This window comes from Leuresthes tenuis, unplaced genomic scaffold, assembly GCF_036924035.1.
Source record: "Leuresthes tenuis unplaced genomic scaffold, fLeuTen1.0.hap1 SCAF_18, whole genome shotgun sequence".
NCBI lineage: Eukaryota > Metazoa > Chordata > Actinopteri > Atheriniformes > Atherinopsidae > Leuresthes > Leuresthes tenuis.
Genome location: NW_027325372.1, coordinates 12,281,634 through 12,523,341, shown reverse-complemented (window position 1 = coordinate 12,523,341; position 241,708 = coordinate 12,281,634). Strand labels below are relative to the sequence as shown.

Here is a 241,708-nt window from a genome sequence, read left to right as displayed (position 1 = left end):
AAGGTTCTTGAAGTTCCTTGTGGTACTTTGAGGAGACAAGGAGAAAGGAGAGGGAGGCTTTTGGAGGAGCTTAGAGCCAAGGAACATAAGTTTATCCAACACGAAAACCTGGTGTGACGTTAAAGTGCTTCAACTCTGCAAGTGGCATACAGTCTGGACTAACTTAAGTACTGTGGCCCCTCTTCTGAGCTTCCATCTTTTTGTTGCGATGAGATAAAACACAAGGAAGAGATGCAAGTGATAAGACAAAACTTCCAAAAAGAAAATCTGTTTTTCACATACAGTTGTACAAGATTGTTAACTTTACACTTCACTCCACTGAGAGTAAAGCTGATTCTCTGAGCTGATGTGTAGCTTCTCCAACATCTGTTGTGTCGTATTTCCATTTTGCACTTCAAAGAATTGAATCCAGTTTTTCTCTATCTCAATATTTCTCTGTAATACAGGTGGGTAGCCCAAGCTCTGCAAATTCAGACACCCAGGGAAGGAGCATTTCTGAAATGAAAGCAGAACAGTTAGTTAGGTAGATCCATAGGTACAACGCATGATTGGCTGGTTTCAGGCTAATGCATTGTTCATCCATCCACTTTCTATACCCACCCCAATCCAATTCAGAGTCACAGGGGTGCAGCAGCCTATCCCAGCTGCCATTGGGCAAGGTACACCCTGGACAAGTCACCAACCCATCGCAGAGACCAACAACTACACACGCTCAAATGCACTCCTATGGACAAGAATCACCCTCACATGTTTTTGGATGGTGGGAAGAAGCCGGAGTACCCCGAGACAACCCATGTATGCAATGGGAGAATATGCTAACTCCACACATACAGCCTTAACGGTGGAGTTGAGTTTTGCTGTCAGTAAACAACATTTTAAATACCATTGGTTGCATCAAGGAGCCCTGATATCATTCTTGATAAGGCAATCAGTTGAAAACAGTCTTACTTCACATCTCAGTACAACATAGTTCTTAGTCTTTAACATGTTTTAAAAAGCTTTTATCTAACAAACATGACATGCTTTCATGCAAATCTGACTTTACTCTTACTCTTAGGCTATAAAGACTATGACTTTGATTAGGTGACGTTTGTTCAATATTTTACCACACTGTCAGCTGAGGTGCTTCTTTGTAAGTCTCACAAATTCAAACTCACATTCAAAACTACAGGCATTTTATTTAATTTTTTTACTTATTTACTGTCATATTAGAAACCAGGGTAAAGGTATTCCTAAGAAAAAGAAGATCAGCACCTCTCTGAATGTCTAACGAAAGGGCTATAATCAATCACAGCCATCCATGTAATCATACTGATTTAATTTTTATTCATGTAACTAGGTGGAGCTATCGATTCCTGCAGTGTGTTTGATGTAGATTTAGCATAGCGTACCAAATGATCAAAGTCCTGAACTTACCCACGAATGCATGAACAAAGACGTCAAATCAATAGTTCACGGGTCAATAATTCAAAGCATGGCATGCAGATGATATGATATTTATGTAGTAAGCCAGCAATATGAAAAACAAAATACCAAAAGAACATCGAATGATCAGTAGAACTGAAGAAATCATAGTGTAGACAAAACCTGGACTGTGAAGATTGAGAGTTTACTGCAGTGTGAATTGATAGTAATAATAATCATTTTCAGGAGATTCTATGATTACGGATCACAAAATAATCTAAATTCCTTTGTCCTGAATCAGGGATGTCTTGTCCTTTAACAGTGCGGGAGTCAAGTGTGCTATTTTGAGATGAGGCCGTGGAACACATTGCCTTTAGCCTCCATCACCCTGCACTCTAAGGGAGTTCATCAGGGTCCTCTGCCCTGCTGGTGGTGACATTTAGGCCCACATGAATCAATGAGACAAGCCGTGGAGGGATGCTGGAGCTGTGCCACAGCCCCCTTCATGGCTCACATTTAGCCCTTGCTATGCAGACACAGAAGGGTTGCAAGGTCTTAGGGATGTTTTAGCCCTTTTTCACTTTATGCAGATCCGTAAAACGTTGCGTCATCTTCAAATCTAGTTAACAGTGCTTGGAAAATGTTCATTATTTCCAAACTCAAATGAAAAACTTTAATGTAGGGACCGGCTGCCTGTAACTGCAACTCTGGCGCGCTAATGACAAATGCATGTTAGATAATGATGATAATGGAAGTGCATGGAAGCCTCTGAGGAGCCTTAAAGTTGTTAGTCAAAAGCAAGAAAGGGTTCAGCTGTCGATCTGTTTTTTATTCATAATTTATGCAAGTAAAAGCACAAGAGACAGAGTGTGTTTGTGTCAGTGTTTGTTTGTGTGTGTCCTTAAAGGCACAGCAGTTTTGAAAAGTGCTGTTTAGACTACATAAATGGCAGAATCATTTACGCCAATTGAGGAGTGTGTGTGTGTGCTTGTACGTGTATATGTGTGTGTGTGTGATGGAGAAGGCCAGGGATTGATTAGAGCTTTCACTCTCAATGTGGTTAATTGCCCAGTGAGGCTTAGCAGACGGTGCTGGCTAGATTGATGTCCGATAGCCAAGAAGAGGGGGAGTCAGGGAGTGTTAGTGTGCGTGTGTGTGTTTGTGTGTGCTGGAAGGAGGGTGGGGTGGTGGCAGCAAATCCCAAATTAACGTTGAAAGATTGAATGGTTAAATATTGTACACACTGTGGAAATAAACCCAGAGGAGGTTTGCTCCAAAGAAAGGAAAAAATCAAGCCATTGTGATCACATCTGCTGAAAAATGAAAGAAGAAACATTCAAATAAAGAAAAGAAAATATTGAGCCATGTCACCTTTTGTTTCATTCCCCGGTAACAGGGTTTGAAGCTCCCTTTGGGTTTAGCTTGACATTGTCCTGATGTTTTCATCTTTTCTCAGTTCCTCTCAACTTATCCAAGCTTTCAAAGCAATTGTCTCATTCTGGCGCTGAATCAAGCTGTTGAAATCCTTACTAAGCTGTCTCTGTCTCTAAGTAGATACAGAGAGCTTCCCAGAATGGCAAAAATAGTTCTTTCAAATAGCACAAGCATTCAATCTTGCATCAAGAAGTTTATGGAACTTCAAACATCCTTATAAATGATAGCATTGCAGCACAAGAAGCCATTGCACATGATCTTTGCATTCTTTTTCACTTATTGTAAAAATGGCTCATAAAAAGAAAAAAAAAGATTTTTCAATAGGAGGATAAGAAGATATGTGCATGACGAGGCTTGGATTTAATTAGCTCTGCTTGATACTGTGGGACAGCAACAAGCTAGCCACTGTATTGGCAGGGGGTTGGGTGGGTAAGGAAGTAGTAAAATCATGGCTCTTACAATTCACTCCCTTAATGCAGGCTATTAAATCTCTAAGGGATATAAGCATCGGGGGTATTGAATATTAACTACAAAAGAAAAAGAGGAAAAGGAAGAGAGAGAAAAGGAAAAGAATCGTCATGGGTATGTTGTGTTTTTCGAGTTTTTATTAGTAACTGCAAGACCATTGTAATTCATAGTTTCATCTGGGATTTGGAAAACTAGACTAAGAAGTCTGTTAATTCAAATAAACGTGATTACCTTTGCAAAGTGTGTTTTGCTCTAGTTTTTTTTTTTTTGGGGTGAAGTTCCTCAGCCCAGTCTCACAGAAAAACCTATAATAGGTACGTTTGTCCACATTTTCTAAACATAGAACAGCCACAATCCATGTCTGCAAATCTGGAGATGGAAACATATTCCTAGACTTAATCTGCCACAGTCCACAGAAAAACTAAGTACACTGTAAATGGGTTACATTTACTTTTTCTAGTCTCAAAGCACTACTGTACTAGTAGCACACTCATAAAGTGCTTGTTAATCAATTTTTACACCTGAACATTTTAGATTTTCAGTCAAATGTGGGGACAATTAAATGCAGGTTTTTTGCTGCTTGCTACTCTGGTATTGATATCAACACAAAACAGCCATGACAGAGCGTCATCTGACATCCTCAGTGCATTTCTGTTTTGCCTCATGTGCACTTCAGCCAAATGCTCCCTCACATTTTTCAGCTATGAGAGCAAATCTCCAACAGAAAAGTGTTAAGTGTAACTGTAAAGCCACTGTGAGACAAGCTGCCACAGTAAAAGTCCGGACTAAATTGTCCGCGCGTTCTTCTGAAAATCTACCGTGTTCACACTTGAAAGTGACTGGAGTGAAAAAACAATCGTGTCACGCTTGATTCAAATGCAGCTTTGGAGGACAAAGTTCTGGAAAAAGTATTCCACGTGACTAATCTAAACCACAACATGGTTTGTTACACAGAACCATGTGGGAAGTCCTAGGAGGTAGAAACAAAGGAAGGGTGAGCGCTTTGAGGAAAATACTTACCAAGTGAATAGATTACGTATCTCTGTATCAACGTCCGTCCCAATCAAACAAGTGCAGCTGTCAATTCAGGACTTTTGTGTTTTGCCTCAAACAGAAAGTTTAGAACTTGGTGGATTGTGATCTCAAAAACGTCTGGCAAACCAACTCCAAGATAACCACTTTGCACCTCCAAACTAAACATTGTTTACAGCTACTTCATAAAGTATGTAGTGATGCAGGTTGACACAGACATTTGTGCATGGTGCAAGAGCTTTTGCTTAGAAATTGGATTTAGAAATCAATTAGATTCTCCTTATGTTCAATCAAAGTTGAAGTGAGGCCTAAAATGGATTTCTCTGAATGTTTTAAGCATCCTTAATTTGATCTCAACCTTTTTTTTTTGTTCTGCTTGCAAGAAATATCATGAAGGAACTTTTACTTAGAACAGAGGTTTACTGGACACGGTGTCTTGAAATAACGGACAGTTTTCCTCTTCTCTTGGGTTGGCCGCCTTGGCGTTTGACAATGGTGGACAGGCTGGATGTCGTGGTGGCTTTAAATTACTCCTGCTGAAATTTGAATCTCATAAGTACTCTCATTAAAGTGAGGTTAACCTTCTCCCTACCCACCCCCACTTCTCCCTTTGCAATGTTCAGGGACTTGTTGGGATCACAAACACAATTTATTTTTCAACAGCCCATCCAACACACACAGACACACACCCCCCCTTCTGAAGGGACTTTGAGAGTCCCCACTCTACTCCCATGCATAATTGGACACCTTCAGCTTGAGAATTCCCCAGCCACAACAAAACAGGCACTAACTGTGTAGACTCATATCGGGTTTGACAAACATTGAGGATGAGACAGACAGACACTCTGTCAAAGCTTTAACTACAAGATGGATTTAAAAGTTACACAAAACTCCTTTGAAAGCTTCTTTCTAACTCCAATCACTCTTTGAAAATCTCACTTCCTGGGCTGTGGTGCAGCATGGCAGGATCAACAAGACTAATATCCACACCCTCAGGCTCCCGTGTAAAGGTTGTCCTCAGGGCATGCGTCTCACTGGGACTGAGGTTGACCCATCTGGAAGCTAAATGCAAAAGCGTCTGAGGATTACAACTAAGGGATGACTTGCCTTTATTTCAGCACCCGAGGCTGTTGTTGTGTTTCTCTAATGAGGCAGATCTTCCCCGGTTCACCTGGCAACTGCAGTCCCACATGAGCCTAATCTGGTAAACTGCAGCCGTTAAAGATATAAAAGTCAAGGGTCTCGGATTTCATTTTTCTTTTAATATTATAGAGAATGGAGCTGACCCATTAACTCACCTGGTAGAACATGTGCACCATGCACCGAGGCTGATTCGTTGACACAAGTTTATTCTTGTCTTTGCAAACACCCAATTCTCCTGACAGACATGTCAGTTGGCAAGAAAGTCTGAAACAAGGAAAAAGACTGAATTTCCATTTCCAGTTTTAATTGGTTTCTCTATTGTTTCGCTTAGCCAGTGTTTTGAAATTAAATAACCATCACCATCAATGTCAGCCATAAAAAAAATCACTTAATCTAATTGCATATCTAGAAATTCAAACATTCTACTGCATAGCTTATAGAAATCCAGATCTCGCACCATGTTTGTCATCATTCAACATTCTTGTACCCCCATCTCACTTCAAACCAGTGCAGACTGGAATACAGGATGGATGAACAGCTAACCATGAATCGCTGATGAGGAGCAAGCAGAGTTATGGCAGTGCGAGGTCTCTTGTGTGTATGTAGCCACACAGAGAATAATAATGATCAGCCACAAAGGTTCCATAGTCCAGGAATGACTGGCTGACTCATGTGGGTCAAGACCTGCCACAGGTGGGGGATCCTAGGCTGAATAAACTCACCCCCTGATGATAGGCGGCCACAGCCTCTGTGGCCCTTTTCACCCACCCAGAACACCTGCACTGGATACAAAAGCCGCCTCTCTCCGATTCTTTGAGCCTGAGCAACGAGAGGAAAAACACATGGGGAAGGATGGCGCAAGTGAAAGAGAAATGGGGTTGGATGGGTCGAGGTGGGGGTTGCCTCAATCGTAGCCATGCGGAAACAAAGTAACACAAACTCAAGCCACAGCAGGGGAACAGCTGGAGCACACAGGGACAGCTGTCTGGGTGGTCCGAAACAGAGAGAGAAAAGAGAGGGTGTGAGCTTGCAGGAGAAATGAGTGAGAATGGAATACACAGGGAGGGGTTGGCTTAGAGATCTTGAATATAGAGGCTATTAAAAATAGAAGTAGTGAAGAAAAAAAAACAGATAGGCTTACAAACTACTGATGACAGCAGCTACTTGTGAGTGTCCTCTTTAATCCATGCAATTATGGCAAATCAATCTAATCTATATCTAATTACTTAAAGAGCACCATGCACTAACAGCAAATGTAATTCAAAGTGCTGTATTAGCCATTGCTGTGCAAAAACAAACTAATAACAAGTCGTGAGTAGCTTTTTTTCCATCCCCCTTTCCTTAAAAATGTATTTCTAGAAGCTACATACTACAGTAAACTGAACAAAAGTCTGGACAATTAAACTGTTCCACAATCTCTCCCTGACTTTTACTTACGCCATTTAAAAGTTGTACTAATTCAGCCGCTGTTATCGGAACAATTTAATTAATCATTTGGCATTACCAAAGCTGAGCGCAGGTTATTTGGAAAGCATTTGATGATAACCTTCTAACAAAAGACAAGCATTCACTCTCGCACACCAAGCCACTATCCCTGTTCTTTTTCCTTGTGAGGCTTATCACACCAACATGGTTTGCATGATAAAAAGAAGGTAAGTCATGCGGGAGGTCCTGTGCATTTGCATATCCCCAGGGTGCATGCTGTAATTTAGCTACATATGTCCCTTCCCTAATAGGCTGGAGTTGGCTTAACGCGAGGCTTCTGTTTATGGAAGCGACTTACTTGATTGTCTATTCGGATTCACAGCTCTACTCTGATTTGCAATTGAAAGGCATGTAATTGTACTTGAACTAACTGAATAACTATGGGTTTTTTTTTTTAAGAGGTTGCATGAGGGTGAAAGGTGGTATTCTGCATGCTGATTTTAAGCTTGTCATCCCCAAGGGCCATCTTCTCCACTGGAAATATTTCATAGTTCAGTGTATTTCCTTTTATAAAGAAGTTGTACTTTAATATGGAAAAAAAATGCAGTACATGGGATGGGGAGGTCAGCCTCATGGCTTCACTCTGCAAATTTGGCCTGTAACATTCCTCTGAATTCATAATGTTACTAATCTGTCTCCATGTTTCCCCTGTTAATACATAATATATCTGAGTCAAACAAATGGAAATATATTCATGATATGCATTCACTTATTCTGCTCTAAGTTTGACATTTTTCTTTCCACTCCACTGAGACTTAGACAACATTTGTAAGGTTGATATATTACCAAACTGAAGCACCCATAAACTGAGGGCCTACTTTGATCATGGTCACAGCCCTCTGCTTATCTGTCCTGTATTTGACTACCTTAATTTGCCTCTCAAATGCTCTGCTGTGTGATTGTCATTGGCTAACAATATCTAAAAATGCGTACTCCTCTGATGCAAGGAGTCTCGGGTGTGTTAATCCGAACTTGTTATCCATGAAATCAAATCCAATTTATCCTGATCTAACATCAATTCTCAGTTCAATGAAGGGGAAAAGCACCGGAATATGATGTTAATCGTTATTAACAACAACCCCCGCCACTCTTGCAAAACACTTTTCACTTTTCTCTTTCTCCTATATTTAACAAGATTAGGATAGCTGAAAGGTTAATGAGATTCCCCCTCTTTGAACAAACTGTGCTTTATTTCTCCCTTTCAACAGAAGCAATAAACATTCTCCCTCTAACAACGAATGGTGATTATACCGATGATATTAATTATCATTACTTTCAATTACTACACCCAGCCAGGCCCTGTCAGTTATGAGGGCAGCTCCCTGTGGAGGAGCTGCCACCCGTTGCTGTACATTCATTAGCTGAGCCGAATGATTGTGCGACTCTCTGTCTCTCTCCTTCTTCATCTCTGCCTCTTTTCCTCTTCATCTCTTGGCTTTTGTTTCATTCTTTCTTTTATTCACAGTCGTCACGCTTTTTCTAGACGGTATCAATGAACCCGAGAAAGCCTCACATAATGTCAAGCTCAGGCCAATGAATGAATAAGGTGAGATGGCAGTTAATAGTGCAGAGATCTGAGATGAACTGAGAGGAATTCTGAGGCATAAATTGCACAGATTTCTCTATCACTCTCTTTTTTCCGTCTCGTGCCTTTGTCTTTGTTTTTGTAACCAGGCCAGTGATTATTCTATTTGCTTTGTCTCCTCTGTTTCGACTTTTGCTCCCACCTGACATGGAACATCCATTTCCACCCCATGAAATATGAAGAGGGCTCTCATGAATTGTTTACAGGTTAGCAACAAGCATGCCTATGGCAGCAGGGGGACAGGCTCAGGTTTTCAAGAAGGCTATAGTGGATGAATGGCAGTGCCGTCGAGAAGGGCTGGCACAACATGCTCTAAAAGCTGTGAGGTCTGTGTACCCTGACTTAAACCTATTCGAGGGAGAATCCAGAGAGGGCATCATAAAGCTCACATGGTCACGTTTGTTCAGTTAATCTTGGACACAAACACTAAAGTAACTTCACAGTGCTTTAAATTTCCATTCATCTGTTCGAAAACTGTCCATATGGTCTCATCTTTGCAAATGACAAATTAAATCAGGAGAGTAGAAGTTTTCTCTGCCTCAGCATTTGTTGTCAGATCTCTAATCTCTACCTTTCCAGATTTAAATCTCCTCTTTTTAAAGATACAAAATATCTATCACAGCTTCTGTCGACTACATTGAAGTTCCCCTTTTTTTTCTAAATTGGGTTGTATGAAATACCTATGAGACAATATCATAGTTGTTGTAGACAGTGGTCAGAGTGCTTTCTATGGATAATCGGAAGTTTTCCCAAGATAAGCAAAAGCTAAAAGTTTCTCAGACATTTTCAAAACAATGCAAACAAATTTCACCGTGGTTCCAGCTAACACTATATTTTAGGTATTATGCCACATCACTTCAGCATCAGATAGTCATAGGAATAGGTCCACATATCACAGTTCATATGTTGATGCTCGACTGTTTATGTTACTAGTGTAAAGCAACAGCTTCCAACTCATTTTCTATACTCAGTGTTGTGTTTGACCAGCATTACACAAGAGCATTTGTTTCATGGCGTAATGGAATTTGAGTTCAACTTTACAGCAAAGACTCAGGGAACACTAATTGAATCAAAGAAAACCAGACAGGATATCATTGTGGCAAAAGTACAAAGTACAAAACAGTGAGGTGTTTTTCCTTTTTTCTCAACATTTAACATTCGATGACACTAAAGCTTTTTTAAGCAACATCTGCCACAACGCGCAGAACTGAAACTGTACGAGAGACACCCTGCGGTGCTGAAATGTTCCGCTCATAAATGTCCAAAAAGAGGCACAGAGAGAGTACGAGGAAATGAGCAAGGTGCTGTAATGTGAGCGGTCAGATGGCTCAGGATATTTATTTGGTTGGTCTCGCTGGATGAAACATTGCCTGTTGAGTTGGTTAATTTCCTCCTGATGAACTTGTAGATCACATCAGTGTTGTACCACTGGGACATGAAGAATGGATGAAGCATCAATTAAGATGCACTTCTGCGAGGGTTTTAACAGTCATGCTTTTTTTTTTCTTCAGGACTAATAGCTTCTGATTGATAGTGGTGAACTTAGACACGAGGGGTGTGCATTTCAGATGGACCGATAGAGTGTTTTGAGGGCTTTCTGACTGAAGTGCTTTACTGCAGCTTGTGCATTTGTGGTTGTGATGGAGTGCTTGGGAGTCTCACCGCTTGCAAGATTGTGTGGATATATTATTAATTTGTTCCCCTCGCCAACGCCATGGCACCAAAATATTGGCCCGGCAGAAAGAACTCTCTTGTGGTGCCATAAACCTCTTATCTACCTCTTGTCTCCTCCACTCTCGCTTTGCCTCTAGCCTCTCCCCTGTCTTTGTCACTCACCCTATGCCTGAGAGAACTGTGTGAGAAAGCAGCAAGAAGAGGAGAGGAGGAGATGATCAGATCAATATAGCTCACAGGAAATGGGCTTCCACTCTCTATCTGCTTCTCCTCTTCTGTCTCTGCCTGTCTGTTGTATAGCCAGTTGTCTGACCATATCATCACAGCATCGTGGCCAATATCACGAGCAAGTCAGATAAGGAGCCATACTCAGCCTGTCAGAGGGCGCATGAAAAGATTGACACATAGTTCCCATGAAATGGGTGGGGGATGTGATCGAGATAAATAAAGGGAAGTTCTGTGGTCATCTGTTTCTCAATGTCATGACAAAGCTACAAGCTGCATGCTGACAACTACCTGTTTCAAATTCACAAATGCTCAAAGTGATCCCTCTGTATTATTATTATTTTGTGTTTGCGCAAAATGAAAATTTAGTGAACCCTAGTTGTGGACAAGAGATTTTCATTTTGGAGTATTTTCAGATATTCTGAAATGAAAAGCTACAACATGTTTTCACATTGTAAACACCTCTTTGCAGGTACAGGTCAGTTCAGTTCTCACAGCAATCAGCTCCCCTTCTGTTTCTTATAGTAATGTTGTTTTTTCTAAAAAGCTGTCATTTCTCCCTTGAGCATAAAACTGCGACTCCATGCAGACATATTTACTGTAAAACATCAACATAATTGTGTCCTTCGGTACATGCGGAAAATATCCTGTGATGTCACTGCAGGTCATGTTTTAATATGTGATGATATCATTTCAGTTATTGTTTTCCCAGAAAGAAGCAACTCTGGGGTATTGGTAAATTCATTCATTCATATATATTTTTTTAAATATGTCACCAAGTACTTTATAAAGGTAAACTCATCTAAAACAATTCAACACAATACAATAAATACAAGCAGGCACTAAATGTACAGAGAACAAATAAAGCCACCATTAAATAGGAAGAGTGGGGATCCATCAGAGACTACAGTAAGAAATATACATTAGTACAATCCTTGTAAATGGCATACATTCTGCCAGGCTTTTTAAAATGTGAGTATGATTACAGGCACAGTTAAGTCTCACTATGGTTACGCCATTTAATATGACTACTGTCATTGTCCCAGATTTCAAATTTATTAACCCAAGCATTTCCAACTCTGCTATAATGAGTGGTGATATATCTCCTTTCAGCTTGTTATTGTGGGTCTTTTTTATGTTGACACTTAAAATAACAGACTAAAATAAGTAAATATCAATCAATTTAGCTCACAGGAAATTGGTACCATGCTGAGCAGCGCTACATCTCTATATAGGCACTTGTCAATTCAATTCAATTCAGTTTTATTCATATAGCGCCAAATTACAACAATTGTCACCTCAAGGCACTTAAATAATATAGTCCAATTCAAGCCAGTTGGAAATCAATTCATTGTAATAATAATCCAATGAAATCCAATGAATTCATTTTAAAATAATCCACTTCATTCATATAGAGCCAATTAAAAAAACAATATCCTAGCTGAGGAAACCAACAGATTGCACTGAAACTTGTCTTCAGTCCAATCTCCCGTCCTGAGCGTGCCTGTGGCGACTGTGGAAAGGAACGACTCCCTTTTAACAGGAAGAAACCTCTGGCAGAACCAGACTCAGGAAGGGAAGCCGTCCGCCTCAACCAGCTGGGGTTTGAGAGGACAGAAAAGAGGGGGAAAAAACATCGTAACACCAGGCAAAGGACACCTGTTGGAACAGGGAAACACAAGTTAATAACCACAATAATGTCACATGTTCATAATATCATTTGAGAAATTAAACAGGGAAAAGAGAGCAAAGTGTGGGAAGGTGTGACAGATGAGGTCCCCCAGCTATAGCAGCTTAACTATGGGATGTTTCAGGATTACCTGAGCCATCCCTAACTATAAGCTTTATCAAAAAGGAAAGTTTTAAGCCTAATCTTAAAAGTGGAAAGGGTGTCTGCTTCCCAGACATTCATTAGCAGCCTATTCCACAAGAGAGGGGCCTGATAACTGAAGGCTCTGCCTCCCATTCTACTTTTAGAAACTCTGGGAACAACAAGTAAACCTGCAGTTTGGGAGCGAAGTGCTCTGTTAGGAAAATACCTTACAATGAGATCTTTAAGATATGATGGAGCTCAGTCATTAAGAGCTTTATATGTGAGGAGAAGAATCGTAAATTCTGTTCTGAATTTAACAGGGAGCCAATGAAGAGAAGTACTGTCAGTACTGCGCGCTTTGTTTCTTGTTCTTAACAAGTAAGAGGAAACGTTAACTCTTGTGGTTTTTCTGTGTTTACTCAATCGTGTTATCTTTGTGTGTTAATCCAAATTTGAGAAATTCACTTGAGTAAAATTTCAGTGGAACGACCATGTTTTTTACAAACTTCATCTTCAAACATCGTGTGTCTTAAGAAAAGATAGACACAAATCCTCCAGAGGGCAGAAGGGTGTTATCAGGCTCATAGGTTTGTTGCTATTGGGCAGTGCAGTGTGGATGATCTGAATCTTAAAATCAAAGCTGACTGGTTACCATAACCTAGCAGCAACATTTTAAACTAACTGTTGGCATTAAATAGCAATTTGGCCCCAATTCTGACTAAAGTGAACTACAGTGGTCAAAACATGATGATCATGTGAAAGCACGTTTCACCTTCTTAAAGTCAGTGCAAGTGTGTCGTTTTTCATTTTTTATTTAATCTTTAATTTTTTCCACTTCTTAACTGGAGGACACACATCTGGGCGTGTGTGTCGTATCTTCTTACTAATTTGAGATCACAAGATTATTTTCACGCATGAAACATAAAATGGTTTCTTAATTATTTTGTAATATGCAATTATGCACTCCGACTTAACCTTTAGTTCCAGGAAAACTCAGTGCACATGGTAACAGGTGAGGAAGTCTAACAGTTTCATGCGATACATTCGTCAGGAGAAAGAGAAGTTTCTTGTTGGTAACAGGAAGTTTCTTAAGAAAAAGTAAAAGGCAAAAAAATCATTTTAGAGGACATATAAGATGGATTAAACTAAATAAACAAAGAGTAGCAAGCAAAAACACATCAGCTAAAGTGGCATTAGATTTTACTGCGATCATCATTTGATTAAAATCAGCATCAAGATAATTATTAAGTCTTCATCTTGGTTTTAAACTGTCATCTATCACTGGAAGCAGAGACTTTTCCTGCTCTGTGTTTTGACCATTGAGGAGATGAAGCTGTAACCACAAACTGGGTGTCAGCTGAAACAGCATCCAGATGTCACAGTTGGTAAACTGCATTTCAATTATATCATGTAAGCATGTACTTTGTCAGATATTTGAGGTGTAAAGTCACAGTGAAATGACCGAAATGATCACAGTAGCGAAAGAGGAGGAAGTCGCTGTGTGTGACACCAGAACGGTAGGCTGGTGTTACTGAGCATACTGTATTATTTATTATATTTTTGAGTTTCCACTGCAACCACAAACTGAGATTGTCATGAGTTGAGGGCGATGCTTCCCAGCTCCGTTGCTTCCTAATGCTCACACAAACACACACTTTTACTATCTTGTGAAGCTGCTACCTAGAGATTAGCTTCCCCACAGAGGGGTGTGGCTGTGCCGTTGACCACTGTCCAATCAGGCGTGACCTAGCAATGACAACCAGCCAACCACCACTCCCAGATCCCTCTGCCAAGGGGACGTCACATGATGGGACCAACTGTCACCACACATGCTCTCCTTCTTTCTCAAATCTGTCCATTTGAATCAGAGAAACAATCCATCCATTCATCCTGGTTATCTGAGATGAAAAAGAAATTCCTCTTTCCTCTGTTTTTGATCCGAACAATATCATCTTCTTGCCTCTCTGTCTGTCCCCCCACCCCCCCACAAAACGCAAGGACACTCTTTGTGCTCAGAGAGTTAAGTGGTTGAATTCACTGCTTCTTGAGCTGCACAGACTCCCCTGATGGCAATGAATCTTGCAGAACTCTCTTATGCCTTCCTCTCTGCTTTCCAACAGTCTGGTTTAAAAAAAAAGATGAAAGTGAAAAGAATTCCCTCTTTCTTTTTTGGTCAAAATGAAAAACACTCTGTGCTTCTCACAAAAGATTTTTCCACAGGTGCATAAACATTATCGCTCTCTTTGTTGCGGCCTGCACTGACCTGACTGATGACTTGTTTTCTGTGTCTACAGCACCTGGCATTTTTCAGCTTCATTTGATTCTAAATACAGCAATTCTGCTCTGGATATTCACACTACATTAACTTTCCAAGGGACAGCAAACACCTTGTTTGTTTTGGACATAAAGTAAAGGACATCTTGGCTTCAGTTGGATCACTTCAGATAAAATATCGCTGTTTGTTCCAAATCACACACAGCCAGTTATCTGTAGCGGTCCTATGTGGTTTTGTTAATGCAACCTCTCATGATTTTTGTTTGCAGGACTTATGTAAAGTACTGTAAGGTTGATGTTTCCCAGTGGGACTACTTTTAAACCTTGCATCCTGTGCAACTATAATTCATACAAAAGTGATAAAATGCCATATTTATGTTGTACGTTTTGACAGCGTTTGACAGATTATCCCCTCATTAAAAGTTCAGTCCTTTATTTGCTGCTCACAATGTCTTTTTTTATTTTTTGTTTCTGTACTCAGCAGGCTGAGATTTTTCATATCATTACAAATGTTTTACTGCTTATTTTAGTCAAGGTATGCTTGCAAGTGAGGGTTAAGCTAAAATAAATAAAGAAATAAAACGCTCTGTCTCTCCATGTCTCACTCTAGGTCTCCCTCTGGAAATGATTAGGGCTGCTGGGGCAGCCTGAAACCATTACTGAGATACACTGATGAAGTCCCATTTGTTTGAAGTGCAAGCACTCTGTCTAAACTCTCATACTTGTGTGTACGTGTGTCTGTGTCTAGTCTCTCCGTGTGTGTGTGTGTGTGTGTGTGTTCCTCCTTCCTCTCCTCCCTCAGTCAAGCTCACACCACTAAAATCTCATTGCGGGAAGGAACTGGAAATAAACTAGTGAGGAAACCCGATCTCTTTGAAGTGTCAGGCTCATAGTTCAAACCATTGCCGGCCATCAAATATATGTCATCAGCCCCCAATTTAAGTATAAGAGTGTTTTCTTTGGCAGCAGACGCGTTCCGCCATTCTCGTGTGGCTCCCGGTGCTTTGACAAGATAACACAACAGCTTTTTCCTGTACCTGACATTATTTTAGCCACAGAATGTCAGTTTGGAGGAGACACATTACCAGTAAAGTGGACGTTTCTTTGGACATCTTCACACATGTTGAAGGCTTTTGGAAATTCTGAAGGTCTGGAGCACATGTCCAAGCACTGATTTGATTAATTGACGCAGCTCTTTCAAACAAACGATAAATCTGTTTTTGGTTTTGGGGGGAAAAAAAACACCAAGCTGGTTTCCAACTTGGACTTTTTTCATGAGAAGTCAATAACTTATTCTAAGTCAAAAACTTATTCTATAAGTTTTACAGCAAGTGATTTCTAGTGAAAATCGAAAAAAAAAAATTTTAAATTGTTTTCTATCAAATAATTCTGTGCACTTTTCAGTCCAGTTCCAAAGAAAGCTGTGGAAACTTTTTATTTCACAGAAAGATAATTCTATATAGGTATTGAATGTCTTTATTATGTCATTCTTTTATTTTACTTTATTCTAAATGACAATGAAAATTATGTACAACAATAAAACTAAATAAAGTGTAAAAAAAAAAGAAAAGAAAGCAGGCTAATGAAGGATCCTGGGAATAAACCAGTTGTTCTGGATAAAGTTTTTTGAGTTTATGTACACAAAGAAATACATTTTTCCCTATGAGTAAACAAATTGAGAAATTACCTTGCATGAATATCCAACAAAATATGAGGCTATCTATTTACCCTGGAGAGGAAAAATTCATTCCTCTTTCCTCCTTTGTACAAAATCATCTTGTTGCCTTTCTGTCCCTACTTTCCTTTTTTCCCCACAAATGATTTCATTGTGTTGCCAGAAAATATCCAACAAATGACTATGAGTCTGTGTTTTGACAATGTGATGTTATCCTAAATCACCTAAAGCACAAGTTCCTCATTCACCAGAAATGTGATTGAAACATTTGATTGTGACTGTTACAGGAGATGCTTTTTTTTTTTTTTTTAGAATATTCACTACTTGTCATGTATGGTAAACAACTCAAATACAAATATGTTTTTAATCCAGTCACCAGTGAGAATATGTTGCCATATTACTTATTCAGGAAACCACGTGCATGTGCAAATTACAATACATATGCAGCTAGTTTATGTTTGTATTGACATATTTATCTATTTCAAACATGCATGACAGAATTTAGCGTCAATCGGCTTTATCAAGCAGCAAAGGAGCACTTATGAGTGGGTAGGATGGGTGGTGGAGCTGTGACCTCAGAGACCTGAGTTTTACTTTACCTTCAGGAAACTGTTCTTGCTCTCTTTGTTTTAGCATGGGCATCACATTTGTACTCTGTAGTCAATCCTGTCTGATTATGTATGTGCAACAATGCAGTGATGTGCAAGTTCAATGTGCAGCAGGAAACCAAGAACTAATTCAAAGTTTAGTTTACATAAAATGATAGTTGAAGAAGTTCATGTTCATAGTTCAGCATTCGACATTTTAGCAGGGTTCACAGCTACAAAAGGAAATGGCTCACATTCATTTCTCACTTCTTTTAAGACCTCTTCTCAATTATCTCCTCCATATATTACATAGCATTATGGAACCATCTGAGTAGATGCACTGACATCTCTGGATTATTTTTTTTCTCCGACAAAGAAAAAACTACTGAAAAAAAACCTGAAACATTGAAATGAAAACAGTTTCTCATTCATGTCAAGTTAAACAATTTATTTAAAGTGAACATTTTCTTAAAATATCAATTATGTGTTATTTATAACAGGGGAAAATCTGGCCTGGGCCTTGTGTTGAAAACCTGGTTGATCTCCAAAGACACCAGGTTAGTTATACTAAAGTAATCAATTTAGACTAAGCAAAAACCCTCAGCAACCACTAGATTCATTATTTTGTTGTTCTGCCATCTCCTTGCATGACTTGAAAGGGAAAAAATAGCATGGAGAAAGAGCGAATGGTTGCTTAAAGGAGAAATAAGGATGTCCTTGCTAATGGATGATCCACTTTACTCACCAGTTCACAATACTGTATACCTCTATTCAAATTCAGATTGCACCATTTGAGCATCAGTCCATTTGTGTGCATGTGTGTATGAGGGGTGGGCTGTGGTAGACCCCTTTTGTCATGTTTATTGTTGAACAATGAGGTTGAACCTCTCTTAAAATGTGAGACAAAAGCAGAGAGGTGCTAAGGAGTAGGAAACAGCTCACTACTTCTCTTCCATTTCCTTTTAGCAAATACACTCACACGCTCATATACACACACACAGCTAATTACATATGCAACCACTAAAGATGCAACGCTCTCATTGTGGAACCACAAGTGGCCTTGACTATAAATAGACAGACTTATTATAAGTAACGGTCTATCTTGCAGTCTATGACAGCAGTAAACTTCAAGCTTCAAATTATTATTACTTACCATCCATAAAGTTCTATTGTTTCTCTTTTTACCTCTTCTTATAATTATATGTTTAGGGCTTTCAGGCTATGCAATAACCAATTTCCGCAGTCTGCATGTTAAAGCACCCTTGGGCAGGATATTTAACCCCATATTGCCCTTAATGTGTTCTCCCTTATACTTCAAGTGTCAACTAAATGAGCTATGTAAAATGCTTCTTTTTTTAAAAAAGGCATTAGGTCAGTAGTGCGAGACCATGAAATTGAGTTTTCACAATGTTTTTATAGTTTGCTTTAGTGGCCTTCGGTACAATGAAGCACTGTAAAATGATTGAATCCAGGGCCACTTGATAAAGAAGAATATTAAAAGATTAATGTTGTGATTGGTCAAAAAAGTTGTAAGAAGCTTAAGTCAACAAAGAAACAGACACTCCAATAATCATATCATAGGATTACTGGTGGAAGAATAAAGTCAAGTGGCCTTTGCAACATTGTGTAGTGACAATGAAAAGAACCACAGCAAAGAAAATAATTTCTTTTTTAATCTAAATCCATGATTAATACAAATAAAAGGGTTTTGAGTTGAATGATCCAATCAGATTATCTTTCTTTCTGTGAAAAAACAGTTGATTTTCATGTTGGGTTACTGCTTAATTTGTATGTATTTCTTAAATGTGGCTTCATTAATTGTGAAAGTGTATATTGAATGTTTTTAAGGGCAATAAGTCAAAGCATTCATTCACTATTCACTTCATTCTTAACTTGAATATCAAAAATCCATTTGGTTAACTGCTAAATGCAAGGTTGTTTCAGATCTCTTAACAAGAACTGAAATACAATTTATAAAATATCTAAATAGCTATATAAAAAATATAAAATATCTATCAATATTTTCAAAATGCCATGAAATTACAAAACATATTTTTTTGCAGTCATACAAGAACTCCTGTTGAGAAGCCAGAGTACATAGTGAGCTTGTCTTTTCTCTCTTTACACTTAAGAAGTTAATGGTGAATTATATGAAATTCAAACAAACTCGCTGTGCTGCTCCTATGCAGCAGACTGCAACAAACTGGTATATTATCAGTGAGCAGTGGCGGCAAGCCTGGTGAGTTCCTAATGATAGCTATTCCCTTCGCCATAGACTAAATCTAGGCATGCTGGGTAAACCAACTCATTGCAACCACTTAACCCTCGTCTGCCCCTTCCCCCCACAAAGCTAAAAATGTCTCTGTATTTGTATGCAAATCTGGAAGAACCACCTGACCAAAATTTATCCAGACATCACTTACTTCAACTTACAGACAGAGGCAGCAACTCTTCTCTGAAAAAAAAAACGCCACAGTTTCCATTTCCCGTGCCAAAACAGACGCTTATGATATCACACTAAAAGGTTTGTAAATGTAGCTTTCTGATGACTTTTCTAGCTGCAACTCCGAACCTCGCTCCTCTGATGTTTTTCAGAAAATCTTTTTCTCTTCAAAATCTCTTTTTCCAGTCCCGCTCCACTTCACTTTTTTTTTGCATTTTGTGGCATCTTAAAAAATTGGGCAAAATTTTACATTTGAAATTCCTCATTTGTAATTCCAGCATGCAGTGAACTGAGACTACAGAAATAGATCCACAGACTTTGAAATTCCAACTGTGATGTATTTGCAGTGTTTTGAAAAATGCAAAAGCTTCTGGACATTTATTTGTCTCCATCATGTGCAACGGTCAGCACTTGAGAATCCTGCGAAAGAGACACTGAAAAGACTTGCCCCTTGACTTTGGGATTTTAAGAAAGTCATTAGATCACATTTGGGAATGAATAGCCTATGTGTGTGCGTGGTTGGACTTGGTGCCCCAGGGCTCCAGGTGTATTCACCTGTCTGCCATTTGCATCCCTTCAAAGAGATCGTGGCACTCAAGATGTTCTGAGATCATGTTACGCCTCTGTGCCTGTCTGTTCCTCATCCTTCACGCAAAAAACATGTACACACACACACAAACCACTGCATGAGAGTTATGCAGGAGGTCCGTGATCCATGAAATGGGGAGTAAGGGCTTGAGGCGAGCGTGATGGTTGTAGAAAGGAAGGGAGCAGCATGATTGATGGCAGGGATCAGGAAGTTGTGCAGTTAGTGTTACAGGTAGCCTCGGGACGTGGGTGGAGATATGGGCTATGAGGCAGGTTTATTAGATGACGGAGAGAAAAACAAGAGGAGAAGTTCATACGGAGAAGAGAAGGGAAATGAGAGTGAAATTCAAGCAGTTTGAGGACACGGCAGACATACACTGTGAGAGCCGAAGTGAGCAATGAAGGGTGGAGTAACAAAGAAAGAGAGGAAGCGCATGCCTGGATATGTGCCAGTTGTGGCTGTGATAGTTGCAGCCTTTCATAGAGGCGTAAAATATATGAGCTGAGCTTTGGGTTTATTGCTGTGCTGACAAACTTTGAGGTGGCATGAAAGTTTTAGCCTCTCACACATCAGAATCCCTTCACTTCTGTTTCTAGAGTTCCTCTATAAACGTCCATTTTGCTGTTTGACACGGCAGCTGCAATTAGACAGAACACTGTCCTTAAATCAGCTTTATTACAAGTTTTGTGCAACTTAACAAAAAGTGGCAAAAAAAGTCAATCAGATAATCAACAAAGATACATAACTCATAGATGAGGAGACTCAACTAACAAAGTACAGGGCTGAGGTGGTGGAGGGGTTCTTGTGTAAATGTAACCTAAGTATAAACATTTCATTTTCCAAGACCACAATTTCCTGTTTTCCCAGGCGATTAGAGTGAAGTGTAAGCCTGAGGGAGTCATGGCACGGTCATGTTTCCTCCTGTGCTTTAAAGGGGCTGGAAGAAGAGAGCCGAAGAAGGCCAAACTGCTTTGAGCTGAGTCGAGCCAAATTCTGAATATGTGTGTAGCAGCTGAGTTTATCCAGAGCACATTGTTTCACTTAGTCTCCTGCATTCGTCACTGAAAGTGTAAGCTAAGAGCTCTTATGAACACAGAATCACCTGTATGTATCATGAAAGCATTTTGTCAGCTCTCAGCAAAAATGCCTTACACCTGGTGAGAATGATAGGGATGATGTATAAGTCCAAAGTCAATTACTGAGTTTTACAGCAACTACGAAATATCAACAGAATGTACGAGTGAGGAAGCACAGATTCACAAGCCAGAGAAATTATATATTTTTTAAAAACTGCAACTTAATGCAAATATATGGTTCCTTACATTTTTGTTCCAAATGTATTCATAAAGCTCATTTAAAAAAAGGGCTGTACACTAAAATAATTAGAAAATAATATGCAGATTTTCACAAGCTTCAGGGGAGGCTTCCAAGCTGGCAAACTGGGCTACATTAAGAATAGAGTTTATGGTGTTGAAGAGAACACAACACTTGTGACAGTTTGATTAAATTATTTCAGAAAAATATTTGGCCCCTCAACACGTCAAAAGACACCTGCATCTTGTCCTTCTTCCACCTACGCTCAGCTTTGCTGCATTCACGACTGACAGCACGAGTAACGTCATTCAGCCAGGGCTGAGGTGTACGTTTGAGCCATCGTGTCCAAGGTTACTCTGGTGAAGTGAAACCGCAACGTCAACTCCTCGCTATCAAAGTGTATGGAGGACCCTGGATTAATGTCCATGTTTCCATTTAAAACAGCTGAGTTTCGAGCAGCAGCGAAGGGGTTAAACATGCAACAGCTCCAAGCTGGAGCCTGTGGTGTAACCAGACAGGAAAGAGAGATGTCGAAATGTCCAAATTATCCACTGATAACCCCCACAACGAAACCAGGTCAGGTGTGTGTTTGTGTTCATGTGTGGGACCAGCAATAGACTTTACAAGATTAAAAGAGTCTATGTGATTTGAGACGTCTTTAGCCTGAGGCTTATCAGGGAAACACACATGAATATTAAAACTCCCAACTATGTGGATCCGATCACATTCAGGCATAATTTCAGCCAAGAGGTCGTAAAAAGTAATTTAAGAAGTCCTTATCATATTTACGTGGTCGGTAGATCACGGTGCACAGGACTAGGTGAGAGCAACCCAATTCGAACACAAGGCTTTGAGTGCCTTCACTCTCAAGCTCCATGTTTGTACCTGCACCCCCCCTTTACTAACTGCAATCTCTTCAAGTTGTGTCATGATGATGTGGCCTTTACTAAACTCTTTCTGATCCCTTTGAATATCAGATCATCACTAGCACATTTTCATATACCTACTCAATAGCGAATGTTAATACTGAGGCAACATTCGCATGACTGCATTATGAGCTCATAACAGTGATTTTCAACCCAAGTTTCTGTCTTGATGAGTGTTTCTCAGAAATCATCTCCACCCATACAAACAACCCGAAAACATGATCACATGACCACTTACATGCACAGATCTACCATCTAATGTGTTATTCCTGGTTTACGAGTCGTATAACACTCGGTGTGGCCAGGCGAAAAACAACATGTCAACCTCCAGTAAATCAACAATAGTTTTCAAGTGTTAAGCACAGTTGTCCTTTCAGAAACTGCAACTTGTAGCAGTACTACTGTGTCCTCACTGAAGCTTAGCCCGTAGTCTGGGTTGATCTACACAATGAAAAATAAATCTAAGTAATGTAATTAGCTGTTGGCATGCATTTGCTGTGTCTCTCTGTCAATTAATCACTTGCTTCCCAGGCAAGCCATCCATATGCAACCTTCTTAAAAGGAAAAAAATTGGTCTGTGATTTATTTACGTGGAGCATATTTGCATTTTAAAATGGTCGCATTTCTTTTCCTTGAGTGAAATATGAACCAAATACAAAATTCGTTTGTGATTAATTTGTGATCAACTGTTGTTTACGACACGCAGTCGTGTAATTACTTGTGATTAAAAATTTGGATCACTCAACAGGCCTAGTTTATTTACATTTAACCACGACTTTAATTTTTTCCCCATTATCATGTACACCCATGATCAGTGCCAACCACATCCTGCTTTTTCTTTTGCAGCTCATAAACTTCATTTATCAAAAACAGACTTCTTGTTTCCGGAACAAGATTAGGCCAGAGAAGATTTTGCAATTCTGTATAAGTGGGAAGAGCGATCAAGCTCCATCAAAAAGTAACAGTGTTGTCTTGTGGGTCATGTGTGTGATACTGATACATTTGTATTCTCTGCTGTCTTAAATGTCACAAGTAAAAAAGAATGAATAAAAAACAGTAGTCTCATAGATCCGTAATTCAATTTGACTTACTCGCTGCCTGTAGAAATGATATGAAATTTGGTTTAAAATTATACATAGGACATGCAGAGTAGCTTTAAATATGACAAATATGACATTGCATGCATTTTGATACATTGGTAATTATATGTTAATGGGTTAATTTATTTTCAAATTTTAGTTGATACTTAATATGATATCAGCAAGTTCCAGTAAAGCAGCAATTTAGGGTGAATCAGCCGTCACTAACCTGTAAACTGGACTCTGAAAAGGTCATAATCTATTCTGCCAAAATGAAATTAACGAACTGAACGGAATCCATCTACCACGTACCGTATGTAGGTGACATCTGGCATCCAACAAAGCCCTGGTACTGTGGGATAACTAGCAAAACAACCCACAGGATGAGTCACTAAGCCCTGACTAAATGAGTGGTTCTTACCGGAGTGTGTCACTCCTCTTTTCTGCTAGGCTTTTCAGCAGCTACAATAAACTGTCAGAACAACACGATGACTTGTCGGATGAGGAAACTTTAGTCATTCGACTGTCGGAGATGAGCCTCAATGAATATTTTCTGATCCAATTTACAGTAATAACTCAGCACTTGGTAAAAGCAGTAAGTGCTGGTGCCCTATCTCTGTCTGGTTTTTAATATCAGCATTTCTTGCCTAGATAAAAGGACATTTGGAAGTCCTCTGAGACTTCCTTATCTGATCTGTGCCTTTATTGGAGATTCTCCACTGCCTCCCTATCTCATTTCGCCCCACTTTATCTCCCTCATTTCATCTGTCTCCCTCTATTCTCTCTATCTCTATCTTTTCTTCTTTAGGGCTTGTGCTTCCAGTCAGTCTTTTTCTTTTCCTTTTCCAGTCTTTTATTTCTTCTTTCACCCTGTTTCATCCACTGATCATGTCTCTTATGGACTGTGTCGAAGTTTATTTCTGCCTTACAAGCCTGACAATTTTCTATCGCTTTCTCTTCTCCTCTTTCTTCTTCTCAAAAATGATGTAACAGGAACAGGAGGTGTAAGGGAAGACTAAAGCAACTCTGGGAGATAAACTGAAAGCAAAGCTGTGAGGTTTCCCTAGAAAGAGTGTGCCATGCTGCACCTATCACCTCCCTCTTTGCCCCTTCTGTCTGTCTCCTCAACCCTTATCCTTCTTCTGTCTTGCCTCCCTAGTGTTTATTATCACTGGTGTGTGTTTGGGTCCACGTGTATTTCAAAGTGTGTGTATGTGTGTGTGTGTGTGTGTGTGTCCCTGAACAAGGGAAAACCCCAAAAGTTGGCCCCATGACAAGTGACCCCCTTCTTCTCTTCAACTCCCCGCAGCAGAAACCTTCAAGAAAAGCAGACAGTGCTGCACACACAAAAGGAGAAAGGGGGAAAAAGGAAGGGGAGCAGAGGAACAGAGTGGAGAAAGAGAGCAGGGAAGGAGGGCAAGGCCAGCTGTAAGCAGCACAATGCAAACGAGAGCTTGGCAGAGACTCAAAGCCGCTCCGAACGAGTGCCTCTAACTACCCCACCCACCCCCACCCCTCCCTGACAAATTAAAAGCGTTTGGTGCTGTAAAGCAAGGGGGAGAGGGAGAGAAGAAAGAGGGGGAGATAGGAGAGGTATCCCTATGGGATACGGAGAGAGGGACACGGGAAGGATTAGGAATTAATGTGTTTCTGCACCAGCTTAATCCTAATGATTACACCAAAATAAATACAACTGAGCTCTGTGTTTTTAGTTTCATATTTGATGTTGGTGACAGATGCCACAGGGCCAAAGTAGAGCAAAGCCTCACTCTGAATGAACTCAAAAATAATTTCATCTGGTAAATGAAATGTGTTCCATGATATTACTTTAGCTAAAAACAATAATAATCATAAAGGCAATAAAGGAGCACAATGAAAGGACAAAGACGCGTGTTACGTGGGATAGAAAAACAGTGGGCATACCGAAATACAGAGGAGGAAGAGACTTCAGTGAATCAGCAGATAACTGGATACTTTGTGCACCCACAGCCAAACACACACACACACACCTAGAAGAGTCACGCCAAACTCCACGCACGAGAGGAAGATTCAAGTTAAATCAGTCACAGATGAACCAAATCTGGCTGCCACCACTTCCATCTTCAAACTCATAACCATGAAACATAAAAACATACCACATTCAGAGAAGAATACAGTGGGCCTATTTATTGCATTCCACATTTGGAGCCTATCCTTCGCTGTGAGTACTTACAAATCCTCAAAAAAAAAACTAAAAAAAAACAAACAACAAAAGCATGTGGGCTTCCATCTGTGTGGCATCTTTAGCTTCACTTGTACTGTTCCGCAGCAGCAGCAACACTGGAGTGTGCATGTTGGTGAGATACTGGAGTTACTCTCAAAAGGTTGGATTTAATATAATTAGAAAGTACAAATAATTCAATTCTGTCAAAAAAAAGTAAACATTACTGCAATTCCCCTTGTTAACAACATTCACGCTATCTTTCCAGTAGAGAGTTAGATCTCTTACAAATCAGCAGATGAACATTAAAAACATTTTTAAAAGATCAGCTCTCTCAACATATTGATTTTGATCTGCATCTTTTCTTTGGTTACTTGAGGTTGTTGTTGGAGAAGAAAGGAAGAACCCGGTTCCATATCCCACTTTTTACAATAGCAAAATACAACAAGGCATTTGGCCTTGTGGAGTTTGAACTAACAAGGTTCTTGTAATAATTACTGTGCCTGAGTTATTACCTTAATTTCCTTATTGTGGGGTGGTTGTTTGCTTCAATTGTAGTGGCCTGCATTTTAAAAAGCCGCCTTGATTTGTCTGTGTAGACTAAATTTCTTTGATATGACGATTTAGTTCATAAATCAGTCAATGTAACAGTTTTAAATGTAACAGTTTTACCTTCAGAGAGCTTAGTTTTTCTTGAGTTTCTAGGAACTGAAAATCGGCCCGTAGTACATGATGTGCCCTCCTTAAACATCTGAGTTCGAGCCCCAACTCCACCCAGCCCTTCCCTCTTCTCCTGACCTTCTTTTCTTTTCACCCGAGTGTGAAATGGAATACCCTGCCCAGTGAGACAGCCCCAACATTCCTCCTTTACAGATGACAAGCTGAGGGCTCCCACCCCACCACCACAAACACCACAGCCAGAAACCCCAGCCTATAGACTTTGCGGCCTGCTGTTTCACATGCTTCAGGTTTCAGCTGATGAAAAAAATATTACTTTCGAGAGGCTTGAACTTGACCACCTCCACTGCAAGATCTCCACACACTCTTTTGGGTAAACATCTGATTGCTCATTCCTTGCCAAAATCTTTCTGTCCCTTTTCGTTTGTTGAAATCCTTCCAAAACCCAACTGAGCTGCTGCGAGGGTCCATCTCTTACTGCTCTAATTAAACAAGTAGCTCCAGTGAGATGCAGTAACTCACCATTTGTCTGGTCCTGTTTTTTTTTTTTGTTAATTTTGTCCTCACAAATCAGGTGATAAAGAGCTAGCAACCTTGTCGCATTTTATCAGCAGCGTCTTCTGACTTTGCGAGTTTTCAACACAGTAGGGTGGGAGCATGTGATGCCAGCAGGGATCCAAGGGTCTACAGTCCAATCAGTCAACACTGTCATGTTTAGTCTGTGCTAGTCTTTCACAGGAAAGGGGGGCTGTCTGCTACTGTTCTGGAAAACAACGCATAAACCCCATTTTATGGTGGTTGAGACTAATAATTGAGACAGCTTTGAACTCAAATAGGTACTTTGAAAAATGTTTATGCTCACATTTAATACCTCATATATGTCGTGTACTTATGGGTGTAAATAGCCAGTAAATTTAAATCTTTGTTCCGGCAGCATGCTCACTGTCTCAAATACCTCCCGTTTACAAAGTTACTGTGTGTGAAGCCTCTTTTCAATTAAAGACCGCCAATGATGACACGACCAAAGCAAAAGGAAGTGATGCTACATCCTGATGGATCCTTTCTAATCACAGTCATGTGTACATGAGTTTCATGTGGCCCTTTTATGATCACTCTCAATTAAATCTGAAATACGAAACCTTCCAAGAAACAGAGTACATCAAAGATGACGGAGCACCTGGTGTGACGATTATTCAGTTGTTGCACTTTATGGGTGCACGTGATAATTTACTTCCAAATAACATGTATGCAAATACGCTTTCTACGCACATTACTGTATTTACTGTTTTTATTTATAGTGATAACATTCATAAACACTTGATAGAGGTTTATTTAATAAATCCAGTTTGCTCCACATTTTCAATTTGTGACTCAATTTAGTTTTTGTTTACATTACCTTTTCCAGATGTACCACATTCCTTCTATACCTAAAACAGAAAATAATTGAAATCCATCCTTTATTATTAGTAATAAAAACCTGACACAAAGTGTGCTTAAATGGATAACCTAATCACCCATCCTATTTTTAACTGTGAAGGTCCCCGTTCTTACTGCCAAAACAATTACCCTTTGAGATATGGACCGTTGTACAACTTTGTGTGAAAGATGAACATCAAAATATTCACTCTCCAGACATCAGTGAAAGATTTACCTTTAAAACTTACATTTGTATTCTATAAAATCTTACAGATACAGCTTATTTTCTGTACACTCTTTTCAAAACCATCCTTAACACAACTGAACAACTACAATTGTTACTTTTGTCCCAAAATGATTTACACTGCTGTTAAAGCTCGATGAAACGGACAAATGTTCTCATGCAGTGCAATGGATTAAAAACTGACTCTCAACCTTGACCACATCCAGTCATCTTTATCTTCTGTCATCCTCATCTTCCTCGTCCATTTACAATGTAATGAGCTAAAAATGCCATAAAATTCCTCATCCATCTCTCGTGCCACAAAGAGTGAAATTCGCAGGTTGCCCGAGGACACATCCATTCATTAAGTCCCTCCTCCCCAGAAGAGGAATTGGACCGTGGGCTCCCAAGTGCATCACCATGTCACCTTGAACAAATCCAGATGATTAAGTGACAAGCACTCCCACGTGAGGACCCTTTATTTCCCAGGAAACCCCCAACATTTTCCCTCCTGTCTAATTTTTATGATGCAAATCTCACCATGTTGTGCTGAGGAAAAAAAAAAGAAAGAAACACACCTGTCTTTCTCTCTCCGTCTTTCTTTCCGATGCCATGTAAACGGTACTAATTGCCTTTCATAATTAGGCCAGCGACAATAATTGTTGAACTGATAAAGCTGTGTGCTCTGTATGTTCCTGCATGTGTGAAGTCACGGCTCTCCTCATTCTTCCTCATGTGCATCCAGATAAAATGGGTCATTAATGAAATGCCCCACATTACTATTACACAAGGACACTTTTCCGAGCATATTTCCTGGCAAGTTTACTCATTGCTTCTGCGCTGCTCCACAGTTTTCTTTAAGTGTGAGGGAGTGAGAGTTTTGGTTCATAAAATTCATCCTGCCGATGGAGCCTGTGCACCCTCACAGACAGAAGTTGGCATGTAAATTGGGGAAAAGCAAGACATGGAAGAGTTTTAATTAGCCTGGTTAAGCAGGAGCTCACAAGCCGCCGGGGCTCACCAGGGGGATTACGACAGATTTATTTAGCCAATGCTGCAGGAGACGCTGTGATATTATATATTCCAACAACAACAATAGCTGTGTAATCACACCCCAACCCAAAAACTCCAGCTAATCTATTTTCCGTCTCGAAACGAGCTCTTATTTTATTCCCTCTCATCAAGAAGTCAAGAGTTTTAGTTTTCTGTTGGGTTTTTTTCTTCCTAAGTCTCTCCTTCTCTGCTGTCTCCCCTCCCTCCTCTCTCCTGCGTTCAACCCTTGTGGGCAATTTAGTGAGGCACTCAGACATGCTAACACAATCAACAATCAGGTCGTTTGCTCTCTCTAATAGGCACTCTGGTTTTCAGTAAAAGAAGCCGTATTGTTTATTTGATTGTGTTCACCGGGGGGAGAGTCCGCTGAGGAAGTATTTGTTACACGTGGAAGGCGGAGGTGGAGTAGTACCAGCAAAGTATTGTTGCCTTTGTTTAGGTGAGACTACTACAGGATGTTGGAACACTGCAACACAATGCGAAACCATAAAAAAAAAAAAGTTAAACTCAGTTCAAAGCACTGCATTCAGAGTGTAGTGTCACTTTGGGAGGCTTGTGGATCGCTTGTTGAGTGCTCTTGCTCATAAAGCGAATGGATGTTAGTTTATCAAGAGCCTTTATGGCAGAATTATTGAATTTGTTTAGATATGAAGTCATTACTTTGGTGAAGCTCTGATAAGTGTTATTTTTTTCATGAATGATAACTACTGCACCTCTTCTGAAATTACATTCCTTCAATAAAAGCCTAAATGTATTCCTTGATGTGCCGAATAAATGTGTAATTTGCATCTATGTTCTAAGAAGATATGTTCCTGCTATGTAAAAAAAAGCAAAAGCAAACACGACAGATAAAACCAAAAAGAGAAAGGAAAATAAAAGCAGAATTTGCTGATAGCAGCTGATAAAAAAAAACAACTAAAAGCCCTCAGTGTGTAAAAATGTTCCTTTACACACTGTAGGCTACATGGAAGATCTCACTACAGCAACCCCATGAGAGAATTTGTAAGGCCTGTTGTTTTCCTTTCAAGTTTTTGACATGTTGTCACCTGTCCAAATACCCATCAAAACCATATGGGACCACACACACACACACACACACACTAAACACAGGAAATCATGAAAGGGGGAAGCATACATGGTAATTATTGACAACACATAACACCTGTTTCCATTCCGCATGGGTGGAGAACTTAGAAAACCCAAATGAGACATGTTGTTTATCCTGAAAGGCTTTTGAAGATGGTCTCATTCATGTAACTTATAGCAATCTGTGAAATGCAGCAACGTGAGCCAGCAATGCAGCAACCTGGTCTCAAAGAAATGTGTTATTACATTAGCACAAACTCTTTAAAATTCATTATGTGATAATGGCATGTACTGTGCTGAAAATTAAGAGCTTGTACCACGAGAGTAATCCTATAAAGAATTTTTTTTTTTAAATTAAAATATTTTTTCGTGGCACAAATTCCCTGGTTTTAGGAAGATAATGTAGTGAAGCGCTTTGAGTGGTCAGCTAGACTAGAAAAGCGCTATACAAGTACAAGTCCATTTACCATTTACCATTTAATACAAGAATCAGCAACAGTAAAGACCTTTCACAATGGTAAAAGAAAAACGTGCTAACACCAGAGCACTGCCACAGATGGAGGATTTAATCGGTCTCAGCTCAGCTTTGAATCAATAGATACACAACGCCCAGGTGTACTCTTAATTTTTACTGGGGTTGGGCAACAGAAATGAGCACAGTTCACATTTTCTTTATAGAAATCTTACCGACCGTAATGTCTCACATAGAGGCTCTGAAACTGAAAGCAACAACTCATGGGAAAAAAAAAGAGATGAGATGGATCAAACACATCTGCGGTCCAGTCAAAGCGTTAACTAGCCTGATTTTTACCTCTTAGAACAAATCAGCTTTGGATCATCTTCAGACTTTAACTGGGACCAACAGAAGGTCACTCATCATTCCAGTTTTGGAATTCATTGAAAAATTTTAGTCTTAACTTTTAGAGCCCAACTCCCCAGTATATCTCTGACTTGCTGAAACCTCGTGCTTCTTCCCGGGCTCTTAGGTCATCAGGTCAGAGGTTGCTGCTGCCCCCACACAGCCGGTTCAGAAGTCAAGGGGTTCGGGCATTTCAGGCAGTGGTACTGAGGATGTGAAATCTTTACACTGTGCAAACTCCAACGAGTCTTTTAAAACACAGCTGAAGACATTTTTATCCAGACTAATTTGAATGAACTTAGTGTTGTATTCTGTTTTTATTGTTGTAACATGTTATACTTATATTGCTTGTGTTTTGTTGAGCAGCACTTTTTAATTTGCAAAGTGCTATATAAATGGATTTTACTAACTGATTCCTTTTTTTATCTGAAACTATGATTAACCACAACTTGTATGATACGGCCCTTCATGCTGTCGAGGTTTTTCCGGTTAGTTTAACCCCTCAGTGCACTTTTAACTCACTATCATGGGAAAGGCCTTAATCAACTTGTTTTAGAAAAAAACATTTGAAAAAATGAACTTTAAACATGCTTCATTTGGAATAAAATCAATATAAATCTATTTGGTAGTAATGTGGTGGCACGGTACAACCACAGTTACGGATTTGCTATTATTTTACTGCGAGTTCACAGCAGCATCTTAAGCCAGTCCCACACATGAATGCAGAAGATGTTTGGGAGAATGTACAGACAGGTTGGCTGGGACTTTTTCCACAGTTGTTGTTTACATGTATTTCACAGTGGGAGATTTTCTTGTGGAGATGCATCTTCATGGAAGGGAGGGGGTGCAGAGTGCAGCATAGGCAGGACAAAAAGCAAAGCAAACTACGGAAATCGTTGTGCTTTTTTTGGACCACGCCGAGAATGGCAGATGAGGCTCCTTGATGACGGAATTTGTACTGATATAAACCACATGCATTCAAACGTATCCACGATAGGGAGAGTGGAAAATAACCAAAAGGTCAGCACAGAAAAGAATGAAGCAGCAACTCCAAAAGGGCTGAAACATTGACACATTATCTCTGCCAGTGAATTCCGGATGTTCCGGGCTGAGTGGAAAAGTCTGAAGATTCAAACCAAGAACCTCTTTATTCTGACATGACAGTGCTAACCACCACACCACCATGCAGCCCTCATTCTGAGAAATCTCTAAAACATTTAAAGACTGCAGTCCTTAAGAACAGCTTTACTGTATTTCATGATAAAATAAAAATTATACAATGTTCAGGATATTGTGACATCTTGGAGCTTAAGCTCCAGGAAAATACAAACATCCCATTTGAGAGCCAGGGTTTTGGTATGACCCTGCAAGGCTCTTGCACAACATGGGGAAGGAGCAGAGACAGCAACCCACTGCAATACTTTTGTGCTCTAAGATAATTAAATACAATAATTCTTAGTTTTATTCACACTGATACTAAACAAAATCACACACTCACCCCTCCCCACAGAATGGGTTGAACCAGCTGTCGACCAGTACCTGTTTATTTGCTGTAGTCTGCAGTTGTGGGTGTGTCTAGAAAATTCTGGCCTTGTAGTGACAAATCTTATAAACATTAACTGAAATATAATGTATTTCTTGTCATTCTGAGTTGTTCTGTTTGTCCCATTATAATTACTGCTCACTTGCTCAGGATGTAATTTATTACCTTACTGACAATACAAGTGCAGAATGTGAGATTTCTGATTTATTTCTATATGTAAGCATAGCCTAGCAAGTGTAATGTGATGTGTTGCCTCTAAGTAGAGGTTAGTCTAAGAGGTATAAATTAACTGAAGAGCAAACATTTACCTGCTGCAATTGTGGGAATTTCTTTCATTAAAAAAAAAAAAATCCATAGCTACTACACACACACACACATATATATATATATATACTACAATAAAGTAGTTTTAGGGTAAAGATAACACCAAAATGTCACTGTTTGTTTGTTACCAGTATTTTATGTTACTTTTTGCAGTTGTGCTACTGAAGTGCACGTGATATATCAGACCTTTTCACACAAGCAATGGTGTCATTACTACCATCTGGGGCGGGAGTCATCACCCTGGTAACATAGGAATGGAGGGAAAGTGTGTTGCTTTTCATATTGACCCAATTTTTTTTACACATCTTGTGCCTCACTATGAGACATGGGTTAAGACCGTGGTCATGTCACATGTTTCCTTGAGACCAGACTGTAACTGAGCCTTGCACACTTTCCTTCTTTCTTTCTTACTTTCTTCTCAAAACTAGTCAAACTATTAAAGATTTGAACGATTAAATCCAAAGTATAGTGAGACCCAAAAAGAGCTGTGTGATTTTTCTGGACTTGTGGTGGTGGGGGGGTGAGGCATAAATCTGCTTGTGTTTGGGGGAGTGAAAACTTTTTTTTAAGTGTGGGGTGAACAGCTTTTACAGGAATGACTGTGTTCCTCCGTTACATTGTGAAATGCAGTACACCCATGTGTTTTTATTCAGAAATAAACATAACGATTGAATGTCAGTCCTTGTCCAATGACTTCTCTTCAAAGTAAAAGTAGAATTAACACATTACAAAAAAAAAAAAGAAATGTCATTTGAGGTAAAGTTTATGCCTTTTATGAAACCACCATATTCTCACACACATGCACATGTGCTTGAATAGAGGCCACAACACAGACATGCTTTGTGGGAGAACTCTCCCCCTTTCGAAACAATTCAAAACAATCTGCAAAGGAAAAACTGAGCTGAAAGTAATCAGGAGACAGACAAAGAGCAGGGACAGACACAATTTAATAATCATAAAGGCCATGCCAATGTTTCTGCTTCACTGTGCCAGTGTACGTGGAACCATGTGCATCTATGTGTGGTACCTGCCTCTGTATGACCGTGTGTGATGAGTCAGCTCACTGCCTCAGCTACATACACATGCCCACATCGCCTTCCCACATCGCTGGTGAGAGCTCCTTTAATCGAAAAACTGCACGTTTTGTGCACTCATCAGAGCACTGACATCAATGAACTACAGAAAGGGAGTGAGACACAGCAATAGATGAGACGATGTGAGGGACGTGGTAACCACTCAGTCCTAATATCTCCCTCTGATTCAGTCGGTGTCGGCACTGTCAGCAGGAAAGCGTGACTGTGGGCTGACAGGTCCAAAACACACGTTGGTGCCTCATAGGCCTCTTTTTGTCACAGCTAGCTAAAAAATTGTGTTTTTTTTCTTGCCACAATTTATATTAATTTGCTTCAACATCCTTCAACTGTATGATAAATTATCAGAGATTTGAAACAGTTTTTTGGTCTAAGTACAAGCCATTTTTGCCACATGTGCTTATGCAAACGCAGCACTTGTATCACACATGGAGGTGATTCATCAAAATCATACAGCCAGAGGAAAGCAGCTGCCGTGTTCATGGAGATACTGGCAGTTTTGTCAAATCAAAAGGTTAAAAATGTTTATCTTATTATAAATTTCCCTTTTTCATTACTATTGAACATAAAGGCTCTGTTTTGGCTATTAGCGCGGGGGGATGGGGGGGCTGTCGAGGTGGAAGCCAGGCATATTTGATGGGACAGACTGAATGTACTCAGAGGGAAACATACAAATTAGCCTCCGCTGAGGATTCTGACAAGCCTTCCCTGAAATAAAAGGCCGTGACAATTAGCATGAACCTCCTGTCCCAGCTCAACCGTCTGCCACGGCAAGCTGAACTTGAGGGGGGAGCCTGCATTTTTCTCACTGTTGTAACAATTTGCGTTTCCTTTTTAATTAACACCTCAGTTACTTAAGGTGTTTGGGTTTCCTCAGAGGGAGCCTATCTTTTTTTTTTTCTCTCCCTTGAAGATAGTCACACCTGTTCATTTAGCAGGTGCTCCAGCCGTCTCAGCTGAGGTGGAGAGAGAGAGAGAGAGAGAGAGAGAGAGAGAGAGAGAGAGAGAGAGAGAGAGAGAGAGAGAGAGAGAGAGAGAGAAGAAAACTCCAGAAATAAGAAGCACTGGAATCTGACATTGAGAGGGTTTGATCAGAAATAATGAGAATGTAGTAAATGGAAATAATTAGCTGATTTTGCTACCACCCGAGGAGTAATTTTGCCCTGAATATGGTATTTTCAACATGCTTTTTCCTTCAGTTTATTCTAAGGTTTCTTTTTTAAAATATATTAGGCAACAAAACAAGTCAACACCATTGTCAGGTACATTAAGTATTCAGTTATTCTGTTTTTTCCTCCTCACAGAATGCTTGAGTGTCTACATTTGAATATCGACCAGGACTGTCACACACCTTTCAGGTGAGCATAGAAGCATAAATGTACAACCCAATAACAGTCCTTGGCAGCTGGTGTATTTTTCTTTTGTTTTCCAGAGTAAATATGAATGCGTATTTTGCACAGTTAAAATCTCGCACTGTTTTATTTCACGTCAAAGGACTTGCATTGCTTTCATTAATCTATCCCACTAGACAGTTATTTGGTCCGAATTTGATTTGCTGCTGTTGGTTTTGATCGTGTCTGTACTGGGAATGATGTGAAAGCATTTCAGTGAATCCATAATGAATTTACGGCGTCTTTTTTGCTTTATTGCAGCTAATGGATTTGTGTGCTTTAATATTCTGTCTACATGCATTCGATGGTGAAGAGAGTGATGCAGATGTCTTTCCTTCTTTTCTCCAACTGTTGTATTTCTAATCAGATTCTCTCTGTCTATCTATTTTATCTTTTGTCAATGGTACCCAAGGCTCTTCCTCTCTATTTGCTCTATCATGTAAAACATCTCACACTGCACATACCCCCACCCCCCCCTTCCAATTAGACATATGAAATCATCCTCAGCGTATCAATTGGTGACTTTTACACCCATTCATTTGCCATAATTATTTAATTTCAGATTGATCTGACCGTGCTATCGCAGACAGATTGCGCAGTGAGGCTCTGTTCCCTCTGCACATCAAAAGGAGTCTTTTTAATTGGAGTTTTCTCAGCGCTAATTGTTCTCTCTGTTGTAAATCAGTGTCTGTTAGTCTCCCCAGGTCTTTGATAGCAAATTGTCTTGGTGGTTTCCTTGTTTCATCTTGGGTTGAGTTTTACTGCCTTAACCGTGTGATTGACTGTGATGATTGTGATGTGCAGCCAAAGCATTTAAAGATTTATTCCCATGGCATGATGGTTATTTAATCATGAATTTTGCATAAGAAATTAGACTATTCAAAAGCATGTACAAGCATGCTACTACTATCAATAGCTTTAAGGACAGTTTGATTTTTTTACTACAGAAAAATCCGTTTGTTTTTTAAGATGAGATCCCGTAACAGAAATAAGAAATAACATGTGTCTCTTTAAAAACACGGTGCTACTACAACTTTAAGTCAGCCTTTAGCTTTTTGTCCAAGGCTCCAGCCAACAAAAACAGCACCTGCCTTTGAATGTCCATCAGTAGCCCATTAAGTCATGTCTGGGAGAGCAGACTCTTTAAACTGACCAGAATGGCGCTGGCTGAAAGCCTCTCTTCTACCAGCCCTGTTGACGTATGGAGATAAATGGACTCTGGCCTGCATTGTCCTGCTGACACGCCCGCATTCAGTTTCATTGGTCTTTGTGACAGGCCATCGGTGAAGAGATGCAAATGAGACAGCGTATTGAGAGGAGGGGCGCCCACAAATATTTCCATTTCTATCAACCATGCTCTGCAGGATTTTTGTTGTTGTTGTCTTCATGTTCACCACTGGCAAAAATATTCCCATCGAGAAGGAAAGGATTTACGTGTCCTAAAGGCGGTTTTCAAGCGACTCAAATTATTGTTGTCTTGCATGAATGATTTCTGACCTGTGACTCTCCCTAAAGGGAGTGGGTTAGGGTTTTTTTTGGTTTGGGATTAGGTTGGGGGTTGGATGACCGCTGAGCAGAAAGCAGGAAGTGTAAGCCGATACACATCGGACAGTCATTTAGATCTGAGGCAACAACTTTTCATGCATGACTACAATGAGAGCTCCACATTTCACATACTCATGGTTAGGCCACAGTGCAAAGATCATTTCAGCAGGAATAATCCCTCAGTCTGAGTTTTGATCCTGTAGAACATTTGTAAAAATCCATCGGTGAAGTACAGCTGTTTCATAGTATGCTCACACAAATCTCGCACAAATCCAAAAGTACAGGCAGGTGCGTAAGTGGATGTACATTTGTCTGGGAATGTAAAAGACATTTAGCCAGTAACGCTTTTATAGGACAGAGTTGATTTTCTTTTTTTTCTTTTTAACTCCCTGTTGGCCAGTTGGTATTTTTGTTACCATGAGAGCTCAAATTAGTGAAATCTAATAGGTTTTCTCTCTCAGTGAACACAGAGTGGGACTCAACAGATTAAGACTTGTTGACTGATGGCAGCTTAAACTATGGTGCAATAACACACCCAGCTTCCCTGGATAACTGTTTCAAAACAATACCAGACAACGGAAGACAGAAAAAAAGATGACGGATAGAGTTATACTTGTGAGCTTGTCCGCTAATCTTTTGATAGGATATTTCGCCACATCTGTGTCTGACTATGTCAGTCAGCCCACCACTTTGGTCTATAAGTCAATTCCATTTATTTTATTCAAACATTCATTTTCCTCCCAGCCCAATCCCACAATCCCAGATCCTGAATCCCAGATGTATATCTTATCTAGAATCATATATCAAGGGAAATCTTTTGGGATAATTTGCTTTGGTTGGCAAATGAACCGGGATCTCACATGTTGGTCATTTACTTTGGATGGGGATTGTTCAAAAACAAGGGTTGGGGGTTATGGGTTAACCCCATAACAAAAAAAGCAGCAGCAGATTCCTGTCTTACCCCCTACAGTGGGCTTACTTCCGCTCAGAGCTTGTATCCCTACATGGTCAGAGCTCTCTCTCACTTAAACAGCATTCATCAATCCAGGCCGGATCTGTTGCTGTACAATGTATGAGCGCTCGAATATCGACCGTCTAAAATGCGAAACACTCTATCCTGCCAGCAGAGTGACAGAGAAAAGATGAAGTACTGTGTGTGTGTGTGTGTGTGTGTGTGTGTGTGTGTGTGTGTGTGTGCGTGTGTATTCAAGAGATATTCCCCAGCCTGCAGTCATTATCCTAACGCAGTGTAGACTGTATTTTTAACAGGCTGAGCATGCTGCATGTTTCATACAGGCATGTTACAGGAAACCACGAGTCAATGATCATGCCATACATGGAAGCCAATTGACCTTCTTTGACTCTGCATCAAAGGCTACATTGCCCCTGTAAATTATTCCACATCTGTTCGAGCTTGCCTTTAACAGCGAACTGTAAAGACATTGATTTTCAATAGTCAGCAGAGAATAAATGAAGATCGTGGAAGGGAGAGACAGTCATTTGCCAAAAATGAATTGACTAAAATAAATATTAACACTTTTTTGAAGTTTACAATCCCATACTAATGTTAAGAGCACAAAATGTAAAGGAGAGCGTATTTAGACACATAAACCAAAACAGCAGGGAAAAGTTCAAGGACACAGGAGTTTTCGTTTCCTGTTTTTTGCGGACGAAAAAATCTCCTTAAATTGAATGGGACAGAAGCACCATCTTGAGCAGCCAGCTTCTATGTTTGACTTAATCAAGCAGCAGCACATGCCAAGATGTATAGATGAGAGGCCTTGTACAGGTGCCATGCCAATGCCCTAAATAGTTAAGTGCCCCTAGTGCCATTCAGGCTGGCACTGGGACAGCTGGCACAGCATGGTGGTCCCAGTGAATTACATTTCCGTCAGTGAGAAAAAGGACCTTCCGCTGAAATTAATGTTTTCATTATGACAGTATAGATTGGAACATTTGTGCTAAATGATCCTGGGAAATCAATAATCAGGCCCAAAGTTGAGGTTGTCATGATGTCAACAAAGAAAATTTGACCAGTTCATCACAGGGTCAACGCAGAGACAAATGAAAAAACAACCATGAACGCTCACACTCACTCTGAGGGTCAATTTAGAATCAGCAATTAACCTAACATGAATGTTTTTGGCCGTTGGGGGAAATCATGAGTACCCGGAGGGAAACCTACACATGCACACAGATAACATGCAAACTCCTCATAGAAAGACTGCTGCTGGGATTCAAACCAGGAACCTTCTTGCTTTAAGGCGACAGTGCTAACCAACATGCAGCCCATGTGCAACATCTATTTTGTAAGCTTTTTTTGTTTAACATTTAATCAACAAACTGTTGACGTTTTTGCATCAGTATATACTAATTATTGGAACATTCAACTTTTACCAAACTTTTTATGCATAGATAACATGAAACATGACACAGGATCTGTTGAAAATCATGGAAAATACAGATTAAGGTAATTAGATAAAGATCTTCCAGTGTCACTCTAAGTTTATAAATTGTAATTGTCTATCTGCGTTTCAGCCAGCACATCGCGAAACACAAAACTAATAACAGTTTATCCGGTTTGAGTTACCAGTAAATCCAATCTATCCACCCCACCCTTTCACATCAGGTTTCAGAGTGTGAAAATACATTTAAACATTTAGACAGATATTTTCTGAAAATGCTGCAAAGACACAGTTTGGCTGCTTACAGATTCAACTGCTCACCTGGACAAAGCAGACAGATGAAAGAAACTGACTCCCAGTGCCACGAGTTCATGAGGAGGCAGGAGTACATTTACTTCATCTCCATGCAAACAACAGGGCTTAACATCAACGAGGAAATAACAATTAAAAAAACCACCAGTGAAATGCTTCAACTTAGCAAACTAAATTGGATTTTATTCAGTCTAAGCACTGTGCTTGCATTTGTTAAGATTGTATCCACTTGTTAGTATCAAGCTGAATATATCAAATGTGGCAGTTAGTCTGCGGTTCTCATTAGCAGAACTTCCTTAAATGAAGTGGAAGAGAAGTTGTTCTCTATCACAGAGAGGCCTCACTGATGGCCAGTCGTGCATCATTAGGTCCGCGAAGCCTGGGTCCAAGCTTAGCAAAACCATGGAAGGGTCCTCTCCAGGCCACAGCTGGACCCAGGAGCGTGTGCATGAGTCTGTGGGTGTTTGTGTGTGTGTATAATCCACAGGTGCACAGGCCTGCTCCTGTCAGAAAAGAGAGCATTAGCCCGGGGCCACGGAGGCAGGGAGAGAGGCAGAAAAAGGGGCAGGACAAGGCTGTTTCAAATGCAAATGGCCTGCCCTGTTCCTCACAAAAAAACTTTCTCCAGTGGCACAGCTTGTAAAATATAGCACCCCACGGCTTAATTCAAAAGATACACCCACTAACCAGGGGCTGCAGAAGCACATGGCCCCCTGAAACCACTCAACCATATCATGAAGAAAAGTGAGCTCCTATTCAGCGATGCAATCAGTGACTACACTGGGGTTTATCAACTGAGCAGTTTATTTAGTGTTTTACCATTTCAACATAATAATGTAAAGCTTTTTTACATAATGAAATATGATGATAAATTCACTTAGAAATAACAGATTTTTGTTGATGCAGGAGACTGTAAAAAGTACAAAGGGAGTCATACTAAACGATAGTGGAAACAGAAAAGAATTTGCAGAATTAAATGAGTTAATAAGTCACTATGTCTTCGGTCGATGGGAGCTGATGCAAAGCAGGTAGCTTTAATGAATAATTTCCTTGCTTTGCCAAGGAGTACATCTTGACAAGATCATTGTTTCATTTCGTATAACCTGTGATTTATGTAGTAAGAAGTAGTAAAAAGTTTGTGCCTCTTTCTAGCAAGGTACTCTCATATGTTTGATTTATGATTATAGATTGGAAATCATTGTAATTCAAAGCAGGAACCATTTTTAAGCACTTAATGAAATTATGACCATGAGATATTGCAAAACAATTTCTAATTCAGGAAGATGCATAATCCTAGTTGCTCCAACTTCTCCCTTGGCTGACATGTTATTTCTCATTTGAGTCTAGACTAAAACTTCTCTATCCAAATGTATTGGTTTGCTTGCTGTAGTTTAATTATACCAGAGAAAAATCACTGCTTTCTTCACGATCTTCTCAACTATTCTTCACTTCCCAACGTGCAAACAAAACTTTGCCTGCAAAATTTGTGTGTTCAGATGTTGTTGCATTACTCGCACAACAGTTTTACTTCCCAACATTTAACACCCAGCAGGAGGCTAGAGGATTGTTTATACATCTGTTATGACTATCATGGCAGCCTGATGGCCAACAGACGTCCAAACGCCTTTTATTTCCAGGACTCCTTCAACATACTGCTCACTGATACATTATAATATATATTAAGATAGTCATAGTCATTACTACAATCTATGTTTATCTATCTAGCTGTCGATTATGTACTAAAGGAATGGATCAAGGTTCTAACTATAACAATCAGGCTGTTTTAAGCAGTAAATATATTTGTTCCAATTCATAATATCTGGATAAACCTCTTGAGATGTGTCCTGTCATTTTCAAGGGACTCTAAACAAGGATTGAAATGTCAAATAGAGAAGAAGGATAATAGATTATATAGCCTTTGTATGCAATACAATGAATATAAAGCTAGCAAAACAAAAAACACCAAGAGGAGAAGAAAGAGAATGAGAATGAAAAGAACTTTAAATATGAATGATCAATCACTAAATAAAGATGGTGAAGCAACCACTGTTACTGAAAACATTATTGAAAACACGAACATTCTGTTCTGTTTCAACATCAAAACTTCTTTGAATAAACATGTCAGATGAAGAGAAGTGGTGATTTAAAGGAAACGTATTCCTGTCAGGGGGAGCCCGAGAATATACAAGCCTTTTTTTTTAAACAATTTTATCTCTATTTTGATATAGGGAACGTAATGTAGTTTCTTCAAAATGAGATCGTCAACGTTGATTCACTCCAAAATAGATTGGAGCCAGTGAAACTGATGCTGTACATCAAAAGAAAGCCACCAGAGTGTGTCAGACGTTGTGGAATGTCATAAAAGAGGCACCTGATATAAATCTGCAAAGTCTGTACTGAGGGGACAAAGATCAGTCCTAGAAGCATTCTGGCAAACAATGTCAGCATAATCCATTATGGGTTTAATAGGCATAACATATACAATCAAGTTAAAAGTGCTTTTACTATATGCGTGGGCAAACTTTTAAAAGCACAGTGAATTGTTTGTATGTGCAGTGGGAGGGTTGGGGGTCAGTGTCTGTGAGTTACACACTGAGGAGATGGCATTTGAGTCTGTGACAAATGAAGAGGTGCTACTCTGTAGTCTTACTGCGGAGCAAAGGGCCTCATTATGTGAAGAGTGGTTTTAATATAGCTTGCAAATGGGTCAGCGAGGCGCTTTAATCTCACTGCTCTTCAGGTTCATTCTTGAAAGCCTACATGTCTTCATTACATATGATTTTTTGTTTTTGCTATTTAGTTTCTTCAGGAGTTTGTTCATACTGTTTATTGGGCAAGCAACATACTTGCAGCGATAACACTTTATCTAAAAAGGAGGAAAAGAGAAAAGAGCAACAAACGATCATGAGGTGTTATTTCAAACCGAATGGCCTGGATTTAATCAGTAAAGGCCAAGGTCTTGATCACTCCAATTAAACATGTGCAGCCAGACAACATTCTGGATGTTTGTCTGACAACTGATGTCAACCGTTTTTGACCTTTACAGTGCACCTGTCTTTAATGAGGCACTAATTAAGACTGCCATTAGGATCAGAGAGCTTGCGATTTAATAGCTCCCTAAATGCAGATACAAACACAGACAGGTCTCTGATGGAATACTGAGACACTGGGTAGTCTACGTGGGAGGCAAAATGTCATCTCATAATAACGCATACAGTGCTTTCAAAGCTGCTTCCATTCATCTGAGCGATTTAGAAACTGAGAGATGTTACAGCATGAGATTCTGTTAGGGGTATGTTACATTTAAAACTTCAAACGTAACAGAAAACTGGCTAAAAGTTGTGTCCTTTTTCCACAACTGCTACGGCTGTAGGCTTAACACAGAGAGCTCAGCAACTGAAAGATTAATCTCTTATTTATTTTCTATTATTTCTTTTAAGGATGTTGTCCATGCATGTAGGCAAAGATGTCACAAACATGACTGATGAAGAGGAAATGGTTGAAATGCATTTGATTGCTGTGTCTGAAGTAACAATATCATGCGATGAGTTGGTGCTGACATTGTAAAGTGTTCTGAATATTTCAGAAAAACAAACAAAGCAGGAGGAAAGTGTGACAGAATGGCTGCGCATAGTTGAATGACCTTTGTGTATATATGTGTGGACAGTTGTCTAATTGTGTATATGGTGTCTGCCCTAGCTTGTTTCCTTAAGCCTGAATGCCTGCATCCATATGTGTATCTGATATTGACTTTTCTGGAACTCGCTGACCTTCTGTCTGGATAAGCCAGGGTATCTTTCCAACAAAACATCAGGTCAGACATTAACATTTTCCTCTTATGCATGACTAGAAAAATCTGCACAGAAGTCCTCCTTCCAGCCACACCAATCGAAAACAGAATAAGTTTTGTTCTCCCCCCAATCATTAGCAAATAAAGCCCCTCTTTCTTGCCCTTTAATCAAACAGGCAATGGCTTGACATGGCTGGTTAGCCTCTCGATAGAGTGCTCATTGTGCCTGCATTGAAAAGACCTATACAAGACTTGTCTGCGAGCAAATCATGGGATCACTGGATGTGCATTCCTCTTTCCCTCCCCCATCCCTGCCTCCCTTTCTCCATGTCTCACTCCCTTTAAAAACTATCATGTTGACCAGCATTATCACTAATTTGCATTCAGACATCAACACCAGACACAGGTTACCATAACAAGCAGCCAAGCTGTGAAAGGAATGAAGAATTTTACCTAAAATGTCTCTTCTGACTGAGACCAACACAGTTTGTACACCCTAACACACATCAAACAAGTCTGCTTTGCTTGTTTTAAAGGTATTATGATTTCATGCAGCCTTGTGTATTGTTTTTTCACGGCAAGACAACACTGTTTCTCCTCTCATACTTTTCCCCACAGAGAGGGTTGAGAACAATGGGTTGCAAGGTGAAGGAAGGCCCCTCATGCCTGCTGTCTAGTTTCTGATGAACCCTCGGGGGCAACAGCTCCAGAGTATTGTATTTGGTTGGGGGGAAAGGACTCTCTGGAGGCAGATGTGTTCAGCTCAATTCAGAATCAGTTGCAGATGAAGAGGAACAATATTGGGGAGCAAAGCCCAGTGAAATGGAAGAGGGAGGACCTAAGGGGAGGACAAGGCAGCTTTTGAAGGAAACAAGAAAAAAAAAAGCAGACAGCGAAACTAAGCAAGTAAGAAATAAAAATAACAGAGATGATGCTGAACTTTAAGGGTCAGGTGGAAGAGTGTTCAGAGGTGAGAAAACAAAAGAGGTAGAATATGTAAGAAGGAAAAGGAGAGAAGAAGAGGGACTGAGGCAACAGCACGTCTTTCCATGTTGCATGTGAGAAAAGAAGAGACGGTTGAGAAACAAGACTTTGTGGTTTCCCTGATCTAAATATAAGCATGTGGTCGAACCCACTAACTGCTGTGTGTCTCTATCGAGTGTGTACGTGTGTGTGTTAGTATAGCAAGTGCCAAATATCAGAATTCAAGAAAGCCGTTTTGTCTATTTTGTTAACTTCAATTTGTTAAATGTTGCCTAATGTTAATAGCTTTGAGTAAATTAACAGCAGTAGCCTCAAATTCATAAAGCACTATACTTCATGAATTTGATAAACGCAAAGAAGACCTTAATGTAAACATAGCTGTGTGGGAGGGCAAAATATTGACATATTTTCTCTCTTTTTTATCAATGTTTTGTTGAATGAAAGGTCTCTCGTAGAAATTGTTCTTTGTTTCCTGTAAACAAAAGACTGATAAATCTCATAATGTTTTATTTATTTATGGCTAATTCAAGTGAGTCCTTGTTGTCATGTGCAATATTTGGTTTCCTTTATAACAGAAATCTTATTATTCAAAGAGACACGTTGCATCATAATGTTGTTTGAGTCCTGGGCTACATCCCCCATACCCGCCAAATAGAACAAGAGAGAAACACAGCTTCCTCTCTGGCTTTTTACCAATTTGTAAAAAGGCCCAATCAGCCCAGTCTGCAACAGAGCTGCTTTTCGCCATGTACATGTCTGTTGTCAGCTTTGTTTTCACGAAGAGCTTTTCAGACCTTGCAGATGAAGCGTGCGTTGATTTCCACCATGCTAAAGGACAGCCTGACTGAGCTTTTCGGAGAGAATAAACATCATCAATCTCATACCAACTCTGTTATTTCAAAGTTGCTAGGTTGCAATCTCTTCATACAGTGAAGTAGGTGAATATCCGGCTGTAACTGTCCCAGCTCACATGTCGTGCAAACAAAATGTTTTTTAGAATATGTGCGGGTTTTATCTAATTGTTTATCATTCTATCAACATCTTCGTTGTAATCTCCTCTGTTTCTCCTTCTCTCTTGTACTGTCTGTCTCTGAGTCACATAGGGGAAATGTCCAAAAGCTCGCCATGCATCTGTATGTGATGGATACGAAGTTATTTGTCGTAGCTTCAGTGCAGCTGTTGATGGCTTTCCTTTGCAGAAGAAAAGGAAAATCAAAATGTATGTTGATTTGCATTCCTGTTGGATATAAGGTGACACGGGCATAATGCCATTCATCTAGAAAACCACAAGACTTGGTAAGGAAGCTGTTAGCCAACATTCCTCACATGTCTTTTAATAAAAATGCATAGCTTGGGAAGGGAAAGTGTTAAGGTGGCAATTCAGGCTTACTTAAGGGCAACCCCCTCTTAACAGAAAACATCTGGCAGTGTTTCTGCAAGTCATCTGTGCAGCTTCTGCCCACGACGTTCGAGGGGAATGTAAATTATGAGAAAATAGCATACGGCAGCTGCATATGTTCGCTTTTTCTACTGACCTGGAACAATTGATCTAATTTGTTTCAGATTATTTACTTTGTTGTTAACTATCACACATGATTCTTACACACATTCTTACATCTAACATCAGAATAAATGGCATAGATACATCAGCGGGCAACAGAATATGACGGGGTGTTCAGTCAAAACTTACACTGTTCAGTTCAACTACTACAACACGATTACTTTGTTCTGGCTGAAAAAAAACAAACATATAATGTAGGATGAGATTTATGATTATGGGAATACATGCTTTGTGTACATAACAGCTGTTGCCGTCAAGCTGTGCAGATTATTTAATTGTTATGTACACTTCAGCAGAGATAACGCACAGACAAGGTAATTGAAATGTTATCCCAATCTTATCTGAGATGATTACTTAAACACTACATTTCTAATGCATGTTGAATTAGGCAATTACATGCATTTAACAAGAGCCGGTGAGTGTGAGAGAAAGCGTGAGGGGGGAGAGGAATTACCAGACAATGGAACAGGAATATTAAGCATTTCAGCCAGTGAGTGTGGGGTCAGAGATCACACGGTGCTTATAGGCATATTAGCCACTTGGTTATGATAAATTATGACTGTGTTGCTATGGCAACCCGTATACTAATAGTCTGTATCTAGCAGTAAAAAAAAAACAAACTGTGCTTTAATAACTCCAGGCAGTGAAGCTAAGGCAGTGGTCCGATTTAATTTCTGTCATGAATATGGTCAAAAGTGAGGAAACAGTCATGAATGTAATTTTACTTCTGCCATGACACTTTTAAAGAAATGTTTTGAATATACTGCAGGCTGCACTCAAGATTTTTTTATTTTTCAGTGGACTCTTATGTGATGGGAAATTTTTCTTATAGCTTTAATTACAAGGTATTAGGGGGTCAGTTTCTTGGAGCTGCTTTGATATGTGAATGTGTGCTTGCAAAATTCTGGTGTCCCCTCTGCTGCATTACAATGATTTTCCACTTACCTGACAATTAGACGCTAGCAGCTGGATGCTGATTTTTCTGGGAAGAGGTGAGCGCTTGTCACTGCAGTCATGTCCTGTCCCCCATGAGCTCATTAAGCATGCGTGGAGCACCTGGCTGATTGGCTGAAAAAACAGGAGATGGGCAGGCATCTCCCCCATAAGAAGGGGGAGTGTGAGACAGACGGAGAAAAAAGAAAGGAGAAAAGATATGAAGTAAATTTAAACTAAAGGCATTATACAACCAATGCCATGCAGCATTCAGTTACATACACTTCTCTGCATCTGAAAAAATGAACACCAACATGTCTGGCCATGTGGTGTTTGTCAGTATCCAGCCATGCATGGGCATCTGTGTAAACATATACACTCACATAAACACACATGTCACATGATTAGCTGATTGAGCTCAAACTTCATTACCATAGGCAAGTCTTCTGCACAATAATCAATTTCCACTATCCAGTAATGGCTTAGCGCGCTGTGCTGGCTGTCAATGGCAGAATTAGCCACAGTCCTGTGGGGGCAAAACACGTGGCCAGCCTGCTGTAGGAGGGACGCGAGCAAAGAGTCTGATTAGAACGGAATGATATGTTGGCCCATTTGCATGCAGTCTGCATTTCCAGTGTGTGTTAGTACCACTGAGTGTGTGCTGTTTAGCATGTGTGTACCTGGCTGCTCTCCTTTAATAGCAGATCAAGCTGCTGCTTGTTAAGACTGGCATTTTTACAACCTTTTTTGGGTCTAACGCTATCCAGCACAAGCAGACAAGCAAACATCTAGCCATTTCCTATGTCTGGCCTCTCAGTACAACCATGTCATTTGTAGCAAACATTTCTTCCTTTCATTTAGTCTCCAGACCTCACACAATGTCTGTCTACAAATTATTCTGTTTGAGGGATTTGAGGGAAGATGACAATGGGATAATTTGCATGAATAGTCTTTTGGATAAATATAATCTATACAAATTGTAAAAGTGTATATTCTATGTTTATGTTTATGCATTTAGCAGACGCTTTTATCCAAAGTGACTTACACTGGTAGGCAGTCAGGTTAAGGGAGTCTTGCCTGAGGACCCCTTCTGGAGGTAGTACCTTTCATGCAGGGGATTTGAATATTATTATTATTATGATATTCAAATTTTTTTTGCATGCTCATGTTTCAAGCCTCAGTTACAAGTTGAGGAGGTAGGATTTTAAAAGAAATGAGCAAATGGGCGGAAGAGAGCAGTTTCAAATGAAGAGGGAGTTGCACTGTAAGATTATTGCATTTCTGGAGCTTAAAAGTTCCAGACACAAAGATCCATTTGCATGTGTAATTTCTCATAACTGACTAAAATGATTTGGGCCTCCTGCAGTCCAAAGTGGGGTGTTAATGCAACTGAAGCTCCTTCCTAATTGCCAAAAACTTATGAAAAAGAATAACTTCTACATATTAGTACTTTAGTTACAACAGTAAGCACTATCCAAAACCTAAACAAACACAAAAAATTAATGTAGATCTTAGAGAAAATGGTACATGTTATGACTTAAATGACTAGATTTAATTTCAGTCCATCCTAAATGCACCTTTGTTACATTTTTTCACACTTTGCTATATTTGTGAGGGAATCAGTCATCACTCAAGGTCCTTCAGGCCAAAGATAACTTTAAATCAATCAGCAAACAACTTACATAAAGGGCTGTGTAGGAGAGCTACACCCTGTTAGCTTTTAGAAGGCTGCATATAAGCCTGTTTTGGTTCAACATCCAAAACTGTTCACTCTGCACTGGGTGAGAGCTTTGCAGACAGAGATATACAGTACTGCACCAAAATCACATCCATCAATATCATTTATATGTCAAGTTGAAGTACCCATAGAAACACTGAGCTGCATTTAAGGCAGAGTCTTGAACAGGTTAAGATTAAGTAGAGGAATAAAATAAAGGACAAAACCTTAATATGAGCTGTTGTTTGTAGCTTGGGTGAATGTAGTGGTCTTAGTAGTGGTGGGCAGTAGTGTATTGGTCTTTCTCCTGAGTTGATCCAATTTTAAGCACCCTACCAGTACACTGAGAAAAGCAACAGGATCCATTTAAATTTCTCTAAAGCTAACAAAAAAAAAAAAAAAGGTTGTAGGCCCACAGCACAGTAATGGTAGATTCATCTGGCCTTGGATCTCATGTGGGTCCCTCAACTTCATGGAAGGTCAATAATGAATTGCTCACTATTTTGTCCTCGTCTGTTATTGTGTATTTTCAGCTGAAGAAAAAAAAAGATAAATAAACAAATTATCTCAATGTTGGGAACCCTTAAAAAACTTTAAGTACAAATTTCATGGCAGATAAAGTCTCAGATTCTACAGATTTAACCATGTAGAAGGTGGATGATCAGCCAAGTAATCCTGAGGGAATAGTGTAAATAGTGTAAAACAAAGAACAAAGAAAGACAAAGAACTGTGCAAGTCCACAGTGGCAACAAGATATGTTTAATGGAACAGACATGCTATATGGTTGTGTTTCAGATGAGTAAGATGGGTACATAGTTAAGAGGATACTTAGAGACACAAGGAGGAGTTTCAAAATGAGAATTGGTAAAGCACCAGAGTTTGTGGGAAATGCCACTTGGGTTCACTGAAAAATGTTACAACTGGCCTTTTACACGTGTTGCTCAAGTGTTGGCTGCACATCTGAGGGAGGTGAGGGCTACAGGAAACATTTTCCAGCAGCCTGTTGCAGAGTCCAACCACTGGGCCACAACAACACTGCTTCCATGCCTTGACTCCCAGCTTCCCCCTCACCGATGAGCTCCTCTGCCAATGGACAAAAGCTGCTGCATATCAAGCATGAAAGGATGGGAGGGGAGTCTAAAAGAAATTAGGGGTGTGTTGGAGAGGAAATAGCAGGGGGGAATGAACTGCCAGCTGTTGTGTTCAGCACCGCACTCATGGTGTCTCCTGGAGTCAAGAAGAAACCATCACAAAGCTGTGATTTGCTTCAGGTGACATTAGTTTTGATGCATCATTTCTGAAACAGTGTTCATGTTTTTATGAATCTTCGTATCTTTAAATAATGCAAATTTGGCTCGATCAAGGCTTCTATGATACGGATATTTGATTGATGCCCTGTAGTAGAATGTTGAAAGACCAGAGAGGTAACCCTGGAGCTTATTGGGAGTTATTCATCAGTGGTCTGGAGGCCTTTTCTGATGCTGTCGGTTGAAGGTTAGCCTGCAGCGCACGTATAGTTTTCCTCGACAAAACCCTGGAATTGTAAGCTAACTGTCAGTTGCACAGGGCCGGCGACTACTCTGTTTACATGACTGGAAGTTTTATTAAGTCAACACAAAGTGCTTGGCATCATAAAAATGTTATTCACCATGCTGCTTTGAAAAGGGGTGGATACTTAAAACTCCTCAACTCTGTTGTTTTGGTCTCCCCTTTTTCTCGCACTCAAGACTTTTTGATTTATGTTGTTTGACTTCCCTGCATGAAAATTACTCCTGGTGTGTAAAGCCATCTGTCAACTTCAGCTCTCCAAAAAGGCCTTTAAGAAGCAGTTTCTACAAGTTTGGTGGCTCATGCCAAGATCTCTCATGCCTTTCAAATCAAAAGTTGTGACTGTACTCAAAGTGATTATTTTTCATTGTTTTCTTTCTGCTTCACAATGACAGCATTTCTGATTACATCACAAGAGGGAGTGAAAAAGCGACAAGCCAAATCAGCCCCCTGAAGTGATACGTATTGGCTGGGGAGAGTTGTTTTCTTGTGCTGTAATCAAAAGGAGTGACGCTCTGACTGTGACTTCCATCACCAGAGGCTAATGGCTAATCAAGCAGGAGGGCTGCCAAACGCTTTCCCTAGTTGTCCCTTACTCTCATTTTCTCGACTTTATTCATTCAGATGATCAAACCAATAAAATTAACACACATTCTACTTCTTAATAGGATTCATTTTTACCATCACAACATCAAGCAATAGAATGTTTTTGCAGAGTATTTGATTTTCACACAATGCATCCCTTAAGCTTAATTTTATTTTGCTAAATATTGAACACCTTTTATTCCAAGATGATCACACTGTGCAGCTTTTGCTCACTGCCTTTTGTCCACTGGCTTTGTGAGGTGCCACGGTTCAGAGGTCAAAGTTCAAAGGCTCTCTGACCCACAGATCTTTTGAAATGTCGCATCCCATCAGTTCTGTGGAGCATTCGGAGGAGGATTTGTATGATAAATCAAAAGGTACCCCCCCACCCCCACTCCCCCTCCCGCCTCCCTCCCAGTGACCCAAACTCTCTGTCAGTCTGAGCCCTTCCCAGGACATAGTCAAGTCAGCCTGGCAAATTAACCTTATGCTGTGACATATTATTTATTAGATAGATTAGATCACTACACCTACACGTGCATAAAATATGATCATTTTATTTACCGGCAAAGGATAATGCAAAATCGATATCGCAAACTCAAGTTGTAAAGGGCTTTTGTCCAGAGTTTTCTTTTGCATTCCAAAAACAAATCAAACCTCGACAGTATCAACAGTGACGGTGTAACTGGTGGTTCAACTGATCAAGCATTTGATGGCAGGTGAATAAAATACGACACAAATAAAAGAGGATAAAACTAAACTCATAAATTATACTAACAGCAATCCTGATAGAGATATGGTGGGATTTCCTAATAGTGGAGCTGCATTTACTCTGTGCTGCTTGAATGCCATTCATCACAATCTGATCCAAATGTTCGCAAACTGGTTAATCGCAAAGTAACTAGTGAGAATTATAGGTTCACAATTAAGGAGCATTTTGCTGCTGCAGACAGCCTGGATTCTTGGTAAATTGGCTCTTTTACTGTCAAATTGTTTGTATTTAATGCCTTTCACCCAACAAATTCTTCAGCGGCAATATATTTTAATGGTCTGGCCTTGCTTCAGGCCACGGAGGTTGGGTGAAACTTGAGAGTCTGGTGAGGAATAGAGTTACATTTAGTGACAGGAAGCAGTCATTATTTTGATTTTAAAACGTGCTAGTTTTGGCTGCCATTTTGAACAGATAAAGAGCGTGGAGTCATATGAGACTTTTTTAAGGAATTCTTCCTTTATTTTCTTTTACTGTTTGACAGAATAGAAGTCTCTTTCTTTGTCTCTGTATGTCTCAAGCATACACACTGACACAGTCAGTGGCCACAGGCATGGTATGTGGGGCATAGTAATGTGGTGAACAAGTTTCAGGACACTCCCCGCTGGTCACAGTCTGCAGTGCCGACCGCCTGTCGGCCAACCTCTGGCCACCATCTGCATCCCATTAGAACCACAAGAGGGCTGCGGAGCATTTCGTATGAAAAAAAAAAAAAAAATCCACTGTGTTCCCATCAAAGTCATCCTGCATTATTTAATTATGGAGCACACTCCATAAAATTCAAGTTATTAACACAGTGGGAGCACATAAAAATATATTGGATAAAGGGACACGAAGACCCACTGGTCTGTGCAAAGTCTTTTGTTGTAAATCTTAAAGGTACCTGCTCTCTAAAGCTATCTGTGATCCTTGATAATATTTACATCATAAATTCAGGAGTTGTTTTTTTGTTTGCTTGTTTGTTTGCTTGTTTTTTACAAAAAAAATGGCTGTTTTGCATGATTTTGTTGCTGTATAAATGTGTAAATCTTAAGTCTGAAACCTGCATTTGCAAAAGCTTGTGATTCAAAATCAAGAATCGTAAGAACTCCCTTCTTTTTTCAGATCTCTCTTTGTGTGAGATAGGCCAAAATAGATGCCACAGGACATCTTTATCCACTAAAGATAAACATTAAACACACAGGATTCCACTGTGAGCTTTAAGGTTGTTTGCATCATCGAAAGCTTCTTTGCCTTTGCGTTGAAACTCTGTGCCAACAGCCAGATAACTACAGAGGGCATTAGGGGTCACAGGTTTTGAGGCCACACTGCATAACCTTAATCAGCGCTGAAGGGGACATTCCCAAATAGCTAAAACTATCCAGATGATGACCTCTGACCTCAGCTCTGCACCTAACAACCTCTATCTGAAGTGGACGTTGCCTCTGGCTTTGGGAGACCAAACACCCCCCATGTGGCCTGAGATTGGAGCGAGGATTAGACTCAGTGACCAACAACACACTCACACATAAATGCTGTTTTTTCATCCATTACTTTTCTCAACATGTTTTCTTTCGCCGCCTTCCTCCATTCTTTTTTACTTGTCCTTCTTCGCAGGCAGCCATTTTTGCAGTTCACTGATTCTTGCAGGTCTCTCAGTTGGGGAAGTTAGAAGTCTCAAAACCCTCATGTTGTTTATTTTTAGAAAATTAAATTAAGTGAAAATAAAACATAACCTGTCACTTGCCTACTTACCCTCAGAAGCTGGCTAAACATAATAATTAGCCAGTAAAATGCTGTAAAATGACATCATGGTGTGTTTTTATTGGGTGTGTGTGATATAAGAAAGGAAAGCAAAAAAGAAACTCAGCACACTTAGATGGATAAGCACATTTTCACTCTAAATAAATTCATTGCATGCGAGAAAACACAACAGCCTGACTTGAATAAATATTGGACTGGCTGTGTATGCACCCTCCCAAAAATGGAAATCAGCCGATTGATTTCCGGATAACAGGGTGCATATTTTCTGAAATGGCTTTTATCACTGCCACCGAAAGTAATATAAGGAAATCTAATGTCTCTGTAATGTAAATATAATGTCACTAATCCGAGGGTGCAAGGCAGCTTGAAATCTCCTCAAGCAGGCATGCAGCAGCTGCTAAATATGTAATACCGTTAAATCAAATTAGAACAGCACCGTCTGACCAGAACAGAAACCGTGAAACCTCACACTGGAAGATAATTCAACAAGCTCACTGAGAGGAAAGCAGATTAATTTGCACCAAAATGATCCAGTAAATAGTTTCAGCAAGCATTTCCATTTCCTCAGTGAGTGATTCCCTTACTGCCGGTTTGGCAGCAGAGTGGCAAAGAGTATAACACACCGCTTTTGTCAAACTAAACCCATTTTTGACATTTGGTTTGGCAGAGAAGGAGCTACATGTGACACTTCAACCTTAGCACCAACCGCTGCAGCAGGCAGTACAATGGCATCTCGACAGCGGGGGCAGCATTACCTTTAGTGGAGCCTGTCTTCTGGTTATGTGTGGCTCAGGCTGCCTAAGATACCCAGCATCAGGTTTTATGTGTGTGGTTTTAAGATCATGCTGTAGACACTAAGGAGAGAGAGGGATTTACACAGAGAAATCACAAAAGCCACATGACATCAGGGCTGAAGGCAGCCCATCGTTCTATCGTCCCTCAGACTGATTGGGATCAGCTGTTCGAACATTACAGCTCGGAGCATCCTTGCACCCCAAGTGACTAAAGAAAAAAAAAATGTTTTGCCACATTTCACTACATTTTGCACTCAATACTACTAAATACAGCTCACAGCACTTTTAAGATGAGCCAAAGCACAGGGGAATCAGGGTAAAAGAATGGCCTGTTATACAGGCACTGATTAAACACACCTATCTTGTGTGCACAGTTAAGATAATACATTGTTGTTAATTAACTAAAATGTGCAAAACACTTTACTACAGTACATGGTGGAAGACATAGGTCAGTGAACCTTGACTTCATCATATTTTGGCAGTCCAATTGAGTTTGGTCAAATTAATTTATCCTAGCAAATGTAAATATCTCCATCTGGATTTTAAAGATTCAATAAGTGATATAGTGAGCATTAAGGCTGCAGCAAACAGTTATCAGCTATGTAAAGATATAGTGGAGTAATGAGCACCTCAATCGTAACATGCCAGCAAACCAACTAAAATGTGTGAGCTAATTAACAAAAGCACGCAAACAAATGAAGGACAACATTTGCACAAATGGACACAAACTTGTGAACCAATTAGCTTAAAAAAATGAACGCATCGAAAATAATGTGTGAAGGAAGTAACTAAAAGCTATACTAAAATGTATGAATTGGCTGATTAAAATGTTAATTAAAATATGTAAATGGAACTACTTTGTGATGACTAACAGTGATGACTTTGGTTGTAACTGAGCCTGTGCTGCTGCTGACAAAGACAACGTTCTAGTACATTAGTTACAAGTTCAACCCAGTGAGTTACAAGAGTGCACAGAGTGTGAACAAATTAATATAACCTTTTTTTTTAAAAAAAAAGAGAGATTACCTTGAAAAGGCTAAAAAAGAAAAAATTTAATATAATAGAAATTTAAATGTGAAGCAAAAGCATTTTAAGCCCCCAATGTAGTAAAAAGTGTCCTTGAAATAAAAATATTCTGCTAAGGCTGCTCCCCGTGATTATTTTTTCCTTCCTATTTTCTTCTTATAGCTCTCAAACAATTATTAGAATGCCACAATTTGTGGCAAATAGGTATGTGACTCCAGTTAAAACCATTTTTAAAAATGACGACTATTTTCAATCACAGAATGAAACCTAATTAAATTTGCTCTCACACACTTCGCTGCCACGTGTGTCAAACAGTATTAAAGGGAATTGTACGTCAACAATAAAAAAGAAACCAATTACTTCTCAGTATGAGTTGATTTCGACAAGTATTTCCTATTTGTTGGTCAGTCGCTTTTGCAGCTGCAGAGGTGTAAAAGCAGCCAGGAAATCTTTTGCAGACCTTGCTGTGAGAAACCACACCTATCGCACAAAAACAAGTGAAAGTGCATCTCTTTTGTGATGAACTTACTTAAAATGCATGGAACTGCACATGCAACAAAAAGTCATACCATTTCAGTGACAGCATTTTCTGGCAACTGCTTTTCAGTGACCCTGCAAGGATTTCTGATTGAATAAGAGTATGATATCCATCCAGCACAGAATGCACATTTGATTCATAAAAGTGTGTCTATGTTTTGTATAAAGCAAGAAAAAAAAGTGAATAATCCAATTATTTGTGGAATGTACCAGTCATTTTATTAAAATAACTTTAATCTAACTCAAGGCTCACTGAATTTTGTAAGAGCTTACAGTCACAACACATGCTCTGAAAAGCGTGACATGGAATAGTTTACAAGATCTTTTCGAACCCAGTTATTGCAATTTGGTACAATATAATCACCTTCTAATTAATCTAAAGCTCATCATCATCATTCAAATACTAAGCATTAAAGCAGAGCTTCATAACCCAGACAAGAGGGTGCAATTAGCTTTGAAGTATGAATGAATACAACCTGTAAGTCCCCCCCCCTCCCTCTCTGCTGTGCTTTGGCTTACATGACATCACCTGGTTAGAGTTAGAAATCAAAACTGCTAGGTTAGCATTAGAAAACAATTACACTTTAGGCTAAAATGCATTCTTTTCCAATTCAAACCATACTTTAATGTATACATTTCATAATTTCTCATGCAGTTGCTTTCACAACCCCTAGAAGTTGTATATTCTTCAAATGTAGTCACATTTTGGCCTGAACACATGTGCCACAGCGTCGTATTTTGGAGGAGAACATTCTAATTTTTAACGATATAAAAAACCTGGTGCATTGAGGATAGGATTGTTAACTCACATTTACTCTGTGAGAGTTGCAATTGGAGCTCCTACTGCACGTTATGCAGTCCAGTTTGTTTAGGTGGACAACAAACAACTTTCTTGGGGTAAAGCACCAGCTACAAAGATAGGATCCCCCCCAATGCAAATTGGTCTGGAGATGGAGAGCCTGATGAGCTGCAAAAAGGGTTCCAAGTTTGTTCTGGACTAAGATCCAGCAGCTGTTTCCAGTGTCAAATATCACATCTGTAAGAGTGTTCTTACACAAATGCAAGTTAGGTTATAGGCCTGATTTTTATTATGTATTTGTTTTGCTGTTGTCTAGCTGTTTGCTTTTCTTTTATGTGTGCTGTGTGGTCACACACACAGCTGGCAGCCAGCTGAAGGTTCACCATGGTGTCCTCCTGTGTATTCTGTTCTAATGATACAGTAAGTGAGAGAATTAGACACAGGAAATAGTTTTCTTGCATTTGCTCGATTTTGTAATACTGTTTTGAGAATCAGAAGACAAACCAAAGTGGAGCTAGTGACTAAATCAATATCTGCTGCATTTAAAAAAAACTGCACAGTAGATAGGAAGTTTGAGTACACGTGAGGGTGGTGCTGGTTTCCTGAAAAGCCCATCCACTTCTGACATCTTTATTTGATTTTTGCGAGTCAGGCAACAAGGAGAATATTTGCATCGCCGTAAGGCGTTAGGCATATGAACATGTGTTGCCGCATGTGGAGTGTAGCGTTTTCACACTGAATGTGCGCTGAGCAGCAAGCCACCGAATGTGATTTCCCCGGGTTTTCTATTGCGGGCATTTTGCTGATATTTTTCAAACATACGGAGTTGCAGAGTGGAAAGGGGAAGTTTCCGAGGACGTGGTCAGCACTTGTTTTCAAAGCATAGCGTTAAACCGCAGGAATGTTCAGTCAGATCCTTTGCTGTACTTGACAGCTGCCACCAGACACCCAGCTCTTTGAAGGAAGCTCGGGTATAAACTCCATGACAGCTTTGCATCCTTGAAGAGGTGTTTGTGTTTTTATGTGTGTTGAATTAATGCATTTTTTTTATCTATGAAGTGCAAATTTTTAAACTTGTAAGAAGTGCCTGGAACTTCTGAGCAAAACGAAAAAAAATAAAAATCTTAAGCTTATTGCAAATCCAGAAATGGTGTTACTGTTGAGTTAGCAGCTAAATGTAATGATATGTTGTTGTTGTTTTAAAAAAAATTAAAAATTTTTGCTTAAGCTCGGCAACAAGTTTTCCATGATTCCAATATACAAATTTTCTATTGACAGTAGTCTGTTATTTCCAACCAATACATAAAAACTTTTTGCAGGCTATTTCATGTGTGCCAAAATCCTCCACAGATTATAGTAGTTCAGTGTGTTTCCGAGCACACATCTGCAACACAGGAAATCCGTTTCACCCCTGAATTCCATGTTAGTGCATCATTAATACCAACATAAACGTACATAATTACATGCAAACATGGTTTTATGGGCTCCCACCTGTGTCAATAGACTGCCAGTTTATTTAGCTTTTGCTGTGGGCTAAAGGGTTAGCCGTTTCTTGTCTGCAGCAGAGCTGTGTGCCTCGAGGGTGCAAGTTGAATAAAGATTACATGTGTCGTTATATTAAGCAGCGGCGGCTCTTGTTCTGCGAATGGTAATATAGGGTGACATACATTTTACATGAGTTCCACTGACCAGCTACAGCTCCAAGGTTGCTCACTTCATTTAAAGCACAGACAGAATTAATTAGGTAAATGTCTCCGAGGTTAATCATTTTCCCACTTCTTTCTCTTTTTTTTATTTTAAGATTGAGTTTTATTTTTACCATCCCTGGTGTGCTTATAGGCTTTGTTTGAACAGACTTTTGCATGTGCCAACTCCACTTTGCTTACGTTTTATGTAATAATATCTAATCCTTTCATGCTTGCTCTCTCTTAGATTACATTTGTTTTCATGCAAAAGTCTGATTTTGTACTACATGCTTGAGCACACTCATACTCACACTGTAAGACACACATATTAGAGGGTGGTCTGCAAAGCCTGAGGTTAAGTTGATTAATTAACACTGATATAGATTAATTAGCTGTGGCGACACTTGATCTGAGAAATCACCTCCATATGTAGAGTCAGGTCCTGGTACGTGTTGGCAGCAGACACACTCAGAGAGCAAACGGTTAGATTTTGGAGGTTGGATTCTGGCTCTGAGGTGGTTTATTATGAACCACCCAGCAGGACATCAGAGAGAGAACTGAAAGACTTGAGGATATTTTCACATACAGCCTTAGAAGTCTAATGTGCATTTACTTTCATGTAATTAATTGTAATTTAGTGTTAAATAAACTAATTTGTGCAGAGAATTGCTGCTAAATTTTCAACTTCTTGCAAAGAAAATATTTGTTGTTAGAATTCAGTTTTTGGTGGTGCCGTAGAAGCGGTGATGGAATAAACTGCGACAGATAAGTTGGGTGACCTTTGTCGCAGAGACCTTCCTCAGAAGAAAAAAACAATTAAAACTTTTTTAGAACTGTTAGAAACATATGTTTGAGGTCATTTCAATTGGTGCAAATCACCAGACGAAAGAAAAGTGACCCGGCTCCTCCACTTCCATTTCTAACCCTCTCTGTATCTCTGCAACAGAGAGGGTTCTCTACTTGCTGGCATCATTAAAAATCAATACGGCTGCTTATTTAGAGTTTGTGTGAATCGGAGAGGGGGAACTCTGACAATTCCCCTGTGCTAAGCCCTCCGAGTCACATGCGGTTTGTCAAGCTTTGTCAGGGGACAAAAAGCGAGAGAGAGGCTGTGAGGGAAGAAGAGAGTAAAGGTGTGTGTGCACGCCTTTCCTGCCGTGCCTCTGTATGTGTGTGTGTGTGTCAACAACATAAGGGTGAGAGTGCTAAGGATGAGTGGGGAGGCATAGCTGCCAGGGTCTCCATGGCAATGATGCTAGTTAGCTTGCTAGCACTTAGGGGCCCTGGAGAAAAGTGACAATACAAGGGACTTAGCAGCAGCCGTGGCTCAGCAGCCGCACTGCATTAATGAGATTTTTCACACTTATTATACACACACACACACTCCCAGATAGTGCCATAGCAGCGGAGGTCGAGTGATGTGTGCTCATTGTGTGCACAGGCAGGCTTCTTTTCAATAAGCCTGTCTGTTTTACAATATCAGGAGCAGCTTGGGACTGTTTATGAGTAGATGCAAACATACAATATATATTCAAATGTATGTAGACAGGGACTTTCTAAGTGCTAGAAAAACGAATGTGCAGGACATCAAAACAATATAACAGCTACAAAGAGCTGTCACTTGGTTAAACACTGTGCTTTAATTCCATGTGCAGTAATAGAAAAACTAGAGCTGTTAAGCCTACTTTTTTAAAAGTTCAACCTCTATAATCCTTATTAAGAGCTAATCCAAAGCCATAACGATGGTGAGTATCTTTTTTAACAAAAGTTTCTTTTGTTTTAACATCGTTTTGTGTATGTTTGCATTATCGAAGTGGTAAACTAAGTTGTCATTATTTGAGAATTCCACAACATGGAATGACAATCAAGAGTTAATCTAGGTGATCCTTGGCTGCTCTGTCAAAGTCTTGTGAGTTAGGGATAGTGCACTGTAAGTAATTCCATTTTTAATGTTAGACCAGAGATGATCCCATGAAAAACCAACTAGTATATGTTATATGTTACTGTTATAACAATAGAATAAATAGAAGAAATGTGTGTGGTCTGTTGTTAGTTGTAAAATTTGAAAATGATAAAGTGTGAGTGAAACACACCGTTTTAAACCCTTTCTTTGGTACGGTCCGGCCTACTCTCATCGGTCAGATGATTGTTTTTGGAAGGGTGAATGCAAGGCTATTGTCCATTGTTTGGTTGCAGTTGATTAGTCAAACAATGTCAACTCCTTTGTCTTGTTCCTAAAGATATTTCCCTGACCTTGATGGAAAACATGACGAGGTCAAGGAATCGTGTAAAGCAGATTTCATAAGGACTTTAGAAAACACAAACTACATTGTGGGTCTGCCTTGGAAAAACAACCACAATCCAAAAATGGATCACAAAAAAGCACACTCTTTATCCTGTGCATGTTTGTTATTTTGTTTCACGGCTACATGAACAATGTGGTAAAAATGTTTCTTCGTGACTATGATTGGTGACTGACAAAGTAAAAGAGAAATATATAAAGGCTATCAGTTACACAAGTGAGAAGTGAACTGATGTAACTTCTTAGCATTTATTTAGTTCTCATCATGGCCATAGCTTACATATCTCCTGGTCATTTCACTCTGGAAGGAAGCTTCCTGATGAAAGAAAAAGTCAGACTGCAACCTTTGTTTGAGATCTGCTAAACTAGCCACTTTGCGGGCATTATGCAAATGTTTTACATAGGAAATGAGTAACATTAATCTTTTTTACTTTGGGCTTTGTAACTCTGAAGACCTTCTACAAACACAGAAAAGCAACAATTAAAACATTTTATGATTATTCTAAGATTAATCTCCTTGCGTAGTACCTCTGCCTATGCATTTAAGGTGAATATTAATCATCTATATCCTGTGATATAAACTTGAATGAGCTATAAGTAGTAGAACAAACTTCATGACAGTCAGCTCTGCTTGGTAGAATAACAAGAACGAGCTTGAAAGGAAATCAATTATAAGGTAAGGGAATAAAGGTGTGATTGTACAGGAGTGTTCCCCTGCTGGCAGACAAATCAAAGAATTTGTCAAATGATCAATATTTGAAGTCTCCTTTACTTTTTCACTGCAAGCATCTGCAGTCATGTGTGTTTGTCCGCACACATCGGTAAGCATTTACATACAATGTGTGCAGAAGTTAAAAATGAATGCAGGATAACACAAACACAAAATCGCTGCAATAGCTTTCCCCATCAGGGGGATCTCTGCTAATGTTGTGAGTGACGGGTTCTTTTTGCAACGCTGACGGGACACGCAGCTTTTGAGAGTGGCAAAGGGCAGGGGCCAGAGGGCAAAGGGCGTGCCCTTATCACCATGGTAACATAATCCCCAGGAGAACACTCCCACCAGTGTGAGGTTAGGGAATCCAATCCAGTCTTACGATTTTGCATGTAAAGTTACATCTGTGGAGCCAGTCAACCCTGTTAAATGTAGGTAACTGTGCTGGACATGTGACTTCCTCTCGCTTCTCTTTTTTTTGTTAAAGTTTAATTTCTCTCTTCTCTAAGTCAAACTGTGACTTTGCTCTGCTTTAAATTCTTCTATATGCTCAGAGAATGATTGGGACTTCTTGAGTTACACAAGTGGTATTTCATTCTTGCTTGCTGTAGTTTAGCAACCTAAGCAACTTGTAATTTGTGTGTAAACAGACTGAGAAGCTTCATGAAAGATTTCAATTCTAATCTAAAATTAGAATTAGCTACTGAGATTAGTTCAGATAAACAAACAAGAACTAAGAAACTCATCGTCAGAATAATACATTCATGACTGAAACTATATCTTGGACTTCCTGTAAGAATAAGAAGTGAAACTTGTTTACATGTCTTTTTTGCAAAAGTCTATTTTTCTGTATTTGGCAAACTTTTTTTTTTTTTTTTTTTAAACTTGCACAGATAAAGTTATAGTTGGTGCAATGTTTATGCCTAAAAAGATTTCATAACAGGGGGGTAAGTGCTGATTGCAGGATTTTTACTTTAGCCCCGTTATATGTGTGTGTGCAGCTTGTGTGTGAGTGTCAGTGGAGTACATGTTTACAGCCCCTGTAAGTGTTTGTGTGCCTGCGTATGCATGTTTCACCTCCTCCTCACCCTGCTCTGCTGAGAGATGAACAGATGGACACAGTTGGTGGGGGAGGACGGAGTCTAGCAAGGCACAGAGAAACAAAGGAGAGGAGGACAGAGTTATCTATCTTGTCTCCTTCTTTGCACAGTAACACAAGGCACCAAGCTGAGCCCCAGACGTGTCAGACTAACAGGTGATACAGAGGTGTCTTTGAAGGAACATTTGGGTGACAGTAGGACGATGCCAATGGCAACCTGGGAGACAAAGGTGACGATGTGTTCGACGAAAGACACTGAAAGGCTGCACAGGTGGTACAAATGTGATCTGGAAGGTGCTCACAGGTGACAATACGAGGCAACGAAGAAGCGGAAATAAGGATTCATCTTTTATAAAGTGTTTATGACTAATTACATTTACACTGTTTAAACATGCAGCTCTTTATTCTTGTGTTTTGCCTGAAGAGGAAGTGAATTTCTAGGATGTGCAGCTCTGTATTTATTTTCATCATTTTTTTTCATAAGAGAACAGAGAACTCAACAGATAGCAGAGTATATGAGATGAAAGGACACAGAGCCGAAGACACTGCAGAGACAAGGCCTGTAGAATGATGAACGGGTATGTTTGTAGGGCAATTTACGGTTAGTTTACCCCCTGTGTAGAGAGTCCGTCAGCTCTCTGGAAATTGAGAGAAGAAAAAGAAAAGAAATGCGGGAATGGAGGTCTCAGCTACTCCAAGTGAAACTGTCGGTGGTTTGTTTGAGGGGAGAACACCAACCTCATGAGCAGACATATGACTTCTACATGTTATAACAGATCATTTTGGTTGACATTTTTTTTCCTTATTTTCCATAGTCCCTGTTTGAATTTTAATTGTGTTTACACCCTTGTTGATTTTACTCGACTCCGTGCTTATAAAACTCACTCACGCTGCTGCAAAACTTTGTAAATTTTAGTTTTACTGACTTAAAGGGAATATAAATCTAAAACAAAAAAAAAATCTTAAGAAAAACTAGAAATAAGTAGCAACATGATATCACGTTCGGACCGTGCTGCACAAACCAAAACAGGGCTGAATGTGTTTAAACAAGTGCCACATGAAAAAGCATTTTTCCACCCTTTGTGCTACAGTTGCCAATAATAATGTTAACCCAAACAGTTATGTCACACATCTGTAATTGCACAAAACACACAAGTGTTCTCAAATGTACCAGAACAACCTTGAATTATCAAATAATTCGCAACTGAGTGGAGCTACACACATCAGTGTAAACACATACTTGTCTTTCACGGCAGTATACCAGTAAATGAGACTGCCTTTCATGAAATTTTACTACCAAACTCAAGTTTTTTTTTAGCCTTAAAGCATAGCACAGGAATTGGTTGCAAAAACAAGGTAAATTCAGTGCATTTTACACTCTAAAATGCTTTTTACGCATCATTAAAGGTTCATTCTTCTCATAAGATTAATTTTTTTTAAATGGCCACATTTTTTTTATAAATCATGGCCTACATTTATGAATTGTGTTGTACAGCTGGTAGGTGGTTAACGTTATAGCTGGCCTACAAGGCGTTTAACTGGGGATTCACATCCAGTGTCAAGTTTTTGGTTAGATTTGGCAAATGTAAACCAAAGCAATAACACTTTAGATCTTTTCAATATCTATCTCGACCTTAGTCCTTGTCTAACACTTAAAGAAGCAAACAAAGGGCTTAAACAAAACTCTTGAATAATATACTGATTTTATCATCACAATTATACTTGATTTTGGCTGGGAGGATCATTGTCAGGGTTTGCGTAGCGGTGTGATGGTTAGAACCGTCTTCGACAGCAAGAACATTCTTGGTTTGAATCTCGGGAGTCTTTCTGTGTTCTCCCCATGCATGCATGGGTTCTCCAATTACTCCAGCGTCCTTCCCACCATACAAAAGCATGCCTGTTAGGTCAAATGGTCATGCTAAATTGGCCAGAGGAGTGATAAGTTTGCATGGTTATTTGTTTGTCTCTGTGATGGACTGGCGACAAGTCCAGTGTGTCCCCCACTTTTCACCACTTTTACAGAACAAACTGAGAAATTCTAGTGAAATTTAACACTGATTAGACTAGAGCCCTATTCCTTTCCTCTCTGATTAATGCCTTCCTTGCCTGGTCTGTGAGTTGTGGTGGGCGGCCTCTCTCTTGGCAGGTTTGTTGTGGTACCATGTTCTTTTCATTTGACGATGATGGATTTGATGGTGCTCCGTGGGATCTTCAAAGATTTGGATTTATTTTTTTTTTATAACCCAACCCTGACTTGTACTTCTCAACAACTCTGTCCCTGACTTGTTTGGAGAGCTTGTTGGTCTTCATGGTGTAATGCCTCTGGGGCCTTTCAGAAAAGTTGTGTTTATACTGACAGATCAAGTGATACTTAGCACATAGGCGGACTTCGTTTCACTAATTATGTGACTTCTGAAGGCAACTGGTTGCACCAGAACTTTTTAGGGGCTTCATAGCAAAGGGGGTAAATACATATGCACATGCCAATTTTTATTTATTATTATTTCATTCGTTATTTTTAAATATATATATTTTTTCTCATTTCATTTCACCAACTTAAGACCAACTTTTTTGCAGATCCATCACATAAAATAAGATTAAAAAACATTTAAATTACACGTTGGAACGTAACAAAATAGGTCAAAAGCCCAAGGGGGGCGGTGAATACTTGCAATAAATATATGTATATATATATATATATATATACATACATATATAAATCGATGTACATGTATATATACACTTTAACAACATTTATATGACAGTCCTGTGCAACTCTCTACCATATTCCCCAGGCCTTATGGACTGTTTAATCTTTTAAAAACTAGTGAACCCTCCTTTAGTGACAGTTTCACAAAATACTGTGGGACTATATTTCTATATATTGTTACAATGCCTTCTAAAAGTATTCCCTTGGTGTTTTTTTATGTTTTGTTGCATTACAACCTGTAATTTAAATGCATATTCTTTTGGACTGCGTGAGATGGAACTACACAAAATAATCCACATTAGTGAAGTAAAAAACAAAAGAAAAGAAAAGGTAAATTATTTCTAGGTGAATATGATTTCAAATATTCACATATTGTGTATTTTGCCATGAGGCCCTTAACTAAAATCCAATGCTCCTAATTACCCTCAAAACCATATAATTACTTCAGTTAAGTCAGTTCCCAGTGTCTAAAAATAGTCTTTATGATAACCATTTGTTCTTTTTTTATTATAATTTTTTTCTATTAGTTAAAAATAGATATTTTTCAATCATTTCTACTGCAACAGTCTAATTCTCCTTTGGGGATTAACAAAGAATTATTCAATTTGAATCATTCTGAAATCAGCTCAGCCATAATGTTAGAAAATTAGCTTTTTGATACATTTAGTGTTTGTCTGCTGACAGATGTAGAACATTAGAGTTAAATTTAATCATAACAACAACTCACCACCAAAATTTAATTAAACATTAATTAAACATCTAAATACAAATCTTCTATTGTGTGTTTGCATTCGGGTGTCACACGATCATACATTTAAAATAACATGGTACTCGTGGTTATTTGTTCTTCTCTTTTTTTTCTGTTTCTCAGAAGCTGAGGAGTGGAGGAGCTGTGGATTTCAGTGCAGCAGTCATCTGCAGACCAAGGAAATTGAATAATTGTGTGGAGCATGTGCCATCAGAGAAGGTAATATTTTCATGTAATTGACAGTGTGTGTGTATGTGTGTGTCCCTTCAATACCCCCTTTAGATCTGTGCAGTATTAGATTTTATTTTGGTTTCATAATGGAGGTATGTCATTCTAAGCCCAATTTCTGTCTTGTCTGATTTTTTTTTCTTCTTAATTTTTACTATTAGAAAATTGTATGCAAATACAAACAAATAGAAAAGACTGGCATATTCAACTAATTCTACACTTTAACAGTAATAATTGAAGCTCTGTGTTTCTATGTCTCTTTTTATACACATCCTTGTTTCCTCTGCATGCCTCTGTCAACTTTGTTAAATAGACAGACATATCCGGCATGATCTTTCTGCCTGGAAGTGCATCTGACGGGTTCCTCCTGTATCTGTGTCAGCTCAGCTTTGCTCTGACAGCCCCCCTCAGTTTAAGCAGGAATTAGATTTACTTTTCTCTGCCAGCTTCGGCCTTTCATCAACAAATACAGGCTAGTGAGATCACAGTTGACAAATGCAGTATAGGTAATCTATGGCCAGATCCATCTTTTTCAACTTTTTTATATCTGGCAATGACAAGGTGTAAATCTGGAGAAAAACACTTCCGTTAGAAGGAGAGCAGAAAGCTGTAGTGTGTCTGGGGCACACTGAAGAACAGGTACAACAAATAGCAGTTAGGTTTCTTTAAAGTTAAGTTCAGCTCAAGTCTTTGTTGTTGCTATAACACACAGACTGAATTTCTTATTGTCTTTTTATGAATGACTGGATAACGTTGTAAGGAGAAGTAACATTGATCTGCAAACCTGAACTACTCACTAAGATAAACCTTCTTCTCTGAATGGGGCCTAAAATATAATGCCGGAGTTGTGGTTTTTAAATTGTTTCTGACTTCAGACACCCAGATATATGATCTCATGTCCATTAAAAAAAAGTCCTTCTTCCATAATATCTAGAAACAGATACCTTATGTGCTCTTTCAAGTTGTTCTATGTTATATTACCTGTGTCTGCATATTTTGCTGAAAAAATAGAAAGGAGCAGCTAGAGTTTGATTCATGTTAGCATGATGATATCAGTCTACATGGCTCTCATACCATGTAAAATGAAGGATTTTGGGTATTCAACCGACGGTTTAAGAGCAAACCCGAAAGAAGCTAACAGTGAATAGCCATAGGAGATGACCATACACCTAAGTCAAATGGTGACGGGTTTAAAGCTAGTTTGAACTGAAAGGGGGGCAATCACAACAGATATCAAGAAGTTTCACTGGAGGATCTTGATCATTTTCAAAACTTGAATTTTACTTCATCACAAAGCAGATCTTTGTTGACTTTAACCTCTGTCCATGGCAGAGCAAAGGGCTGACAAAAGAACCAACACAAGCAAGAAAAGCCCTCACTTGTGATTGTTCTTCAGAGTTTTGAGACTGCTGCTTAGTAGCAAACTGCAACTACATGTAGATGTGTACTGTAGTTGCAAAGCATGTGCCATAAATGAGCCGTCTGCTATTCTCTAATCTACTCAAAAAGGAAGACTTCAGGGTCCTTTACTCACAAATAACATGCATGTGGCCAAAGACTGAGTGCAGAAAGCTTCATCACCTGCAGGTCCTCTTTGGTTTTGTGGTTTGTTTTTTTATAGTTTTGTTTTCTCTTAATTCTCTACATTGTTTCACTGCATTTCTAAGCTAGCTGAGAGAAAATGGACATGCAAAAACGAGATACATCTTCAAACAATTGTGAGATCCATGACAAAGTTCTTTTGGTCTTAAAGTGCCTATAAATCATGGTGACATCCCATTTGGCTGGTTTCCCCACAGCACACAGTGCAGTGGTGGTCTGTGTGAAACTGTGAAGTTTAAATTCTCTATGTTTACTGGTGTTAGATTAAAGAGCATCAGCACATGTGGAAAATGTTTCAGTTCATCCATTTTAAAGCCACGTTTATTGTGAGGTCTGCGCCCTATCAGCAACTGAACACAAACTCCCGGAAATCTCGTATTCAGAGGAATGATCCCGCTAAGGATTTCATATTAATAAAGATAATTAAAAAGCATCTTTTCTCTTTGATTGAAATGTACTTTTTTTATTTAAAAAAAAAAAACACAATATTTTAAAAACAGAACAATACAAACTTTTACCCATATCCTCACTGCAGTGTGCATACAGACACATCTAAAAATCATGTTTCTATCATACTTCTTTCATACTTTCGATATGTAAAGTCAAAGTCAAACTGTTGGAGAAACAAAGATGTGGTCACCACACAAAATTCCATCCAAGTTTTATTCCTCTGGTGTATTACAGTGGTATCTGTAGGTAATGTTTTATCTTAAAGTGAATCTGTTTTTGTTTACTCCTTCATGTCAAACAGCTCAGAGCAGTATTGGTATGAGGGAGGAGGACGTGTTCTGCTTCTGTGGTGGTGAAGATACCTCTTTGTTGAAAACTGCTTCGAGCTGTTTATCATGACTCACAAATCTTGGTCCTGGGAAAATCATCACACCTTTGGAACCAACTTCCCTCACGAATGGTAAAAAGTTGAGCTTTTTTAACCTCTTCGATGTCTCAAGCCACATTACACGACAAACACATTCACCTTTTTACAGGAACGGTCATGGTGCTTCTGTTCTGTATTTACAGCTGTTTCCTTAGTCTCACACACATACATTTAGAGGGAAATGCTGGAGAAATCAGGGATCAAACCACCAATGTGTAATTACTGGACAACTCACATTTCTCCCTAAACTACAGTTACAATCAATAACTAGAACCTTATCTTTTTGATTGTGATCCGAACATATTTTCCAATACGTCCACCAAGGTATTTTCACTAAATCATAGCAAACAAAAGCTGGTTTACTGTCCTTGACATTACTGTGCTTCTTGCAGCCTTGCTCTTATATGATTTTCCATCAGAGAGTGCCGAATTGTTTAGTTCAGCCTCGGCTGATAGCCATCATCTCTTGCGTTATTCGCTTGCATCCTTGCACGGGACACAAGATGGATGCATTGGCAGAGTCTTTTCAAAGATGAACAAAATAAACTTTACGCTTGACAATCTGTACCAAAATGGATTCCTTTGCTACCTGCAGGTATATCTCTGAACCAGTCATAATCCATCTGTCGCTGTTCAAGCATGGGACAGTATGGCAAGTTTGCCTCTGGTGGTGAATTCCTTCCGCCAGTGTGTTTTTGTGTGATATTTATGTCTGTATACAGCAACATCTTTGCTTGTGTTTCGCATGCAGGCTATTTTCAAACTGCCAGTGTGTTTTGTTCTTTTCTTTAAGGTGATTTGCTTAGGCTCAGTTACACTGAATATGTTGAAGCAAGATTTCACGTATGTCCTAATTTACTATGACACAAGACTATGACACTTAAACTTATATACAGCAAGAACCGATAATAACATATTACCTGATAATAAGAACAAGATTCCCAGCACATCTTCCAGCAGGATACAGCTTAATCGGGTGCTTCTTAGCTGAAATACAACAAACTTCAAAGAACAGAGCTCGCTGAATATTAATGTTAAGGCTTTCTTCACTCTGATGATGACACTGTAGAGTAGAAATGCTTGTCCCCCTGCACAATTAAAAGCTGCAACAAAAAAAAAAACAGTCCGTGGGCTCCAGCCCGCCTTTACTTTTTTCTATTTTACTGTGTGAAGTTCCCACCAGTAGAAACTAAATGTGCGGTAAAAGTTTCAGACTAAACTGATAGCAGAAGCAGAAGGCACCTAGCTGATGTACATGCTTGACATAATATATGGCGGTTATAGTGTTGTCAAATAATCAGGCTATTGTCTCATCTCTCATTCGTTCAGTTTTGCTTCTTTCTGCATGCAGAATATTTGCATGTGTGTACATATGGGCATGAGAACATGAGCTACATTTTTTTATCCTAAAACTGTGATGTTATTAGATACCGCCACTTGGGCATCAACGATTTATCACACTCTTTATAGTTTTGTTTTATGTGTCATAGACAGCATGCATAGACAATTAACACCACACTCATATTGATGAAGGCTTGTAGGTGCATGAAAAATAACCAGTACTGGCAAGCAGAAATGCAAGATCAAGCACCAACACACATGCCGCATTGCTTTCAGCCTTTCAAACAGACAGGTATGAAGAATTTCACTGATCACCCTTTTTACAATGCAGTTTTTAAAAGCATGGCTCTCATTTATTTTGGCTTCTACGATTCAACCACCAGTAGAACAAGGAACAAACCAGGCTCGGTGTTTTGGCAAAAAGCAAAAGCTGCTTGTATCTTCATAGCCGCTTATTTTCTGCTTAGCATTTAAAAGGAGCGTTTGTGCCTTGTTGAACACTAAGGCCTCATCACAGTGCTGCTGCCGGTGGGGCTTGTTTTTGCATGCAGGATACTTGGCAAGACGATCACTTTGTGTCTGTGCACAAGCGTGTGTGTGTGCTGTTGCAAACAGCCATGCGTGTTCACAGTGTGGTTGAGATACGGCGGCGGTTTGACATATATTTTCCTGGGTTATCACACACAGACACAGGATGTGAGGTTCAGCTTGTGTGAGATGAACACGTCTACATGCATCTTACACATCTAAAAAAGAACATGTCTAAAGCAGAAGGGATGACAGAAGCGTTCCCATAGCATTATGTGAAGCAAACGTCAAAATCGCTGATTTCAATGAGGTGTAGTCCCTTTACAAACCGTATATATACACTTCACTACAGAATGAATGTATGAATGTGTACAAAAGCAATTGATATGCATTACATTTTGCTCATTAATCAATTGTCTCCAGCTGTATAGTTGTTATAGATCAAGTTGCAGGGGTCATGTCTTTAGAGTGCACTAAAGTATCTGAGGGATTTCTGAATACTCAAATTCTCTTGACATTTTCATGTTTCAAGCTTGTTGTTCGGCTAGTGATCTAAGATATTATTGGTTATTTTAATTGTATTCATTCAAACAGACTGTCTTATTCAAGTCTTATTCAAATGTCTTAGACAAAACACTGACTTGTGTATTTACAACGGTTTTACCCAGGCACTTCAGTTGCGATGTAATGTGTATTGAAATCGTCATTCAGTTAATAACTGCAACGAAATGCATACCAATTTAATCTGTAAAGAGTGTATCATTTATATTTTTTCTAAGCTGTTTGAACATGTTGCACTGCCAATAATGTTCGTCAAGCCAACATTAAAAACTGTTGTTTATATGGGCTGTCTTTCGTGTCCTTGGGATCTAAAGCAAAGTTTGCATTACACAAGAACTCCTTATTAACTTTTAGTTTTTTTTAATCTTTTGCTTTTTTTGTTGAGAAGCTACACAATTTTGATGAGTTACACAAGTTTAGCAACACTCAGGCAGTTTAAGGATATGAGACTTAAAGTGCCTGTGTAGAAATCCCTCTGTTAGCTCTCCCATAGCCGCAAGTAGCCACATAACAGCACCTATGAGTTAACGGAGCTATAGAACACGTTCGTTCAGTCATTCGTCTTAAAGTCTTTGTGAAATAAAGACAGATAATGCCTTATGTGGAGGCCTCTTCACTCCGTTATATGGATCGCAAGTTATTTAAATATCTACCAAAGGACGCCGACTTTCGCCAAACTGTTCTCGGTGAGTAGATAAACGTATTTCATGCCAGAAATAAGGTCTAGGTTTAAAAATACTGGAGTTCCCCTTTAATAAGAGTGGCCTTAAAGCCCCTTCGGGGACCCCATTTTACTTCATTGACTCCAGCCATCTAACCCCCCTTAGTGTATAGATCCACTGAGGATGGCCCATAAAATCTCATATCACTTTTCAAACTGTTATCATTCCAGTCGAAATAGGAGTCTTTTAATGATACGTATTAAACGGCTAATTGAAGTGTAATGTGCTTAGGTTTTATTTCCATTGTAAGCGATAGTGACACGTGACGGCATAAACCCACAGACCATTAAATGGGCTCAATGAATTAATTTTAATGCTTGCACATGTGTGTGTATGTGTGAACATGTGTGAGCTTTTCTTAATGGAACATACACTTGTCTTTACATATTTAACCCGTGTGCATAGACCCTGGGTGAGAGATAAGGCTTTTTTTTTTACTACTGTAGTGTACTTTGAAAGTGCTTCATTGTGTTTGTGAGTCTGATTTTGCTTGAAAGCAACACCGGCTCTGAGCCAGTCCCTGCCTTCCCCTCATCAACCTGCTAATCACTGTGATTAGTGACTCATTTCATCGTTAAAGGTTTCATACCACACACTGCTTCATCCATACACAGCCATTATGGTAGAGAACTTCACCCACACACACATATACGCACACACACTCAAGCCTGGCTTTTGATCACACACTCCTCCACCTTCACCCCTGCAGTCTGCCATCCATCACAGTGCCACAAGGGAAAGAAAGGAAGAGACGATGGGAGGAGAAGACAAGAGAGGGTAGAAAGACCAGAAGAGTGAGACAAAGAAAGGAGCGACCATGTCTGCCGTTTTACCTTTAGCTGGGCCTCTCTTGATCCCCGCTGTGCACACTCACACACACAGACAGAGCGAGATATGTGAAACCAGAAAGCCTAAAAGGTAACCACTTCCTCAAAGGGCAGTAAGGGTATATGTGTATGCGGCGAGGTGCAACAGAAGCTACATAAAGTCATGTTCGTGTGTGTGAAGGTGCTGCAGATGAACAGGCCGACAAAAACATGCAAATATCAGCAGACACACACACACAAAGCATTTCAAAGCGTGAACATTTCCAGATCAGAGTGAAAATAAAGCCTGCAAACAGATTCCATGTCCAGGTATTGTTACAATACACCACCTATTTTAAAACTAATACTTTAACTTAATGTGTTTGTTGGTTTTCAAACAGGCAGTTTAAATCATTTATAAACCAAAGTGTGAACTACATGTGAGCTTCATTACTGACTAGAGCAAAACAAAAAAATACCCTGAACCTTTTAGAAAATAGTTATTAATTAAAACACCCAGCAGTTACATAAATAGATGATCATTTTAGAGTCAGGTTTACAACCAAACAACAGCTATACTCAACTCTCTTTGATCCTTTCATGAAAATAAATGTTTTTAGCTGCTGAATGCTCCACATCAGTCACAAACTTTGACTGCCTACTGTTTGGAGGTGATTATTTGGGTGTGAAGGATATATAAACAATAAAGTGCTGTGAATAAAAAGCGATAAAGAGCAAGAACAGCAAGCTAAACAATGAACTGAAACAAAAAAAAAGTCCCTTTAAAGCTGAACTCAGCAGCAGATGAAGGTTGTTTTCTGTTGCTATACCTCTCTTTTGCACTCACTTTTTTTTGTGTTATCTTTTGAAACATTATTATGGAAAATGTCACGTTAATTTGACTTTGGTGCTATGCTTGCAGCTCTAAAAGACACAAGCAAATGTCAAATGTTACAGATGTATGTGTACACAGTGCCTCTGTCTGCTCTAAAGTTCAGTGCGTGCCTCCAGCAAACACCTTTTAAAAAAAGTCAGTCATAGAAAACTTTTGTCTGCGTGATAATGAGCATGTGCACATTCTATGTAAACTGTGAGTGCAAAAGCATCAGACTGTCTTTGTACAGGTTTCCTTTGTCTCATTTCCACCGTTCCCTTTCTCATGTGTTGCGTCACAAGCTGAGCCAAAACACCTTGTCAGCTTTCTTTGATAGCTGTTCCTACATCTGTGTTTCGATGGCACCTTGTCCAACCTGCTCTGAGTGATCCAGCCAAACCGACAGTACACTGAGCTGATTCCTCGCCTCATGCCAAGAGACTGTCTAGATAATAATCCCACTGTGGTTCAGAGTACATTAAGAGTCCCTTTTATGAGGGAGTGTACCCCCATTGCCTTTCACAGGGCAAACATTCAGAACAATGGAGGCTGTTTCCAGGAGGCTCTGAAGCAAATAAACTCAGGCTGCGGGGACCTTTTCAGGGCACATTGCATTCTCACTGAGCTCCTGTAACTTTTCAGTAACAGATAAGTTTTAAACTCAAATCCCTGCTGTGTATCTGCAGCCACAGAATAGCCACACATGAAAGGAAAATAAGACCTCAAAGGAAATGCAATAGCTATGTACTGAGAGGGTTACTGGACAAATCAGGGTGGGAGCAGGTGTGGGTGAAAGATACTAAGGCGAAAAAGCCAAGTCTAGACGGTCGGGACAAGGCTATAGGGTTGTGGGGAACTAATCCTAACCAGACCTGCTTCGTCTGTCTGCAACCAGCGTCACCTCGTAACACTGAAGCGATTTTAACTGTGTGGGTGTGTGTGTGTCAGAGGAGGTGGGGACTGGTCTGCATCATGTTCCAACCTTATAGAAAAAAGGTGCAGACATTTTCTGCAGAGTCTGCAACCTCTCCCACTCACGACAACAGCATGTTTGCAAGCCTGCGCGCATGTGGTTTGTCAAAACCTCCCGCCACACGGGCTGTTTCACCAGGTGACCCGGCAGGCTGCATTCATGGGTGACAGAGATACACAACAAAGGCTCGTCCATCTCCACATCTGTAGTGCAGACAGGGAGTGGGGGCTCAGTGGAGATAGATAAGATGCAAAATGCTTGTGTGCTGGGCCTTTTTTTTATCTCAGAGAGATAAATGCTGTGATGACATTTTTTAAAACTAATTCTTAGTAGTAACATAACTTATTTTTCAAACACCCTTACACCAACACAGTCTTATGGACACATGCCTTTAAGGTAGAGGGGTTTGTTGGACAGGATTAGGCCATAAACTTTCATGCAAGAGACCACAAGTTTAAGACTTATTCTGCACATCTGTCCTTTTATTGTCCTTTCATTGTCTACTTCCCCTCCTACACATGACTATTTTATACCTTACTGTGCTCTCACCTGCAAATAGTTAGGGCTAGGACTTTAAATTAAAATGTGCGCATTCTTTCCCCTTACACGTTTCAATATTCATGGGTCAAGGTTTCTGTCATGTGATGCTGACACGGCAGCACAAAACAGCAGCTTTGTGACACATTGCCATCTCACAATTTTTTTTGTCCTTCTATCTTCTTCACTCATCTTTCCCAGGGTCACTTTTCACCCTGTACAGTCTCTGCTCTAACAGCCCATGACCGTACTGTAAACATGTCAGCTGATATTTGTATCCACAGCACTGATGAAAACAGCCATGATGTCATGCCAGGTACAGTGGAAAAAACTGTGAACGTTGTGAACGGGTAACTGACTATTTTTTTTGGCAAATGTGTAGCTTTTGTCTATCAGTCGGTGTTCTCGGTGCCCGTTAATGCAGCTTCATCTAACAGGATGACCCTGAAGTGCAAAAAAACAACGACACAGGAGAAGTCATATCAACAAAAACACAGTCAAGTCCCACATCATTTCATAGAAAACACAACAAAAACAGGGACATTTAAGAACACGACTTTTCAGAAAGCACATCAAGAATCTCTGAAGAAAAGAATATTTAAGAGAAATTGTCTGAAAGTGAAAATATTTCAACAACACAGGAAAAAAAACAACAAAGACATTTCTGAAAACCCAACTCTTTTTCTTTTTACTTTCTTTTTTTAATGCACAACACAACACTTAATCTTTCTATAATGATATCATTTGTGAGAAATTCTTGTGTTTTCTATGTTCTTGTTTTCTCAAATCTTTTTACATGGTCTGAAATTCTAAAAGTAAGTTTTCTGTTTGGTTGTGTTTCCATCGTGTGTTTTGTCAAATCTTTGTTTCTGTGTTTTCGGTTAAGCTGTTGTGTCTTCTCCAACGTTGTTGCGTCTCCTTTTGTCTTAAGTGTTAAAAGATTTAAGCGACCAGGAGCTGCATGCATGCTTTTTACTTGCTCAGCAGCATTGCAACCACATTATTTCTAGTTGTAAATCCATAGAAACCAAGTGCAGATGATACTTTAACCTTAAGAATTGATCTTCATCAATGCCTCCTTTTTTTCCAGCATTTTCAACTTCAAAGTGTGCCCTAAGCTTAAAGCCAAACAAAAAGTCCAAAAAGCAGCCCATTGGCAAACAACCTGAGAGAGAGGAGAGGAGGGGGAGTGAGGTGAGGGCTGTGGGAGCTGAGTGGGGTAAAGAGAAAGGGGGCATGTTTACCTCTGTTCCCTTGGGGCACTGCTTCAGGGTTGAAAGGGGGCTTCACATAGGGAGGAGGGGAGGTTCTATCTGAGAGAGATGGGGGAGTTGTGGAAAATACTCTGGGAAGAGTGAAAAAGACAGATATGTGGGAGAATAGAAGGCTGTCCAGTCCTCCACTGCACTCGTATAGCTAATTTTCAGTTGTCAGAGAGTTTAGAAAATATATGAGGGAAAATGTTCATTCTCAAATTGAGATTTTAGGTATTTACTCGCCTTTCTTGGCAATTTAAATCACACACAAGGAAAGCTGGAGAGCCCAGAAATAAGGCATAAATGTTTGGCATTGCAAAGACAATAGTTTCATAAAGCACATTTATTCCTCTGCTTTGTACATTTAGTCAAATTCTCTTAAAAATTTGATTAAAATGCAAAATTCCTTTTGCAAAGCATGACACTACTTTAAGATGAAGACACAATTAAGAATGAACCTTCTATTTTTTTATCATTATTTTCTATTTTTTTTTGTCTTGTTGGATTGTTTGACATGTTTCCAAAGCTCTAAATCAAAGTAAATAAAGAAGTAACTAAGGTAGATAAATGAGTATAAAAAGTAAACAAAATCAAGTCAATAATGCCTGAACAAAAGGTCTTAAATAAGCTGATTCTCTCAGAGTACTCACAGAGCACAAAAAAATATCCAAGTTAAACCTTAGCCCACACTTCTGATAACCCTGCTAATGGTCCCTGCAATTCCCCACCCCCTTAAACTCTCTCTCCCACACACATAATATGCACACACACACACTCCAAAGGCCAGTGCCAACAAAGAGAAGGGCCAGCAGAGGAGTGAGAGGGCCAAAGAAAAGGAGAAGAAGGAAAATGCATGCTTGACTAATTCTTATATTCAACCAGTAGTCCCTTTCCCTCCCTCTCCTCTGACCACGTGAGTGTGTATCAATTTGTGTATGTGTGAGAAGTGGCACACTCTAACCTTGACATTTTAGCACGATGGGGGCGATGAATGAAAATGACCACAATACACTCGAGGTGTGAGGTGTGGGGGGTGAACGGGAGGAGACAAAAATAACAGATGTTATTTATCTATCTAACTATCTACATCTTTGGATATGGAAAGCAAAAAAAAAAGTCTACCTGCTGTGTACACGGTTTTCTGTTTGTGTGCTTTTGTGCGAGTCCAAAGTCAGCAGCAGCAGCGAGGAGGGAATGGGATCTCTGCTCTGAACAGCCAGCTGGTTATTTAAAGGCCTTGGGGCCTGTGCTAGATTGATGTTGTTTTCCTTCAATCAAGGGAGCCGTGTGGGACGCGTTCATGCTGGAGAGTGCGCATAAAAACCCTTTACTGCTCTTGTAGGGAAGAAGGCAGGCCAAGACACTATATCTGCATCATCTCTCTATTTCTACTCGGTTCTGAGAGTTTAATCAGAACATTTTTATAAACTTGCCTCAGACTTCATGCAACAAACAGCAGATCCAGATAATACTAAGCCAAATCAAAATTTTACATGCATAGATCCACACTCACAACTGAAAACTATGATAAGTCTGTCTGAAGGCAGAAAACCCTTTAGAAAGAGAGTTAGGACATGAGGTCTATTTGAAAAAGGTTTCCAGATTTCACCACTACAGAAGGCATTATGAAGTACATCTGTAGGACCCAGAGTCTGAGACAGCTTGTACATATCCAGCCTGCAAGGCAAGGAAGAACAACAAAACTCCATGAGTGAAAGATTCATGCTAACATTTTATAATAGTTATCAATACAACACAGACTCTCCTGTCAGAAGTTTTATTACAAAAAGATACCAGACGCTGAGGGCCAAATTCAACATTGAGTGAGTCCAGCTATCTCTGAATGGGATCTGACTCACAGGAGCCAAGCAATTCCAACACATGTGGGCAAAGGAAGGTTTAAAACTACAACCCACATTTCTTTAGGTCTTTGTACATAAAGGTAAAAGTAACTCAAGTAAACCCTACCATGCCAAACCTAAAATTAGAGTTACACACTCACTATGCTATTGTAACTGTGCATGATACAGTAATGTTTAAAAGAAATTGATTGAAAGTGACTTATAAATACCAGTGGCCATATGAATGATTAGTGTATACACGCAAAAATCATGCACAGGCCTTGAACTAAATACAAGAAGATATTTTTAAAAAGTGTGGTGAGAATGTGCACACCTCGTGCCTGTTTAAGACATTTTTTCAGAGGAAATTAAACCTCCTGTTGAGAAGTTGAAATTGGAATTGTTTAAGATAAAATTAAAATTTTCACCAGAATAGCTAATAATGTAATAATAACAACAATGTACATGCTGTAGAATCTACAGAGAGTTTCATGCACCTGGCTCATATTGTTGTGGTTAGCAGCTACTCGGTCACCTCCGCTGAGAGTCCACCCTTTAGCGCATTTAGACTCGACAGCATGACAGCTGTTGTTCTGGAAGTTAAAACGTTTTACCTCAGAAATTCCTGAGAAAAAATCTATGTGCGAAATAACATCAATCAAGTGTACATTGTCAATGCCAGGAGTGCATTCAGACTGAATTGAGGCATGAAAGCACTGATGCAGTGTCACCAACTAAACAATTCTGTTACGAAATTTAACAACTTGTACCAAACTGAGCTCATTTAAGACATTTTTTTCAAGAGTGACTCCAATGCAAAAATGCAGACAGTCCCTCTAAAACCTATTTTCTCAGTCACAACACACGCTCTCTGTCTGCCTGGCTGTGCAAATGAGCTGTGTGACGTCAGCAGTGGTGACGGCTCAGCTTGGTACAGGCAGCAGCAGAAATAATCGTTGCCTGTCTGCTGCAGTAGAAGCATGCATTCTGTGAGGCAAATCAATTCAAACAGATACAGTTTAGTTTAGTTAGGATGTATTTAGAATGTCACATTAGTTCTACAAAGAGGCATTGACAATATGAAAAAAATATGTCATAATAAAGACACAGTTTAAAACAACAATAGCAGATTCTTCACAGCATTATTCACAGAGGTGGCCTCTCAGTTTGACACATTCTCATATGATTTAACAACTTTTACTGAAAAAACAGCAAATTCCCCTTAAAATCATTGCTACATACGGCAACATATTGAGTTTTTTTTAGAAAAATAAGTATATCTTTATCGTTCCACACAAAAATTTGAAAGCAAATGCAAAGCAATCGTATAAATTACTGTGAAATTAATTGCGATATCCCGCAACCTCCTACTTTTGAGGATAACTGATTCATTTTATACGACATTTTCACTAAGATCCACTAATAAAATTACACACAGGTTACAGCATCCGCATGAGCATTTCGTCTGCTACAATGTCGAGTTTTTGTAGAGTTGCAGTAACTTAACAGCTTGCTCATTAATTACAGAAAGTAGCTTTCTGTCACTTGACAGTAAGAAGGTTCCCAGTTCAAATCTTGGCTGATGACTTTCTGTGTGCGTCTGTTCTTCCTGTGCCAGCATGGGTTTTCTACGGGGACTCCCACAGTCCAAAGACATGCATGTTATTTTAAGTGGTGACTCTAAACTGACCCTTGGTGTGAGTGTGAGCGTGCATGGCTGTTTGTCTTGTTTGTCTCTGAGTTCGCCCTGTGATGGACAGGCAACCTGTCGAGGGTGAACTTCACCTCTCACAGCTGGAATAGACTGAAACCGCATTGTGAGCAATCACAGGACATAGCGGGTATAAATCATCTCCTTAGTATTGGACATGTTACTGTCCAAGAAGGACTCCCTACACCATTCTGTGAATTCATCTATTACATGACCATGATTGTGATCATCACTGCCAGGTAAAAGCATAATGGCAGAATCGTTCTGAAAATGAATGATGAGAACTCCCGTACTACCTATAGCACATTTGAACAAGACCTGTTGCTCCTCTCACTTGTATTTCAATGTATTCCCAATGTGGAAATGATTCTGTACAGAATCCCCTTTTTATTTTCAATTTGTGTTGGCTTTCATTACTGTGACAGAGCAAGGATCGGTTCTGCCCCTTCATCCTTCCATACGCATGTATTATATATGGGGGAGCTCTCTGCAGTGGAAATATTATGACTGAACTGATCCGCAATAAAGGACAGAAACCAAAACATGCACCTAAAGGTTACTGGTAAAGTTAGGTTACTAGTAAAAAGAGGTGGTGGTTTACCGCTAAGAACACGAGTGTTCCTTTATTCCCACCACTGCATGCATTTCCATGGCAACTGCACCAACACACACACACACTAACACATTTAATAGTCTCTAAAGAGCATAAAAGGAGGTGAGTATAACTCATTCTACTTGTGAGCTCTCTGTACTTGGCTGCACTGCTGCATCTCACCATTGTGATTTCCAACCAATTAGACAGAGGCCAAATGAGGCTTACCTTTTAATAGAACTGTATGTTATAGTTAATTCCAGTGGAAGTGCAGAGAAGATTATTACAGTAATGGTGGACAATAACCGGTGGAACAAATTGTAGGATATGTTGGATGAAATGGTTCAGGTAGAAGAGAAGGTTGGCGAACACACACACACAGACAGGCAAACACTTTTGTCACAGCAGTATCCTCCTTGCCTTTTTCTTTCTCATCGACCAGAGCTATTGATGTACTGAATGTCGGTGGGCTGAGTCAATAAACAAGAGGAAAAGCTTTTTGAGGAGAGAGTGACTGAAAGGAAGAGAGTATCCACATGCAGTTCATCTTTCTGTGCATTTGTGTGTCAGTGAGTGTATGTTGCGAGCATCCACTCATGCATCTGGCTGCACATTTCTCTCAGAAGTGACTTTGTCCGTGCTCCATCTCTTTCCCTGCACTCACATCTCCTGTCCTCCCTCTAGACGCGCAGAGCTGACTCGTTAATGTTTAATGCTCACTCAGGAAGCAGACATGCTCAGCGAGGCCTGCAGACACACACGCACACACTCCCCCTACATCCCCCTAGCGACGCCATCCTCATTACCAGCCTGAGGTTTGACCTTTAACCCCTCGACCAGATGGCTGATGTTTTCATTCTAAAGGGGAGAAGAAACTAACCAGGAGTGGCTCAACATTGCACAACATCACAAAAAGGGAAAGAGAACAAGTGTGCTAGAAGATGATGGGGATGTTTTTCTATCAACAGGGGGATCAAACAGAGCTATTGCTGAATCATGCCTGAACACAGAAGGTTTATATTCTTTAGGAAGAAGTATGGGAAGTTACAAGGCCAAACTGATAAAGTTTTCATAGCGCTATACTCATAGGAGAAGGCTGCTCAGAAAAAAAGAATTACAATTGTAGCTTTTGTAGGTGTGAAAAAGGGTTCATATGAACAACTTTTGAGGCAAATAATACCTGCATTTGGGCTAAAACGCCAGACTGAAAGCATCCAGCTCTTTTATTTCCTCTACTGGCCTGAGGGCTTTGCTGACTCCAGAAACGGTGACAAAGTCCAGATCACACTGCAGGGCTTTACCACTTTACACATCAAAAGATTCCACCAATTACACAGTCCGGACAAGGGGCAACACTCACACAAGACTGAAAGTAAGCAGGCAGCAGTGTGTGAGAGATGGCATTGTTTGAAAGAGTGTGTATGTGTTGTGAAAAAGAGATCAAGACAATGAGTGAAAGCAGGCCTGTGTACGTGCCTGAGCACATGTACGCGTGCAGCTACTGGTATGACAATGGCACCCTCGGGTGGTGGTGGCAGGTCCATGAGGGCAGTATCTGGGTAAATCCTGTGTGTTTGAGTTGATTTGCAAAACTCTGTATTACAAAAGTGTCTCAAAGAGTCTCTTTGTGTTCTTCATTGGATACGATGAGGAAAGTCCTGAAAGATTTCTGTTTCGAATCATATCTCCAAATCAAAGCACTTCCCAAGATTCACGAGCTCGCTGATGCATGAAGTAAAACAGGAAATTTCCGTAAGTCACTGAAAGCACGTTTGGTGTTAAGTTATCTCAGAGGAGGTCTTTCTTCCAAAAAGCCTTGAAGACAAATCGGAAAACTGCTGACAGTTCGGTGAAAAGTTATTTTGGCTGCTCGGTCAAATGAAACAGTAAAGCCAAGAAGAAACAGAGAGGAGTTGCATTCCTGTCAGTCTAATGACAGCTGATCTGTGGTCAGCATCCCTTAGTCAAGTTGTCAGTGTAACATAGCTGAAAGCCTTCCATGGAGCCAACAGCTCTGCATGTATTCACCATCTTTGCCTCTACCTATTTTTTTTCCCCCTCCGCCTGTTTCCCTTTCTCCGTGTCCTCCACAAAAATATATGCTCCAGGAGTGGTATGCTGCAAGAGAAACAGATTTTTTTTTTTCCATTTTGTAACCTGCACTGTTCCTGCATTTAATTTTGTCCACTCGTCAGACGGCTTGTCTGGCGAGTCTGATGGTGTGTCATGACTCAGTGTGATCCACTGGAAAGGCTTCAGCTCTGCTTACGTTGAGGTACAACCATGATGTCTGTTCAATATGACCTGATTTCTCTCCGCGTGTTTGCGTGTGTGTGCATCGTCCTTTCTCTTTAATCAGAGAGTGAGTGAAGCAGAACAATTCGGAGCGCTGAATCAGTGGCCTTTGTGCTTTCCTGCCTGGCTCGAGGCTGGCACTGCTGCCGTCTAAATAACCAGCTCCGGATGTTTTTTTTCTGTCCCTCCACAGAGGATGGATTACTGCGAGTATCTCTTCATCTCACTGTAATCGTCTCCTCTCACATTACCACAAGAGGACCACCTCAGTTCAGATTTATTTAGCTGGATTAAAACCACCCACCACTGCAAAGAGTTCTGGGTCTAGTGTACTGTCTGCCGTGCCTTTTGATACACAATGCGTCTTTGGTGGGAAAAGGAAAGTTGCCATCTGAAAACTATAATTCACAAAGATTTTCTCATTTTTTCACCTTGTCCCTTTTTCTCTCTCAATCTGTCATTGTTTCCCTTTCTTTCTCTTTAACATGTCTCGTTTTCTCTTCTTACTTATTTGTACTAATTTCTTTTACTTTCTTTAGTTAGCACTGCTGCCTTGTAGGTGGTGGATGAAGGTTTCCGGTTTGAATCTCAGCTGTGGCCTTTCTACCTGAGGTTTTGTATGTTTTCCCTAAGCTTATCTGGGTTTCTGCTGACTTTCTCACACTGTTCAACACAAACCTTTCGCTAAATGATTCTCTGTGAAAATTTCAACTCCAGAACACGATGGTACATTTCTGTCACTACAACTGAAGAATTAAATAACTCAAATGCAATACAACAAGTTCTCCAGTTGATACTGTCATAGCTATTGTTTGTTCATACCTTTAAATCCATCCATTTTCAATAGTCACTCAATCCATTTCAGGGTCACAGGGGCAGGAGCCTGTCATTGGGCAAGAGACAGGGCAGTACTTTAGAAGTTGGACGGGTGTTCCAACTTGTAAAGTACCGCCCTAACAAACGCTATGAGAGAAATTCCCCCTCATATAAGCGTTTCCACATTGAAGTTGATGTCAAGTCTGTCATTTAACAAGCCAGGTAGTCCACATTAGGAGGAAAGAGGAGTGGCTGGAAGGAGCGGCTAAATGCTGTTTTCAACCGTGGGACTTTGAGAGACCTGAGATTGAGATCTACATACGTTCTCTCAGTGGCTGAGAAACACTTTATTGAAACACTGATGTCACTTAATTGTTTGAGTTCATACAATGGTCACTTGTAAACACATGTAACCATCTCATTGTCTCAGGTACGAAGACAGCACCAGTTGTCACAGTACAGTGTTTGTGTTCTTTTAGGGTACAGCTGGAGCCTGAAAGAATATATACCTCACTGGGACCATTCCTGCACCTTCATCTCTCCATGTGTACTTCATAGTAAAAGATCACTGGTGACTTTCGTTGTAGACAATGTAAAGGATCTGAACAGTAACACGATCACTGTGGGTCAGAATGTTTGGTTTTGATTTTCTATGTAAATGCCAAATGTAGAAAAAGGGGCCATGTGTTCTTTTTGTCCAAAATCTGTTTTTTTTCCTTATAGAATAAATTAATCATTCCTTTTCTGTAAGTTTGCAATCTCTCCCCTTTCTGAGTTGTTGGCTTTGTCTCACTTCAGATCTTTTCAGCTGCTTGTGACTCTTCCACATGTTTTCACTCTCTTGTAAATTTCAGGTAAAGAATCAGTCTGGGACTAATTTGCTCTGGCGCACATTTAGCCTCTAAATGTTTCATATGTTATGACTGCCTTATGTTGTATCCAAGTCAAACATAATTACACCGCTAATGTCAGCACAGCTCTGTGTCAGGGACTGTTTACTGTATGTGTTTTGTGAGGATGTGCTGGTCTCTTCTGGTCATAAAGGGAATTACATGAGTCAAGAAAGTGGGATTCATCCCATAAAACTACTCCGGGAAAAATGATAACACCTCAGAACTGTTCTGGCATAGTCCCATACTGTCCCATGCATCCTCATCTAAGTGTAAAGGTACAGATTAAAGAAAATAGAATGGGACTAGAAAGACCATGTATGTATATATATATATATATATATATATATATATATATATATATATATATATATATATACATACACATTAGATAGCTGGTTAGATAGATAGTGTGTCTAACTTATCTGTGTAATTGTTTGGCATGTCTGCACTCATTTGTTGCACAGTTTCTGAAAGATACTTCCCAGCGTCTCATCTATATCACAGTAAAACATTTGAGGAAATTCAGCACTCTCCTCAGCTGTCACTACAAAATGATTTAACTTCGAACCAGTGACGGTTTCTTGTGTGGCGTTTCCAAAAAGTTAGAATAGATTTTCAGTCCTTACTGAATAAAAGGTTTGATTGGATTCATGTGGCTGAGCCCACGTTGAGTCTGACCCTGGCCGTCTCTGAATGCGCATAGCTCCATTGATTCCTTGTGTATTCAGATTAGAAATTATGCTCACTGATATCACTTTATTCATGAATTATGCATCGCTGTCAAATTTGTATGATCGCCATGCAACACTTATTGATCTTGAAGGCTCGGAGGAAGGTTGCTCAGGCCAAAAGCAGCAGATAACTCTGCATTTATGATATGGACTTTTGAAAATGGAACAGTGATGGTGCAGAGGGATAAAATTCTATGGTATTCCCACAACTCTTGGTAAATATCCATGAAGTGTTGATTATCTCAGATAAATTATGGCTACAGCAAGAAAATTAAATGTGTCTTGAAAAACACTGTTCCATCAAATCATAAATGTAATGATTCCCAATGCAATACCAGAGTCTGACCCTTAGTGGGCACCATAAGCTTAACTAGCAGCCTTAGGTTCATGCAAAATATAAGCATCAAAACATTTGCTTTACATTCAGTTACTTGTTATTCACTTAGTCATTGTAACCTTAATTGACCATCGTGATGAGCCACGTGCGCTCAGTGGGCTCTCTTTATTGCAGCTGTTGTTTCAACATTTACAGAACTGTTTTCATGCGATTAATCAACTTGTACAGATCATATTTAGGACCATTTGAACTCTGAGATGTGAAAAACAAACTAATCAAAGTGGCAAAGATATATTGAAATGACTGCTATATGTGCATGTATTAACATGGGGGGGAAAAAACACTGCAACATCTGTGGTGAATAGTCATAGTGAACGTATAGTGCAGGCCTACCTGAGTTTGGGTTGGGTGTTTAACCAGTCAACACATTCCAGGAGTAAGTAAATCAGCAGTAGCTTTAGCTTCCGGGACACATACAATGTGCAGCTGTTTAACGCAAGTGGCTTCTGGGGCCCAGGAATGTTGTGAAGCAGGACAGCACATATTCATTAACCCAGCCGGTGATCAGCTTGTTCTAACAGTGTGAGAGCTGGTTACAGAAGGGTAATGTTTATTTTAAAATGTAGAGGAGTAGGCCTGCATGCAAAGCACGGTAATGACACTAAACCTCGGCCACGTTTTAGTTTCATTCAATTGGAAACTCGCAAAGGAATTAGTGCTATCCCTCATCATTCATTTGCGCTATCTGTTAGGATAATAAACAATCCGTCCTGTTATCCACGGGATTTGAAAAAGCTAGACAGGCGTCCTCTGGTACGCAGGAGGGTACTGTTTGGTGCTACGTTCAATTGCTCCGGAAATATTAGACAGACCTGAAAAGATTCATACATAAACGAAGAAAGATAAGTTATTTGATTTTAGACTTTGTATTATTGACTGATTAGGTTGCGCTGGTAATTTTTAAAGGAATTTTCTTCTTTGATTCCACATTACTCAAAATATGCTGGGTGAAACGTGGCTGATTTGCCATTTGTAGTAGTTTCGAGTTTGCATATCTCAGTTGGCATTTCACATTTTTTGCATATTTTGTGGTCATTTTTTGTTTTTGTCACGGTAAACTTTTTCCTTTTTTGACTAACCCTTTTGTCACTTTATATTCTTTATTTGTATATCTCTTTATGGTTTTATTTGCATTTTTTCAGTTACGTCATAGCAAATTGATGTATCTGTTCTTGTTTGTTTCTAAAAAAAATGTTTCACTCCTCTCCGTGTGTTTTTGTCATAATGTTGTGTCAATCTTGTCGTCAAATGTTGTCATTTGTTGTCCTTTCCTTCTCTTCACACTAATTACGAGTTTTTATATCATCATTTTACATCTATTTCTGATCGTTCTATGTCCTTATAAACATTTTATGCCTTTTTATGTCATTTTGTGCCCATTTGTAGCTATTTTACATACTTTGGTTTGCATTTAGTCGTTTTTTGCTGTTAGATTTTTTTCGTGGTCGTTTTACGCGTCAGCGCGTGCCCAGCAGGGCCACAGCAATCAGTGCATGAGGCGCAAACTGGTGAGAGTGGGGATTACGAGTAGTACTTGAACGCAACTTCGGATCCCATTTTTTAGGAGGGCTGATGTCATTTCAAAACTTATCTCACACTCCCAAGTCAACGCAGCGAGTTGCTCACAACCAGTTCTACCGAAAAGTCCTCCCTCGTGTCTGACGGAGTATATTAAAAACATTCGAGGAGGAGATTTTATAGACGAGCGCCAACTTCTCAGCTTGACGCGTTGCAGAAGGATTTCTCAACAGGAACCCGAGGAGTGGAGCCCCTTCTTTCTGCGGGCATTGGCGGCTGAACTTTTTTTTTTTCTCTTCTTATAAACTGCAACCACACACACGCACACGAAAAGAAAAAGAAAAAATGAATCGGAGCTTTCATAAGTCGCAACCTCTGCGAAGTGTTGATTGCAACGCCGTAGAAGTGAAAAGCAAGGTGAGTGGTAGCACTGTGGGAAATTTAAACGCGACCAACGGAGATTTTGGGGAGAAAATACGCGTTCACATGCTCGTCCCGTAACGGAGCTCTAGTTTGTGGGATAATCCGTTTTTTCAAACAACGGCGCTTGTATTTCTTTGGTTTGTTTGTTTGTTTGCCTTAAAGTGGTCGACTTTTGGATGTCGGATTGAAAATACCAAGTCCTGGATGTTTCCTTAAATTTTCTTCTTCTTCCTTACTTCCAACCATCCAGATTGTGCTGATTTGGCTCTGCCTCGGTGTCACCGAGCTGTGAAAAGGGAAAGAAACTGCTTTGACATTGTTTTTCAGACACCTGGCCCCTTTTCTTTCTTTCTTTTTAACATTTATTGATGTGTGAAGGTTTCACCTGTTAAACCGGATGTTTTCGCCACGTTAGTTACATTCAGGGCTGCTTTGGTGCTACATAGTTTCAACCTGATGTTTTGGACAGTCTACCGGAGGCTGCTGCGTAAATTGAGTTAGCGCAGTTATCCACAGAACTGTCGAGTTATGTAATTGAGCGCATTCGTTTAGAAAACATTTGATTGGTTATGAGTTTAGTGGAATAGATCCAGTTTAAAAGCAAATCAAATCGTGGAAGTGACTATTGAATACTTTGCCACTACTGAGGAAGGGTTTGAGCTGTTTTTGGTGGAATGGTGAAAATCAAAGCGCTAAAAAACATTGGACTTAGTGTAGTTGAGCCAACATTTCTTTCCAGCGTGACTGTGTTTACAGTTTACACACAGAAATTGCTCCTGTATACATTGGAGAGGAGCTTCTCTGTGAGTTGGCTTGTCACACTGAGATGAAGAAGTGTTGCAAGAGGTGACTCACTCGGTCCAGAGGTCTTTTCACTTTTAGTTTTTCCTGCCTGGTTTCAGCGGGGCGCAGGGGCCGTGACCTGACAGTGCTGTGAGATGGCTAACAGATGCTCTGATAAGGTGGCTGACACCTGGTGGGTGAGCATCTATTCCAGGACTGATCTGAAACACACGCGGAAACTCCAAAGGGCTGCAATTTTGTATTGAAGCCGGGTCAGTTTCGTGTTTGGTTCACAGAACAGGGATCACCAGGTAGGTGCCGGAGATTGTTTGTGGGCATGACTGACACCCCAGGAGCTTTGAGGCTAGACAAGCTTTACCAGCGTCACCGCATCACCACAGAGCTGAGTCATCGTTCTATGACGTGACACCTTTCCCCTTTTGGATCAGATGTAAATCATCTCTCACAATCGCATCACCCCATGCGTCATTTTACTCTCCCTCCGCCGAGAACAGGTTCTCTTTTGCACTGGAATCCAAGCAGCTTCACACAGCTTCACCCTCCCATCCTGTCAAATTCAATCACCGTAGCAACATGAAGAGATGAAGATGATGGCTTCGAGAAGATGAGTGGTGCTCATCTGTTTAGTTTAACCTGACCAAAGCAGCACGGCAGTTGATGACATTTGAACACTGTTATAATTCACTCCAATGAGAGCCAGTGAAACGGAAATATGAGCTTAACTAGCAAATGCTTAATAATTATTGTTTAGGTCACTTTTGAAGCAAAAACTTGGTCTAATGTAGTCCAACCCTTTCTAATCTGATTCAAAACGCACTCTAATCCAAACTGAACTGAGTTTAACTTGCTTTTACATTGAGCCCAAAATGGTTTGGATGGAGTGTAATGAGGTACAACCCAGTCTATTTTGATGCAAGTCCAGTAAAAATAGACTTTGTAGTTTTTTTTGAGGGATCAGTTCTTTCTGCCTCCGTACAAGAAACTACTCACAGACATGGAAAAAGAAACCCAGTGAACCCAGCTGAAAAGTGTTATTGAAGGCGGCTCTTCATCTTTCTCTCTTAAATGGCCAGGGCAACTGGTTTTGTTGGTCTTTTCCACCTCCAAATTTGGTTTATGGTTAGCAGCTACTTCCCTGTTATTACAACCATGCACAACGTAGCCTGTCATGAGCCTCAAGTATATTTTCTACAAAGCAGCTTTTAAAGAGTTTACTTCAGATTTACCATTTAATGAAATCTCACCCTGTGTAATGTAGTCGGCACCCAGTTTAGTCTTGTGTAAACCCTGCCTAAACTGCTCAAATATGGCCAAAGGCTAAAGTAAAATGGCTCTAAGTCAGTCTTTTGTGGCCTTTGTAAATACAGTTTAATTCAGTAAAATTTGTCCTGAACTTGACTAGACCCAGTTTAACCAGTTTTAAATCCAGTCTGCATGGTTATGTTGATTTCCTCTTTGATTAGGAGAAAACGAGAATCTTTGATTTTTAGAGTTAACCTCGTGAAAGAGACAGAGACTGAATGTATGTCAAAAATTCTCTTTAAGTGTTGACGAGCCACTAGAGTTCAAAGTTGTTCATTTCAGCCTCACCAATGGGGAGCTGCTCTGGGCTGGAAATACTGCTCTGGACAGAAGAGGTTGATGGATTTATCAAGTTAATGATGGGTTAAAATGGATAATGGCACTGGTTGTGCTTCTTTTAAATATAAGGGGCAGCTGTTTGAGCGCCTGAATCTCACAGCCAATCCATCAAGGCCGACCGGTACTTAAGAAATCTGTAAGAATGTCTCACTTATGAAGAAAGTGCAAACTTGCTGAGCAGTAGATAAGGTCCTTCACATTTCCAGAAGTGACGTTAGCGTGTCTGTTGATAGAATAGTTGTGTGATTGATGCTATGTGCCTGCTTTTTCGGTGGTAAACGTTTGGTTTTCTCAAGGGAAACTTCTCCTATGATAAGCTTATCAGGAATAGCACTGGAGGTGTCTGGCTGCCTGTCGTGGAGTCTCAGCCAGGAGCTGGTTTCACTCACTTGCAGCACTTATCAGAGTCTGTTGGGATGCGGGGGGATTTGTTGAAAGGTTTTTTTAGTTTTTTTTTCTTCCCCCCACTCCCATAATCCTGTAATTGGCCCAGCTTTTCATAAACTTCTGAAAACTGCATCAGTGTATCCCAGTTTTGAATCTTGATATTTTGTTTTCTTCATGTCGCAGATGTGCATGGTTACTAAATTGCTAAGAACCTGCTGGAGTTTTGCTTGACTTGCAGCGTATTAAATAAGGAACAAGGCAAGTGTTGGCTGAGGACATTAGTCAGTTATTCACCATTTCCCCTGTGTGTCAGTTAAGAGGCTCCAGACATGTTTCAGCCTGTTGGAAATCCCTTTGCCCTGATTGGCCAGGAGGGCAAGTGATGTCACGTTTGTAGTGATTTATTCTTAGTATTGGGTTTAGTATTGAAGCTGTGATTAATCATGCCATGTTCAGACTTGCTCATAGCTGTGGGCTGAGTTCTGCATGTGAAAACATATTGTACAGTACCAACAAAACTTTCATAATCAGCGACTGAGGTTACTGTTGTGCATGATGCTGATATTGTAATAAGGCAAGTTTAAGATGTTGAAGGCTTACAGGGTTAATTACAGTTTATTTATGACATGGTTTCACTTTCCAAAATGCTAGTAACACCTACTGAGCACTGCCGAAACCTGTTTGTCAGCTTCCAGTGTCATCCCCTAATGTGAGTTGAGCTTTATATTAGCTGGAATCCGAGTGGAGCTCCAGGCTTACAAAATGTTACTTCACATGCGTGCTCTTCCGCTCTCTTCAGTGAATTTGGCAGCAAGTCGCACCCGCCTGGCATCCTCCTGGTCCCCTAACGCGCCTCCTCTTAAATTCATATGTCATCTTCTAATTACAGAGCTGGTTAATGCCCCCCCCCCCCCCCCACTACCTTTTATCGTTCCTCTCAGCCAGTGTACCACTGCTTTCCTCCGCTACTATGTCAGCCGTCTCCCTCTCCCTCCCCCTGATCATCTCCACACTCTTCTTCTCGGCTGTCAGCGTCCCACTAGTGTGAGCTGATGATTACAGTAACAAACAGCACCGTAGTCTGCAAATTATCAGTGTGATTCACACACCGGTGCTGCTGCAGTTGTCTGTGGCTGAGCTTTATTGGGCTGTGCTTTTGTGTCTTGGCTATAGCTTTGTATACATATCTTTGTCAGTTGAAGTGCTGGCCATGAAACTCAGCCGTACTTTTCATTAGTGCTTCAGTGACGTAGCCAGCAAAGCAAAGACAAAATGATTGAAGCCTGTGCTTATTATGCAGAAGTAGTGGATTTGCAGAAGATTGTAGTATTCATTGTGAGCAGCTGATGTTTTTGGATGGGAGTCTGTTGGAGCCAACCTAACAACCCTCGCTTGTATTGTGCTTTAAGGCACTTCCACCCTGACCTCACTTTTTTACAACCGATGTGCATCTTGCTCTCTTTGTCGCCAGGAGTTGGACTAGGCAGCTGTTTCTTTTCAATTTAAATATTTAACGAGCAATTTGTTAGCTTAGTTAAGCTTCAGCGAAGGATTTTTTTCTTTTTGTTTTTCAAACATGAAGCAAAGAAGACATTTACTGCAGGGGAGCTTGTGGAATGATTCTGAGCTTTCCATCAAGGCCTCTGTCGATGTGCTTTCTCTTCATAGAATGTCTAATAATACTTGGCTTGTTGTGCTCTTTTCTTTTTCTTAAAGGTTAATGTTTCCTGTTGTTGTGTAATGCAGCTATTTAGGAAAAGCTTCGGTTGGGTTGAAACCGGTTTAGTAAATTATAGCTTGTTTGCTTTGTGTATTGTTAAGAGACATTTTTGCCAGTCACATATTTTACATAAGGTCACGACCCACACATGCTCAGGAAGCTTCCACCCTGTTCATTTCACGTGTGACACTTGCGTCCCATTCTTTGATGTCCTTTTCATCTTTTCTCTTTTTCATTTCTCTCTGCTCAGTATGGGGCAGAGTTCCGCAGGTTCTCGGTGGACCGGGTCAAGCCTGGCAAGTTTGAGGAGTTCTACAAGCTCCTCCTGCACATTCACCGCATTGCTAATATGGAGATGATGATTGGCTACGCTGACGTTCACGGTGACCTGCTGCCAATAAACAACGACGACAACTTTTGCAAAGCGGTGTCAACAGCTCATCCGTTACTCAGGATATTCATACAGAGACAAGGTACCATTTAAAAAAAACAAACTGTTCTTTTTGCGATTACCCTGAAAGCTTACTGAGTCATCTTGTATTAAAACTTGTGAGAAGTTTAAATAAACACTAGCTGGATATTGCTTTTCCAATATCCTGCAACTGATAAACCCATAAAACAATCATCTGTGGCATAAACGCCGCAATTATTCTGCTGACTGGAATCAAGTCTCCCCACAGAATATTTCCTCATCCAGTTATCCCTGTCTTTGGGCCTTTTTGTTTACTCTGTGTAAGGCTTTTTGCGTGTCTCTCTGTGTATGTGTGTGTATTTGTTTCCTGCCCTCTTATTTGCTGGATCAGTCTCAGTCTATGTCTGTCTGCCCAGTTAAGTCCTGCGCCTTATCCAGAGGAAGGGCTCGCAGGCAGATGAACACAGACACAAACATACACACAGAAAACGGTGCCTTGGCAGCCCCATTGAAATCAGGTCATTGGGCAAAGTCTGTATCCCGGCATACCAGACATTACTGAGAGACAAAGGATCTGCATGAAAAGGGAGACTCCTTACTGAGCTCCCCGCGTTTGCGAGTTTGTGTGAGCTTGCATGCGAGTACGTATTTGTTCAATACCAACACAACAGTACTCTGAATGCGAACCGAGTCCTCTCTCCGTTTCTTTTCTTTCATTGATCCCAACTCTGAAGTGGGTCTTGATTGCTTGCCAGCCAGCATGCAAATGAATCCATCAACATTCACATCTATTCATACCCTCAATCCGTCTTGGAATGTCTCGCTCGATTGTGTAATGAACATGTACTCTCCGGGGTATTGTTTTAATTGTCGTCCAGTGGTTCAAATACAAAAGCTATCCACAGTGCCCTGAACAATTTTTGCGTAAATTTCCATGGTGAAATGAGGTTCAGATACTGAAGAGGTCCCGCTGGGCTTTGTGACTCAGAAGTGCTCATGAGGCTGAATTAAGCCATTGTCACTTGATAAGACATCTGTCTGTGATGTTTCCTCTTAAAAACAAAACGGAATAATTTTTTTCACCTATAGTTGTGTAAATCCAATGTTCAATTGGAAACGGTACAAAGACAACCTGTCATCATTTGAAGAATATAAACGCAGTTTGAATTTGATGTCAACAACATATTTCATTTAATGGGGAATATTTACCAATTTGTCGTATCTCTTGTTTAGCAGCGTTTCGGGACCTCCCATGTCTTATTTTCCATTTCATAATGCTGTTATTGTTTACAGGCGATGGGAGTGAACTGTTTGCAGACTTAATTTTCACCTGGGCTTTTACGCTACATTTTTTTTTTTGTAATACATTCAGAATGTGGCGTTGTCTTGCTGAAACCGAGGCCTTCCCTTTGAAATGGGGACGCTATCTGGGTAGCTGCAAATGTATACTGTACATATATTGCTCTCACCAAACCATAGGCTACCCATGTCATGTGCTCAAATGTGCCCCATATCATCACGGAGGCTAGCTGATAACAAACCAGATGGTCCCTTTGCTCTTTTGCCCAGAAGACATGACATCTCTGATGTTAAAGGTTGTCAGAAGTGCTTCTAAACTCATTCAGGGATTTCTACAACAGAATAGTGTCTCCTTCTAATGCAGTCTGCCCGAGGGTCTGAAGAGCATTCAGCATTGATTTTCAGCTTTGTCCTTGTGTACACAGATGTCTCGGAGTCTGTTGCTGATATTATGTACCATAGATGATAAAACCCTGTAAGCGGCCTGCAACTGAACTATGGAATTGTTACTCTTGAATTGCTGAATTATTTTGCCACACGTTCTTTCAAAATGGCGAACATTCCCACCTCTGTACTTCTAAAGGACACAGTTTTGCTGGGATACTCTTTTTATATCCTATCATAGTCATGTTACTTACCTCTACACATTTAACCGGATGAGTTTTGCAAAGTTCAATCAGATTTTGTTTCCCCAGTTATCCCTGTCCCAAAGTTTTTGAAAAATGTTTGCTTCCATCATATTGAAAGTTAGCTATATTTTTAACAAACAAAATAATTCCTTTGATATATTGTCAATTACTTTACATAGTTACATTGTGTCTTTATTCAGACTTTGCAGAACCAGCTTTTTGGACAGGATCATGGACAGTAAATTGCTTCCTGGGACCTATAATTTGTATGCTTGAGATGTTTTCATGGCTGCAAGGATTCTGCTGCGACACGTCATCAATTTCTTCTTTCTGCTAAGCTCTAGTCTATATCATTTACATCCAGTCGGGACAGCTGTGTTTAGCCCATTTTGGCCAAAAATTGTAAAATAAGTTTGTTTGTCCACATGTCCAATTTGTAGCAGTGTCACAATCCAAGCTTGAAAATTGGGAGATGGCATTTTGGTAGGCGGTTAAACTGTATAAGGCAGAGTTGTGCCATGTGACGGGAATCAGGACCAACTGTGTAGTCTTTAACCCTAATCATGTCTATATTGATATCTAAGCCAAACCCTGCACAATAATTCTAACCCTAACCATGTAGTTGCAACCTCTTACTGTAACCATTAGTGAGTGGGAGTGAAAGGGTTTAACTTTAACACCAACCGCTCCTTTCCCTTTTCAGTGGAAACCTCATCAGAAGCCCGACAACAGCTGCATTGCAGTAAAGAACTGAGAAAGGAAAATTGAGCTATTTGACTTTCTTTTAATCTTCGGATTTATTTTCTGTACGTATTTCATGGTTTGTCTTGAGATCGTGTTGCTGGGTTCTTTTGGATAGGGCCTAAACTGAGCTTGTGTTTCTTTTGACGTTTGCTTCATCCCATTTTTTACTCTGAAGAACCTTTGATTCAGGAGAAGTCCTCTAAAACAGGGAAAGAGCATTCTGGTTGGTGGATAGATGTGAAGCTGTCAGAGCATCATACATATCTGCGATCTTTTGTTGGTTGGTGGACAAAGAGGTGAGTGTGTGACTGTGTGAGTACCTCATGCCTTAGAGGAGATGCCCTGCGAGCAGTGAGCCTCAGGCATGAGAATGTGTGCAATAGTGACTGTATCAGACAGTACCAGCCTGTTAGTGCGGGTCATCAGTGGTGTCACCGTGTGTCTTCTTCGTCCCGGTCTGCGGACCACACCGGATGAAAGAAAAGGCTTCACACACATATTAAAAGACTCTGACTCACCACCCAGTTACAACAAGGAGATTGTGTGTGCTTAATGGATGGAGCTTTTATATGGATATACTTTAATCACTCAGCTCAGCCCACAGTATTAATATAGATGTATTTTAGTCTCTTTTGGAAAGGATGGGAAATGAAAAGATCATCTCAAAATGTAAAAAAAATAAAAGCGTGGAAAACTGTGTTTGAGTTTCACAGATACATTTTTATAGATTGGAGAGAGTTAATGATTAAATACGCTGTGAGACGGGTGGGGAAAGGAAGAGGAATACATGAAAACTAAGTTAGAAGGGTTTTTCTCTGATGGGTATGAATATAACTAACAGCTAATAGATCTAAGTGAACTAATTACTCTATAGGTGGTGTCATTTTACTTGGTTATTCAGTCCGAGAAACGGACCCGCCACCTCCACCTTGAGATCAAACAACTTTCTGGGACTGTTTGAGTGTGTGTGCATCCTTTTCCACTCATGCTCCGTGTAACAATGGGCATTACAACATTTTCATGTCCCTTTTATCTACCCGACACTCCTTTCCAGGCTTGGATTTCCTTTTGTTGGTAAAATCACTTTAGCACGTGCCACAGTTTTGTGGAGATACAATGATAATCCTGCTGATGATACCTCTTACTCCCCTGGGGTGACTGATGGCAGCTTTTTAACTTATGACCTTCACCCAGAGAAAACAGGTTTTAACTTTGCGGCTTATTCCCAAGAATACATAGTAGCCTCTTAGCAAAGATAATTGCAGGTTACTTGTCCTTAGTCAGAGCAAGAAGCTGTCAAAGGATAACTGCTGTGATTATGTTTTGCGATATGACATAAAGACCTTCAGATTTATATTACAAAAAGTCCTCTTACCCTTTACTCTTCTATGTACTTAAGTTTAGGTTAGTTTTATTTTCTTCTTAAGAGACTGTTTGAATCCATTGAATATTGAACATTGTTTAACAATTAACAAACATTTAAAAAAAAAAAAAAAACTTTTGTAGGCATGAAAATGTACTGACTGTTGTTTTGTAACTACCAAATAATTGACCCCCCCCCCCCCATTTTAAACCTACTTTGAAAGTGTTACTGGTGAGAATTGGATAACTGTTAAGTGTACCGAGCTGTTAAAATTGTCAGGCTGATTGTATTTTGTCACATTTGAATGCGAATTGTGTGTTCAATAGAAAATGTAATTCAACCAGTTCATTCTCTGTAATATCTTTTTCCTTTCTTGCCATGTTAAGCAACAAATTAAGTCTTTAATGTTCAGTTTATTCTTGAGCCTCTGCTTTGTTACCATACGCTTCGCAGAAGGTGTTTCGGTTTATCAGCAGCAGCAAAACTTTGGTGAGAGACATCGGTTTATTGAGAGTGAGGAAGGGCACTTAACTTTGCAGAGCAAAGTTTTGTTTGGGGTCACCTCTAAATTTCTCATGTGCAAAGAATAAGGAGGGGGAGGAGCAAGCAAGGGATGGGAAAATAATGGGATGTATCAAAAGGATTGTGGTGAAAGGGCGGCTCCTTATGTTGAGGTGGCCTCCCCGTCTGGTCGAGGATTTGGGGTATAGTTGTAAAAGTTCAGTCATGTGTACTCAACTGCTGACTGAGTCTTAACTGTTATGATGAGATCACATGTGCAGGAAGTTGCTAAGTTCACACAGAGGGGAAAAACAGATACTACAATTCTGAAGGTAATAGCTGTGGTGGAGGAATATGATTTGTTAGCAAGATTACCCAAAAGGTACCGAGTCAAATTTCATGAAACTAGTAGTTTCCAATTTTATTCATCTGGTACTCATCTGATGAGCCTGTCATGACATTCATATTCTCACTCAAACTCATGGAAATTAGGATACAGATAAGATATAGAGTAGTGCCTGCACTGTTATTTTAGGCAAAGGAATGTGGAGCTCTGCATTTCCGCTGCTCTCTTTACTGGTAATGAAAGCACACTTGTTTATGACCTTTTGTTAGTGGAGAAATGCTGGACACAATATATCGAAGCTATTCCCACAAATGACTCTTTGGAGTACAATAAGGCTGGCAAATGAAGGCTGTTAATGTGCTGAAAAGCTTTGAGGGCTGGCAGACATTAACACAGTCCAGCAGGCAGTGGAGGATGGCTGCTAATTTTCCACACTACAGTAATGTAATTGTGATATAATGTACATACACATATAAATGTGAATATATTTTTAAATCTATGATCTGTATTTGCCGATAAATGCACCATGGTAGACACCCATAGAACAATCCTGTTTTTCAAGCCACGGTTTTGTGTGAAAAATGCAGATGTTTTTGTAGACGGTACCAGTGGATTGCACACAGACTAAACTTTCAACAGAGAGAAGAGACCCCTGTTTGGCAAAGGGCTAAAAGTTTAAATAAATAGAGCAGTCGAGGTAAGCCAAGGTCGCGTCTGTGTGGCTTCGTATCTACTGTGCTGAGAACTGGGCTTTACAACGCCAGAAACCCGACTGCTATCCAAAACCAAAAAAAAAAAAGCAGGGACCAGATACCAACATCGGCCAAGCTAAAGAGGGGCGTGGTAATGAGCACAGTAGAAAAAAAATACAAATAAAGAAGCAGAATGTATCAGAAGTTTTGCCAGTTACATTTACGCTGTGCAGACATCCAGACCAGTGCTGTTTCACAACGGCTTGAAAAGCTCCGTTGCCAGTAGATCAAACAGAAATGTATTTCTCAGACTTGCCACATTGGCTTCTTTACTTTTTCTCTTAGAATCAGAAATGTGTGAACAGAAGGCTGCAGAGGTGTCAGTTCTGATCATGTTACACAAGGAAAACTAATGCATGTCTGTTGGGAAAGCTTGAATGAAAAGTTTACCAACTACAACCAACAGAGAAACTTCCTTTAGGTGATGACTAACACACATTCAGATTGGGATTTTGTGCTTAGGACAAGAGAAACATGCAAAATTGAAATGAGTACGTTGAAAATGTACTTTTTAAAAGTTGTCACTGTCACAACCGTGTCTTCTAAGGTATCTTATATGTACGTAGACTTATGAGTGATACGGATTATGGACACAGGTTTGACCTTAAGATGAGCTGGGCTCTTAAACTATTAATTCACTCTGGTTTTGAGCAGCAGCTTTGGTCTTTTAATGATTTAGTTTGTAGTTTAATTGTTAAAAGGCTATAATAGTCAGAGGGACTGAAAGCCTTAAAGGGTTACAATCCAAATGTTGAAAAGGCACTTTAATGGACTAAAGTTAGTTTAAATGTCCCTAAAAATCTTTCTTTACAGAAGAATAAGTCTGCAAGCTGATGTTTAAGTTCTTTCTTTCTTTTAGCCACAATAATCAGTACTTGAATGGATTTTGTGGATTGTTCTCAAGGATGTGTTCATCCGTTTATTTGTGTATTGGCACTCAAAAGTGTGGTAGTGCCAGCAATTGCCAGAATAAACAGTCTGTGTTCTTGAGACTGCAGAGATGCCCCCAAGCATGCTTCATTTCAAATTATCTGCACTTTGTAATCTGGTGTCTGTAATTTAATAGATTGCCTCTGCAGAAAGTGCAGCTTCTCTTCACTTTGTGGATTGTAATCATGTCGGTCCTAAAAGCAGTTGTTGTGCGTTTTAAGAATCAAATTTGTTGTGCTCCTCTACATCTGTGTGCTGCTACAGTGGCCAACTGCAGGGATCCTGTCTGCACATCTGGCCACTCTGGCATCCTGTCCAAAGGTTGTTTGTCTGTTTGTATGTGTGTGCGCACACTTAAATCCACAGTCTTTTCCCTGGACGAGGTTGTCAACATGCCAGTTCTCAGTCATGGCATCTGTAGGTTGAAGCTGCGACACCACCGCACTGAATTCATGTAAACGGGAGAAAGAGCCACGTCAGTAAGTCAGACCTCTCCAAGCTGATACTTGCAGTCTCTTGGAGACTAGATAAGAATGCACCTCCTGACAGCATAGGAAGTCAGAATCTATTCATTTCAATATTCAGCCTTTTTGTTTTGTTTTGTTGTCCTCTTTGCTCATTTGCATTTTGGAAACTGTTTGACAGATTCATTCCAGTCTCAAATGTCACTGAAGGAGGAAACTTTTTTCTTTTCCTCATACCAGCACATCTATTTTAGTCATGTAAAGGCACTACCTTGTTGCTTGGAATGCAGTATGCTTTTCTCAGTGAGTTTGTGTGTGTTCTGTTATGCTCACGCTTCATGTACCTCTGGTCTTTGTGCTCTTGGCCACTCCAGGCTGTGCAGTAAAGAATGTAGTTTGGTTAAAGAGAACGCTATGAACTGACAACCTGACACAGCGCTTGCTGCTCCTCAAAGGCTTCAGTCGTGTATTCAGTCATTTAATCATCTATTCATTTTTTGAATACTCTTTTCTTTATTATATCTTTCCATCTCTTTGCTTTCTTTTCTTAAAATCAGTCCTGTCACAAGGATGACACCTACAGAGTTTATCCAGAGAAATGATCCTCCTGGCGTGCGTTCAAGAATTTTCTTTTATAAAAACCAGTCCTCATTTTTTCGCGAGTGCTCAGGCATGACTCAACAAATCAAGGTCAAAGTGGAAGAAAACCACAGCAGACGGTGAGGAGTCAGCCTGACGGTAAGATAGACAGCGAGGAAGGGAGGATTGAAGACTGTACAGGTTGGTCACTTCTCCAGGAGAAGAATTTCTGCCAAGACAAGAAGCGGTGGCCTAGACAAAAGCCATGGTCACGATGGGACAGCGACCTTACTCAGAGCTTTTTGTACGTTTTAAATGGACACTTTGAGTACACATCTGGGTCACATTCACAATGAAAGAATGTGACACCTTTCATCTCAGGCAAGTGAGGCGTTTAAAGACTAGTCGCTGTCGGAAATTTGTGCTAATGTGTCCCCACTCATCTCTGCCCTATGCCAAATAAAACGCTCTCTCCCTCTCTGCTGGGAAATTTTTCTATGCCATTAAACCTTTTGGATAGTGTGTGTGGGCTTCACAGTAAACCTTGTGTGTGGCCTTTTCTTTGACTGTCTTCAGACAATGCCCTCCATAGTTAAAGTGTGATGGAGATGCCTGGTTCCTGCCGGGTGCCGAACAGAGCAGCAACAGCCATGTCTGATGGGGAGCTGCCTCTCTTTGTGCCCCTGACTGCAAAGACGGCGCAAACCAGCTTGAGTGATGCTGTAAATCACATCAGCTGACACAAAAAAGACACGCTCGCTCCAGTGCTTAACATTCTGCCAGTTTATTACATCTTGACTGCACTTGTGTCATGTTATTTGTGAAGTTTTAGGATAAGCCCACCACAGATGACCTTTTGCATTACCTCTACCACAAACACGATTATATGCAGGTAACACACACATATGTAAGGTCTCTCTTTGTTTTTGAGTCTTGGGGGGGCGGGCTCCAGCTTTTTAATTAAACTTTTGTTGTGTTTGTCAAAACTATATTGGTGTTTGTCTTCCCTAAGTCCCTGCTCTCGTTTTGGTTTACGACCCCGCTTTGAACTGCGACCCCACCCCCATACCCTGCTCTCCCACAGTGAAGTTTCCAGACACTGTGGGATGAGAGTGTTTGTGTCTGCCCCCCCTACAGTTTGTTTGCCACTTTTAATGAGCATTTCATGGATTTATTTCTTTTTAAACCTTAAGTCAACATGCTACATGCTTTGGTTTTGAAATGTCTCGACAAAACGGGCTCACAGGAAGTCATTCTAACAAAACTGAACAAATGTTTTTGCTTGTCTTTGACAAGCAAATTTCCTAAAAGATGCAGCTGATTTGGAGTCTGTCATGTCTGTTAATATGAACTTCATACACAGCTGTTTTCAATTCAGAAATGCCATCACACATCAACATAGTCTCTGATGTGACTATTCTGAATCTCAGAAACTCAGTGGCTGAGTTTAAATTGACTCCATCCTGCAGCTACATAAGCCCACTTCTAGACATGGTATGATGGATGTGATGAATATAGCCTGTCCTTCAGGGACAAACAAACAACTTCCTAAGCCGCTACCACCAACTAAGCCACTCCTCTGTAGCCTGAAATTTCAAAGAGACAAAACAAGCTTCAAAGTAGAATGAGATCCTGTCACATGTTTGATTTAAAACTCTTTTTAGGAATTTGTATGTGTTCGATTGACCAAAATAATAATGGCCTATAGGTACCTATAGGTACAATGTCACCTATAGACCTCTGGCCATTAACTCAAGAAAACAGTTGTGATGCTTCTGTTCAGAGAGTGATATCCTATTACGCTGGAGTGAATGGTCTGTTAGCTCAGTCAGCATGAATACTGGAAACGGAGGAAAACTGCCCTTATAAGGTGATCCGATGTCTATCTGGATACCATGCAATATGGAAAATGTACAGAATATTTCAGTTTGACTGAATACTGTCTGATACAGTGTTTTACATTTAAAAAGAAATGGATAAATTATATTATTCTTGTTCATCTTGGTTCTTTATTTCAATATGCAAGTGTTAGCCCGATTCTTTCATTGGAAGCCCGAGAACAAGCTGGAGCAATCTTAAGTTAAACAAAGTATTTATTAGTGGTCACATGTAAAGTATATGGCAGCGCTGGACTCGGAGTGACAGAGCTCCTGATATCCGGAAACATTTCATATTTATATTCAGCTTTATCTCAGTATATAATTGGCCCGTTCTTAGTGGTATGAGCAGGCCCAGCTTCATCTGACCCAGTTATTTAGTCTAGTTATGCCATCTTAAAGTCTTGGACCATTTAACGTCATCTATTCCGTTGTATGAGCAGAGTGGGGGGGGGGGGGGAGTACATACTAGGAACATAGGTTATTTAATAAAATACAGAATATGAATACATAATGTCTAAAGAAAAGAACAAAGCCAATTATAACACAAGCCTGCCACAAGTGTCGATGAAATGCCATTAAGAGGTTTGTTATTTTTTTATTTTTTTAATGAAGCGCTGTTTGTCACGAAAGCCCTCACTCTTACCTAAGGCTGTAAATCTTTACCAGTAAATCGGACGGTAGTAATTACCTTTTGAATTTACCAGAAAGTGGTTGGAAAAGGTCGTCAGTATTTCAGTCCTAATCTTGTGTGGTTTCGTTCTTCTGGCTTGTGCTGGCTGTTTTGGCTGTGGTCAGATGACTTCAAATGTGGAACGTGTAATTGGGCCTTTAACTGGTTTTACTCAATCCACAGGTCGACCTAACAGTGAAATTACATCTTTAAGATTCAAATCGGGTTCTGCTTTGTATCAGTTCATCTTTATACAATTCATTTATATACATACTGCTCAAACGTTATACACTTTCAATACATTTGGATGGTGCCAGATTAACTGCTTCGGCTTATCTTTCTGTCCATCTTTGTGCTTAAAGACGCCCGTCCTTCCTTTTCTGTTGTTTCATATTGTATGGACAGACCGAAAGTGGCATTATCTAATAGCACTTAGCACACACTTGTTCCACTTTTGTCTCATTCGTGGCATGTTCATAGCTGTCACTCTGCTCATTAATGTTAACAAAGTTAAGATTTAGTTTGACATTTCTGTGCCTTCAGTGCAGGCATCATCATCTATATGCAAAGCTTCCATTTATTACCAAAGCCTTAAAATGCTCCAACAGACACATATGATCTGTATTAGCTCTTTTAATGCATTAGGCATAGCATGCATTATGAATAACAGCGAAGTTCAGGACAGAGACAGTACTGAGATTAGCCAAAAAAAGAGAATTCTGGGGGAAATTCCCAGACGGCGTTTGGGCTGAGACGTGAGCAAAGTGAGGGAAGAGGGTGAAAATTTGGGGTTGGAGAGATGGGGAGTGTGGATGCAGAGTGGGCGTTAGTGGGTTTTTGAGGGAGGAGTCGATGGTTTTGAGCAGACACTGCTCGCTACAGTTCCTCCTTAATTACAGTTCTGCTGGTGGACAAGGCCAGGCATGCTCTGTGTGAATATGTGTGTAGCAGCAGAAAACGCACACTAATTCACACATGTAAGACTTATGAACACAAGTGCAAGCTTGAGCAAAGGATTTGTGTCCTTTAAGGAAATCCCAGTTTACATCAATGTTATGAGTGCATACAAATTGGCTTTAAAAGTGTGTTCGAGTGCTGGTCACTGCTGCGGTTATCAAATCAAAGTCTTCCCTTCTCTAATCTTTCGCTCGTTTTTCTCAAGTTTTGGTTTGTTCTGTTAGCTCTGCCTGAGTTGAAACTGAAACATCTATTAGGTTTTATTTGGACACTTCTTGAGAGTAATCTTAAAAAAAAATCTCTATCTTGTACGGAATTGGCTTGTATCCTCTTTTCAGCTTCTGTGCATCTAAGTTAAGCTAGCACAACACGAACCTAGGATTGCCTTTGCAGAGTTATTTTGAGAGTCCATAATTACAAAGGCGGGACTGACTCTGCTTCTCGACAGCTCGGCCGCAGCAAACACACTCACTGCTGGCAAGCTTCGCTTCAAAGCCACCCAGCTCACTATAAGTAAGCTCTCTCTCGGCGTTAAAAACAGGTTCATAACAACTGCTGGTAGCCAGGCTAACATATAGGTTATAATCAAGAAAATGTATGTTTCACATTTATCAATATATATTTTCCAGATTTAAGTGTAACTGCGGTCTTGTGTGTGCCTGTGCGTAGACGTGATGCACATTGGAGGCCCATATGTTGTAAATACTGACATTCATGCAGACACACTCTCTTTTTCTGCTGAAATTGCAGCCTGTGAAGTTCCTTCTTGATGGAAAAATCCATGCACGGCTAAATTCACTCAATATAAAAAGACTGTGCCAACAAATGGGCTGTTCGCAGCTGCACTGCCACCCGTCTCCTTTTTTGAGTCGGGGTCCATGTTGGTTTGTGCAACCTCACTCACAGTGGTGTGGCTATTTTTGAGGATAGCCGGTCTCAGTTGGAAAGCACAAATGTGTATTCACCCAACATGAACATGCTTACAGTGAACAGACTTTAGTGATGAAAAGGCGAAAAATGTGTGGTGTTTTTCTGTTTAAATAGACCAAGCCAGTCTGCTGAGAGGGAGTTGACTGGATCTTGAGGGTTGTTTACTTTTCACATATCCCCTTGTGGCAAAGCCACTCTGACAAAATAAGAGCCAATTTTGTTGTTTGTTTTTTCAGAGGGAAAGGGGGTCTGTATGCATGTGTGTGAGTGATTGCTGTTGAAAATGTTAATCCTCCTCTGCACATTTTTTCTTATTTTGTTATCAGTATTTTTTGGTATGGCACTTGATTTGTGTGCAGCAGTGGTGCAAAGTATGTAGGTCTGTCTGTGAATAATACAGTTTCTGCCAGCTAAAAGTTCAATGAATTGCCTGATATAGGTCATGTGGCTGAAACAATAAGACACGCTGTCATGCCCCCCACTATCCTGGCTGTTGTTCAGCCATAACATGCTCTGGCCTGATTTGATTGGCTAAAATTGAGTCTGGAGTTTTTTTTCATGATTGGTCATCCCAAATCACCAGAGCAGACTGTGAGCGTGGCTGTAGTAATTTCAAACTTCATTTAACATCAAAAATTACTCACAAGGAGCATCTCGGAGCTTGTCTGTGTTTTTACAAATATCAATAAGCCAATCGACTGACTCAGAGCAACACTTTTCCATGGCTGAGATTTTCACGTGTGGTCTAAATAGAAGTTATGGTTCTTTTTAAGTTTTAGCTTCAAAAAGCGTGAGGACTGAAGGAAGTTAAAAGACGTTCTCCATCTTGCATACCTTTTAGTCATAGTCACATAAAGGTCTGGATCGCTGTTAATCATTGTGCCCGGTTTGGATGAATTCATCATCTGTGTATTCGGCTTTAAAACATCAAACATTAATACGGTTTCATGAAAAGTTTTAACCTAAAGCCTTGTGCTTCAATAAAGTCTTCTGTCTATTGAGCTCCTGAGCTGACTCACAGATGCCTGGCAGGAGGAGACGGACACCCCGTGAGAAGACACTGCCCCCTCTCCCACCCACCCTTCCCCTTCTCCAAACATGTGGGCCACGAGTCGGTGGTTGAAACAGGCCAGCTCAGCAGTTCAGGATGGGAGAGGAAGGAAAAGAATGGAGGAGGGGAGGAATGAGCCCTGACTCTTGTCCTGATATGAATTGTGTCCTAGAGACTCACTGAAACAATGGACACTGACAGCTCATGTGGAAATACTCCCACAGGCAGTCTTGACATGTTGTGTGCGTGTGTGTGTGTGTGTGTGTGTGTGTGTGTGTGTGTGTAAGAGATAGAAGACAGAGTTGGCTCCAGAGACTAGTTGAAGCAAATCACAAATGGAGTCAGTGGAGCATAGCAGGAGCAGGAAGAACCAAGGATATGTGTCACCACACACAGGAAGTGTTGTTATGCTGTGTGGTTGTGTAATGGAGGGAGTTGGTGTTTCAGGTGCAGGTGAAGATGGCTGAGAGGCCTGTCCAAGCTTGCAAAGGATTTGGTCCAGTCATACCTAGAAAATAAAGGGCCCACACATTGAGGCTGGGAAGGAGCTTTTTGTTGACCCGTGTTCAAGGCTGACTCGAGTTCAATGAGGGCGTTTGGGTTACTGGTTGCATACAGCCCTTACCAGTACAAAAACTGTGGATTTTTGGATTAAGACTGGTCATGTCCAACTTGCTCAGTAATAAAAGTGGACATGAAATGCATAATCTGACAAAAACTGTCATTGATTTATGCAAAACAAAGCTATGTTCTCTGCTTATCGGTTATCGGTAGAAAAGATAGATGTGTGACTGTGTATTTGTCTGCTTGAACAAGCAGTTCTTCTCCTGAGGCAATATTTTCTTTGGACATTTATTAATCGGGTTGTAACGTGGCGGGGTTATTTTACTTGCCCATGATGCGAATGAGAAATGTAACAAAGGATCACTTTTCCTGTGGGTTGATTTAAGGCCTTCTCGGCAAGATGAGCACAGACTATTTTCTCTGAAACCTCAGTTTAACACAAACAAAGTAGCACACAGGCAATATGATGACATGTCAATCTTCCCCTGGTTACAGAAAACATTTTGTCAATTTCTTGCATGTCTCCATGTGTGTTTACTTCCTTGGCCGTCTCATTTCCTTACTGGTCTGTCTGAATGTTGCCTCCCCCAGCGTTTCTTTGCCTGTCTGCATTATGTAGGAGTGTGTGGGTGTCTGTGTGTGTGTGAAAGAGACAGCCAGAGACAACATAATCCTCCTAGTCTGCTTATTGTCTGTTACCTGCAGCTGATAAGATTAGTTAGTGATTTTAGCTCAGTTTAGTGTCAATAGGTTGGAAAGGGTGAAGCTGAAGATTCCAAACAGCAGTAAAAAGTCTTCAAAAGTTTGTTATTTTTCACTTCAGAGTTGGTTAAATTTGCAAGCCGGACTTCCATTACGGTTCTTGATTTGCGTTTCGAAATTAAATTCAGTTTAACAGCTTTAGCTCAGAATAATTATCCTCCTTCCTCCTCACAAGGACTATTTGGCTTGTAAAAGTAAATGGTTTACGTTGAAGTTTCCTCCATTTTCTTAAATGACTTGTGTTTCAGGGTCAGGGCTTACAAAGTTGTTTGGAGATGCTGCTGAAAAATGGCTAATGCCTTCACACCAGAGTGACCTAAATGGATTCACATGCGGCTCTGAAGTTGTGCATAGAAATCCTCACAAGAGAAACTATTTCAGTAATTGGTAGTTTGCAGTTAAACGTGTATGCTACGAGCCAAAATGACTTGATTGTGTGGCTTGCAGACTGTTTTATAACTGGTTCATAAGATTACACTTGGCCCATTGGTTTTCATGAGTTTTTGTCCATTTTTAAGAGAGTGTTGTTATTATATTGCTGTTTTTTAATTGAATGCATCTCATGCTGGTGTTTCTCTGTATTTTGGGGTACTATGGTTGACTGCATTTTGAGTTTTTGTCAGGTTATCTTTGGATCACATTTCCACAGAGACGACCACATAAAAGAGCTGTCATATGGCTGAATGGTTGAACCACACAAATGGACAAACCTGTACAACAGAAAGATAAAGGAAACATTGGTTTATTAGTAATATAAAATATCAGCCCCCATGTCTGGCTTCCAGATATTGCATATCCCCTGTACAGCTACAAATACACACGTGTTTCTGCAAGTCTCAGTGGTTTAGTTAAATTCAGATGTTTTTTACAGTAGAGAACATTTCAGCTCACCCACCCTCCGCAGCAACCACTACATTCTTCTTACATGTGGATTCACTGTTTTTGAACTCTCCCCTCCCGTTTTCACATTTTTGTCAGTTCATTAAAGTTGTTTTTGTCTGTGTACATACCGTGAATAATTTCAACACAAAAAACGACCTCACTTGAGTTGATTCATTTTCTTAACTGTAAATCTCTCAAGAAGCTGTTGCAAATGAACTGCGCTCCCTTTTTCTCACTGATGTCCGCCTACATGAAGGGTATGAACACAGATCTCGGGAGCACTGTTCTCTTCATTGAGCCACGGGAAGAAAATCCAGTTGGGAGCGACTCTTTTCAGCCTGTGACTCATTAAAGATCATTTGATGGTCCAGAAGGCTCAACAGTGATAAGCTTTTTGTTGTATGAATGTGGGAGCTGAATTAAGAGTTTATAATCTACTGCAACCGCCTTGTTCGGCATAGTGTCTTCTTTAAGTATCTGTCTTAGACATTATTGGATACAGACATAGAGCCTGGTTTCTTCTAGTTTAGGGAGCATTTAGAGTCATTCTGTTTTTGGTGTTATCCTTAAGTCTTTCCGCTTGTCAAGCACACGCCCACTTAATCGCTCACGTGGACTCTCACAAACATAAGGCTAGACAGGTGGCGAGGTCTCAAGTCCAAGTCTGCTGCTGTGACTTGTGCCACCCGCACACTGTTCAAATCTATTTCCCCTCATCCCTTTTTCTCCAAAAAATGCTTCTAAAAACGTATTAATTTATAGACTTTCAAGAGTTCCTAAGCTGTGTCTGTTGCTGCATTTTAAATCAAATATATGTCTACTGTAAAAGTGTAATTTTTTTTTTTTTACGGTCAGCAAAGGGTTCAAGACTTGCATCTATTATTCCACCGTGACATGTATATATTTCACAAAAGTAGTAAGTAGTGAAGTCAGCCTGGGTACCTGTGGGCCAGATGGCAGCAAAGCCTTTGTGTGGCTTAAATCAGCAGCATGAGTTCTGGGGTTTGAAAGCATGCATACAATCAGCAAAGAGGCAACTGCATTAAAAGCAGAAGCAGAGGAAGATGGAGTAAAGGAAAGTGAGCAAAACCCCAGCAGCACTTTATGAGTGGGAACACTTGATGGGATGTAGATTGTTCCCTTTGAGAGGAATGCAAGACCCGTCTGCTTCATCGTTCACCTCTTCCTCCTTCTTTGATGTTTCACCCTCCTCTCCCCTCTGCTGCATGTCTGCCCCCACCCGCTCCTACACACAGATTAATCTCCTTATAAACACGCGCACACACTCCCTTCTTCTTTAAATGCCCTCCTCCTCCCCTAAACCTCTACTTTCCATGTGATCTGGCTCACCATATACACCGTGGGGGTTTGTGGGGTTGAGGATGTGAGTGTGCCCGCAGTGGGGGGGGTGGGCGATACCTGCAACGAATCTTAAACCTGCGACTCGCTCCACAACCCCTCTACACCACACAGGCCAAGCCAGAGCGGAGCAGACAAGGCAGCTCCATTTAACTTATCCCAGATGTGTAGCCTGGCCTCTGTGTGCCGCAACAACTGCAAGTTAAATGAGAGGAGGCAGTGAGGGAATGCATAATGCTACCCAGCTTATACTGTAAAAGCACGCAAAGCTTTTAGAGCCTTTTCTGATTTCTCAGGAGATCAAACTACAGTTTTTTGTTTTTTTTCTTTCTTGTTCTTTTGCAGCCAGCTTTACTCAAATCTCACCTGGCCTTGTAATCCCACGATGGTCTCTTTTCTTTTTTCTTAATGAACCGGAATCATGCAGCCAATACAAATTCAGACTGAACAATGATTGCAAGTCTGCATGACTGTCGAGGTGTAAGCTCTTTTTGCAACCATTTTTGTGGAAGAAGCAGGATAAAGGAGCTCATATGAAAATAAATGCCATTTTGCACACACTAGAGTAAGAACTCCTTTACTTAAAGGGATTTATTTTTTTCCCAAGTGGAGTTATGTAAAGTTGCTATGTATGAACAGTCCATGTCTCATCTGCAGTAGACAGCGGTCGGCACACTCTCAGTTTGGAAAATCAGAAACAAATTCTGACAAGTGAGCTGGGTGAGTCAGTGAGTAGCCATGAGAATAGCATTTTTTTCACCATTTAAAACAACTGGTGAAGCTTAAAAAAATCTCGCAGTTGAATTTGACACAGTGTCACTTTTGCATCATACAGTTCTTTAGAATGTCCATGTTTCGAGGCCTCACTGCATGCACGGTTGATGCCCAAAGTATCCTACCATTTACAGTCTAATCCCAAAATAGAGACTGCAAGGCAGTAAAATGAATGAAAAGCCCAACACTTAGCATGTTTAAAATCTGTGTAAAAGAAACACCCAGCAGTCGGCTGTTCTACAAGTGTGACAGGACTTGTGCCAAAACGTGGACCATCGCGGATGCCCCTCGGTTGAGAAAGTAGTGACAAAATAAACAACTGTCGGATGTAAAATTGTAGCGGTGAAATATTTGCTATATGTAGCTCTGTTTGATGCTCTGTGAAATGTCTTGAGGTTTGAGTGGTCTAGGGTGATGAAAAATTCCCTCTTCTCACAGCTCTCTTCTGAGTAGCTTTTAACTCTACTCGCCTGTCAAATTCCTCTGAGTGCTTCTACTGCAGGTAAGACACTGACTGCTCAGAACTACCTCGCACAACCCTTCAAAAAAAGCAAAATGTATCCCTTTAAGTGAGTAATTTGATTACACATTGTAAACTACTGTAGCACAAGCAAAAAACTTCTCGAGGTGAAACTAATTAAATTTACCATAAAAAATGTAAAATAAGTCTTTATGAAGTAGAGTAAAGAACTGCCCTTTGCTTTAGTATTCAATTTTTTTAGTGTATATAATCAGTTACTTCCCCAGTGCTGCATACTTATTTTCTATCCAGCATAATGCATCATCACCCGTCCAGGGTGTACCCCGCCTTTCACCCAATGGCAGCTGGGATTGACACACACCCACCAAGTAGGAGGGTATAGAAAATGGATGAAAATGGGTGAATAATGCAACATAGATTAAATAAATCAATGGAACTTCTAAGTTCCCAGTCAAACCTGTCGGTGCAGCTGTCTGTTAAAATCTTGTACGTCTATCGAGCTCTTCCAAATTTCCACACAGGCTCTGTCTCAGCCTCCTCTCCAAGAATGTGAAATATGTTTGCCCGGGTTTTTTTAAAGAAAAAAAAAGATATTTATTCTGTCTGGATGTTTTTTTTTCTTTCTATGTTAGTGTTAGTTGAAAATCTTGGCAACAGTTAGCCCCTAAGCACACAGATAGACTTCCCAGCCTTCTCCAAGAATATTCTTTATTTGCATCTTGCATTTCAGCTGACTGAAGGAAAAAAAAAAACAAGCGGTCAGCTAGGTATTGTATTTCGGGTGCATGGGAGACGTATGTAGACATTTCCTATTCAGCTCATTTAGCTGTGTTTGGATGTGTTGTATAAAACCACTGGAGAGCCGTGAAAACCAGTTATTTCGGACACCACGCTATGGGGAGAGTGCGGTACAAAGCATTCTGCATTTAATTGAATCACATCTTTTCTAAAACCAAGCTGGATAGAAAAAATAGATTAAAAAAATCATTCAAATTTGAAAAAGGGAGAGATTCATACTGACCGGCATTGTCCTCCACTGCCTTGTTTTGTCCTGTGAGACTCTGCTCTGTCATGTGATGTTTCATCCCTTCATACTCACTGCCATATTATTGGTGGGTTTGAGAGTGAGGAGCCACCAGCTGTGTGTATGTATGTCTGTCTGTGTGTGAGTGTGAGTGGAGCCACTGCATCTAGTGACCTAATGCAAAAGGCAGCAGGGTCGAGCACCATTCACTATTCTCTCTATGTGCCTCGTCTCTCCCCCTCAACTGCAATTGTGGTCTCTCCTGTCACTAAGCACTTTGTCACGCTTGGACGAGGACCATGATGTGGGGCTGGAGGGGTTGTCAGGGTGCAGGAATGTCACGTGCATAGACAGACTGTAGCTGGATGTGCTTTGGACAGGGCTACTGGCTAAAGGCTCCCTCTGTAAACTGGTCTGAACTTTTCCTGAGATTTACAGAATTTTCTCAAACCATCAGGAGTGTAATATTTCTGGGAAACGCCCTGATTTGTAACCTTGATTTAAATTAAATTAGAACTAAATTAGAAGATTGCAGTCCTGCTGATGTCTGCACGTTTTTTAAATGAAAAGTTGGCACTCCTGGAAAGCAATATTTCCTTGTAACTCAAGACAGCATTTTTTTTTTTTAGTTTTAATTATGACTTTATACATGCTGTAACAGCAGAAGAACAAGTTGTGAACACAACATTTAGATGTGTATGCCCTCAGCAGCTTGGGCTTTTCTTTTTTCATGGTTGCAACTTTGAGGGTTTGAGTGTTTGCAGGAGCAGAAGTTGGATAAATATTTTTTTGTAATGATAAATCTAAATAAATACCCAACTGTAAAGTAGTGTTTTCCATCCTCTGGTGTTAGTTTAGTGTGTGAAGCAGTTTGAAAGGGCTTCTGTGTTGGGCTGCTAGTATCTGGGTCTATCAACTGGGTAAAAATATTATCGGGGGTCATGCCACTGAGGGGCCACAGCACAGCTGAAGCTGTTAGCTGCATGTTGATGCTTTCACCTCCACCGTAAGCACATTACAAGAAGGCTCTTCATTGATAAAGAAGTAACACCGCATATAAAAGAAAGTAGGGTCAAATTTGTTCAAATATTTTGTTCACCTCATTATTATTTGTTTTGTTGAGAGATGGGGGGTACTGTGTAGTATATTATACTTTTACTTGCTATCAAACTCAGATTTCCATTTATTATATAGAAAAACATACACATATGCTGTTGGACGAAGGCAACAAATCAAATCGCATGGCAAATCTTTAAATTTGTTCATCAGCTCCAGCTCTGGTTCCAACAGGTAGTTGGATTTTCTCCTGTCCCTTTACTGTTTTTGCCAACTCTGGTAGAAGAAAAATGTTCAACATAGTGTGCTAATTTTCACAAAGCCCTGTGTGAAATATCACACATGACTCTGACCACAAACACCCCTTCAAACATCATTAGTCTGAACTACTGAGTGATTATGGTGCTGCAGCGGATTGTTGCTGCTGTGTTACACGCTCACTTATGTAAAGCCAGGAGCTGATATTTGCCAATAATTCTACATCTTTTGTAATCTGGGCTCACAGAGAGGTATAGACGCACATTATACAAATTTGCTGTTAATTTCCACCCTTAATTCTGACCCATTACTTAAGAAGACTTGCCAGGAACAAGTGTGCAGAAACAGTCTAATGGTTGATCGTAAAACTCTTAGAGTCTTACCTTTTTAATGGGATATTCTGGAAAAAGCTGTAGCACTTTAAAGGAACTTGTTTTCACAGCTTTGCTTAACTAGAGGTGGACTTCAGTGAAACAAAGACTATTTTTCCGCTTTCTCCTTGCCTTTGTAAGCTAAAAACAGCATGGGGTATTTAATAGCAACTGAGAATTGGACAGAAACCAGTTTGTAAACTAGCTTCTCATTGGTCTGGTGTTTTGGGGGATTTTTTTTGTTGTTGTTTCTTTTTTTGGCACCACAAAACTTTAAGATTCAGGCAGTTCTTGTTGAACTGTCTGTTGAAAAGAATATACCAGTAATGGATCACTTCACCTTCAGAGTATCAGGACAGGCGTGTCTTGTAAAGTTATGCAGATCTTTTAGTATTTCAGAGATATCTCCAACTACATTCACCACCACATTCCTTCAGCGTCGGAGTGTGCAGACAAGCAGGCAGCCACAGAGTGTCTTCCAGAAGCTGTCTTCTCACCTCTGACCCTCTTCTTTTGACCTCAACGGGGTTGGTTAAAATGGCAGGCTTCAGTATCCGTGAGAGGGGGGAAAAAAAGCATTTGTTACTTTATGGCAATCCTGCTAGACAGAAGTTAGATTTCCCATGCTGTAAAGCATATCTGCAATAAAATGTTGAGAGCTTTCATGTAACCCTTAGAGCATCGCAGCAGTGTGTGAACCCTAATTCCATGTGCATCTGACTAATTTTGAAGTACACTGACATTCATTATGCAGATTTTCATGGAGCATACCACAGTTTACAACTTTGGTTTCCATTCTGGCAACGGTCTTGAGACCATGCTTTATGACATGATAACGAGACACTTTTGACACAAACTTATTCACTGAAATAAGGAAAAATAGAGGAAAACTAAAACAATTCTTTACCAAAAATGAACACACACTATGGCACGTGGGGTGAAGGGAACCAAGACAACAGCATTAGAGGAAGTGAGGAAAAGAAGGACAGTTAAAGGCAGGATGAGACTGTTTTTTTACCTGCTGAAGATCTTGGAGAAAAATAGCAGGATGTAGGACTAATGTTGTTGCATTACGTCACTTGTTGCTTTTGGTGAATAATAGCTGATTAGCTTGCTTGTTCTGTGTTGGGTATGTTGCTTTTGCTTTACTTTGCTCTGTTGGGAAAGTCATTGAGTTGTGGGTTTTTAATGATGAAGAGATTACATCTGTTTCAACCTCAGTTTAGTCTATGTTCTACAGCTTATGTTGGTAAACTGAACACCTGAACTGCAGCACATCTACCTGGGCTTGCATGCTACAGTGTCTTTGACATTCGTCAAGTGGCTTCGTAAGGCGTGTATATGCATTTAAACTGTATGTATATATGTTTTAGTCAGATGTTTGTTTAGCAGCGTATTGTGTCCAGTTCAGTTATTACATTTCACTACATTGTCATATTGTGGTAGATTTGGACGGAGATTTTTTATTTTTATTTTTTTAACTGTGGTGTTACATTTCACAACTGCAGGAGGGGCTCAAGCGAAAAATAGAATGAAATAAAATTAATTAAAAAATAAAGAGATGGGATCATGTGATACTCCTTACCATTTAGGTGATTGAATGTTTTTTCCATTACTCTCAGCTGTAAATCGCAATGGCTGGATTTTTAGTGGAATTCCCTGACCTCATGTTTAGTACAAAGGAAAATTAAAGATAAACGCAAGCAGTTGGTGTGTGCCCACACACAGTAAGTCTTCCTGGATTTATATGTCATCTACATGATTATATATTCCATACTGTGGTCAGTGAATTACAATTAAAATAACTAAACGTAATCAACAGTGTGGAAATATTAACATCCAGTTCCTCAAACAGGCTTTAGCTCTGAGGTTTTGTCGAGTCTGTCGATGTCTCGCAGTAACCCGCCATGTCTTTGATCAGCCAGTTCACTTTAGCTTACCATCATGCTGCAGTGTTGCAGGGATTAGGTTTGTCAGATGCTGTTACAATAACCTTTGTGTGATCAACTGGAGCATGCTCACTTGTGTCTCCCACACTTGGCAGAACTCTGAACTAGAAGCTGTAACAGCTGATGGTTTATCCTTATTTAGCTTCTTTGAAGTATTCATTCACCTTTTTAGATTGGGGTGCTTTTGATGAGTCTTTTTTTTTCTTCTTCACTCTAAAGAAGGACATTTTCTAGCATTATTTTAGACTGCAGTCTTATTTCGTTAAATACCCCAGCCCTGCAGATAGATGCAGACGGACAGGATCTTGTAGTTTCATCTCTTTTTAAAATTTTTTTTTAGCCTGTTTAGTCTAAAAGCCAGGCAGAGAGGTGTTAAGAGTTGTTCTCGGTGGAATAAATAAATAAAAAATATTGACTTATTCAATAGTCTGCTGCATCCTCATCAGTGCTCCAAACTATCCATTATCTGCCTGTAATCTCACTTCTCCCCTAACCATCAAGGAAAGAAATTATTTAAACCTCCTCCTTTCTCCCCTGCCCTGCATTCTAGAGATCTTCTTTTTAACTCCTTTGGATTTGGGGTCTCATTCCAGGAATGACTGGGGTTTTGGAAAGCTCAATTAGCTGTTTCTACATGTAAACAACTTTCCTGTTGCCACGGTTACGTGTCATAACAGATCGTATAAAATCTGAGATCCATCAGCACAGCATCCAAACCAGTGTGGAAAAATATCTCAAAAAATCTGCTTTCACAAAAGAAAAAAAGAAAAATCTCATTAGAAAATCTCAAGATGCAAAGGGAACATGCCCAGAGCTACTGCAGCATGATGCCACTAGTGCGTTGCCATTCTAGGTCATTCATCTGCTGAATATTTCCTTGATGAATTTAAGTAAAGCTTTGGCGAAAGTGTTCATCAGAATTTTCCAGAGCCCAAAGTGACGTATTGTCATATTCTAAAATTTAAACACTGATGTTTAAATTGCTGCCTGTTGAAGAAAAGCCAAACTTGTCAGCTGATTTCAGCTGGGCATCTGCCATTTTGGCCGGGTCGGGACCTCGCTTCTCTTGATACAGCCTCAAGCTCCACATTATTGATGGCCGCTGATGGACGAAGCAAATTTTCCCATTTCAGAGGGTGGAATTTGAATAAATCTTTTCTTTGTGCATGTCTAAACTAAAATTTACCAATTTTCCACTAACGCGTCACTCGCAGGCACATAATGCTCTTGAACAGAGGACAAATTTCTGTCCTGTGGTGGCGTGTGGTGCCAATTTACCGCTGCTCCCTAAACTCCTTGCATGCAGGCTTTAAATGGTTGTAGAAGTGCAACAGGAAAAAAAAAACTTTTAGCCAGTATGCAAATCCACCAGTCCAAAAGACTCTAAAGTTGACTGCATTTCTGTGGTAGATCAGACGAACCATAGTTGAGAAATGTGAATACAACTCTCACATGGAGATTTCCTGTTTCTACCGATGAGACGTGAGTGGCAACTTGCAGTGTACCTGCGGCTGTTTTGATTGTTGTGCAATGCCTTTAGCTTTACTTAGTTGGCTTGCCTGCTTCCAAAAACTATGTGGTATTACTTCATGTTTTGTAATCACTAGAAATGCACAATTAGTATTGTGATTAACAAAGTTGATGCATGTGATTGCATCAGTTGGATTACTCCAGGCTTGCGCTATGTTTATGCGGCAAACTTTTTTTCAACTTGATTTAGGGATTTTGCTGTTGCTTTTGGAAAAGTGAGGATGACACGAGCAAATTAATTGTTGTTTTTACGTGCATGGCTTGAAATGGATATAATTATCACAACAAAATGTACTAATAGTCTCTGTAATCTGAAGTCTTCCTGGTGGATTGTGACAAGTGTATTATGAGCCCTGTCTTAGCTTCCTGCTCAGCTTAACTAAACACTCTTCTTTAATTTTTTCCCTTGGATCAGACACACCCCACGCCTTTGTATTTGTAGCTTTCTTAAAACAAATTACACTAACATATGCTTCTTATGGGGTTTCGGAGAACAGCTGTAAGACATTACACATAGAAAGCACAGTCATGTTTGCACACATTGAATTTTTGACTAAAAGAACATCTCTCCCACTTTATACCCCAATGATGTGGCATGCTATGTGGTGTGGCTTTGGTTTTCAGACCGAGGTGAGGGTGTGGAAGGAGGGTGTTGCACTAAAAACCTGTAATCAGACTCTGCTGCAATCCTTCCCCAATATGGTTCCCATCAGGAGAGACTTTCACTTGTGGCAGAAAATCCAGCCCTGTGGCAAATGCCTTGTCTGGATTCAATCAAATCAACTTCTGCCACAACATGCATAGAAAACTAAGAATTTCATGCTTTTGGGGGTTTTGATGATGTTCAGGGTTTTGCTTTTAGAATAAGCTTGTTTAAACAGTCGATTCTTTGTCGGACACAGTGGCATGGTTTGAGTCTTTAAACATTTGACAACATCGTTTTAGGCTGAGCCACGAGTCATAAATGTACTATTTCAGTAATATCCTTTATCATTCCCTTTTTTTGTCACGATTATATTTTTCCCGGTCTGCCAATCCCCCATGTGTACTATGGTTCATGGCAACTCCCATAAGCTTCCTCTTTTCTCTTGACATGCACTGTGAGCACACACCAAAGTCCCCCAAGACCCTTCAGACCCATTTTCTTTTATTCCATAGTAAAACATGCCAGTCTTTAGTTGACAAGAGGAAAGAGGAGCTGCTGGAGGAAGACCACATGTATTAATGATGCGTCAGCACTGCAGAGGGAGGTGTATGGCGTATGTCCACGCTTCACTTAGACTGGAAAACGACTTCCCAACTGTCTCGGAAGCCCTGAATTTATTCCAGTGAAGACGCGTTAAAAAAGACGGCGCAGGCCCCAACAAAGATGACAGCTTTATGAAAAAAGGTGCCCCTAACAATAGGGCAAACATGACTCATGGAAGTGCAGAAGCTGATGCTCCCACTGGGGGACCTTCACTTCCTGTCACATCAGGCTTTACTGTGTCCAGATTTCCTGTCTGCCTGAGAGGGGAAGATTAGATAGATATCAAGTTATTTATTCACCATGGAGCACAGTTTCTCTCTGTATCTCACACTCTTTATGTCAGAACTGATGAAATGCATTTGGTCAGTTGTTCTTGCATTTTACTTGTCAGTTTTACTTAAGTTGGTTATTATTGTGAGTTATGCCGATGATGTTGCTCCCTTATTACAGGGAGCTATCGAGTCCACTATGAAGGCTTTCATTGTTCCACTGATTTCAGGAAACATCATGCTGTAATTGAGATTACCACACCGACCTCCACTCTGAGCTCACTCCTCTCACATTGTACCGTCCTGTTTTCCCATGTTTTGTGTGATGGATGGTGCATGTATGTGCCTGTGTGTGAGAGTGCAGAAATGCAAAGTGGGAATCCCTGCAGCTGCTGCCTGCTAGCAGAGGGGTGGGCCTCCTCTGTCAGCACAGGAATGCTCTACACACTCAGCAGTTTTTACAAAAGTGCACACACAAGAGACTCGCAGCTTCTTGGTAATGGTGGAAAGTTAATCTAATGGACAAGTTTGAGTCTAGTTGGATTTTTTTTCTTTCTTCACTAGTTGTGGAATGAATCAGCATGCTGCATGCTCATCTTTTTAATAATAAATCTTTTCTCACATCTGGAATAAAAAGGCTTTAAAAGATGAGCAGCTTCTTCACATGGAAATTCTTTTCAGCCACATCTGTGTGGGGTTTGAACAAAGGTTTCTGAGTTTGTAAGGCAGGTGGTTTGATTTAAAGATATGGTAAATGGTGGAGAAATCATGCAATTCTTTTAACTCTTCTCTGCCTTCAGATAGCTTTTAGCACAGAAGAAAATACACATGGATAATAGAATGTGCTTGCAACACTGGAGTACTGAACATCTCATTTATCTCTGTCTCCCCTTCTTTTTTGTGTGTTTGCAGAGGAGGTGGACTACAGTACCTTTGGCACCAACACAATAACTCGTAAGAAAAAGGCAGTTGTGACGCTGCGCAACAACGATGTCGCACGCAAGCGTCCTCACATTCACATCAGCATACCAAAGGACTTCCGGCCCGTTTCCTCCATCATCGACGTGGACATACTACCTGAATCTCACCGCCGTGTCCGGCTGTATCGTCACGGCTCTGACAAACCCCTGGGTTTTTACATTAGAGATGGAACCAGCGTTCGCGTGACCCCTCACGGCCTGGAAAAAGTCCCGGGCATCTTCATATCTCGACTGGTTCCCGGAGGGTTGGCGGAGAGCACCGGCCTGCTGGCGGTTAATGATGAGGTTCTGGAGGTGAATGGCATTGAAGTGACAGGAAAGTCATTAGATCAGGTAACGGATATGATGATCGCAAACAGTCACAACCTGATCGTGACAGTCAAGCCGGTGAACCAGCGCAACAATGTGGTTCGCAGTAGTAGAATCTCTGGCAGCTCAGGCCAGTCGTCTGACAGCAGCGGGTCAACCGGTTACCCAACTTTGTCGATGGCCTCAGCGCGGGAGATATCCTCCGGAGCACATGGTTACCATGACGACCTGGAGAGTGACGAGGACACTGATATTGTCATTGAGAGCAGCCTCAAGCGGCCATCTCAGCGGTCCAATGCCTCTTTAGCATCTAACGCGTCTCGCACGCACCAGCAGACACCGACAACAGCGTCCGGCCCGGCAGCTCCGCCGAGCCCTCCTACGCGTCCATTATCAGTGGTTTCCACTGCCTCCCTTTACTCCCAGACGAGTCTGAACGGAGGGTCCCACCACCACCATCACCATCATCATCATAGCAGCCTGAGCCACCAGCTCCACAGAGACCTGAACCTTAAGCACAACCAGCACCAACAGCCTCAGCCTCAGCAGAGTCACCATCACACACAGCCTCTGCATCACAGCAGCAACCCAGCCCTCCGCCACAGCAACGGCAGCCTGCACAAAATCCTCAGCTCTCTGAAAACGGACCCACGACACAGTCTTGCACTTCCCAAGGGAGGGGTGGAGGAGGATGGCACCGTCATTACCCTATAATACTTACAAACACAGAGACATAAACATCCCAGCTGCTCAGAGACTAAACTGGACCATCAGGCCAGATAAAAATGAGCATGTGTGTGTTTTGTAAGATACTTACCGTACTATGTAACTTCTGATGGTTTTTTACAGGATGATTGACTATAGGAAGTTTCCAACAATGATATGTATATATTTCTTGTATTTGTAGAAGTTCCTTTTGTCTTACATGAGAAAATTTCTATGTTCTTAATAAGCACCAGAACAAGTTTTTTGCCTTTTGAGTCCATTGTAGCTTAGAGTTCTGAATGTGCCGACAGCCTGGTATCATTTTGTAGTGACCACTTATTAAAATCCTTTTCATTCTTAATAATGGGACCAACTTGGGGTTGCTTATGGATTCTTTTTTTAAAGAGTAAATCTATATTTCGTATATTCTGTAAGTGCTATGTAGATTTTTTTTTTTAATGTGTCTTTAATGCGTTGATGATTGTGATCAAATCCTTGTATCTGTTTCAATAAATTATTCCATCTCAAATTCATGCAAACTAGAATGATTGTTTTTCTTTTTACATTTACTGGACTATCTCATTTAAAAAGCTATCAGTTATACATTTATATCTATGTTTTTGCTGTCCAGCTCACTTTAACTACAGCCATTAAACCTAAATATATTCCGCATGTAACTAACCCAAAACAACTGAATGGGTACCAGAGTTCTACTGGTAGGCGCCACAAATAAAAACCAGATTTTTATCTGGCTTTTGTCTTATTTTGAATGATAATATTTTAAGTGTAATTTAATTTTTTTTACTAAAATTTTATGGCAGCGTAAAGCATTTTCTTCCAAATGCAGAAGATTCACGTCACTTTGACGACTGGATATTAGAAGGGGAACTACAGAAAGATCCAATTTTTTTTGTCTCAACACCTCTAAACAAAAGTCAGAAGCTCCGCTTCAGACTCACAGCTTACAGCTGAAGGAATCTTCACAGAGGCGGACACCCTGGATTTATTCAACAGCAGTATATGTAAACCAGGAATTCATAACCAGGAGGCATGAAGTGGCAAGTATGACTCTGCTTTTTCCCCACAAGTTTCTGGAATTTCCTGTTGCTACTGTAAAAGATTTTTCGCCTCTGTCAAACTCACTGATAACTCAAGGTGAGCAATATAGAGCACAATAAGAATCCATTCATCCATTTTCTATACCCGCTTAATCCGTCGGTCGGTTCGCGGGGGGGCTGGAGCCTATCCCAGCGGTCATTGGGCGAGAGGCTGGGTACACCCTGGACAGGTCGCCAGTCCATCACAGGGCCACACAGAGACCAACGAGACAAACAACCACACAACAATAAGAATATTTTGTTATTTCAACCTCATTCTTGTCGTGAAAATCTCCCGTTAAATCCAGCAAGCCCATACCTGCTGAAGGTCATTGTCAGGTTGAGAGGAATGCTCAGACATTAAGGCCAACTTTCCCAAAATAATTTGCTTTAGACAACACAAAGCAAGACAAAAACTATCCGAAGGTTGAATTCCTTTAGTCAGGCACAATCAGTCTTTATCATCATTTGGCCCTTGGCTACAACCAACCTTCACTTGGAATGTATCTCTGACATGTGTTGAGGCCCTGCAGCAGCATGAGCGAACTTCTTTCACCTCCCTACTAATGAATGTTTTTCTGTCTTGTTTACTCAGGATGCCAGTCTGTTCAAACAGCTAATATGCACCACCAATCCACAGGTGGTGGGTTACGTGTGAGATCTGAGATCCTAAATGTCACTAAATAAGTCTTTGCCATCTGTGTCATTGCATAAGCAGAGGGCGAGCACACACAGCTGGTTATTATGCTGAAAGATGCATGCTGTTGATACTTTTATAACTAAAGTGTAAACTGATTCAAACTTAAAAAGGCTCATTAAAGAGCTAATTCAAAGTAGGGAGTAATAAAGTGAGGAAATAAACAATATGATGTGTGGGGGGGGCCAGAGGCTAACACTTAAGGGACCACTTGAGAGATTCCTCCACTCAGACATGTCAACAAGCGTATATTTTTTTGTGTTGAGAGAAATTAAAGGCTTTCAACATATAGTATAACAACAAGCTATTTCTCACAAGTCCTGTAGAAGTTGAAAGTTGAAAGGTAGAATAGACCCTCTCAACAAAGCATGACCCACATCAGGCCACAGCCATGTGGTCTTTACGGCTGCCATCTGCTGGCAGAGATTGTAATGACATGAAAGAGACAACTGACCAAAACGGGAAAAACCTGAGTCTTTTATTCCTTTAATGCAAAGTTGTTCTGAGTCATCACCTTTATTTTATGATCAAATATTTCAATCCAGATGGGAGTAATCTCTTGCAGAACGACAACGCCCATTTCCAAAGGGTAGGAGGGGTCACTGAATGCTATGATTTGTGACCAATAATAATAATAATAGTAATAACAATGGGAATCATACGCTATAGCCTCCGCTGTGGCCTCATCTCAACCAGATTAAAACTCTACTGATAATTTAGGACGAAATTAGCCTATTTTTTTTTCTGAAAGAATAATCTTCCATCCTTTAAGAGAGACTTGTGGTATAAATACCAAAGCATGCTGATGCTGTCATAGCACTGTGTGGCAGCCGAAGACTTTACTGAGAAACTTTATTCTGGTCATCAATCAGGAATACTGATTTCAACGGATTTTTTTTTTTTTTTAACCAAGCCATACTTTAGCATAAAAGTGTCTCATCAAGACACATTGGTAACACTGAACTTGCTAAGGAATTATGACTAGTTATTAATCCATTTTAAAAGAGTTTGAGGGAAGTTTTCAACGCTCTGTTGTGAATCGCTAATTTTTTTTTTTTTTACCCTCGCGTGCTCACGTCCACAGTACAGCACACGTGACCGAGTCAGTTGACAAAGCAAAACACGGCAGTAGAACAGAAAAAGGAAAACGGGCGACATGGACCATCACCGGATCGACAGGGTGGGCCTTCTGTCTCCTCTCGAGGAGTCCAGCGCGGAGATAAGCAGGGACAGCGGCATCGTCTCTCAAAGTGCGAGCAGTTTGTCCATGGTGAGCGACATCCTCAGCAGCGGCACCGTGTCGCAGAGCCCCAGCTTCGGAGCGGCGGCAGCAGCTAACGTATTTCCTCGGAGCCCGAGCCTCGACGAAGCAGCAGCGCAGCACGGGACAAGCGACCAGCACGACTCGGAGCGGGACGACGAAGTCCTGAGACAAACCGCCCTCGACTATTCCTCCTACGTCAGGGCGACAGCTGGAGAAGAGGTTTGTGAAACCGCGTAAAGGTGCTCGGACTGACCGGCGAAGTTAGCGTTAGCTCTTTGTTTATGGTTTTGTCTGCACTGCTTGCAGCCACAGCTGTCCTGAAGATTTCAGGTCTCTCACGTCCGAACACAGTGGTTTAGATAATATGGATGAATCGTTAAGTTATTTACATAAAGTCTGACTTGTCTTGGGGGGGACTGGTCCTTTCAGCCCACACAAAACAACAACAAGTGCCGCTTGTTTTCACAACAGTGACAGTTGTCCGTATTTGCGGGAGCTTTCTTGTATGTCTTGCAGTGGCTTTCCTGGGTGGACATTAAGTGGATAGGCATGACACAAGGCAGTTTATACTAAAGCCGGCCTCTTGGACAGACAAAGACCGCTGTGTTTTAAGCCTGTGACTCCATTTCATACAATACTAATGCACTGAATTTCAGCTGAAGGTGGTGTGTGGGGGGCTGAATTTGAGGCCCAGAAGCTCTCACATAACTTTAAGCTAGGCCAATGCAGTAGGTATGTACAGTATGACACATGCTTCTCTTGTGACGATTTCTCTTTTAGATCTTGTGCTTGGAGAAAAGCTTGGAAGAAATGCTGACAAGAGTAGATGAGTTCGTTGGGATGCTGGATATGGTAAGTGTGATCCGTTGATCAGATAGTAGAGGTTTATTTGTATGCTACGTCTCATTATTTGACTTGTGAGCTGTTTGTGTTTCATCACCAGATCCGCAATGACACTTCCCAGATAGTGAATGAAAATCTACCTCAAATCCAACAGAAGTCAGATGAGATGAGACAAATATACAGAAGAATTGATAAGTTAGAGGTAAGTCATAACTTTGAGAGGACAAAAGTGGCTTGTAGTAGTATACACAAACTGTTCATTTGTACATTCAGTCCAGCAGAAGGCATGACTAAAGTAGACTCCTGAGAACACTAACAGGGATTTTTTTTTACTTGAAAGTAGAATGAAACTTGTCGTAAGGTGTGATCTAAACTGAATTTGTGGGAAGTTACTTGGTACATAAACAACTAAATACAGTTTCATCTTCTCAAGAAAAAAAAGGACAGCCTAAATTTAATTTAAAGCATTTACAGATAGTATTCAGATCCATTATAGACACTACAAAAAATGTGTTTGCCTTCACGTTTCTCATGATCTCATGCTCTAGCTACTTAAATTGGCTTTCTTGACAAATTTTTTGTGTCTCACATCCCGACATACGACAATGACGCCAGATGCTGTTTTAGCCAAATATTTTACCCAAGTAAGAGAAGTGCGATTCAGCATCCTTCCCAAGGACAGTTTGACATGAGAAAGCCAGGAGTTGAACCAGCAGCCTTCTGATTTACAGCAGGCAGTCATGGAGGAGAACTTCTATAAAAGCAAAGCTTAAAGAGCAGCAACAGCAGAGTTAACTGACGCCTAAACTGTAACCACAGCAAACTGTGCAGATTAGGTGATTGATGTCTGAAAAAAATCTGTGATCTCGTTAGGAATAATATATTTTGTTGTTTGTGCTTTCGACTAATTATGAAGGTCACTGACTTTTGTTGTGCACCTTAACGGGCCTGAAACTGCCCTGTATCGCCCGGGGCTCAGATACCACAGTTCACAGCTTTGGTTTTCATCCCCATGCCATATTGTTTTGGTTCACAGTCCCATGACATTATTATAGGCTTTTGATGGCGTCTTTGTGGCCTCGCCAGCATGACAACACACTCATCTACGTGGCCGTGTATTCGCAGGGCTGACGTTTGTTTCTGTCACAGTGGTTTTACACCCCACAACTGTAGGGGCAGCCAAAGAGCAAGAAATTTGTCAAATTCTCTCGCATTGCTTTAAGCAGTATGTCATATAAACACATACTAAGTGGACCAATTACAGTTTTTGTGGTCTGCCTCACTGCATGTCAGGCCACACTGAAGGCTCAGCAAAAAGCTGATGTTTCATCGTACAATAGGCTTCACAGGGTGTAGAGTCTTTTATTTTTAGTTCATTCATTCTTTCGTAAGTCTATGTACTGATGAAAAACATTTAAATTTCCTAATGGAAAAGGACCGTCTCGGTACATCCATCCATCCATTTTCTATATTAATCCATCAGTCGGGTCGCGGAGCCTATCCGTCTCGGTACATTTTCAGAAAATGTTTTTTTGTTTTTTCTGCATCTATTATGTTTTTTTCTCCTGCCTTTTTTTCATCTAAGCGCGGTTCATCGGCAAATGTTTACATGCACAGCCATATACTGACCCTGTCCCAGATCCTAGTCCCTTGTTTTGGACTTGTTTTCTTAGACCAGGCTGCTTGTTTCAGTCGGTCAGTTTTGGCAGCAGGATTGCTGCAGGTAAAAATAAAGCACACTTATGGGATGACAGAGAAACCCAAATAATGCTCCGTGTTTAGTTGGATGCGGATGTTATGAAGGCTTTTAGGTGCAACTAATGCTCTGCGTATACATGTATCCACTCCTCCCTGTAAAACAAACAGAAGTGTCTGAATTATTAAATATCTGTCATCAAAATTGTGTAGTTTTTCACCCAAGTCATATTTCCTGGCTCAGGCCATTTGTGTATATATTCTTGATTTGATCATTTTGTTGCCTCCTTGCTCTCGTGTGACTGCAGGCCTTTGTAAAGATGGTCGGAGCCAATGTTGGCGCAATGGAGGAGCAGGTCACGCAGGCAGAGGGAGAATTAGGAACACTACCGAGCGCTTTCAAGAAGATACTCCGCACAATGAGTGTCCCAGGCTTCTTAAATGTAAGAGTTCATCGATCCAGTCATGAATTTTTGAGTTTTGTGTTGTCTGACTGCTTTTGAAATGACCTGTAAGAGACCATTTTACCATGAGACCTACTTGCAAACCTTCACAATCATTTCTACCTGAGTCAGTACTGTTAAAAAGATTAGGTTTAACACGTGTCTCTTCACTCACAGAAACAGGCCAGCCCACGAAGGCCAGCGCCACATCAGCGTCAAGAGATCCCCAGCGTGTTCCAGACAGATGATTATTTCACATCACAGGCAGAACAGTGACGTAGCAGAGCGTCTAAAACAGAGCTTGGTCCTAACCTCAGAGGCCAGTTGGGTAAAACTGTACTCACAACTTCTACTGCCATCCCTTGGAAGAGGATCTATTGGTGCAGTGGCCTCAAAGAAGCAATAGCAGTCTTTTTTGAACAACTCACTGGAAGTCAAGAGGACATTCTACATTTTCGGGTGTCATTTTACTGGCAGCAACAAGCACGGAACTGTAGCAACATGATTTTAAAAGTGCCTAAATGGGTCTTTCAGTTTAGCTTTCCCAAGGAAACGGTGTTGAGTTACAACTGTAATGAGTCGGGAGGCCAGCGCCATCCCACTTGCCAATAGGACACAGTAAAGATGGTACTTTAAAAGTGGCTGTAAAGATCTCTTCGATGTAATACGTGAAAAATTAACGCAGCTTTTTTTATAAATTACATTCCTGTCACTGGTGTTTGTAAAGACCTGCACTCTGTTCTGAACTGACTTGTATTTCTTCTCACTCTCCCCAAGCAATATTGCTCTTGCGCGGTTAAGCATTTAATGTCTTCCATTTCTAAATTTTCTCTTTATATCTAGCCTTATCTTACTGGCTGTGGATGACATTGGGCTACATCTTTGACGGCACCTTTTTCCAAAAAAAAAAAAAAAAAAAAAAAGCACAGATGCAAAAGTTGTTTTAGTTTCACACGCCACATCAATGATTAAATGTTTTTTCGCCAAGGATGAACTTGTGATTGAAATTTTTTTTTATTTTAAAGTCACTGGAAGAACCCCGATCCCATCTAGAGACGATGCAATGTGGCCCTCACCCTCACAACATGGCAGCGATGGTCACAGCTATGATTGATTTTTTTTTTTGCCAAAATAGTTTGTAAAATATGTCTCATTTACATATTGTTTTTGATTTACATTTTTTAAAGAATCATTAAAAAGGTATTTAAGACAAAGTTTTTGTTTCATGTCCCATTATTTATTGTACACGGGGTTTTTTTAAGTGATTTGTGGCCCTGAGATTACAAGGAAGTCCACCTGACTATCTCTTATTCACTAACACTTATTCAACAACAAGTCAGTATTAACATCACGGATAACAATGACTGGTCACGACCACACTTTTGCTAGTCTGAAATGTGAAATCAAGACTGATTTAGAACATAGTTGAAATTGTTTAAAAATAAGGCAGAATTAAAACGGTACAGCTACGCCTCTATTTTGACTTTAGTTTTAAGAAACTATAAAGACAAAGTGTTCAAACTTATTTCAAGGTAATTCAAAATAACAGCGTATATGCAGATGGTTTCTTTTGTGAACCTGACAGCCTGCAACCAGGGCAAAGCAATATCCATGCTATGATTGGTTAGTTTGAGATGGCGTCATAAGTTGGTCGCAGCTCTGTGGAAGCGGGAACATACAGCACTTATTTCAGTTAACTCTTCCACGCTGACCTGCCTGTTGGTGGAAAAAGTAAGCTAAACTGTCGAACACGGTGAAGTACCTTTTGTATCAAGTGTTTGTCAAAGATTATGGTTTTATCACCCCTTAGTTTTGGCGAGTAGAATTAAGATAACTTCGTGAAAATTTTCCACACGGTAGAAAAAAGTAGTTCCGAGAAATGCCCATGCTTTGCTCGTGCTTGTGACGTTACCGTTCAGCCAGTGTTGGTTTAACGTTAGAGTTAAGCTGTACCACTCTACATACATTGCATTACTAGCGAACTCGTCCAAGGATCAGACGAGCCCCCGGCCCTCTCGTTAGCAGAAGTTATAACGTGTCACTAAACAATGTTGCACTAGTTTGTCATTTAACTTTACGTGGGAGAATTTAGCTCCACATAAAGCGGAAGGTGTAACACCAATTTCTGTCCTAATCGGGATTTTTAAGACACTGCAAATGTTGTTATTCTAGCCTTTACAGGATGTTTACGCATGATTTCCGGTTTGTAGCAGGTCGTTTTCAGAACAAATTGTGACCGTATCTAAATACTACGAAGTGGCATTTTGGGTCACTGAACCTAATTGGTCGCGTCATTATGTGAGACGGCTATATGCCTTTTCACCTTTACGGCTGTAAATTAATAAATGTTTCTCAGCTGAAAAGGCAGCTCATCAGTTACATCTCTATAGCCCCGGAGAGAGTCTTGTTTGTACCTTTTGCAAGTGAACTATTTGTCCTCTTAATGATGGAAGATGTAGTTGACAGTATATTAAGACCGGGTTTGCCTAAGAAAAAAATACACTGAGTTTTAATTGCATAAACTAGCAGGTCGTCCTGCATTACATGTAAATGTTGGGCAAGGTTAATCAATGTAAGTCGACATTTGGCTGATGCTTATAAAACTTCGATTCATTCATTTGATTTCTATTGGACACTTAATTTTTATATATTTGTCATTATTGACATTTTTGTTGGAGAATGTAATTATCACCATATTTGTATTGAGCTACTTGGCTGACTCTTCTTTTACAGATCCAAAGTTTCACACATGGCTGGTGAGAAAGAATTGTGGCAAAAGATCGGAGAGGGCTTTGTCCAGGAATATTATAACCAGTTTGATAATACCAACAGGCTGGGTCTTGCTAACCTATATGTAAGTTATTCTTAGTACCACAACAATGACAAGCCATTGTTCTATTATGCTTGGTTAGATAAAATGATTGTGCGTGCGTTTGTTGAATCAACACCCTTTTTTCCCTCTGCAGTCAGCTGACGCCTGTTTGACATGGGAAGGATCACCATTTCAAGGGAGAGAAGCCATCGCTGGAAAGCTAGTAGTAAGCATATTTTCATTGATGATTGACGCTAGTCGCAATTCACAGGAATTACTTAAAATGTCAGCATCCAGTTCAAACTTTGTGTGTTTGTGTGTGTGCACTTTCTACTCTGTTTATACTTGTTTCCAGATGTTCATCCAAATCAAATTGTCACCCACAGAACCTGCCTTTCAAGCGTATTAAGCACATAATCACAGAACAAGACTTCCAGCCAACAATAGATAGTTGTATCCTCATCATGGTCTTTGGACAGTTACAGGTAAGCTCGTAAATTTTAATTGATCAGTCTTGAGTAGTCACCGGATTCACACGCATACAACACACCGTTAACTCCCACTGACTCGTTGTTTACACCTTTTTTATGTTTTTGTTACTGCGTCTATGATAGCTTACGCAGCTTTTACACAATAATTCTGTGCTTAATATCTGATGCATTTCAGCTTATAAAAAAAAAGGTTTATTTTTTTCCTACTACAGGCAGATGATGATCCTCCCATGGCCTTCCATCAGGTGTTTATGTTGAAGTCCCAAAACTGTGCATGGGCATGCACTAATGATGTCTTTAGGTTGGGGGTACACAACATAGCAGTTTAGAGGCCTAGATCTTTTTTGACTTACACACATCAGCATCCAGCTCTTAATGAATTTTGAGGTCACAGTGCCTTCTCAAAAGGGAACTGTAAGGTTCCTTCATGTCTACAGAACATCAATAAACCTGTACTTTGCAGTTGTCATATGCAAAATAACATTCCTGTCTCATAAAAGAATTTGATACTAAACTGTGTTGTCTTTCATTTTTCCACCAAAGTGTGTTACTCATTTGCCTCGTGTTTAAAAATGTTACCTAATTAAATAATTCAAGAAAGTATGCGGATATATCTGAAGAGGTGTTGAGTAATTTTCAGTTTCACGTCTTAATAATTGTGTTTTGTAATATCGCCTGTACCACGTTTGGCCGCTAGAGGCGCTGTGGCCCTCCGTGTGGATGACAGGTGAAAGCTACAGCTACATTTAAAGGGTTATGGCACGGAGCACAAGCTAGCCACGAGCCGAAGTCTTCTCTCATAATGTCGCCGACGGTGAAAAAGTCGTCCTCAGTGGAAACTAATCACATAAATGTAAGTCAGCTATTTGGTCATCTTACATATACGGTAGGTAATTTAGAGATCCAGGTCAGTATGTGTGAGTGACGGAAAAATGTTTTTATAATTCAATAGTTTCGGTTGTGCGTCAATGTTACCTGATAAACCGGCTGGTAGCTAGACGTATGGCTCTTACTGTCACGTTATAAAATCGATGTTTTGCCTATATGAACGCTGAACATGTAAAATTTTAGCTAACTGCATCCGTAAACGAAACATCTCTGCTTGGACGTCAGCTGTTAGTTACGTTTTGTGGCACTGAATAAAAAAAGTAATAACAATCGCCGAGAAAATGGATCTACAACATGTCGGTTGGTTAGAAGAAGACGACCACATAACTTTTTTTTTTAATGTGAACATTTTTACTAGATGGTTGGAAATGTCACGTCCTTTGTTATGAGTTAATGCGCAGGCGCAGTTGTGGATCTCTTGATTAAAGGGACAATTCGTAAATCGTATGTCCAACGAAGTCTCACAAGGTTGTAGCCAAGCAGACTCCAAAATAAATGTGACTGGTTATTTGCAGAACGGCTTCAGAGAAAAAGATGCAGGCTGTCCGAACGGATCAGAGACAGAGGATGAACCTTTGCTCCGAGACAACCCGCGACGGTTTGTTATCTTCCCCATCCAGCACCCGGATATCTGGAAGATGTACAAGCAGGCACAGGCCTCTTTCTGGACAGTGGAGGAGGTGGGTATTGATATTTTAGCATCTTACCAACTTCATTGTGCAAAATGTTTCCTTACCAAGTCCATTAAGCAGTCGAGTATTATTAGAAAATTAAATCTCATAACCGAAAAGTGTATATTTTGTATTGTGGCGTTCAAATGTCATACAAGAATATACATTCCTACAATAACAAATTTATAAGTAAATCAACTGATTTTCCACCACTCTTTGTCATTACTAGAAAACCCTGAGTGATCTATGAAAGGGCTGGACTAATGACTTTGTGTCTTTCAGGTTGATCTATCCAAAGACTTGGTGGACTGGAACAGTTTGAAGGCCATGGAAAAACACTTCATCTCCCATGTTTTAGCCTTCTTTGCTGCCAGTGATGGTATCGTCAATGAGAACCTGGTGAGAGGGGGCAGAGGGATGTGAAATTGTCTGTAACTAATGTCTTGTAGTTTAGATAATTCTGTGTGTGTAGATTCCATACAAAACCAACCAATGTGCTGATGGTCAAATGAGAAATGAATTAGCCTATTTTTCTTATAGTTCACTGATAAGAGGTTTCAAGAAACTACTTAGCATGTTTTACACCGTGTGGCTTATTTGTCTTTGTCACAACAGGTGCAGAGGTTCAGCCAGGAGGTGCAGCTTCCTGAAGCGCGCTCCTTCTACAGCTTCCAGATCCTCATCGAGACTGTTCACTCAGAGATGTACAGTTTGCTCATCAACACGTACATCAGGGACCCGAAGGAGAGGTCAGTTACCTATAGTGGCTCTGTTTGACAGTTTTTGGAACTGTGCCACTCAAGTGTGCGTTACCAGTGTCAACGGTTGAATTTCCTGCACCTGTCTATTAATGGAGAAGTTAACCCCATTTTGTGGGGATTCCCAGCTGCAGCAGCTTTCATGTACCCGCAGAAAAAAACTGACATATCAGCATCTATTTAGAATCGTTATAAAAAAGTGTTTGGGTGTGTGTGTGTTTTTTTTTCCAGCTTTCAGACACGCTGCTTTCCAGTGATCAGGGGGGGGGCAACTGAACGTGTCGGTGTCATGTTTGAATAATATTACATTTGGTGCTTTTCCATTACATTTTGTGATAAACCTTTCTTGGTCCGACCTCGTAACATTTCTGCACTGCTGCAGTCACATTAACAGACAGTTAATGGTGGGTTGAGTTGGCTACTGATCAGCTGTTCATCCACAGATGGCATCATCAGATGAATATCAGCCCTGTCCAAACATTCCTACTCCACAGATTTCCTTGTAGTAATTAGCTGCTGCGTCCAACTGTTTCTTTCTGAGCCTAATGAACGAAAGAAAACCGCTTATAAACATCTGAGATGAAGCTGCAGCTTCCGTTCTCTGCTCCCATGCACCAGCATATTACAACCACAGTATGGCGTACTTGATATATTGATATGAATTTGTGGGGCAAACCAATATTAGTTGTGAAGAACTTTAGCCTAACTGCAGCCTGTATGAACATACGGTTTTCAGTTGAACTGCATCCTCTCATCTTGCCTACAGAGATTACAGCAGAGAGGTGTCCTTAGGTGAAGTAAAAGATCCCCTTTTAGTCATATTTCCAGCTGGCTCCGTGCTCCACATTTTTACACAACCACTGCCACTCTAATATGAATTGTAACAACAACATGACATGTTTTTGTGAGAAAACTGACTGGAAGTGTCCAGTCTCGCACAAATGCCAAATAACACACTCACGGTATCACTCTCTCCCTTACTTGTCTGATTTGTCTGAAATGAGCAACATTAACGTTGATGTCACCAGTGTCTGAATGACTTAAAGACATTGTTTTAAACCGATTGACATAAGCATTGATGTTACGTGCCTCGTGTCTGAAAGGAGAAAAAGGACTTTAAATAAAAGCAAAAAACAGTTCCAGTGTAGTTTGTTATCATATAAGCGTTAAACATATAAAATACTATTTAATACTTTTTATAGGCACCATCTTTGTTGTGAGTATTTGAGTGATGCATATTGACTGGTTCACCTTTTTGTGTTGTAGGGAGTATTTGTTTAATGCCATTCAGACCATGCCTTGCGTGCAGCGGAAAGCAGACTGGGCCCTCCAGTGGATAAACGACAGCGAGTCCACATTCGGTAAGGAAGGCGTGAGATACACGACCCTGAAAACTGAGCACAGTGAACAGCTCTGGCCTAGAGGAGCTTCCCATCTTTTGTGCGTCGATGGTAGCTTTTGCTTTTGTGCCCTCAGGGGAGCGACTTGTGGCTTTTGCAGCTGTGGAGGGCATCTTCTTCTCTGGCTCGTTTGCTGCCATCTATTGGCTAAAGAAGAGAGGCCTCATGCCTGGTCTTACCTTCTCCAACGAGCTGATCAGCAGGGACGAGGTGAGATGGATTCACACTCAAATACATGTTGTCTCATCTGTAAAATGGACTTCTTCTTTGTTGTGACTGCAGCTGGAAATATATCATGTAATTTATTGCAGGCACAGAGTTTAGGTAGTTATTAGTTTCCTGATTACATTTTAGGTCATAAACGTCTGGCGCCTCATAAAATGAAACGTGGAAATCTTCCTCATTGCTCCTGCATGATACTGCGTGGGAGCATTAGTCTCAGATTATTTTATTTGACAGACTTGCAGCGATCCTTTACTCGTCATTTCATGTCTCTGAACTTGGTGCTGTGTTGGTTCCCTGCTGTGTTTCTTCTCCTGATTTATGCAACCGCTGACTTACTCAGCTTTTCAATGCATACTCTGACGAAGAACGTTAGGATACCTAGTCTATAATGGCATGATAATCAAATGCTTGCCGCTTCCTAAAGCGTGCCCTGCTTTGTCTTCGAATTTACCCCAAACTGGACCATAATTTGCAAAGCGAACATTACGCTGTATTAAAGAGGACTTGAAGCTATCGACTGACACCGTAAAGACTTGGAAAATGTTTGACGTAACAAGTCAAGCAGGAGGTTGAGTGAATTTTCTCAGTTTACAGACATGCAATACAGCTCTGAAATGACCTAGACGGTTTTTCAAAGAGCTGCACATGAGAGCGCAAATGTCAGCAACATTCGCTCTGGACTTGTTATAAAGAAGACAGCCTACCACCTACTGTAGTAATGAAACCACGGATTGAGATCGTGTGTGAACACGGCAGATAATCCCTATGTAGACGAGACACAAGATTGGTGAGGTGGACTCCTGCTCTGTGAGTTATGTGGAGAGCAGGGGGGGCAGAAAGAAAGTCTTACAACCTGTTTGTACTAGTTTTTCTTTTTTTTTTTAGTCCTGTGCTTTAAATATAAATCTGATAAGCCCTGATATTTGTTATTTGGATGTCCATATATGTATCTTTGGTCCAGTTTAATCTGCAGATGTTTTTAAAGGCTTCTGTCACTGCTGTTCCTTTAAAACTTCATTATTAAAATGTGAACAGACGGCGTCCAAATGCAGCGCCAAAGAAAAAAGAAAAAAAAATCGCCAAACGTAGGGAAGACCCTGGCTTGTAGATGAAAACAGTCGGCTCTTCTGATATGCGTGTTGTCCCCCCCCCCCCCCCCCCCCCCCCCCCCCCCAGGGCCTGCACTGTAACTTTGCCTGCCTGCTATTCAGCTACCTGGTGAAGAAGCCCTCGGAGGACAGAGTGAAGGATATCATCACCAAAGCTGTCAGCATTGAGCAGGTCAGGTGGTTCCCGTTGAGACCAAAGAACTAAACCTTCGTCTTTCACAGCAGTTTTTAAATAAGCAGCCCCTTGTCTCGTGTTGCAGGAGTTTTTGACGGAGGCCCTGCCAGTTGATCTAATTGGAATGAACTGTTGTCTGATGAAGCAGTACATCGAGTTTGTGGCTGACCGGCTTCTCGCTGACCTCGGATTGGCCAAGGTAATTCTACTAATAAAACTACAACTTCTACAACTAATAATGTTTGAAAAGAGTCTTTTACACCGCGGTAAATGTATTTTTCTCTCTTCTTTCCACTCTTTCATCCAAGGTTTACAAAGTGGAAAACCCGTTCGACTTCATGGAGTCCATTTCACTGGAGGGGAAGACTAACTTCTTTGAAAAAAGGGTGGGAGAGTATCAGAGATTTGGAGTGATGTCGAGCAGGATGGATTGTGAATTCACTCTGGATGCAGACTTCTGAAACCGAGAGGACGCTCTGTTACGCATCTGTTACGTTTGGTCTGTTTATTTACTTGTGTTTTATCAGAGATTATCTTTGTAATACAACATTTAATTTGTATTCATACTTTTTGGCATCAGGGCTACATATTACACCTCCAGGTACTTACCAGTTGATTAGTGGAATAATGTGAACAAGTTGGGCTCTCAAATCCTGAGGCTAAGGGTGTGATTATGCAGCCCCTCATTGGGCAAATGAAGGGGGTTTTCATCAAGAATATATTTTAATTGTTGGGGTTTGGTGTCCCGAATGTCGGCTTCTATGGTTTATTGTTTGTATTTATACTTTTAAATTGCAATAAAACTTTTTGTAAAATGACTTTGTTGTTGGAAAAATGGCATTTGCTCTTTTGTTTTTCAGATGAGAGCCTTGAGCGTCCTTTTTAGACATTTAGATAGATTGTTTCTAAATGTCACGATCTTGGCACGGCAAACATCTCTGAGGGGGGAGATAACACGGATTTATCCACAACCAGAAACGATATTCAAACGTTGCAGTTGGATTTCAACCGTGATTTATTTCTTCTAGCAATCAGATTAGATTAGCCACTCCTCCGTTAGCATACGGATGCTGGATACTTGGAAATGAAAGCTAACAGCTGCTGTTTACGCGTTTTGTAAAGATGGCTGAGGACTTGCGAGGTCTTGCGCTAGAGAAAGCCGAGCTGCTTTCCAGTCGGCTGAAGGAGCTCGTGTCTGCGGGACAAGGCTATGTTCGGGCCCAGTTCGGGGTAGACTTGGGTCTGAAGCCCGAGCTTTACCCGACATGGGTCATCCTGTCCACGGCTTTGGTGGGACTCCTGCTGCTGCTCGGTGTGTCATGGGCCGCCGTCTGCGGCCGTCTTCTCTTCGGGAAAAAGCGGGGATCCCCGGTCACCCACGGCAGCGGTGAGCCTGACAAGGCCAACTTTATTACAAATGGCAAACCGGAGGAGCAGAGGAAGAGGAATAAAAAGAAAACGCTTGAAAAGGTGGGCAGCCGCAACAAGCCGTCGCATCACGGTGAATCAATCAAAACTCGAGCTAATTGTCGGTGAATCTTAACAATCAACGCTGAACAAAGGTCTTCTCCCTGTTAGCGATGAATGTATAAATTAAGCTAGCTACTGGTAATTAATTTGACTATAGTCGTGCTGTTTGATGCTAGTTTGGCGAAGCTATCTTGTACTTTGAATTGTCCACTTTTTTGAAGCCCACTTTGTTTACAGAACATGCATTAACCCATCTGAGAACAACCCTTTGATTCGTTTAAAATGACTCGAATTAAACCAGTTAGCGTATAGAAATGCTATGAATCAGTGTTTTGTGCACAGAGGGACGCTAACTAGCTGTGTGTGTAGCTAACTGACACGTCATTCTTTCAGTTAGTGAACCTCTGGGTAAAACGTTAGCCGAGGCACGTTTAAGGAAACGACCACAATAAACCAAAGAACCGACTTTTTTAAGCACTCGAAAAGTTATGGTGTCATTCTTGTCGCCTAATCTCCAAGTAGTTTATATTATGAGAACATTTCTCAAAACTATGACCCATCATTTGCCATGATATGACTTGATATGAGATGACAAAGTCATTATTACTACAATGCTACTGATTGTGATTGTACTAAAGTGTTACTGACCAATAAAGCAAAGTTTAACTGCCAAATTAATCTTATTCGGGGTATTTTCAGCAAGCAGATGTTTGCTTTCTTTTGGTGGAAGCACAGATATTATTATATTATTCTGAAAAGAAAAAAAAAACTGAATGAGCTGTGTGAAGTTTGGGTTTGTGTTTTTCTTTTATTACCGGATCATTAACACCATCTTGTTCATTGAATATGTCTCTTTCCTTCAGAAGACTCAGTCCAATGGACAACCAGTGACCGTGGCTCGAGAGGAACCTAAAGTGGCCGAGGCAGTGTCCAAACTGGCTCCGGAGATTAAAGCTGGGAAGGTACGGCCCCAATTTGAGACGCTCTGAAATTTTCATTCATTGGGAAAGTAGCCACAAATTTTCATTCACGCTTTACTTTAGCATAACTTTGTTTTATTTACTCAGGCACACGAGGTGCAGGCCCCGGTGCAGGTTAAAAAGAACAAGAAGAAAACCAAGTCAGACGTGAAACCAGTTCAACGCGTGCCCACAAATGATGGGAAGGAACTGGATGACGGTAAGTTTCGGCCAACGAAGGGGAATTTTCATCATAACTTCTCTTTTTCGAAGCTGTGTATACTTACCCAGGGCACGTTCGGTCTCACTTATTAGACATAGTACGTCTTAAGCATTTTGTGTTGTTTAATGCGTGTGTGTGTGTGCTCATCAGGGGCATGGGAGACCAAAGTCAGCAACCGAGAAAAGAGGCAACAGCGCAGGAAGGAAAAAGGTCCCGAGGATTCTGGTGGTACGGGAGGTGCGGACGCCCCCAAAACACACGTGGAGGCACCTGTAGCCAGAGTTCCTTCCAAGAAGAACCGAGGGAACCACGGTATTCGCCTCCTGAAGATGAAATAACCTATATTCAGTTTTAATTCAGTGCATCGCATAATATATAGTTGAATTTAGTCTGCCTAGAAATGGTATGAAAGTCTGTTAACATACATTATTAACCCAGTGTTAACACACTTAGTTTACAGTCATGATGTGACGATTAACAAATGTTTTTCTGAACTGATTTCAGAGGCCCAGCACCTGAAAACAACCACAAAGGGGGATGCAGCCAGTGGAGCTGGTAAAGACGAAGCCATTATGTCTCATGACTGCCTTCTTTATCTTTGTCTCTTTTAAAGTTACAAGATAAACCCTTAGAAAGGAAGATGTGTTCACGTTTAAATTTATGTTCGAGTGTGACAACATTCACTTTCGACATGTGTGACAGTTGACTCTTACGTCATCTTGTCTTCCTGGAAGCTTTGTAGTGATTTAAAATGCTTTTAAACAGCATTCACAAAACTGATCATTCCGGGCTTAGCTGCACAGCTAGTTTTCCCAAACAATGACTCCTCTGATGTACTATAAACGGAACTTACTCTTGGTCTTTTTTTTTTCTTTTTTGCTAGCTTTGTCAGCGTCCACCACCTGGAAAGAGGAGCCTTCAGTCAATGGCGGCGGCTGGTCCAACATGTCCTTGAAGATCACAGGTCAGATGGGTTCTATGGAGGGAACAAAGTGGAATTCGATACCCGCAGCTACGCAGTACAGGCCCCAACCGAAGACCCATTCCTGGGTTCAGGAGCCGCAAGGTACTATCTCCTGGATCGACCTTTTAAAGACAAACAAAACTGTAATACAGCTTATTTTTTTTGGGGGGGGGGGGGACAGAAAGGGAAGTTTGCATGCTCTCTGAATGACAGAGTGCACTGATCTGCAAGCACACAGTCTTTTAGATTGAATGTTAAACATGAGGAATTTTCTTGTTTTGCTGCTTTCTCTAGACTTTAGTTCTTTTAAGAAGGACATGTAGACGTGGAAAAGTGTCCTGAAGAATCGGAAATCTTAAACACTACATCCATGGTTCCCAGAGGAGAAATACCATCTGACTTATTATTTCACAATGTAATGATCACCATTAGTCACGGGGACGCAGTAGAGCACAGTGCGTGGGTACTTTACATACCCGGAAGGCAACAGTTATTCTGAATAATATGTGCAGGTTTGGAGTCACATGTGGAGCCATCGAGTCATCGTTTTTAGAGGAGGTCTTGCTATCTGCTCATAGTACAACAGCTTGGCTCTCTACTAAGACGGGAGTGCTGAACCAGCCTGATTTCAGAGTAGATTAGATTAGATCAACTCTATTGATCCCACAGTGGGGAAATTCAGTTGTTAAGGCAGCTCACAGAAAAGAGAGTGCAAAGACAGTGGTTGAAATAAGAAAAAACAGACTTTTTTTTTTTTTTTTATAAACTCAAGAATATGTCTTCATCTCCCAAATGCTTAGCAGGTTAGCTTGTTTAGAGAAGAGGTGATCCAGTTCAGTGACAAACATTCGAATTGAAAAGGATGAACAGATTTTTTTTGTTGTTTTCCAACATTTTACTGCAAAATTGGAAGGAAAAGTAAGACAGTAAGGTTTTTCCTTTTAATATAACCGAGCCCTTAATTTACTAGAATTTGAACAAGTGAGGAAATTCATTGGCGTAAGTGATGATTCGGGGGGGGGGGGAACTAATCGATGTAGAAGCGTATTGGAGAGACTTCTGGCATTAGATTTATGTTCAGCTTCTAAACAAAGACTTTTACACTACATTACCTGCTATGGCCTTTTAAAGTGAATTTTCAGTTTAATTCGGTCACATCCTGTTGAACTTCCTCTGCTGCTCACATAGTATGATCCACAGTCCCAGTAAAAGGTTTGGACACACCCACTTATTCAAAATGATTTGGTATTTGTCCAAAGACGGGTTACAACAAACTCATGTTAGTTGTTCAGTCAGTTCCTGTCAAATCCTGAGCTGTCGGTTGTGTTTGGCCGAACCGCTCCAGCAGTATAACCCGTGTGTCTGTGTGCTGTCACCAGCAGCATGGGGCAGCATCGATGGCCGGGTAAAGGCCGACCTCCGCCCCGCGTCCTTCTCCGTGATCGGACTGAACACCACAGGTTTGTGCTTCGGTTAACTGTCACAGTCCAACTCTACACCCCAGTGTTTTTGCTGCTTTTCCCTAAGTTACTCATCTGATAACCCTCTGCCTCTTGTAGACACATTATCGAATTCGGCTGAGCTGCAGTGGGCGAACCAACCTAACGTTGACGATCAGTGGTCCGGATTCAGTAAGTCGTCAGGAGCCTCTCCCACACATTGCACCCGACTAAACCCCTGCTGCTTGTTTAGAAAGAGAGGATTGATCTGTTTGGATTTTCTTCCATCTAACCTCCATCTGTATGATGTTCTTCAGATGGGATGAATGCGGCAGATCCCAGTTCTGACTGGAACGCCCCAGTAGAACACTGGGGAAACTACGAGGTGCCTCCAGTACCTGTGGCACCGGCTCCTCTGCAGAGGGATCAGCCTGTCCCCAGCAAGGTTTCAAGCTTTCACATTGCTGTTGATTTCTGAATGATTTCCAGTCTGGATTTAGCTTCTTGATAACACACGCTATGCTTCGACAGTTCCTTGTTCTCTTGAATGTTTCTTGTCACGACAACGCCACAATTTAGCTTCCGTCTTAAATACTTTGGGGTTTTGTAATGTCAGGTATCGGAGGATGAGAAGGATGTTGAGGATCCTTCTGGTGGAGCAGCCAAATCTAAAAAGAACAGGAAAAAGAAGAAGAAAACAGAGGAGCCGCCTGCATCTGATGCTCAGGCAAGAAACCCAACATCCGGCTGTTGAGATCTCGCAAAGTCATATGTTTGCATACGAGGTGAATTATGGTATTTAACCCGTTGCAATGTAACCGTGTCGCATTTTTTTAATTGTAGACGGCTTCCACGGCCGGTGCAGTAACCAAAGCCCAAGAGCTTCCTGCGCTGCCTTCTAAAAAGCAGAACAACAGCATATCATCCTCTCACAGTATGTTTCAACACCTCTCATCTGTGTTCAGTTCATAATTTATGTGCTCAAGGGTTGCCTTTTAATGCAGCTCCGTTGTTTGTTTTTTATCTGCTCACAGAGAAGTCTGAACAGGTAGTTGAGCCTCCGAAGCCCACCCAGAAGAAAAACGTCAGAAGGGAAACTTGAAGTAACGTCCCAGATCCACACAAAGCATATGCAAATGATTGTCAAATGTGTCACATGCAATAATTACCAGGTACAATTTCTGTCCGAGTTACATAACAGTTAATCGATTACAGCAACAAAATGAAAGCAAGCAGCAGATACAACCTGCTTGGGTAAATACTGTATAGCGATGAAATGTGGTCCTATGGACTGAAAACAAATTTTTGCACTATTTGCTTCAGGCAGATTTTTCATGGCTTCAAACGTGTATTTTTTTTCTTCTTCTTCCTCCTACAAGAGTGTAAGTTGTTATCAACCCAAACATACAAAACGGGTTTTAATCGTATGTTTGTGTTTAAGTTAATAGAGAACAAACGGCCCCTCCCTCCTCTAAATGATGCATTTTGTTTTGCTTGCCCTGCTGCTGCCCCTCTGTGACTTACTGAAAGGTTCCTGGGTGAAAGATGAAGGATGGGGTTGGATTTGGTTTGGTTGGAGGTCTATCTCAGTACAACACTCACGTGCCTATATGTACAGTAACAGATTCAAGGGTTTGCTTTTAATACACCTTGACACCATGGTAAAGCATGAAGTGGTGTCCGTATAGTGCTTCTATATTGTAGAAATAGCCCCCCCCCCCCCCCCCCCCCCCCCCCCCCTATTTTTGGTGCAAAAAATATGCCAATTTTTTAAGTTGTCATTAGACAAATCTATGGGTGTTTTCAGAAGTTGTGCCCTTTTTAAAGTATGTGATGTCCTTCCATGATTGACTTTATTAGTATAACGGTATTCCCTACCAGCCATTATGGGCAGGAAGACTGCACTCTGTCAACATACAGCATGTTCTGTATGACATATATGCACTGTGTTAAGATGGGCTTCTCTTTGCTTTTATGTGACATTCCCTCACCACAAACAGCCACTAGTTTCAGATGAATGACACCTGTCACACCGTGTCAGTTATGTTGGAGAGAAAAACATCTCCCACATAAAAACTATCTCCACAGCCAGTCTGCTGGGTAATCCCCTCGTCTTTACCGGCCAATACACTTAAAAATAGCTATAAATTTTTTTTTTTTTTTAAAAAGAGGGAGAGAGAGAGGGAGAAAAAATTTGCTGTTAAACTTGTGGGCTTGTGTGTCAGAGATTTGGATGATGAAGCTGTTGATGAAGCGGTGGATTCCGACCGGTGTTTGTGGAAGTTGGTTAAAAAGTTTGTGAAATTGTTTCCTTTCCAGTGACTTTTAGCTCATTTCACATTCAGATCACAGTTACCGTTATGAGCCACCAGGGGGTGCTGTGGTGTAGAGTTAACAGTTTGAGGGATTAAACCATCAAGCAGCAGCACAGGCATAGTTCTACTTTTATCATCCTTACCACCATGTTTATATCCGTCTTTATCTGATTGGACTGTATGTTTTATTGATGATTCTGTCTGCGCTCTGTATGATTGTTTTCTTTTTTTCAAAAGCAGTTTCTTCCAGTTTTGTGCTAGAAAAAGCCACGCCATATGTACAGATTGTAAGGGCTTTTTCCCGTTCTGTGATTGCACTGTGCAAACGGCTGTATTGACTTCTTTTTATTGTGGATGAAGTTTTTTTTTTTTTTTTTTTCAATTCTATCTGAGGAATGTGAAACTTTTTGTTTGTTTGTTTATTCCTGAATTCCAAGATTTGTAATGATGATTTGGGGAGGGGGGGGGGGCACAAATGGATATGACTTAAACCAAGAATGAAAACTTCCATATAGATGAGACTGAGTGCCGCTTTTAATTCCATGTCCAAGTTGCTCTTAAGTTAGACATTTACACACACACACACACATACACACAATTACAACTATATGAAAGGAATTTAATTCCATTGCCTTAACCCATAGTTGTATAGAAAGTGCATTGGAATCCTTTTTATAGTTTCCCTCCATTTTGCAAAGTTTGATGTCAGAATCAATTAATTTTGCATGACTATGGTGATAGCACTTGTGTATCTGAAATAAAATGGATCTTTTTTCTTTTTTTTTTTTGCTTTAACTGTTAATACTTGCTCTTGGAGTAACGCTCAGAATAGCAACAGTAATAGCTTTCTGTCAGGGGACAAATTGCAGCTTTTTTTTTTTTGTGGGCATCCAGTTGGGGGACTTAAATATGCTTTTCTTAGTCCAATGAGGTGTTAATCAACTGGTGGTGGTAGTTGTTTTCAAATCTTAGACATCCCAAAAGGATTTGTCACTGTGGCTTCAGGTGCCCTTTTGTTCACTTTTTACTGACGAGTGAAATTATTCCGTCAATGTATTTATATACTTGTCTCTAGGAAATGTGGATGATTTTTGTTAACTGAGGACATAAAATGATATTTATATGTTTGTTTGGTAAAGATGACAATTAAATGAGCAGTGCTTGATATCACTTTGTCTGGGATTCTTTTTATTTTTTATTTATTTTGTTTTTATAGCAGAGAAATGACATAACAGGACCACTTCACAGGGTTTTTATAGGGATTTTGAGGGGGCTCGTTAACTCTTTAGAAAAGATCCTTGAAACCTAAACTCCTGATGCAGGTTAGTTCTGCAGGATTATTCCAAAGAAGCACTGGGAGTCATTAGTTTTCATGTCACTTTGTGCTTCTGTTGTGAATTAGAAAAATTCCTCACATTCAGTGATACTTTTCCCCCTTTCCACTTGTTTTTTTTTTTTTTTGTATGTTTCTTATCAGACCAATCTCAGATCTGTCAGAAATCTATTGTATGCTATGGTACAAATCTGTGTCAGAATTCTGTATTAGGCTCCTGGGGCCAAAATGCTGCCTCGGTCAGGCGGTCGCATGGCAGCTCACAGAGCCTGACCTCCTTCGCCTCATCTCTCTCTCTCTCTCTCACCATCTCTCTGGTACATTTAGGATTTGCCAGCTTTTAATCTCTCACAATCTGTGGCTCAGTGCATTTGACTACATTTCTGTGGGGAATCAGGTTGTTTCCCATTATCCCTGTTGGGAAATTGTTGTACAATTTTCTTTCTGTCTGTATAAAAGGCAGATACCAATAGTGTGGGTCACGCTGTAAAGAATGTGTTTGCTCAAAGCCCCGCTTTAAAAAAAAAAAATGTACTAAAAGACCTATCTAAGGCGCTGTGTCTAAAACTCAGAGGCCTTTGCATGGACACATTGTGGAAACAGCCGTCATGTCATGACAGGACAGGAAAATCCCCAATCTGACTGTGACGTTGTCCGCCCACCCAGAGCTTAGTGCTGTGTTCAGTGGTGGCCCATCTGTCATATTTGCAAGGAGACAAACTGACATGAAATGCACTGACCATAATCGCATCAGTGGTTTCATTTAGCTAGGAGACTTTTTCTCTAACTAGAAATAAACTGTTGGGAAGTTTTACTCCTTATACTTGGAGACATATCTGCTTCTAATCCTTCATCACAGGCTACAGAATCAGTGTGAACTTTATTTTATCGTCTCAGATATTTTGGGAGGAAAAGAGTTCAAGAAAAAACCTCAAGAAATGCGATCAGTGTAGCACAAAATGGAACACCTTAAACAACATCGAACCTTTCAACTGATCAGGATGATCGTGCATATCTGTATTTACTGTGAAATGAAACAAACTCAGCGTGCCTTGGCCACATTTATGGGCAGCCTTGGGGTTGAAGTATTTTAGTTCTCTCCAAATGTTTTCAGTGGGATTTAGTGCAGGACTCATTGGTTGCTGGTTTAAAACAGTCCATGTTTCCCTTTTTTTTTAACCACTCCAGTGCTTTTTAGAGCATGCTTACCAGCCACTTTAGCTGAGACCTTGTTTTCTGACACTAGGTCACACATTTCACCCGAACATGTATTGGTAATGTTTGCATTTCATCATTCCATTTATACGCTAAATGCCCTCATACCAAAACAGCAGAGCAGCCCCACAGCATGATAGAACTTCTGCCATGTTTTAGTGCAGGTCAGATGTTCATTTCCTTCATGTAATATTGATAAACAAACTGATGCAGATCAGTTTCTTTTTATTAAGTAAAACCATCAATCAGTGGTTAATTAAAGTCACGTAAACAATGAAGAAAACTGGACTATCTCAGGTGCCAATGATTGCTTCCTGTATTTTCCTACATTCTGTGTTTCACTATAGCAAATCGGTTTTGTTGTTGATGTTCAATAACTGTTGACATATCCAAATTATCCGATTATACAAAGTAGATTTATTTGCTTTAAATGAGAGAGCACAATGTCCACGTGCTTCATGGGCCATATAAATTAGTAGCCATTACTTCTATCAGCAGAAGGGTGACATAAACAGCAAAACTGTTTAGGTTGGTGGGTGGAGAGATGAGGAGCCAAATGCAGAACAGCAGATCGGAGGCAGAAGGAAAACTTGAAGTTTATTCAATATAACAGATGAGTAATGAACAGACTACAGAGGAATGGCTAGAAGGTTGTAACAGCAAGGATCTGATAAATAATGAGCTGAATAAAGGAGTGTGAGTACATGTATACATACATAAATACACTGAGGGGGAATTAATGAGGAAGTGGCTGCAGCTGAGGTTGATTGAGTTAGAGACAGGCGTGGAAGTGGAGCTGATGGCCAAACAGGGAAAAATGAGGATACGAGGAATAATGACAAAACCTGAACACAGGACTGAATGCATGGACCAAGTGAGCTGAACCCAGAACACAGGCTGGAAAAACGACTACAGAACTCAAAAGACACGAAAATCAACAAACCACGAGAGTAAAAACAAATCAAGACTAGACAAAAAAAAGTGTTGCTGCATTGACCAGCGTGAGTAAAAGTCTTTTTCTTAAAGATAAATACATAAATGAATATTTCACTCTTCGAAAGTTCGGAAGTAACATTTTCCATGTGATTTCAGGGCATTAGCATCCTCGTCGTCATCATCACCATCATCATCCATCTCTCTCATCTTGGTCAAAGCCTCCCGTGGTCACGTGACTCGGGATAAACCAGATTAACGGCTTTGCCTGCCAGGAGTCCACTTGCGGAAACAGGCAAACATCGCTTCAAACAAACGCTGGATGTGGCGCCAACACTTCCACCTTCTCCGGACGTCTCAGGCTTGAATCGTCAGATTTTTTTTTTCCCCCCACAGTTTTCGGCAGCATTCATGAAATAACCTGAAATTCACAGCGTGTTAAAGATGATTTCGCCGTGGGACCGGTGGTACTCGACGAGCTGCTGCCTTTGCTGCCATGTACGGACGGGCACCATCATTCTGGGTATATGGTACATGGTAAGTCCGATTTATGTATGTTTTTTCCATGTGATCTTAGTCCCGAATTTGTTGAAATATGCTTAATGGTTGCCATTTTTTAAGGATGCTCCCGGTTTAACGACTTGAAACAACCGTTAGGTTCACCGACGTTTCCTTTCTGGACTTTTTTCTTTTCTGGGCTAAATAAAACTATTCTTATCAAATGTAAGCTTTTAATAAGCCGTTTCACAGTCATTTTTGAATACGCCGTGTAATCTAACGTAATGTTGCACTTCTTTCTTAACTAATTGGGTAACCTTTCCTGCCGGTTCTGTTTTGTCCCACATTTGTACCAGGTTTAAAAATAGTTGGCTTCCGTTTTTACCCACAGGTAAACCTATAGTTTCAAACTTAGTTCGGTAAGCCTTGTAAATCCCTGACCTTTTGGGAGGTGTAGTCCCTCTTTCAGTTTGACCCTACTATTATTGCTCCGAGGCTATACGAAGCAACAATTACATCCTATAAGTTGTTTTTCCATGTGGTGAAAACGGTGACATAAGACTTGTCGGGTAATTGGCAGGAAGAGTCCTTTATTGATTCAGCAGTTCATCAGTGGTGCTGTAGTCATTACACATTTACAGTAGTGCTGATGTGAATTTTTTTTTCTTTTTGGTTTTTCAAAATCTGTCTTTGTGAACTTGAGATTAGCGCTTTTTTTTTAAAACAATTTTCTCACGTTGTCACACAACTGAAGCCTGCGAAATAAGGTCACATTTGTCCACATTCGTGGCTACTGTTTTAAGAATAGTCCTGTTTGATGCGTAAATATAAGTTAGACCCAGCTAATGTGTACATTTCAATAACTCAGTGGGCCGTTAGGATGACGGCAGACACGTGATAAGTGGACGCCACAGCAGGAGAAACTTGATGTCCTTTGCACTTTGGTGTAAAAAGATATATGCATGGTCCGCATCATCAGTCTGCAGAGCAAGCATGGAAATATCAGCTATCAGACAAAATGAGAAAGCTTTACGTCCCTTAGTTATTTCTGATCATGATGCCTCTTTACATTCAGTTAAAAAAAATTTTCTTTGCTGTAGCTAAAAAAAAAAAATTGTACTTAACCCATTAAGACCAAATGCAGCATTTTCTATGTAAATGCCATTCAAACATTTTAATGCTCCTCATTTTCTAGCCTGATACACATGAATGAGTTTAATATTTTTTTTTATTTTATACGTTGAAAAGCATACGTGCAAAGGCAATAATTCACAGTAAAAGTACCTTTGGTCTGAATGGTGACGGCACCAAACAAAGGCCCAGTGCATCGTCACTTTAAGACACCGACAGTCAGGTCTGATTTGCCACATTACCCTGAACTTTCACCCAAAGATGCAACAGCATATTAATCCAGATTTTCTTTCCCCCTCAGCTCATCAACGCAGTGGTCCTACTCATCTTGTTGTCGGCTCTCAATGACCCGGTTCAGTACCGCTACCACCTAACCAGCTCCGAGCTGGGAACTGACATTGATGTCATGGATGATGCAAGTGAGTTCAAACTAGAACTTCGCTGTGAAAGTCGGCTTTGTTTTTAAGTGTGCGGCACACATCCTGCGATTATGGGTGTCACGCGATGGCAGCAACATCTGTTATCCACAGACGAGATGAGATTTGCACTCAATATTTATTTTTCTCATCTTGAGCAGTGAAACTAGCAAAAGCATCAGCGTGTCACTGATTTAGGCAAAGAGTGACTGTCCAGTCAATACTAAAGCTGTATCAAGAACTTGAGTCCCAGATAAAAAATTAAGCATTATGTCAATATAGCTGTGATACAGCTGTTTTTTTGTTTTGTTTTTGCCTACTGCTTCTTTTCTGAGAGTACAGCCCTCAGCACCGACATAGCTGAGTAAGCTTCGGCTCCACAGAGAACAAATCAGACTGCGAGTGTATTTTCAGTGCCACCCCCCCCCCCCCCCCCCCCAAACGACTATCATCGTCACAGTCATCCCTGGAGCACTTCAGACACTTGTCACCGGCAGCTGATTAAAAATGAGTGCTCTAATTTAACATTGGATTAAAAACAGCCATCTTGACTAAGTCCCCCTCACATCGCTTTTAAGCTGGTAAAGCGTCCGTGAAGGACCTGAGATACTTGTGTCGTGCTTTTTTTTTTTCTTTTTTTAATAAGCAGCTGTGTATCTGCAGATCTTTGCTGATTATGTGCATAGAAATGTCAGACGTGTGGATTGACTGGATCTGTGGCATTGTATTTTTATACGTACGAGTTGTTTATATATAGACTTCACGAGCTTGTGTATCTGTGGCGAGGGATTAAGATGCTTTGAAGTATATCATAATTTCCTGCTGTGGCTCTTAGGGGTGTAAGGATACGAGTGAGGGTTAGGGTAGAGGCGTGACATTGAATATTTGCATCCAGTCTAAAGGAGTTTGTATTTCATGAAATAAAACTAACGATGCCATCACTTGGCAAGTTAAGAATCTTTTAGTGCTGGACAGTGTTCTGAGTTTCCTTTTCTTCAACACAGCTGAGCCTCATATCAGTGGATGGTTATAGTTTCTCTGAGTGCTGCACTGACACTGAGCAGCGTCTCAACAGTGAGCTCCCAGAGCTTTGATGTGAAAGTGAGAAGGTGTTACATTTTGTCATATTTGGCACCTCTTGCATAACATTGTTGACCATGTTCTGTGAGGGCTAGAAATAAGTGAGATTACTTTAAGGTTCTTTGTTTTGTGAAAATCCATCCATATTATATAATCATATTTGCCACTAATGATATACTGTCTGTATAGAGGTCTTTGCAATAGACTGTATGAACAGGCCTGGAGGCCCTGTAGTCCATAATAGTCAATAGTCCTCTTGTTGAAATAAAGTATATGAAGGGATTTGATGTTTAACCCAAGTAAACACTCTCCTAATGTGTGTAATGTCTTAATCGTTCCAGGTCTTCCTCCATACATCGTGGTTGTCATTTTGTAAACTTTTGTGGTCGAGTTGGAGTAAAATAAGTTAGAAAAAAACAATGTTCTTTTGGATGAAGCTACTTTAAGACTCACAAGTCACGACCTTCCCTTCAGTTGGCCTCTCATTTGTTACGATGGTTTTAAAAACGCACACAATGGCAAAGGCCAATATTATGCATTCAAATCCAAAACCCTGGGATATAATAAAAAAAATTCACGGTAAACTCTCTATTCAAGAACATCTGCATTCTGTTTGTTTATGTAGCGCCACTTCACAACAAGGCAAGAATGAAACAAGTTCAATACAAGTCCATATAGATACAGGCCAAATTAGGTTGGACAGTGTTGTGAAGTCGTAATAGACCTAAAATATAAGACAATCCTTACTTATTTAAACTGATTCTAAGAAGAGCAGAAATAGCCATGCAAACCAGAACTCTTCACTTGTCTGTTGGATTCTACGTTTTTCACTTTTCTCATCACTCTCTTTTTTTTCTTTCTTTCTTTTTGTTCCTGCAGATATCTGCATAGCTACTGCAATATCCCTGCTCATGATTCTTATATGTGGCATGGCAACATATGGCGCTTACAAGGTAAGAGATTCAAACCCTGATCAGGACTTGAGAAAATGAGTTTCCTAATCTAATCCTAATCTCTCCCATGTAGCAACATGCTGCTTGGATCATTCCATTCTTCTGCTACCAAATCTTCGACTTTGCCCTTAACACACTGGTAGCCATTAGTGTGGTGGTTTATCCCAACACAGTGCAGGACTACCTCCAGCAGCTGGTGAGGACCGTTTCATTCCAACTTAAACATGTTTAATGATAAAAGTGATGTCTTGTCTTTGGGGTGGCAGAGGGGACAGAATGTTGTCACCGTTTCATCGGGAAACTTCTCAAAGTGGTTTTCTGAGTTTATTTGTGTCACCAAAGCATTTGCTGAAGGCAGGCGTGAGCACAGGTCTTAGTTATGTCAATTTTAGCATTAAAGGTAAAGTTTTAGTCAGAGGGTGATTTTTAAAAGGATGCTTTTGTTTTCTCCATTTCACACTTTTCAAGGATTTTTTATTTATTTCCCCATTTGACATGTATTCATATTCCTCTCTCCTCCCTTCCAGCCAGGGACATTCCCTTACAAAGAGGACATCATGTCCACCAACAATATGTGCCTAGTCTTTGCAGTCCTCCTCTTCATTGGCTGCATCCTCTCCTTCAAGGTAAGACCATCGAGTCTCTGGACCTGTTACTAGTCCCACAGTTGGTCCAGCTTTGGCTGCATTTATCTAACTGACACATACAACTGTATAGATGCACTGAAAACACATTTGTATAATTGTGATTATATGCATACAACCCATTGCAAGATTTTGCATACAGTCACTGAACATTTACTCAGTGTGGAGCTTCCATTTCACATTTGTTCATCCTATGGGAACGTAATTGAGTCTCTCTGCGCACTTTACATAGCGGTATGAGCCATATGGCATGTATAACAAGTCTGTCAGCGTGGACATTCTGATTATCAGTGGTCTTCGTGAGATGATCGCACAGTCGGAGAGCAGCGGGTCGGGAACGTCAGGAAACCAACTCCTGTCAAACTGATTCTTCCTTGATGCATGGATGCTTCTCCAGGCGCGGATCTGCTCTGGGGCTCTCGGATGAGATGGGGCATGAAGTTGCAGTCATCTGTACAATCAAATCAACTTGTTTCTCCTCTAAGCTGAGATTAGAAATGTTCTCGGCAGATTTCCAAAGTCAGAGCTGGGGTTTTATGGCAGGAAGCAGCCACTGGAAGACAGCCTGCAGTCTAAAGAGAAACAAATGTCTTGCCTTAGATACTGAGCTTTATTTAGTCTCTTCTACATTTGAGACACTGCGTATATACTCGTGACGTTGGCCCAGCAAAATTCGTAGACCTCTACTTAAATTGATGGGCTGCACATGCAGCATGCTGGGTTCTGTTGTTTTATACAGACGATCATCGAGTCCCCCACAAAGAGCCAGATGTTAAACCTCAAGGCTGCTCTCAGGAGGGAGCGAACACCTGCTGAAGTTGCCGCTGATGCCAACATCCTTCACTTGACTGCTCTCGGCATTGATGACGGAGACGAACTGGAAAAGGAAGAGCTGTAGATTTCCACGATGAACGAACAAAAAATGTCCTTTTTTTTTCTTGTTTAGAAGTATGTTGGTGAAATCCTGTTTTCAGTCAGAAAAGCACAAGAGGAAGCTATTGAAAATCCATCTGCTTTCTATACCCGCTTTATCAGCATCAGAGTTGTGGAGGGGGGGGGGCTGGAGCCTATCCCAGCTACCACTTGGCATGAGGCAGGGTACACCCTGAACAGCTTGCCAGTCCAAATGATACAAACAACCATGCACACTCACACTCACTCCTAGGGTCAGTTAATAGTCACAAATTAACCTAACTGGCATGTTTTGGACTGTGGGAAGAAGCCAGTGCACCTGGAGAAAACCCACATGTGCACGGGGTGAGGACACAAACTCCACACGAGACCACAGAGCAGCCTGAAATGCTTGAATAATGGACAGAAAAGCAAACTTTTGTCAACATAACAAATCTTGCTGTGATCTCAACATTTGAAGTATGAGCAGAATGATGCTCACTAGACGAGCTGACCTTGTGTTACAGAGAGAAAGAGGTCAACTCAGCAGATGGGGAAGTGATTGGCTAGCACTCTGCTTGGCTTCCTGATTGGTGGCCTCTGCTGCTGGCACAGGCACCGACTCAGCAGGCTACTCACACACACACACATACAATGGACCTCCTTTTCTTTTGCCAAGTCAGACAAACCACCCCTCAGTGCATGCATGGGCTTACTGAAGCAAGAGATGCTTGATAAGTTGCTTCTTGTAAAATGGCCGATGCTGAATTGTCCAGGAAAATGTCCCCCATGAAACCGCCACATCTCCTCTGTCATCGTCCGTAATCTTGAAAAACGGATCACTGCGAGGTCGAACGTGTGAAAATGAAAAGTGGAGACGGTGTCTCTAAAGGTCATTGTGCGTTTCTGTTTTTCTTTTTCACCTGCTGGGGCCAGGCCTACTTGATCGGCTGCGTGTGGAACTGCTACAGATACGTCAGTGGCAGGGGGACCACGGAAGTCCTGGTTTACGTCACGACAAACGACACCACAGTGAGTACCCATAATGACCCACCAGCGCCTCACCTCAGCGCCCCTTGAGTACTAAGCGATAATTAGCTCTACCAGATTTAAAAGTGAGACCATAGTCGGTGTGATTGGGAACATTTTTAGACACTGTTTACAGAAATGAGCATGCATCACTTTTACAAATGTACTGTAATTAAAAGCTTTCATGTTGACCTGAGGATATGGAGGGCGAGTCTGCTGTCGGGCTGTTTTTAAATGTGTCCCGTTGTTGCTGCCGTGCGCTCGCTCTCGGTTGTCTGACAGCTGTTGAGGTGTCGCTGCACAGTAGGTGCAGCAGATCGTCCCGAGGTGTGATTCGCTCATCGAACAGAGCCGGATGTCATCCATCCTCTGTGGCTCCATCAGTGTTGACTGAAGGTGTTTCTGAGAGGCTTTGGCACAGTCATGATTTCCACGTCTGTCTTGTTTATAATCCGCCATCGTGATAGATAAGACATTAATCTTCCTAACACCCTCTGTCGACTCAATGTGCAGCACTTTATCTGTCTGTCACTTTGTCCTTGCACTGTAGTGGCCACGCTTGACATTGATGACGTTTTTTGCTTTATGAAACGAGACATAACGCCCAGGAGCTAATCCGACAGGATCTGATGTCATACAGCGCATCACATGGGCTGCGGCACAGAATGGAAATGTGCCAGCTCTTTGTTCTTTGCAGATATGACGGATGGAAATAACTAAAGTTAGAACAAAAGTTGGTTAATAAAGATTGTGCTCCAAAACATTAAAAGTCAAAAGTGAAGGTGTTGAGTCTAGAATATAGACAACTCCACCTGTAAACAAATGAGACTTAAAATGACTTAAAATGTACTTCTTTATATCTTTTAGTTGATTAAATGTTGGATTATAACATGTGCTGCATTATAAAATGAGCTCATTGTAAACTGAAATACAGCTTTAATTAATATATTAAACATGTATATACTCGTGTATTTCTGATTGTTCGGTGTAACTCTGGGGCTCCCGATGTATTGTGACCAATTTAAAGACATTACTGAGAATTTGTTGCAAAGATCTACTTCCTATTTGCACTGAAGCCTTAGTAAATGACTTCCACTGGTGTAGAAGCTTAATAAAAACAGGCATCATTGTTGGTTAAGTCATGCGAGAAAGAAACCTGAGTCTGTATACACAAAGAAATGAATAAAAAGTAGTTGTTTTTTTTGTTCCAGCTTTATCTGGAAATGAAAAAACTTAATTTGACCTTTTGAATAGAAAACAGGGATGCAAACAGCTAAAGTAACTGGGTCAAAGGGAAAGCCGGAGCGCAAGCCGTTTGAATTTTAATTGGAGAAGTAGCAAAGAACCAATTCTACTTGAATGCAGCACATGTCTGTGGCACATAAACAGGTCAAAGAGCTCTCGTATTGAACTGAAAAACATCACGTATCCATCTGTGTTAACTCTGTGCACACAGATGAAAAGAGGGCTGCATCTATTTTTACCATTTTAAAATGAAAAATAAATTAAAAAAAGCCAGCAATGCGCCTAAATGGCTTTCTACAGCCTCGAGCATTAAGTACTCGGCTGCTTTTGCTTATCTGTTGTGCTTCTTTAAAAAAAATGCCATTAAAATTTGCAAGGGTCATCCCTCTCTCTTTCTCTCCCTCCTCCTCCTCCTCCTCTCTCTACATATCTTTTTCCATCCTCTCTTCTTCTGGAAATGTTACATAAGTGTCTGCTTGTCTGCTTCATTTCAAATCCTCGCTGTGATGCGTTCGCAGGGCCTTCCTGACTGTTTCACTATTCCATCCCCTCAGAGCATGTTCACTCAGTGAATTAGCAGCAGTGCTGGTTTTATAACATCATTTACAGAGAAAAGACCTTTGACGGACAGAGCGCTGGCTGGCCTGCGTGTGTGTGTGTGTGTGTTATTGGTGGCGCTTGTTGTGCCTTTTATAGGGACTGAATAGACGGAATGAAAGCTGAAGAGAAAGCAAGCTGTGTCTGAAGTCTCTATGTGCTCTGTGTGAAACTAATTCTGCTTTAAAAGTGTGCGACAATCAGGCTAGAAAATGCGCTGCACTGCACTTTGTGGAGGCTAGAATTTCTGTTTTGTGACCCTGGAGTCACAGAAATGGTTTTGGTTATCAAAAAGTGAGCTCTAATTAATGAAAGGCCGTGTGTTTTTAATTAGGGGACAGTGAACGACTGAATGTGACGGTTATTTCAGGCACAGCTTAAGGTTAAACGCTAGCTCAACCGCAGCCTCGTTAGCCCCAAATGTCAGTTACATCATGACTTCTAAAACGTTGCATAATGCCAGTACAAGTTGACGAGTTTCAAAATAAACACGGGAAACTGACTCGGTAGTCTCAGTTGCAAATGGATCTCTCTCGTATTATTCGGGGCAGTATCGTCACTGGGTGCACCGAAGCCTTTAATCGATGTTGTGAAACAAAGCCGCAGATGATTGGAAGACTTTCAGCTGCATCTCACTGCCGTCTTTGGCTGCTGTTATCGTGCATTAGAAAAGGTGCTTACGGTCCAAATGTTCTGGTGGAAAACAAAGGGAGATTATTGTCAGCGGTGTGGCTTTGAATCACTCCTGGTTTTGATTGAATTTACTCAAAGGTGAATATTTCCGTTGGTCATTTAGGTCAGTGTCGGGAGATCTGACACAAGCACAAATATCAGAGGAAATCATTGATCAATGAAACTCTTTTTATTGACAGGGTCTTACCAAAAGCAAATGTTTGATCAAGAGCTCTTAAGAATGTCCCAACACTTTCAGATGGCCGACTGTTGTGCAGAATAGAGGAGTTTTGCACTGAGCCGTCTTTTGTTTCTCTCCCTTTTCAGGTCCTGCTGCCACAATATGAGGAAGCTGTCGCCATCCCACCGAAAGAGCCTCCTCCCCAGTACATGGAGGCATGAGAGACAGCCGTGCTCCTGGATCATACACCCCACCCTCTCCCACATCTCCCTCACTAAAGTAAAATCCCAACGCTGGCTGCAGTGTGTCGGGAAAACAAGGCAAAACGCTGCCTCGGATGCTGCTTTCAGTTTGGACTCCTGCCAGCTTTAGATTAGATTAAGCTGACCCTGAGGCAGTATTGCCATTAATTCTGCCCCCTCCTCCCTTATCCATCCCTGGTTGTTGTGACGTGTTGTCCCTCATCTCCTCTGTCCTCCTCCAAGGACAGCGTCACTACCAGCAGCCCGTCCTCCGGGCAGCTGCATCTAAACTCGTGCACGTCCTGAACGCCCCCCGATCCGTCTTAATGTGCACTTTTTTTTGGTTTTGATTAAAAGTTCGCTTCTTTGGCCACCAACTGTTAACCCCCAAATACTGTGAACTACCCTTGTGGTCTTTTTTTTGTCTCAAAACCCAACTACCTGAAAAAAGGGGGGGTAAAGAGCGTGTGAAGGAAAGCGGCAAATATCTGTTATACAAAAGCACTTTTTTCAGAAATTGACAAATTTCCTTCATTGAATGTAATGTTGTGGTATTTTTGTATGACTTTTTGTATAACAGTTAAAAACTGAGAGGGAAAAATGGGAGAAGCGAAAGGCTGTTCTGATGTGGTGAGATATCCTCCTGTGTGCTATCGTCATTCATCCCTCTGGAAGGTGTATAGAGAAAAAAAAAAACGAAAAAAAAACCTAATTGACCAATAAAAACTGTCTTCCTTTTCTATGTCCTGGCCTGTTAACCCCATAACCCAGCAACTGCCAGTTAAACCCTTTTGCCACCCAGTGGTTTTGGTCACAATATTCCAGTTTGCCTTCCCATCTTTTTCAGGATCTAAGACATTTATGTGACCCAGTGAAGCACTTATCGCAGACGTCGGCTGTTCCCACATCCACAGACGTCCCGAAAGGCAATAAAATGAGTAAATGTGTGAAAAGATTGAGGCTTTCAGCCTCTTGTTTCCCGCCGAGATGCATCTGCCGCAGCATCGACTGTGTCTTTTTTATTTTTATGAAGATCACGATGTCTAATCTGATCATTTTAGTTGGGCTGACTTAGCAGGACTGAGGGCATTTTCCTATAAAGACTGCATGACATGCTGCTGTAGAGGCAGATTGTGTGACGAGTGCATTTTCCTTTCCTTGTGGCATACGATGTAACTGTGTAACTTCTTGGTCTTTTGTGCTTTAGTCATTTGATTTGTTTGCTGCACATGTTGCAAAAATCATGAGATGTTTTGTGTGCAGGTTACCTGTTTCCGAGGCATTGATTTTTAGCTCAGCAAAGTAGCACAAAATCAATAGAAAGCTAGTTCAGCTGTGTAAATGCTCGTCCTTCGCCTGGACTTTTCAGGCAGTCGGTGGGGCATTAAGACTAATTATGGGACAAATTTAGTAAGTGTACTTTATCCGGTAATTCTGTCAGCATTTAGTCGGTTCCCCTCCATCATTCAGACTATGCAACAGTGCATTCAGCAGCTCATTAGTCCTCGACACTCGCATCCCACAAAGTGGTTTTATTCCATCTTATCTAATCCTGTAGTTGCCATGTTGTTGTTAGCCCCGGCGTCATCATCATTGTGTTAAATATGTCCATCGCTTCTGCAAATCCAACAAAGCGCACGACGAAAATGCACTTTATTGTCAGCGTGCGCTCATTGAAAACCGATGTACGTGCGTTTGGTTCACCTTTACCGTGTTATGCCGTAGCTCAGCGGCTCTAATGCGACCACCTACCCTTGTCTGAACTCCAAAACGTGACAGAAATCAATACCTGCAGAGCCGACAGAGTTCCACTTGGTTGAAGAATTTTAAAGGCTCGCCCAGTATCTGGACCAGTGTATGGCAGAGGCCTCGTTTATCGTGTAGAGACTGTCCCCCCCCCTCTCCTGTTGTTGGATCTGCATGAGCTCTTGTATTCAATTCTGAATAATAAAAAGCCAAATCAACACGCCTGTGCTGGACTCATTTATCATTCAGTGCTTTTATTCTGTCGTCTTCAGGAAACAAGTTTCATATTTAGACGAAGCATTGAAGATTAGAGGAGAACCCTAAGTCTGGCTTGTTTGTTTGAAAGTATAATTACATAAAGTATTTCTGATGTTCGGGGGGGGGGGCGGGGGTGATATGAGTTTTATATAACACCAGAAGCATGTAGTCTGAGTTTGCTAAAGAGCAGTGTCTCTAATCTCCTGGGGGATGGGCCAGTCTTAACATGGATTACTATTATTTTTACATAATGATGCATTTTCTCACATTCTTTCATCTTTCTGTACGTTAACTGAAACATTCCCCTTTTTTTTTTTACCTGAAAAGTTTAACTTGAGATTCAAAACCTATTTGTCAAGTGTGCTGGCCCAGAACAGGCAGCAGCTCTACTGCCCACACATAATGTAAATACAACAGTAATTAATACAGCATTTCTATCCAAAGTAAAGAGCGTGCCTTATATTCTAAAGAAAAGGATTATTAAAAGGGCGATTATCAGCCGTAACGTTTCCAGTCCGCTGTTTCTGACACCAAACGTTTAAAAACTGCTTCGTCCTCTCAGATTCAGCTGTTTTTTGCAGCCGATTCCAAGAGAAGCACATTTAAAATAAACTTTTTCACCACTTCAGTTCGGGATTAAGGAATGGTTGGAGGGATTATATTCTGAAAGGAGACAGTAACTGTGTGTTTTTGTGGGATGTAGTTCAGGAGACCGAGGGTGGCTTTGTGTATGAAGAACACACCGAAGTCTATGGGAGGTGCAAATGAGACAATGCGACGGCTCGTTAGGTTAAAACCTATTTACTTCTAATTAAAACCTGTCATTTCTCTGTGTACTTGGAGCCATCGACCCAAGAAAAAAAATGAATTTTTTTCCAATCTTAAAATGGAAAAACCTGGTTTAAAGCCAAGAGAAGCTCGCTTTCTGCTTGCATTGTCCTTTGTTTTGTGCTCAGGGAGGTGTCCTGAAAAACAGCGCTCGACAGAAATGAAATGCATTGTCGGCTGAATTTGACCTCTGAGGGGCTGAGTGGATCCATTCAGTGCCAAGAAAACCCTCTGAGTCAGGAACAGAAGCAGCATTTAGGATTTTTTTTTCTCACTGTCCAGACGAAAATTGGTACACGGAACATTTATTTAAAAAAAAGAAAAAAAAAAAGCAACATGTATCTTGTTGACATTGTGGTCAACACCCCAATAGATTAAGAGTTGCTCTGCTGCCTTCAGTGACTGTGGCAGAAACACAAGGATACCTCCTGCATCAAAATGGAGGCCAGCATTACTCTGGGTCTGACAGTAGCAAACCAGACAGATGCACTCACCTACTTTCTGCCAGTGGGACGGGGCAGGGGAAAAAAAAAAACTAAAAGTGGGTCACATTCTGTCTCCTCTTGCTGAATTACTTGTCGGGGCAGCAGAAACATGGTTGAACAATGACATTCGCCTGTAAAGATGAGATTTTCAAAGAGGACACAGAAGCCAGAAGGTTTGTTTTTAGAAAGAAAATCTGTCAGAATTCCTTTGACCTGGATACTCCAAAGCGCAATTCTCCTCTACATGTTTCCAGCTGTGCCTTAAAGCCTCCAAAAATAACTCAATTAATCAGTACTGAACTAAAATGAGACGCATACGGGGTTAAATGTCTTGGTAAACAACTCCTGTCTACCTTTATATTGCTCAAATTCAGTGATAAATGTCACAATATTCAGGTTATACAGGGTGAAATAATCAATTTGGCTTATAACTACTGTGTTTTTGCTTAATTTAATTTCTTCAGTGTTCAAGGTAAAAAAAAAAACAAAACCACCTGCAAATCAACATCACCACTGTCGGCACACCCAGCATCAGAGGTGCTCAACAGGCTTTATTTCTATTTATGGGTGAGATTGTTCACACGTTAATTCCAATCTTATTACGCGCTCTCTTCAGATATTGTCCTGCTTTCGTGCGAGACCTCTGCTGCACGTGAATCAGTTCAGCAGGACATGATTTCATTCGATTAATTGGGAATCCAGAATGCGGCTTAGGGACGCAACGAGTGGAAAAACTGGGCCAAATGGCTCGATGACCGCTGAGAGTTAAAGTCTGGGCCGCCACATGACTGCCGACCCTCAGGCTTCTGATTCAGTTGCATAGGGTTCATCAAGTTCGTTTGCTCACCTTTTAGGCAACTTATATGTTTAACTGTCCCCAATAACTTCATAATCGCTACCAGTATTTTCCAAAATCAAAGAACATTCCTTAAAACAAGTGATTTGATAGTTATTCAAAACTAGAACACTCCTCATATCATAACCCTTCTCTGCCGCGTTTCTGCTTCTTATTCGTTGATGCTTAGCAGTGCTGACATGACAAACTGATTGATGTCCACCAGCAGATATGAATGGTTGTTATCGTCTAGTTTTCTCTTCTCCGAGCTGACAGATTACCCCTCAGCCCCACCAGCTGGTTGACCAGCTGCAGCAGAGCAGATTGGAGGCTGCTGTGATGTCAGCAGAAATGTCCAGTTGCATAAAAGAAGAAATAGGAAAAGATTGTTTGAGAGTGAATTAGACCTCGCATTTACAAACGTCATTTAGCTGTGCAGCTCTGCCTTTCAGATACACGTGGTGTGAACCAATAAAAGCAGATATTACACGAGTCCTGCCCCAGATCAACACTTTGCTGTTAAACTTAACTTATTCTCACCGAAATGGATTTGAAGCTTTTGAACTGAATAAATCTGCAGAAAACTTTTACTTCTAATTCCCAGTATCTATGCTTCTTTTTGGAGGATGGGGATAAAACCTTTACAGTCTAACTTTACAGAGCCTTTTCCTTCATAGGAAATCCCCAGACGGTATATAGGATCCTTGTTTTCCCGAGCGGTTGCCTAACCTATTTTAAAATGTCACGAAAAAAAGCAAAAGCACTACTTTTGGCTCAGAAGCTCGAGTCTGGGTAACAGTTAGAGCTGACCTCCATCATCACCCCGCAAAGCTTTTAATGCCTCTGATGGAGTCCTTGCTCGATTACAACCAACAAGCTGCATTTAAGGCAGCCCGCGGTCGTCCCCGGGGTTTATGTAAGTGTTTGAAAAAGCATTCTCAAACATCAGCCGTTACGTCATTTTAACATCGGAGCAGTCCGTCCCCGACGGTTCACACTGACAGTGATAATCCAGTTGTCTTTGTGCTTTGTTACACATGTCTGACACGTGGTCTTCTGAGCTGTTCTCATGAAGGTTACCGTGCCAATTTTATACCGCAACATATTTACTGAAACAAGGAAATATATCAAAACGTTTCCGGGGTCACATCAGTAGACGACAAAGGGTCACAATCATTCGCTTTGGGACAATTGCGGTCTCAAAACAACTGACGGGCACCTATATTAGAAAAAAGAAAACCAGCAGTGTTTTTTTTATAGTTTTTTTTTTATTTGTGTTATTTCCAAGCATGAAACAGCCCTACTGAGTCTGCTGCTGCTGATCTGGCATGCTCCTGATGATGTCAGAATCACCTGAGGGCAAAAAAGATGAGCAAAATCAGGATTTAATAGCTCTCTCCTTCTATTGTGCAGCTCTAACACAAGAGTGATAATTATGTTTCTACTACTGCCTCAAAATACAGAGTAGACAAGAGGATACATGTTAGCAGTGGAGCATTCATAAACTGGCGAGACAGACAGTTTAACGTCACGTTCATTAAAATTTTATCCAAGATCAACAAGATTTCTAAATTCTAAAAACCTTCTTGATTGTCATGTACAGTAGAGAGGACACAGGTACTCACCGGGGTCAATGATAGCCAGTGTGCACACCCTGTAGTACTTGCCACAGGCTGTTCCAAGCTCAATGTTATTGCCACTGTAGTGGTGGACACCAGTCTTGGCCAGCATAGCGTAGTACTCTATTTCAGATTTCCTGGAGAGTAAATAAACAAGGCCTGAGTCCCCAGGGAAGCATTTTTATTCAAATACAGCATCCAAAATTAAAGTGGAATAAGACGAGCCGTTCACTGAACTCGCTATACAGCCTCCCAGACAATCCACCTGCCGACTCTGCCTCTATCGAGTCACCTGACCTTCGACAGAAAGCGGAAGTAACCGGCACAAAGGGAACAGCGAACTGTTTGCGAGTTGCCTGAGAACTGCCGCCATGACTGCTCGTTTTCTACGGAACAGGTAACATTTTGGATTGTTTTGTGGTGAAATCTTTTGTTTCCATTGATAAACAGCTAGAACAGCGATTTAGCTACAATGTGTGAGAGTCACTGACTGATTTACCTCACCACCTGGTGTTAGACTGAGGCTAACATTAAACTGAGGCTAACGTTAAACTAAGGCTAACGTTAGCTGCTGTTGCATTGTCCTCTCGTGTGTCTGCGCTTTAGAGGCGTTTCAGTAAAATTTCGAATTCAACCGTTGATTAAAGATGACATTTCTGTTTAGATGTATGAGACAGGCTTTGCTCATACCTGTTGGTTTAAGCCTCTTGTCTCCGTCACGTTCTGACACAGCTGTGTTAACAGTCTGTTCAGGGGTGGAGATGAACCAAGTGCTAAATCCCATCTTTATGGTGAGATCAGCAGCTACCACCACATTTTGTACTTATCTACGTCATTAAACGATTGTACTCGGAGATAGATCTTTCAGAAACCTCCCGGTAATCTGATGTTAGAACACTGAACGTTACACGACATTTGATGTAGCAACGAGAGTGAGAGGCGTCGTGTTGAAAACACGCCATATCCGCTGCAGGTTGTCTGAATTACAGAACGTAAGCATTCAACTAGAAAACATGGACTTAACAAAGTAATGGTTTTTTTTTTCAAATGTAAATGAAATAACTTCTTAAAAGCATCATCTTCATTACCTAAGATGTTAGCGTTGGCTACAGATAATCTAAATAAATTATTTTAAATTATTTCTCAGACACTTAAATTCCCCACGCCTGAAGCTCAGACACAGAGTTGGAACTGATTCCTCTTTGTGGCTCAGTTTCTTCAGTCCAAAAACAGTCCAATGAAAAGTGGCTGCTGCATATAGAATCTTCAGCTGCTTGTTGATGAAACAGTATAGTTTATACAATCAGCTCTTGTATTCGGGAAGATGGTGTAGATGTGAGATGTGTGCTTCTCAGTACAGCTGACAACTGAACATTTCCACCAGGAGAAGCATAAGTTCAGGTTTAAGGGAAGCAAGAGTGGGGGGACACAAAGCTCTAACCCATCACACCACTGTCAGAGCCAACTCCAGTTTCCATTTTAAAGCACATACCGATACAGTTTTACGACTCTCGTTTGGTCAGTATGAATGAGCAAAAGCCATTAATTAACACTGTAACAAAGGGCATTTTTCAGGGCCATAGACAGCATCATAATTGCACCTTTAATACATCCTAAAATGCAACAATCAATTTAAAAACAAATAAAATCAGAAGATCTAAAAGCATCTTTCTTTAAATTCACTCAAGGACAGTGAAGCTACCTGGAGACAATTATGTCAAACACCACGGTATTAGACTTTTTAATTGTTTGGACCATTTCAATCACCTGGAGACTATTTATAGATCATTTAGAAAAAGGGCAAATTATTGATTCATTCATTATTATTAAAGTGCTCTGAGACCATCTTTGGGCAAACTGCTGTTCTCTCTTTTACATATAATATTTAAAGAAAACAATTTTTCATTTCAGGTATAAACATGATCTTTACATACCTGAGGGCAGGGCAGTTGTTGGCCAGGATAACCAGCTTGGCTTTACCCTGACGGATCATTTTCTGGGACTGCTTGTAGCCGAGGACGTACTTTCCACTCTTCATCACCAGCTGGAGACGAGAGTTGATGGACTCCATGGACTTTTTCTGAACAAACACAGAGCCAAAATCTTGAGAAAGTGACAGCACAAAGGGGTTCAATAGCTCCCACACAACACCACGCAAACATTAACGCCGCGAAGATGTATAAATGACACTTGTCAAATCACAAGAAGCTGAGTGCCGCCTGTTTGAACATGTACTGATGCGAAATATTTTCACGCTCTTCCGACATTTTTCTCGTTAGATTTAGCAAATTAGCATTAGCTCTCGCCGGTTTACAGATTTCCAGCTACACTCGCAGATCGACACGGCTCAGCGAACAATTTAGTAAAAATGGCCTGTAATGCGATTCAACGACCTACAATTAATAGCTAAATTGTATAAGCATAACAGAAATACAACGTTCACGCGAGGAAAATCAAACTGTGGGCTAGCAGGCCCCGAACACGTATCCACGTGAAGTTACCAGCGCGTGCGCCCAGAATGCGAGGATACTAACCGTTTTCTTTGCAGCCACCATTTTGTCGGTTTAGTCCGGACCGGCCAACCTGCAAAAATATGAGAGAAAGGAGGAGACTGACGTTAAACTCCACATTGTGACAACATGGTCAAAAATGTCTCGGAAAGCATAATTTTACAGAAAAAGACTCGGAGCTTGTCTTACTTCAAGTTAACTCCAATATGGCCTCGGAGAGAAAGGAAGTCCCATGGTGCATTGCACCTTTTTCGTCACTAAAGGAGCGCAAAAGGCTACTGCGCAGAATACTAAATGCGTGTAATTTACTCATTTTATTCTTACCAAACAATATATTTTGTGAAACTCGATGAATCTGATTCGCAGCTTAAGGCCACATTCCTATACATATTTATCAAATATTTTTTATTTTAAATATATTTATATCTTATAATATGTATAAAGAGATCCATCCATCCATTTTCCAGATTAAAGAGACAGCAAACTCAAATCGTGACAGTGCCCACCAGCAATGGCACTTCTGGTTGCAGCCTGAACTGCCACAACTTTGCAGAGGTAGCTGCCACAGGGTGCCACTGGCTTGCATAGGGTGACATGGGCTTGCACAGGGTGATACGGGCCGCCACAGCTTTGCCACGGCTGCTGCCACCTTTTGTGGAAGCCAATACTGATCATTCGCTAATGGGTTGTCATCACCAAGTATAGTTATAGTTGTACGCCTATTCCCTTTGTATGTGTATTTTGTGTCTGTATTGGTAGTCAAGGTGTTCAGTTGCTGTAGATCACTATTTTTACAATGCCCTTAATCAAATAATTTATTCATGTGTTTATATAATACATTTAGTATTTGTCAGCCCATGCAGCAACTTTTACACAATATATGAGGCACAGATATATGAATGCAGGAATGTGTGGATTTAAGCTTTAGTTATGAATATTGATACACATAGGAACAAGTGTAGGCGCTTCTACGATAAACAATAAAAAAAAAAACCTGAAGAATTGACACCTAACCACACAAAAAGTAATGGTAAATATAGCTGCAAGCAGCGATATGGGGGCTTAGCAGCATAGCAGGCAAGCCTATGGCTGCTCAGGAAGCCATCATGACTCCATACACCAAGTTTGGCATCGATACATCAATGCATCGAAGAGATATGGCCTCACTTCCTGTTTGGGGTGTCGGTGATTTGATTGGCTGCTACGGGCAAACAGAAGCGAAATTAAAAAGTACACATGATACCTTTTATGAGGCTTGGTCTATGTATCAAGTCCCGTGGAAATCAGACAATCTGGGTGACCTGAAATGCTTTTTGAAGGTTTTTGATATAATTCAAAATGGCGGAAAATCCAAGATGGAGCAAATTACGTCATAGGGTGCCTTGACCTCGTCTACATCCATGATTCCAACGGTACCTCATTTCTGAAATTTGGACCAACGAGTCCAAAGTTATGCAGCTGAATGCACTTCAAACGTTGACGTGTTGGTGGGGCTAGAGAGTTCACTTTGGGCACGAAAATTCTTGACTTTGCTAATGGGACTGCCATAGACTTCGATTGCAGCGGAAAGGAGAAGAATAATAATAAGAAAAGCTACAATAACAATGGGTGTTATTACTATTATGTTGTTATAATGTTACCAATTATAAAAGGCATTGCTGACTAATGTTACTGATTAAATAAGATGCCTGTACTTCACCAAAAGAGAAAAAACAGCTAAATACATAAAACTACAGGTCAACGACACACCCAACATGCATAATAAGCATGTGAGAATGTCCTACAGCAATAGCTGTAGTTGGGTTGTGCTCCTTTTCTGAGCAAGGGTAATTATCCTTGGATATATGGCGGTGAATGAATCGAATCACTGGAACAAAGCATGTCATATCACAGTACATAGGTAGCGCTGTACCCATTTCAGCTATCACTAATAGAGCCACTTCCGGTTGCCGTCTTCACCACCAACAACAACAAACTCAGGTATTCGAGAAAGATGGCGAACGAAGAGCAAGATGAAGCTACGTCCCTCTACATTTGTGATGAGCATGGTTATGGCACAAACGCGATGCACAACGGCGCATTCTCCATTACGTTGTTTATTTCTTTCCGACGGTGGTGACAACAACAGTAATATAGTCTCCTTCGACTTTCGGTTGACGATTGCGGGAAAAAACCTTGAGCATGCGCAGAACGCTCGATCCGATCCACTGTCGTCTACATGTACGTTCAGTGGGCATTTGGATCGACTTATCCCGGGGTCTTAATTCCATCGTAAGTAACCCGATCCGATTCGATTTCTTGTCAGATTAAGGTGTCTACATGAATAATTCAATCTTATTGTAATTTAGCCATTAATCCGATCCGATGGCCCGCATGTAACCCCACTGATTTATAACTTAATTTACCAGATTAATATAGTAACACACAAGTCCTTCATGACATAGCATTTTGGGATCATCTTAACCCAAATAAGGTAATTGTTGGAGTAAGCAATAATGAAATTAACTTATGCAGAATCTTAGTCTCATAATGTTGACATATATAACTTCATCACACTATTACATCCTAATTGAGGTTTTAAGGGCTCTTGTAAGACACACAGCTACTTTAGTGATGGCTTCAAAGTTGCCAAGCCCAGTTATTTTAGTGAACCAGTTCATGTCATAAATAATTGAATAAATACACAAACAAACTGTACAGAGATTGGGTTCTAACTGGGCTCAATGACCACGTGTACACCGTGTATTAGGGTGATTGCTGCAGGCTCAAACTCGATGTTGTCTCTACTGTAGTGGTGGATATGCTGCATAGTTTAGGACTGGATCTCAGATTTCCTAAAGAGGAAAGAGACATGACTAAATCTGAGTCAAAGCAGATGCTTTTCAATGAAAATACAGCAAATATCACAAGACAGGGAAACAATCAAGGTGTCAACAATTCCTTTCAAAGACAGAAAACATCCATGACTCACTGAACACAAACTTTAGTCATTGCAGTTTATGAGTTGTACTGATACAAAAAATATACACATCGTCAAGTGATAACAATTCACGCACAATTACTATTTCCTTTTTATCAACATGCTCCACTTGTGATCTGTCAGATATCGCTGTTAGTTGGGATTGACAAGACAAAGATGAAACCATTTTGCGGAACACATATAACAGGTTCTTGAATTGAAGTTCCTGTTTGAGTCACAAAGTCTGATGGGTCACAGAATTTGGTGTCACATTGGAGCATGTCTTAAAAAAAACTTTGAATATATGGCATTCATATATATATGCTATATATATATATATATACACATGCGCGCGCGCACTGCTAACGGAGTATTTTGATTATGTATACATATATTATATATAGAAAAACAGCTTTACTTCAGGGCGCTCGGACAATATTTTGGCGACAGCGTCGCTGTTCACTTTCCCCACCTCAAGAGGAGGCACACAGACTGAATAATATATTTATGTCTCAGCGTCAACCTCATGGAAACAGCCTAAGTTACAGTACACACACACACACACACAAAAAAAAAACTCATGTCACCTGTGAGTCACCTCCCTAGAAACTTGCATCCACAACACAAGTAACCCGAGGCACTTCTTAGAGGACGTATGCCCAGCTACGCCCAACACTGGAGGAATTTAATGACCAGTTTGTCGTGTTTTCTCCCTCCTCCAGCTGGGGTTCTGCGTTTCTCCATTTAGAGACACGACACATATGCGCAACGTCATCAGAGCGGCAGCAGCCTGTGCTCACCTCTTGACTGTGAACTCCTTCATTCCTCTATGTGCACAGGGCAGGATGGGATGCTCCACCAGTTCTCAAACCTCAGCGGTAGACACGACTCGACCCAGTGCAAAGCCCGAGGAGAGCAACGGAGCCAGCACTACAGGTGAGGCAACAAAAGCTTAACGCTTGGAAAGGATGTGCTAAAATACCGTGAGTTTTAAGTGCAGCTGCTGAGGCATACACTGCAAGTACATTTTGTCAAGCAAAACAGATACTTGATCAGTTACCCAAAATGTTTCCTGTGGCTTCCCTTGGATATAAAATAGTCTACATTCTTCCAACTGTGTGATCATTAAACATCTCTAAAATGTATTTCTTCACTCAATCAAATGATTTCTTGTCGGTACTTCAGTGCAGTTAATGCTATAAATAGCTTTGAACACCTTGGTGGAAATGGTGTCATGTTAGAAGTCTGCTGGTGTCTCCATATAGAGTTGCATTAACTATCTCACACTGGAGTGAATATGATAAGGGGCGCACAGTCAGAATGCAAATTTTCTGTCAGTGTATTTCTCTGGGTATCTGCTCACTGCAGTACTGCTGGTGTCTTTACCTTAAATGAGGCACATCTCCACCGTGACAGGATGAGAAAGTTTATTGTCATTATTTAACAGTGGTTCCTGGCTCTGTCGTCCCCGAGAGGGGACATGAAAGCAGATTTGGTGACAGTCTATGGTTACAATAGGAAATGGAGAAGCCGCTTTGGACACGTCTTTGTTGTAGTGGGGTCAGGGATGGCCTGGCTATGGTGCAAACTACCATACGTTTCACGAGGAGGCACTAATAAAGGATCATGTTTAAGCATTTCGTAGTGTGCAGGAACATTTGTCATATTTATCCAAATCTGGGTTGTGTTTGAATTCAGTGAGTGTATCTTCGGAGTGCTTAGGCTCAAACAATGAAAAGGTGAAAGATTCACTAAGCCGGACCACCTCTGAGAAACAACATTTAGAGAGAGATGTGTCCATAAAAGCTTTCTTTCTTTTTTTTTTTGCTGGCTGATGATGTTGGAGCTTCAGACTGCTAGTTTATCTGCTGAATGACACTAAACAGCATTCCTTTCTTCCTGTTATCATCATCTCCGAGGTCAGATGAAAATTTGGGTGGATGTTTTCGTATTTTTGCATACGTCTTATTTACCTCTCTGGATGCCCTGTATCTCTCCCAATAAAGAAGGGCGATGATACTTATTAACCCAAGGTCCACTCAGTACAAGACAAGTTATTCTGAAACAGCAAATCTTCGGGCCAGTGTCTTTCAGCAGCCTTATTTGGTCTTTAGTGATTACAGCCTTAATGAAATCACCACTGCTTTCATTTTGTTTATTCACTTTTCTTCAAGTAATTTAGAGAATGCCAAAGGCTGAGACTGAAGACTTCTGTGATCCATGCAAATAACTTCAATGCAAATCCTTTTCTCGAAAGTAAAACATTTCAAGGAAGTGATGCTGCATATCTCCATATACACAGCAACCTGCTCACAGAGCTGTGAACTGTGCTGCCTGGGGCTGTTAATGTTTACTTTGAAAATAAATCCTCATAAACATTAACTCTTCATGTCTCTATTTATGTGTGAGTGGAGGTCTATGTGTTCAGTATTTTACTTTAAATTCAACAGATGCACATATTATCGTGAATATTGTGAGGAGGAAGGGATCAAACATATTTATGCTTTCCATGTATTTGGGTTTGGGTCACTCTGCGTTAGCCAGTTAGCCAGTTAGCCAGTCAGCGTTGCATGACACTTGTAACATGTTAGTAATGCAGACTGGCCGTAGTTGGACTGTTTGCTGTGGTTTTGGATCAAGTCAGATCTGTAGCCTTCATGCTGACATGAATATTAAGTAAAGTCAAGTAAGAAACAGAACTGAGAAGCTCTTGTTTTCTGAAACCAGTCAGGATACGTGTGCGTGTGTTTGCGTAGCCATGCAGTCTCCAAGTAACCACCATGACTCAAAGTTCAGCCGCTGACCTTGATTTGAAACACCCATGGGTTGAAATAGGAGACTTTGATATAGTTCAATAGAGAAAATGTGATCCAACCTAAAGAATACTGAAGAGTATCATTTGATGCACATTAAAATATCAGATATTAAACTAAACCTGTACCCTGGACCCTGGCTTTGTCACACTTTATCATAAAAAGATTGTTACCATGGAAAACTTTAACGCTGATCTTGTGTCATCTTTCTAATGTCATTTTATTTATTCATTTTTTGGTTTTCTTAGGTTTTATTATGTGAAACCAGCAGTATTGTACACTAGTTTATACTTTTATTGACAGGCTTCATGTGATACACTGAAACCATTTAGATAAAAGTTTATGAATCCTTCTGTTCAGGAAGTTTGTTTACATTGTAAACTTATCGTTAATGAACAACAATAAACTACTGAAGTGTTGATTTAATAATGTGTTTTTGGTAATGCACATGTTCCCACCAGGGGCAGCCAGTGAGAATGGAAAAGTAGCTGAGGACAGTGAAACTATTCCAGACCAGACACCAGCTGAAGGCAACGATGCTAAGCCTGGTGGCGAGCCTGAGGCAGCCAGCCCACCAGCAGAGGCACCGGCACAAGCACCGGCAGAGTCAGCTGCAGAGGCATCGGCAGAGGCACCGGCAGAGCAAACTGCAGAGGCACCGGCAGCAGACAGTGCCGCTGAAACTGCAGCCAGCTCCTCAGAGGCTCCTGCAGCAGCTCCAGAGCAAGGTGGGTCAGAAACAACAGACACATTGGCATATTTGGGAATTATCAGAGCTTAGTTCTCAAACTAGAGTTTAGATCCTCCAATTAATTTACAGAATATATTTTAGTCGACCGTGAGCTGAACAAAAACAATGTCAACTTTGGATTCCGTTTCAATTTCCATCTTCATCTAACTAGACCCTCTTTGTCTCTTCAAAATGAGCGAGCTGTCAGCTGACCTTTGCCTTTAAAGCTCTCACTTCAATTGTGCACGTTTTCTTTTCACCAACTCTATATGCAAATCTCCTTGGAAAGAGGAACCAGTGACAGACTTGTGACAAATGTCAGACTGACTTCACAAAGTTGTAAAGCAGATAAGGATGTGGATAACTTGTGTGCGGCCGTTTGTGCTGCAGGAACCATCAACATAGTTTGCTCGTGACATTGCTCTTGAAAATGGTCCCAACAATGATCACAGGGTTCAAGTGTCTCAAAGATGAAAAGACAAAATGTACAGTTTTTCTTTTTCCTACTGACCCAACAGAAACCTGAGCAGGTACATAATAACTCTGGCTTTCCCCAGACCATCCTCAGTCCCTGTGTAATGGCAGTAACCAGGCGGTATCCAACACAATGACTCCAGCTTATAATGAACATACCGGGGCGGCCGCATGAATGCGCTCCTGAGCCACACCTCAAATTATTTAGTTTGTATTTAACAATCTGCCTCCATAACGGCATTGTGTTCAGTTTACTGGATCAAGGAACAGTGAATTAATGGACTATCTTCACTATTGTTCAATTATTTTAATGTGATGCTTGTTTGAACCAAGAGAAAATGCTTTTAACTGAGTTTTGACAAAGATACATTGTTTTGTTTTTTTCAGGCTGTAACTCTGTCAAATCTGTCCATATGGTTTCCCTTTAGTAAAACTACTTATCTTAGCAGCTGCCACTTATTATTTTTAACCAGTTGGCCCAAGATTAATTCCTTTTTTTGTGAAAGAAAACATTGTTCAAAACCATTAGATGTTATAATTTGTTTGTTAAAGAGAGTCAGGATACCTGTAAGTATATTATGCATTTTTTACCTTTGAAGACAATCGAGAAGTATTAAAAGTCTCACAGTATCAAGAGTGTAATTTAAAAAAATACTGGCTGCAACATAATATCTGAAGGAAATTTTTGTGCTCCACGTGGAGCTGCGAACACCATGCAGTGTTGCGTTCACAGCTATCGGTCGTCTCAGAGCTACATGATGCAAATGACAAGCAGCCCAAAGGGCCATTAGACCAGCTCTTAATTTTCCTCTTTGTCAAATGCAAAGTGTCCACCACTGAATAATACAGGCCAGTGAGAGAGAAATGGAAAAGGTACCACTTTCTTTTTATGACCCCTTGTGAGCTGGAATGTAAATGGATCGTATCGAGTTTTGAAAGTAAGGGAATACCAACAGAACAAGAACAACGCACTCTTCAGCAGGCTTCCCTTTGATCTACACCTGCACAGGTGCATTTCTTTATTTTAACCCAAATAAGGCAATATTTGAAGTTAGGAGTAATGAATATAAGCTAAATGGAGTATACCATATCTTATTCGTGTTATGTCGATTATGTACATGCCCTAATCGCAGTATTACATCACTGCATCTGGCGACACTCACTACTGCTTTACATTGCATCCCTTTATCTCTCTACAGTTGCAAGGTCTGCTTATTCTGGATATGATAAAGAATTTGGATGCGTGCAAAATTCACAATGGTGGAGGGGGCCTAATGTGGCTCAGAAATCCTTTTTATGCTCTGTAACATGTAAACGAGAATATGAGAGGAATATCCTATATGCAACTCACATAAACACCATGATAAGAAATAACTGTCTGATTTAGATTAAGGTGAGTAATCAGAACGTTGCTGTGCACAAACAAATAGTCAAGGTTCAAGGTATCTTCAATAGAGAATGCATCTCCTGCAGGAAGCCTCCCGCCATGATGGACTACAAATTTCCTGAACATCTCCAGCGTTCATGTACGAAAATGGCTTGAATGAACCTCACAAAGCCACACTTCAAAAAAGAAAAAAAAATTCCTTCTGAGATAACAATGAAAGCTGTGCACCACCCAAAAAACTTGTTTGTTGCCACAGCAAGGTCAGCGTGGATACTGGCGGGCATAATACCTCCCTGCTCATCACCAAAACAAAGTTCCCCAACAGCCTTCAGACTACAAGATAATGACAGAAGAATATCCGCCATAGATCAACCACTCGCCTACGCAAGGTCGCGCCAACACTCCAGTCACGAGAAACAACAGATGGTTTCACAACTTTGCTCTGGCCAAAACACACGTTTCGACAACTTTGACTCAGTGGACAGATTGAGAGAACACTGATCGCTAAATTAGTGTAGTCACATCTAAGGCTCGAAGCTGTAATGTTGAGACTTTCTCACTAATCTGTCTGTGTTTATTTTGCTGGTCCTTACATGCAGGTGCCTCATTTCAAACATAATCAGTAGCTTATTTCTGATTTCATTGTGCATATTGTCCCATGCATGTACATAAGGTGTAAAGCAATGTGGTGTTTACAGAGTATAGACTGGACAGCAAAAGTTTGTTCTTTTAGGTTCACATTTCACAACACGGGTAGTATTCACCTAATGTGGTGGCAAAGTCCTCGTCCCGTCTCTTCTCTTAACCTTGTCCCCCTTTGGCGTCTGATTTGACTCATCCTCAGTTCAAGCTTGACCACAGCCCTGTTCTGCATACAGCGTGTGTTATCACTTTGTTGTCACCGTGGTCTCATTAAGGTGGAATCAGAGTCCACAGAGAAACTAGAGCATGCCAACACATATAGGGCTTCCACGATGTCAGGCTGCAGCTGAGCCTCCATTTCGCAGCCAACGGAGAAAGAGGGTCGAGTGTCAGACAAGCAGAGCGGGCCGAGCAGCTCATCCTTTCCTGAGTCAATTACCGGTTGATTTTTAGGTGCCCACACAGCGGGCATGTTCACACCACCTGTCACGCTAAATGACCACATGTTGGCTCACTTGAACTACATAACCTGAATGTTTTATGCGTTTGTGTAACTGTTTGTGCTGCCATCTTGAACAGAACTCCCTGAAAGAAGGGATCTCGTATCTGAACTGGATAAATAAATAGCACGTGAAATAGATTAGACTAAACACTGAACCATCATTTGCAAATAGCATCAAAAGAACACCAAGCCCATCATGCCTTTGCTTACAACCCCCAAAAAACAAAAAAAAACAACGGCTAGACCTAACAGCATCTGTGATTGTGTAACAGACTCAAGGCCACTCAAGGCTTTATTAAAAACAGCCTTCTAGAACCTGTACATTTTCTGGAAAACTTTCATATTTTATTGTAAATGACTGTAAATGATTTTGCCCTCGTGTTTTTAAAGTATTTTTAAAAAACAATAATAGCGCGTCTTTAAAATGCTGTTGGAACGTGTCACTCCAGGCTTGTCAAAGGTTTATACTTTACTTGTCTTCTGTTTTCTTGGAGCCTTGCAACGAAATTTCGCTCAAATGTACATTGTGAATGTGCTTTTGAATGACAATGAGTCATGTGTAAGTCTAAGCAAGACGCATCAGGTCCTAATGAGTTAAATTGTGAGCAGTTGGGAGAACAGAGTTGCAGTCCACAACCAAACTCTGAAACACACTCCCACCTCGGGTAGCCACAACAATAAGATAAACATAAAGAAAACAAAATATAGGGATTCGGAAGACAGCACTGAAAGCCAACCTTTACTCACTCTGCAGAAAAACTCAACTTCAGTCTCCACAAAAAAAGAGTTGAAAAGATCAGACATGAAACTCTTTACTGAAGAAGGAGCAGAGGGCTGACAGGTGACATGGCTACGGGGGAATAGAGAGTAAGATGCAGCAAAGGGCCACAGTTCATAGTCAGCATTCTACCCATCAGCCACCATGTGAACCCCCCTAAAAAAAAAAACAACCATAGTCTGTTGCTAACATGTACAATTCTGTCTTTCTATGTAGAGGCCACAGCAGCTGATTCAGAGCCCAAAGCAGAGGAGGCACCAGGTGAGCATAGTTTTTTTTTTTTTTTAAACATCAAATCATTCACAAAACAATATTTGTGCCACGCCAACACATTCCCTCCCTTTGTGTTTTCAGCTCCCGGCGAGTGAAGCTCGACACGCTCGACTGAACAGATGAATTTGTTGGAAGAGTTGCAGTCTGTCTGTATGCATGAATGATGATAGTATGTGTGTGTGTGTGACCGTGTGTGTGTGTGTGTTTGTGGAAGATGTCGCCTTATTGCCAAGTTGCCGATCCTGTGATGACCACTTTCAGTCAGGGTCCTCAGTCACCATTGTGCCTTTTTCTCTCTTTGATGGTGTACGGCTGCAGTTTCTACTGCACACAGATGGAGTTTTACAGCTCTTAGTTGGTGTGTTTATTTTTAAAGGACATAATCATTTAAAAAGTAGCTGAGATTATCAGGTGAAATTTCTATTTATTATTACTTGTACTTGCAGTAGCACCACAAATGTCTTGAATCTAACTTGAACCTACTGTAAGCACCCATTCTGCTTTTTCTACAACACCACAACTCAAAGAATAGAAAAGCCAAAGTTTATTTAAATTATGCAATTATATCCTTTTGGGTAGCTGGCATTGATTTCATGACCAGATTTGTAATCAAGCTACTCCACTGAAGGTGTAATGAGTCTCTGATGTGTCATGATTTCTCTGTGGCAGCCTTAATAAATGACATATGACACGAGTCCTTTCTTTTGGATGAATACAAGAGGAACATTTTAGGGCGATTAAGCACTTTATTGGTGAGTTTTGTTTGATAACCTGGAAAGAAACAGAAGATGAGTTACCCAACCAGAATCTGTCTTCTGTGACAGGGGAATGTTGAACTGCTTGAGTGCTACTCTACAGGTTTGTTCAAAAATAAAAATGATGGGAAATGCGATGGAAATACGACGATGCCTCCACAGCACAACTATAAGGACACTTGATGGTTAGGCTACAGCTTGTTTGTGATGTGGTCGGTCAGTCAGGAGTCAGAGAGTGGGCCGAGAACAGCGACCGCCTCGATTTCCACCAGTCCACCCTGAGGAGAGAAGGACGAAACATTGAAAACGTGCGAACAAAGGCGATGGGAAAAATACTGCAAGGAAAGCTGATCACACACTCACATTACGCTGAGTTACAGCTATCTCAGGGAAACTTACTCTTGCCCTAACCATAAGCTCTATCTTTCACCTTCAACCTAATCTTTAACCTAAAACCAACCTACAACATAAGTTAAAGCGATGGAGTTCTTTCAGAATAACAAGATTTATTGATATTCTACACTCAAACATGTGATGGAAACAGCAGCACGTGGTTGAAGGAAAACAAACGGCATTGATGAATGAGACAGCCTCAAACTAAAATTTTTGTCCCCCCCACCGACCCGTATATAATGATATACACATTATATAATGTATATAAGATACACCATAAAGAGCTTCTGTTCTAAATTTGTGCTGAGGTTTCGTTTGTACTTACTCTGGGTAGAGCAACGACTTGGTAGGCGGCCCTGGCAGGGAAGTTGCTGGTAAAAACTGAGGGGAAAATGTTTTCATTATGAGAGGAATATAAAAGACATCTATGACTATCTATGAAGTGCTTAAAGAGAAAGCAACAGGACGCCTAAGTGAGCTCATTCGTGCCTTGAAAGCCGCTCAGGAGAGGATTCAAGGGCTGCATTACAAGTGGTTGATAAGTGCAAATGTAATCCATCAGCCTTGTAAGACAACAGACTTTTTTTTTTAAAAAAAACTGTTAGAATTGAGAAAGTCTATTGGATAAGAGAGAAAAAATATTCAGAAACCAACAACAAAAAGGTCCAGTTGCCTTCTCTTTAAGCACTTAGTAATAAAACAACCTCACAAAGCTTCTCTCTTATTTCAACCTCTAATGATTCATTTTAAGAGTATAATCAAAGGTGTTGTTGGTTTTTATTTGTAAGATAATAGAAAATCCATTTGACAGGTATAGAACACTAGTTTAGGATTATTTAACAACATAGGATGCTAAAAGTTGTTGTTTAATTTCTTGTTAATAAAACATTTGTTCGTTAATGTCGTCAGAGCCAGAAATTACTGCTTAAAACTGTTTTTCTGTGCACTTTTAGGGACAAATTTCCAACGCTGTCCAAAGTGGACTTACTCCAAAGGAGGCATTCAACTAGTCAAAATCCTCCTTTTTCTCACCAGGGTCAAGGAAAGTTCTCCTCCCATAGTTACTGAGTCTGGAGGGAGGCGGGAGCTCAGGCTATCTGGAGTCTGTGCCCTGAGCAGCAGTGCTTTCTGGGAAAAGCTTGGGTTACATCTGTGTGCATGCACTGCGGTGTCTACTTACAACCCAGTGGACACAGCAGCTACCATTACACCTGAGTGTTGTGATGGAGGAGGGAGAGCCCAGACTCATACAGCCGAAAAACAGCTGAGTGTCAACTGTCTGCTAAACCTGCCGGTCATTTTCTGACCGGAATGTGAGCCACCATCTCACGTGGTTTATCAAAATCCATTAATACATTTGGTTGGATGGATTATGATATGAATATACATCACTTTAGACAAACAGTTTGCTTCTCAACTTAACTAAAATACAACATAAATCTCACAAATGATTAAATCTTGTCATTATCATTTCTAAATTGACCAATTTGTTATTGTACTGCAGTCAGACCTATTCAAGACTCCATATGTGGGAATGTGTAAGCAAACATGACCAATAACCACCACTAAAGACAGTCTGACATACAGAATTTTGACTGATGTTTTATAATCAGAGAAACCTGCCTTATTTTAATTCAGCTCTCCAAATAAGAAAGGCAGACGCTAAGTGCCTTGCTCAAAGAAAACACTTTCTAATGTGAGGACTTGAGTGAACTTGCTCTCACTGCTCAGTCACATCTAACTAAATGATGACAAACTAACAAGGCTTACGTAAAGGAAAAAAAAGGCATGGTATCAGCCTACAAGACTGGCCGATATGATTTTGGGATCCTACAATCTTGGCTGAATGCTGCTCCCATGTGGCTATCTTTATGTATTACCATGTCTCCTTATGAATTGTTACATAGGACCCGGTCGAATAGTCTATTTTGTTTAGAAACCTTCTTAACTGACTGAAATGACCTGCAAATATCTGCATATCAGCCAAGATAACAGCTATTTGAATTGTCTAAATACTGAGGTGAGAAGCTTCGATACTTCCTTAATCATCTCCTTTAGCAGAGGACAAACTGGACCGTCTTTATTAAGTGACAAAAGAGATAATTCCATCCCACAATTCCTTAAATATGAGGACAGGAGGATAAATATGAGAAGCCTGTAACACAACATTTCCCTTTTAAAACAATGTTTCTGTCCTTTTTCAGTTACAAACTGTGATAATAAAGCAGTGTTCCATCTGATCTCTGACATGATATCTATGATGTGATCTTCATGTGACAATGAGGCAGCACGTTTGTTGAATATTTATTGAACATGTGCAGTTTCAGTGCTGCAGACCCACATCACAGCGTGGTGTGAGTGTGGTCGGAGTCTCATTGCAGCGCGACTGCTTTCCTTAAGTCCTTAAAAATGTTTCCTACCACCTTTCCTCAACCCCATGACGTTTTTCAGAAGGTCAAGGAAAAGAGCTTAGGACAAGATAACACGCCGTCATTGCTTTTTACTATTCATCAGGCCAGGTCTGGGACACAATGATGTGGATTTTTTAGTTGATATGATTTTATATGATTTCTACGAACAACAGGAGATTTTTCAGTTTAACCTTCTTCGTAGCATGAAAAAAACAACAAGAAAAACACTGGGTTGGTGCTATTTTGTTAGCTGAAAAATCTACCAAAACCAACAATACCTACACATAACCTCCCAAATACCCCTGCTATGACAACACAAAGCGCAGTTGTCATGGTTTTTAAAAGCTTTCCATAAACAATGGATTCTAATAAGATGTTTCTCAAACTAACCCAAAGGGGACATTTGTTTTGGACTACTTTCAGCTGCAGAAAAAAAAACAGTTTGATGCTCTGATGATCATTTACAGCCAGTCAGTGGTGTGCAGTATGTGCTGCTGGCCCAAAATGAACTGTGGTGTCATGATAACAGAGCAGCTTTTTGCTCTTTCTCACATTGTAGCTAACGGGTGAGTTTTAAATACGTTTTTGGACTATAGTAAAGATCAGAGGCACAGAGGACCTTGTTACATTAGGCAACTCAGGCGATAGTTGTTCATGAGGTCAAGTTATTGCTGGTTTTGGTGTTTCGGTGGGATCTGAATGTCACCACACTTTTCCTTTCGTTCCTGGAACAGACAAACAAAGTTGTGGGCTTACATGTCTTGTAGACCTCGTTGACACTGCTGAGGTTGTTTATATCTGTGAGCAGCATGGTGGTCTTCACCACTGAAACGAAGAAAACAGTTTTGGAGATCGGGTCGAATACGTAAAACGTGTGAGAGAAACATGAGGGTAACTGAACCACCTGGTGGCCGTGAATCTCACCGTTGCTGTAGTTACAGCCAGCCGCTTTAAGGATCTCCCCAATATTGACAAGAGCCTGTGGAAGAAGGACCGATGAGCTGATCAATATTTATTCTCACCTTTCATTTTGATTGTTGAGGCCACGGAAACATCATTTTGTATTTTTGATGCATGACATCTAATGCTCTGTTCTCTACAAAATCCTAAAGAGAAATCAGCAGACAAAAAGAATAATGATAACATTTTGATCACCTGTTTGGCCTGAGCCAGCACTCCTCCATCCACCAGCTGACCCGAGGCCACGTCCATGCCCACCTGACCAGAGATATACATGGTTCTGTCCACCACCACTCCCTGGCTGAGGGCGACACAGGCGAGGACAGATGAACACAGATCATTTACAGGGTTTTAGGGCATTAAAAAAAAAAAGAGAGAGAGAAGAAGCTTTCTTTAAGAGGTTCCCACCTGATGACCCCAATTACATGTTGGTCAGCACAGCTCACTGGTCCATATAGGGATTATTCAATGAGTCTGGTTCATTTTCTTTTGTAGCACAAGTTTCTTGTGTTTACTGTGAACTCCTTTTTCTCATTGTACTGTCATGGACTGAAATGTTTCGCGTACTAACTGAGGACTGTGGAGTGTGAGATGTTGCTCTTGGGATTTTTTTAATTCCTCTGAGCCTTAAACATGCTGACCTTGGGGTGAACTTGCTGGGGCGTCCACTCCAGGAAAGACAACTGTCTCATTTGTCTCACTGTGGAATGACGGACTCCAAAAGACACATTTATTTGCACTGCCCTGAGACACAGTCCCACTTTCATTACATGCTCTACATGATTTCAGAGAGTACAGGAGCCAGAGAAAGACACAGAAGAGAAGGGGAACAGTCCCCTTGACCTCACATCCTTCTTCACACAACACAGCACGCATATGAATTCAAGGAATAAACTTTCCCCGAGCGCTTATACCCCAAAATCAGGAAAACCAAGCCATTTTGCTTTCTAATTAGCTTCTTGATAACGATGCTTCAGCAACAAAAGAAAAAAAACCCCAACGTTTCTTAATCTGAAATGGAAGGACAGCTTCTTTGAATACAAATAGTCCTTCCAGGAAAAAAAAAACCTCCACCCACTGACAGTCGGTTGGCCGGTGTAGTGCCAAAGTAGTTATCCCCGACAGAAATTGTATCCCCTGACGCGGGAGCGCGCACTCGCTCAAGAGAAAATAACAGTATGCAGGTCACTTAAGTTATTGTTTGATGGTTGCTGTTGTCAGTGAGGTTTTGTTAAGTCTCTCATTATTTCTGGCACAATACTTGCTTCAATTTTCTGTATCCAACGAAGGGCACTATTATTAATTTCAAAGAGCTGAGAACACCAAAACAATCTTACTGTAGCCAAGATTGTTTACCACCAAAATCCGTTTCTTTTAACAGTGTCTTGACGGATATAATACGAATACTGAGAAGAAGCGGTGTCCAGTAGCACGCTGTATGAAGTTTACAACCGCACCACTGTCCTGACAATCTATAATGACCTACTTTCTTTGGCAGGAACACTTTTATGCAGCCGCACAGACTGAATTCAACCACTAAACAGTTTTGTAAGGTTATTTCTTTTATTTCTAATCAATTCTGAGAATATTTATGTGCTCACTATAACACCTCCTCCTAAATTAAGGAGAGAGAAGTTCAACCTGGACAGAAATCCTTACCTGTATATTCCCTGTCTAACAACAGCCTTTGGTGTGTAAATGACGCGTCGACGAATTGTTGACATTTCAAACTTCTTGCCTTTTTCCTGGGATATTTCTGACCTGCAGCGCTTCGTCTGCTCTACTCAAAAAAAAAAAAGAGCTCAACTTTGGTCGACTGAAGCGGGTGAGTTCACTGAACTGAAAGATCTGCCCCTGGTCAAACATCAGTCTCCCTGTGATTTATTCAGACACGTGTCGTTGTTGTGGAAAGTTGTCTTTACCTGAATGGACCGATGGAAGCCGGAGCTGATGGGGTGTGCACGATCTTTTTGTTGAGAGCAGACATGTTTGCAGATGTCTTTTTTTTTTATTCTCCGCCAACACCCTAAAGGTCTGTGATCGAATAAACACTAGCAGTAATAAAAATTACCGTAAAGTACTTACTAGAAGCGGCGCAGGCGCGTTTGTGGCCGACAAACGGCGTGCAAACGAAAATGAATTGCGCACGAGGCAGGAGAGAGTTCAGCTCAAGGTTCAAAGTCTCCTTTCATAGAGTCCGATATAAGATAATGAGCCAGTTCTGGTTAACTAGAAGGAAATTTATTTCTTACAGGTTTTAAAAACTTTAGAAAGTATTACAAACAAAACATAATAAATTAAGTGGTTTAAACATAAATGCTTACATTCCACTCACTAAAGCAGAAATAATTAAGGAAAAAGAAAAAGAGGACAAAAATCATAAAGAGACATAACAAAGTGGCATTTCAGAACTGTACACCTTATGACCAATCCATTCTCCAAGCTAGACTTCTTAAATTGTACAGTATTAAAAGTAAAGTCAAGATGGTGGCGTCCTCCATCTTAACCTGTTCCTGGTGCGGTTAATACAGCAGCTACAAAGCCAACATGCACAATCTAAAGGCTGAGATCACGGGTCGGTTTGGCCAAGGAAAAAAGTAACAACAGCCAAACGAGCGAGCAGATCTCAACCACTGTGAGAAAAACGAAAAAGCAAAGTGTTAAATAAATAAAGGATGAATGCTTGGAAGTTGTCAGCGCAGTGCAAACTAAGAATATAAACGAGTCACTGTGATCCTGTTGGTGATTTCTACTGAAGTTCTGCTTCGTGTCGAGTGTAAGAAGAATATGTCACACACGTACGCTGGAAAAATATATCAAATAAAATGAGATTAACAAACTGCTTGATTACATACTGAAATCCGGATTCGGGTCAGCTCAGATCAGCCTCACTGAACTCATTAAGACGGGATTCATTCGCTTAGAACTGATCGCCGCAGAAACTGTAAAATAAAGCCAGAACAGCTCCTGTTAAAGAACCCAAATGGATTATACAGTCATAGTCTTTGATGTCATTTTGGTGTTTAGTAGGTGAAAATGAAATAAGAGTCAGTATTAATGTCAGGAATTCTGTTATTGAAAAATAAAACAATCTACATTTATACATTTGCCGTCCAGGTACTGATATTTATGGATCTCCAGAACAGGAGCTGAGCTTTACTTTCACACAGGAAAAAAAAGAAAGAATGTGACCGTTTTTTTATCCCAGAACCCACAAGATGCAGTTCATCTCCTCTCCTTCAAGGTTCTCTCATGCATTATTGCTATAAACGTACACGTAAGCTGCAGGGAACTGGATGGAAAGAAATAATCAGACGTGTGGCCGACGTGCGGCTCTTTTTAAATCTGGTCACTTGAGCAATCCTTCTCTCTTGGAAGAGTTTGAACTACAGCAACAAAACTGATAACACCACGGTTCGGGACCGGCTAATTCACGGAGCTCTAATTTCTTCCACTGCTCTACGTACAGATCGTCACTTAAAGAAGAAACGCTTTATAAAGCCAGTAGAATTTCAGTAATAATGTCAAAAAATAAAAGTCCTAGTGTTGAAGAATGGTCGAGAAGTTTTTATTTTACTATTTGGAAGCGAAGATCTCTGAAATCCCTTTTAAATGAAATCCAAAACAGCGAATGGTTTGGTTTTCCCTCTCAATCAAGCTCTAATCCTAAATGCACGAAGCTCCCAGAGCAGCGTGGGTTAAGAGGCACAAAGATACAGTGTCCGTCACAGCAGACAGTGGAATGGCTGTGAAAGACTCCAAACATTATACTTGGAGTGGGTTGAGTTAAAAAAAAAACAAAAAAAACAACACATAATAAAGACCGATGAGACACGTTTTAAATTCATGATTTAAAGCATGATCTCAGTCCGGTGACAAACATCTACGGCTTCGCTCAGAGATGGATTCGAACATCCAAGAACTTGGCTCTTTTGTTACATTGCATGTTTTTAAAACTAGATTTCAGATATTTTAAGGCATTCTCAGCTTCCTCATCAGCAGAATTCTGATTGTCTTTGGTCATGGATGAACCTCCACAGCTTTTGATGCAGGTATTTCCAAACTAGGCTCTATTTTGTATTTACACTGGAAACAAAAAGTCTGTGGAAAAAAAACCCCCAAAAAAATTGTATCTTTGACTCCGCTGCCTCTGCTGGAGGGAAGATTTCCTTAAGTGTTGATGCTCATTCTTAGAGGGCGCCGGGGCTTTGACACGTTGAGTAACGTGTCACCGTGAAAAAAGAGGAAATCCTTTTTGTGACTTTTGTACATCTAATGGCCTTAAGTGGCTTCTCGTTTGGCCGCATTTCAGAGCGGCGTCAACGAGAAAACAGCTTTACGGGAACTGTAGAGGAAAATTAAACATGTTAATATTCAAATGGGTGTCACCCAGCACGAAATCATCTAACTTCATTCAAAGGACAGTTAGTCAGGTAAGTAGAGGGCATCAGACGGGAACGCTGTGGTCCTCGTCACTCCCCTGAGTCACGTGGACAAAAGTCTGGTGCTTGGCTTTGGAAAAGCTGGACCAGGGGAGGATGCGACTGCAGCGACGCTCAGAAGTTCTGTTGTCGTCTCTTCTTAGCATCCATTGCGTCCAGGATGGGCTGCCTTTTGGCAGTGTAGCGCTGCCTGAGCTCCTCAATCTCCCGCTCCATCATGGGATCCAAGGCACTCAGGCGCAACTGCAGCTCCTCAAAGTCCAGATTCTTCAACTGGGAGGTGACACACAAATATAAAGACAGACGGAAAGACATGAGTCACACTGAGCATGTGCTTTCTTTTTTTGTTTTTTTAAATCATCAAGCTCTGGTCTGTGTTAAGCTTCCACTGTGAATAACACCACTTCAGACACTCACAAAGTCAAAGTCTCCGTCCTGAGGAACCTTCCAGTTATCAGGGAAGACGTTTTTAGACTGGATGTGGTAGCCAGGTTGCTCCTGCGGTTGGTTGTGGTTGTAGTTCTCCTGCTGCTGGGCTGCCTTGTTGGAATCCTGCTTATCAAAGTAATCCATGAATGATGGCCGTAAGGGCTGCTGGGGGGTGGCGTGCCCTGTGAATGAGGGAAAGGCTCTAATTTCACGTCATTGGGATCACAAAGTATTTCCCTTATCGGCGACAGCAAAACAGATATTGTTTTCAACGTGTGAGAGTCTCTGCCCTCATGAGGCAAATATATCTAGCACACAAACACACACTGGATACTACAGTATTCAAAAAGTCCCAGAATATGTCCCTTTTCAGCAGATTAACAAGCCTCACATGTCCATTCTAAAAGTCTTAAAAGGATAACCCTTAGGTTATGTTGCTGGTCAATGACTCTTGCGCCAGTGGCTAAAATAGACGGAATAAAAGTGACTATAAGCTACAGTTTGCGTCCGTTTGTGCTGTACTGGGTCCTTAAACTTGGCCCTACTGTGGCAGAGACAGCGGTCACATTGAACTTATTTACAGCGGGGCGGGGGAGGAAGAAACAACATTGTTGCGTCAGCCGTCACGAGCAGTGTTTTTAGGTCCGTGCGTGTTGTTTTTTTGTGCTTCTTCCTCTTTGTGGCAAACTTTAACGTTTCTAGTTCAAGCCAACCTTTCAATCAAAGCGGGGCACCGTCACCCAAGGGTGAAATGGTGTTTTCTTTCAGCAGGACTGCACAGAACAGCTTCTGGGTGTGTCCAAGTCCCCTTACCGGGAAAACAACACAAGACATAAGTTGCCTTTAGCTTGTGTGTCCACAGATTTGGTTCTAATTATCCGTCAGTTTCAAAATAAAAACAGTGAGTCTTGGTGAAAACATGGTGTTATATAATTCCACCAAACAGCAGCTAAGCCCTGCCCCTTACTCATAACATACATTCTCCATGCAAACCAACATCCTGTATGCTCACTTCTCATCGAGCCTTGGTCTTCCTCCTCTTCTTCATCATCACTATTGATGACCATGGTGCCCAGGTCGGACTCGAGCATGGTGTTGCCGTGCTCGATCATGGTCTGCGCCCCGTCGCTCATAGTGCTGGTGGCCCGCATGGTCCCGGCCCCCTCTGAGCCAGACTTCACCATTGTGTGAGAATCCACCTCCGTCTCCTCCTCCTACGACACAAAACAGACAGCATCTAGCGGTCTGTTGGATTCCTTTACTAAAACGTCCCTGTTAACATCTCAGCACACATACGGAGTTGTCGTCTTCCTCCTCCAGCTCTCTCTGCTGCTCCTGCTGCCTCTTGGCTTTCATCTCCATGGCTTCAGTTATCAGGTCTCTCAGGATTGTAACTGGCTTGGCTTGGCTGATGAACGGATGCTGGACATTCACAAGAGAAAAACACTTATTCTCAACATAATAATCAATCAACCGTTGTATATGACTCAAATAGATGTTTATATCTGTGTGTTTGAGTGTGTGGGCATTTTTGTTCTTCTTCTTCCAACCTGCAGCAGCTGCGTGGCAGTTGCTCTCTGCTCGGGGTTCTTGACCAAACACTTTTTAACAAAATCTGTGAATTCATCTGACCAAAGCTCGGGCTTCCTGAACGTAGGAGGAGGGTTGGTGGGGATCATAAAGATAGCCTGTAGGGACGTAGTGAGTTTGCAGTGAACAAGGAGGATTAATAAAAATAACATATTTTGTTGATCCCAACCACTGTTCAAGCCCCCATTACATCAAAAAAAGCACATTGACACTCACTCTCATTGGGTGGATGTCAGCGTAGGGAGGTTTGCCTTCTGCCATCTCTATGGAGGTGATACCCAGGGACCAAATGTCTGCGACACAGTTGTAGCCGATCTCCTGGATCACTTCCGGGGCCATCCAGAACGGAGTACCAATCACAGTGTTCCTCTTTGCCATGGTGTCCTTCAGAAGGAAAATACATGATGGTGTAATCATTAAAAATGCCTTAAATCACTGGTTGACAACTAAAAAAGTCCCATGATTCAAATCCACGTTTGGTACTCAAAATTAAACAAAAGCTTTAATCTCCACTGTCACCAAATCCGTGTTTATTCTCTGAGTGGATGCTCGACTAAAAGGGAAAAATGCTTTTGTAGCACAATAAAAACATTTAACAAAAGCAATTAATCCTTCCAGGTTTATCCCTTTAATAAGCACATGTTGCTCAGTCCATTGCTGCCAACATCTTTTGGTGTCTCACCGTTAACTGTCCGGCAACTCCAAAGTCCGCCAGTTTGGCGTGACCCTCAGTGTTGAGGAGAATGTTCCCAGCCTTAATGTCACGATGGATCTTCCTCATGAAGTGAAGGTATTCAAGCCCCTTCAATGTTGACTTTAGGATGGTGGCAATCTCATCTTCTGTCAGCTGAGATGTAGGAGAAATAAAAAAAAAAATTAAATTAGAACATGAGTCTAGTTTCTCAAAGAGATGGTCAACCTTCTTCTTCTTCTTCTTCTTCTTCTTTTGTGTTCTGGAGCGGAGCGCCTAGGTCAGTTTGAGTCTAGCTGAGCATAAACATGCAGAGTAATCGGACTCCTAACCACATAATCTGGGTGTTTTAGTCCAGGTTTGCACTAACATGCTAACATGTATGTTAAAAGTCTGTGTTAAAAGCAGATTAATTCGTTTTTTTTCCCCCTAGCGTCACGTAAAAATGTACACACCGTCTTATTGCGCAATCTGATGATGTCAGAAACCGAGCCAGCTCCGCAGTACTCCATGACAATCCACAGGTCCGTGTTCTTGAAGTAGCTGCCATAGTATTTCACTACATAAGGACTGTGAGTGGGAGGAGACACGAAACAGATTTGTTCTCAGAAGCAAAGAAAAGTTTCAGTTTTAAAAATAAGAGCAGAAGTGAGAAATCCACCCCCAGATGAGAGCCGATGAGGAGTTTCTTCAGAAATCAAAGGAACAGCTCTTTGAACAACACGGATGTTTTCATGTTCACGTAAAGGTACGGAGCTTCTTCGTCTTCCCACCTGTCACACTGCTGCATGATGGAGATCTCCTTGATGATTTCCTGCAGATCAGACTCCACAGGAACCTGCTTGATGGCCACCACCTGTCCTGACTCCTTGTGAATGGCTTTAAAGACGCTGCCATAAGAGCTAAACACAGATAAAAGTTAAAAGTCACAATATTCCCAGAGTGCATTTTATGAATAACGGCAGTAATGAACTGATGCATTTCACAACAGTCAGCTGTGAAAATGGAAGTTGGTTGAACTGAAAGGGAAAAAAACCCAACTCACCCTTCGCCAAGTTTCTCGAGAACATCAAACACTTCCTCTGGCTGTTTGGTCAAACTGTCTTCGCTCAGTTTTTTCAGCTTACTGCAAAAGTTTAACAAACCAATTTAAATGGAAATGCAGACATAACAATTTTTTGACACGATTTCAGATGAAACTCGTGCATACTGAAAAATAAGAATGCCACAACCAGATGGGAAGTGATCTTAAGGGGGGGGGTCAAAACTCTGGTGTAAAGAAAGAGGTGTGTGCTGGTTTCAAAAGGCATGACAAAAAGAGAGCATCTCTGCTAAATGGAATGTGGCCAGCATCCAGTTTTTGTTATTGTTGGTCAAATCTGATTATTGTACATCCATAAATATCATCAAATAAAACATGCAGTGAAAAACAAATCATAACATTGTACGATGGGAGGACCTGCAATGAAAACTGATGTGCTTTCTGGAAACAAGAAGAATTAGGCTCACAAATAAAAGACCAACTGAGAAAAAGCACAAAAACACAAATATCTAGCAACTACATGGAGTTGATTTTAGTCTTTTTGAATTATGACCCTCTGTAATTAGTTGTAATATGAAGCTAATTTGTAATTGGGTATTGATATCACTAGAGGTACTGTGCAGATTGACAAAATAGTTATTTAGTCAGAATAGAAATACTATACTCATTAAATGTGGGTAAACTTGTGCACTCACTCTAATCTAATAAATAAGTGAGATATAGTAATAAAAAATATAATCTCTAACTACAAACTGCCAAATAGTTGGCTCGACCATTATATTTGCAATATGTAGCCCATTTCCTTCTCATTTCTTCTCGCTAAAAGATGCCTGGGAGTTAAATTAACTTCTACGGTGGTTTCTTAAAAAGAAAATCGGTGACCACATGGGTCCAATTCCGATCAAGATGAGTGACTAAACGGTGACCACCAGTGATTCACGTTTAATTTAGAGAGGTTCGACTGTTTCTATCAGCATCTTGTCCAAATAACTAAAGTGAAAATCCTCCCAAACGAAATTAACATCGACAAACTACTCGTCAATGAAATAGATCAAAACATCCTCAGAGGTGTTAACATAAGAGTTTGTGATCAAAACCTCTCTCAGAGGGGAAGTTTCTGAGCTAACCAACATAGCTTAGCATAAGCTAACTGGGCGACAGCTGAGCTACCACCTTCGTTAGCTTTTTAGCTACCTAGTTAAGAGCTTTCAAGGAAGTCAAATATGGACAAACCTTTTGGGCGCCGTCGGTTCCATGATGTACAACCCAAAAAATGAAAACACAACAGACTAAACAGGAGTTAGGGTGGGTTTTATCACCAAAAGTCAAGATGTGAACATTATCGGAAGAGTCGTTGTTGTCAAAAATGAGTGGAGGGCCAGCTGAAGGGGTGTTCGTCAGATGATGGACAATTTTCCGCGTTTGCAATTGCACCACAGCGCCTCCCATTGAGACGGAGTGTGAATCAAAAATATCAATAATCAAGTCCATGCAAACCGAAAAATCACGAATAACCTGCAACAATTAAATCAATAAGACAGGCGAATAAATGTCATCTCTTATATGTTCACAGTATTGTAACTGTGGTAAAGACTTTGCTGGAGTTTGTTCTGGCCAATCAGAAACCGTCTTACTGTGAGGTGGAGGCAAGTTGTACGCATGTGCAGACAGGCAGCCGTGTGGAATATGAAAAGAGGAGTAAACAGCTAACAGCTATCGTAGTTAAACGGTGAGATGTTTTATAAATATCCTTTCCCGATTAATATTGTATTCATGTTTGCTCTATTGTACAGCTTTACCCACATTTAGTAAACACCTTTGTTGTTCACTGCACGCGCCGATTGTGTTGGTTTAGTACGGTCCTGGTGGCAGCACCATGCTGTTTCTGTTAGCATGCTCTAATGACACAGATGAAATGTGATGATGTTTTCATCTTCTGTGCGTTTTGTAGGATAAAATGGATGCACAGAAAGATCTACAGCCACCCAAGCAGCAGCCTATGATCTACATATGTGGAGGTATATTCATGTGTTACCACCTACTTTTGCCAAACCTGCTCAGAGGCAGCTTTAAATACTCATCTTTTCCTCTTCACCGAATGCATTATTAATGCTTTAGTACAACTTATCCATTAGAATAACTATTCGTAAATCTATTTAATCTTCAAAATACAGCAAAGTAAAGTGAGAAAGGCTTTTATTTATTAGATTGTTTAACTTTTTTAGCTGCAGGCTTTTTATATTTAAAAAAATTGTTAAGGATGAGGATTAGAGTTTCAACATTACAGAGTTTTTACATTTTTAAAAAAAAGTTTTGATGACTGAATGAAACTGACTACTAAAACTGAGTAAAACTACTGTACAGCCAACTGTTACCGCATTTTGATGTACTCTTTCCTGCTCAGGCCAAACTGAATTGTGTGACCCAAATATTTGTCTTTTCTTGCAGAATGTCACACTGAAAATGAAATAAAGGCCCGCGATCCCATCAGATGCAGAGAGTGTGGCTACAGGATCATGTACAAGAAGAGAACAAAGAGATGTATCCTTTTTTTTATCTGTTTGTGCTGTTTTTTTAATCTTGTCATAAATCAAAGATCTGATCTGAGCTGCAAAGCCTGTACCTTTCCTTGACTCTTTGATTACAGTGGTTGTTTTTGATGCCCGATGAAGAGGAGGAGAGATGCAGAGTTGACTTTTGTTATCATTAAGCATTTTTGTAGTGTTTAACCATGTAAATAAACAGACATTGAGGCCTGGCTTCAGATTTCACTTTGTCATTTTTAACATCATCAGTGGCCTGATTTTTTTTTTTCGAAGGCTGTTTCATCAAAGTTTTGGTTTAATAAAAAACATTTTTCATACACATTGGCTGTTTTTTTTTATCACTTCTTTTTTTCAATGACTTACTTAAATAAAAAATCATTTCTAGATGACTATAGGAACACAACTTTATCAGTCCTTGTACATTTTACTGCATGCACTCTTTTAGAAACTTTAAGATGGTACTGGTGCAGTTTTTCATTGGTTAAAGTTTCAACATTTGTCTTGTTAGCACTGAGTTAATCAAGTCCAGGAGATATTGATATGAAAATAAAGAGTTTTTTCACTGTTTTAGTGAACAAGGCAAGACAAAGCATTTGTCTACAAGAATAACATCTCTGATACCCCGACACACGGTTGCCATAGAAACGTATTTAGCGTCATCGCCAATATTACCCAGAAAACTGCCACCTTCTACCGACGGAGATTCATGCAGGTAATTTATGCATCGACGTCGACTGGTCTTTGAAGGAAGGGACAAGCCATGTCTGTGAGACTACCTCATTTAATCTGAACGTTAATTTGAAGAGGAGAAACTCGGGGTTACTGAAACCAAACCTGGCAGCGAGCAGGTTTGATTTCACAGAGTGTGTTACCATAGCAACCGAAAACTTCCCGTCGACTACCTCTGAGTTTTTACTGAACACGCTTTCTGAAATAGCCCCCTGGTGAGAGATTTGTAGATGTTTATGGCAGATTTAATTTGTTCCCCCCAGTCTATATGCTGTAAGCTGCTGTGGCTACAAATGTACCTGACAATCTTTAAAACGGCATGTTCTCATCGAAAAAGTAATTCAACTTTATAAATACATTTTTTATCTTCTTATATAAATACAAAACGTGAAATAATTCCTTCAAATAAAAGCCAAAATGGCCTAGGTATTCATTACCATTACTGGCATGTTTTTCACCCTGCAAAACAAGTGAGATTCAAAATTAATTTAACTATAACGTAGCCATCGTCATTTTCTGTGCTGTGACGTGTGACATGTTTTATTGGAGTTAAAAGGGGGATTAAAATGGTAGAATAATGGCCAGTCATATGTTTTAATGTTTGAGAGATTGAAAAGAGTGACAACAAAAAAAGAGAAATAAATGTCACTAGATACATAATAATAAATTAGCACCAAAATAATATGTCAGTCTTAATCAAATACTCTACTATTCAGGCCCGGATGTATTTAAACGATGCATTCAAATGCCTTGAAATATGCTTGGTGAGTTCTTTCGCATTTCTGTCTAAAGTCTCGTATGTTTCATCACAGTCTAAGCTGAGGTTTTCCCATCACTCGTGTCCACTGCAGCAGCAGCAGCACCGCATCGCTGTGGCACTTCCCCCTCAGTGACATCACCTCTGACGCCTCAAATTAGAGGCGTGTCCAGCAGAAATCCCCCAGCCAGGAACAGATGTCGCCGCAGCTCTGAGAGAAGGCAAGGCCGGGAAGGAAGAAGAGTTTGAGCGCACTGCAGAGGGAGTGCAGCTATGGGGAACGCACAGGAGAAGCCCCCGGCCAGCGGAGGAGGGGCGGCGAGATCGGACCAAACGAGAACAGCGGGAGGAAAACCCCAGAATCACAGAGCTCCGGAGAGGGGGGTGATGGCCAACGGCTCTCCGAGAGAAAACAGTCCTGCTGGTGGACAACAGGAGCAGAGCAGCCCTGCAGTGGACACGAGTTACCTGGATGCTCCTGCAGGGGCTCTGCCTCCTCACCTGGCCCGGCTCAAGAATGAAGGGAACCACCTCTTTAAACACGGCCAGTTTGGAGACGCCTTGGAGAAATACACCAAGGCTATTGATGGATGTTCAGATGCAGGTGGGGGAGATGTGAACACGTTGTTCAGTCTAATATAATCCAGAAGTTAACATATTTTCTCTTTAGATATATTTAAGTATCCTCTGAAGAAAAGTATCTTGTTCATACTGTACTATTTATAGCTAATCTTTAAAACCAGCCTATGATAGTGTCACTAGTGTCAGAGACAGATAACCTTATTGTAGCTTCTGTGTGTTTGCCGTTTTGCGGGTATTGCATATGAGTGGACTCACAGTGTGTATAATCCACAGCATCTCATGCTAATCATGTTTGCATTATGCCACCTTGCTGTTTACCCGAGTAGCATACAACCTGTTCTTACTATTCAGCATTCAAACACAATAAGAGTGTTGGTCACTCGTTTTAAATCTAGCATCCTGAGTCTGTGGCTGAAGCATGAGGCCTTACAGGTGACTTGTGAATGCAGAGGACTGCTGGCACAAGAGGAGGTGGTCATGTGTATGTGGCCTTTTAGAACTCAGCCAACTTTTACTCTCTGTAATTGGCGAGTGCTTTTTTTCCCCCCCTGCAGCACTTTAGAGGGATATAAAATGATTACGTTTACTATCATGGCAGAGTTAACGGATACTTGGATGAAAGCACTGACAACACTGTATTATGGTGTGCAGGACTGCTGTTGGTTACGAAGCTGCAATGGAGTCTTACAAGACTAAGTAGGAAATGACTCAGCCAAAGGGACTGTTACCACATCAGTTTATCTGTCTGCCATTTAGCCCTTCAGCATTTCTGGACAGTTGAAATTGTGCTGCTTGGGTTGTATGTCCGTCTCTCCTACAAACCCCAGCCTATGCCCACAAAGTCCAGCATCATCAGTATTGTTAGTAGTGTGTGTATATGAGTGGCTATGCTTGTTCCTTTGCAGGCGTTGATAGTCCAGAAGACCTGTGTATCCTCTACTCCAACAGAGCTGCCTGTTACCTGAAGGATGGAAACAGCAACGACTGCATAGACGACTGCACCAAGTAAGTGACATCTGTCAGCTCTGTCTCTTTATCAACACGTTTTTTAAAAAATATATTTGTCTTTTTTAAAGGAGGACTCGACACATACCAACGCACTACAGAGGCAGAGCTTTAGTCTTTCTATTCTGTGTATGTCGTCTATGTTACACACAGTCCAACCTGGCAGCAAATGCTGAGGCAATATGTCACATTTTCCCTAAACTTTAATATGCAAAATCGATGGTTTCTCTTTTAAAAAGGCATTTCCTGTAGTTTAATATTGCAGCAGCATGGGAAGGAACCTAATATTTCATTATATAAGCAATGCACCTTGATGCATTTTGACATTATTCTCCTAACATGCTTTCTGAAATAGTCTAAGGTTCAGTCCATCACTGGTTTGTTACTTTAAGTTTGCTGTTACGTGTCTATCTTGATTGTGGTATAACAGGTTTGCACCCAGTTTGTTATTTGAGCTCATCAGTTAGACCACCTAATCTTTAGGATTGAAGTGAATATGACATTTCGAAAGCAGAAAAAAATGCATCACTGTTTCAAGGACTGTTATTTTTATCTAGTGATAAAGATGCTTGCTTTGTAATTTGCCTTCAGTGTCTGAGGCCCAGCACACCGTTAAGCAATCACATAGTTTGTGCTGCAGTTTTGGGTGCAAAAACCTGTTGTTTAAGTTTAGTTGCTGGGTCAGGAGGATGCAGCAGTCTTTTGTGAACTTATTTGTGGACCTGTTCATGAATGGAAAGCTACAGCCCAGTTACACCTGTGACACAGTGTGGAGTTGTAAAGCCTCTCTCTTCCCATCTCTCTGATCCTCTTAGGGCTTTGGAGCTGCAGCCCTACTCCTTGAAGCCCCTGCTGCGCAGAGCAATGGCTTATGAGTCACTTGAGCGCTACAGAAAGGCCTACGTGGATTATAAGACAGTGCTGCAGATCGACACCGGCGTACAGGCGGCTCATGACAGCGTCCACAGGTTGGCCGAACACCAAATCAAAACACTGCAAACTACAGAGTCAGATGGAAGTGTCAGGGCCAGAATGAATTGAAAAGGGTTCTTGTGTTCACTTCTGTATCGGATCATCAGGAGGAACAAAAACAAGATACTACCTATCCTTCAAACAATAGCTGAATTTACATGGACCGCTTTTAATCAGATCGGAATAGATATGCCTTATGTAAACACCTGAGTCGGATCAGATAGAGCCGATCCTGTTCAATTAGAAGGAATTTTCAATTAGATCCTGTATTTAAGATTTAAAACAGGAAAATGTTACCATAAATGTACTCTCATTGTTTCTCTATAATGGAAAATATGTATCCTTTTTGCTCATACTTACACACACATGGAGGTTAGATGAGGTGTTGAGTTCCTGAGAGAAAAATAGTTACAGCAGAACAACTGGTATGTGATACTTTTTTTGTTGGAGACCTTTGAAGAGACAAAAACAGCTGAACATCTTGACTAAATATTTTTACAATGCTCCGTTCCTGAACAGTTAATTTATTGAGCTAAATTCCGTGCTTCATCCACAGGCTGCAGAAATGGGGCACAGAGGGAAGGGAGCTGTAAAAGCACACTTTGTTCTCACCTCTTGTTTATAAAAAGCAGGAGCAGAGACCCAATCAGATCGAAGAGATACTTAGTTTTTGTAATGTGCCGTCAAAGACATAGAGTCTTTTTTTTAATTAGCCAAACACACGAAGATGCTGATTTAACGCTCCTTCTAAAACCAGCCGGTCCTGGTCAGCACCTCAGAGGGAGGCAATCGCTATTTAGATGGAGACGAGTGATCCAGCAATCCATATACTTTTACTCTCATCCTCGAGGTTTCTTCTCTTGTCACAGCGTTGCATTGCTTTATTGTGCATGTTATGGGTCAGAAGAGTTATATTTATTATGTTTTTTTCTGAACTGCTTGAAAAGTCTTGTTTGCAGTCCAGGCTGTTCATTGTTTTCTTTATTGACATTGCAGTGTAGCACATCAGCACAATTCCTGGCTTGTGGCTGGTGTAGAACCAGGCATGTATTACTCAGACAGTTGTATTGCCCTCCACTATTTAGAGCAATTAGCCGATCAATCAGCAGAAGCTGCCTTTCAGGAGGGGGCGGGGCTTAAAGACAGGATCAGAAACAGAGCATTTTAGACAGAAGCTGAGAGTGCTGCATCCAATGTGCTGAATGAAAGTTGTATGAGCTTCATACAACTTCATACATTTTTACAAGTTATTAACTCATTTAAATTTTTCTTGCAACCAAATTCAGATTTAGTGTCATGTTGAAATCGTTCTACCATATAGTAATTTCGTCCTGCATGTTAAACCAACTGTCAAATATCTTTAGAACATATAAAGATATATATCACATATAAAAAGATAAGACAGAGGGGAGAAAAGAGAAAACATAAGATATAGCATTAAACCAAGCCCTTGTCTAATTAAAAGCCTGCCTAAATAGAAGTATTAATGCGACCGTACGATTTTAAGAGGTCCCATGACGTAAACAGAAATTTAAATATGTTGTCTCACAGCAACATATTGCTGTGCAAACTGTGTGCAGTTTGCATTTTGCATGTCCTTTGCATTTGTGTGGGTTTTCTATGGGTACTCTGTCTTCCACCCACCATACAAAAACATGCATGTTAGGTAAATTGGTGAATCTAAATTGACCGTAGAGTGAGTGTGAATGGCTGTTTGTCTCGTTTGTATCTGTTTGGTCCTGTGATGGACTGGCGACTTATGTGGGATGTAGCCCGCCTTTCGCCCACTGGCAGCAGAGATTGTGTCTCCCCCCCCCCGGATTAAGCGAGTATGAAAAATGGATGGATGGACAGTTAAAACAGAATGACCTAGATTCATCTTATAAAACACTCACTTAGCTGTGGTCCACTATCACAATAGTTTGGATGATTAGACCTTTGCCCTGTAATGCCGGAGTGCGTACACTTTATCCAAACCACTTTATCTTAAGGCTTTCTGGAACAACGATGGAGTAACGGTATCAGTAGCATTCCTAGTTGTTACTTTATCAGGTCAGAATGTCCACTGTGAGGAACATCTGCTCATTTCTGATTTAATCTGCTGTTGGCTTGGATGTTCTTTCAGAAACAAAACGCTGTGCTTTTATTGATCTTGCCTTCGAGAGACTGTGAAGATATCACTTATTTGTTTCTTGGGAATTTTGTTCACCTACATCTTCCTCTAAGGTACACTTACCATCATAGTGGAAAACAGAAAACCTGCAATGGACCCAGCATCAGTCTAGCTAATGGTAACACTTGTGCTGTTCTACTCTCCTTGTCTTCTGACAGGATCACGAAGATGCTGATTGAGCAGGACGGGCCTGAGTGGCGGGAGAAGCTGCCAGAGATTCCCGTCGTCCCTTTCTCTGTCCAGCAGCAACACAGAGAGAAACCAATCAGCATCGAGCAGGCACAGGCGCGAGCTGCCAGGGCCGTACAAGAAGAAGGTGAGTGATGTCACTTCCTCTTAGGTTTAGGGGTAGTTTTGACTTTGTATAAAGTAAGGGTGTTACAGCCCTTAATTCCCCTCTCTGGAACCACGGCAGCATCCACACAGGATGCATATTAAAGACACGGGGCAACATTTTCAAATATCTTTTGAACAAATATCACTAACTGAACTGATGAAATTCACGCAGCGCTTTAAAAAGAAGCCTTCGAATGATGGGATCTGATGGCAGCGTTCAGTTCGAATCGGTGTGTCAATGCTGAACAGTACTGAAAGCTGACAGTGTGTGTGTCTGTCTGTAGTTTGTGTATGTGTGGGTGGACTATCAATAATGCAGAGGGAAGCCGATCCACACAGACTGTAGTGCTGCTGTAATGGAACAATCCAGGTCAGGTTTCCTCTTGGCTCAGACTGCTCACAAAGCCCAGATGACCTCACATGGAGCCTGAATGCAAATATATTTAAATACGGAAAGTTTGGGGTGATGGCTACAAAAGCACTCGCATAGATCAACAAATTGCTTTATTTGCATTCATCACATAACAAATCTTACACTGATAAGGCACCTAGCTTATACAGTTTAACGAGAACAGCGTGTACGACAACACATCTCAGAATAGCTGCTGCTGTTGCTGGGGAAACAGATGGAAAGTGATTTAACTTCGCAGCCTTTACCACAGCCGGCTTAAGGGTACATTTTTGCGATAATATGTTTTGCTTTACTAAGCAGTGGTTTAGTTTGTTGACAGGGTGGAAAAATCTCCCTCTTTCTCCACATGTATGTAACTACTAAGAACAGACAACAAGAAATAAATTTCAAGATAAATAACTGATAGAACAATATAAGTTCCATTATAACAGTGATATTACTGCATCTTCCTGACTTTTCTTAGCAGATATTAATATTTCTCTGTATGTGATTCATTTCTCACGTATAATCATTACAGTAACACAGTCACACAGTGTCTGTAACAATTAAAAGCAGCGAGATAGACAATCATCTAAACAGCATCTATTATAGTTATAGTCTAGTTAGTCTACTCTAAGACTCTTAGTACTCTAAGTATTAACTAACAATAACTATATAAATTTCAGCTCGAAAAGACAAACTGGGGCTCTTTGTTTCCTTTTCTCTCAGAATAACAGGGTCATCAGTACACTAATTTAACAGCTTGTCCCCTCACTAACAGTGTGAACGCATGAACAGCAGCTGGAATTTATAGCTTCGTGCTCGCTGATGTTTCAAGCTTGAAACTAACCTAACATGGCAGGTACTGCCACTGAAGGGCCTCCAGGACCAGTCTTAGTTTGAGGAAGATTGCTGTTTGGAAGTGTTTGGCGGATGACCAAGGAAAGGCTTGGGTTATCGATAAGTATATAAACAAACAGTACCACAAACTGTAGTTTCCTGGGTATCAGTTTTGGGTTTGAAATTCTAGTATTGTGGCAATCCTACTAAATAAAACAAGAGTTAACTCAAATATTCAGTTCACTGAAGCCCTGAGAAACATATGGAACTTACACTGCAGCTACCTAAGCAGTGTTGACTCCCAAAACACAGAAAATGGAAAAGCATAGCCTTCTGTATCCCTCCGTTGATTTGCAAGCATGAGAATCTGCAAATTAAGCTGACCTGTGCTTGCAGATGAGCAGAGGAATACAGAAGGACATAGATTTGTTTGTTGTTCAAGACATGTAGGAAACAAGTGATGTGCATATGAAAGTAAAACCAAGCTCTTAGTGTTGCTTAGAAAGAACAAATAATGGATCAGAACGCATTTCAGCAGATTCTGGATGAGTCGGCCCAGAAGGAGAAGCTGATTAGAAGCTAAAGCTTATTTATTCGCAGTCGGCTGATGTAAGCATCACTGAAGATATGTGAGGACATCTAAAATATGTTATTTTAAGTCGCCGAAAAACATCTCAGTGATCTGCAGCAGGGTATTGAAATATTAATGTAGAATGTGTAGTTTGTATACACTATCTGTGTTCCTGTTCCCTGTTTCCCCCTGTAAAAAGTAGCCTTCTCTCTGTATTTTCTATTGTTTTGGTACCTAAACTCCATTTTTGTACCACCATTTCTGTTTTGACTGTAGTTTTAAGAATAACCTTTTAAGGGTTTCCTCATGTCTGTAACATGCAGACTAGATTATGTTTGATGAAATATTCTTGAAATGTATGTCCCACTCTCTTTAAAGACTCTTGTTGACAGAATTTTCAGGAAAGCATTGATTCAAACTGTAATCAGACATCAAATCCCTTCAGTCTTTCCGCCCTAATGTGTTTTGGGACTGAGGTTTTCCCTCATCCTTAACTCAACAAAGAGAAAACATGCTCAAAGCATGTTTGGATTCTTAAAAATCTGAGTAATAGACACGAGTTCAGATTGGAACTCTCAGACTCTTTGCATTCAATAACATGTGCGATCTTGATATTCTGTGGAGCCACTGAGCATGAACAGTGGTGAGTCATGTTTGGAATCAAGTTTTTGTTATTCCATAAACAAAAGATAGTCTGTGTGTGTATCCATGAGCCTACGGATGTTTGAAAGTGCCTCTGCGCATGCGTTTTCCACAAGTCATTATATGTGGCAGCTTCCTCAGCACAGCAGGCAGCTAACTAAAGAGGAGTTGACTCATCCCCTTTGGTCTGATGCTTTTACTGATAAGCCTGAAAACAGTCAGCTGAACTGATGGTAGAGGCTTGAAATACTGCTCCTGATGAGTGTAGAAAGGGAAAAAAAAACAACTCAGAGGCAACCTAATGGTTCATTAAATGAAGCTCCCTCTTAAGGGTATTGATGGGATTGTCGTTTGTTTTTTTGTCAACAGCCAGAAGAAAAGAAGCCCGCTTCACTTTACTCAAAAAGGAGGGCAATGATCTGGTGAAGAAAGGCCTCTTCCAGGAGGCTCTGAAGAAGTACAGTGAATGTCTCACCATTAAACCCGATGAATGCGCTCTTTACACAAACAGGTATAAATGAAAACTAGTACGCTGAGATTGCACGGTGGCTGCAACAGTGACACACGGTGCCTACACGTGATAGTTTAATTCAGATGTTAAGAAATAGTACTTTAGGAGTTTAGGAGGACTTGTAGGAAATCTCTTTGAGTGATACTATAATCGGACAAACAGTAGAGGGCATCAAATCCACGTTGTTAGATCACATATGTATGTTTGTAGCGACAATATTTTTACAGTATCTTCTGCAGATTACAATCCTCAACAAGAACTGAACAAAATCTACATGTAACTTTTGTTTCTATGACTTGTCCTGAAATAGAAGTGCTTTGTTACACCCAACTTGTGTGTTTGCACCGGTCCCTGCAAATCTCCTTATTGAGAAGTCAATGTAGGTCAGTTCTGCCATTACACTAAAATGATTTCAGCTCTGCTCCAGCACTCAGCGGTTTATTTGGGAGTGGTTTTAAGATCTGTTTAGCTGCCCTAAAACAAGGCACTTCAGTTGATTTGTACTTGAAGTGACAAATTTTCTCCCCTCCAGAGCTATTTGTCTCCTGAAACTGAATCGCTATGCAGAGGCCAAACAGGACTGTGACTCTGCGCTGCAGCTGGATCCAGCAAACAAGAAAGCCTTCTACAGACGAGCACTGGCTTTTAAAGCTTTACAGGTGCCCAACACTTCCCTGTCGCATTTGTTGAATTGGACTGATTTGTATGTTTACCCACTGATATTGATTTTCTGTGCCCCTGTTGTCACATCCCAGGATTACCTGTCAGCCAGCAGTGACTTACAGGAAGTTCTCCAGATGGACCCTAATGTACGAGAGGCCGAGCAGGAACTCGAGGTGGTGACGGGCTTGCTGAGGCAGAGCCTGATGGACAACGCTGCACACACGCCGAGGGTAAGAGGACAAAAGTTCTTCATCGCACACTTGCTCCAGCTGCACCCTTAACCGCAGGCTGGTGTTGATGCTTATAATTTTAAGTCACTTCGCATTTTGTCTTATCTCAAGTAAGTTAAAAAAAACACAAAGTAGCTAACTTTTGATCACTTCCTCCAGGTGTGATGGCTCCTTGTGGAGCACAGATGGAGAACGGCGTGCACACATGCGGTAGCATGCGGAAGTTTGGGCACCTCTCGTCAAATGTTCTGTTCCTGTGAGTTGGTTAAGTTGGTAGAGTTAAAACTGATCTCCAAGCGGAATAAAACTAAAGGTGAAACTTTTCCTTCAATGTTTTGATAAAACCTCCAGAGATTTGAGCTCTTCAACCTTAAAGCATTTTACCAAGGTCTAAAACCTTAATTAGCTTGTTATTCATACTACTTATGCAGTTAAAGTTGAGGAAAGGCCACATGTGACAAATTTAATAGCTTAATCATTAATTAGAATACTTTCCCTGAAAGTCAGCAGAGAGAATTCTGAAAACTAAAACAGCTGATGCCCACAAAGTGGAGGTGGACTATTAGATGAGAGCAAAGTGGTTTTAAGTAGCTCGGTCCTCAGTTTGTAATGTAACAGAGAAAAGGAAGTTAGGAATGATGGAGGTCATGCTGAGGTCTGGAAAACAAAGAAAACTGCTTGTAGGATTTCGAGATAAAAATGTCAGGGCTAATCAACATCCCTGTGTGACAGCAAAGACCTTTAGGAAGATGCAGCTGACTGTGGAGTGTTTGCTGTGCTGACAGTCCTGCACAAAAACAACTCAGCATCAGGAGTTTGCAAATTTCACATCTAAACAAGCCAGATGCAGTTCCAGGCAGCTTGATTGTGCTCTGGGCTCATGTTTCAGCCCAGGGAACATTTCACATGTACGGGGAAGAATGATTCAAATTAAAAACCAGCAAAACGGGCAAGCAAACATCACATTAATAGGATAATGATCCCAAACACACCTCACACCTCAAAATCTACCTGAAGGAGTGCAAGCTGAAGGCTTTGCCTCACAGTCCTCTGACCTAAACATCACCAAAAATCTGTGGATAGACCTCAGAAGAGCAAAATGTGCAGGTCAGCCCAAGAACCTCACTAAACCAGAAGCTATCAGCAGGAAGAGAGTGACAAAGTCTGCCAAACAAGAGCTAAAAGACTCAGCTGCTCTGAGAAAGTGTGAACAAACTGCAGTTCCGGTAGTGACCATGGTGGGTGTCCACACGCTTTCTTTAAACCTTCTTCCTTTTCTGTCATTTGGAATCTATTTAACATGGAAATGCTAATTCGTTTAATTTAAAATGTGACTTAATAGCTTGTGGAATCAGTTGACCTTTTACTCCCTGAACTATTCACAGTTACAGATAAAGTTTCACCAAACTTTTGCGTGCCACTGCACCGCCCTGTAAGCGGGACTTTGACACCCGTCAGCTGTGTAAAAGTGGACATGACAGATGCTGAGTCCTGAGACTAGCACAGAGGATGAGCAGCTTTTCAGCTCTGCTCCATTTGCAGTGTGTGCAAACCAAACCACAACTCCTGAGTACACAACCTTGCATAACGGGAAGCTTTATTTGACAGGCTAATGTCAAGGTACTTGTGACCTGCTTGCACTATTAATCATTCCCATTATGATGTAATGTACTGTAAATATAGTTCCATGTGACAGGCTGCAGAGCACTGTCGTGAGATGAAGTGAAAACGACGAAGTACAGAGTGTGTAACGTGTGCCTTATTGAGATTTCTACCACAGATAGAATGAAACATGCCAAGATTTAAGGTTTTATTTTGATTTGTTTTTAAGATGCTTGACTCCAAAGTGGTTCCCTGAGCTCAAAATAAAATGGCTTCCAAAGACTGACTTCAACAGATTGAACTCGGAGGCATTGTGTGTTGAAGTGGCAGGTCGCATGTGGCACAGACAGATTTTATTTAAAAAGGTTCAAATTTCATTCTTAACAGTAAACATCCAAGGTTCAGGCTATTTCAGTGGGAGGTATTTGTCACCGCTTACATGTATTATCATGACTGAGACTACACCATATTATACAGCTTATACACCATATCGGCTACTTTGAAGCAGAGAGTCACTGCGGAATTCTGAGGAGTTTCAGATAGTGATCGAATGATTCAATAGTTAGACTCTTTGATTTTTCTGGTTTTAGATAGAAGAGCTGCTGCTGCTGAAGTTAGGGTTACAGGTTGCTCAACCAGGCACCGTAAGACTTACTGTAGCTCTCAGGTTCAGTCATTGGTGTCATCTAGAGGATTATGTGTCTCATTATGCAAATAGGTGTATGTTTTTTTACATTAAAGCAGACATCCACTTCTTTGTGCCCTCCCAGCTGTAATAAGGAACCAGATAAAGATGCTATATGCTAACTCATTTGGTGTCAGCATCCTATTGTAAAAAAATTGGAATCAAGAAAACAATTGAATAGTGTGGCTAGTACTGTTTTTTCTCCTTGTGCGTCTGCCTGTGACTCCTTGCTTTAAGGAAATGCTACAGTTGTGAAGCCAGAAAGCAAGGCAGTTTTTAATAATTTTTCACACGTTTAAATGTGTGAACAAGAGCGAAACGTTTGCACGATGCAGTCACAAAAGGCATCGAAATGAAGGTTGAGCTCAGATTAGGCGTCCGATGGGGGAGTGAGTTCCCGTGTAATAAGGTTGCGATGTCCACCGAGTAAACCAACAGGTGTTGTAGCTGGTGGGACCCTCTTTCAAAATGCTTTTTTTTTTTATTTATTTTTTTATGTTGATGTTATTCAGCTTTATACAATCCAGAAGATGACAGGACTGATTGGTACGAGCTGCCAGCCTTCATCTAAAAGAATAAACCTCAGCTACACACCTGTAACGTTTTGCTACCCAGATTTACAAGGCAAAAGCAACACCAGCCACGATTTCACTGTTGAGAAGATCACCACTGACCACTCACCTTCATGATAGTCAGCATCTCGGTGTGCACAGAATCTGATTATTCAACGACAACTTTACATATCAGGTGTTAAAAAAATGAATATGCGTGTTTTCACTCCATTAAAGCTCATCGCTCGTCTTTGAACCGACTGTGACCAGCTATTTTTTCTCCACCAATGGTACCAGTTAGATGTTAAGACTGAGATCTGCAGCCTCATGTAAGCCAGTTAACTGACACTTTTGTGAGGAAAAAAAAAGCTTCTGAAACGTCTCTCGTCCACCCCTCAGCAGGACAGAAAATGTACATGTTTGTATAGCACAATGTGCCACAATCTTTACTTTTCTGAAGTATTTATTTTCTCCTCTCATCTAAATGAACAAACCTAATAGGAAGCTCAAGTCTTTCCAGCAATGTTTGTATTGTTTCATGGAATGTAAAAGCATGTACTGTATGTAAATAGACTGAATGCAGGTGTAAATAAACTACAACATGAATGCTTTATCGTGCCCTTTTTTTTTTATGGCTATCCAGCTGTTTTTTGTCCTGACATATCGCAATATTACTTCGAATTCCCCGCGACAATTACTCAACCAGGAGCTGCTCAGAGCAGCGCGACTTAAACACCAAAACACAGACACAAGGGGCTTGATTGAGAATTTTATTTGTTGAAGGATATGCACTTACATGCATATTCTGAAGCAGCTGATTAGGAAATATATGTTTTCAAATAGCATATGCCTCTTTTGATCAAATTAGAAAACAGACCTGGCACTAATAGTCTTCAAATAATAACACGAAGGACTTAAACAGGCAGGTTTCAACAAAGGGTACATAAAAAAAAATGGAAATATCCTCAGCTGACAACACAGTTACTGTGAGGAGAAGCTCTCCTCTCTAAGACAGCATGCTGAGCTCAGCCAGTCGACGTCACAGCAGAGCAATATGTGGTCAAGCTTCAGTCACAACAGTCTGACACTCGTGATCCTGACTGCTTTGGATAGAAGAGATTTTATTGCTAACATTTGCTGGTTGCCCTGCACAGAAACTCTAGAGACTTTGGCTACTTCGGGGGGCATTTTGAGAATTAAACAAAAGTTTTGGTTTCGTCAAATGTTTGTTTTTGTGACTTTGCGAGCAACAAAATTGTTACCGGTACTGTCGGATCTGCTAACAGTCGAGCATCAACAGCAGTGGCCTGAGAGGAGTCTTTGGTCAGCTAAACCATCTATAACGGGACTGAGAAAAGGGAAAGCGGTTGTTATCAGGGTTTCTCCTCTTATTTGTAGCGTTTTCTGAAGCAAACGTAATTAAACCTTTTATTTTTTTCATAAAACTTTATCATAAAAGAGACACAGAAGAAATCATAATAAACAAAACACTATGCACAGGAAGTTTCCCAAAAAAGGCACTGTAGGTTCAACAAATATAAAATCATCTGCATCAATCATTTGCAAGGATTTAAGACACAGCATGTTGTTAAAATACACCCGAAGCTCTTTAAAAAAAAAAAAAGGGGGGGGGGGGGGGGGGGGGGGGAGAGAAGTGAGGAAATAACTGGTGAGAATCATCCACTGAACATCGTTGCTGTACATTATTGATTAGGATGAATGTGCTCAGATTGCAAAAGGAGCTTCTCATTGCACAACAAACACATTTTTACATAAAGCTGACGTGTTTCCTGACTGCACACACATTTATATTGTATAGCTACTTGAAAGCTTTTTTTAAAAAAAAAAAAATGATTGCAAACCCATTGTTTAGTTTAACTGCTTTTTTTAAAATCATCTTTATGTTTATAATATGAAGCCTGGGCTGTTTTTTTGCAACTGTACTTAAAAGAATACGTTTAAATTCCCTTTTTTGTTCCCTCATTCGCCTCTAATAAATGAATAAGAGATGAGTAACATACTCGTTGACAGTGCACATCAAGGTGACTAGAACGTATGCTAGAACGGTTGGACCCAACACGGGGCTTCAACATTTAAACCAACTTTCCCAAAATGGAAAATAAAAATAAGCAGACACGAAAAAAAGAAAACAGGAGTCGTACATTACACGAACGCAACCATAACAATGTCTGATTATGTAAAAAGAAATCCTGCTACTGTATAAACTGGTCCCGCTCTTATACTCTCTTATACGCACACTCCAACAAGTCTAACAAAGAAATCAAAGACTGAACTAACCACAGTGAGGACGAATCATTCTGATTCGCTCAGAACCAGACGAAAACCAGGGATTCGCAGACGTGTGGAAGGGGTAAAAGGTTCAGGTTTTAATATAGCAGCTTTGTTAACTTGCTCCAAACCAGCTTGATCGGGTCTGCTTTAACAACTGGTTTGGTTTGCGATTTGGGGAATTCAACGGCTGTATTAAGGGGAACGGTCTTAAAACTTGACAGATCATCACAGATCCACAGCATCTCACCACACCGATAACCAGCTTTACATCTGTCAATTTACATTCAATTCAACTTGCCACAGGCCTCGTTGCATGAGCTGATGTTCTATTAACCGACTGAAACTTCAAATCCTTCCCAAGACCAAACATCCAAATGATCTTTGACCTAACTGTGCTCCTGTATACCCTCTATACCCTCGCCAACTTCCACCTCAACCATCTCTGACTGTGAAGACTAACATTCAGGCCATAACAGTTCAAATGTATATCTGAGCCCCTGATCATCAACTTCACAAGCTGCATAGGAGGTTGAAATGTGGTGATAAGGCTAACTGAGCTTGCAGTGGTAACACAGCAGGAGGAGTGAAGGATTTCCTCAGATGTCGGTCTGTATACAGTGCTTCCTTGTCTGGCATACAGGCTGTGCAGCAGTGTTTCTGGTGGTCTCTTTCCCGTCCCTCTCTCGCTTCGTGTCTGCGGCCTCATCTACACTTTCCTCACTGATGTACAGAAACGTTCCTCTGCTTCCCTCGCTCGGTGAAGCAGGCGGGGATGCCGACAGCAGGCGGTGGGTCATGGCTGCATGGCTACTCTGAGGTGGGAACTGCTCAAGGCGGTCATGCTCCACCTCGGGCATGGGTGTAATGGTGGGATGTTGTATATGCGGGTCCACTGGGGGAGAGCAGGGTGCGTGTGCTGGTTTTGAGGTTTCCGGGTCTGAGCAGCTGAGCTCTGATGAGAAGTGGCTACAGTGCGAGTCGGCCACAGACGGGAGGCTGCCACTCAGGGATGGAGAATCAAACTCTGAAGAGTTAGTGCTGCGCTGCTCCACAAACTGAGCATCCATATCCCCTTGTGTTTCGTTTATTTTAGTTTCTCCTTTGCTGCTGCCAGCTCTTTTCCTAAGCTTACTTTTACACTTTTTACCCCCCAAATTGGAAAGGTCCTTAGACCAAGGGGACGAGGGGCAGCAGTGGTTACTGTGCTGAACACAGCAGCAGGTGGAAGGACACGAGCACGTGCCACCGCTGGCTCCTTTGACACCGGCGGTGCTGCTGCAGCTGGCTTCATCCAGGCTGCTGCTGGCACTGCCGTGTCTCACTTTGTCCTGTTTGGACTCCATGTCTGCTGGCACCTCCAGGCTGTTGTCTCTGCAAAATAATATCACTAAATAAATATTCATATCACTCATGAGAAGCAAATCAAGCCAATGTTTCTTTCCCTTATTTCCCTCTGAGCATCTACGTGTTCTAAAAGCATATCTATTAAGTTTAATAATCCTGAATTATAATCTTCCTCCTTGCCCTTGTTTAAAATATTCCTATGAGTCTGAAAACAGGTTAAATCTGCCATTGACTGACCTTTCTAGAGGCATGTAGGCATTGAGGATGGAGCCTGCCATGGCTTTTGTGCTTGCATTGTCACTAATCGTCCCCAGACTGACGGTGGCGGACTCCCCACTCAGACTGCAGCGCTCCTTCTGGACATCAGCCTGCACCTCCATCCTGGGAAAAACAATCACATGGTTATAGTGGTTTTTTTGGTCACTCTAAACTGTATGTTGGCCATAAAACATCAAAGTTTCCGCTCACCGGTTGTAGCAGCTGCCCGTCAGGCTGCCTGTGATACTCGTCCCAGCGAGGGCCGTGGTGCTGGCATTGTCGCTCATGTTGTCTCGCTGAGCAGAGCTCACCCCACAGCGCTCCATGTGACTCCCACTGACACTGAGGCTCAGGCCCGTCAGACCCCCGACGCTCGCTCCGTCTCCCAGACTTGGATTGTTGAGCCGCGTCTCCGCCACCGAGGTAGTATCTGGCAAGAACAGTGGGTACAGGGAAAGCCATTTAATCTAAATGACAAAGCGAGTCTACAGAAGAGAAAGATTAGAAACACAGTTCCATGAATACAGAAAGGTTACAGGTAAGACCCTCAGCCGTGAGAGAGGAAACTGAGTCAAAAAGACAAAGAGAGAGAATACCCTGACGTCTCGCACCTTATGTTCCCAGAGAGGTCAAAGTCTCTGCTCTCATTAGGATTATTAATTATTATTCTCTGTTGTCAGAAGCTGTGAGAAAAGCAATCTGTCTCCCTTCCTGGTCATTTCACACCATCACTCACACACCTAAATAATTGGCCCCATCTCCCATGAACCTTTGCACAACTTCACGAACAATTAACAACATGTCAAAAGAAAGGTGAGGCGCACCTCTTCATATTAAACATGCTGGCATGAAAATAATGCGGGAGTGTAAACACAAGCCAAAATAAAGGCTGGAGGGGTTTCCAATTTAGCCAAAGATGGGTTAGACTTGTATCATATTTTCTCCTAACATCACAGTTTCTCTTGAATGGTGCCTCCTGAACTCTTTCGGCTTGTTGTTTTAAGTATCTTATCTGGGGGGAAATCTATGGCATTACCATTATTTTTTTTTTATTAAGAGATTCTCACCTGTGGCCGCGGCTCCACCACCTATGTTTTCATTTTCATCATCAAACTCGATTCGCACCCCTTTGCCGTTGCCAGCTGACACTCCGCAACCTCCACTCCGGCACAGGGAGATTGGGACGACTCCGTAGACGTAAGCGAGCATGATGGGAACACCAATACCTGCACAACACAAGCGCCGGGTACGATTAATACGTGAACACATTTCACATATTCTCACATATTACTGGAAAGCCTTAAAATATTTCAAATCTGGTCACGTAACGTATGACACAGCTAAGGCAGACCTTACCGACAGTAACTGCAGCAACCACAGGTGACACAATCACAGACAGCGTCACGCCACCTGCTATCACCAAGTTCCTCTTATGTTTTGAGATGTCCTTGCCTTCATAGCGATTATGAATCTGATGGGAAACAGTTTTAAAGCACAATTAACTGGAGAGATTCGGACACAACAGTGTTGTCTGCAGAAACTTATTTTACCCATATCTTTGTAAAAATGTCCTCTAACTTGCGTCAAAACTGACAATCTTGATCTTGTATTGACTGTAGAGAACGACTGTGCAGTTTTGTGTTATTGTGTAACACAGATTACTGGGTAAAGTGCTGCTAAAACACGGTGGTTTTAACACACCATAACTTCTGCACACGAGTCAGCATCATTACATCTTTAACACTACCTACTTCTCGGTCTCTTGCCGTTTCTGATAGTCAACAATCCCCGATGAAAGCGCTCACCTTTCTGCCCACATAGACCGGGATGCCAATGATCATTGCTGGGATGGCGATGCCGGCAATGAGTGCGATACCCACGGGCGCACCCACCAACGTGCCGAGCTGCCACAGAATCTTCTTCTTCCTGCTCCACGGCTTCTTCCCCCAGAAGGTGCAGCCTGACGGACTGAGAGGGCAGGAGAGAGGAAGTAGTCAGTATGGGCTCAGACAAAAAGAAGCTACGCGTGTGTGTATTGCTGTTACAAAAACTAAGCTGACGAAATAAACGCGTTGTCTTTAATCAGTTTAATTCATTGATTCTTAAAGTGTTTTGGCTTTTAAGGTCACTTAAAAATAGGTCTTTTGCAAAACTCCATGCAGGATGAAGATATTCTAAAACTCAGGTTTGGACTATGGATGTGGAAAGAGTGAAACTCTGGGAAGCAATAGTGCAAAGATCCAAATTTGCTATCTGACTGGTTCATATCAGTGAAAACAGCTCTGAACCAATATGCCTCAGTCTTGTGTCTGTTGCTATTAGGCAGCTGACCCTCTGCCTTCTTATTTATACTGGCACAATAGCAATGTATTGCTGTTGTGGTAAAACATTGTCAGGCATGCTGGTGTAGACGGAGATAATTAAAAAAATGTTGCACCTGTCTAGAATAATGCTTTCATTTTAAAAGGACTAGTGACATGTGAACTGGAAGGAATAAAATGAGCTTTTTCATTGAAGAGTGACAATACCGAGCATTTAGATTAAAGAACTAACACCTCAGAGACGCTCAAGTTTTATGAGATGAGAAGGAGAACGAATTCCATCGACAGAGCATTGACGACTGGGATACTGAGCTGAAAAGTAAAAACTACTGGAAACATCAACATAAAGCTCAAAAACAGGATAAAATGCAGAGTATTCATCCACTCCGCTGTGTGTTTGTCTCACCTTAAATAGTGCAGGTCAGAAATCTCCTTCATGCAGAGCCAACAAAACTCACAGCCGCACACAGCGCAGGTCATGTGATTACAGCTTCCATCGTTCATCTTGATGATGTAAGCGGAGCAGCGAGGACACGGTTTGATGTCATCACCTGGAGTGAGTCGCAGGGAAAAACATATTCATTGCAAAATTTGTCAAAAATGGATAGAATATGAAGTGGATTTATCTGCGCTGAGGTTAAGAATAGAAAAGAACAGGTCATATAAGTGTCCATCATGCTGTTACCTGCCGCTCCACTCTCTTGGCTGTAGCTGAGGGACGACGACCTGAAACTCCTCAGCCGGAGGTTCTGGGCCCTTTGCTGACGTGCTGTGTCACATGTCTGGTTGGGGTGCCACAGCTGTTTGCAGTGGTAGCAGAACTCTGTGCCACAGCCCTCACGTTCACAGGTAATCTTTGGGCAGCTGGCGCAGCCGAACGCGATGACAGCGTAACTACGAGAAGGAAAGCACAGACGCGATGGTTGTTCACAAGGAAGTGTGGATGTAGTAGTTTAGCACAACACAAGGGGTCAGCAGGGCTGAACTGGCAAAGAACAGGCAAAATGCAGAAGAACCGAGCAATTTAACTGAGGGGCAAATTCTACTGTACATAAAAATATATACAGAACAAACTTCTACAAACCCTCCCACTTTATGAACAGTGTCACAACAGTACAACACAGGTTTAATTAAAACTGAATGGCTGCATGTCATCGTGTCGCTCATCAATCATTACATGAGTCTATTGGTGAGCTGTTTTTAAGAATGAAGGCAAAGTCCAACTGTTCTAAACATGCAAATCTAATAAAAAGGCTTTAAAAAAAAAACAAAACATCCCATTAAATATCAACAAAGGTTGGTTTTCCATCTGAAAGCAAAAACTTTTGTGCTGAAAAGAACTGACGACGCTAAATACTGAGACTGTTGAAGCCATTCAGCTTTTCACATCTTGGCTATCGTAGAAACATTAGGAGCAGGTGATGACGAAAAACAAACAATCTGATGTACGAATTGGACAATGTGTAACAACTTTAGTGGCAAAAGCATACTGCACAAGGGCTCCGTGTGAGATCCAGCAGCCTGCGTGAAACTCTCATCTGATTTACAGTAAAACACTGTAATCACACCCAACATTTACGGCTGTAACTCTGCAGAGTCAAAGACGAGCTATTTGTGCAGACGCCACAAATTCAAGCTAAGCAAGCAGACGTCGAGGCATCGGCTGCTGTTGGCCGATACGCACAGCTGTTGACTGAGAATTCAATCCAACGGCATCAGCTGATACCAGAGACGCAACAGGGAGTACATTTACAAAGATAAACGGAGGGGAAGTCACCAGTGACTCATGCAGAATGGACATGTCAGTGAGAGAAAAGCTAAACTATAACGCAGTGAGATAAAAAGGGTAGGGCCAAAGCCATTTGTTGTGGTTACTCCACACCACTTTACCAAGCTACGTTTGATAAAAAGAGCATAAATGGGTGCTTAAGCCAAACAGTCAAGTGCCCACTTAGTTTACTTGAATAAGAATTAAAAGCTTAGAAGTTTAGAATATATTTAAAAAAGGCATAATTTGCATAACCGCAGCTGGAAATTTTCCCAGGAGTTCCCCTTGGCTTTTCTCATGGTTACAGTTTCCTCCGTTTCAGGAGGAAGTAAATATTAAAAAAGAACAAACAAAACAGCATTTTTTACTCTACCGACCTGCATACCTCACATATTCAACAGCACATCAGTGTTATATGTCTTTAAAAGGAGAAAAGAAAGTCAGTCTAGACAGTTTCCAGACAGTCTCCACTAACACCTGAGTGAGGCAAACGGATGGCATATTGTGTGAAAGCTGAAAACCGTACGGGAGATTTCCAGATGGACCTTTTGGCATCATCACCACCCCGTGTCTTCCCACACACATCTATCAGAGTAACAACTTAAATCCTGTCCCATTTGTCCTCGTGTTTACATGTAAAATACTGAGGTGCACGCGAGATCTCGATGATAAACCGGCGGGCGGCTACAACGAAAACACGGGCAGTCATGTGCGGCCAAAGTAAAAGTGCTGTATTTGCAGGTGAAATGGTGAGTTGTTGCATGAGAAACAGTGTTCACGTGAGAGAGAGACAATAAAATGCTTTTTCACAAAGCTTTTACAGAAAACTTTAGGGGGGGAATGGGGTGGTAGCTGTGCTCCAATGGATGTGAAGGCTCCATGTTTTCACACTTTAGCACTTTCACTTTGCTGAGGACATCCTCCCTGTTATCTCACTTTGAAGCTGCTCAGAGGTCGTGAGGCATGGGTGCTCATTCAATGCCTAGTGATATTTCACACCCAGATATAAGGGAAATAAGGCCCTGATTAAAAAGTCCGGGATTTTCTTTTAACGCATGAATTTCTACCCAATAAAAACTCAGTCTTAATCACACAAGGATTAGATGTGCCAACATAAAGAGCTCAGATAGAGACATAATGTTTGTAACCTGTGTAACCAGAACTGAATGTGGGCAAAAGAGTGCTAATCAAATCTAAGTGTCAGTCAGGTTTATTCTAATCCATAACCAGTTGTTGTCTGAACCCAGAGCTGTAGCGATGTGATCCACAACGTTTAGAGTTTTCAGGGAGGTGTGCAAAAGGCAGGAAAAATGACTTTGTACTTGCAGATTTGACCCATGCTTGAAGATTTAATCTGTGTTTGTAACTTTGAGCTTGCATTTTTGTCCTTGCACTTGTTTTCACACATCAAAATGTGATGATACGCCACCGTAAAGTCAGTCAAACTTTAACCTGCATACAGATAATTAACCTCTTTATAGAAGGCATGAAAAGGATTCTTAAATTGGACAAACCTAGCTGTCGAGCTGACCAACAAAACCTAACAACATGTACAATTATACAACAATAAAGAGACAGAGAGTGAGAGAGAGAGAGCGAGAGAGGGCATTAACCAGTGGAGAGTGTGGCAGTAAGCCAAAGCTGAGCTATTTGGAGGTTGAGAGCAAGAGGAGTTGCAACAATCTCATGAAAGGGCCATTATTCCAACAGACAAGGGTCAGCAATGTTGATGCAACAAAGTCATGAGAGAGTGAAGGGTAAAACCACCCTGAGTTCATGCTACGGGGCTATGGTCCCAAAGCTGTGAACCTGCTGGCCCAAAACTGCACGAATACCTAAATACTGTTCTTACGGCACCTAAAAATATAACCGACCGTGTAAATCACGAAACCTACAGACTGCTGCAACTCTAGATGAGCAGCGCAAGCTTGTTGCGTGTGCAGAGGTACTTGTGGCCAGACGGTGCGTTGTGTAACAGGTGAAGCCAGGTGACCGAATGAGCAGGGAGAACACAGTGTTGGTCACAGTTCGGGCCCCTGTGAGCAAACTGTTGAATCCATACGAGCTGCAAACAGAGAAAGACCCTGAACTGACCTCAACTCTGCGCTGTAACCACCATGTGAACAGAAAAAAACTGTTGGGCAGTGTTTAATAATAAAACAGTAAGTAATGGTGATTATTGGAAATGACAAATACTATTTTAATTTATTTCTAATCGTGTACATTATTGTGAGCGATGAAGGGCCCAAATAGCTTAGTATAAATGCACCATTGCGTGTATATATATATATATATATATATATGGCTTTTATTTTCATTTCATTCCAGTCTTTAGATTAGTCATGTTGGTCCTGGGCCAGGTTTTCACAGTCCACACCCATTCAGGCAATGGTACGGTGGGATAACAATGGCATGATTATACACTTATCGCTCACATCTTTTTTTGGCTGAGTCATTAGGATGACAAAATGAAACAGGTCTATTACAGCAACAGAGTTATTTTTATCTCAGACATCAGCGGAGGAGCTGAAATAAACTTCTCAGTGCCTGATTACAGCCTAGAAGTCTCCTTGATGTAGTTCTTCAGTGTTATTTTGAGCTTGTGTATTGCTTTTTTTCTGTTTCTTTTTTAAATCAGAGAGGCAGAGCTTTAAGCACATATTGGATAACTGGAATCAAGATTTTTGACATTAATATGGTTGGAGTGTTGAAGGCGTTAATCTCACAAGCCTGACATGTTGCAAACTGGCTAAAACAGGCCAATTCATTTTGGTTCCATCAGTGCTGAAAAGGTAAAGATATAAAGCATATCTAAATTCCTTTCTGGCCTTTAATTTAAATGCAAAATCTGTGGATTGGAGACAAAAGCAATTTTTAGAGCATATCACTTTCATCCCAAATGTTAGCTAAGGAGGAACACTGTACTATTACAGTATGTTATTCACTGAGGAGGCAATATAATCTCTCTGCTCCTGTTCTTACCCGCAGTCAGGTGCAGGACACCAGCGGCAGTCAGGTTCAGCCACCAGCCACCTCCTCAGCATGAACTCCTCATACTTCTCCATGAGGGCTCGGTCTCCCAGGATCATTTGGATGTCATGGGGGTTGAAGCGCTCTGAGCACTCGGGGCAACTGATGTTGACACGGGACTCGGAGATCTCGATGCGCAGATACTGTCGCAGGCAGTCTGCGCAGGAGCGGTGGTGACAGGTCATGATGTCTGGGAAGCGCTCTCGTGTGTGGCGGAGCAGGCACAGAGGGCACTCCAGCAGCTCTGATGAGGATCCCTGCACCGGTGAAGTCAATGCTACGTCCAATTGAGACTGGGTTGACGTTTTGTCATTGCTGGGCTCTGGCTGCACACTGTCGATGCTGACAACGCCGTCCGCTCCGGCTCCAGGCTGCAGAGTCCTCGACTTGCGTTTGGGGTCACGATCCGGCCTGCGTCGTCGCCCAAAGAGTGAGTGAAGGGACAGACGGCGCTTCTTGGGAGTCTTTCTAACTGAGGGAAGGCTAACAGAGGAGGCAACAGAGTGAAGGTCTCGCTCTGAGCCTGTGTTGCCATGATGCTGCTGATGGAGGTTGCTCATAACGCCAGAAGGGGCGCCACTGGTGCCACGACCAGAAATCAACACATCAGGAGAGGAGACGGGGGATAGAAAACAGGGAAAGGACGTTGGAATGAGGAAGTTAGGGTCAAGGGACGAGATGGTCAAGAAAGGGAGCTGGTTTACTGCCAGTTAGGACATGGTGAAAGGAACTTGGTAAAGGAGATCTGCAAGTCGGCGATGTGGTCTGTCCTGGGTTTAGATCACAATGGTTGAGGGGTTCTGTTGACCTGAGATGCAGCGGTTTTGTTGTAGGACGAGAACCTGAGGGAAAGAGAAAGAGAAGGAGGATCAGGTGCTACCCCAAAACCATAACACATTTACTTCTAATGTTCTGCGGCAAAAACAGAATCATTTGGAGGTATGTCGCTTCCAGGAGGCAGAAAAACCTCTGGGCTGGAGATGTGATAAAAAAAAAAAGACAAGATTGAAAACAAGTCAACTATCAATGAAGCACATCTCCGACCTTTGTGTTCCATTTAACAGTTAAAGACATTTCTGGCAGACCTCAGGCATTTCTTCAGGCGTGTCCTTTGTGCAGCTGAGAGTGCGCAACTGCATGCTCTCCCGAGAGTGTGTATTAGTCAAGTGTTGGCAAAACAAGACAAAACCCTGTGTTTCTGCTATAGATCTCAGATGTGGCCACAGCTGTGTCAACGTGTCTCTAGAGCCGCCGCACCTAGCCTAACCTACAAATTTGGGACAACTCATCAGCTGTGAAAGTAGAAGTGGTTTTCTCAACCCTCTGTTTTGCTCACACTCACACCAAAACACATACAGAGACCTCGAAGCAACAAGAGTTAGTGGTCGTGATTCTACATGGGCTCCCATTTAATCAAGGCATCCCTTCCAATTAATTCACATGTTCTGGATAAACTTTCCTGCTTTGGACTTGACTCCTTGAGTCAGAAGAAGTATAAGTAGAACAAAGTAACTGGAAGCACCTTTCTTTTTTTTTTTTCAAAGAAAACTTCAACAGTGGCCCTTAATTATGTGCTGCTCTGCGGCCATTTTGACAACAATAACAACCAGATTCCTGTGAAAGCTTACAACCAGTTAAAGACAAAAGCCTCATATACACATCGGTTGCACCTTATAGGCTTAAAGAAAAAAAAACCATCTTCATTAACCCTCCGCTGTCTCTCCTCATACTTTCCATGCCAAACAGACGAGAATCAGCACATCAACGTGTCTTTACGCACATCGAGCCGGCATGACGGAATCAGCTGAATGACAACAGCACAGCAGATTAGATTGGTGAGTCCCACGATACCGGCTCGATGTGTGTAAGCACACACGAGGCAGGATGGGTTTGACTCCCTCGCTGGCTCAGAAGTGCTTCAGTGGCGGATCAACTTTGACGCAACCCCCGCCTCCTCTGTACACATGGCTCGATGTGCTACCAAGGTGCATCCGAGGCAGCTACAAAACACATATGTAAAAGAGGCTTAAGATCCTTTAACTTAGCAGATCAAGTCCGTAGATTTACTGAGGTGACCTCACCCGACAACACAGTCTATACTGCAAAAACAGAAATGTTGCCTTGGAATCAAATGGCGCTTTGGTGGAGAATCCTTTTGCTGCAGCTGATGACTGTGCACACACTGTTATTTTAAGAATTGCCTGTACTTGGAGCTTGCTGCGACTTTGACTCATCACGCTGGCTCATTATTTAGTTCCAGCACAATGTACCTGCTCTTCCAAACAACTGCGTTCCACAGTGCAAACTTGCCCTCGCTGGCTTTGGCGTGCCCTGAACAGCGCTATAGTAGCAGATGATTTTGGCAGCAGCTGTATGCTTCAAACGTGTATTTGTGTGTGTGTGTGTGTGTGTGTTTCATTAGGGACAAATTTCAGGGAAATTCCACTGGGAGCCAAAAGGTGACTAATTAACAAGAAACTGCAAATCCCAACTGAGGCAGCAATCCTGCAAACCTCAGTCTGACTGGCTGCGGTTTTTCTACCCTTATGATAACGTGTAAGCACAAACCAGCTTTTACTACTTACTTTACTGCTGGAGGAGTAGTGAAAATGGGCTTAGAGTTGCACAGCCCCCAAGCCACAGTCAGTGTAGTGCCATGGCAGCATTAAAATGCTGACCCTACTTCCCCTTGCTTATCAGAGACATCTATGTCAAATACTATAGCATATTGGACTGTCACTGTGCAACACTTGAACTTAACAGCAAGAAAAGGGCACGAATGCATCCAAGTCTGACCACATTCAGAGATGTGTTCCTCCATCTATCGTTGCCTTTTAAATGCTCCTCAGCAGCACTTTTTACCCCGTTGAGCAACAAAAATGTTTCTTAAATTCACATCAGAATCCCTTCACACACGCATTTGAGGAACTTCGGATGTTGCACGTAAGCGTTCCATCTCCACAGGCCTATTTGATATCCAGCATCGATGTGCACCAGTGACAGCAGTCTGCAGGAAAGACCTCGCCATTCACTGCACCACCTTTCTAAAAATAAGCTCAAATGTAACTATTTGCTATGGGTGGAGTGTTCAGCGCACGGATGTGAATAAGAAGGATGCTCTGTTTTCATTCCATCGTTTCCAATATAAACTGGTTGCTATACCCCTAAGTGTCTTAAAACAACTTAACTCGTGCCATCAGAAAACGGTTTAATGAAAAAATTGGATTAGAATTTGCCGTCAAACTCAATGCCAAGAGAAAATAAATCCCCACAAAGAAGGCAGCACCTTATAAAAAGGAGGATTTATTGTTAGTTAATGACTGACTGTACTGGAAGCATCTTCCTTTGTAATTACCGTTACTAACTTCCTGAAACATCCCAAGTTGGATGAAATTTTACAGCTTCTGCCTGACATAAAATATCACTGAAATGAAAATGTGTGGATATTTGGATGTTTGTGGAATGAGGAAACACCAACAAAATGTATTAAGCCAATTTTTGTACCATTGTTGTCATGGCTGGAACTGGCATTGCAACAAAAATAAAAATGAATGCTTCAAAGACCAATGTTTTACTTGGACCCCTCCTGAATAGCCTCCAGGCTATAACTGACAGCTGAAAGACTGTAAAATTAAGTATCTTGTCTCATAAGCAGCTTGTCGCGGCAAAACAAGATAATCTCTGTAACCCATCCCCTTTCCCTCCTTGGCAATTCACACCTGCCAAAGAGAGGAGGCTCAGTTCAGAATTAGTGTGTGCTAATGCGCATCAAACCTATATTGCCAAATCAGCTGAGTGACAACAGCGCAGCTGGTTAGAGGGCCGTGTTCAGCAATGCCAGGTTCCCCTTACACACACACACACACGGCCTGTTTTGCCTCTGTTACAACCTTCCATGCCGGCTCACAGGTGCATCAGGAGCGGAGCGGCCTCGCCGCTCTCCCCATGCAGCCACTGCACTTTCACGCATGACACCAATGAAGGCGCATCAGCCCCAGTTTGAAAGGCATGTGTGAAAGGGCCTAAAGACACGAGACAAAAAAAGTCTCAAACTCGTACAGAAGAATTTGTGTCATTTGGTAGCTTTGTAAGTTTAAAAGCCCCATTTGAAGAATGCAAGACAACAAGAGTTCATTCAAATTGGTCTTTGGGAAACATTTCCACATCCAACCTCAAGAATAACAGCACTGAACTGTGTCAGAGATGAACAGCAGGAGAAAATGCATCTCTGACAATAGCTTTCACTGCAAGGCCTGACTATCTGCTGACATGGTGCCTTAACACTAAAATTCCACATTATAACAAAGCGCGGTGACGTGTTGGGTGAACCCAACAATTCGTGAGAGCAAGAGGAAATTTTAACAAGACACAGAAGCAATTTTAACCAGCCCACAAGTCGATGTGAAATTACACTCGAGCGGCGTAATTAAAATGGAAAATCCTGCCTCTGCAGTGTAGCAAGAATGAGTGGGACTTTCCATTTGGCTGAGGTCACCGCATGCGTTTGTGCGAGTACACACTCGTGCACGTATTCCAGCTCTGTGGCTCCGGGGCTATCGCATGCAAACGCAGTTCACACACTGGGATGGTGTCCCAGTTCCTAAGACAAGCCCGGGGTAAGAAGCCCACTGCGGCAGAATAAATGGTTTCAATCCTCCCGTCATCTCTAAAATGGAAATAGCAAAGTTTACATCAGATTATGCTTGATGCTAGAAAATATAAACCGGAGGGTTTTCTATTGGAGAGGCCATTTAATGTCAGGTCAGTGAGGGAGTCACAGTATAATTTGTGTCAAAATGTAAAGGGGAAAATAGTAATAAATTAAGTGACTTGAGGCCTCATTGGTAAGGGTTCTAACAAGTATAGTACTTGTGACCGCAGAGAACACGCTGGCTCCAGCATTGCAATAAACAAAATAAAGCCAGGTTTCCCTTGCCTGTAATTTTGCTAAGAGCCAATGTGGCACATGACCAAAGAGCAACAAACATTCTGGGTTACAGCTCCTCTACTGCACTCTGGCACGTCAAACCCTGTGTTACAAACACTTTCCTTTCATTTCAAGTCCACTTTCTAAGCTGTAAAGGGAACGTGGTCACAGGAAAATTAACCGTTGATAACAGTGATAACATTAAAACTGTCTCACACTACTTCTTCTACTTTCTAACGCCAAGGCAAACAGAACTAAAGCAGCCTAATTAAAAACCAGCCAACAATAAGTCTGCTCTCAGTGCAGAGTCAATTCATTCAGTTAAAAAAAGTGCTGAATTCAGCTCTACAATTATGTGGCACCAGCAAAAAAAACGGTGATTGTGTCACGTCCTCCAATCTAATCGCAACGGCGTGACATTGTAAAGTGAGAGAATAAATGTGTCCTTGCTCTGGGAAACAAACTAGATCGGCATGCGATTGATTTCACACCACCCTGACATTTTCAGGGAAAGCCAAAATTCTTGCGTTTCCCATAAGCAGAGAGAGCAGACGGATGACATCTGTGGGCCAGTTAACGGCTCTCAAGATCCCCAAATGATGGTCAGCTACAGTGATGAAAACACTTCGGCTTCTCCTATTGCACTGTTGCAAAAAGCAAGAGGACACGATGCACTGCAACACTTGTTAGTCCTTTATAATAACTAGCCACGATCAGGGCATATTTCTTTTCTGTTTCTATCTGCAGTCAAGACAAATTTCACAATATTCTTGAAGTTTAACATACAAACAGTCAACCCAGCTGCATCATTTCCCGTGTCATGACTTGGACTATGGCCTCGTCAGTCTACTTCTGCTATTTTTTGACAAAAACCTGAGTTGAGCCACTTCAGGCCTATCACATTCCTGACCAAAACTCGTGTTTCTGGAAACACACATCACCAGTTGCTCCATCTGAACCCACAGAGAGACACGGCGAATTAAGCCACTGAATATGAAGCCTTTGTGGGTCACCAGAAGAGTAGTGTGTGCGAGAAGGATCTCCTGTTGCGTTTATCAATGCTGAAGTCCAAATTTAGCAATATCACGGAAGCTACTTGTGCCAATTTGGTGGAAATGCCGACTCTCTAACATACAATGATCGACTTCCAAGACTGGAAATGACAGGGTAAAGAAGCATTCTTCTGCAAAGTTCATCACGTACACTAATTTCCGGTGACATTCCAGCTTGAGGACAGATTTCCTGATCATGACAATGCATTCACTTTTTATGGCTTTGGACCAAACGACGGCTTTACATAACTTTGTTTACCTTATACACTGAAAAACTGTCAAAAATGACCCGAACGGACATGCATCTGAACACAATGGAAAGAGATTACTCAGTAAAACTCTAGCTTGAACAGCACCAATGAGGTGTAGGACAGCTTTCTGTCAGCCGGACCTCCGAGTAACCCTGCCGCTTAATGAATGTTTAGCGAGTTTATTGTTGCCGCGGTAACTAAAATAATCATATCTGACTTTCAACAGAGAGTGGCGACACTGGAATGAACACCTCTGACGCTTCCCTCCGCACTATTTACAAAACACTATGACTCACACTCAACAGGGCAAAGTACTTTTCCACAACATCTGGGACACTTTAATGAGGCAGCAGCTTCATTTGAATTGTCAGTCCAAATAAAAAAGGTGGCAACATTCTGCACGCTATAAAAATAACTTCTCACGTCGACAGTAATTTGACACACATTTCCTAATAGTGCCATGGAGACAACAAACAAATAAGCAAACCATTTTCCTGCGACACAAGTGGGCGTTCTGACAGGGGTGAGGACGCAGGAGAGTCGCTCTGCGAGTCCGAATGAGCTCGGTATGATCGTGTCAAGGCCAACCTGCCTTTGAAGCAATTACTTTTTAGCTCTTGTGAATGCGCGTCATGCTCTCAAGGCTTCTGAAATATGCAGTAATGTTTCTATCTTGCCAAAACATCACTACAGATTGTTGAAACGCGTCTCGAGCTTCAACTGGAGCCACACATTGAGTTTCTGTGTAATCCCTGTCAAAAAATTGGTGTCAACTTCTGATGTTTCAGGCCTCTTTTGCTATTTTCTCTTATTTAGTGACAGGGAGTATCACCAGTAATGGCCCTTAGGTGTGAGGTTGAACTTTTTTTTTTTTTTCAAACTCAATAGATGTTAATGAACTTTTAATCTCCTGCATAGTTCACGAAGTCTCGTCCTTAATCTGTTTGTGCTTGGTTTGTGGTATGGTTTACTGGTTAGTAAGATGGTTACACAAAACAGGTTTTGCAGACTTATACACTCTGGTTTTAGGTTTGCTTCTAATTTCCTTGCAAACAGGGATTTTATACATTTTTAAAACTAGCACTCTTGTAATGAATCCAGAATCATTTTGAATCAAGTACTGAGTTTGAATGAAACTGAAGATTCACAGCCCTAGTGTAAACCGATAGTCCATAATCGCCCAGCATGGCCTTCTGCATTCAGGAGAGAAACAGAGCACGGACTAACTCCAACAAACACTTGCCTGAGGTTGAAAACAAGCCATCTTAAACAGGATAGATGACCTCAGAAGCACCCTCCATGTTAGCTGAAGTGAGGAGGTGACACTTGAAATCCACCCTCATCTTCTGAAGGAGGATTTATGATACTGGAGACGTTTTCCAGATTTTGTTCCACAGGACACTTGGTCACCCACTCCAGCATTCTAATTTTTGGTCAACCCTGAACAGCGAGTTAGTGGTGAACTACCCATCTGTGACTCTGTTATATATCACTTTCAATAACTTTCGACCCATTTGTGCTAATGCAATACCACAGGAAATCTCTATAAACGCACAAGGTTAACAGCAAGCTTTGTGAGGAACCTGATGACGTCTGTATGCTGCAACACCACTGAACCAAAGTTTCGTGGGGAACACATAACCTTTGACAAATAAGGTGCCTTTTCATATTGAAAAGAATATCCAGATGAGGCGATTAAAATGTTTTTAGGCCAATGCTCACCTCCACCTGTGAATGAATGTAAAATTCAAAGTCTTCTTAAAGCAGGATAGCTGCCTTTTGACAAATCCAGTCTTTCGGGCTTCTGCATTATGCGTCTCCTGATGAATGCATAAGAGCCACTGTCCTCCTTTCTGCAGGAGGCTTTTCACCCCAAACAGCAGGGGAGAAGGAAGCAGATTGGTGGCATGATGGGGGAAGACGGCCCTGTTCCATTTGTGCTCCAGTGAAGGAGGACAGAGAGACCCACTAACTACTATTCACAATTCATCAGCAGTGCCGAGGCTCACTGTGCAATCAAGTCCAAAGATGCACATGTATGACCGTCTCGTGTGTGTGTGTCCGGCTGCTGTCAGGCTGTCAGTCACCAATGATAAAAGGGGGAATGATCACTGTCTTATATAAATCTGTCTTAGAATAAAATGTTTATTCTAAGACTACATAAAACCTCACAAAAAGAATATCAAACAGCACAGCAAGTATTTATACAGAGAGTCGAGCTGCTCACCCGAAATCCTAAAAAAAATAAGCCACGAACAGAGCTATAAAAATCATAGAAAAGGAACAGTTACAATCTCACTCTGTCATATTTTGACCAAAGCATGTCACAGACATTTGACGAAGACCTCTGGAACGTGTGTCAAGTTGAGAAAAATGGGCAGAATATGTCTAGTATAAATGAGTTAAATCTGACATGGCGGTAAATGCATTCTCCTGTGTCATTTGTCTTTAACATAAAATGCTCCCACGCCGGCTCTGTAGTGGGGACACGATACCTTTAGGTGGCACTGCACAGCATCGGAATACGTACCAAAATATCAAGCTTCAAAAGAATCTTTTTCTAGTAGGTGAGAGGCGCACTTTCTTAATGTCTCGACAAGAACCGCTAAAAAAAAATCCCCAAACCCAGACTATTTTTTTTAACCTATTAATAGAAATAATTGTAAAGTGAGTAAATTCCCAAGAGATTTGTTGGTCAAGTTAAACAATACAAACCATCACAGGGAACCAAAAGCAACGTGACTCACTATCAGAAACCCCCCCAGTCAAGGTTAGGTTTCATACAATTCAAGATTTTAATTTTCTGATTCATTCTCTTAATTCGATACCATTTAAATGCGAGGTCATCAGCACCACCTTTTTACTGTGAATCCGACAAATAGCCTTCCTCCAGTCGATGACATCTACCTGTTCATTTTGCAAAGACAAAATGTGCCCACGGTGATGCTGTGTTTGACTTTGTAACTCAGCTAATGGCGATTATGTCAGTAGGTGCTCAGCTAAATTTAGTCATTCAGTAGTAGAGGTTAAAGGCTTTATAATGCGGTGCCATTCAATTGTGGCAGCGGAAGACAACAGTCATAGAAACATGTCTATAAAAGAATCATGTTCAGCTCGAATAATTGTGATCTGACACTTGTGTAATATTGACAGGCCAAGTGATGATGACTTAAATTAATTCAATATACATTATTAGGAAGGGCTACATAGCTGATGTGTTATCTAATCGTGAAAACACTGACATGATGCGACTACAGAGGGACATTTCCATTCACTGCACTGTGCATGTATTCAATAGCAGGGCAGATCACATGCAGGAACACATTGAACTGAACATGACGATCCACTGACGTACGAATAATTTCATGGACAAAAGTCGGCAGCAAGTAAGAGTCAGACTTTAAACATCCCATTAACCATTTATTATCAAAACCAAACATATATACGGCCATAACCCTAATATGTTTCAACGCAAATGTCTGAAACAGCGGTACTGAGAAATGGGCTATTGACGACAAAATAAACGTTTGGTCTAATCTCTCTTTCACTGTGGGGCCAAAGAAAAGTACCGAAAATGAAAGCATAAACGAAAGTCAGAGAGCCACTCGTTTAACGAGTAATGGAAACATTAACATCTCTCACCGCATAATAAAACGGCGATGTATCGGTCATGAGAAGCTCTGCACCAGAAGGAGGAAACAATGTTTACACGGTCCAGCTGGCTAGCCTGTGTTAGCCTGTGAGCTCCGAGATCAGATATGTAGCAGGAAGCTAGTCACCAACTTTAATCGCCAAGAGAGTACAGCTGACCAGCTGTATTGTGGTGTCTTGCCTTCAAGTCAACCATTAAATAAACTGCCTGGTTTACCTTAGTTACTGCAAACGGTTATAAAACTGTATTTGGTATCAGAGGAGAATATCTGCCGGCCCGGAATTGAGTTTGACGAGGAAAATTTAGAGGCTAACAAAGCTAGCTCCTGAGCAGCCTCGGAGAGGAGGAAGTTCTGAAGTATTATAAACTAAAAGTGATCCAGTCCTGACTTAAAAGCTGATTATTTTAAACACTTACCGTTGTATTTCCCTTGAGTTTGTATTACTTCACAACAGAAGTGTATACTGTGGTCTCCATTTCAAAGGAAGCCGTTGGAGAAGATGTGTAATACAAAACTTCAGGCAGGGTACATTCCCCGAGTCTGACTGTTGTCATCAAGCCAAAGAGGAGAGTTAAAATAACACTACACTTCCGGTCAGAAATCTCCTCTTTTCAAAATAAAAGCCGCATGCAGGGGATTGTTTATGATTCGTGGCTAGTGATAGAGGAGCTTAGTAGGCATACATAAAAACCATCAACTCCATTTCTAGTGAAAGCTAGCTTTCTTTTCCATTATTAATTCACTCTTGTATGATACTTGCATGCATTGAAACTAAGCATTTTTAAAAATGTTACAGGTACTGTGAAGCTATTGATTTAATCCCAATTTCATTTATTTATCTCTTCTTATATTTTCGATCACAACATTCTCAAAATAAATAGCAAACATGTCTGTAATGTTAACTTTAAAATGTTGTGGAAATGATAATTTATCCCTTTAAAGTATTTCATGTAGAGGTATGATAAAGCAAATGTTTAAAATGCTCACATACGCATAATCAAACTCAATTACATATTAGTTTTTTTTCTGTGTTGTAAACATCAAATCACATCACATCTCCCTGACAGTGATGTATGGTAAATTAATTATTCTTTTTTTGCTCGGACTTGTCTTTTGCCTATAAATGTGTGGTTCCAAGTACAATTGATAGACTGAATCAATCACAACTGCAATAAAAAAAAAACTCCTCTTACGTTTTCAAACACAGCATCCTCGAAATGAATATCAAACATGCTGGTATAGTCAAATAATTTAGTACAAATGATCGACTATTCTTCCAAAATATTGTGCGTGGAGTTACAATGAGGCGACTGTTAAAAATACCATTTCAAGACAATCTGCAAGTGAAATAAAGTGATCTGTTGGGTTATTTCATGAAAGGAACACAAGCAGAACACAAGCAAACAAACAAGAAAAATGGTTAACTCTTCTCCAATTTGAACGATCATCAGATACCACCAAACACATTATAATTACATGTTTTTCTATGTCTCGTCTACATGTAATTGTTTTCTTTCAGTCTCCCCGACAGTGAGATAGATCAACCATTCTTGTTGTTACTTGTTCTTGTTGTATTACTCGTTTGCATTCAGGTGTCGTGTGGAAATAACTGATGAATGAAAACCCGCGCGTGCCTTGTTGTGCAGCGTGCTTTAATTTGTGAAACAATTTGCCGGAACGGAACATGTTTCCTTAGTAGAAGCTGCCGCCCTGACACGTACAGATGTTTATCTTGCAGCGGAAACGTAACCACCTTCTGGCCACTCAAGAGTATAACCTTTCCATACAACCAGAATACACGCATTCAACTTTAATTTTTAATTCGTATCTTAATCTAACCTTTAATTAATCTTTAATCTAACCCTGGTTATAACCCTCAACACCAAATGTTTTACTTAACGGAGAAAAGTTTAAGTGGGCGTGTGCCTCCCCATCGGGCTTTCTCGTTTGTTAAATAAATACTTTGATAAAAGTAAAACCGAGAGTAAAACGTTCTCTCATCGGCCCTATGTGCTTTTAGCTACTGCATTAAAATAAAATCCTCTCAAGGTTACTTGAAACTCATCGGTTGTTGGTGAGAGATGGCAGCCTTCAGTTGGGTTGAGAGCACCCAGTTTGTTCATTACGTGTCATCTCTGCTTCTATCTCTTCATTCCAACCTCTCCAACTTTGAAACATGTCTCAGTTTTTTATGGCTCAAATGGCAGATTTAAAAAACAAAACAAAAAAACTGCTCAGTCTGGTGTTAAGGCAAAACTGCCACTGCTTTTTATTTTTATTTTAAGGAAATGTGCAGCACTACCAACGACAAAAATGCTCATTTTGACTCTTTTATTTGCTTGTAATCAGTCTTACAAGGATCTGATTATGAAAGTGTGCTTTGTCCGGCCCTGATGGCACAATGGCCATCACATTTCCAAGGCACTGTTTCACAAAAATATGTTACTGGTAACCCCAAATTATGTCTGTTTTCCAGAACTAAATGATTTTCTTTTTCTTTTTGTCTTCCATTGTTAATTTGTATCTCTTCGCGTCCATTGAGTTTTATTTTGGTCATTTTGCATCTCTTTTTGTGTCTTTGGCTATTTTGTTACTCCTCATTTATGTCTCGAACTATTATTTTTGTTTTCCCCTTAAATATATATACTTCTTTATTTCTGAAACAAGATGATGAGTTCTCTAACTTATTTTGCCCCTGGGCCTGTGCCTGTCCAGCAATCTGTTCATGTATGAGTTTAAGTAGGCTACTACCACCATTATCAAAAGTAAGCGTTTTGTTGTTTGACATCTCTTGTGTTCACTAAGTATCTTCGCAGTGTTTGGTTTGACAGCCACTGAAGGACCTCTGGCGGCGCATGCGCACACGTGTCTACTCCGGCTGACAACTGCACCAGAACGATAACGGACTAACAATCGGCAGCGGCTTGCCAGCGCGGGGAAGTAATAACTCTGACTAATAGCCTGCCTTGCCTGATAAAGTTATGAGGTAGATAGTCAAGTACTCTACTAACTCAACCTTTCATGGAACAGACAGGCGTTGCCACAGTGAAAATGGACCAGGAGTTTGAGGACATAGATTCCGAAGGCCGGTGGCAAAAACTGTACTCAGTAAGTCTGTTAGCATAGCTAGCATAATGCTAGCACGATTTGTACTTGTAGCACGCATTTTATTTAGCAAGCTAGTAACACGTCTAATGTAGCAATCAGAACGTTGTTGTCTGTTTTCATCCGTCTGGTTTAATATTTATTTTTTTAGCTTTCGGCACTGACTTATTTTTGCTTGCCAGAAGACACTTGTTGTCATACTGATGATAACGTAATGTTACCTTAAGCTCATGACACTAAGCTTGAGCACAGTTTATAAGCTTGTGCATATGGTTTAAGCTCGCTGTGAGGAGCTACATTGTATTTCCCCTGTTAGACACCGATTTGCAAAATCCCACGGTTTATAAAGGCTTTGTGTACTGCTGAAAGTAGGTTTGTTTCATGATTTCCAGTATTCATCAGAAATGAGCACACCCTTGTGCAATTATTACTTCAGAGTCAAGTTATTCAAAATTGTAGTACCTCTCAATGATTATATGATTTCTAAGCTGATGGAGTGTTTCCTCTGACTGGGTACATGGGTTACGAATGGAGGTAGGAGTTTCAGTGATAGCTCAGATGGTCTGGAGAACATTATTGTCAACCTCTGTTAATGATGCCCAAGACACAGGGAAAAAAAAACACGAAAACGTTCTCCTTTTTTTCTCTATCTGCCCTTTGGCTCAAAAACTGCTTTGCTAAAGGAGATTAAAAGCCCGTTGGATATTTGGAGCACGAGAATAACTCACATGAAACTAAGATAGAATGTTTAGCCCAAAGTGATTCCAGCATGTTGGGCAGAATACCTTGCCAGGAAAACCAGGATATGAATAGTCCTGACGATAAAACGCAGATGTGAAACTGCGATGATATGTGGTTGTATGACATAACATTTACAGATGGTATCTGGTCATTTATTTGAAAAATGTAAATGAACAAATGATAGTATTTGTTGAAGAAGCTGTGGTGTTTTACTGTTCTAAACCGTCTTTCTGCTTCCTAGGAAATAAGGAATCAGTCGCACGAGTGCTCCTACAAAGTGGCAAAGTATCCGGAGAATCGCAACCGAAATAGATACAGAGATGTCAGTCCATGTGAGTAATCATTTGTAGAAAGGCCATGCTGTTTCCCCTGTGATGTTTCTCTAAATCTCTAACTATGTCTGTCAGTTTACAATTTAACCCCCAAATAACTTTCCCTCACTTGCTGCCTGCAGTTGATCACAGCCGGGTCAAGCTGGAGAGCACCGACAACGACTACATCAATGCAAGCCTGGTGGTGATGGAGGAAGCCCAGAGAAGTTACATATTAACACAGGCAAGTTTAAGGATTTTTTTTTTCCACGAGAAAGAATCAGGCATGTGCACCTTACTAGTCTTAGCTGCTATATGTATAATTAAAGTAAAGCAGTTGGCTTTCCAGACTTTATGTTGACATTATATGAGTGTGTGTAGTTTCATAATGGATATTATGAAACTACACATGATGAGTGCTTGTTTGGTCGATCTAAACTCTTTATCTATGACTAAAGACACTACGTCACGACAGGAAATTGTAACCTTTTGGCTGATGATGGCACATCTTTAAAATACTAAATAGTTATGAATCGTGACAAAAATAGTTAGTCCTGATTCTTTATTCATTGGGGGAAAAAATCTAAATAAATCTCTAAAATAACTGTAAAATAAGAAGGACTATTTGTTAAAAAAAACAAAAAAAAACAACTAAGTTGAATTATTAAAACAAATGTTGCCATTTCCGTTGTTTTCAAAGAATATCCTCTTGGACAATTTGTTTTCTATTATACCTGCTTTCTGTGATTTTTCTTTTTTCTTTTTTTTTCTCATAACATTGGCAAATACAAATATAATTTAGGGTATTTTCAAACGACACACAGTCAGTCGGACACTATATAATATTTTTACTGTCATATAGTCAACACTTCTGCTTTAGATCCAAGTCATTGACAGTTTGGAGGTGGTTTCTCATTTGAAAACATGCTTGAAATAGTCTTAATCTGTGTCATGTGCTTTTCTTGTACGTTGGTTGTGTTCAGCAACGAACATACCGTAGCAGTGTGTGTAGAATGTCAGTGAGGAGAGAACAGTAATGCATTCTGGACGGAGAAGTCATGAGTGAAGGAAACTTTTAATGGAAAACTGGAACAACATCACTAAACAAGGACACTGGCCTAGGATCCAGTCAATCACTTACAGTGCAACCCTGACCCCACTCCTCTGGCGCTTTCACCGCCATTTGCTCCTTTCGTGTGACCTTAACATCTCCCATGTTGGCATTGTGGGTAAACAACCGCCGCTTGACCTCAACAACCCTAATGAACCAAATGCTCAATGGGTGGGTCAGTGACTCAAGACTGTTTGAAATGTCAGAAACACCATTAAGCTTTTCTCATTTCTGAAGAATTTGCCTTTCAAGCTTATTATACAGTCATTAAGAACTTGTAGCTAAGGTTCAAAATCTCATAGTGATGGGATGCAGCCGGTGTCCTGTTGGTTGGGGTAAAGTGTTGTTCTTAAACAGAAACCAGCGATGTCTTCATCCTACACAACTCTTGACTATTCTAATGTAAACGAGCCTCAGAGAGCTTTCAAAGTTTTAAAGACTTTCTGACAATTAGTTTTGTTTGTTTGTAGCCTTTCAAAGGGATTTGAGAAACGAGGAATAGACAACGTGTAGATATTTTTGGAATATTTTCTAAATCTGTGTCACAGTTTAGTGGCATTTTCATTTGTTTTCGACATCAGTGTCATCTGCTTTTCCTGAGATGAGTCATCTGTGATTTGTGAAACTCTTTTGGAGTCCTCCGAGCGACAGTCTGAAATAAACGGCGACTAAGCTTTTTCTAGTAAAATGCGTGTTTCCTTCAAAAGTAGAATTGCAAAGAAAAAAAACTTGGTGCTTTTATTGTTTTCCACGGTCACTGTCGTGTGCATCCTAATCACTGTGATGTCATTGTGTTAATGTGGGAAAAAGAGTTTTCTGCCACATTAGGGCCTGTTTCCCCTTCTGTGCATATTCGCTGTTCTTTGACATCAAAGTGGCATTTGACATTTCAAGATATTCACCTCTCAAAGTGAAATTCTCCACCACATCATAACCTTTAGCTGTCTTGACCTTTAAGCAAACTCTTGCAGCAAATCTCTGTTGCGCATTTATCTCGGCAATAGAAAGTGGCCTCTTCCTGCTGCTCAGTTAAGTTTATCTGTTGGCTCTAACGTTACAACTAAAAGTAGAGATATTACACACAGCTGCATTGTGGATCACTCCCCTCTGTCCCAGTGGACTCGTCCTTCCACTGTTTAACTGATCACAGTGTTTGTGTGCGTTTTGTCCACAGGGCCCCCTCAGGAACACCTGCGGCCACTTTTGGCTAATGATGTGGGAGCAGAAGACCAAGGCTGTCATCATGCTAAACAGGGTCATAGAGAAAGGATCAGTAAGTAAAAACAACGTTATATTGTTCTGGCCTGACATGTGTCATCTGTCTACTGTGCAAAACACCCACGTGGAGAGCAATGCAGAAATACCAAAAAGACGACAATGTAAGCCTAGTCATACACAGACCACTTTAGTCACAGATACACACTCTTTGTCAAAGTTTGTGGCAAGCTGACTTGAGGGGAAAAAAATATGCAAGCTGTGGAATTTCTTCAGATCTTGTATCTAAGGGTTTTGGGTCCAAATTTGTCCAAATTTCTTTTTATTTGTGCAGGGGGAGCCCATGAACTTACAGACAGAGCTGGGTTGAAAATATTATCCACAGTGATTGCCTATCAAAAGTAATTTCCATTTTTTTTGGAAGCTGCTCAATTGTGAATACGTATTAAACAGACGCTCTTAGCACAAAAACCTGGGAACATAGACCCAGAAATGGCCCAGTGGGATGATTCAGACATCTACATTAGGCATGTGGACAGTTTTGCCCAAAGCTTTGTTTAAAATGAAATGCTGTAACAGCAAATAGTTAACAAAATTTCCTCTTTTCCCTCTTCCTTCTTTCTGGCAGTTCACAACAAATCTAGAGAATGGGGCAGATCAGTTGACAAAATCATTAGCTCTCAGTCAGGTATCTGTGCCCCCCCCCCCCCCCACACACACACACACATTTCTCTCCAGAGGGAACAGAACCAGAGTGGATTCTGTTCCCTCTGGAGAGAAATGGGCAGTTTACACCCTCTAAGGAATGTTTCGGAAAAACTCATTTGGACTGGAAACTTTTGTCTACATGAAAGGCTGAACGTCAGACATACAGTTGCACATCTAATGAGCCTCTTCGTCTTCCCTCAGCAGGGTAAGTCTGGAATTCAGACTATAGACAAGACGTCCACAGATGTGGAGGGTCTGGGATGACGCCCAACCTCCCAGCTCCAGTGATCCTGCCTCGTGTAGATTAAATAGATACTCTATAACTCTCTCTGGCAGTGCAGCTGTGTCCTCCCTCTTTCTCAGTAAAGCAGCTGGAATGGATCTCGCAGGGTCATGAGATTTACCCGCTGACTGTTTTCTCAGAAATGGAAGATAAAGAGCACCTAGTTAACAGATTGCATTAACCCCACAATGCTATTTTATGTTGGCCTCCTCTGTGGTTTTTCAGCTGAAAGGTTGCTTGATGAACTTGATGCGGTTTGCGTTATTGTCTGTTTACCAAGAAGGTTTGATGACATGTTTGTTGTAGAAAATGTTGTCGTAATTATTGTACCCTTTGCCCCAGAAATCGATTAACTGACTCAGTGTACGGGAATGTGAGAGAATAGAAGACAAAAACATAAAGTAAAGCGAGTTTATCCGCAGCATTACGTGATTTTTAAAGTCCAGCTTTGGTTTCCATGTCAACCACCAAACTGTCCATCTGTTATTTGTCAGCCAGGATCTGCTTTTCATCAACTATATACCCTGGCTGGAGATTCACTCTGTTTGGGATCTGCTTTTATCGTTTTGTTTCCTTTCTTCTGTGACAGGAAAAGTGTGCCCAGTACTGGCCCACGTCAGAGGAGAGGGAGATGGCCTTCAGAGACACGCGTTTCTTGGTTACGCTGTTATCAGAAGACACCAAGTCTTACTACACCACGAGAGTGTTGGAGCTGCAGAACGTTAACGTAGGTTACTCTGTTATTCAGAACAATATTTCAAGGGTGATATGAAACTGTGTTATTCTAAGCTTGTTAAAGCTGAAAACACTATTATACATACATAAGGTTTCTCCCTTTGTGTTTATATGGATTTTCTTTTTGATTTCTTCATCCCCACACATCCAATGTTTCTTGTACTTCTTGAGTTTATTGTAGAAGATGCAACTAGAGCGATTCAAGATGAACAACAAATACTTAACCACAGTGTCTCCACTTGAAACTGCCCTCCGAGTTTCTCTTGACCTTTTGAATTATTAACTGCTGCAAAACAGTCACTTTCTGTTCTTCCAAATAAACGAACCACCCAGATGATAATAAAAAAAAAAAAGCACGGGTTAAAAGTTTAAACATCCTTTATGTGCCTTTCCAGCTGCCGAATTACTAAAGTAACAGAGGCTAAAAGTTGTTGCTGAAATGTTTATTTAGGTCAGTTTATAACACGCCCCGAGGCGTCCTCTGGTTACCTCACTCATGCTTCTAAAAATCACTACTGTCAGCGTTTACACGAACACACTTTCATACGTCTCATGCTCAAAAACATGTTGTTTTTTTTTTACTCATTTTACAGACAGGAGAGAAGAGGGAGATTTACCATTTTCATTATACCACGTGGCCGGATTTTGGTGTCCCAGAGTCCCCGGCATCCTTCCTAAACTTCCTTTTCAAGGTGCGGGAGTCGGGAGCGTTGGGGGTGGATCACGGACCGGCTGTGGTGCACTGCAGTGCAGGAATCGGACGCTCTGGGACCTTCTCATTAGTTGACACATGCTTAGTCCTGGTAAGTGCTGCCTCTTTATTCAGTCTAACAGGAGATACGATTAGGTCTTGCACATGAATTATATTTTTCTCTTACAGTAAATGATGATTATGTAGCATGATTTTATTTATTTTTTTAATATAATACAAATGTTATTCTCTGCTTTAGGCCCGTCTCAAGATGAATATTTTGAGGGCTAAAAACACAACTTTCATCCAAAATCCACCAATGTGGCTCTTTCCCACAGGGTTGTGTGGAGATTTTTTTAGCTTTTTAGACTGCTTTTTCTGATCGACTGTTTTGTTCTGCAGCTGGTCCGAGCCTGTCTTTTTAAGGTCGTTGGTTCCACCTCACTCTGGCATTTTGAGAAGAGGACAAGACACTCGATCGCTGCGTTTACAGACAGTGGCAGAAAATAACTGTATTGTTCAGCTTTTAATCAAACCACATATATATCATCTCTTGAAACGAATGCGTCCTGAAGAAACCAGAAACTGCACTTTAAACCTTTATACCTTAAAGCTTCTGCTAAGTGACTAACTGTAAAATGTAAATGCACAACCCACAGCTGAAATGCATCTTGTTTTCATGTTTCCCTTCTGTGCTTCAGAGAAGCCAAGTCGTGACTATGTAAAATAGGTTGAGTTAACCAAAAAGGTCGAGTGCAGAGAGCTACGCTGTACTAATGGAGGAACAAACTAGACAACAGACTTAGATATTTTATTAAACAGGCACAAGGCTTCTTTTAAATTCTTAAATGTCATCTTAATTGTTTTCTGCACCTTGATAAGTGTGGAAACTAATCAAATAGATGAATATTAGTGTCTCCAGAACATTGCCTTTGTTCTTTGTTCTGTTTTGTTTCAGTGTAAATGGAGTATTTGTCGTGGCTTTTGGAGTAGGCAGACAGCCGAGTCATAACGTTAACCGATGTGTCAGATTGTGCCTCAGAGTGAGCTTTATATTGTTGAAATTAAGGCTCGAGCTATTGCGTGCAACTTAAACACCTACTCAGAACTGCCTACGTGCTTTTTTTTTTTTATGCCAGAGGCTGCAAAACAGTTGTAACCCAAGTGCTGCCTGCCTTCACCAAATCTGCTGCCAAAATAACTCTGAGAAAAAAAAAGAGTACCAGCACAAACCGTGAAACAAGAAGCTTGTCTGAATGTTGTTATTAGAGAAGTAAACACTGCAGCTCTGTTTTAGCTTTGCAGCAGCACCTGGGAGCCTTCGGTGGTAATTGAATTGAACAATCAGGTCAACCGTGTTCCGAGGTTTTCATCCCGGGTTTTATTTTCTGTACTGAAATAAGAGCTCCTTACGTACATTGGAGGGTTCCTCTGTTCCACGCGATTAAAATCCCCAGAGAGAAGAGAGCGTTCCTCCTGATTTTCTGAGCCAAGTTGTTTTACTTTCTTTCAAGATGGACAAGAGGAAAGACCCCTCTTCAGTGGACATCAAAAGCATCCTGTTGAACATGAGAAAGTACCGAATGGGTCTGATCCAGACTCCCGACCAGCTGCGCTTCTCCTACATGGCTGTCCTCGAAGGAGCCAAGTTCATCATGGGCGACTCGTCTGTACAGGTAGTGATACCGACACAATAACCCAGCATGTCACTTTTTCACAGGATCTGTTTTGTTTTATTTGCTTTCATTTTTGTTACCATATCTCTGCCTGTAAAATTGGTGAGTTTCACTTTCCCTGTGAAAGTAGTTTCTTACTGGAAGTTCATTTCCAGATAAATATTGTCAGGTTGGTTAACTTCCAGATAAATATTGTCATGTCGGTTAATTTCCAGATAAATATTGTCATGTTGGTTCATTTCCAGATAAATATTGTCATGTTGGTTAATTTCCAGATAAATATTGTCATGTTGGTTCATTTCCAGATAAATATTGTCAGGTTGGTTAATTTCCAGATAAATATTGTCATGTTGGTTCATTTCCAGATAAATATTGTCAGGTTGGTTAATTTCCATATAAATATTGTCATGTTGGTTCATTTCCAGATAAATATTGTCATGTCGGTTAACTTCCAGATAAATATTGTCATGTCGGTTAATTTCCAGATAAAAATTGTCAGGTTGGTTAATTTCCAGATAAATATTGTCATGTCGGTTAACTTCCAGATAAATATTGTCAGGTTGGTTAATTTCCAGATAAATATTGTCATGTCGGTTAACTTCCAGATAAATATTGTCATGTTGGTTAATTTCCAGATAAAAATTGTCATGTTGGTTAATTTCCAGATAAATATTGTCAGGTTGGTTAATTTCCAGATAAATATTGTCATGTTGGTTAATTTTATCTTAAAATATTACACCGTTAAGAAAGAAATATGACAAGTGTTCAGGATACAAAGATAAATACTGCTGACATCTTATAGATGTCCAAAGGTAGACAAAAGGTCCTATTTAAGCGTTCACATTTCTTTGTCTGACATTCATTCAGCACCAGGGACCGTTTTCAGGTCAGACTGAAACGTTTTGAGAGGCCTGCTTTGCTAGTTTTCTTTCATGAAGATATTGAGTGTTTATTTATCACATCTGTGTATCCCGCCGCTTCTTCCCATCCTCTCCTTGCGCAGAATCGATGGCGCGAATTATCCAGGGAAGATCAGGCGCCGATCGTGGAGTCGCCGCCCTCGGCTCAGCCGCAGGCGAGGTGTCCGGCAGAGCGCTGCAACGGCAGCCAGCGTCCGCAGGAAGAGGGAGGAGAATATAGACAGGATGGCAAACTACCTGCACAGTCTCCCTGCAAGGAGCAGGAGCTGGACGGCAGCACCACACAGTCAGTACAGTGAGTCCGACAAAGGAAACGAGCACAGATCATTGGTCGTTTGTCTTTATCAGCAAAAGATTATTGTTAAGAGATTTGAACTGCTTTTATCCCTGGAAAGGCAGCTGCTTGCTGATTCTCCTTCTTTTTTACGCAGCAAACGACGCAGAGAAGACAGCATTTCCAAATCCAGCACAGCTAAGGCGCCCCAAAGCAAATCCAGGTCAAATGACTCAGAGAGGAAGAGGAAAAGGTGATTTTCCTTTTATTTTCTTTTAGGAATATTGACGTTGCAGCTATGTCCAGCGTCACATTATTTGTCATAGATGTAGTTAAATATATGTAGATTTTTAAAAAGAAATCCTCTCCATGATATTTGCTCTGAAAATGAAAAGCTAAGTCTGTAAAAGTTTGGATGGTATGGGGGGGAAATTCAGCAAGAACTCATTTTGTTAGCGAAACATCCGCTGATACATTTCAGGCCTGCAACATATTCCAAAAGAAGCTGGATCAGTAAAGCTGTCACCATTCCTTCTCACAACAGCTGAAAGGTGCTCTGAAGCTGTCAGTACTTTCCAGCAGTAGACATCTTTTGTTTCAAAGTTCCCCCTCCAGTACCGGTACCGTCTTCCTTAGCCTGTTATAGCGTGTGCAGGATGTCGTTTTGCATTTTCTCTTTGAAAAATGCACGAACGTCCCCAAAAAAATCATTTTTCACTGAACTTTTCTGCATTAAATGCAGCGCTGATATAATCCGATACCATCACAGAGCCTGGGATTTTGGACTTGCTTCTCATACCTGCTGCTGGATGGTCCTTTTGATCTTTTTTCTGTCTCAATCTCAGACGCCTTAAGTGGCCTTTGTGAATGTAACTCCCATCTTTACAGTGGTGGACAATGTATTCCCACATCAATCCTTTGTCCATGCTGCCTTATCAGCTATTGATAAATGACTGTTTAGGGTTAAGGTGCCCTCAGAGGGTTCTGCAGTCACGGGGGTCCAGTTCAGGCTTGTATCCTTGCCTTTTAAACACTGATATGCCCCCACGTTCCTTTTAGGATTGTTTTTGAACATTTCAGTCTCATCCATTTCTTTTTTTTTTTTTTGACAAACTGGAGCCTTTTGGGGAGACATCTTTTCTCACAAAACCACGAATTTGCAGGCCTAAACAGCTAGAAATGGAAACAAAGTCGATGAGACAAAAGATGAAATCTGTTAAGTTTTCACTGTCAGTGAAATGAAAGTAGGAGTCGCTGTCTTTCCTTTTCCATGGAGTCCCAACTTTTTCCGATTTGGTGTTTCACCAAATGTGACGTGCAGAATAATAGATGAGTAGAATCTGCAGGGCCATTTACAGACACACACTGTTAGCATAGAAAAGAGGTCAAATAGGACAGAAGTTTAAAAGAAGAGAGTTTATGTGACCTGACACGCGGAGGGCAGTCCAGTTAAGCTTTTCCCTGCATGTGAGTCAACACTCTGATAGCAGAAGTTAAACTCAGGCACTGCTGAGGCTTTGTTTTTTTGTTCAGCTTTTTCTGTTTCCTTCTCTTTCTGTTTCATCATTCCTTTGCGGCTTGTTTGAATCTGCTCGTGTAGCTGATTGATAGCGGTCTCCTGTTCCTTTAAAGACTTGCAGTTAGACCTGCTGAAGCAGTTCTCTCTGATGACGGTGTTCTTCCTAAAGTCATTTCTGAGAAGCCTTCCTTTTTTTTTTAAATTTTTTTTTTTTTTTAACATGTCATGTCAGTGTTGTTCCAGTAATACGGCTCAAAGTGCACCCTTTCTGACGAGGTCTCACTCTGCTGTTGTGGTTCTCCTGGACAGTTTGGGGTGCATTTGCTGCACATGACAAGAGCTGGCCTGTCCGGTGGGGGGCAGCGTATCTTTACCCCCCTCTGAGACAGCAACAACAACCACGGAGAGCACATTTAGAGGAGGAAGTTTACCTGCAGCTTTTAAAAAAAGAAAAAAAAAAAAAGAAAGAAAGAAAAAAAAGAACACCCACTCGTGGGTACCTGGAGGTGTGTGTGTGGTTGTGTGTGTACTTTGCGTCTGCCGTGTCTTCTGCTTTCATGCTCGGCTCCTGCAGTTTTGAGTTGGGTTGATTTTTTGCCTGCTTTCTAGCATGGCGTGTGCGCTTTTTGTTCGTGTGAAACTGAAATGTCAGGTTGAGCTGACAAAATGCAAGATGCTAATTTGTGTTGTGCATCGTGTGTTAATCTGGTGGCCACATTTTTAATCTGTGTGTTCAATAAAGAATTAGGAGTTCATTGTCAACACCCAGTGTATTGTAAGCAAGACAGAGTTTGTGCAACAGTTGATCATCTTTTGGCATTAAGAACTCCGTACTATGGGTTGGGAGTAAATTCTTGGCCTGATGGAGGCTGTCAGCCCATCACACCAAGATGCTTTCTCTAAGCTTTGTTGCATGTCTTTTTGTTCCTGCCGGTGCTCCGAACTTTCACATTTCTGCCACGAGGACTTTGGATTTTTCAGAATGTTAGCATGGCGCTGTCCCTGACTGCTTTGTGGTGGTTTGTTACATTCAGGAGGTTTGAATGTCTGATTTTCATCAGGACATTAAGAGGGTCGTGGCTGGAAGACCCGGGGCTTCAGCTAGCAATTTCATTCGGTCATTTACATGTTAATCGCTTCAGTTTTTTATATATTTTCAATTAATTTTATTATTTGGATGGACTGTTCCTTCGAGCCAAAGGTGACGTCTCTTCAGGTTTTACTGTTTTGGAGACAAAAATTGGTAAAGTGAATCAAAGGAATGTCGATTTATATCTGTAGTGTAATAAAAATGTTATACCTATATTATAACTTTTTTTTTTTTGAGAAAGTTGCACCATCAAATATCAAACATTTAACTGTCATTGTTTATATTTTATTACCTCAAAATGGATCATTTTAAGTTTGAGGTCTCGGAGCAGCTCCAATGAAGCGCGGCGCTTCTCACAAACGCACACTTTTTATGAGAAATACTTTCGCCGCTTAACAGCAGTGGAAGTCCAGCTGATTGGCAGCATGTCCTGCTAACGATGGAGCGCCAGATGCTCCTCTGCTGTGACCACAGATCACAGGGTGTGCGACATGTCAGAATTAGAACTGCACATGTACTGCACATCCACTCATAACACATTTAACAGGAATATCAAGTCGGTGTGAGGATGAAGGCCACACTGTTGGACTCTGGTTGCTATGTGGACGAACGTTTCTGCATTTCTTGGATCCATCTCGTAACTTGAGGAAAGTTTTAAATTTTTTTTTTAAAAAAAGTGTTTTTGATGGTGCAAACTGAACAAAGAGCTGCAAAGCTTCACCCGTCCTTATTGTCGTAACCACTGAATTAAATAATGTCTCATGAAAGTTCTATCAGAGTCATTAAAGGTTAGTGTCAGCGCTACGAATGATCCAAACTCTTCTACATCGGCTGGAGACCAGCTTGTTTGACCGATTTATCAGATCTAATGATGTGCTTGAAAGCTCCGCGATGCTAAGTGGAGGTTTTTTTCTCTCGCATCTAAGATCCTCTTAAGTGTGACGTGTTGCCGCTTTCTTCTTCTGCTTCGATGATCTAATATGGTCTTGTTTGATCGCAATGATTCTCTGTCATGCCAAAAGATCCCGATGAGCAAAACTACTTCCTCCTTGGCCAACTTACAGGATCTTGTGGCATGATTTATTTGTTTGTTTATTTTTAAATCACTTCTGAGCTCATACAGACAGTCAGGTTTTGAGTTTGGACTCCCATTTTGTGTCTTTTGACAGGGTGAAAACCAGTGACTGTTAACCAACTCCAGCCGTGGCCACACGTCTACAGCTCCAGCAGCAAAAGCCAGCACCGGGCTGGGAACTCCAGCTCTCTCCCAACCTTCTTCCTCAACTCCAAACTAATCTTCCTCACCTCCATCTCTTTAACAATCGCCCTCCTTTCTTTTTTTTTCTTTTTTCTTCCCCCTCCGTCACAGCACACCTCATCATTCTCCCTCACTCATCCTCTCTGAATTGTTTACAGATGACACTTTGACCTTCTTTGACGAACACACCAGCGCTTCACCCACAGACCACACCTCAAACACTGTTCGCGCTGCTTCCAGTCAGGAAAAGTTTGTCGGGTTTTTGGCTCTCTTTCTTTCATGCGTCTTCACACTCACTGCTTTTATGACCAGACTGAACATACAAGACTATGCATTGCCAATTTGTAATGCTGTTCCTCATATGTGTATTTTTGGAAAACATTTCTTTCAAAGGCGAAAAATAAAAATGTTCTATTTTTTATAAGGAATTACTTGAAGTTTTTCAGGTGATGCGGGGTTGGTATAAGCGAGCACTGCCTCCTCCCAGAATTGATACAGTGGCATGAAACGTTTCCATGATGTACATAGTACTCTTTTTAAAAAAAAAATGTGTATAAAAGACTTATTTTTTGCTTGTAAAGACAAAGAGCTAATGTTACAGATCCAAATACGGCAGAAACCTCTTATGATCTTTTCTCCTTTTGAAATGAATTTGTCTTAAGTTTCCTTCTGAAGAGTGTAATCTCAAAATAAAACTGGTAGCACCTAGTTTACACACCAGCCTGCTTCTGTTTTCCTTTCTCAACCCGGTCGTGGATTCATCGTCGGCAGCAGCTTTATTACATCCAAAGAATAGAGTTGAAGGCAACAGTTTGACATTTTGAGAACTTCAGACGAGGAGGTTAGTCAAACTGAACTTGAATTTAAATGCACTTTGAGGGCCTGCTGTGTATTTCGGAGTAGAAAGGGACAAACTGTTTTATTGCTCTGTGTTTTCCCTTTAAAAAATGCTGTCAGGACATTCTTTCCCACAGCCTACACAGAAACCAACCAAAACAATGATCCAGACGGACGAGGAAAACCACAAACCAGCCCCACTACCTGAATAAAAGAGCTGTCCTGCAGTTCGCACAGCGCGGGTTGTGGAGGGGGAATCGTATTACTCAGAGGTGGAACTGCCCGGAATACTGGATGGCGCCCAGCCAAGTGCTTTCAGTCAAAGAGGGCAGAGGCAGGATGGAGTGTAAAACAAACTCATTAATGCTTCAGATGACCACACTAGATTCACACAACAACCATTTACTGGTAGAAATCCAAATACGACAACGTAGTACATCAGAAGTGCTTGTTTGGATCCGTTCCTGTGATGTTGGCACATGTGGAGATTCATTTTAAAATCACAGGAAGATTGTGGTGATGTGACATCTCAGCCTTGTTTTATAGTCTGGTCAGGACAGTTCAACAGAAAGCCAAAGGAGGAGTTGTATTTTCAGGGCTTTGACTTTGTTACATAAATTCAGAGCTAATAATGGGACCGCGGTAAATGTAAAAAATGTCAGAACAAAGCGGGAGGAATGCCGCTTCCAAAGAGGAGATTCCAGGAAGTGGGAATCTTCCATTTGCTGTTCGGCTCGTTGCTCTGAAATGAGAATCGCACCAAACACCAAGAAGAGAGTTGTAACATGAAACTCACTCTGCATCTGATCAACCTCAAAATAACAGCACTTCTCTGAAATCTGTGTAGGTTTACAGGAAAGTGTGAAAAGGGGGGAGGGGAGGGGGGGGCTGTTGCTCACCTGGTTGTGCAGCAGATGGAGCCAGCTGTTGAGGTGGTTGACGAGGGCGAAGGCGTCTGGGATGTTGTCGCCTTCTGAGCAGAAGAGCAGCAGCACAGCCAGCGGGAGATCGTCTGCACAACTAAACACACGTCCAGCACGTGTGATTAGATGAAAAAGAACAAAAAAAATAATAATAATCAGATAATACACCAACTCGATGCTGTGAGCAGAAAGAGGTACTATTCGTCTTTTCCTGACACTTTATGTAAAATATGAAGAATATTAGCATTAAATAAAAGGTAGAAATGAACATTTAGGAGGTTAAAACTGTACAGAACATGCATGTTATGACAGATCTCGTAGCTGTAATAGGAACAGTGTTACTCCCCAATCTGAAATTTGTCTAATGAACGCACTCTTCTCCAACACTCCGGCAAAGACCTTCTCAAGCAGGCTCAAAGGTGTGATCTCCCTAAAGTTAATACAAAAACACCCTTTGCTTCCCCTTTTTTTTTTTTTTTAAAACAATGGGGCCCTCAATCTGCCAACTCAGAGGCTCCACCCACGCCCCCCACATTCACAACGCTGAAAAGACTTGTCAAAGGACCCAGAGGCTCTTCACATTCAAATGTCTGATAACTTCATGTCTCTGTCTCCACCTGTCTGTGTAGAGTCCTTTGGTGATGCCTCCTCCTGGGATGTAGAGTCGTGGCTCTGTGTTGGCGTCTGTTACTCCAGGAAAAGCCGTCACTTTCTCCATCTCCCTCCAGCCGAGCTCCTTCAGAGCGTCTGCGCTCCCCTTCAGCAGGGACGGAGTGGCTAGGTACCTCAGAGGAGTCCTGAAATGCACAATTATTTGTTAGTACAAGAGATGTTTGAAGCCAAAGCAGACAGACACACGTGTGATGCTGAGAAGACGTTTACCCCTGCAGCTGCTGGTCGTCCCTCTGGTAGGCGTGGCTGCTGGAGAGGACCACCGTCCTGGAGAAGCCGCTGGCTTTGATCCAAGACACGAGCTGCTGACGGAACTTTTTGGACTTTGCCTGCGGTGAAAAGCACGGAAACCCAAATATTCAATCATACTTAGTACAAACCTCTGCTGAAGCAACATAGATCATGTTATTTTCATATTAATGTCATGTTGCTAAAAAAAAAAAACAATTAAAGAAGGAAACAGAATAAAGTCAGAACGGTGCAGCCAGCTGTGGGTTTACCTGAATAATCGGTGCTCTGATCTGAAGAACTGCCAGCTTCAGTTCTGCTGCTGTGTAAACTGTGGGTGGCAGAGGGTTGACAGATTCAATTCATGTGGAATATAGTTTTCTTTTCACGTCACAGTTTTAATCACAGACTTGTGCCAGCACCAACGATAAGACGGCACCTTCGTGTGAAAAGTCTGTTCATCTGGCACTTGAACAGATTGAACTCCTGTTCAACCCATTTGCAGTTGCACGGCAGTAATCAAAGGGACTCCAACAGCGATCGCATGTTACCTTCTGCAGGAGTGTGCAGCTCCTCAGCGTCCTCTTTGCACGTGGCGTACGGGTTGTTTCCAGCCATCGGGATGAGACAGTCTGTGTGCAAGTAGCCCACTCTGTCCATGTTGAGAGTGGACACAATGAGGTCGACTGCCAGCTGACCCACGTTACCAACGGCCACTGCTGGCTGGGGGAAAAATTTAAAAGTCAAATAAGTAAATA

At 40.9% G+C, this 241,708-nt stretch overlaps 14 protein-coding genes across 22 annotated transcripts in view; 9 read left to right on the top strand and 5 right to left on the bottom strand.

Annotated features, from left to right (window-relative positions):
• The first annotated feature begins 86,466 nt into the window (after positions 1-86,466).
• On the top strand, positions 86,467-119,954 carry pard6gb (par-6 family cell polarity regulator gamma b). Its single transcript, XM_072370682.1, has 3 exons — positions 86,467-86,834; positions 91,643-91,865; positions 118,340-119,954. The coding sequence occupies exons 1-3, from the start codon at positions 86,763-86,765 to the stop codon at positions 119,428-119,430; spliced, it is 1,386 nt and encodes a 461-aa protein (XP_072226783.1). The 5' UTR covers positions 86,467-86,762; the 3' UTR covers positions 119,431-119,954.
• A 2,349-nt stretch (positions 119,955-122,303) lies between these two features.
• On the top strand, positions 122,304-126,674 carry bloc1s4 (biogenesis of lysosomal organelles complex-1, subunit 4, cappuccino). Its single transcript, XM_072370702.1, has 5 exons — positions 122,304-122,698; positions 123,260-123,331; positions 123,423-123,524; positions 125,326-125,460; positions 125,638-126,674. Exons 1-5 carry the CDS (start codon positions 122,372-122,374, stop codon positions 125,734-125,736), a joined length of 735 nt encoding a protein of 244 aa, XP_072226803.1. The 5' UTR covers positions 122,304-122,371; the 3' UTR covers positions 125,737-126,674.
• Positions 126,675-127,105: 431 nt separating this feature from the next.
• On the top strand, positions 127,106-129,277 carry LOC140274848 (nuclear transport factor 2-like). The gene is made up of 5 exons (XM_072370226.1): positions 127,106-127,191; positions 128,194-128,314; positions 128,427-128,498; positions 128,659-128,757; positions 128,976-129,277. The coding sequence occupies exons 2-5, from the start codon at positions 128,210-128,212 to the stop codon at positions 129,090-129,092; spliced, it is 393 nt and encodes a 130-aa protein (XP_072226327.1). The 5' UTR covers positions 127,106-127,191; positions 128,194-128,209; the 3' UTR covers positions 129,093-129,277.
• A 206-nt stretch (positions 129,278-129,483) lies between these two features.
• Positions 129,484-134,807, top strand: rrm2b (ribonucleotide reductase M2 b). Its single transcript, XM_072370759.1, has 9 exons — positions 129,484-129,616; positions 130,167-130,331; positions 130,605-130,721; positions 130,938-131,071; positions 132,347-132,441; positions 132,557-132,690; positions 133,882-133,986; positions 134,075-134,188; positions 134,298-134,807. The coding sequence occupies exons 1-9, from the start codon at positions 129,566-129,568 to the stop codon at positions 134,448-134,450; spliced, it is 1,068 nt and encodes a 355-aa protein (XP_072226860.1). The 5' UTR covers positions 129,484-129,565; the 3' UTR covers positions 134,451-134,807.
• Positions 134,808-135,001: 194 nt separating this feature from the next.
• On the top strand, positions 135,002-142,529 carry mtdha (metadherin a). Of its 5 annotated transcripts, none has more exons than XM_072369870.1 (12): positions 135,002-135,459; positions 136,326-136,421; positions 136,527-136,638; positions 136,792-136,953; positions 137,146-137,196; positions 137,525-137,707; positions 138,985-139,065; positions 139,165-139,236; positions 139,362-139,489; positions 139,661-139,771; positions 139,888-139,978; positions 140,079-142,529. In XM_072369870.1, exons 1-12 carry the CDS (start codon positions 135,112-135,114, stop codon positions 140,144-140,146), a joined length of 1,503 nt encoding a protein of 500 aa, XP_072225971.1. In that variant the 5' UTR covers positions 135,002-135,111; the 3' UTR covers positions 140,147-142,529. The 5 variants fall into 5 exon arrangements, with proteins under 5 accessions (XP_072225971.1, XP_072225973.1, XP_072225972.1 ...); XM_072369872.1 differs by having other exon boundaries at positions 135,011-135,459; positions 136,323-136,421; positions 137,525-137,605; positions 138,988-139,065; XM_072369871.1 differs by having other exon boundaries at positions 135,011-135,459; positions 136,323-136,421; positions 137,525-137,605.
• A 2,576-nt stretch (positions 142,530-145,105) lies between these two features.
• Positions 145,106-156,383, top strand: laptm4b (lysosomal protein transmembrane 4 beta). Its single transcript, XM_072370898.1, has 7 exons — positions 145,106-145,377; positions 146,771-146,888; positions 148,845-148,918; positions 148,992-149,114; positions 149,446-149,544; positions 151,390-151,485; positions 154,324-156,383. The coding sequence occupies exons 1-7, from the start codon at positions 145,285-145,287 to the stop codon at positions 154,396-154,398; spliced, it is 678 nt and encodes a 225-aa protein (XP_072226999.1). The 5' UTR covers positions 145,106-145,284; the 3' UTR covers positions 154,399-156,383.
• A 3,436-nt stretch (positions 156,384-159,819) lies between these two features.
• Positions 159,820-162,948, bottom strand: rpl30 (ribosomal protein L30). Of its 3 annotated transcripts, none has more exons than XM_072370661.1 (5): positions 162,890-162,948; positions 162,725-162,773; positions 162,125-162,270; positions 160,197-160,327; positions 159,820-159,924 (listed from the first exon to the last, which is right to left on the bottom strand). In XM_072370661.1, the coding sequence occupies exons 2-5, from the start codon at positions 162,743-162,745 to the stop codon at positions 159,872-159,874; spliced, it is 351 nt and encodes a 116-aa protein (XP_072226762.1). In that variant the 5' UTR covers positions 162,746-162,773; positions 162,890-162,948; the 3' UTR covers positions 159,820-159,871. The 3 variants fall into 3 exon arrangements, with proteins under 3 accessions (XP_072226762.1, XP_072226763.1, XP_072226764.1); XM_072370663.1 differs by lacking the exon at positions 159,820-159,924 and adding an exon at positions 160,122-160,138 and having other exon boundaries at positions 160,173-160,327; XM_072370662.1 differs by lacking the exon at positions 162,890-162,948 and having other exon boundaries at positions 162,725-162,783.
• Positions 162,949-173,784: 10,836 nt separating this feature from the next.
• LOC140275041 (2-iminobutanoate/2-iminopropanoate deaminase-like) lies at positions 173,785-179,828 on the bottom strand. 2 transcript variants are annotated; one of them, XM_072370432.1, is made up of 6 exons: positions 179,700-179,828; positions 177,973-178,078; positions 177,742-177,796; positions 177,574-177,642; positions 174,732-174,787; positions 173,785-174,291 (listed from the first exon to the last, which is right to left on the bottom strand). In XM_072370432.1, the coding sequence occupies exons 1-6, from the start codon at positions 179,762-179,764 to the stop codon at positions 174,235-174,237; spliced, it is 408 nt and encodes a 135-aa protein (XP_072226533.1). In that variant the 5' UTR covers positions 179,765-179,828; the 3' UTR covers positions 173,785-174,234. The 2 variants fall into 2 exon arrangements, with proteins under 2 accessions (XP_072226533.1, XP_072226532.1); XM_072370431.1 differs by lacking the exon at positions 179,700-179,828 and adding an exon at positions 179,437-179,598.
• A 168-nt stretch (positions 179,829-179,996) lies between these two features.
• Positions 179,997-187,376, bottom strand: stk3 (serine/threonine kinase 3 (STE20 homolog, yeast)). The gene is made up of 11 exons (XM_072370347.1): positions 187,205-187,376; positions 185,975-186,055; positions 185,703-185,831; positions 185,385-185,499; positions 184,921-185,085; positions 184,455-184,622; positions 184,199-184,336; positions 183,945-184,070; positions 183,661-183,862; positions 182,637-182,830; positions 179,997-182,492 (listed from the first exon to the last, which is right to left on the bottom strand). The coding sequence occupies exons 1-11, from the start codon at positions 187,225-187,227 to the stop codon at positions 182,334-182,336; spliced, it is 1,500 nt and encodes a 499-aa protein (XP_072226448.1). The 5' UTR covers positions 187,228-187,376; the 3' UTR covers positions 179,997-182,333.
• Positions 187,377-187,616: 240 nt separating this feature from the next.
• On the top strand, positions 187,617-188,836 carry polr2k (RNA polymerase II, I and III subunit K). The gene is made up of 4 exons (XM_072370362.1): positions 187,617-187,700; positions 187,923-187,989; positions 188,420-188,512; positions 188,619-188,836. The coding sequence occupies exons 2-4, from the start codon at positions 187,929-187,931 to the stop codon at positions 188,639-188,641; spliced, it is 177 nt and encodes a 58-aa protein (XP_072226463.1). The 5' UTR covers positions 187,617-187,700; positions 187,923-187,928; the 3' UTR covers positions 188,642-188,836.
• A 1,336-nt stretch (positions 188,837-190,172) lies between these two features.
• spag1a (sperm associated antigen 1a) lies at positions 190,173-202,368 on the top strand. Its single transcript, XM_072370551.1, has 8 exons — positions 190,173-190,607; positions 191,491-191,590; positions 192,406-192,558; positions 194,894-195,051; positions 197,885-198,026; positions 198,559-198,685; positions 198,782-198,919; positions 199,079-202,368. Exons 1-8 carry the CDS (start codon positions 190,277-190,279, stop codon positions 199,082-199,084), a joined length of 1,155 nt encoding a protein of 384 aa, XP_072226652.1. The 5' UTR covers positions 190,173-190,276; the 3' UTR covers positions 199,085-202,368.
• A 1,238-nt stretch (positions 202,369-203,606) lies between these two features.
• rnf19a (ring finger protein 19A, RBR E3 ubiquitin protein ligase) lies at positions 203,607-223,206 on the bottom strand. Its single transcript, XM_072369824.1, has 10 exons — positions 223,070-223,206; positions 212,723-213,612; positions 208,658-208,866; positions 208,379-208,523; positions 207,457-207,619; positions 207,008-207,122; positions 206,719-206,877; positions 205,862-206,081; positions 205,631-205,774; positions 203,607-205,420 (listed from the first exon to the last, which is right to left on the bottom strand). Exons 2-10 carry the CDS (start codon positions 213,328-213,330, stop codon positions 204,646-204,648), a joined length of 2,538 nt encoding a protein of 845 aa, XP_072225925.1. The 5' UTR covers positions 213,331-213,612; positions 223,070-223,206; the 3' UTR covers positions 203,607-204,645.
• Positions 223,207-225,516: 2,310 nt separating this feature from the next.
• On the top strand, positions 225,517-239,010 carry ptpn2b (protein tyrosine phosphatase non-receptor type 2b). Of its 2 annotated transcripts, none has more exons than XM_072370683.1 (10): positions 225,517-225,761; positions 226,741-226,831; positions 226,954-227,054; positions 229,096-229,194; positions 230,717-230,854; positions 231,456-231,665; positions 233,068-233,229; positions 234,233-234,444; positions 234,581-234,676; positions 236,252-236,409. In XM_072370683.1, exons 1-10 carry the CDS (start codon positions 225,675-225,677, stop codon positions 236,274-236,276), a joined length of 1,221 nt encoding a protein of 406 aa, XP_072226784.1. In that variant the 5' UTR covers positions 225,517-225,674; the 3' UTR covers positions 236,277-236,409. The 2 variants fall into 2 exon arrangements, with proteins under 2 accessions (XP_072226784.1, XP_072226785.1); XM_072370684.1 differs by lacking the exon at positions 236,252-236,409 and adding an exon at positions 238,202-239,010 and having other exon boundaries at positions 225,518-225,761.
• A 628-nt stretch (positions 239,011-239,638) lies between these two features.
• Positions 239,639-241,708, bottom strand: part of psmg2 (proteasome (prosome, macropain) assembly chaperone 2) — a 3,037-nt gene continuing 967 nt past the window's right edge. The window contains exons 2-7 of the mRNA XM_072370689.1: positions 241,502-241,673; positions 241,223-241,281; positions 240,933-241,051; positions 240,668-240,847; positions 240,027-240,147; positions 239,639-239,869 (exon numbers count right to left, since the gene is read on the bottom strand). Of these exons, the coding sequence (XP_072226790.1) occupies positions 239,786-239,869; positions 240,027-240,147; positions 240,668-240,847; positions 240,933-241,051; positions 241,223-241,281; positions 241,502-241,673 (735 nt within the window). The 3' untranslated portion in view covers positions 239,639-239,785. The remainder of the gene's footprint in view (positions 239,870-240,026; positions 240,148-240,667; positions 240,848-240,932; positions 241,052-241,222; positions 241,282-241,501; positions 241,674-241,708) is intronic.

Coding starts and splice junctions, on each gene's coding strand:
- stk3 (XM_072370347.1), bottom strand. CDS start 187,227: ATGGAACCGACGGCGCCCAAAAG. Junction 186,056..187,204: donor GAACCGACGGCGCCCAAAAG/GTTTGTCCATAT, acceptor AAACTTTTGCAG/TAAGCTGAAAAAACTGAGCG. Junction 182,493..182,636: donor AGGACGGAGACTTTGACTTT/GTGAGTGTCTGA, acceptor GTCACCTCCCAG/TTGAAGAATCTGGACTTTGA.
- ptpn2b (XM_072370683.1), top strand. CDS start 225,675: ATGGAACAGACAGGCGTTGCCACAGTGAAAATGGACCAGGAGTTTGAG. Junction 229,195..230,716: donor GGGTCATAGAGAAAGGATCA/GTAAGTAAAAAC, acceptor CTTCTGTGACAG/GAAAAGTGTGCCCAGTACTG. Junction 234,445..234,580: donor AGCACCACACAGTCAGTACA/GTGAGTCCGACA, acceptor TTTTTTACGCAG/CAAACGACGCAGAGAAGACA.
- rpl30 (XM_072370661.1), bottom strand. CDS start 162,745: ATGGTGGCTGCAAAGAAAACG. Junction 162,271..162,724: donor TGGTGGCTGCAAAGAAAACG/GTTAGTATCCTC, acceptor GTGTTTGTTCAG/AAAAAGTCCATGGAGTCCAT. Junction 159,925..160,196: donor ACTGGCTATCATTGACCCCG/GTGAGTACCTGT, acceptor TTTTGCCCTCAG/GTGATTCTGACATCATCAGG.
- polr2k (XM_072370362.1), top strand. CDS start 187,929: ATGGATGCACAGAAAGATCTACAGCCACCCAAGCAGCAGCCTATGATC. Junction 187,990..188,419: donor TATGATCTACATATGTGGAG/GTATATTCATGT, acceptor CTTTTCTTGCAG/AATGTCACACTGAAAATGAA. Junction 188,513..188,618: donor CAAGAAGAGAACAAAGAGAT/GTATCCTTTTTT, acceptor CTTTGATTACAG/TGGTTGTTTTTGATGCCCGA.
- rrm2b (XM_072370759.1), top strand. CDS start 129,566: ATGTCGCCGACGGTGAAAAAGTCGTCCTCAGTGGAAACTAATCACATA. Junction 129,617..130,166: donor TGGAAACTAATCACATAAAT/GTAAGTCAGCTA, acceptor GGTTATTTGCAG/AACGGCTTCAGAGAAAAAGA. Junction 134,189..134,297: donor CTGACCTCGGATTGGCCAAG/GTAATTCTACTA, acceptor CTTTCATCCAAG/GTTTACAAAGTGGAAAACCC.
- LOC140275041 (XM_072370432.1), bottom strand. CDS start 179,764: ATGTCTGCTCTCAACAAAAAGATCGTGCACACCCCATCAGCTCCGGCT. Junction 178,079..179,699: donor GCTTCCATCGGTCCATTCAG/GTAAAGACAACT, acceptor TGTCGCCCTCAG/CCAGGGAGTGGTGGTGGACA. Junction 177,797..177,972: donor TGCTGGCTCAGGCCAAACAG/GTGATCAAAATG, acceptor CTTCTTCCACAG/GCTCTTGTCAATATTGGGGA.
- rnf19a (XM_072369824.1), bottom strand. CDS start 213,330: ATGAGCAACCTCCATCAGCAGCATCATGGCAACACAGGCTCAGAGCGA. Junction 208,524..208,657: donor CCAAGAGAGTGGAGCGGCAG/GTAACAGCATGA, acceptor GACTCACTCCAG/GTGATGACATCAAACCGTGT. Junction 206,082..206,718: donor TGGTGGAGCCGCGGCCACAG/GTGAGAATCTCT, acceptor TGTTCTTGCCAG/ATACTACCTCGGTGGCGGAG.
- mtdha (XM_072369868.1), top strand. CDS start 135,112: ATGGCTGAGGACTTGCGAGGTCTTGCGCTAGAGAAAGCCGAGCTGCTT. Junction 135,460..136,322: donor AAAAGAAAACGCTTGAAAAG/GTGGGCAGCCGC, acceptor TCTTTCCTTCAG/AAGACTCAGTCCAATGGACA. Junction 139,772..139,887: donor CGCCTGCATCTGATGCTCAG/GCAAGAAACCCA, acceptor TTTTAATTGTAG/ACGGCTTCCACGGCCGGTGC.
- spag1a (XM_072370551.1), top strand. CDS start 190,277: ATGGGGAACGCACAGGAGAAGCCCCCGGCCAGCGGAGGAGGGGCGGCG. Junction 195,052..197,884: donor CAGGGCCGTACAAGAAGAAG/GTGAGTGATGTC, acceptor TTTTGTCAACAG/CCAGAAGAAAAGAAGCCCGC. Junction 198,686..198,781: donor TGGCTTTTAAAGCTTTACAG/GTGCCCAACACT, acceptor GTCACATCCCAG/GATTACCTGTCAGCCAGCAG.
- laptm4b (XM_072370898.1), top strand. CDS start 145,285: ATGATTTCGCCGTGGGACCGGTGGTACTCGACGAGCTGCTGCCTTTGC. Junction 146,889..148,844: donor TGATGTCATGGATGATGCAA/GTGAGTTCAAAC, acceptor TTGTTCCTGCAG/ATATCTGCATAGCTACTGCA. Junction 148,919..148,991: donor CAACATATGGCGCTTACAAG/GTAAGAGATTCA, acceptor TCTCCCATGTAG/CAACATGCTGCTTGGATCAT.
- LOC140274848 (XM_072370226.1), top strand. CDS start 128,210: ATGGCTGGTGAGAAAGAATTGTGGCAAAAGATCGGAGAGGGCTTTGTC. Junction 128,315..128,426: donor TGGGTCTTGCTAACCTATAT/GTAAGTTATTCT, acceptor TTCCCTCTGCAG/TCAGCTGACGCCTGTTTGAC. Junction 128,758..128,975: donor TGGTCTTTGGACAGTTACAG/GTAAGCTCGTAA, acceptor TTCCTACTACAG/GCAGATGATGATCCTCCCAT.
- bloc1s4 (XM_072370702.1), top strand. CDS start 122,372: ATGGACCATCACCGGATCGACAGGGTGGGCCTTCTGTCTCCTCTCGAG. Junction 123,332..123,422: donor TCGTTGGGATGCTGGATATG/GTAAGTGTGATC, acceptor TTTCATCACCAG/ATCCGCAATGACACTTCCCA. Junction 123,525..125,325: donor GAAGAATTGATAAGTTAGAG/GTAAGTCATAAC, acceptor GTGTGACTGCAG/GCCTTTGTAAAGATGGTCGG.
- pard6gb (XM_072370682.1), top strand. CDS start 86,763: ATGAATCGGAGCTTTCATAAGTCGCAACCTCTGCGAAGTGTTGATTGC. Junction 86,835..91,642: donor CCGTAGAAGTGAAAAGCAAG/GTGAGTGGTAGC, acceptor CTCTCTGCTCAG/TATGGGGCAGAGTTCCGCAG. Junction 91,866..118,339: donor GATATTCATACAGAGACAAG/GTACCATTTAAA, acceptor GTGTGTTTGCAG/AGGAGGTGGACTACAGTACC.